The sequence below is a fragment of the Electrophorus electricus genome, chromosome 3 (genome assembly GCF_013358815.1).
Source record: "Electrophorus electricus isolate fEleEle1 chromosome 3, fEleEle1.pri, whole genome shotgun sequence".
Taxonomy (NCBI): domain Eukaryota; kingdom Metazoa; phylum Chordata; class Actinopteri; order Gymnotiformes; family Gymnotidae; genus Electrophorus; species Electrophorus electricus.
Window position 1 is genome coordinate 11,102,501 of NC_049537.1, and position 247,500 is coordinate 11,350,000.

Genomic DNA, 247,500 nt, shown 5'->3' on the forward strand with positions numbered 1-247,500 from the left:
CTGCTAGTCCCCTGACTACTGTAGGCTACAGGGGTCAGCATGATCACTCTCCCGCTTCCTTCGCTGCATGGTAAAAGTGTTGCCACAGCGCTGTTTCTGACCAGGCAACCTGTGTGTTCTCAGCTGTCTTTGTGATCTGTCATTATGGCCATCATAGAGTATATACCTGCCAACGTGGAATTTTTAAAAAGTAAACAAAGCAGTGCATTGTTCTGGGCTGTTAACCATCTCACCAACTTTAGATAATCTGGCAGTCAAAAGTTATTTTATCTTCAAACATACTTTAGTATAGTTTTCCACTTTGTTGCCACAGTGTCTCTCCCCTGTGGCCAAGAGACGTATGTCAGTGGGGCAGTAATAACACAATAGCTTCAAATTCTGCCTGAACTGTAATCAGTCTGGATGTTGTGTTCTGATGAACATGTGTGTGGGGTGTGGGGGTGGGGGTGTGAGTGTGAGTACATGTGTGTATGTGTGTGTGATTGTGTAAGAGAGAGAGTGTCAGAGAGAGAGATACTGAGGTTTGTGTGAATAGGAAAGATGAGATTATTTATGAGTCTGATTCCACAGCTGCAAGGGTGAGCATATGTTATGATATATAAATGAAGGAAAATGAACTAAATAAATAATGCCGATTGGAGACATCTAGAGAGAGTGGTGAGACACAAAGACTAAAGAGAGAGACAAATGTGAGATAGACAGAACAATAGAGACAGAGAGAGAGCCTGAAGGTTGATGAGTTCCTGATGAGTGAAAACAGATAAGGTCCCAGATGCCTGTAGGATTAATCCCCTGTGCATATTTGAGTGATTAGTCAGTTATACAATACTTGACCTCCTCCTAACCCATCATTTAAAAAAAAAAAAGTTCCGATACCATTTTACTTTCCAACACTTAATTTCTTTACAAACAGTATAAAGCCAAAGTAACCTGTCAGCAAGTCTATAGCTCTCTCTTCTCTCTGTCTCTCTCTCTCTCATTCACACACACACACACACACACACACACACACACACACACACACACACACACACACATACACATTATACTGTTTGAAAATAGAATCCTCTAGGTACTGTGGCTGTTTCATCAGTGTTAGCATATTTCACTAGTCTCTGTCTCCATTGAATAATTGATGTCTCGGGCATTTTTGCTGAGGAAGGAGTAAGATGTAGAGGCATTCAAAGAACTTTAGAGATTAATGAAAATTTCTTTAAAAAGATAAGTAAAAATTAAAGAGGGGGATAAAGAGCCCTTAGGGGCATGTATAAATAAATGGTAAGAGGAATCTCAGAGTCCTCTTCACAACTCATGTATCCTGTGATTCTGCTTTTTCCTAAAGCGACATTTTCTCTGCTCTCTCTACTCTTCACCATCTCTGGTCACTTGTCCACTGCCTAACATGTTTAGAGCTTGTTTATACTTTCCGCTTGTATTCAAAGGTGCTAGGAATGGTTTGACGCAGATCACTAGTATTCCATAATAGTGATTGCATTGATTGTAAGATATGAAAAGAGAAAAGGAAAAATGTCTCCTGGAGTTTGGTAAGCTCCTACCTGCTATGTTTAGAAGACGTAATGTACAACCAGCTCAATGAAATTCCTTTAAAGTTGACTCATTGACTAGAATTCATCCATTCATTTTCTCTTGCATGTAATTGAGTTCCCTCGCTGAATTAATCTCATCCTCTGGTGGCAGTATTGGAATTCATTTGACCCTCTCCGTGACTAGTATACAAGAAGCATATTTTTTTCGCCTGGAAAAATCTATAGCTCTTATCATTGCAACACTTTTTGATGTTAGCGCCAAGAAGTGAGGAGTGGAATGGTTCACTCCAGCGAGGGAGGAGTCAGGCCTCAGAACTCAGGTTTTGAAGCTGTTTCTCAAGTCAGCACTAATTTCAAGTGACCAGCGTGCAAACACACTGTAACACAAGCTCTTAGTTAGTCACTAGCCCTCAAGTTAAACTCACCTTCTAAATGTCTGTTGCCTTGATGCATGTTCCTGCTACTTTGCAGGCCAGACCTTTCTCAGGAAAGAGAGGACTGGCCACAAACCCACCAGATGTCAAGACCTCAGCTCTCATCTGACGAGCCCTCGATACATGAGGGGAATTCGGATCCCATTAAAGTAGACTGAGGAGAAATCTCTGGATCTGCTGCGCGATGGCTACCTGGCAGCAGAGTTATGTTGACAGACAAGTCATATTTAGGCTATGCGGACTGTCCAAGTAAGAGGATAGACATCACCTCAAAAAGGCAGAACATTCCGGAGGCAATATAAATTCTGAAAGAGTATGAAAGGCTCAAGGGAAACTAAAGATGATCGAGGGAGATCCACAATGGTAGGAACATGCTTTGTTTGGCACTTCCGCTTTAAAATTTGAGATGCCTTGGCTCTCGTAGGTAAAGCCTCTTTCCAGCAGAGTGCCTGGGACGAAGCCCCCCGAAGAGCCTGCAGGCTAAAGGCTGTGGTATCACTGACAGTAGAAGGCAGCTTGCACATACCTCTACTTTTCTTTCTGTTCATGGGCATGCACATGCACCAGCAGCACCTTGCACTCCGGAGACGGCCTGGCAAAGGCAGCAACAAACAAACAACAATAACCAGAGGCTGATGAATGGGTGCTGGCACGAGAGGTGGGATCGAAGCGATTGATTCGCGTGCCGCTATCTCACCGGCGCTTTTAGCTTCTGTCAAAGCCCTGCTAGAGGGAGATGGATTCTGTCGGCTGAGGCACTGGATTAATGGTGCAGGGGTGACAGCTGGGCTCAGAACTGTGGTCATCCCCTTGGGTAGTATGTTTGTGTGTGTGTGTTTATGTGTGTGTGTGTGTGTGTGTGTGTGTGAGAGAGAGAGAGAGAGAGAGAGAGAGAGAGAGAGAGAGAGAGAGAGAGAGAGAGAGAGAGAGAGAGAGAGAGAGTGGGGGGGGGGGGGGGCATGTGTGTAGGGTATTGACAGTCCTTCAAGAGGCTGAAGTCCTCTGCTGCCTTATTGACAGCCCCTGTGGAGGTGGATGTTTGGAAAAGACTGTAACCTGTGAGTGAAACTGACATGAGCTAGCTAAGTCTGGGGCAAGAAGTGTACCACACATTTGTTGTACACATCATGTGCAGGAGGGGTCTTAACAAATTCACCCAATACATACATTTTAGAGAGCAACACACACAGATGTGCAAAATAGTCAGAGGCATTTTTTAAAAAAATCATACATTCCCTTATCCTTTTTTTAATTTCCATTCAGAGGCAGTGATACTTTATTCTTATATTTGAATTCAAAGACCCAACTCCTGTAAAAAAGAACATAAAAGAACAGTGAAGGTCACAGGCTTAAGAGCTCTGGGGCAAACGATTCATTCCATTTCCTTTGCCAGTGTTCCAAAGTGCTGCAGACTTTTTTTTTAAATGTTCCGAGGCAAGGTGTCGTTAGCATTCCTGGAGAGTGTGGCTGTCTCTCTTTCTTTTCCCTTTTCTTCCTCTTCTTTCCCCTTCTCTCTCTCTCTCTCTCTCTCTCTCTCTCTCTCTCTCTCTCTCTCTCTCTCTCTCTCTCTGGTTCGCTTAGCTTCAGCACTCTCTGCAGTGCCTCACATATCCTCGCGTATCCAGCAAAACATTTCTCGTGAGCTTGCGAGGACAACGGGACGTATATTCTTCCTCACAGAGTAATGAGGATAAAAATGTGAGCAGACAGCGACGGAATTAACGACACTCCCCCCTCTCTCTCTTCCTCGCCCTCACGATTTTATCTAATTAAAATGGGATCGCTGCACGCCACTATTGTGCATTCCGTGCATCTCATATCTGCTCCCTCGAGCCCTTTTCGTCCTGCCACAGCTTACTGCACATTCGGCCAAGAACTGTGCCTAATGTAGCTGATGAAGCTGTGGGCACTTCGATAGCTGTTTATAAACAGGGGGTTGCAAAGTTAAGAAAGTGAAAGTTAAGAAGCTTAGAGGCCAAGAAGAGACCAAGAAGAGGTGAGCGCGATGGCAAATGGAAGAATCAAAATGGTGTGCATGAGAGGACAGGAGCGGAGACAGATTGTTTTGTGTTCTGGGTAGAAGCGTGGATACTGAGGCGACTTTTTCTCTTGTCCTGAATCGGCCCATTAATCTGTGTCGGAGCTCGGGCCAGCTGTGCAAAAGGCGCGCGCGCAGAGAGACGGGTTCATTTCAAAGTACTTCTCAGTGAGGAAACTCCATATCTCAGCACACATCAATCTCATTCATTATCCAGCTCACTCCGAAAGGGTTATCTGAGAAGTGCGTTTGCCACATGCAGCATAAAAGTTCACTTTTTCCACATACCCAACCATTCCTAGTCAAGCATGCTGAGTGGTATCTCTCCATCTGTTATTGCCTTTTCATGAAAGATTTAGATGCCAGTAGTGGTTTGGTCATGTAATCAGGTATCAGAAAAGCATACCAAAGCGTGATTGTGGAAGCATTATTTATTCACTTTAACACGAACGCGATAAGAAACTGAAGGGAAACAAGATAATCACTTTTGTTAAATGTCTTTGTGAACATTTGTTTCGCGGACGATAAATTGTCTTGCACAGTTCTTCGCAGTCATAGTCCATTTCGAACGACAGGAGCGTGCTTTTCTAATGATTCTTGGAGAATAATATTTTTCTCTCCAATTAAAGATCGAGGCCCCTTTGAAAGGGCATGTTTTAGGCCCAGCCACTCAGAGCGTACTTTTAGCAAGTCAATCAGAAGAAGTAATTGCCTCTAATAGCTGTCTCTCTCCGCTTGGCTCGGGAGATTTCTCTCTCTTCCGATCGCCGGCGAGCCTCTGACGACCCGCCGTCTCTCATGAGTCCTCTGTCGCCAGAAATAAATTGCCTTCTCGCCGAACGGGTCACAACAACAAGCGATGTCATTATTTTCACGGCAATTGATCACACCTTCGGAGAGAAAAGTCAATAGTCGACATAATTGTTAGTGGTCTCGAGCATTGCTTTCGCTGCAGCTTTTGTAATGCGCTCAGCTCATCCTTTCGAATTTTGCGGATAGTCATCGTTTGTAAGCCCATGTACAGATAAATAGCTACAGTTCTTCGTAGCGTAGGACACACATTCTCACAGGACGTTAAGTCATTATCTAATTTAATATTTGCATTTATGTACTACTCTATGCTATTTTCTTCAGAACTGAGTCTGGGTGTTCTCCTTTATTATATTTGCGTACACCACAGTCAAATACACACATCCTCCACCTTCCCTCGCATACAAATATATAGCCCATAAACACAGTAGGCTCACAGTTGTCTGTCAATATTATTAGCTGCCTAATGCAACCACCTGTTCTTCTCAGATTTTTTAAAGCCTGAAATGCAAAACACTTGGCAAACGGCCTTTCCTTATAGCCACACATGCATCAAAGCTAATTAATGAGTTACCTGAGAGAACACCAATCGATCTCTGCAAGGGGTCTAATGGGAAATTAAAAATGGTTACCCACACTAAATCTCAACAAACAAAGAATGCCATTTTGAAGAAATATCCCACGCTCTTCCTTCGTTTTCATATATATATATATATATATATATATATATATATATATATATATATATATATATATATATATATATATATATATATATGTGTGTGTGTGTGTGTGTGTGTGTGTGTGTGTGTGTGTGTGTGTGTGTGTGTGCCATTTTTATTTCAGAACATATTATTAGATACAGCAGCAGTCATTTGGACGTGTGTGGATTCCAATTTTGTCTAATAAATTTGATGCTTTGAAGATACATAAGTCCTTTTTTCACTCTGCCTTCATAAACCCACTCTTCTTCTAATGCAACCTGTCAAGGCACCCGATTCTAAAGCCACTACAGTAAACCAGTGTTATAGGATCAGCTTGAATCACAATTTCAGTGGCTTTGACTCAGTCCTTAGTAGGCTTGTGACTGGGACTTGTATTTAGGCTCTTGTCATTTAATACATGATAGAAAATGTTTTTAAAAAAACGAAATGTGGCTGTGCTAAACTTTATAAGTAGTGCCAAACCTTATTCCAAATGTTGTTTTGCATACCAATTTGTATTCCAGTGCCAGCATGCATTTCAATCTGTGTTCTAATCCCAATCAGCAGCTATTCCAAATTCCCTCTTTATGCTGAGAATTAGTGCTGTGCACTTCTGCACTGGCAACACTATTTGCCACAATAAGAATTTATATGTATTTTTTCAGATACTTAAATGCCATGGCTGGGTCCACATTTTCTAACAATAGCTCAAAATGAACCATTTTGTCCTAAAACATTGTGCTATAACAAGATCTCTGTTCCACAGAAGGTATTCCATGCTTTAGAGGATGCTTTCAGAAAACCATTTTACAGGAAAAGTGCAGGGTACTTTTTGTGTAGAGTAGCTGCACATAGTGAATGTAATCTTTACATTGTTACCTAAAATTAATCACTACTAAGATAACCAACACTTAAAAAGTATATGTAATAGTAAGAGAATAGTGATTTAAGGCTTTGTGTAAACAATTACAGATGTTTATATGCATAAAACCTTCTTACTTTAGAAACTTTTTGCAGATATATTTTAATATGTTTTGAGTTAATTTAACCTTCCAGTAAGCATTAAAAATGTCTTCAGACTACACTCTTCACATTTGAGCACTGTTTGTTTAGAAGGCAATAAAAAATGTGTAGTTGTTCACAAAATGCTTTTTGAAAAAATTGATCCAAATGATAAAAAAGAGGTCCATACTGCTCAGGCATGTAGCAACATCACAGCAAAGCTTATCTTGACTGACTAAAACAAGTGTCATTCATAACATTTCCCTAATACACCTGATGTCAACTTGACTTTTGAAAGACGTGGGAGAAAACCAATAATGTGTCAAACTTATAATGATGTTGGACCAACTCTGGTCTATGAGGTCTTGTTCTCATCTACCGCTACTGCTATGCACATCTGTGGTCTCTCACAGAGATAAGGGTGATCAAATCACAGTGGTCCCTGTGGCCTCACCCCACCACAAATGGTCAATATTTATTCAGGACTGTAAATCAGTGTCCTACCACCAGCTGTGAGATCCTGTGGCTGTTGGTGGGGGGATACAAGTATCTGGTTACTTTTGATTGGTCAGTGGTGGCAAACCTGGTTCTTAGTCTCGGCCTGGGAATGGAAGGTGTTTGAAGAAAAGTTGGAGAGGAGCTGACAGTGGAGCTCGGGCAGAGCATGTGAACTGAGGAGCTAGGTTCAGAGAAATGTCTCCCTGGGGCTTGCTCTTTCTCTCTCTCTCTCTCTCTCTCTTTCTCTCTCTCTCTCTCTCTCTCTCTCTTTCTGTTTACCTCTCTCTCCCTCACACTTTCTTTACCTCTCTTTCTCTCTAGCTTTCTCGCTCTCTATCTGTTTATTATAAACATACTAGTAGTATATTGTGTGCTGCATTTATGTTATTTATAATAAGTGTTTTGCCTCATTACAATCTCTAACCAATTGTAGTGTGTAACTATTTGGCTTGCACTATGCAAATAAATCAGTGTTCCTTTAAACTCTTGGCTTGGCACTTCAGATAGCGTTATATAATGTTTATGATTGAGTGCTCACCAAGTAGAGTGAAAAAACAGCTACAGTTAAATAATTGCCAACATCAATTCCATGTAAAGCATCCAATCTGTTGCCCCCATTACCCTAGTTAAGCCATAAACTAGGCTAGCTGAACAGTAAATCTCTGATGTGGTTTTAGCCATGAAGAATGTTAAAAGTTGGTTATGCATCTTCTCATTACTTATTCTGGGCTGTACAATAAAATTAACTCTTTCTAGCACACATTTAATTATAATTTGAAGGCAGATAAATCTATTGATTTAAATGCCTTAACCCTTCACCAGCACCTGTTTCTGTCACTGGTTGTAGGTAAGCAGGATATGGGTAAATAAATAGATCAACAAAACCCACTACAATGATTAAATCAGTTATCAAATGAATAATTTTTAAGATTGTGGCTTAATTAATTCATTAACAGAAACTCATTTGCCAACATTTGCTGGATTTATACTTTGGCTGGCATCCTGCAAAAATCTTGCAAAAAAACACTGCAACTAAATATCAAAAATCACGGGCTGTCCAGGACAGGCAATTTTTATCTACTCTATGTCACTGTGACGTGAAATGGTCAATGCAAGACTACAGTATACTTTAACAAATACAGAGTAATGCCACTATGAGAATTTCACAAAACACACACATATCCATCCATACATAGGAAATTCTAGCTGGTGCTGGAATCTATTGTTTCCTTTGACAGTACAATATTTCTACTTTCTGAGCTCTCATAAACCATGAGGCATAATCAGAGACTTAACTGTATAATTGAGAAATAGGGAATAATGTCCACACACACACACACACACACACACACACACACACACACACACACACACACACACACACACACACACTCTTTCTCTCTCTCTCTTGCTCTCTCTCTCTCTTTCAATCTTGCAGGATTGTAAATTATTTATGTACATAAATGAGAAAACATGATCTGTAAAGGATGGGGTGTTAAAAGCAGAGCGCATTCATGCCTGGATTAGGAATTCAATTTGGAGGTATACAGGGGCCTTACTATATGTTTAGTTAATCTCATTTAATGAGCAGCCAAAGTACAAGTCAGTCGTATCACTTTATTGTGTTTGGATTTGGAATAATTGGCATTTGTACTATGATCATTACAAAAGCTATTTTATTTTTTAAGATAGACTACTATGCTACAAGTATCCTCAACACTTCACAGGTTCCGAAGGAGCCTCACTATTGCTGAGGTGGAAACATCGACAGTTTGTCACTCTGAGGCATTAGAATCTCATCTGCTACCAATTACCCATGCATGTTAAACAGCTATTCCCTTCCCAGCACCAGGGGCCCTGGGCTGCGGGAAATGCCCAGGAACCACTTGCTCAGCTGGGCTCAGCTCCTCCAGCTACCCTTGTCTGGTCCCTCACAGATGGAGCAACAAACCCTCTAGTTACTGGAGGCAGAATACAAGACATGGATGACCGTGTCTCTCTCCGGAAGCCAGCACTGGGCCTTTGGGTAGTGCACTACAACATATAATTAGTGAGGAACATCTGTTCTAGGTGGTTTCTCCAACCACAGTGGGTTTTAAGAGCTTGAACAAGTCTTTGGCCTTGGTGGAAGCAATAGCCTTTATTGCTCTGGATGATAAATTGTTCTGTGTTGCCTACTGGGGTTTTGAGTGTGATTATTGTAACAAACCAAGCAGATTCAGTGGATTTTGTATATGGCTTTTATTTTGTGTTTAAGTAGGGCAAAAGACCAGGGAAATCAGATAACATAAAAACTTTAGTGTGCTCACTGTTTAGGTGCTTTTCTTTCTTCCACAGTGGAACATTATCATTCTCCAATAAACCAGCCCTATTAGAACTGTTTGATGTAATGTGATATGATCTTCTCTGGGATCATTCATGTCTAGGAAAAATTCAGACATATTATCTCTCAGACATGTACTCCAAATCATATACTATCATATTGTAATAGATAACAGTTACTGAATGTAACAAGATCATGAAGAATTTGTTAAAGGGAGATAGCACAAGCACATCCGTGAGCAATTGGTTTCTGTCAGTAATTGAAACACATCAAACAAGTATAGACCAACTTCATCAAAAGAGATTGTGCAGTGTACATTTCCACCCGATACTCTGGAAAATGAGAATCGGATGGAAAACGCATCCTGCCAGTGTCCTGGTCTTGCCTTGGATGTTCCATGAAGGGTTTCTGTTGAGGTAGCTCCGTAATGAGGAAGATGAGGAACAAGTGCATTCACCTTTACTGCCAACTCATCAGCTTTGCTATCGGTGTACTGACCCACCTTGTGGAAACCTGCCCATTAGGCAAAATTGGCTCCCACCCCAAGAAGCTATTTACTAGCGGAAAAGGGGGGAAAAAATAATGCGCACACATCAAGAAATGGGGCCAAGGAGAAAGAAGCTGTTAGGGAGCCATCAAATAGTCATTCTGTGTGCCTTTCTCTCTCTGTTTCTCTCTCCCCCCCCTCTCTCTCTCACCCAGAGAACAGATATGTATCAGCTCATTCCGCCACAAGCTCCTATTAACCTGTTCACAGGTTGCAAAGAAAGGAAGCCACTCTCCAGCCCCCTTTCTCTCTCTCTCTCATGCTGTCCTCTTCCCTCACTCTCTCACTGCCCATCTGTCTCAGTAAGAATCACAAAAGATCATTTCCTTTTCAAATGACTGCTGCCCCCTCAGCTGACCCCTGGGCACTGAGGTAATCCAGAGCGGAGGGGAGAATGAGGCTCAGAGGAAGACTTCCAGCGGCATGCCAGCTCCAAGAAGCCCTATGCAACGCTGCATTCATTAGAGCAAGAAATAAGACTGATAAGGAAGAATGAAAGCATTGATGACTAGACAGAGGATAGGAGCATTTAGAGATGTGTGATGGTTTTATCCACAATAGGTAACAGTCATCCAATATGAAATGGGTGCACAAGAGAAAATTGTACTGCACTGTAGCAACCAACTGATTGTTCTGGGGCTGTTTTTTCATGGTCTGGATTGTAATGCCAGCCTAGAAAGAAACTAGCCTGAACTCCCCATTTTGTCTGAATAGAACAAACTTAATGCTACCTTATATAAGATATGAAAATAATGCACAGATTTTTAATAAGACATACACTTCACAAGAATCTTCATGGAGTAAGCAAAAAAGATTTTCACTGTAGTTATAGAGCAGTTGGAATAGAACATTTTTATATCAATTTTCTTCCCAGTATGCCTTTGGGTTTCAAAAGTCCTGTCTTTGATTATATACTAGTGATGTCGCTGCTGAAATGATGCCTCTTCCAAACAGCAGAAAGCTGTAGAACATATGACAAAGCAACACTCAAAATAACAATGGAACCCTTTCCCAAACTGAGTTATAATATCTGATTTCGAGATACCTGGATACTGAAGAACAAGTGGCAGACAATTAAATCAGCCTGCTGGCAAACTTCTCCAGTCTGACTTCAATTCGCATCAAGTATTCTCTAGATCCAATGCAGTGCTTTATGACGCTCTGCAAGGTTTTATTATGAGGTGGGAAAATCTAATTTGGTTCCATGTGTCTGACAGTATTTCAGACTAATTCATGTTGTCAAGGTGCATGCTGAACAAACCCAGCAGATGGTGTTTGTGGAAGACAGGCCTCAGCTCCATGCCCACGAATGGTGGAAAGGGCAGCGCAGCCTGTCGAACCCATTCCTCATCGCTGCCGCTACATGCTTTTCCATTATTCCCCATGTCTCGTTCTGCACACTCTTCCCACCTCCACCACAATGACCCTAATACCATAGAGAAAAAGGGAAAAGAAGCTGTATAGCTCAGTTTGAGTGCAGTAAAAGTACAAAAAAAAGCCACTATATTCTGAATTCACCACTAAAATGCTACTTAGATACATACAACTTTTACAACAGGCCAGTAGTACATTGTCCCCTTAACAACGGACTCTACATATTTCATGACAAATAAAATGTTTTCAGTTGCTCAGATTCTGCATGTACTTTTGTATGTAATATGTTCTGTTTTATGCAAATGATAATGATTCTTGACAGTTATTAGTCATGAAAATATTTAATGACAGATGATAAACTTACTACACCAACAACAACAATAATATCCTGTATACTAAATAAAAGATCATTCTGGGTAACCAATCAACCATTTAGGTGCTTGTTCAGACTCTTGACATTTCCTTCCCCTCTGTGCCAACAGTCCCTGCTACTCATGCATGCAGCTGCACAGCTTCTTTTTGACCTACTGAAGTTCTCCCATGTCATCCCCTTGCTGTGTTTCTTCCAACAGCTCCCTGTAGCAGCTCCCCTTCAAAGCCATAACTGGACCCGCTCCCACATAGCTAAAAGCCCCAATCATACCCAGTTCTGCACCGCTCTGCCTTCAAGCCTCTTGTACTACTCAACTTGAATCACCATCCCTCAGGACACAAAGAAGACATCAAGATTCCTCTGTCCTGGCACCCAGGTGGTGGAATGAACTTCCACTGGCTGTCCATACAGCTGAGATACTGACTGTTTTTAAAGGAAGACTCACCTCTTCTCTGAGTCAATAAGCACTTAAAAAATCATAGTCTTCTTTTCCACTGTAGCCAGGGCTTTAGCCAGTATTTTTAAAACATCAGGATACGCATTTGGAAAAGATTACAAAGTTCTTCTCTAAGTCACTCTGGACAAGGGCATCTGCCAAATGTATCTAATCTAGAAGTTCTAAAAGCATATACTAGGTTCTCAGCATTATGCAGGGTTAACGTGTAATTTCTTAAATTATAATGTTCATGTTTAGATATGTTTTTATATGGGAGTTATGTGGTATTATTTCTAAAATGATAATATTAAATTTTAGAATATTACTTAATTAAGACTCAAAGTTAATTATGAAAAAAAAAACTATGAAGAGTTAAACCACCATCCTTTGAAGTTGTACAGTTTTTGGTTGTACAGAAAAACTACTGGGGTCAAGACTAAAATCTGCAACCTTGTAGCAGACTTTTCTTTTTCTGTTATCCAGAAATGTCTTCTTCAATTGTTTATGATCAGACCGATAGCACTCAGACCATGCCCTTCTAAAGTGATCATGTTCAAGCCTGTTCATTAAAACATGTTGCCAATAGTGTCAAATTCAGCACTCAGATCCAGCAGTACAAAACATACCATTTGAGGGAAGCAATAGGTCACTGACCACTTCTGGGATGTGATACTCCTGGAAACTTGATTAAATATTTTGAATATGTTATGTGAAAAGATCAGGACTGTCTCCAAAATCTTAGATAAAAAAGGTACATTACAAATATGACAAGGATTGAAAAGCCCAAAGCTATAAAGATGAAGTTTCACAAGAACATGGCCCAGAGTGGATGGTCCACCTAGAGGACAGCATCATGATGCCTAGCTTATTATATCCAACTAGAGTAAACTCTTCAAATTTTTTTATGGGCCCTCCTGACCAATATTAACATACAGTACATATGGATTGCTAGCTTTATTTGACCTCTTATGGATTCTATTTTCTTTCTGAAGAAGCCTGAGAATCCTTTGCTCCTAAAGAGTGGAGGAGTCTGCTCATTAAAGGCCCAGCCATTTAATATAGATACAGTACTAAACAAGAGTTTAATATTATTCTTAGTGCTTTGTTTCAGGTCTGAAAGGTATGCTACTCTAACTTCAATCAGAGCCAACACATCATCATTTTGTCACTGAAGATCACTTAGTATTCATTTTCTTTTAACATTTATGTCAGTATTATAGCAACTAAGAAAGCAAGGGGTGGCTTCATAAAAAGAGTGTTTAATATTAATGCAATATTACACCCATAAAGGTGAATCGATGAAGGCATCTGCTGGAACATTAATGGGGTTATGGGAAGCATATAGGTTAATTCTTCTCTCCGGATCTAGATTTACATTATTGTTTGTAGAGTAAAGAAAGGCCTTTTTTGAGAATGGACAACTTGTGTTTGCCCTCTGCTATGTGGAGAAGCTGAATGTACTGCTGTCTGATTAATCTTAATGAATTATGCAAATAGACTTTTTCTCCAGCGATTTTTGGAATGTTTCTGTATTGTTTTATTAATGCACGCTTGAATTGCTTCATACAATCACAAAGTTCCCTCTCTCCTTTCTGCTGGCTGCTTTGCTGTGTTTCGATATTCAGGCCCTTTCCTTTATTAAAAACCCACGGTGGTCTCTGGTGAATTGCACGCACGAATAAGAAATTAGTCATTTAATGTAATTTAATGACTTTTAACCAAACAAGACTGCAGTCTAGATTGCTAACAGTAACCCCCCACCCTCCCACTACATCCCCAGGGCCTGATCTTTGGGAGCATGTCTCCTTAATTTCTACTTAATTAATTACGTTCGTTATCAGGACTACCCTGTGGTGAGAGCACAGTTTCAATTATAGGAGCAAAATTGACATAAAACATAAAAGGCCTTGACTAATGCTCTGTTAGAAGCATCTGTCTATTGGAGACTTCTAGAAGCTTGGTCTTTAATGAAAAGAACCTCTTTGCAAGCTGGTAAAATCTTCTGAAGAGACAGTTGCAGGTATTTTATTGTTCTTGAGGGTTAACTTTTGGGAATTCCACCAGTAAGTGACTCATTAAAAGACATGTTATTAAAATGCTCCTGTATATATCTTCAAATCTTTCCAGATAAAGAATTCAGCTACTGACTAAAGACTGCATTTGTTATCTCAATGAATATGGTAAATGTAAAATGATAATAAGGTTTAGCTGAATATGTTGGTAGAAATTCTTTGGATATGGAATTAGATAGGTTAATTAGAAACATAAAAATACATAGGCTCCAGTGAATTATATTTATTATTCAAATGCCTCAATATATAACTGGCCCATAAAATGACAACTTATGCATTCTAATCAGGACAGCCAAGGATTATTTATTGTAGTATTTATTCTAACATTTATTCTAACATTTCATATTCAAAACATAATGTTGACAGGCTTATCAATGTGTTAGCAATGCCAGCAGATGACACTAGAATGTGAGCTGTATGGATCCCTATATATATCACTTAAATGTCCTATTGGATGGGTGTCCTCTATGAATACATGTTAATCTTATTTTTTATGGATGTGATTAATGAAGATTTCTTTCCTTTTCCTTCCATTTGAAAATGTAATGGATATCACTTCTCCAGTTAGACATCAAAATAAGCATTAGAAATCAAGACTACGACTATCAGGGAAGATTTTTGTTGGTCAGTGTTACACTGAGGCAAAGATGATGTATCAATTAATTAGTAAACAGCATACATAAATGTTACATACCCAAATCTTGTGCTGCTTTCGTACATATGTACTCATGCCATTGGGTGGAGTTTCCTGAACCCCACAATTACATGACACGCTGTGTATGAACATAATCTATCCCCAGGGCTTCAGAAATGACAGGGGAGGTAAGATACTACTTTATAAACATGGAATATGCTAATCTTCCTTTATATAAATCTCTCTGGCTACTCTTGAAACATATCCCTTTCATCTGATGAAGGTCCAGAAAGGGTCATGAAGAACATATTGTGGTGGAGCGTCTTATTCATGTCTTCCATAACTGTTCTGCTGGTAGTCATTTTCTCTTATCAGTAAAGCATCACCAGCCAACACATATAATCGCAATGCAAGACTTTGTTATGTCCTGAAAATAAGTGAACAAACTCCGCAGGGTAGCAAAACCTCACTGAAAACCATCCAAAACAGCTCAAGCTGGCTCACCCTTAAATGTCTCATGAATTGCATTAAACTTGGCATTTTCACACATTTGAATGGTTGCACACAGAAATTTACTTACATGTACACACAAAGACATATATACACACACAGACAAACACAGACATCCCTCCATCCCCACCTTCTGTGCCATGTCCATCTTCCAAGTATTGCCATTCAGATACAGGTGATAGCAGGTGGGCCATAGTGTTCCCCACCTGTGACTGCTTCTTTCATCTCCAAAGAGCATGGAAGCTTGTGGGCCCGTTGGCCATCACAGCTCACATCATAAGCCCTTGAGAAGGTTCCGCATGCAGATAAGGAGAGCAGGAATGATAATGATAATGTGTGAGCTTTCCCTTGCCCTCTGCTCAAAAATCCTTGATGTCAGGAGGCGCTATGTCCACCTTCAGCCAAGATAGATTAAGGCTCAGAGTCAGCAGGACAGGCTAAGGTTAATCCCTATCCCCATAAAAAGTACCTTCTCCCTTCTCTGACACTGTGGTTTGCCTAAGACCACTCATGCACTCCACAGTTGAGGTGATCCTAGATTTGGTAATTTTATTATTGACGTCTTTACAGGGTTCACGATTCATGGACATTTAAAAAATGTCCTTTTTGCCTACTTGAGATGATTAGATGTGCTGAAATGCTTCAAGTGCAAATGAAGGAGAGATGTATGAGAGCTCTAAGGAGCAAGTCAGGACTGACACTGTCGGCCCTTAGCATTCTGCTGTGAATACAAATCGAAGCTGCCTGGCGCATCTTAGTCACCTGGCACACCTACACCTACATACACACACAATTAGGTAAATCACCTGGACTCTCTGCTAATGACACATCCCTTCAGTGCAAAGCTTGCTCAGTGTGCGTGATTTAGCTAAACACATTAGTGCATTAGTATGTCATTATTACCGTTCCAGCACCTGAAAATTATGTTTATGGCATGTTGAAGGGTAGTACATGTGTCACTTGCTCCTCTCAGCAAATGACATGTTGACTTACCTTTGAGTGCTCCTCTTCCTTGGTAAGCCTAATGGCAAATTAGAATCAAAATCACTATTGAATGGTATTATGCAAATAGCCTTACCTCTGCCTTGTACAATTCAGTCTGAAGTGTTCTGTGATAGCTGCATAAGCACTTTGGGCTGCAAAGACAGAATGCTGATAATATAGTGTCTGCACAGAGTACATCCTTGAATACGTGTCAGATTTGTTGAGAATATTATCATAATTTCATGATCATCTTGACGGGTAAATGACATTTATTACTGTGTAGGAAATACAAAACCATGAGAGCAAAAGCTTTTGAATGTTGCTCTACATCTTAAGTCAGCATAGCATATTTTGGGCCTTGCAGTAGTGTAATAATGTAACAATGCTGTTATGGCACTGAAATACAGGCCCGCCAATATTATTGCCAGATCAAGTTGTGCAAAAACAGACATAAAATAAAATGTTTTTGTTATCAGCTTGATGTCACATTGAAAATATGAGAGAACTCTAAAAATGAAAGTAAAAAGATAAAACGACATCATGGTGCATCACAATTCCACTACCCTAAATCTCTCTAGATCCTTCACAGGCTTTGGTCTTAGGTTGTGGACTCTCATCTTCACCTCACCCCACAGGTTTTCAATGCAGTGTAAGCCAGGTGCCCACTGCAAAAGCTTGATTCTGTGGTCAGTGAAGCATTTTTTGTATTGATGTGGAGGTATGCCTGTTGGACGATCCAACCATGACCTAGTTTTAGCCTCTTGGCAGACCCAGAAAGATTCTGGTGTAAAATCTTTTATTTGATGGAGACCATGATGCCATAAGAGCTAGCAGAGCCTTTAGAAGAAGAAAAACAGCCTTACAACATCAGACAACCAACACTATACTTCACAGGCAGGATAAGGTTCTTTGCTGCATGACCTTGACTTTTTTTCACAACAAATATACCCTTGGTGTTTGCTGCCAAAAAGCCATTTTTTAGTCTTATCTCACCAAAAATGCAACAATTTCCTCTTCCAATATGCTCCTTGATAGAAGATTTTGCCATTTGAAACCTTTTTCATTCTGCATGGTTCCACAAAATACACTTGTGTCCTCTTTCAAGAATTTCATCTCAACACTAGTTGTTAGAAACTTCATAACTATTCATAACTGTGGTGATGGATATTTGATAAGTGTAAGGCAAGTTTTACACATTACACATATCCTTCATTTATGAAGGTCAATAGCCATTTCTCCCATTTCTTTTGTGCATTCTGTGATCTTCTCCATGTGGTTTGATGGGTAAGGTTGTTTGCCCTGTGCATCACCATATATTTATTCATATATTTATAATATATTCATATTTATGAAACAGGAAGTCATGTTTAACAGGCTGACACAATTCCTAGACTTAGGTAAAATATAAACAAAATTGTCATTTAGATTTTGCTCAAGGGAACTTTGAAATTATAACATTTGTGTTCTAAACAAAAGTAGACTTTGTTGCTCATCATTACCAAGTTGCCACTAATTATGGAGGGCATACTGTAACTGAAGATTCTACAGATATAATACATGCTGTGTGGGTGCTCAGTGTCACCTTTTAAATTCTTCCAAACTGTGGGTGGAGATTTCCCATAGAGATGCTTTTATTTGAGATAATACACTTTTACTCAATAGTGGTCACCAAGGTTTTTTTTGGTTTTTTTTTTTTTTTTTTTTTTTTTTTTTTTTTAACAAACAGCAAATTGGTTGTTACCAAGCTATTTTCAATTTCACTGGTCCGGTGAAACTGCCAAGTTCGAACCACTATCACCACAGTTCATCTTAATACTTTTCTTTTGATGGCACTAGTTCATTTTAAAATACAGGTGCTCTGGTATTGTCCTTAAAATTAAACACTTCACAAAGATCAAAACTCTTCCCAAAAAAGAAGAAAAAAACATTGGCTTCAAAGGATAGAGAACTGAACACAAGTGCCTCGGAACACATATACTTCAAGCAGTCATGAACTTTTCAACAACAACAAAAAAAAATAATCCATAGTTCTGCAGTGTGTCACTGTATCTCGGGATTAATCCATATCTGTGTTGTCAATATGTCAATATCTTGTTGAATATGTACTTTACATGATATATGTTCTTGTCCAATAGCTATAAAACATGGATGGAAGGCTGGAAGTTTGACAATGAACAGCAGAGGAGTCCTTTTTGAAAGTTTCCATTTATAAGAATGTATTCAATATTCCACTGAAGTTCAGATGCATGATTTCCCCAGGTAGTCTTCAAGTCTTAGTTCCTGCATTTCCATCTACATTATCAAAGAAATAGATGAGGAGTCCCAAATATTCTGATCCCAGACTATCGTGTGACCTGAAAAAAAGAAGTGCATATGTTATTGCATATACAAAAACAGCTGCATATGCTTAAAGCACTCATACTAAAAAGTCAGATTATTGACCGTGAGCAGTTACCATTGCCACACAGTGTAAATATTACAGCACTTTAAAATAGTCCCAAAAGTCACATCTCTCACAACTTCATCTCCTTTCCTGAACTGTCCTCATTATTTCAAGCTGAAAGTGCACCCATTAAAGCTTCTCTCCATGGCAGGAGGTGTTATCTCTGGGGTTAACTCTAGCTCACACCCACACCGCGACAGCTCCCATCAGCCTCATCAACTATAGCAGACCTGGCAGCTCGGTGGCTGCGTGCGGCTGAAATAGCATGCCAGGGCGTGAACTGTGAGCCCCACTGGGCCTGCCAGACTTTAACATGCGGGTCCACTCTTGCTCCGAGCTCCGGGACGCGAGAGAGGGCGCAGCAGCCCGAGACGAGGCCATGTCTCCATGGCAGCGGATGAGGCCGGCCTTCTTGGCTACTCAGGGAATCCCAGTGTAATCGACACCTTTGGGTCAGCACCAGCAGGGAGCTGCAGGGCACACTGATGAGGTGGGAGGTGTCCAGGGTCACTTCCTTCCTCCCCCCACCTCCACCCTCTACACCTCAGAGCGTTCACCGGTGTAAACATCTGCTGCATTCTGGCCACGTTACTAGGAACTGGGTTGGCCAAGTATACAGAGTGTTTGCTACTGCCTGAAATTACTGCTGGACCACCTATGCAGACATATTATGTAAAGGTCGTAAGTTTCTTAGGTTAGGTGGTTAATTTACCTATGTTAGGTGGTAAGTTACATTTTACTCACCACAACAGATCTCAGCCTGCTTTTTCACTGTGTTAATTTTATTGATTCACAGACTAAAATCAGTAAAAGATAAACAGTACTGTACATTTACAGTAGAGGACTAACAATATTATTAACTTTTCTAGTAAAATTCTCATCTTGCAGTGTGAACCTCAGGTTAACCTTTTTGAAAGGGAAAAATCTATAGCAAATATAGATATGTATTTTGCGAGTAATTTTAGGGTACTAAAATCTTTTCCGGATTTCTATAAAAAACAAAAATCATGATAAGCCAAGGTCAATCACTTCACCATTCCAACATACATTTTGAAGCAACCCATATTTAAAATCAGCAACAGTTTATGTAATCACAATCGTTGTCACACCCCTTAAGTCCAAGCAGGCATAAACAAAGGTGCTGCCAAACAGCCAGGTGCTTCAATCATGTCACCATGGTGACTCATCTGGGATTCCGCACTACTGCCGTATTTTGAAGGGATGCGCAGACGGTGGCCTGGAGAGCTCAAAGATCAAAAGCACCCAGGTTTAAGAGGAGCTCCCAGCACCTCAGAGCTATGCCCGCTGTTGACGTGAAGTGCACTGGCATGAATTATTAAGGGAGCAAAAGTAAAAAAGGGCTGCCTCACGCAGGCCCCTCTGGCCTATGAATAATGGAGGAGCCGTCTCAAGCGCGGGCGTTTTGTGAGTCAAACTCCTCAGCCTGATGGATGGCTACGAGCCAAGTGTGTCAGCATTAGGTACAAACACACATGCATGCACACGGGTGTATGCATAGGCAGCTCTTGCAAACACAAATGCTGGCAGACAAAACGCGATAACCCACATTAACCTACGGAAGCACACATGTTGCCCACTATTCACTTTATGAAATACTATGGCACTTATGTCTTGGAAGCGCTATTGTCTGTCTCCCTTTCCTTTAGTGGAGAAAATCTGTGTGAAGGAAGTGCAAAATACAAGCATGCCTTCAGCTTAACAAGCACAAACCACGGAGCTCAGTCAGCGATCTAAAGCCACACTGGGCTACTGTGGAGAGAGTCGTCTGAAAGATAGTCATCTGAATAAAACCCTTAGATCCACTAAAGGAGCCTGTTTTTTCTCAGCTGTTTTGTTTTTCTACAGAAACATTTACGCCATTTATTTCAGATATTGCATTAAAATAAGACTGCTCTTGAAATTCTGAGAACTTTTTTATGTGTAAGTGTACCTTGATTTCTATTTTCTTCTACAAGAATGTTTTTTTTTTTTTTTTTTTACATGAATTTCAAGAGTTAGTTGCGTGTCGGTCATTATGTGCCAGGTTTTGCTAGTTATTTAGAAATGGTATTTCTACCATTCATCCTACACTACCTCAGCTGGGAATATTTAAGTAGGGAAAAATGGCTTCCTTAAAACCAGTAAAACATTCTTTTTTGTCACTTCATCACACTGAAATCAAAAATTATATTTAACATTGTATTAACATAACTTTGTCTGTTCAGTGAACTTGAATAATAACCAAATCTGTAATGGAATGCAGATACACTGTACACACCAACATCTTGATGAGGATGCTTGATGAGGTGATTTGAAAGGAAATTGCTATTGACTGGTGCTTTTCTGTACAATCGAAGGAACACCTTTATTGCAGACACTTTTAGGTGGATTCAAAAAGTGTATAATTATAGAGTGTAGTCCCTCTGGTTTCATTCACCGTTCATCAGCCACCTTCAACCTTATTCATCACCAGTCAGTTTCTGACCACAGAACCATGGCTGATGGGATATTACATGGGTGGCAGACCGTTCTGGACAGCATTAACACTGACATGGTAGTTATCAGGCAGAGCAGCGGGTCTGGGGATCTTACACATGTCATTGTCACTGCAGCGTTGTTAGGGGTGGTCGGTCAGCCCAGCAGTGGTCCAGTGGTCCAGTGATGAAGGGTTAGAGGATGGCTAACACACTGGTGAATGGCAGATAAGCTTCAGACTGTACACTTACAAGGTGTACCTACAAGCTACAAAAAAAGTGGCTTTGAAAAGAATTTATATAAAGAGATTTTTAGAAAACATTTTTCAGTGTGGTTGATATGGTGACCTATGTTACAAACTGACTATACCTTAGGAATACCAATTAAACACTAAGTAAATAGCTTTCTCTTCCTTTTTTCTATTCAGAAAATCAGAATCACAAATAAAAGCGATGAACTCAGACCAGCTGTAATATAGTTGAATACTGAATGGATGCATCTGATCTCAATTTCTGCCCTTCTGAAACAGCAGAAGAGGACAGCAGAGCTGCTGCCCATTAAGGTCACCAGTGAACAGCTTGTGCAAAATATTAAGATCTCTGAAGGAAGACACACAATTGTTGAACTGCATGTATCAGTGCCAGATAACAGCGATTTTAATTTGCACATGCATTTCCATTTCTGCTGTGACTAGCTAGATACTGTGTTAACCTTCTTTTTTTGTGTCAGGGTTTATAAGCAGCTACTACAAGATCAGTACATCATGCAATGAAATCTTGTAATGTAACTGCTAAGGTTTGAATCCACACATCTGGAAAAATAAGAGGGTTTTTTGGTGCCACAAAGACTACTATATTGTTGTTATTGATATTGTAAGGTTATGGCAGCATATGTGCAAGTTGTTGGTGCACCAGAGTGTGAAGTAGCACTTGTCTAATGCACTGCTGGTGCCGTGATTCATAGAGGGAATAGCGGGTATGTATGGCTTTGCAAAGCTCTCTCTCACCCTGGTCGTCTTGACTTTGTTCCCAGTGCTGCAGCTCCAGCCTTTGAGATCCGGTAGTACCTTACATTCCTCTCCCTCCATACAAGGCTGCATCTGGCACCACCACTTCTGTGCTACTATAGATGCTGGGGTGGCAGAGAGACAGACAGACAGAGAAAAGGAGTTGGAGAGAGATACACTAACTCACACAGACCTATTATATGCATACTTTCTTGTTTCATTCTTTCATTAGCAAGTTGTATGTGGCTCACAGTTTCCTAAGGATTATATAAACGTGCACAAAAAGAGCGAGAGCTGAATAATCCCCAACCCTCTCTCTCACACACACAGGAAAACACACAAAAGCCCAATGTGCAATTTGGGCACAAGTAAGAGAGGACAAAAACATCACCAGTTACCCCATAGCCAATATTTTCAAGGAAGAGGCAATAAAAATTGAGTGGGAGAGAAAAGCCTATAAAATTTCACCCACATTCATGGCCAAAAGAAATAACACTCAAACCCATTCCCTCCTTCCCTTCCTCCCTCTCTCAGTCGCTCCATCTTCGTCCCTCTCATTCTCTTTCTATGTCTTTCTCTCTGCTTCAGAGCAAGGAAGAGTGGGAGTGTGCTTGTTCCACAGCCGACGGTTGGAATCCATCACTGCTATACTATTGGTCTCCAGAATAAGGCCAAGGTCCATGTCAAGATGAAGTGAACCATGGACAGGGAGTGATCACCAGCACCCGAGCTTTAGAGAGCCAAGGCCAAAAAGCCAAAACAGTGCAAAGGCCGTAACAACTCCCAAAGAGTCAAAAACCTCTGGCAGGTTGAGGTCCTGGTACTATGCTCCTCAAATTCAAAAATAGCTTTCTCCATGAAAATGGGAATCCATGCATCCTGAGTAGATATGGACACATAAACATGACATAAACTTACATCATAACAAATGTCACAGCACTCCACCCGTTTTCTGGCTTCAAACATGTGATAGAGCACCTTGGGAAACGTGCCCTCAGTGTGCCGCAGCAGGCAGGTGGGCAAAGGGGAGCTCGAGTCTGTCAGACATATTACAGAGCAGAAAAGAAGATGGGGATCGATTGACCCGTCCAGAGAGAGAGCCTGCTGACATGTTATTAGACAAGCAGGCTGGCCTGCGCTCCGCTGTGTAGCAGGATGATGGTGTCCTGTCGAAATGGCTGTCAACTCCGGAGTGACAGGCCCACCAGATGAGACGGGGATAGAAGTGGGTGGCTCCCTGTGACGGGCATAAAGTGTCCAGGGCCATGTCACCAGAAAATGTAATCCTCACCTTGTCTAGATTATGTGGCATTCAAAGCAGGTGCTTTAATCCTAGCCAGTGGCTTGATCGAAGCATTTATGCGAGTCTATAGTTTGAATACAGGACCTTTGTCATACTGTGGAAAGGTTCCATGGATTCACGTAATGAGAACACTCTGGTCTCTCCATAGTAGAGTTCGTACATTACTCCCAGTTAGTCTTAGTACACATTGCTCCCAGTTACTCTGATTACATATTACTCCCAGTTAGACTGAGTACATATTTTATCCAGTTAGTCTGACAATAATTTGCAGTTAAGTGAGGGCAGCTGTCTACAAAAGGTTTTTATTTTGTTTGTTTGTTTTCAGTAGTAAAAAAAAGCAGCAAAATGTAGCCTGGGACATTTATCCCAGTTTCTTGTTAAATAATGGTATCCCACGTCACAGCAAAGGCAGAGCAAGGAAAGCACTCCTACCGTCCACGCAGGAGGGGGCAGCCCTGGTTGTGCCTGCCACCTGCCCAGGGAAGCACGAGCACTTGACAGTTTGGGAGCGCTCCTCAATTTTGTTCTTGTTACAGCAGCGGTGTGCAGCTATGACCTCGCAGGTTCCTGCCTTGACATGCACTGTTGAAACACAACAAGGACATGGAGCCCATTAAAAGCAAGCAGGTGTTTAAACCTGGGCACGTGCACGTTCACCATGATGGCCACGCCTTAATGCCCACACCAGAAGCAAACGTTGTCGCAAGGGCATTGCAGTTAACGTGAAGGCAAATGCTGGGATTTGGACATTTTATATCACAGACCACATTCAGGTTTACCTGTGAACATGTGCAAGGGGTTAAGTGCCTTAATTAGGTATGTGTAAAATATATATTTCATATTCTAGAGACTCACTGTCCATTATTGAAATTTTTTTAGCGTTTATTAGGGTTTAGTATTTGGCTTTTCCAAAGATATGTAGAGGCGCATTTGCAAGCATATGAAGGACATTATTTATACATTCACACATTATTTGGTAGGCTAGATTAAAAAGTAAAAAACAAAAAGAAAAGAAAAACAATTTTTTTTCCAAGTTTTTGTGTTCCTTTCAAATAAGCCTTAATTACATCGGTAAAGATTTTCAATTTGGGACTTGAGTTGAAAATTGATTGAAAAAGGGGCCTCCATCTTCCCATTAGTAGGCCAATCTGAAAATCTCATCAACAACATTAAAAACATTTTGCCTCCAATCAATAAGGAGCCATTCAAATACGCACAAAAGAACCCGACATGCAGCGGGCCAATAGCTCGCCGCAGAAAGAAAACAGAGCTTTACTGATGTGGGTGTGTGCGAGTGCAAGCCCGAGCTCTTTTCCATGATTATTTCCCAGCCACAAGCACACACAGGGTGAAACTTCATTTCCAAAGTTTGAAAGACAGACCGAATATTCAGAGTGGGTCTGAGGATGACTAAAGTTAGAGGGGCAGGGTGGTGGCAGTCAGCAGTTGTGTTTCTCTTGTTGGGGGAGGATCAGTGAGAACTCTTACAATAAGTAAAAGGGTATGAAATATAATAAAACTATTTTATAGTTAATTAAATTGTTAAGGTGAGCTGGCTTTGTTTTTTTCCTGTCAGCTCATGTTTGAGAGGAATGAAGGTCAAGGTTCTTAAAGCCTCTTTAGAAAGGCTGCTTGCGCTGGTGTGGCTTGGCTCAGTGGTACCGGAGCAGAGCGGATCGGGGCTGTCCTCGGCCTGCTGAGGAGGAGACCATTCCTCTGGACAAGTTCATTTATTAAACTGCAGGGACAAACTTACCAGGGATGGAAAAACAGTAAGAACTACTGATTAAATAATGGCCCTTTTACGGCGGTTACAACACACACATAGCCTGGTGTGTGAGCATGTGTGTGTGATATGAGATGGCAGAAAAGTATGGAAGCACCTCAGTGTCCATGGAGGCGGCGTGAACGGTATTTGAAAGGCGCATCACTAATGACTGGTTCACTCTAGGGAATGGCAGAAACCCATAGCTCATTGACACACACACACACACACACGCACACGCACAGCTTCATGACCTTCACAAAGAGGGTGTCTTTCCCCTGACATCTGCTCAAAATTTCCATGACGCACTAGGCCTGCGATCAATGGATTTCACTTAAGGCACTCGGGCTGGTCGTCAAGCAAGGAGTCAGGTAGCATGTGCATCAGCTGGGGAAGAGGCCATGAGCTAGGTGCTAACATTAATGCACCCTGGCATTAGCCTCAGACCTCATCTCACACGGCACTCTCGGCTCTATAATCGCATCCATTGATTCTTGATTGATAAGTGTTCCATCATTACTGGAGGTTATTAGGAGGGAAGAAAGTTGTTGCAGGTTTTGACAACTTGTGTGCAGGGGTGGGGCAGTGAGTTGGTGTGAAGTCAGTGTGGATGGGTAATGTTGCCCTTGATTTTCAGGCACATTGGTCTTGTGCTTTCTAATATCTGTGTTAGGACAGACTGCGTAGGGCCTCATGTTTGTTTGGGTTTTTTTTGTTTTGTTTTTTTTTTTGTATAATGTCTTAATTTTAAACCATCAATTAATTGTCTGTGCAGTCTGTTTGCAGGGTAGCATCTGCTATCTTTCTGGTAAGACAGCGTTTCCATGCTAAACTAGAATTGCATAGCGGATGCTGAGGCGAAACGGTCCTAGCACTGGATCTGTGGCAGCCCACCTGCAGGTATAGTCTGCAGCCATATAGCCTCTTTTAAAATCCACCACCTGAAAACTGTATAAAGGTTTATGCAAATATGTTTATGCAATAGGCGGCGAGATCTCCTTAGACAGAGGATGACAGGATCCTGAGCGTCAATTGGCTCTCGTTGCTCCCAACTACTGCGTTAAGTATGTTTCTGCAATGTTTCTGTTCTGCATTGAACTCTTCAGGCTTCAACAGACCTCAAAAAACAATATAGGCCACATTCTACCTGACTGCATTCATATATGCAGAGCAAATTAAAATATTCAAAGCAATCTCACTGAACTAAACCCAAACACCAAACACAAGGCATTTGTTTAATACCGAGCTGAAAACACTGAGCGTGCATGGAGATATAACCTCACAAGCCTTCCATTAAAGATTCCTGTGCAGTAAACATATATAGACAGTGGAGTCATTTGCCAAGAAAACAAGGCTTAGGGGTAAACTGGAGATTTGAATAACCACCCTAAATATCCACTGTGCCATCACAAAGATGCCGATCTTTTAGAGGATGTGAAAATGTTACTGACACTTGTCAAGAGCAGTTAGCTTTTCTGTGTCTTCACACAGTTTTCCTTTAATGTGATTTGATAGGTAAAACATCTAACACAGAGCTGTGTGACTTTATGCACAAGGGTAAAGGCTATTGAAAAATAAAGTGGAGAATGTATTATAACTGTCTACATGATGCAAGATTGCACGTTACTCCTTCCCTTCCCATGTGAAGTTGCTATTTTTGCACTGTCTGTCTGCTTACCAAGGGTAAGCTTTTGGTGCCTTGAGCTGCTTTTGTCTAAACAGCAAGCATGATGACCATGGTTTTTGGACACCAAACTATAAGTAATATAGCATATACTAAAATAAAGAAAATCTCAAAATGGCACACTGCTACCTTTTCATTATCATCACCTAAAAATGTTTTCTGGCCACGAAAAAGTTCACATATCATTGCATATAAAATGTCTGCCCTGAGAACTACAGGAGCTGCAGTGAGTATATGTGTGGCAGATGAATGCATCTGCAATAAATTAACAATTAAATAAATAACTAAATAAAAAGGCTTGAGTTGGTGAGGAAGGTTGCAGTTAGTCAGTGGAGCTCAGTGAGCGGCTAAAGCAGCTGAAGCCCAAATCCCCACTGCACTCCTTCATCCGGCAGGAAGCTCATGCAAGGAATGCACCCAGAGAGGGCGCCTGGGGAAGTTTCAGTCCTCTAACTGCCTAAGCAGAGACTGGCAGACAGCATCAGCCTCAGCTGTTCAGTGGAGCGAGCAAGTGTGTGAATGTATGTATGTATGTGTGTGTGTGTGTGTGTGTGTGTGTGTGTGTGTGTGTGTGTGTGTGTGCGTGTGCGTGAGTGTACCTGTTTCTGTAGCATGATGTTCAGAGCCTAATGTGTACTAGGTGAGCCAGCTCTCAGATGCAGTAGAGAAACAGGCACTGTCTATTCCCCTCGTCAATATGTCACGCTCAATATAGGAAGAAGGCTGATATCGATTCAGTCGTCAGCGAGTAAAATAACATCATGAAGTATTCATAGATGCTGTGCAGGCTTGGACAAAGGCACATGCCCCGCACAGGTTAGGTTTCTCCAATGGATAAAATGAACGATAGTGAAGTTAATGGAGGAATTGCCAAAACAATGGATAAGGGCTTCTTATAATGCTTATATATTTTTTATTTCTTGACTCTTATAGCAGTGTTTGGTAGTTCTAATAATGACATTCAGATATGAGGTGATGCATCATGTGCAGTTCATTCTTGCATGCAAGACGATGTGTATGGTGCATACCATTTACCGGTCGAACCCCAGACGATTATCTCAGACTGATTTGTTATAAGCCACAGATGCTCATCTACCACATGAGCATTACTATGCCAGATTGTACGCAACAAACTGCAGACAAGTTATGAATTCCAGTGAAATCCCATTATGCCATTTGACCGTTTGTGTTTGCGCAAAGGACAGAGTCTGTGGTGCAGGGCCAGTGTAGGAAGTGCTCTCAGGCTCAATTAAACATCTGGCAGCATACGACTGCAGCGCATTATCTCAGCCCTGCCATTGTCACCGTGGCAGCAGTGAGCTTGCTCTTTCTCCCAGTAATTCAGTGATCAGACTCACTTTCCCTCCATCTGTCCTAACACTTATTACTTAGCAGGCCAGCAGCAGGCAGAAAGAAACGCAGCTTCCTCTCGTCTCCCCTTCTTCCTGTTTCTCTTTCTTTTCTCTAGTGAGGGGTTGGGCAGTGGCAGCCCAATTACCACGGCATCGGTGTTGCAATTTACAGTGAGTCACTTATGAACCATCTGTGGCACACGGAATGGCAAGATCAAGCAGCCGGGGCTCCTCGCAGCTCTAGTCCTGGGATCAGAGGTGGGAGGAGGAAGGAACAGCCACTGAGCCCAGCTTGGAAAAATCCAAATGAATAGATGTCATATCAAATGCTCTTTACTGGGCATTAGGTATGAATATGCCATGGGTTTTTTTTTGTGGGGGAGAGGCTGGTGGGGCTGCTTTCCTGATGGGAGAGGACAAAGAGGCATAGGGGCTGGGGGCTGGGGGCTGAGCCATGATGCTTCCCAAATGGGTATTGGTGCCACGGTGCCCGTTGGGGTGGTAGGCCGAACACAACATGGGGCAAACACTCCAAAAGCGGATGCATATCCAGGCAGAAGCTCAAACTGCCCGCACTTTCATAAACAGCAGTGGAGAGGCATACAAATGCCGCGAGCATTAATAAATTATGTAGGTGCGCGTTTGAAGGCAGGACCTCAACGGCGGGAAATCTCGCCCTCTGTCAGCTTCGTGCCGCTCTGACACACTGGAGGCCCAGCGCGACAGGCTGGGTGTTAAATGGGAATTAGCGGAGACCGAGATGAAAAGGACCACAGGCCAAATGCACAGACGGCTGGACAGTCCCAGTAACTGCTACAGCAAACCATTGCTTCATTGCTTTGAACATGGCTTTAGTTAAAGGGACACTCACCCTTGCCAAAGAGCTCAAATATTATTAATCATCCTTTGGACTTGCTGTAAGTGCAAGCTGGTCTTAAAAAAAGCCAAGAACTTGGATACAGGTCATCAGTAATGGGAGGCCCATATGAGTTTATGAAATATAAAGCCATCTGCTCTGAAGCCATCAATATTATGTAAAGGTGAAAGCCTGAGAAAATCATCTCAGGTTATGTCTGCAGAAACATGTATGCACAAAACACTATGTATTTCCAAGCAATTCATAATGTACCTGATGAGACCACTGTCAGTTTTTAAATACCTACACCATATATGCCAGTGAATGAGAAAAATCATTACATGAAAAACCAAAGCCATCTTTCGTTTCTTGCTGGCCTCTCCCACCCTTCTGTGTACGACCCCAGAGATTAGATGCTTGGTCAAGGTGGGGGCCATAGAGATTGCTGAGGCTGACAGATTCCCAGGCACAATGGGCCCAAGGCACAAATAAACTTCTCTCCAGCACCATCTATCTCTACACCACGCTTTTAGCGGCTACTTCTGATCAATGACGCTCCCTTGAGGAATCGCATGCCCATCTCAGTCAATGACCTCTGAATGTTATTACATTTCAGTTCCAGGTAAAAAGAGCAGCACCCTGAAACTAATGGAGAGCATGCCACCATTTGATCACCGCTCAGCTAGGATTGTATCACCACGTATGGTACATGGTGAAGGGAAGTGAAGATGAAGACTATCGCTCCAGGCATCAGCTAAGAAATTGCCATTCGACCTGAAGAAAGGCTGAAAAGGATGATGACTCCCCACTTCCACACTACCAATAGGCAATATTTTGGAATTACATACTGAGTTGTAAATGTGTTGATGCATTTATTCAACATGTATCATTATAACACGACTATATGCTATGTCAGGACTAATTTAATAGCTTTATTTAATTAAGCCGTAATAAAGCATCTGGTTTGATAAAATATTTGTAGCAGAGCAGAGATGTAAGGCTGAAGAAACAAAGCTGTTTACACCTATAGCATTAGAGCATCTCCTGTTCAGTGCACAGACACACACTACAAGTCAAGATGCCAGTCATGTTTGCTCTAAATTTACATCTCCCTCTCTCTCACACAAACACAAACCTAGGCACATACACACACTGCTCCAAGACTCCCAAAAGTGACTGACAGCTGAGATGTCATCACACATGCAGCTGTGGTTACAAACAACACCCATCCATTTCCCATGCTGTCTTCATCCTCACCCAGCAGCTAGCTACATCTCAGCTCGGGACGCAGGTGGGGAGGAAATCACATCATGTGAACTGGGGAGAAATAGTGGAGGTAGTGGTGCTTGTACATGTTGGGATCTGCTTGCACATGAACAACACTGAAAGGCATAATGGGGTCCAGTGCACATGATCTCATTTATATGTCTGCTGTGTTTCAGCATCACTTTGTTAACAGCAAAATTAGCACATATGGGCAAAGTGTTCCTATAATCAGTGTCCCAGAAAGTAGTCCCCAACATCACAGGAGCTGATATGTGGTATAGTAAAACCCTATATGACACAAAGACTCACCCTTTACCAGAGCTATTGAGGATTAAGGTAAAATATTGCATGGATTCATTCTTAATTATCAAAATTACACTACACATCAAGTAAAAGACCCCCAGACAAAGGTGAAATATTATAAATGTGAATTCTTAATCATCTAAATTACATTAAGTAAGACCTGATCAAGAATCATTAACCTACTGCAGACTCACTTCTAGTCTTGTCTCTTCACAGTATTTGGGAATATTGCTTTCAGTATAGGCCATTTCTTTATTCATAATTTAACCCACATCGATTTTCTGCTTGGGCCACTGGTCATTCTGGGCCAACAGACAGGTGTATCTTTCTGCCTGACAAAGATGGTCCCTCTAAATTGGTCAGTTGGTTACTGGGCAGTAACCGGCAATCTATTTTGGGGCATGTGGGCAGGGGACAAGCAAGTCCAATACTGTTAAATTCCACACCCCATTCGTGCAGCTGTATACTCAGCCGAGACAATACAGCCTTGCTTGCCTCTCTTTTATGGCATGCTCAGGACACTGTGTCAAGCATTTTATTCCCAAAGTGATACACAAGCGAGCACATAGTCACAGAATGTAATGCAGTGACTACAGCAGGATTGATAGACCTCATTTTAGGGCCTTCTATTTCACTCGAGTTCTAGAACATTCTGTTTCACTTAGCTCAAACTGCCTCATGTGAGCGTTAAAGACATTAAAGACAGGACAGAAAGAAAAAAAGAGGAGGAGAGAGGCATATCTTAAAGTCTTTGAAATGCTCTTACACTCAGTTCCTTTTGCTTCTCTTCCAGGGATACACACTCATAAATGTCTTTCAGGATTTATACTACATTATTACTTGTGCTTATTGAATGGGTGGTGTCAAAGGGACAGTTATTAAAGCAAATATCTTTATTTTACAATTTTGCACAATCAATCTGTTCTAGTAATAACAGAGGGGTGTGGTGAAAACAGTGATTCAATTCCTGGCATAACCTACCTCAGTTTGGTGGGGACAATCCAAATCTGCACTACTGGCCCTTAGAACCAACCACAAGAAAAGATCCTCATCATCATCATGTTTCAATTAACTGGGAAAAAGCGACTGGAAACGTCACTGCCTTTTACTAAGGTTAGTGCATTTCATTTGTTTGTTTGTTTATTTGACCTTAGATTTCAGCCACTACATATAAATGCATGAAACAAAATGATTAATCAACCAGGGCAATATTGGCTACTCCTACCCTTATTAATACAGAATATAACAAAAAAAAAAATTAAACAATGCTTACAATGACTTTTATTTTTTTAATTTTAGATATTAAAATTATTTGCTTTATTTACTCTCTCTGATTAAGAATTATAAGGCAAACACTGGGTTTAGCCTAATGACTGGTGTCACAGCAAACAGTCAAAAGTAAACTTCAAACTACACATAAAAAGCAGCGAACACATCCACCGACAGACAACCAATTAGCCAGGGTAATCCCAGCGAGCCTGTTACAAAGTGAGGGAAAATTCCTGCGCGTCCTGTCTCTGCCCTTTTAAAAGCAGGAGTCACTAGAAGTGCTGTCAGGACGTAGCTCGTGCGGGTACTCGTTTTCAGCGGCTGCTACTGTATCGCTATCGGCGATTCTGAGCTAATTGTTTCCATCAGTAAACAAAATGTTGTGATCCCGTTATTCTCGTCCAAAAAAAAACGGCCACATTAATTTGCATCGCAGGGCATCGGGCCGTGCATCTCAATCGGTAATAATGAGAGGCTAGTAATAAGTAATATCTGTTGATGCGATCAGTGTTTACTGTGCACAGAAGTCCTGACGAATTTGCCCGATAAGGGCAGCGCTGAAATGGCGCTAGCTCTCGCAGAAACTAAAAGCAAAAAGAGTAAGGCAGCTTTTCGAAGTAAAGAACTGGTAATTACAGTTGTCTACAGTTGTTGCTCTGCGGGCCACTTATATTATCAGTCACATTTGTGCTGATATCCTTAATATTGTGTATGAAATCCCCATTAGCACGTGCGCTTTTAACTTTGCCAGTGTTATACCATCTAAGGGTTCCCTTATTACAGATAACATTTTTCTTCCATACAGTAGACGTTCAAAGTCTAATGTACCGTATACCACGCCCCAGGGACACATATCACTTCCTCCAGTATCAGTCGGTTCAAGTAACACTCCAGGCAAATGTCATTCGTGGCAAATAACACCTTTTCCAAATATTAGTCATTCCAAATATATCTCACATGCCAGTGACATAAAACGTAAAGACACAGAACACAATGGAAGCATCTTCCCCAATTCATGATCAATCTTAGTGCTATTTATGCAACTTATCATGGAGAAGATGTTGCTGTGGCAGTAAGGAGACATAAGTGATTTCAGAGCAAGAAGAGAAGAGGACATTTTAAAGATCATCACTAATCTAATGGCAGCAAGTGGTAACAACAACAACAACAACGACAAAAAGTGAGACCCAGTGCATTCAACCACAAGTCATAAAATGTTGTACAGCTTTTCCCTTCTCCAGCTCTCTTTGGCCATATCTGTCCTCCATTTTGTCATTCACCTGGTCTCTAAATGTCATACAGTAGTTCGGGCCTCATTTATTGTGGGGACCACAGCATGTGACTCTCCATACCTTAGAGGAGAGAATGACCTGGCCCCTTCAGATACCAAAAACTGCTATCCATGGTCAGAATGCTGAAGACTCTCTCTCTCTCTCTCTCTCACTTACTCACTCACTCACACTACCAATTGGTATCTCTGCCTAGCTGGAAATTCCTATAAACAAAACCTTTTGCACACTGAAGCATCATCTATTCCCCTCTAGACGTGGAAACCCACTGTTCACAACACAAAATCATTGCCAGGCCTGCAGTGTTGTAACCATGAATGAGCTATGGCATGACTAGTTGCACTGCCATGGACATGGAAGTACAGTCCAATAATCTAAAACAAGCCATTGTCCTTCTTCTAGTTAATGCACTGAATGCACAATAATTGGAGCTATATATTAAATGCATGTAATTAAGGCACTATAAATGCTTATTGGCATGAATCAAAAAAATTACTTTGTATAACAATAATCTACATAATCCTAAACTACCAGTCATGACTATTACAAACAAACCATGTTTCCTGAAGCACACACTATGAATTACACCAGTAACTTTGTCCCAAAAGGGCATCCACTCAAGCATTGTGTCATCCAAAAAGACAGCAGCTGTCAGGTTGCATCTGATAATCAGCTCTTCCTGCCTTTTTCACGGCTCTTTTATTTCACCTAGCAATCCAGCAGTTTTCCCTCCAGTGCCTGACTAACAAATCAGAAAATGCTTGATTGCTGTGCAGTAATAACTTGCAAATGCATCCTTCTAGCAAGAAAAGCAGACAGGATTTTGATAATATCTATACAACTAGATCATCTTATATTAAAATGTCCATATTTCTTATGTTTCATTAAAGGGTTTCATAAGCATTCATGATAGGAGTGGACGCCTGGGTGTTGGCACCAAGCACAACAAAATAGACTTTTAACCTATCGAATTGCGCTTTGGGCTCTGTGGTTTGAAGAACTGTTCCACCAGTGCCGTTATAACATTGACATTTAGAGAACTCTAAGAGCTATAGCAGGGGCTGTGGCACTGCTGCTGCATAAATACAACATAGCCATGGGGCTGCTGGTTCAAACTAATCCTTGGCACACCAAAGGAGTAAGTCAACAATGTCAGACACCTGCAGTTTTAATGTGGTCTAACTTTCAGCTTTCACTCTAAGACACTAAGTTCCCACTTTTGCAGTCACATATAAAGAACCATGTTATAAAAGCCCATTTCAATGACGGGATTCTTTACAAAGTTCTGCATGAGACCACATAGCTCCTGGTTCAGGGAAAGAGGTTCTACCTGAAACTTGAAAACTGTAGCCTGTTGCAGTGGTAACTCAATGATTACATTGTAAATTCAATAAGTGAGCCATATATTCACCACCCATGACCACAAGACCACTGCTGGCTGAATATGTTTTTGTGTCAGACCATCAGACCACTCTCAAATCAAAGGTGACACTGACACATATAAAAACTCTAGCAACACTACTGTGCCTAACCATTTAGACCAGCACAACACCCACTGCCATCTCATTGCCAAGTCAATGTCAATGGTCCCCTAAGATAAGCACATTTATATTACAACCTACATTTTCAGTGCAAATGCAACATGAGTGTTTCTAATAAAGCTAAAATTGAGTGTATGTTGAGGCCCATAAACCATGCAAAAACATGTAGAGCTGGAGTTGAAATATTTTTTTTCCTCCCTTTATTATTTATTTATGTTTTTCTCCCCTCCATTTATTTTATTTTATTAAGACATTTTATTTTGATGACAAACAGTAGGCTTGTCTATTCTTTCTCTTTCCCTGGGCCACTTTCTCCATACTGCACGTCTACACACCCAAACCCCACTCCCATTCCTTCAGCTTCCTTTCCCTCATCTCTCCCTCCTTCTCTCATGACTGCCTAATGAGTCTTGGCATGGCTGCCGACTCGGTGGTGTCATTAGGTTGATCTGTGTGCTCTCTTAAGGTTAGCGCATGGACGGGGGGGTGGGGGGTGCTTGAGCTGCACCAGGCCCCCGGCTCGCTTCACCAGTGGGGCTAAAGAGGTTTGTTTATTGGGCACACCTTGGCCTGACCTCGGAGAGCTACTGGGACTAAATATGTGATTAGCCCAGTGTTAGCTCAGAGCAGTGGAGCTTGGGCAGCCTGGAAAGCAGTTCTCCCTGCCCGCCGAGGCCTGAGCGATTGGGGGTCCTTGCCATAATCAATCACCCACTCTATTGCTATACACCTCTGCTGGGAGAAAGATGGGCCCTCCTAACTTGTTGCTATCTTTGTCGCTACTCCTAAAATGCTGGGCAATTTTATTTAGAGCTGCCCTTTGGCTCGGGAAGGGGAGATTAATTGGTGCTGCCTCTTTCCATTGTCCCCAATGGGTCTTTGTAGGCCTCCTGGCATGCGAAGCAAGAGACGGCTCTGCTAAAATGCATGGAGCCAAGCAGTGCAGGATTCTGTGCATGCTGTCATGCTGTTGCCTGGTCTTTGTTGCATTCTTCCAACATTATTTTCCAACTTCAGGCTCATGCCCTGCCATGTTGTCTGACCCTGTGCCTGGCTCTCATCTCTCTCTCTCTCTCTCTCTCTCTCTCTCTCTCTCTCTCTCTCTCTCTCTCTCTCTCTCTCTCTCTCTCTCTCTCTCTCTCTCTCTCTCTCTCTCTCTAGCAGCGTGATCCTGCTGATGAGTTTGGCACTTCTATGCCGCCAGCTGTGACCTCTGTAACTCGGCTCAATGAGCCCAATGCTGCAATCTTACTGGAACACACAGGACCCCTACAGAACCCTGCTGTGTTCTAAACCTCTAAATGTCCAATTTACAACTTCCAGTGCATGAGGACATAAACTGTTGATTAAATATACAGTTATGAATTAATCATCAAATAAATGTCTCATCTGCCTACAAATCTTTTTTTTTTCAAAATAATTTTTCATGTTTTGTCCAAGAAAGGAACCAAAAATATCAAATATTTAACTGTTCTTTCTATTGTTAGAATGACAATTCTTCAGTATCACTTGATAATTATGTTTGTCTGACCTTTCTGCAAAATTGAGAAACATCGAAATCATTGTGTCTTAATAATTCAAGCAATAAAAGCTTATGAGTTCCTTGATCCACTGAATCAGATCTGTTGTTGTTTTAATAGCAGCATGACCTCGTGAAAGCTGTTTGTGCGCAAGATGGAAGATGGAAAAATACAAAGTGCTGAGTACATGAAGGGCCTTTTCGCAGCCAGGCATTCTTAAAGAAAGAGTGTGCCATTTTTAATCTTTAAGGAATATTAATAGATTCAGAATACAAACACGAGCTTTTTAAGTTGAAATGAAAGAAAGTAATTTAGGGTGACCTTACTAATGCTCTTTTTTTGCCATTTCTGAACAGAAACTGACTGATACTTCATTAGAAAACCATGCAGCTATTTCAAGCCTAGACGGCCAGGGCAAGAGTATATTTATAGCTTCTATGGGCAATGAGTTGGCGAGGCAAATGGGGTTTCATCTGTTATATTGGGGTGGGTTCTTCAGCATCATTTGGCTTGACCTTTTTGTGAAGCCTTGTTAATGTGGACAGGGAGAGCAGTCTTTCAAAATGCTATGGAGCTAGATATTTGTTAACTGAGGTCAGCAGTTTTGTGACCACTGTGGTCTCTCTATATCAGACTTACTAAGTTGGGACAGCCAGACCCTTGTTCTTTCTGTGGAGGTCTGTTTACTTTATTTGCCCTGAGGTGGGTTGTATTGAGGAAGGGTCTGACTGGACAGGTGTGCCATGTTGTTGCTGGACCCCTGGGCCAACTGAGGTTAAGTGGAGGTTAAATGAGCTTGCAGAAGGAAACAGGTATTGAAAGTACACAAGCACCTGGTCCCTTTTTGGCGACTGAGCAAGCTGCCCTTCAACTGCAGCTCAGAAGCCCTTGCCGCCAAGGCTGAAACTAATTAGCAGTAGTATTCACTTAATAAGAATTATCAAAAGTGTGTAATTGTGTGTGAGTATGTGTGTGTGTGTGTGGGTGTGTGTGTGTGTGTGTGTCTGTGTGTGTGTGTGTGTGTGTGTGTGTGTGTGTGTGTGTGTGTGTGTGTGTGTGTGTGTGAAAAAGACTCACCAATGTGGCTGCGGTGTGAAGAGGCCATGCTCAGTTGCCCCCACAAAGACAGCAGACAGACGGCGAGCAGTAGCACTCTCCTGCCCACGCACCGCAGCTCTCTCTCCCGCATCCTACACACACACACACACACATACACATGAACACAAACATGAACACAAACATGCACACATGTGCACACACAAACACACACACACAGACAGACAGGCACACACACACACACACACACACACACACACACACACACACACACACACACACACACACACACACACATTGAGAGTTAGATTCCTTACAGAAAAAACACATAATCTGATCAGTTGAATTGCAAGCATAGGTGAAACACATTCATGCATGTCCAAACCACACTAGAAGAAGCAGCTCTGGGTTCAGAAATCTGAGAAACACAGGATCACTTGGCTCCCTGTTCTTAGCCATTCCATCAATCATTTACTGTATGCTCTCAAATATCAGCCTCTGAGTCAGATGCTCTTCATATGCGTCAGCCCGTGACACAATCCCTCCCTGTGTTGGTGGCCTGTTCTTGGCTGGCAAACACAGTAATCTTGATATACTATCAGGGCCTGTTGGCCAGTAATTCCTCCTTTGTCTTTGTGAGGGGTCCAGGGAGACTCAAACACACAAAAGCAATCAGAGGCTCATCTCTCTGCCAGGCCAAGTCTGTATTCTGCTAGTATGGGGAAAAACAATCTCAACATCGCAGTCATCCTTTCAAGCTCTCTGCCAGCATATCTTATCAAATTAGTGCAAAGATGAGTTTCATGCACAGAGCTCCAGGCCTCCTTGCTTGGCAGGGACTTGTGAGGTTTCTCTGCATATGTGTAAGACAAGCTCTGCAGTTTCTACTGACTCTTGCTACATGCATGAAAAAAAAAATTGCAGTGTCTAAATAATTCAAGAAGTGAAAGCTTGAGATTCAATGAATCAGATCTGTTGTTCTTTTAATAAGAGCATGGCCTCATGATAGCTGTTTGTGTGCAAGCTGGAACAATACAAAGTGCTGAGTCCATAAGGGCATGTGTTTTGCAAGCAGGCATTCTTAAAGGAAGACTGTGCTATTTTTAATCTTTAAAGCATCTAAGTCCTCTCTTAACAGAATCAAAATTCAATCATAAGCTTCCATAAACTGAAATGAAATAGAGTGATTTAGGGTTAACTTGCAGATGCCTCTTCACTCCATTTATACATTCAAATAGATTCTTAGTTTATTAGAAAATGGTGCAATTATTTCAAGCCCACAGAGTATTGCCAATTGTATAGTGCCTTTAGTTTCTAAAGTGTCAATAAATATTACAACTGGGGCGTTTATTGCACTCACATAAAAATAAACCACAACCTTATTGCTTCTCTGCCTGGCTGTAGGCAGAGGCAAGAAAGGTGTGGAATGACTGGAGAAGTAAGGGCTGTCACGTGAATGTCGTAAGCTTCATAAATGCTTTTTAAATAAACATCTACAATTACAAATGCCTTTAGTACCATTTTGTTTTATAGAACATTATCCCAATGCAAGAAGCTGAACACTGTCAAACACTGTTAAACCCAAAAGATGATGCTAAAGTTGCAAAATACAACACACAAAGAATTAAACATGCTATCGCTTTAATAAGAAGAATTTTAATTTTTGCTTATTAAGAAATACAGAGAGTAAGCAGGCACTTAAACCTTCAGTTAAAAGCGTTGTAGAGTTCTTAAAGTTGATCTGCTCTGGGACAGTTTTGGCATCAGGAAGAACCTTAAGAAGAGAAATTCTTGTAGAATAACAGAAGAGTTCTACCTCAGCATGGCTCTGTACCAAAACCTGTCACCATATCTCATGTTTTCTTTTTCTTTACCAGTGGGCAGAGAGAGCATCTTTCTTTTTATTCTTAGTGAATTAAAAGACCACAATATATTCTTCACTGCACGGTCTCTCGACTCTTGATTTTTTTAAATCACTCAAAAAAAGCACCTTCATATTAATTTAAAAATTGAAATTCTTTCTTTATTTATTAGAGTCCATAGTCAGGCCTGGGGTGGGTGAAGCTAGCACTCCTCAGTTGTTGTGCAGTGCTGCTCCCATCATGGGGTTCCTTCAATCATCTCTAATCAACAGGATTCATTTTAGAACACTTTTTTTTTCCAGTAATTTCAACATCCCACAGTAGCGTAGCCACAGCAGGTGGTCTTTTGCACTTCAAGTGCATTTCGAAAAAGCTGAAAACTCTTTGCTTGGCAAAAAAAACTATAAAGCTTTGAACTGTGACTTTTTATGGCTAATGCGGGACGAGGCCCACCCTACTCTAGACCACTCCTGTCCCACCTTATGTCTTCTATCTTCTAGAACACTTTTCTCCTCTCCACATCCATGATCTGTAAGATAGCATCTGTGTGTTAGTCAGCTCCTCAATTTAATTAGTCAGTGTGGACACAGTGTGTCTTGTATTACAGTTTTTTGAACAATGAAAAGGTGGAAAGACAAAGTTATTCTATGGTTACAAACTACTGTTTTCATCACTTAATATTTCTAATTAAGTGGTAGGTTTGAAAATGTGTTGCTGCCTCTCTGAACATCAACCTCTGTTAATCCCAATTGGCTGTATTCATAGATAGAATGACACATGGGAACAAGACATACAAAGGCTATTATTACTTTTTTCCTTGTTATTATTGTTCCCATTATTATTATACTATGAAATTACTTGCGAATGCATACTTAATGTAATGTAGGTTATTAATGTAAGACTAGTCTGCCATCAATGAAGCTTACAAAATACCTTTAAGATGACCATAATTGCAATGTAAGCAATGTTCCTTCAAACTACAAAAACATGAACTAAATCATTTCACTGGCAGTGTCTTTAAATTCCACATTTCATTTTATCCCCCCAGCAACAGCTAATTTCACTGCCCACAAAACCAAAGGAATACCCAAGACAAGTTATCTTGATGTTGAATTTATTACAATTAAAGTACCACCTCTCTTCTTAACCTTCAAATTCAGTTCTGCTTTTCTAACAGTGACTTACATCTCAAGCAGACAAGGGTTGTGCACTTAACTTTCAATATGAGACTATTAATGGTCTAGAAAGCTGACATGCAGACACTATTTATTTTGTTGAGGATTTCAACAGGGCAAATCTGACAAAGATTCTGCACAAATATACCCAGCATATTATTTTTCCTATTTGGGCTGAGCAGACACTGGATCACTGTTACACAGCGCATAAAAGACATTTACTAACCCTTCCCCTGCAATGTTACAGTTACACTGTTACGGTTGCACTGCACTCAAAGACAGCTACAAACCCGTCCCCTGCACTGTACAGTTACACTTTTATGGCTACACTGTACTTAAAGACTGCTACAACCCTCACCCCTGCACTGTACAGTTACACTATACTGCACTCAAATACAGGTACAAACCCCTACCCCACCATGCCTTCAGTAAAGATGATTAGACCACCATTTCTGTCTGCATACAGACAAAAACAAACCGGTGATACAGGTAAATCCGCATCAAATGCTGATATCAGGGTTAAACTCGAACTTCAGCCTACAACTTTGGGGCCCTGGTAGCACACTGGAAGGCCATGTACAATCTTCAAAGGGTCATTAAGATGGAAAAGAGAGGCTACAGGGAAAAGAGTCGAACTACCAAGGGTCTGATCTCAAGCACTTGTGGAATTGTGTTCATTCTATCCTACAAAGGTGGGACAATCTGTGATATGGGCCTATCTGGCTCACTACCAGATGAGAGAAAATCCTATATTCAATTTGAGGCAAACAACTCCTTCCCTGCAGTGAAAATACCACTGGATTGTGACAGCTCAGCACTAACCATCTGTGTGTCTTGTGCTCCCTCTCACACAAGGGACCTGGTCCTAATGGCGTCCATTGCTATGTCCTCAAAGCATTTCAGATGATGGAGGTCTTCACAGACACCTTTAATATCTCTCTTAGACTGTCTATGATTCCTACATGGTTTAAGAAGACCACCATAATTCCAGTCCCTGAGAATCTTGCGGTCACATATCTAAATGTCTACTGGCCTGTGGCTCTGACATCTACTATAATGAAGTGCTTCAAATAACTAGTCAAAACCTGTCAAAATCTGTTCCTCCTTTCTGACTATCGTGGATCCTTTCCCATTTGCAGACTACACCTACAAATCTTCAGACGATTCCATTGCTCTAGTAATGCACAGTGCCCACACACACCTAGATAAGGAACACCTATGTGAGAATGCTGTTCATTGACTACAATTCTGCTTTCTTCACTATCATCCCATATAAATTCATCACAAAGCTCAAGGACCTAAGACTGAACACTCAGCTGCACAACTGGTTTACGGACTTTCTGATGAGCACACCCCAAGCACACCCCAGGTGATGACTCCTCCACACTGTCTTTGAACATAGGAGCTCCTCAGGGATGCATTCTCAGCCCCCTCCTGTAGCCCTGTACACACATGATTGTGTTGCCAAGCACAGCTCAAATATAATTTTCAAGTTTGCAGATGACATTACCATCCTGTGATTCATCTTAGATGGAGATGAAACAGCCTACAGAGATGAAGTCAGTGTACGATCAGAATGGTGCAACGACATCAACCTCTGTCTCTGTGTCATCAAAACTAAGGAGATAATTGTAGTGCTCACACCCCCTTTTACATCAGCAGGGAAGATCTGACCTGGTCTCTTCACACACAGTGGTGAAATCTCCTTGTCAGCAACTCTACTTCATGCGAAGGTTCAGAGCGTCCGATAAGGTGCATCACTGTGTGGTTTGATAGTTGCTAACTCTACGACCCTAAGACCCTCCAGAGAGGCTTGAGAGCAGCTAAATTATCACGGGCAACAATCTCCAAGTCTTACAGGACATCTACCATACACATTGTCTAAGGAAGGTCCTCAAAATCACCAATGACTGCAGTCACGCAACACGTGTACTGGCACCCATTATGTATCACAGCATTCAATCCACAGCAAGCAGGTTGAAGAAGTTTCTACCTGCAAGCCATTAGGATCCTGAATAAACAATAAGTCAGTCTTCACTCATCCTCCCAGTCTTCCATTCATGCTTCCACTCCCACTGATAACTTCATACTCGCCAATCTCTTCTCTAGTCTCTGTCACATTTGGGCATATTGCAAAATTTCTAAACTGTATTATCACTGTACTGTCACTGAGGAACCAGTCATGTCTCTGTGCAATATAATATAATATTTATTACATACTCCATATATTTAATATATTTCACTGGGTATACGTTTTCCTAACATTTTTTGCACAATAAAAAAATTTAAACTTGAAGTCTATGGCTATGAAGTACTATGAGCTATGTTGAGCTATGGAGTACACTTTAACACAGACAGTGTGACCCAGGAGGCACTCAGTGCACTCACTTTTATTGATTAAAGACTTACATTGCTTGAGTCCATGTCAAGCAGATCATGAAGAAGGACTTTACATAACCTCTAGGCAGAGTCCTGCACCTCTACAGAACCTTCAGTGGAACAGGTCTCATAAGGTTACAAAAACCAATGAAAACCAAACTCTGAAACTCTGAAACATCAGCCTGAACATCACACTATAGGTTCAGACACTTCAAATGGGGTTTGGATTGGTGTGCATTGTGCATAATTCTGCAAGTTTCTTTTTTAGTACATGTGAAGTGTGTAAATCACACAGATGGCCATTTTGTGAAGCTCCTAGTTGACTCCACATGTCCTGTCTCTCTGATAACAGGCAGAATGACCTGAGGGGAGCAGAGATCATACTACTGTGAAGGCATAAATTCTTTGTACAAGCATGAAATGCTTCCATATGCTGAACATTAATTAAGCTGTCATTATGTGCCTTTTTGCACACTGCAACATTGCAACGCAGGAGAAAGCTGTTTTCCAGCATGACTTCGTCTCAAAACAAATGAGCCAAAGGGAACATTTTGTAAAACAACCCCCATCCTTCACCTTCCACCCCACAAAACTCATCCTTCTGCATACTCTGTAAAACTTCAAACACAGAAGTTAAGTGAACACCAGAGCTACTATATGCCAGGTTTAAAAATACACAACACAGAGGCTTTGCAGCAAAAGAATGGGCGTTCAGAAGGTGACTCTGTCTGACCGCCTAAACATGCAGCAATGATGAGTGGAGACTCTGCACCACCCAATTCCCCCGGAAGAGTGTGTCATTTTTAAGAGGGCGCCTCCAACTTTCTCCAACGGATAATTAGTCCCTTTGGAGTGGCCCTAATACAGATGGCAAGATGTCTGACATATTTATTTCTGTTCATCTCATCAAAACCCTCTTATCTCTCTCTCTCTCTCTCTCTCTCTCTCTCTCTTTCTCTATACCCCTCTTTTTCTATCCTTATTTGTGGAGGCAGGCCTCTGCCACTTTTAATAACATAAATGTGATATCATGCAGGAAGCCTATCACTGCATAACCTGTGAGGGTAGGCATGTGCATGTGTGGGTGTTTGTGGGAGGAGCAGAAGAAGTCATGGAGTGAAGGTATGCTGTCTCTGGGGCCCCACAGAGGGACAGAACACACAGGTCTGGTGATGTGTACACATACATATGTTTGCAAATTCAGAGCAGAGGAGATGATAAACTTCTCCCAGGATGATGAGAGGTACTGAAGGGAGCAAAAAGGAAGGAGGGAAGGATAGAGGGAGGAAGGATAGAGGGAGAGTAGAGTAGAGGAAGGAAGGATAGTGGAGATGCATAGAAGGACTGACAGCAGAAGAGTAGCTCCATTCTAATGCATGACCATCTCAGGTAGACCTTAAGGTCCACAGCACAAGCACTGATTGACACTGACAAGCTGGAGCTTCGAGTTGAAAGAAGGAGTTTGTCGGATAGATCCATTCTACACAGACTTCACAGCATATATGCAATACAGGCCTGGCATTTGTGAACACAAAGAAGTGCATCAGCAGGCAGATCCTCTCAGAACAAACATTATATATGCAACTTCCCCGCTGCTGCAAGGCCCACGGCATAATAAGTGAAACACCAGAATGTTAGACTTTTGAATTTGAAAAAAATGAAGGATGCCACATATGGTTAGCTTGGCAGGCCAACAGAAGACCTGTCCGTGAGTCACTGTCACTGTCAAACACTTCAAAGGAGGCTTTAGTTCAATCTGTCCCATGCTATTCAATATAATTCCAATAGGAAGACCTCAGAGTGATGCACTTTCACCACTTGCTGACAGTTTGTGCAACCTTTGGGGATTTTGGCAGGCAATGTTTCATTTGAGTTTCTAGACACTTACGCAAAGAACCACATTTGATGTTACATGCTTCACTGAGAGACATGCTTTACATTCAGCATTTGCCAGAGAAAGAAGAGGAACACTATGAATATAACTAACTTGAATGGAAGCAACAGCTTCGGTGAACTCTCATTTGAATTCTGCAAGCTGCATACGGTTGCCAGTGATGCAATATGCAAACCATAAAGCTTTAAATCGCTTCACTTTAGAATTACTTTTAGAAAGTTTACATGCAGTAGTGACCACAAACTGCAGCGGAACCTTGGAGAACTCCATGATCAAAATGGCTTTTAATGTCACAGTTGCAGCGTTGCATGTTTCATTCAGCAGTTCTGTGCAAGGACAGCTGGTGAGTGGTGCCCTCCTGCTGATTGTGGGTTATGTGAGGAGAGAGTGTGTGTAAGGATGGCATGTGTGACAGGGTGCTGGCATATATGAAGGGGTGCTGGTGGATGTGTGGGGTACTGGCATGTGTGTCAGGTTGCAGGGCACAAAGCTGGAGAGGGCTGAGGCTGTGGGCATTGCTGGCACTCGGGTATTGGGCACTGAGCCATGAGTAACTCAGATTGACACTGGCACTGCCACCACCTCTGACCTGTTGGCAGAAGGTCGTCACCCAGGGTCATCACACCAGCATGCAGAGCACAGCAAACTCTATGCACGTAAGGGCACACACTACGTGTCTCATATTACTCAGACTCTTTTGTGTGTGTGTGTGTGTGTGTGTCTGTGTGTGTGTGTGCACGTGTGTTTGTGTGTGCGTGCATGCATGTGTGTGTGTATGTGCACATGTGTGTATGGGCACGTGTGTGTGCGCACGTGTGCGTGTGTGTGTGTGTGTGTGTGTGTCCATATGTGCATGCATATGCATGTGTGTATGTGTGTTTGTGAGGTGCTCTTGATTTACTCTTTGCTCTGCCTGAAGAAAGATGAAGGTTAAACCACTTAGGTTCAAACATCGCTAGTGAAAGGACAAGAACAGAGAGCGAGTCTGGACTAATGCAAGGTGAAAGCCCTGGACACCAGTGCTTGGAGAGAGTATTACACCTGTCATCCTTCACAGAGCTGTGTATGACTATTGCCAATGAGTGCAGGGTACATACATTCAAGCATAAGTCATCAGCGAACATAGAAGCAGCAATTTAGTCCCTTCTGTGCAAACTCAGAAAGAAAAGGTAAGGTGCTCAATACAGACCAACACGCATCTCTTGAACCTCAAAACTCTCCCCTTAATTTCATCTTAAAACTTTATAACTATGTTATATAATGCCAGTTCTTTTACGTTCAACAGTACAATGGCTCATCTGTAAACCCTCTCTGGGCCAGAGATTTCGTTCAGTGAGACGAATATACCGGAGAATGAGGAGAAAATCAGACTTCGATTGAAAGCATGAGAGCTTGCGAAGCTCTAACGTGATCAAAGCCATGCTAAGTGGATTCGCAAGCCTTCCTTTCCCTTTCCAGCTGACGTTTCTGTCCACTTAGAAAATCATGCTGGTGTTTTTGCCTTAAAAAACCTGTCACTCTGCGCTTACCAGGATGGCGGAATTTTAAGAGACAAAAATGAGTAGACTAGTTAGATGCTATATCAAGATTCTATAGATATAATTCTGATAATTGTTTCCCTAAAGCCTCGATGAAGCAATGCTGCCCTGCTTTGGCAACTACTCTGGCCAACTGTTTCAAATTCAAATCAAATTCAACTGTTTCAAATTCAAATCAGAAACAATGCATACACAAAACGGCATATTCTGATTTAGCATGAAAATATTTGCTGAAATAATAATTCTAAAAACACCTGAATGCTGAAAGGAAAAATATACATACAGCTCAATTCTGTGATATCACTGTATGTTTATATTTTAACTTCACTTTCTGAGAACCATACAAAACTTAAGAAATAAACCCTTAGAGGGTAGCAAAGTAGTACATCTTCTGCAATATATTCTGCATTCCTAATGTGAGCTTTTCTATAGATATAATTAATTATGTCACCTCATAGTAGAATGACAATCATCAGTTATAATCAACTGATATTGACATTAATCATCTTTGCAGATCCATAATAGGATAACCAGAGAATTACAGGATTTTTTCTTTTAAAAAGCAGTATCCTTTTCTTTGTCTTTTTTATCTATATAATTCAGGCATGATTTTTTTTTCTTTCTTTTGTATTGTATTATTTCCAGAGAAGTATGACCCACGTGTGTTTATGAAGATCACGCATGTGCCCTGTGACAACATAGAAGCATGAACCATGTGTGTTTATGAAGATCACGCATGTGTCCTGTGACAACAGAGAAGCATGAACCATGTGTGTTTATGAAGACTACACATGTGCCCTGTGACAACAGAGAAGTATGACCCACATGTGTGTTTATGAAGATCACGCATGTGCTCTGTGACAAAGAAGGAACGCTCTCAGCCCCATTTCCACTAAGCAAGACGGAGGTCTTAAAGCAGTTCTATGGCAGCCCCAGGCATGCAAAGGGTCTCAGCACTGTTCTGGTCCCATGCAGACGATAGATAGGGGACTGGGTGGTAGGCGGCCAGTCTGAGCTATGGGGAACATCGTTGTCTCATAAATCTGCCCTCCACCTCTGCTGTACCCACCATCATTGTAATGCTCAGGGCCTGCTAAAAGAACTTTTGCTGTGAGAATATTTAAGGCATTTAATCTTTGGTGATCAACGGAATTCTCCCGGAGCTCATGTTTCCTTGGGCTTTGAGGTTATAAACAGCATTCTGAAAGATAGCATGACTTGACAGTGAATGTTCACTTGCAGTGAAAGAACACCACCAGCCAGATTTACATGACATCTGCTGTTTTACCCTTACACATGTCGGATGCTCCAGGCTGTTCCTCTGAGTCATATGAGCTGTGCTTTAAAAGAGGCCTCGGGGAAAATGGTTTTTAGTGTCTAATTGAACTTTTCCAGAATTCAAAGGCTCACTCAGTGGCTTAGAACTGTCTGCATTGGAATGTTCTGAACATGGATCTAAAAGTAAAGTGTTCTACTCAGACACATTCTGGAAATCCCTCATCGCCACAAGCTGTCCTACTGCTTAAAAACTTAGGGAATACCCTAAGGATTTCCGCTTCAGCTGTAGAATGTGTTGCATATCACTGTGTGTCCACAAGAATGTGTTTTTATTAGGAATATGGGATGGCAGGGATCCATCCTTTAAATACTGATATGCATTGTGTTTTAGAGTCTGTATGATTTCACAGTACAGCTGAGACATTTATGGTTCAGATCAATAATGCTGTTTGCCCGGTAGTCTGAATAGACTAGGCAGGCTTCATATATGTCAGAATAGAGCTGTGTGTTTTTGATTGATAAAAGCAAGGTATCATATACTGCAAACTCTCATGACCTTTAAAACTGCTGAGACAGACCAGAGTTATGACTTGAGGTGGAAAACTTGAAAATGTTACTGACACCAAAGGTTTTCCCTTCTGGTGTGTTTTGGCTGACCTCTTCTGCAGAACCTTCAAAGCTCCTTTTTCTCCTTTTTAAACAACATTTCAGCCCTACAGTGGTATATGCACAGTACAAGAATAATGAGATTGGGCAAACCCTAGAATATGTTTAAAAAAAAAAACAGAATAGCTGACCCCAAGAAAACTAAATGATTCCAACCTGCAGGGGTGATCTTGATATCAGTACAAGCAGTGGTGACATCTCCTAGCCCAGTCCTTGAAATGCGAACATGGCGTCATCTCATGTCACAAAGTCGTCTTGCCTGCTTACGGATAGATATCCTCACAGTCATACATACTATTCAAGAGGAGAGGCCCTGAAGACTGCAGCATTCGCTGCACATCTCTGAACGGGAGCCGCCGATCGTGAGGGTGGATTCCATGTGTCTGCGGCGGCCCTGGTGGGCATGCTCTAAAAAGCTAACCTGCTCTTGGAACAGCGCTTGCTGGAGAACATGGCCCCTGGCCTTCTGCATTATTCACAGCACAGACAGCCAGGGTTCCCTGCTCCGTTTGCTGCCCTGCTGTCAAGGAACAGCTAGCATGCAGTCATCCATTATTGACCAGCAGCAGCACTGGGTGGAGTAAGGGACTGAGAGAAAGACAGAGAAAAAGAGAGACAGAAAGAGAGCGAGAGAGAAAGACTGCCAGAAAGAAGAGTGTGTGTGTGTGTGTGTGTGTGTGTGTGTGTGTGTGTGTGTGTGTGTGTGTGTGTGTGTGTGTGTGAGCTCTTAATAACCCAACCAACAGCGAAGCAGGAAAGGGTTAATGAGTTATGTGGCATTTCAAACCACACTCTTTTGTGCCTGCCAGCCATGGAGAAAAGTGCCAAATGATGAATAAGCAGAGAGGAGAAAGAACAGAGGAAAGAAACAAAAACAGGTACCACAGCCGCAACATTTGGGCACACCGCCATCAGACTGAGATGATCCGACTGCTGGGATCAGCAAGGCAGAGCATGTGTGCACACACACAGTCCCATACACCCATACACACTTGCCTTACCGCAGGAGGGCTTTCTCATTGTCTTTTTTTTTTTTGTGCTCTGCTGCTTTGCAGTGTGTTCTTGCAGTCATGCCTATTACAAAGAGTCTAGATGTAAGCAATGTGGAGCTGCCTTCATTCTACCAATACCATTGTCTGCACATCAACCATTCCAACACAGGCCACATCAATCAAACTTAAAGCAGCAATTTCAGTTCAGCCAGCATATGGGGAAAAGATGCCTTGCGCCCATGCAGAAAGCCTTTTAGGGGGCTACAGCTTATACTCGAAAGCCAGGGCATTCTTGTTGATTATTCAACTGCAATATTCCTTTGGAGGTCAGCTAATGAAAATTGTTACAGCTCTTATCCCAGTGAGATGTGGCTGACGTTAATTGGATGTGTAATTTGAGTTCCTTGGCATGTTTGGACAAGTTAATTCTCAGAGCAATTTTGAGCCTTAATTTTAGCCTTTACAATTCCAGAATCATAATTTTCGAAAGAACAAGCTACGGTAAACCCAATAACGCAATGAGTGGTCTTGAGTTTCACTCCAAACAAACATCCGCAGCTCACAGAAACATAACCTCTATGGCAAGCAACCAAAGTGGGGTGAAATAGAGGCCCTCTGCCAACAAATAGTAAATGAGTCCACTAGCTTGCACTGCTTGATTAACACAAAGACAAAAGGTTGGAAATGCCAAAAAGCTACTCACTACAAAAACCCTGGGATATGATTTTAATTACATGGTAATTATGTTATATTTTATTGTTGAAAAGTCTGTGTGGATGTAGAACTGGTTTATTTGGGATGTTGAATAATAAAATCCCATCAAGGAACCATTTTAACAATGTTCTGACATACAAACCCATGTGGGTAAAAAAAAAAAAATCTCTTCACAGAAAATGTCCAAACCAGCTAAGGGAAGTCAAGATTGAACCCAAGAATTTCACAAAAAGGACTGCCTGTTCCCATAAACTAATGTAAAGTAGGTGTGCTTGCACATGTCGTCATTTTTTTAAAGTCCACTTTTGTGGAAACTGAGGTGGGAAAAAAGTCCCTCCAACTTCACTAAAACTCAAACTGGCTTCAGTAATTGGAATTTGTGGCTAGTATTGAAGTGTCAGAAATGCTGCTACTAATAGCTGTACCTGCTTTTTTATTATGGCTAATACCCTGCTGCAGGATTTGCTATGACCATACTCTTATAACACCCTTGACTTAAAGTTTTCTTGCTCAAGTCCCCTTGCCCAAAGTAAGACATGCAAGGATCCAAGTACATGTTGCTGGGAATGGCCAGTGAAAAGAAGGCATGTAGAGGCAACAAAGAAACAAAGTCATAGCATTTCAGTTTAAAACTAGGCTAACTGGTTACTGGCTTATCCACATCTTCATATGGTTTGTTTGTGGTGACGTGTTGTGATATTGTGCACAACTGGCTGATACTTTTGACAGACTTTCATTGTGGCTGAAATATGAATAAAACTTTGATGCAAATTCTTTAGGACATTAATATTTACATTTACACTATGGACTGCTAGCAATTGGCCATAGTTAACTAAGGCCTGTTTGTGCCATAATGATTTGGATATTCAGACTAATTCACCCGACAGATAAACAGTAACTATTATGTCACCACAGACCAAAGCAAGCCAAAACTTAAATTGCAGAAACATGTCATGTAGAAACAATAATATGCCACAGTTGCCAAACTGGCAGTCTGGGGCAAGCAGATCAGTGAAGGCTGCACACCCAGCAAACAGACATGGTCCAGATGTCCAAATGCCACCTCTAATGGCAGATAAGTACTAAAGTCTGAGGCATAAAAGAGTATCAGTGCAATATTTGGCTCCATGTACTACTATCAAACCTTTCAGAGAGTCTCTTAGGTTGCATCTTCTTCATGGGAGGGAGAGAATGCTTGACCCTGGGACTTCCCCAGTATACAGCAAAATCCCCAGTGGGGAAGTTACATCTACAGTGTGCATTTTAAATCCAGCTGGACACAAATAAACCCGATAAGAGTCTATACAGCGGACTGGGGATTAAGCTATGCATATCCAAATTTAATGCAGAAATGTCAAATATGAATTATACTAGGGTTAATTAAAATTTATGACAATGATATTTTGATGGAGATTGTCAGACCGAAAACTTAAACAAATTAAGCATACTGCTGCATTTCAGTATTAAAGGCCTGCTGGTTCTTGCATAACAAACAGAGGGAGAAGTAAAAGGAAAGAACAAGAAGAAGCACAAGTGTAGGAGAGAAGAAATAGACGAAGACAGAGAGAGAGAGAGAAAGAAACTGAAAGGACCATTTCTCTACCCAAAAGCCTGTTGAAATTTCTGACAGCCATGCTTAATTGCCTTTTCAAACTCTCTTCAATAGTTGCTATTGCATGCAGCCATTTCCTTGAGTACTCACACAGACTGTGGCCCTGCTTGTGTGCTCAGGGTTTGCCTCAGCATATCTGTACCAGCCCTTTACCATTTATTTATTCTGGCCACAGATGTGGAAAGGAAAATCCACATGCTCCCAGGCCCACCTAGCAGTTTCTTGACATTCACCTATGAAGTATATTAGAATACATGTACATGTGTGTAAAGTGCTATGCACTGTAGTTCGCACGTGTAATTTCACAGCCATATTATAGTCTTCTATAATTACCTTTAGGCATTATTAGGAATATGGAACATATCTGTCCATATGCTTAGCATGACGTCCAAGCAAGCCATGTCGCTCAGCCGAACAGATGCTTAAAACAACTAATGGACTGCTTATAGACCACCAGCAAGATCAAATCCATCTTTGCTCCAGATCTAGTGGTCTGAAGGGTATTCTTTGAAGCATGAACCATTTCTTTTATGTGCCATCTTACAGAGTTACAGAAGAAATTAGGAATTCCATTTAGAATTCTCTTATTGGCATGTCATCTGCATATGCTTGTGTTGGTCTGGGAAGGAATTGCCGATATGGGGAAAACGTCCCAGCAGTCTCATCAACATGACATTACATTACCCAGAAATAATTGCCAGTTAACCCCTAGCAGGTTGCCTAGGGCAGCTCTGACTTGTTCTGCATTATTAGTTATACAGTAGAGAGTTCAGAGGCCTAGCCCAGAGGCTATCCACATGGTAGGGAGATTTCTATTTAGTTCATTCTACACTCCCTCTGCTCCCCCTTCAAAAACACTGTCTCTGAGCTCACCCTCTGTTACTCTGTGCTTTCAAATGGAAGACATGCAAAGAGAACAGCATGAAGGAGTTTGCCCTGAACTCAAATACAAGCAATAATGCTGATAATATACCCTCACAGCAGATATAGTCCCAGTCCCAGATGCAACCAGTAAAAGTATTGTTAACTGTGGGCCCTGAAGCTGGGATTCAGGTTTTGCACCTAGCTCATGGCATCAAGCCACACGCCACTCAGTGGTCTGGCATGTCACAAACAGAACACTCTGTTTGTCATGTTCTAACAGTAAGAAGAATATTTTAAACAAGTCTTGGTCTAGAAAAATACACAGAAACCATGGTGCCTATTCCTGAAGCATCACAAAACTATAAAAAACTGTGAAACAAAACATAAGAACTGGGATTTCTCCTTGAGGGAAGGACCAGATCCTGAGAGCCATTTATTTTCTCCAATGGTATGTTGACATAGAGTTGACGTTGACTAATTTTGTCTATAGGAACTTTGTTTCAAATGACAATGAAAAATCAAATACACACCAAAACATCCTCAAAGCCTTTCATAAACTGATCCATTGCCATTTGTACATGAAATGGAACCTATGACTTAGTATAGATTTTTTTTAACATGACAAGCATTTATTCTAAGGGATACAGTCTGTTGTGTAGTTGTGTACTTTACTACAAAATAATTGTCACCCTCAACACAATCTCAAAGTAAGGTCTCAATCAAAAAAATCAGTGATAAAATGACCTCTTTTGACCTTTGTAAGCCCACACTAGTAGTCCCCATTGTACTGGAGTCAAGATGATTTGAGGTAATGTTCAGTGTGTCTTATGCGACCACACTTAATGAGACTAGCTGATCATATCTAGCCTATGCTCAGTTAGTCTGACTGCACCCCATCTGAGGTTTATTAGAGTGTTCAGCTTGCTCTGCAAACTCAGAAATGCCACTCAACTCAACCAGCATTTTAGACCTACACATCATATACAACATTAATCTTGAGAGACTCCGGTTGAATAATTAATTATCCATAACTGCACATTTCTACAAATGCTCAGTGTATATTTTCTTAAGCTACAAAACTCACCACTGAGAACTGGCTATGGTACTAAAGTAGATATGAAATGCTTTCTCACAACTTTCTTTTCAAGCTGCCACCAGATTCATTACAATATTTTCAAATTCAGCATCATATATACTTAAGTATAGAGCTACACAGCATGGCCTTTGCATAGACTAATTTAATGTAAGTCTTAAGATTAGGCTGGCAGAAGTGTACCAGAGTCACCTGAGGGAACATTAAAGAACCATCCAAAACCATATGGTCCAGCACATCTGTTACCTCTGTGCATACAAGGTAAATGTAATGAGCAAGAGTCATGTTCTCTATCTGACCCAAATGAGCAAAATCACTATTCACTGGAATTCACTGTTACAGAGAATTTCAAAGCAATCCTGAAAGTCTGGTTATGCCAAGGTAAGCTTGGAAATGTAACATACTTTGTGGTACTTTTTTCTTCTCCAAAAGCCAAAATATCTAATGCCACACTGTGTAAACTGTGAAATAAAAGCTGAAAATAAATAAAAAGTCCCCAATGTGTCTTTGTCTATCTCTAAGTCTATCTCTTTTTCTCACTCTGTCTATTATATCTATCATATAACAATGCACAGGGATTGACACAAAATCAATTATTGTTCCATTCACATAAATTTTCTTCGCTGCCTTTTACAATGTGCCAGCAGTATAAGTATAATATACTTCTTCCCAGAATCTGGGTACTTTACTAATACATAGTAGCTACACATATATAGTGATAATGCATTAAAATCACACAGATGTTCTCTAGACAAGAAAGGAGTCACATTACATTTTCTTCTGCATTTTATATCAAATAAAACTTCTTTAGACCTTTAAAATGAATCCGGGGACCAAAGATTTTAAATTTGAAATGCACGTCTTCAGCAAGCAAACAAGTTGTAACAACTACAAAGAAAAAATTAAAGGAAGGTGTAATATTTAGAACAAACTCCCACCTTTACTTACTCACACTGAACAATTAATTATTTTAATCAACACCTTAGTTCAGATTTGCTCATGGTTAAAACAATTAAAGAAAAGAAATCAAGAAACAGGTGTCAGAAGTTAATGAAATGTTTTTGTCATTACTGAATGGCAACAAGATTTTTTCCTTCTTCTTCTTTTCTTCATCTTCTGTTATAGTTTCATGGTTGCCTGGATTTATGACAACCTGATTGAAGGGCCTGACAGGATAAACCTGTTAGACATCTTCATCCATTAGCCTCTCACATTGCAATTACGTCTACCTTATCATTTGCAAAAAACACAGCTCTGAAAGGAGAAGCCTGAGGTTTTCATTACTGCATTGTGGCCTGGTGAAGAGATAAGGTTGAAAATAGTTCGCTGTTTGACTGACTTTTTTCATTTCCTGAAAGCAAAGAAAAAAACCTATTAGCATACTAGCATTAGCATGGCTCAGACATAGTATCTGGCTCTATGGGAGTGGAGGTGAAACTGAATTTAACGTAGCTATGCAGCTGAATTCTGGTCCTGCTCTGAAAGCTGTTGAGGTTTTCACAAATGCATTTGGAAACATCAAGGGGAGGTTGCAGGAATAAATGAAAGAGGAGGCAGAGGCAAATATAGCTCCTACCCTGAACAGTTTGAGTGCCATGGCTTTGTTTTTAGTACAATTTGTTCTCTGGTGTCTCAAAGAGCTTTGGTACAAATAGGTATCTTATTTCCCTTTTCATTTTTTTTCCCCACAGTAGAGGTTTTTTTTTCCTCACCAGAAATTATTAGTAAAGTGCACAGATCTAAAGAGGGTTGACTTTATCCAGCCTACTGGCAAAATATTGGCACCATACAATGCTCATGGCTTGTAAAATATCAGAACACTGTCAGATCAAAATCCAGGCTTATGGTCTCCCACAACTGACCTTGAAGAAAACATGTTCATGTTCTGTTTTAGGCCGCAGCCAAAGTCTGCTTCCATTGCCTTAAACACTATCAACACTATTTGCTTAGAAGAGAATGGTACACTGCCTGGCCAAAAAAAAGGTCACACTCTCTAATATTTCGTTGGACCGCCTTTAGCTTTGATTACGGCATGCATTCGCTGTGGCATCATTTCCACAAGCTTCTGCAATATCACAACATTTATTTCTGTCCATAGTTGCATTAATTTTTCCCCAAGATCTTGTATTGATGATGGGAGATTTGGACCACTACGCAAAGCTTTCTCCAGCACATCCCAAAGATTCTCAATGGGGTTCAGGTCTGGACTCTGTGGTGCCCAATCCATGTGTGAAAATGATGTCTCGTGCTCCCTGAACCACTCTTTCACAATTTGAGCCAGATGAATCCTGGCATTGTCATCTTGGAATATACCCGTGCCATCAGGGAAGAAAAATCCGTTGATGGAATAACCTGGTCGTTCAGTATATTCAGGTAGTCAGCTGACCTCTTTCTTTGGGCACATAACGTTGCTGAACCTAGACCTGACCAACTGCAGCAACCCCAGGTCATAGCATTGCCCCCACAAGCTTGTACAGTAGGCACTAGGCATGATGGGTGCATTCTTTCAGCCACCTCTCTTCTTACCCTGATGCGCCCATCACTCTGGAACAGGGTAAATCTGGACTCATCAGACCACATGACCTTCCATTGCTCTAGAGTCCAATCTTTATGCTCCCCAGCAAATTGAAGTTGTTTTTGCCGGTTAGCCTCACTGACAAGTGGTTTTCTTAAGGCTACACATCTGTTTAATCCCAATCCCTTGAGTTCCCTTCACATTGTGCGTATGGAAATACTCTTACTCTACGACTTGATTTCACCACACCACAAGTGATCGCCAATCATGATCATTACAGATTTTCTTCCGACCACATTCCTTCCTCAAAGATAATGTTTCCCCACTGTCCTTCCACTTTTTAATAATGCGTTGGACAGTTCTTAACCCAATTTTAGTAGTTTCAGCAGTCTCCTTAGATGTTTTCTCTGCTTGATGCATGTCAATAATTTGATCCTTCTAAAACAGATTAACATCTTTTCCACAACCACAGGATGTGTCTTTCAACATGGTTGTTTAACAAATGAGAAGCTACTCATTGCATCAGTTAGGGTTAAATAACTTGTTGCCAGCTGAAACATAATCACCCATGCAGTAATTATCCAATAGGAGGCTCTTACCTATTTGCTTAGTTAAATCCAGGTGGTGACTTTTTTTTGGCCAGGCAGTGTATTATCACATTGGTTAAATTTAAATGCTCCAGGCTAAGCCAGAAGGATGAGACCAGGTGCAAATGAGCTGTTAAAAGCTTAACACCATGTGCCTGATATGTGCACCCAAGAAAGACACTTAACCCATCTAGCTTGTGGAGCACTGGCAAATAGCTGACTCTGTGCTTCTCCCCTCATTATTTTAATGTAATATAAATACATAGCAGTGTCTGTTTTCAAATTTCTGTGCTTCACATATGCTAAAAGCTATTAAATATTAAAAAACACTCTATATGTGAAAATACTGTGTGCAGTGGGGAGTGAACTGAGTTTATGGCCAAAGTTCCCATGATCCAAGCAGCAAGTTGATGCCATAGACCATACAGGTGCACAGAAATGTGCTCCCAAGGTCCGGCACATTGTTTAAAGCCTGCAGTAAGCATGGCAAAGACAGCAGTTCATCAGCGGTCACACCCCCGGCAATGAAGTGTCACCATCTATGGAAAAGCCCTCTAGAGGAAGGTTGATTTGCTGTAGAGTAAGAACCCCCCAAGCAAGTCTCATTGTCTTCACAGAGGGATGCTCAGCTGGAATGTTCAGTCCTTGAAGGGATACAAATCTATAATTCTTTGTTAGGCAGTGACCTGTGAGGATACAGGCTGGAATTGACAGTGTGCTGAATGCTAAGAAGAATTTCTAGGGATGTAAAGAATTGTGTTTGTTGTGTGGGGCTGGAGCATGGGTCAGAGAGGGAGGTTAGGTCAACACTCTTGAGAGTTTGATTCCTCATTTGCGTTGTACCATAATAATAGGAAAAAAACAGGAACATGTGAAGTTGCAAGTTTACAATTGTCCCTCTATCGGTTGTCATAACTGTCAACAGATTGCAAGCCACAGATTAACTATAATTGTAGTAGTGATCATCTTTAGCTGAAAGGACACAGAATAGTAGTTTAAAAATAAAGCATGTTGGAAAATTCACATAGTTCCACCCAGGCATGCCTCTGATTATGATATCATGCTTCCTCATCAGAAAATGACAAAACCACAGATGTACCAACAATGCCGCTAAACAGTTGGCCCCCATGTCTCTGGGTCTTCTGCCAAGCATGGGGAAAATGCCGCTCAACACAAGTACCCCAGGCATCTCCTTCTTAATCCTACTTAATTTATTCATCGCCATGCCTGTGTCTGTTTGTCCCTGAGAGGAGTACAGTGTCTGTAATTACCTAAAGGCTATTCATTACAGTGAGAGACACTCCAGATGCCACTGCAGCAGGGCAGGGAACGGGGATGTGTCCTCACACTACGATCTGCATTCATGCAACAAAGTGGGACTTTCATCCTTCAACCAGGCACAAAGTCTTTCTTTCGTGCTGTGCAGAGTGTCAGGTTGGAGCTGTCAGAGGCACTAGCCTTCATTGGAACAGACAGAGAGAGAGAGAGAGAGAGAGAGAGAGAGAGAGAGAGAAAGAGAGAGAGAGAGAGAAGAAATGCCTTGATCTGCCTATAGCGAAGGGTGCTGAGAGCGAGCTGTTTGGAAGCAGAAGGTGAAGGTTTGCAAGTGAGACAGGTTTTCAAACAGATCAAAACTACAGGGAGCCAGGTGCAATCCCAACCAAAGTCAAGTCTGCCAGCTCCATTTTTACATCAGAGGAAGCACCTTATTCACTTTACCATGACAATTTGGGCACGAGTTGGCAAAGCTTTAATGATAACTATCCAAATAAAGCCATGCCAAACAAAGCTGCCCAAATGCATGGTAATCATTCCTCTATCTTGTGCCTAGGCCAGCAGACCCTTGAGGAGTATGGTAAATGGTGTTTATGGGTCATGTAGACAAGTCATTGTTTCTCAGCTCTATTTGAGTGCTATCTGTTTATGAATCAGAGCTCTGAGTGTGGCATGTTAATAAATCAGAGCTCTATTTGAGTATCGCCTGGTAATGAATCAGAGCTCTATCACAGTGTTGACCTGTTAATGAAATGAAGCTCTATCTGAGAATGGCATGTTAACAAATCAGAGCTCTATCTGAGTATGACCTGGTAATGAATCAGAGCACACACCATATTCAGATAGAGCTCTGATTCATTAACAGGCTACTCTCATATAGGCCACACTCTATATGAGTGGGGCCTGTTAAACAGTACATTCATTCATAGCATCCCAGACAGCCATTTGCTGTGTTACTACTGTGCCTCATTAATTATAAGTGAAAAATGAATGTTTCAATATGCTGATGGCACAAACAGAATTAGCATCATAGATTTTGCAGCATAATTATTTAGTAATGATCATGCATAATGATTTCAGGTCTCTTCCTCACTGTACATACATGGATATATGCACAGACATGGCCATGCACAATCAGCATCAATTCACTCTCAAGCCAGACATCCCCCATTTTACCCATTTTCTTTCTGTGCACAGGTCAGGAAACAAAACCAACTAAATAGATGTTTGGATATTTCCGTAGAAAGATGAAGAGGATAAAGTACAGATAGAATGAGCACAGTGTGTATTTAGAGAATAATTCCTAAAGGAGAACAAGAAAGATCCAGTCAACTCAAGCCATACTTAAGAGTGATTATTTTTAGCCTTGTTTACCGGGTGGCCTCTCCCACTCCCTCCGTCAGAAAAGAAATGGGAAGGGGAAAACGAGAAAGGGGCTCCGAGGAATGAGCACATCGCTATAAAATCAGATGCCACCTCATTAGGATCAAATCAAGCACCCCCCCCCCCCCATTCATTCTCACCCCCATTAAGGTGACAATATAAAGACGCCCACAGAGGGAAGAACAACAGAGTGAGGTTAGTGCGGGAGTGTGGACACTATGTAACGAACGAGCTGCATCTGCGCAGCGGTATTTTCATCTTCAATCTGAATGAAAATTCCCAGCTGCAGACATGGCCCCTGGTGGCGCCGTCGGATGCAGCATCTTTACCTTATGCCTAGCAGGGTAACTCAGGCATCTCAGTGAGAATACTGTGACTAGCACGTTTATTCCTAGTTTTGCCTTATTATGAGGACGTCATGCTTGTCTGTGTCACAGAGGTGTTGAGGACCTCTTTCAATCATCGTGTGCCCATGCGTTTTTTTTCATAGACACTACACATCTGTGGAGAATGCGCTGAGCCACGTAGATCCCTGGTGCTCTCTCTTTATGCTTTGACAAGGGACACAAATGCAGGGGAAAAACGTAAAAGAGGAGGAAAGGAAGGGTACTGAGCAGAGGGAGGTCGCCACAGTAACCGGTACAGTAGCCACGGAGCGATTACTGAAGGAGCCCATTCACTGCATCACATTCTGTGGGTAGGGCTTCCCGCACAGGCCCTCATTCATCTCACGAATGGAGCCATCCTGTCCATAGCCAGACGGACCAAGGCAGAGCTCGTCACTGCACAGAGGGCCATTGCTCTGCGACGCACATAGTTGCACAAGCGCTCGTGGATGGGCCTTGCGGATTGCATCCACAAAGCCTGGTTAGCAGCATACGCAGGACTCGCACAGGTGCGTATACAAAAATGCTTACACACACACACACACACACGCATATGTGCATATGCACACACAAATATTGGATGTGCACATGACATAAAAGGACATCCTTATAAATGTCCTTGTTCCGCTCTCTTGTATACACACCCACACAGAGTACAGCACTCTAATAGCTTAAAGTCAGTATGTGTCAGTATCAGTATGTGTCTGGGGAATTCAGATCCAGCCTCCCAGAGAGAGTATATTAACTTAAGGGAAAATGCTGCATAGATTCTTCAGAACTGCTTAACCAACAATTTTTGTGGCACCCATGCCAAAGAGAAAGCTGTGTCAAAAAAACAAAACCACAGCCTGATATCAAGCGAGGCTTCCACTTTTTGTCATTCTGGTTGTGCTGGTATCAGCTGGGCATGCATGTGCTCCCTCTTTTCACCTCCCCAAGCTGTCACCGCACTAAATATGAATATTTCAAAGCCACCTGCCTCTGAAATAGAAATGGCTACTTCCTCACTACACATGTGAAATGAAGGAACGTCTGACTGCATCTCATGCACGACACGTTCAAGACATGCAAATAACTAAGTGACTCAAGTCAATCAAAACGAGGGAACCCTGTCAATGCAGCGTTTTGCTTCCTTCAAGGCACTGACAGGAGCTTTCCAGACTGGGGGTCTTCCGGCAGTTGTGGAAGTTTGGTCTCCCCTAGCACACCTGAAAAAGTGACCTTCCTACCAGCTCTCTCCCTGTTCTGTCTACCACCCACTCTTTCTCAGTTGATTCATCCCTCTATCCGGTAAGGCCCGTTTCCTCCTTTTGCACGATTCTGTCACGCAGTTACATCAGCTTATCCAGAGGGCAGGAGAAAGAAAGCGAGAGATGAGAGAGAGAGACATAGAGAGAGAGACAGAGAGATAGAGGAAAGAGAAAGAGAAAGAGGGAGAGAGCGCAAGCAAGAAACAGAGACAGAGACTGTGCAAACAGGGCTGACATAGGCAGCAGATATCACAGCCAAGTCCCACATTCTGTCCATTCATCATTCCTCTGTGGGGCACAAGTTCATTAAACCAGCCTTAGACCTCTAAATGCCCCTCAGTCCCGCGAGTGTGAGCATGTATCTGACTGTGTGCATGTCTGTGTATTCTGGCAGACAAGGGGATAATTCCTCCTAACTAAGGTCTGTGAGAGGAGTCGGGTAGAGAGCAGGAAAGACCAGACCAAAGAAAGAGACATTTCATTATCAAAAAGCAGCTCTGAAGCACACTGTGCTATAATAAGTCTGATTTGCCTATGAGAATTCTATGCTCCAAAAACATCCAGCACTTAAATGCATTCTTCTTCAGTAAATACAGTCAATTCATACTGGCAAGATTATGCTCTACAGATAGACCATTCCAACCTAGTCCTAGCTTTTGTTTTGTTTAGCTACTTGTTACATATAGCAAATGCAAGTCATTTCATATCATTTCATGGCTTTCTTTTGTAGATACCTGTTTTACAGTCAAGAAGGACAAATGTGTTTAGTTCAAAGGTTTCTGCCTTCTTGAACTTTGCATGTGTTTAGTTTTGTAATTTTTTCTAATTCTACCGTGTCTATACTTGAGAAGTCATTCTCTTCCTTTTCTAGCTATTTTTCTCTGGATAATGCATATCTGCTGTTGGCTGACTGTCAAAAAATGAACAGTGGAAATAAAAATAAGACCACTGTCCTTAAGAAATAGCACCACCAACACACACATAACCACACACACCTGCACATAAACACACAGCAAATGTTATTGGTGAGCTCTTCTTGACAGGCTTTAGCAAGTGAACAAATTCAGTCACGGTATATGGGCCTGCAAACATGCTGATCCACACATTTTAGCTCAACTAAGGCCTGAGTGTTACAGCACATACATGTGTTCACATGCCATAAAATCACCTGGCCCAAAATACACCATTCCCCTTAATATTCTCCATTAGGACATAGAACATAGCAGAAACATTCAGTTCTTACATTCACTTCCCTAAATAAAGTCCACAAGCCATCTGCCCCAATGCTTTAAGCAGACTGTCACACACCAGGAGAGACTGGCTGTGAGCACTCCACTGCCCTATCTACATTATGTATGAGAACAAAACGATTCAGCCTTAATGAGGGTGTGTGTTTGCGTGTGTGTGTGTGTGTGTGTGTGTGTGTGTGTGTGTGTGTGTGAGAGAGCCTGAATATGCAATATCTTTGCCTATTTGTGTGTATGTGAATGTTTGTGTGTGTGTGTGTGTGTGTGTGTGTGTGTGTGCATGCATCTGTGTGTGTTGCTCTCATGCTGCTTGCCTCCACACTGCTTGCTCTCATTTTCTCTCTCTTTCATTATTTATTTCTGTCCCTAGCTTCACTTGGCAGTTATTTTGTCAGGCTGTGTGGGAGACAAAATAATTGCCTCTATATTTTTCCAATTGATTTTCTTGTGCAAGTCTAATACAGTGCTCAGGCAGAGTCAGGTGACAGCTCCTGTGCACTGGCCCTTTGTGTTATTTCATCTACATAGTTAGAGCAGTGGGGTTTACAAAGGCACACACTCTGAGTCTCATTCACATGTGTGTTTAATGCAGGAATATTTGCTTTTTTATTTGATTTGTCAGAATGTTTTCATATTTCATTTAATGACTCACTGCACATTAGCGGCCACTGAATTAAGTGAATAAAAATCTTGCCATGTTGCTTATCACTCATTCTGTGATCCCATTTATATTTCATAAACAACTATGATTACAGTGGAGAGAGGCTGAATTCTTAGGTTGAAAGATAATAATAAAGAAAGATTATGTTAAAGATGGGGGAAGCATTAGTATAAAAGTTTAGAGTTCATTATGTTGATTCTTGAAGACCACAAGGAATACTCTCATGCACGTGGTGACTCAAACAGGGCTGTATCACACTTCAGAAAAGCAGCTTAAGGTTTGCATGGGGGATTCCTCCTGCCTGGTGTCTGGCTGACCTGCTGACTGGCGATTAGACTGGGAGATGGAGGCAGACATGGCAGGCTCCATATCACTCTACAGCAGGCCAAATATAGGCCCTGACTCTGGAGAGCCCGAAACCAGGCCAGCTGCTGAGGAAACAGCACCCGGAACCAAGAGGGAAAAGAAGAGGAGAAAGTAGATGAAGGGGAAAATGAATGGTCCTCTTAGCCACCTGTCGTCTCCCTCTCCACTCCGCACCTTCTACCCCATCTCTACATCTCCTTTCTTGGGCCCAAGAAGATGGAGGAAAAATCAGCAAGAGAGAAAGAGGGGAAAGAGAGAGAGAGAGAGAGAAACAGAGAAAGTCAGGGAGAAAAAAAGGCAGGCATGGAAATGGCCATCAGCCATCACCCCTGAGCCAAGGAGCAGTGCTGTACTGACACAGAGAGGCTGAGGGCACACTCACAGGAGGGAGAACGCAGTAAGGGAGGGTGTTGGAGCAGCAGCATGCTCTCCACCTGCCACTAATGAGAGGCCAGAACGAGGAGTCTGTCCACACACGTCCTTGCTGTCACGACACACACCTCTCTGCCCTCCTGGCCAGAGACATGGTAGCAGTGGTGGGGGGGTGCAATAAAAAATTTATATCGACGCTTTCAAAGTTCAAAATGAATGCAGAGTGTGAGTGTGCGTTTGTGTGTGTGTGTGACAGACGGCGGGCGGGGGGGGTGAGAAAACGGGGGTTGTTGAAGACACAAAGTAAAACAGATCTCCCCCAAAAAAGTGGCCATTATGTAAGTGATTATGAAAGGGGCTAAGTGACTTGCTGGCAGGCATGTGAAGCCAACTTTCTGCTGTCACCTATTAGAGTACTCCAATGCCTCTGTCATGTGCCTCATTTTTTTATTCAAACGTTCCTCACTGGGGTGGTCGTTCAAAATGTCCTGTATAGGAGGAGTTGAGGAGTTTAACCTTCCCCTCCTCTGTGAGCAAGTTGCTTTACATTCAGCTTAATTAAGTCCCCTTGTGAAATTCTTAGGACTGATCAGAGATCAGGCCACAATGGAGCGTGTTAGGTTATAGCGGCAGTTTCACATTGCCAGATTAAACATGACTGTAGTCTGTAGGCCTGATTGTGCATTTGATCAAAAAAAATACCCTGAGTGCAGCTGGGATTAAACATTGGAACTACAGGTCTGTGCTGAAGACACTGCAGTAAGTCTAAAATGAGCACCTCCAGCACATCTGCTGATTGCCTGTCTACAGGCCCTGCTGAATGGTGACAGTTGAATTCGGGGTGTGAAGACATGTAGCTGGAAAAGTGTGTGTGTTCTCTGCGGCATGTGTGTGTATGTGTGAGCTCTAGGACTGACTGACAGGTCTTTTCCACCCGCCTGACACATACTGAGAGAGAGGAAAATACAGGCGAGAGAGAAAACATCAGGGTTGGCTTTTCTTACTGAGCATCTGTAGAGGTGAGAGAGAGAGAGAGAGAGAGAGAGAGAGAGAGAGAGAGAGAGAGAGAGAGAGAGAGAGAGAGAGAGAAAGGGAGGTTGGACATTAGCCGCTCAAGATTTGTCGGTAGTTTCTGAAGCGAAGAAGTAAACACAGATCAGCCTGCCAGACATCAGGCCACAGAGAGAGATAGAGAGGGGGAGAGAGAGGATGAGGGAGTAAGAGAGAGACAGGAGGGAATAGAGCGTGGCAAGTTTTAGTGATGTAGGCGGCTTCCCCCATTCCTGTGAGAATTAAAGCAAAGCCTATTCCTCTCTCTCTCTCTCTCTCTCTCTCTCTCTCTCTCTCTCTCTCTCTCTCTATCTATCTCTCCCTGTTCCTCCACCTCTCTATCTCTCTTCCACCCTCTCTCCATCTCTCCTTTTCTCTCTATCACTTCCTCTTTATTCCCAATTCTCTTTCTCTCTTTCTCTCTCTCCCTCTCTCTCTACCTTTTTATGTTTTTCCTCTCCCTTCATTTTTCTCCCCACACCCTCAGAGCAGGACCAAAGCCCAGGAGAAATTAGTCCCTTTCACTTATGCAGAAACTTCCAACAGAAGCTGGGGCTCCTTTCTCTCTCCTGACTTGTGATTCCATACTGGCTCTGAGAATTGATGGTGCCTCCAAAAACAGCCACCCCTGTGGTTTATAAGAGAACAATAAAGATGCATGAAAAGACATGGTATTTGGCAAACGAGTGCTAACACTGTGTATATGGTGGCTATGAGCCCTTAACTAATTTTCAATTTTTTCTTGTCATGTATGGAGGGAAAGGTGTGACAGATAGATTAGAAAGTTTCAGGGCTGTCTTTAATTTCCTCCAGAGCACAGGGGCTCTAGCCACTGTCACTGTGACGACGGTGTGCTCTACATGAGACAACACCCCAAGCCGAAGTCTGTTGTAACCCATCAGTTTTAGAGAACTACAAAACATTTGTAGTCCTCTGATGACAGCTGGTGTGTCTGTAGTGCATTTTTCCAGTGCTAGCTTTTCAAGCATTCTCCTTCTAGTGTCACAGGGTCTGATGTTTGTGCTTCATCTATGGTACATCTATTCTAATCTCAGCATACAGCTATCCCCATACACATGAGAGGCAGGACAAAGCAAGCTAGATCAAAAGGCAGAGCGCCAAAGTTACCCTGTGGCCACTCCGGATCCCTAACGCGCGTGTGTGGAGGGGTGGGCGATAAAGAAAGTGAAATATCTCCACATCCGTTTCACATTCCAGTACTGTAGTGTAGATGAAGGCTCTGTACAATGAGCCCATGGGCTCGTACGGGGCCACTCTCCTTTTGATGGGGCTGCCTTTGAAGTCTGCACAGCTCTTTCAGAGAATCATCTGACAATGAGTAAGTTGAAGACTCTCTCTGTTAGGTCAGAGAACGAGCGCTAGCAGGCGGTGGGGAGAGGGAAGCATTCCCCTTTTCCTCTGCCATCTTATTTATTAGACATGAGAGGGTCAAAACCCGCCGCAGGCGCTCTTTGCAATCTGTCAACGTTTTTGCCTTTTTTTTAACCACACCCCTTTTTCTGCCCAGGATGTGAAGGGCTGGCCTTGAAACAAAGAGGAGGCGTAGACCTTTAGAATAATTTTGCACTTTTTTTGCCTTGTAGTCACCGAGCAACAATCAGAATAGGGACACATTGGCCCCAGACGTCCCTGATGAAGAAATAACAAGCATCAATAAATAAATAAATAAATAAATAAATAAATAAATAAATAAATAAATAAATAAAATAAATAATGGAGAAAAATAGGGCTTACTGCCAGAGCCTGTAATTGCAATTTTCAGCCTGAAATTGTGGCCTAATGATTGTGTAGAGGCTGGGAGGACACTGAACAAAGTGAATGAGGTGTAGAAATACTTTCTGTGAAAGGAGAGAGAAAGGGAGAGATTTGGTGAGAGGAGAAATGAGGGTGAGAGAGTGAGAGAGTTCGTGAGAGGAGGAACGAGGGTGAGAGAGTGAGAGAGTTGGTGAGAGGAGGAACGAGAGTAAGAGAGTGAGACAGCTGGTAAGAGGGCATGATGAAGGGCCAGGCAGGGAGAAAAAAGATTGCTTTCCCTTTTCACTGCAGCAATGAGTGAGCAACATACCACCTATATGCAGAACAACAGGAAAGGCCGTGCTTCCACAGAGCAAGGCGGGGACACTGGACAAGCTAGTCTCAGAGGACACAGAGACAGGGGGTACTGCTGTGGAGGGCTGAGCTGCAGATCATGCCAAAGCTCCATGGCTCTGCTCTGAGGCCAAACCTCGCTGCCAGCAGTGCAGCCACAGCTCACAGCACCTGGTGCTCTGAGCAGAGGGTGAGCTTTGCTTCTGTGTGCTCTCACAGAAACCAGCTGCATTCTTGGACTGGGTTTGTGACATGTTAAAAACTTCTTTTTTTGTTGACTTTATGTAGACTTTAAAGTAGACTTGATTTTACCCATGATTACATGTGTTTTATATGTGATAAATTGCACTTAATATCTTATTTTGCCAAGCCTGAAGAGCAATAATATACTTGATCTATGTTATAAGATTGTCCTAATCAAGAATAAAAAGTGGTTAATACTAGGCTTCTAAAATTCTAAAATGTATTCCTAACTCCCTTTCTTTTAAATCCACTATGACAAATCTGGGGAATTTGTATTCACCACAGTCACAGCAGAGTCTGGCAGGCACAGGTGCACTGCTGCCTGCTCTCTGCTTTTTATGAAGCACTCTTTATTTTATATGCAACAAATACAGAACTATATTTGAGGGAAAAAAACATAAAGGCAAATCCATCCAAAAGGGAAAAGTATTTTTGATGAATAAAGGAGATTATAATTCTAAGAAAACAATTCTATGCTAGTTGTACTACAGATAAATCGACTGCAAGGCTCCAAATGTTTGTATGAGCCCAAACTATGGAATATGGTGGACACATGAGAAGAACGGTAGAAAGATTTCCTTACCCAGTGCTAGGGGATAGTGAAGACTTATGGTAATATGACTTGCTCTTTTGAGTGGCGTATTGAAAATAGGTCCAGAGAGAGCAAAATGGAGTGGTGACAGGGGGAACCCGCCCCAAGCAATTTCACTGTATGTTTACACGTCGATTCACAACAATGCCAGCTAACCAGAGTGTGATGGGTCCTGGGGTAGCACAGGGCTATACGGGGTGGACAGCTGAGGGGTGCAGTGTGGCTGGTGTAATACTGCTGGATATATACCTGCCTTCTCCACACCTTCTTCTGGCACATCGGTTGCCGCCGGAAAAAAAAAAAGGGAGTAAGGAGACAGAGAAGAATGGGAGAGCTAGACAAACAGAGAGAGTGGAAGGGGGCAGGAAAAAAGGAGGGAAATATAATTCAGCAGTTTAATCTCTGAGGAGCACTCTGTACCATGAGATGGGGTCTTCTCTCCTTCCTGATGCAGGGCCTACCAAGGGCTCCCAGGCAACCAATTTGCTTGTTTGTTGTCACGGCGTTTCGTTTGGTTACAGTTCATTGCAGCCATCCTCCACTCTGGCATGCTCTCTTAAGTGGCATCTATAAAACATGGAGTCCCTACCTCTGTCTCTCTGTCCTTCTCTTCCTCTCCTCACTTTCTTTCTTTCATATCTATCTACCCTTCATTCCTCACGCCTTTTGGTTTTTCTATACAGAAGCTTCCACTTGTGAACTCTCAGCTAACAAAGCCTTCTCGCTTGCTGCAAAATCCAATCAGTTTGTTCACTAGAGTTTGTTTCTGGTTGTTCCAGGTTGTTCCAGGTTGCACAGCATAATCATATTGATATTGATAATGCAAATAGTGTTTCTGTCAGACAGCAATTAAAAATAAACCTTACATATGTCGGCCATCATGATAATTACACTCTAAAACAATGCATAGTAAATACCACAATTATAACAAATGCAACTCCCCCTTGGTGAACCAAACCTGCTTTGAGAAGGGCTGGAATGAATTAGATTTAGACATCAAATGAACTCCAGTTTGGTGCAGGGATGAATCCTCTGAGAGCACACAAGATAAATGGATTAATTTGCACATGCAATGATTTCTAAAAGGCTAAAATATCAACTAATAGAATTCATAAACTGATATATCGTTCTGCCTTTAACTGCAATTCAACCCAAATTTTCTACGCTACCATAAACCTTCATGTGTTTGAAAGGCGGGAGCTAGCATGTCGCCTCACTCCACTGCTCTCATCCAGATGGCTCACGCTGGTGTATTCAAGCACATATTGTGATGTTGGGGAGCCGCTGTTGTTTGTTTCACGCTGAGAAAAGGATAAGCCCCCACTCTTATGAGCTGTCACGGCTCAGGCAATTGGCAGGCACTACACCCACGACGTCCGGGCACGTTGCTGAGGGGGTGCGGCAGGCATCTCTGAGTGGAGCACCATAGTGTGGATGCAGTTTGTAGACTCCATGCTGCATGGGACTTCAAGGAGCTGCCACATGGCTGTGGATCTAGGATAGGCAACACCCTGAAAATCCAGTTAGCTTTTACTTGCAGGCTTATTAACTGTTCTACCCATAAACCTGTTATTGAGGAGAATTTGGTGTTCTTTTGTTTTAAAATGCATACAATTTTATATTGAATGGGAAAAGGTGGTCAGCACTGGATCAGGCTTGGATCAGCATTCAGACACAATCTCGGTGCAGGCTGGTTTTACAGCACTGTGTGACATCACTATGAAAATGCATACATTTTAGCAAAGCACAGATGATCAGGAAGAGAAGACTTGGGATTTTTCTCTTTGCCACAAGCACTGCTTTTGTACACTGCTTAAACGCCCCAAACTGCACAGTTCGCACTGAATTTAGTTTGACACGGTGACAGTCCAAATCATGGAGCACAGAGGGTCGAAGACAAAAGCATATCCAGCCAGTCTTGGCCCCACTCACCAGCACAAGCATGCAAAGCAATATCCCTGAATTAGTGCCTCTCAAATTCAACAGCAGGCTAAAGGGTAAGGACACCGGTGCTCCGCTGTTCTTTTGGAAACAAAACGTGCTGGATGTGCCGCTCGCACTTCAGTTTCATCTCCTCTCACCTCTGCAATAAATCATCTGCCATCTCATGCATGTAAAGTAATCCTAGGCTACGCTCACTGCAAGCCAAAGTTGCCCCGAGCTTTGTTCCAAAATCTGCCTGCGCAAAGAAAGCATTAGCTTGGCCTTTATGGAAGAAACAACAGGCTGGAGCCAGGCACCGGCCCCAACAACCACTATTCAAAGGAAGCTCCACCTGTCTTTCTCCAGTATCAGAAAGGAGACATATGCTCATCCTGTCTTAAGGACTAACACATATAGTAGAATCAAGTATGTGGATGTACTCCAGCTACACATGCTCCCTTCATTAGTCTTTTCCGAATGCTCCCGAATTCTTGTTTCATTGCCAGTGTAAGAAGCTGTTAAAAGTCACTTGTCATCTCATTACTGTTAAGGGTTGCTGTACTGACCTGTCTTGGCAGACAGATGGAAGAGGTCATCCCACATATTCCTCTGCCATATATCTATCATGCACCTTACCTGGCCAGAGCTCATTCAGCCTCACCCAAGTTTTAAACCTGGCCAGAGATACAGCACAGAAAAAGTCTGGCGAGAGGTAATTGGTTTAGCACATCTTGGAAAAGGATTGAAAGTACCACTCATTAAAATGATAGGTAATCACATATTTAGTGTGCTAAGTAATGGGTCTGAAGATTTGTATTGTTAAATGAACAGTATTGACTATTCAAAAACAGTGCTCTATCATGCCCAGATTAATAACTAGCATAATTTGGTCTGTAATAGAAATTTAATTTTTTTGTTTGTTATGCACTATAGCAGGCAATACAGATTAAGCACTATTTACAACACACCAAATAGATTGTGCACTATAGCTCACATCCGACTTGATGAGCAAATCACAACTTTAGATAGGCCTCTTCAGCTATCCATTCTAATTTGAAGAAAGAAAGAAAGAAAGAAAGAAAGAAAGAAAGAAAGAAAGAAAGAAAGAAAGAAAGAAAGAAAGAAAGAAAGAAAGAATGAAAGAAAGAAAGAAAGAAAGAAAGAAAGAAAGAAAGAAAGAAAGAATGATTCCTGTATGGGTCCTTTGCTCTACCCGTCAGCAATTCCCACAAATAACACCCCACAATAAAACCATCGGCCAACAGACCCACGGGCGTTTTCAAGGGCTGCTGACGGCGATCTATAAAACACTGTAATGGGTCACTTGTCACGGGGTGTGAAAGAGAAGATCTACGGCACCTTTCCCCCCGCTGTCTTGGGACTGCAATTAATCAAGGGCGAATAGTATCAGCGTGCAACAAGAGCTGTAAGGTTATTACCGGCGCTGTTCCGCTGGATGAAATGCGATGATAGCGCTAATTGCGAAAAACAGCTGACCGCACACAAGACTTGGAAAAAGAAGATGAAGGGCACGTGAAAGAATGGTGGAACAGTGCGGCGGGTGTCACAAGAGCAGAAGAAATACACAAAGCAAGGGAAGTCATGCCTGACCCTCTTAACAAGATTAAGTGGAGATTTCCCCCTCTGTACATTATTTTATTAAGCTTATTTATTTATTTATTTATAGCTCCTAAATATTAGTAATAGTTGCACTTTGCTCAATCTTATTTTATCCGTTTGTTTTTCAGTCCTTACAACTTACTCTCAGTTTGTGCAATGACAGAGATCGAGATTTTTCTTGAGGGCTTGCTAAACATATGCAGATATTATTGCCTGACTAGCTCATGACTACTCGGTACTCTATTCCGTAATTTCTTGATAATTAATGTAAATGAAGATGAACTCACATCTATTAATGATTTTGGGAATGATGCCCGCCTCGGGCTGCCTCAGCCAAGTTATAGATGACACACTACTGCTCTAGTCAGGGGTTTCTTTCACCAGTGAACACTTTAAGTAATTTTTTTCATGTGTGAACGTTCCATGTGGAGCCATCTTCATCAGCATACTCATCCTCACAGTCAGCGGCAATAACAACAGCTCTGCAAACACTATTGGCCCCTTTGCCAGCTCTATAATCTCTGCGGCCACTCTAATCATCATCATCATCATCATCATCATCATCATCATCACCTTTGTTGTCCTCATCAGTACTTACAGATTTGCCAAAATTTCTATCGCCATCAAGCTATGATGGTGCAGTAATTGTCTGACGTAGCTGCGTTAATAATTTGTTGGTGTTGCACACCTGCTGTGATCCTGGACTTCCACTCTTCCTTTTGTCGAGATGAAAGTCCGCCAGAGTGCTGCTTTTATACTTAATTATACTGATTATAATCAGTTGTCTTTAAAATCACAGCATAATAGACAATACTAAAATGCGTAAATCTAAATTCTTAAACCTGTCTTGTGTTTTGTGTTCTATTTATTATGAACAGAGCATTCGAGTATAACGAATTCTCTGAAGTATGCATTCAAATGAGATGGCTTGAGGCTTGGGGTTTTACGAATCTGTTACAGTGCATGCAAATATCTGAATATTACGACTACTGGATTTCACATAATTAAACTCAATCCAAGTATCTGAAATAACTATTGTATAACTAACTGATAAAACGTGCTTACCTGTCGTTGAACGTTAATAAAAATCTGGAAATAGCCGTCTCATTTGCGTTCCATTGTCAAAGAAAAAAACCCGACAGTGTCAAAGGTTGATCATTTCCTTTGCGCAAAAACGTCCCCAAGAAAAGCATCACCTACAGGTAAAAACACGATATGTATATTATTTATTGCTTTCTAGACCTGTATTTCATTAGTCAAAATGTAATCTAAAATTAGACGTCCACGCTCCGCCTTGGCAAAGTTCCTTCCCGCACTCGAGCCTTGGCAAAGTTCCTTAGACGACGCGCGCTGCCTCCAAACTTCCCCGCCGGATGAGAGCGCGACTTTGGATGACCAATTACGAACAGCTCTTCAGTCCCAATTATGTGATAGAGGGCTCAATTACGCAAAATCCCTTTATCAATTTCCTTCCTCTCATCTGGTATTGAGAATGTGGCTTTAGCTGCTTGAGTCATCTATGGAAGCGACGTGTTAGAAATGTTGTAGCCGGAGTTCTGTCGAGACCGGAAGGCAGGGCTCTCGACTTCTCGCCTCTGAAGCGTTCAGCACTTCAAGAATCTGAACGAAACACTGGGGAGATGCGTGCGCTCACCCTGTTATGTTGTAAAATGGCACCCCCCAGTGGTTACCTTGGTAACGTCTTGTTTGTCCTAGTAAGATATAATAGGCTAGTGAATAGAAAGTAAATGGTTAATAATAAATTTTGGGAAAAAGAGAAATTTCAGCTTGGATATAAAAACACTGCTCTCTCCGAATCAGCAGAGTTATCAATGATAAAGTTTGTAGAAATACACTAACAGAACAGATGAAGTTGAAGGCTACACCAAAGCAAAAAAAAAAAAAAGTTTCCCCTTTTGGGGGATTGAAACTGAAAAATGTTCCAACATCTTTACAGGATCTGAAATTTCAATAAGAATGCACAAGGTTCTGTTACTTTCTTAGTTGCCAAGCCTTCTTTTCACCTAGGTACTGCCTAGACCATTAGCTCTTGCTCTGAAAAGGTTTCCATTTTGGTAATATCATTACATCGGCCTGCCTCTGCTGTTTTACATCCATAAGGCAAAGGGGAAGCAGTAATCAATAGAGCCTGAGATTGCTTGTGCTCACTGATGGCACACACAACAGTTCACCTTTAATGACCAAAGGAAAAAGTGGACTGGCATTATAAACTATATCACCCTCCTCTTCACCGCCAGACTTAAAGAAAATTCCACATGCAAGATTCACTGCTTTAGGCTTGCTTAAATTTACACAAAGTATTAAAATCAAAGCTATTCTGTCTGGGATTATTTCATTTGTATGTAAAACAGGTAAAGGAATGACTTCTCTAACTTTTCTACACAGATCTTCAGTGATATTATTGTTATGTGTGTGTGTATATATATATATATATATATATATATATATATATATATATATATATATATATATATATATATGAACTAGGTCTCCTAGCATAATGGCCCTTTGCCTCTTTTAAGTCTTATGGGACAGAGCAGGGAGATGAATGTAAGGGAGGATCTTGAATCTAGAGCTAATCTGTCCTGCTTTACTACTGATGGATGATAGTCCATGTCCTTACATCATGTAACCCTTGCTCAGAAGGAGCTTCATCTGCCAACCTCCAATCTGCACATAAATGGATGACTGCACACACAGATACAGCCCTTAAGGACATGGCCATCCTTGACAGGGTAGAGAAAACTGCTGTGATTGAAGAGTCTCCAGGAAGCTACCTGTGAATTTCTGAGACACACTGCTTCCAGGTCGTTCAGCACTACCTAATGAAGACACTGCAATTTTAAAACGTCACATGGAAATAAACTACTGTCTTCATATGAGGATGTTCCTTTTATTTAAAAAAAAATACTTTCTGCTCAGAACATTGCTTAGTTTCCATAGTTGCCCGATATTACATGGCACATACAACAAGGAAATTAAAAATGCACACAATAGCTTAGAGATGCTGTCATGAGGCTCTACCTGCTTTGCTGAAGACTAGGGCAGGAAGTAAAGAGTTAGATGGTTTCTTATAGAGGTGTGCTGTAATGTTCTCCCCATCCTGAAGAACAAAATGTCAGGGCTTAATTGATTATGTACTGACATGTTAATGACATGCAGCAGGCAAGGCAAGCCAGGCCTCTGCATCAATATGTGGCTGTATTAAACTATTTACAATAGCCTCTGCTCAAACAGATGAAATAAGAAACACATTCATCGTTCTTCCAGGCTCCTATGTCAGCTCAGGTCAAAAATCACCTCTGAAAAGTAATGGAGCATTAAGAAACATATTCTGTGTGCAGAACATGTTATCTTAAAATGGCAGGCCCTGCACATAAATGCAGTGTCCTCCAGTTGAACCTGTGCTTGTCTTTTCCATTTCCGTAAACTTAAAGACAATGGCTTTATATGTGCTGAAAAAAGATAAGTGGTATGAGACAGAGAGAGAGAGAGAGAGAGAGAGAGAGAGAGAGAGAGAGAGAGAGAGAGAGAGAGACCTGTTGCATTATGTGACCATTAACTATAGTCCATGTTGAATAATTGATACAGCTCTGCCCAGAGGCCATTACTACCCCTTTCTCTCTATTTCTCTTTCCCTGTCTTTCTCTCTTTCTCTCGGGCACACTCTGTTTTTATCTCTTTCCTCCTCTTTCTCTCTTTCATTCTGACACTCTCCCTCTCTTTTTCTGTCTCTCACTCTCTCTGACAGACACATACATACCGTTTAGAATACTTAATGCAATTAAAAATGAGATGTTTATATTGAAATAAAAAAATTTAAATAAATTAATGACAAAAAAGTTGCCCTACCAGATGCTTGATGTTTGAGGTTTGTTTTATCGATTGTCTGACATCTATGCTATGCACATCAGTGATAGTCAAAAGCTATAATGACAGTTGTCATCAGTATGCAAGGAACAGCATCTTAGAGTGACCAGTAGATGTCAGCAATTAAATGTTCTCTTGTAAGAAACAAGTAACTGTCATATATTTCATAGCAGGGCTTTAGTGCACAACTGTAGTTGTGAAGTCCAGCACAGTTTGTTGCTTTCTGCTGACTGTTTGGTCCATTGCCTCTAGGATCACACCCTGTTCTCATGGAAGGCTAACAGACACTTATGAATTTCATGGAAGTATGCATTATTTTTACAGTATAATTGGTAGAGGCTGAGAACTGGAGGGAAAAGCCCTGTCAGAAAGATAGCAGTTAAGTTTAGAAGAACCATATGACACTGATTGCCTCTGCTGCATAGGTAATGAAGCAGTTTAGCATACTGTAATTGGGCATGTGGCAAATGCTAAGTCTATCATGATGATCAGGATATGATGATATGCTTGACTGTTGAGGCACTCACTCCAATTACAAACTCTGCATTAATCATATTAGTAGTATTTTATCATGCTCTAGATCTAAGGAACTATAAATTACAGGAGTGTTGAAGAGAATGAATAGAACTTAGAAAGCCTGTGGTTCTCAGGGATCTGTTTCCCCAATGCCGTGGCTATGGTTTACCATGTTTACCATGTGAGAAACATTTACTGAAGCCACAGCTAATGGAAAAATATAATGAATGCTTAAATGAATGAATTGGTCAGGTCACTCTAGAAGCCTTGGGCTGGCATGTTTGTTAGGCAACGATACATAAATAATGCTTATGAGCTCCACTACAATCATATTCATTAAAGTGATCATATTTGAAGGCTATTGTTTTTAAGTGGCTGTTCAGTCCTGAAAAGCGGGGGTGTGGTATGGAGAGAAAGAGAGAATGATGTGTGTTGAATGACAACTGGAGCATCATTAAAAGATGCTTTGTTAAAGGGCACTTAACTTTCATCTCTTGTGTACTGGCTCCCTCTTTTGGTGGAAGATATTTATTCATGTTTTTGTTTAAAGATCCTTGACTTCCGGCTAACAACATGCAGATCACTGTGCAGTCATGCATGCACGCGTGAAGAGCATACACAGCACTGACATGTCATAAATATAGTACCGTGGGAATAAGAAGCTTGTATGTTGGGGTGTTTGGTGTAGGATTACCCTAATTACATGCTCAAATCTTCATACACTGGCCTCAAACTGCTTTTTAATGTAATACATACTTAGCTTTGTGATTCACAAGACAATATGGGTTATTTATGTTATTGTAAAGATGTTTCTTTGTGTTTTGTCTTTTATTTGTCTCAAGCTCCTCCCACACACCTGTTTTTGTTATCCATCTCTGTCCCTTGGTAGTCTCAGCCATGGTCTCAGTACATATATTACTTCCTTTCATCATGTTCCTGTGCTTAACTCATGTTCCCTCTCTTGCTGTCATAAAATGTTGCTGCTGTTTCACATGTTATTGAGCCAGTGTCTTGCATTTTTTTAATGTTTCTATTCTGGATTCCCTGGTTTCTGGTCTCTTAACCTGTTTACTGGTAAAGATTTTGCATTTATCTACATACTTCCCATGCTTGTATGTTAACAGACTGCATGAAAAGTTAGTAGAACATTTTATCGATTTGAGATGAACTTTTCCTTCAAGATCTCTCTGTATATAATATTTGTTCCACTGAGGTCCCTTGCAATATTAGTAACTGCAACATATTGCAACAGTAAAGTAAGTTAGTTACACCATCAGGTGTTCATACCAGTGACAGCAGGTTTCACAGATGGGGTGGTAAATTTTGGCTCATGAGTTCCTTTTTTTCTTGACATCTTCCTGTTTTCATCTTTCTAGTGCATGTCCCAGACCTCTACAGGCTTTATTCCTTATTAGGAAAATGTAGTAAAGCTTTTCTGTTCTTGAGACTTATCGATGGTTTGCATCTTGATGTAAACTTTGGCATACTCTCCTCATTGTTAGATTATTGGTTAGATCACCTCATTGTGGAACTAATGACATAACAGCACACACAGCTGATCTGCCTATTGTGTGATGCTTTTGGTCCCCTAAATTGATAGACTTAATAAGTTTTGTAATTCTTACACAGTTCCCCAGTATTTGAGTCAAAGAGACACTGCACACATTAATTTCATAGCTGTTACCTCATTTTAAATAACATATACTAAAGTACAGACAAAACAATAAAAATTGTTCTTGATGTTTAAAAGTGTCTTGTAAGTATGCTCCCTTTTCCACCATTTGCCCTGCTGTATGAGAGCTTTGGATTCAAAAACCTGAATACATGAGCCCTTATAGCAGAGATACCCAGGTCCAGTGCAAGTACTCTTCTAGTGCGGAAGAGTCAAAACATTGCTTTAGCTATTATTCATGCATAACATCAGATTAAAGCCCTTCATGAGCTATGTTAGAGAGAATATTCTGAATTTAACTACACTCTGAATTCTGCAGAGATGTGCTCATGTCTACCAGCATTGTCTTTCTGGCTTAGATTTTAAATTCTCATTTTTTTGGCATTTTGGACTCTCTTCCAACCTAGAGATGGCAGTATCGTCACTCCAAATGCCGTCTGCCTTATTGCATTAATAATATGTTGCAACAATAGGCTGCAGCCTTTTAAGAATGAGACTATAGAATGTGCTGGAATGGAAAGTTCCTATAGGAACAATGAGTAGTCAATGAAATTGTCATCAGCAGCCAGTATTCATTCATAAAAGTGTCAAATTTTATTATTTGTCAATTCAGGATTTTTACATCATTGTGATCACAGGAATGGATCATTACCTGGCTCTGTGGATATGTTCTCCTTCGTTTGAGCCAGTAGAGATAAAACCAACTTTACAAGACTCACCTTGTGGAGTTCAAATAGAAGTGCCAGTTTAAGACCTTTGGGGAGTGAAGAGGGGAAATGAGTCTTAAAAACATTATTCAGAGAAGCATCTCCTGGGGATTCACTTATGTCACTGTCAGCTTTGCAGCACCAGTGGAAGCTTGAATCAAAACATTCAAATCACATCCCCTGACTGCCTGTGTCCAAAACTGTAAATCCTCACAAATGTCCTCGTCGTGTCCATCATATTGTTTTATTTTTATTTAACCCTAAAGCAAGAATTATATCTAGGGCATTTAAAATGTATTCTCCAATAAACGTAGGACAATTTATTTATTTATTTATTACAAATATATCACATAAGGTTTCAGGTTGACTGATACCGTCATTATTATTGTTATTATTATTATTATTGTTCATCTTAATATTTTCAGCGGCACGTTTATTGTGGAATGCAGTTTATACCCTATCCAATACGCCCTCCCCTGATTTTGTAACCCCATAGGCTTCGAAGTCGACGTTGTACTGGATGTACCGACGTAGTCTACAGATTTCCCACGCCTACCTGTCACGATGAACTCCCGTGCCACTCTAAAGCCTCGCGGATGATATATCGGTCGAGAGAGCATTTTTTTTCGCAATGAGGAAAACATTGTCTATCAAAACGTCACATGGGGTCAGAAGCGATCGCTTCCTGCATCGCGTCTCACCTCCGCTGGTTTATTTTTGCTTTTGCTGCTTATGATTTCATGAATTAGTTCTACGCACCATTCATGCTATAACATTTTACCGCAATGATTAGCAAAGTTAAGAATGCCATGTCTTCGCTGGTGGGTGGAATTATTCCTCACGGTCACCATCATCACCACCAGCACGGATCGGCGAACGCACAGAACTGTGGAACAGATGCATTGCCTCCGCGTTTCCCGTATAGCCGCCCCGAGTTTTTAGAACTGACACCGGAGTCGCTGCAGTCCTCGACCGAACATGCCACCAGACCGGTGATCGTATTGAGGCGGGATATCAGGCTTCCGTGGAGAACGGGATACGCAGAGTGAGTCACAGTTTCTTAAAATACCATCCTAAAAGGAGTCAGCGAGTTTCATTCTGGTGTGGGAACATCTTTCATTATTATTAATTGTTTATGTTTACTTAGTCTGATATTTTATGTGAGATGGAAGCATTCTCCTCAGCGATGCTGTACGACATATTTAGCCAAGGGCAACCATCCCCTCAGTTGAGTGCGTTGGGACGTCATACTTTAAGCCTTGTGCACCATCTCTCAGTGTGCAATAGTGACGTAGGCTACGTCGACAGCAGGCTGGCATAAATGATTCATTGCGAAGTTCATTTAAACTGCGGCATAGGTAGATTTTCAAAGGGGTGAACAATGAACGTTCCACAGTGTCTGTAAACCTCGTCCTTTGTTCTCCTCTGATTGCACTGCTCTCACAATACTCATCTCACAAGACACATCCTCTCTCTGCCTTTCCACATACGAAATGAAAGCGCAATACAGGATTAAGTCACATGATTTCCAGTGTGTAAGGGTGTGAAACTGTATTTACTCATGGTACGTCAGCAAGATCAAAGAAAGCTAGCTTTTCAGTCATTCATGGTGAAGAATGAATGAATCTGCCACCTGTTACAAAGTCATTACCTGAACTGTATTGCTCTCTGTACAGGGATACAATCATGTAAATTACCAATGGGTACACATTACATAAGGATATACATTTGCATTTACATTCTTCAGATGGTAAATAAATGGTGGTATTTGCTTGCTGTAGTTTATTCTAGTTTGTTCGGTTGTATGCCAATGCCGCCATCTTGGAAGTGCACATTTTTATGTAATATTTATTTATTTTTTATTAATATTCTACCTTTATGCTGATGTTGTTTACTGCTCCAGTCTGTTATTTTCTCAAACCAGTGGCATCTGGTGGTCTTTGAAATAAGGGGTGCAGTTTAGGTTTAGAATTAGTCAATTATTACATTTGTTGTTAATTATATGTGAATTGTGCACTCCTTTCTTTTTCTAGGAAATGGTCTATTACCCTGTCATACCAACAGGCACTTGACCAGTTTCGTCTCAACGGCCAAGGTTGCTGAAAAGGTTTTGGCCCATTGTGTTGTGGCTGTATGACTTTATCCTCCTTCATGTCTGTAAAGGTCACTAAAAAGTCACCCAGGTTCCTACTCTTGACCTGAAGGAGCTCAGATGGAACTTAGAGCTCAGAACATGGAGCTCAGATTTTAGTCTTCCAGGATTAAAAAATTGGTCTTAATTTTTAACAATTTTTTAATAGCAAATTTTGGAATGCCTCCCCAGGAAAGACCGTCTCATTTAATCAATTGATTGAATAGTTCAAGGAAGCATATAATTTCAAAATTAGAAAAGCACTGAGAAATCTGCTTGCTAAGATTGTCTAACATGGCCATGTACAGATTTCCTATGTGTCCTGCAGCAAGCTGTGACACTGATGCTTTCACCTTGGTTCATTTTGATGTGAGGTTTGCTGCTTGTGCATACTCAGCTTTGAAAGCCTCCTCTGACCTCTTTTCTTTTGCAAAAGCAAGAAGCCTTGAATCTGTGTTTTTGAAAATACCTATTCATATGTATTCAACATAAAAAAAACTCAATAATCATCCAATGGCCTGATGAAATCCAGAGTGTTGCAAAAAACAAGCATCAGGCAAGCATTTTGCCCCCTGGGATAATGCCAAGGTAAATTCATGTGCATAGCAGTGCACACACATTGCATTTGGGGCAATATCTTTTCCTTTTGGCTAAGGTCCATTCAGAGAGGAAGGCATGACAACAGCCACATCATGCATTTGAAACCACACATTTGTCTTTGTAATTTTAGCCCTGTTCATTAAAAACATCAGACTGGGCATCTCGCCCTCCTGAAATATAAAGAAATCCAACAAATCACTCCTGAATTTTGGCCTGCAGTATCTACATTCTGAACAGACAGTTGTGCTTGACATGAAATTTGTCTCATCTTGCCAAGCAAAGAAGGGAGCAGTTTAAACTTTGTCTTTGATTTCATTTAGGACAGTGGCTTTAGTGTCAGGAATAGAATAATTCTGAATGGAATAGGGTATGCCAGAAAACACATAGCATGACTGGAAGAGAGTAGCTAAGACATCATCATGCGTGGCTAACATTCTCTTGTTAGCTGATTCCCTCCCCTCATCATGGCCTCTGAAAGCCAGATTTTGACAGCCAAGCAGTGAAGTGACATCAATCAGGCAGTTCATATAGGCCCTGGTTTTTTCACTGTTTCATTGTATATTTCCACCTGAATGCATAGGCCAGTGTGTGCTACTCTGGCAGTGTGTCCTATGGTGTGTCCTACTCTGACCCTGCCAAGTAAACGTAACCATGCACATGAACTTAATTGTTTCTTGCATTTCTCTTGTCTTTTGTATGCCCTGTCAAAGTTCACAAAATTCACTTTTGACCGAACAACACATCCCTGAGTTGATTTCATTGAGAAACATGGCAATCAGTTCATTCTCTTGGTCAAAGCAGTTCCTGTCAGCCAATTCACTTTGTTATACGAGGAGTGCTGAAATACTCGTTTGTTTCTTCCTGACTTTTAAAATAAATGAATATTGGCTGTTGTTTTGCTTGCTGTTTAATTTTGTGTATCTACTTATAAGGAAGACCAAAGGGCTTCTACAATGACTGGCTGGCTGGAACAGGTCCATGGAAGTTAACTCACTGAACTGCCTGGCGTTCTCTGAGGACTGGACTGAAAATTGACCATGGTTACGTGTCACAAGCAATGAAGCTTGTCTCTTAAATAACGCAGATTCCCTATTCACATGTAAAACCTTAGCACTTCCTTTGAGAATTTCAAAAATTGAATATATTTTGAATTAAATACAAGTGTCATGTCACTGAGGACAGAGTATGTCGAAGACTTACTACCCACTATGGAGTACACTAACCACCCTCTGATTTAGATCCATTTATTTATGAGAAACACTTTATAGCTGTTCATTTAGAGACTCAAGCCGTGTTCAGTTGTTCATCTGTTTCTATGCACAGATTGTTAGCAAGCCTATATCTTTTCATCAGTTCAGTATTTTCTTACCACAGAACTATTGTTGGCTGGATATTTTCGGTTGTTGGACCACTCTCAGCTTAGCAGCGATACTGACGTGTAACAACTCAAACAACACTGTTATGCCTGATACACTGATACGGTGCAACAACTACTTCCATGCTGCAACTTTGCCAGTGTCACCACTGTGGTTCAGCAACTCAGTATCATGTTACGAAGTGGTCGTCACCAGCCCTATGTGCAGAGGGCGCTGTAGAAACACCCTGTAACTGTACATGTGAAGTGAACCTATTCAAGTGATGACTTTATTTATGAGTATTATGATGTTTCTAATAGATAAGATGCTGAGTGTACTGTCTTGATGCAATAGAGACTATGGCAAGGGTAACAATACGTCAGCCTATGGGTAATGCAGAGAGAGAGAGAGAGAGAGAGAGAGAGAGAGAGAGAAGGAGAGCAAGCAGTAACCTCTGGAGAGATCAGGACTCAAAATCGAGTTGCTCTCCCATGTTAAGCAAACAAATAATGCCAGCAAGACACTGGCAGGCTACGTGACAAATAACTGTTAATATGTGCGAGCGTAGACATGCCCACACACACACACACATCATGAGGTTAATGAGGAATATCCAAGAAGAACGTGAGGTACAGGAAATGACACTAATTATATTCGTGAAGTACAGCTACAAGACCAACTCTTGTTGTCATAGCTGGGCTGCACAGCAGCATCAGTGCCTTGCCCTACTTAAAAAGTAACAGTGAAACTGCCATTCCACCTATCAGAAGTAATGAATTAAGCATGTTTTTCATGTTTCTTTGTTTTATAATGTTGACTCATCTCTTACAAAGCACATTAGGATAGATTACGCATGGGGGCTTAGCATGTGGTAGTGTATAAGCAAATGTCCACCATAAAAACCCATGTTTACCTTGTAGCTTTTCCACTACTTGTGTTTACTGATTACATGGGATCACCTGTCCAACATGAACTCAGAGTTTTCTCTAAGAGCTCAGAAACCTATCTGGCTTCTTTGGCCAAGTGCTTTTAACTATTTTTAAGTAACTGATGTTCCCAAGAACATAGGCGCCTTGGCATAGTACCTGGGTCACTGCTTGTGGATTCTGTGTGCATGCAAGCAGGATTACTGCACATAATGTAGAGCTGCAGCAGTTACAGTACTAATACGAGTGGCGCTACAAACAAATTTATGGTTTAAAAAAATATTGCCTTATTCATGACATCACATATCAACACACTTCTTATAGCCTAGCTGGATGCTGCAGTCAGTTCTCATGACTATGGAATGTAAAAAAAACTGTTGCTACTGTAGAGTTCTTTTCAAATATACACACTTGTGACATATTTTCCTTAGCCTTTTTATGCTAACACTGGATTTTTCTTTTCTAAGTCATACCCATACAAGCCATATTATAAAGGTAGTTTATTTCTAAATGCTGCTGCGATGGTTTATATTAGTGCTTTATATCAGAGGGGCCAGTGCACAGGTCCTGAAGATATTCTGGCACTAACCTGCAGGGCAGTAGACCTCCGGGACCTGAACTTGGCATCGGATCGAAGCTGCATCACATGTTTCCAGGAATGTCCTGGGAACTAAAGAAATAGATATTGGTCTTGGTTTGTTTGTTTGGGTAACATAGCTGGGTGAATCAGTAATCAACACACACTAATGAATCAGCATACGTTTTTCTATCATCAACCTTGTTTAGTTCTTTTTGTTGTTGTTGTTGTTTGTATGTTTGGTGTTGTTTTTTAACTTCACTGTCACCAGAGGGATGTTTGAGCTAGAACACTGATGAAATACGTCTTGAAGCATAGCTGAGGTGCCATTTTAGGAATTCATTTGTATTCTGGAGCTTACTCATCAGGTTTTTCCAGTTCTGGTGTCTTCCTCTATTGTACTGATGCTCTGTACCCTGTGAAAGGTGATTTTAATAATGAATAATGATAATGAGGCTATAATGATCCTGCAGTGTTTATTAATGTTGCAGCAATCATTTGCCTCTTCTTTATGGTGTTCCTCATCTTTGTATTACAGAAAGCAGCTAATGTCTGTACAATCTAACCCAGAGGTCTAAAATCAGTCAGTGCAGGTTCTAGATTTCTAGAATTTGAGCTCAACTGTGTCTAGACCAAAGTGATTAGGTCTACATTTGCTAAAGGTTTCTGATTTCATTTGGGCAGCAGCTCAGTTTTGTCCAGAAAATTAGACAATAAAGCAAGTATGCAGATAATGCTATACTGCCAGACGATGTATTAAGTCTAGAAGCTGGGGGAAAGTGGGTGAGAGTAACACAGAGATGACTTCTAAAGATTGATCCAGCAAGCTTAAGGAGTTGTGCATCATGGTTAAAGAAAGCAGTACATGCTATCTGCTTTTGTAAGGTCTTTGGATGCTCTAGGAGACCACAGATGTTTTCAGATCAGAAGCACCCAGGAATCTAAAGGGGTGTAGAATAAAGGTACCTGATGGTACCCTGCAGCTGCACATAATGTGCAGACAGACCATTGATCTGAAACACGATACTTTCATTAGCAGACTACTGTCTGGTTCAGAGGGCCTGTCAGCTCCGGACACTTCCCACCGCTCTGGAAGCTCCTTAGATCCCTGGCACAGTTCTGTCCAGGGGGTGCCAGGATGACCCAGGGTGCTGCCACTTAGAATCCAACTGATTGGCCATCAGCACTTAGATCAAGTTAGTCAACTATGCAACTTATGATAAGGTTATTTTTTCAGTCCAGAGACCATCAAAGTTTGCAAACGATGAGGACATCAATGATGACATAACGTGTATGGCTTGAGTGCTGGCTTTGGTGATATCAGTTGCTAGGTGAAGCTGAAGAGTTGTTTTAAGTTCTAATTAATGTGTATTTTACAGTGGTTAGATTGCATTTGTTTATAATTCTAGGGTACTACTCCAATAAGTAGCACAGAATATCAATGATATGACTCATCTTGAATCAGCTGATTAATGTGGTCAGCCCTCCCTTCATGCAAAAATTTACCAAATTAACAGCATTTGGCTGATACTTTTATCCAAAGCGACTTAGAATTCTCACTGAACATAATTTGAGCAATTGAGGATAAGGGCCTTGCTTGGGAGCCCAACAGTGGTAGCTTGAACTGATAATCATCTGATTACTAGTCAAGTACCTTAACCACTGGGCTACCATAACCTCACAATAGAAATGCAAACCTTCAAATGCCTACCCAAATTGTTTGCCTTCAGGGTCTTTCACATGGTTGAGAAAACTAATGATGTTGAAAGGGAGACTTCAGGGGCTATGAGGTGTAAAACAGTGCACTTGTGACTTGAGAAGAGGAAGTCATGGACAAGGGTAGTGCTTCCTCTTTTGCTGTGACTTGCATATGGCTGCCTGTAAACCTCTAAGACTAGAGGTTTGTTTTCTTTATTCAAACCTAGTCTTAAATAAGAAAGATCTGAGTTCATATCTACTTAGTAAATGTTTGGTGATACATGTGTGATATATGAAATAAGTATCAGCTAACTTGGAAACCAAATACATAATATAAACTCTCAATGACTGACGCCTTGGCTAAATGACCAAAAAACAGCAAATGCCAGGGTTGCAGCAAAGAGACAGGCAGGTCATTTGTTTTATATTTGATGGTAGGTTTTGTTTTCAGGTGATGTTCCCACAACTTCCTAGAGTATTGCAGTCTTACTGAGTAGGCCTGTAGAGGTTTGGCAAAATATGTATTTCACATCTTAGTAAACTCAGATCTAAATCCAGGGGCAGACCTGGTACACTTTTGGAAACCCTCTGGTTGTGGCTTTAGAAAGATTGTGCACTCTCTCTCTCTCTCTCTCTCTCTCTCTCTCTCTCTCTCTCTCTCTCTCTCTCTCGCTCTGTGTCCCTCTTTTTCAGGGTGATAAATGCAGGAAAGAGCATGCTAAATGAGGACCAGGCCTCATGTGATGTACTGTATGTGAAGAAGCCCAGCGGCAAACAGCAACGTGCCTCTGTGCAGTTAGAGGACAGTGGGGTGAGTTGTATGTCAAGTCAAGTCAAATTTATTTATATGGAGGATTTTTTTGTCACAAAGCAACTTTACAGACATCCAGGTTGAAGCCCCCCAGTGAGCAAGTGAAAGGCAATAATGGCACGGAAAAACTCCCTAAGAGCATATGGAAGAAGCCTTGACAGGAACCAAGACTCAAAGGGGAACCCACCCTCCTCTGGTTATACCATCAGCAGACTCACACACAAATCCATAATTGCACGCAAATACACACACACGCACACGCATGTGCAAGCATATATACATGCATACATACACACGCATACACACTCTCATGAGTACACACATATACATGCACACACACATATGCATGAGCATGCATACGCGCGCGCACGCACGCACACACACACACATACAGTTCATCATACAGTTCCAGGTAAACTGTTAAACCAAAAAGGATTGTTCAGCAAATGTCTGACATATAAGTTTTGTCTTACAACTTCTATTGAATCACTGATCAGAGATGTTGTCAGTCCTGTATGTGCTATGTTTTTTACAAACCTAGTATTACTTGTGCTTTCATATTTGGAAACACACAATGACAAGTCTGACTTATTTGACCATACATGACAGCACTTAGCATTGCACATACTAAAAGTTGATACTCAGATGATATTTTTCAGTGCCTCTCTTATCTTTTAATAGCACACACAGAGATACACACATAGATGTAGACAAGCAAGGTAGCCTTGACTTGATTTCTTGGATGCATTAACTGACTGGTCAAACATCCAAACCATTATCCTCCACTCTCTTATTCTCCTAAACCCATAGTATCACGGATCTATTTTTATCAAAGAGGTTGCATAATTATGAGGGGGTATGAGAGACAGAATGTAATAGAGAGAGTGTGAAAGAGAAAGTGTGTGTGATAGAGGGGAATACAGGCCAGGTGTTTCATTCCTTTTCAATCTATCACCAGGTCATGTCAGGAAAACTGATCTGCGATAATGTAATTAAGATGCAGCAAGATGCCTATATATATATATATATATATATATATATATATATATATAAAAAATATCCCCTTTCTCCTGTTCTCTCTTTTTCACCAGGACAATAAAGGTCTTCCCATGCTCTTCTGGGGTGTATTTGATGGTCATGCTGGCTCTGGAGCCGCCCTCATGGCTTCCAGGCTCCTCCCGCGGCTCATCCGAGACCGGCTGTGTGAAGTGGCCCATGTTCTGGAAAACCCAAGCAGTCCACCACCCATCTGTCTAGCCAAGAATGGGAGCCCTTACCAGCCTGAACAAAAGAAGGGAGCCTGTCTGGATGCAGAAGACCCAGAGGGCTCTGGAGATCCCATAGCTCGGTTCCACATGGAGAAGGTGGTCAGTCTAGAGGGCCTGGTGATGGGCATCATAGAGAATGCCTACAAACAGATGGTAAGACCATGGGGCTCTGGGACTTGATATCTTTGAGATTGAACCGGTATTTACAAAGAATAAATGTTATGTTGGTGGGCTTTATTAGTTAAGTCTGATGTCTGGTACATAATCTGGTCTGTCTATGCTTGTCTGGTCAGACTATGCAGACAAGCATTGATTTCAGACAAGCTTTTTTTGTTGTTGTTCTTATGGTTTATAAGTGGTTTGCGTATTGTGAACTATCTGAGGTATTATGCCTACATTCTGACAACTGTACTTGATTTGCTCAATAACTCAAAAGTGGTTTCCCCCATGACTTTAAGAATTCTTTGTTCATCCACTACCATAGTCCATGTGGTTATTTGCTATTGCTATGCTCACAAGAACAATTTTACTTATTAATAATTTAACAAAGAATAGATTTCGACCCATCTGATGTTTTGGCTATGTGTCTGATTTATTTATACAACACTTCCTTGGTCTTTATATTGAAACCAAACAACAAAAAGAGACTTTAAACATAAACACCATATCTAACATCAGCTAGAAACCCTTTGTTAGCTCCCTTCTACACAAACATATTTGGCCAAGAAAAAAATCCAACTATCCAACTGTCCAGTTACTCTTGGTCTCTCTAATTTAAGAAGACAAAGACCTGTAATTCGTATATGGCTTGAGTGATATGAACGTTCACAGCTTCAAATTAAATATGACATTATGCCCTTTCCTTAATAGCCGTGGTTTCAATTCAGTTGTGCTACACTTAAGAACCAAAAGTACATAAAAGTCCAAACACTTATGGATTCTGAAATTATCCAATGTTAAATAACATTGTTGGTGTGCCCCCCTCCCCCACAGGATGACCTCATTGAGAAAGAGAAAGCATCTTACAGCATTTCTGGGGGATGTTGTGCCTTGACTGCAGTGCATTTGATGGGGAAACTCTATGTAGCTAACGCTGGAGACAGCAGGTAACAGGACTATGATATTACCAACCTTTACTGCTCGAAAAATCTGCACGTAACTGAATTCAATTTTGATTTCCTAAATTATTAAACTTTTTTTCATATAATGTGTCCTAATTGTTGATTAAAAATATGTTTAAGCATACGTTTTTTTTCTTTTCAGAGCCATAATCGTCCGCAATAATGAAGTCATTCCCATGTCCAATGAGTTCACGCCGGAGAGTGAGCGCCAGAGGCTGCAGTACCTGGTGAGTCTCCACCTCCAGCACACATCCACTCAGCTCAGACTCATCTCAAAACCACACTAGAGCCTAAAGCCTAGACAAAAATGGAGGGAATTTGTTTTACTTCAGTTCATATATTTTTAGCCACACACAAAAAAGCAAGACCACTAGCTTGTTATTGTTTAAATAGGTAAATAATGCTAAATACTTAATTTACTCACCACTGTAACCACTATATTGTACAGTGTAACAACCCTTCCAGCATAGAGTGTGTTTAGGAGAGTTTACTAGATATAATATGATTTCTGCACAGTGACAACTTTGTGCCAGAGAGCAGAGCAGAGATTCCTCTTCTTGTTGACATTCGACTCTAAATCACTATCATATTACCTTTTCATGTGACTTTTAGTAACCAACTTTCATTTTGTGTAAAGGGCTTCCTTAAACCAGAACTGCTTGGTAATGAGTTCACACACATTGAGTTCCCCCGGCGCATCCAACACAAGGAGCTGGGCAAGAAGATGCTCTTTAGAGACCACACTATGACTGGGTGGTAAGTATGGATTGGGATTACGTTGGATGTATTACATTGGATGTTAGATTGGCTGTATTTCTTACTTAACTATTTTGTAACTTTGTGGCTAACTTCTCTGGATTTTGTACTTCTTTTGAGTGTATGTCACTAATAACATTTTAATTACTGGAATTGTAGGGCATATAAGACAATTGTGGAAGATGACCTCAAGTTCCCCCTCATTTATGGAGAAGGGAAAAAGGTACTTAAGATCAAAGTTTCATACCATAATTTATAATAAGTTGAATTAATCAGATGTATTTTCAATGCATCAGTATTTTCTGGATAAGAATTAGGGGGAATGAACATATCAGATTCTGAAAATGTCACTAAGTGGCCTCTGCTATATTCTCAGATCACTTGTAGTCACAGAGCTCTATTATTTTTGTGTCTTTCTTTGCTCTCAGCAGCAGAGTTGGATCTCAATATTTACCTTCATCTTATTCCCATTTCTTCTTACTTTTGTAATGACAGAGAATGACCCTCTGTTAAAAATTCTTAACCAGATTGTGTATAAACAATTTCTTGTTATGTATGTATTACAGTGTAATGTAATGACATTATATTGCATTAAGTTGCTAACACAGCACAAATAAGTTAATTTAAAACAAGTAAATGTCTACAAGCAAACTGAGCAAATTCATTTTTCCTCTAGTGATTATGAATGCCTGAGAAGCAGTAATCCTTTACAGTGGGATTGTAGTAGGATCTGGGAGTAACTGTGTGTGGTCATTTGCAGGCCCGAGTCATGGCCACTATTGGAGTGACACGTGGTTTAGGTGATCATGACCTGAAAGTGTACAACTCCAACATTCACATCAAACCTTTCCTATCCTGCTGCCCAGAGGTAGGTTTCTAAGTAGGCTTGGAGCCTTGTTTGTTTTAGTTTCACCTGCTTATTCAATGCCTTAGTTATACATCCATCCTCTGACTACATAAATTAAAACTTTTTTTGTCATTCTTTTGTATGCAATAGCTTGCATGCTTAGTCAGGGCAAAGTTTGCTTTATGATTCTAATTAATAGCAAATTCCCTGTTGTGCTCTCTTGCTCTGTGTTCAGGTGAAAGTATATGACATTTCAGAGCACAAGCATGGTCCTGATGATGTCCTTGTTATGGGCACTGATGGATTGTGGGATGTGACCTCTGACAAAGAAGTAGCTGATGTTGTGACTAATTCTCTGTCCACCCATGAGCCGAATGATCCAACAAGGTACACTGAACATTGAACTCTTTTTTATAACCTGCCTACTTAAATGTACTGGAAAATACACTAACATGCAAACAGCATCTAGCTGATCTTTTTTTTCCACAGAAGCCTTGTTCACAGGATGAGGTTAAAATATACTCTGGGTGTGTTACATCAGACACACCAGTAGATGTCACTGCACAAACATTTCTTGATTATTGGTTACTCCAGTGTTATTTAAACTGCACAAAGCACCAATATTTGTTTTTAGAAATAAATGCTTAGCTGTATAATATGAAATACTTATGAAGGCTTATGAAATACTTATTTCCTCTTTGTTAAAGGTATACTTTGGCTGCTCAGGATCTCCTCATGAGGTCACGCGGTGTTCTGAAAGAGCGAGGTTGGCGGCTGCCCAATGACAGACTTGGATCAGGTGATGACATCACAGTATTTGTCATCCCATTGGCTGGGGCAGAATTAGAGACATGACAAGGTGGGTTAGTTCTTCCCTGTGGAACAAATCAGGATATGCCCCTAATTATTGCCTGCTGAGGAAGGGGTGCAAAACCAAAAACCCATTTTCATTTGAGCTAAAGGAAGCGGCCGAGGAAGGTGTATGCATTGCTCTCCCGCTTCCTCATTTTTAGAGTTGTAATTCTTCATCTTGACTCTTACCTCCTTGTGTCAAGCGTGGGATGACATCATCATAAAGTGCCACTCCTCTCTCTCAAAATTTCTCATAGACTTTATGTGAAAGACTGCTTACTTTCCAGCTGTCCTATTTCTGACTCCAGATAAGTAGAACTTCAAAACAAAGCAGCGGTAATATACACTCTGGAAGTTCTTCTGAGAGCAGACTGATGGCAAGAAGAGAGGTTGTGCTAGATGAATGTTCTCCAACATGAGTGTGGTGTTAAAGACTTGATCTGAATGTGACAAAGAAATGAACCATTGCTGATATACAGTGAAAACTTTGATGAAGAAGATTGTAAATGTAAGCACTTTATCTCTAGCATCAATCCATTAATCTGTAATTAAAACTTTCCTAATTACATAATTTCCCTAATCTCTCTTCAATGTCTCCAAAATGTACCTGTTTAAACACATGTATTTGTATCACGTTTGCATCAGGTGTAAAAATATTCACCATGAAATAAAGTAGCACAGTTCTCAAGTTAGTCCTGATATTAGGGTTGAATTGTAAGAGACTTCCTTTGAAAGATAGCAATAGCATGGCTAACACTGTGATTAAGGAAATCTTGAAGAAATATGGAGACTGTCACCAATGCCTTGAAAGCTGCGGGGAACAAAATGCAGCCATGTACCCTCTTTTGCACATTTGATTGAAACTGCATTCCCTACCTCTTCACAAAGCCATGCTGAATGTCTACGCAACTAAAACGCTTCTAAGTAGATAACAGAGCCCAAATATATCGGTTGTGTACAATGCTTTTCACCTAAAATTATGGGCCAGTTTCAGTGAGACAGGGATAGAGGCCCAATCCTGATCTGAAGATTAGTTTTAATGAAGAATGTCTATCCAGCTGGATGGTGATGTTTTAAAGCAGACATGTTTCAACTCACAAACTACCACCATGAACATTACTTTATTTCAGTATCCCTGCTTAAAAGATCTTGAACTGGATGCACCATTGTGAAAATTGTCATCACATGGTTTTTGTCTGTATTGTGTTTCCATATAATTCTGCTAAAACAATTGCAAAGCTGTAACACCTAGGCAACTAAGATTAATTCACATTAAATCTCATTTTTGAAACACAAGATTTTCTGACTCTTTGTATTCTTATATTCTATTTGCAATGGGGAAAAAAACAAAGTTAATTGATACATCATTGTTACTTATTAAACATTTATGCTATTGCACAACGTGTAGTTGTTTAACGTCCTCTGGGTCAAGAAAGTACCATGAGCTAAGTTAATGAATCTTCACAATAATTTTCTAACTGAACATTTCCCTTAAACGCACTGCAATATATTGTTCATACAATATAAAACAACGGGGAAACTCTTGCTTAGTACAAGTACCAGTAGTGCAAGTACCAGTACCTTAGTGCAAGTACCAGGAGCAGGATTTGGTGTTTTCCATGCTTCCAAAACAGCTGACTCAACAGCTACAGTTAAAATGGGTGTATTAGCGAGGTAAACAAAGAATGTGCAGTACAGCTCGGTATTCCAGGACCAGCACTGAGAAACGCTGGTCCGGCGCAATAATGATTGTTCAGACCCTTTTAACTAAAGAAATATCTCGTTATATGTAGATAACTTAATTTCTTTTCAATGTACAGAGCTACGCAACCACCCTCATCTCCTGCTTATCCACACTGCCCCTATTGTAGGAATGATGTCATTATTATCGGCGGTGGGGGGGACGTACCTAAATAATCTTAACGGCAGAACCGCCTCCTCAGCCAATGGAGGTTTAGACTCACTATCGCTAAGTGTTTTTCTCTAATGTGGGCGGATCCAATGTTTGTCAGCTACGTTTCTTCGCAATATATCCGGGGTTCATTGCGCCGAAACTTCACCACAACGTAGAGATTAAGCAGTGGACGAGAACGCCACGAAACGAAATAAGGTATTGTTCCCATGTTTTGTTTAAACGGCCAGTTATGATATGTCAAAATAGGACTGTTTGTTAGAAACAAGTTTTAAGGCGATGGTGTGTGAAAGTAGGTGGTGGCTCGTGACCTGAAAGTCTGGTCTGTCAATCAAAAAGACTAGAAAGTGTGTAGTGTAGGTAGCTTTACCTTTAACTCTCGTTTTACTATAGTGATTATTTGTTAATGACAAAAGTAAAAAATATTTGCGTTTTCTGCTTTTCGTGGTTATGTAGACCACCTGTTAATTCCTAGCTACAGTTCCTGCAATCTCTTCGCGTAATCCGCAGGGTGAGGCAACGCTAGAAAAATAACTTAACATGGGTAATTCTGGTAGTTTAGGGTTCATCGCTTCAAATGGGTGATGTCGGAATTTTCATTTTGATTATTCTTAACGCAACGGATTGACCTTTAGTAAGGTAGCTAGTTAGCAAGCAGGGCGTTACTGCGGGTGGTGGTTCGAGTAAAAAAAACAAAACTTTCGCATCGGGTAGCTGGCCCTCCATCACAAATTATAGGTAACAAATATTTGTTTATGACAAAACGTGGTCCACTTTTGTCGCAGTCTTGGGGCGTTGTTAGGTTCGCCTGAAATAACTAGTTAGCTAGGTTAGGTACAAGAACAACCACAGTTCCGTAGCGTTGGGTTACTCTAAAGACAGCCATACGTTTTATTTAACTACAAAGTAAAGATTTGTCAGCAGGGAGACATTAACATGTTTTTGGGTCATTATGAAGCGTCGGCAGAGACGAGAACTGAAAATGTTGTTTTTAATCCATGAAGAGACACGGATAAAGTAAACAAACCATAGTTTAATGAGTCAGGATAAGAGCCCTTTCAAGACAGTAAACTAGGTCAACTTTCAAAGTAATAAGTCTAAAACATTGCGGGAGCTGTTTAAAAGCTAGATTTGCAGATAATGTCACTTGTTTACTTTTAGCTCGTTTCAGGCACTTTTTAACTATGTTAACATGTTAATAAATGTAGATTTGTCAACACTGTACTCCGAGCCAAAAGTCCTAGAACTTACGTTGCTTCATTACAGGGCAGTGTCTTCCTATAAGCAGTTGTGAAAATGTCTTTCATGGGAAACAGTATTTCGGCTCAACAGGTCCTTAAAGATATAGAAATATAAAATCCTACACATGATTGGTCATTACGTTTTGGACTTTTGCCATTTTCAAAATATTTCTGAAAATACCCATGCCCCCCCCCCCCCCCACACACACACACAAAATGCAGTTTGGCAGAGGTTTGCCTAAACATATCAGCCAAATTTCATTCTGCACTTAATACCTTCAGTGGTTTTCCAACAGAATCTTGAGCTGCTTTGTGACTTGCTCTGCTTTAATTAAAGTCACAGCTTTTGTCAGACTGTCAGCGCCACTGTTCATCCACTTTCCCATCCCCAAACATGCAGAGTAGTGAAAATATCAAGCTTCTTTAGCAATTGAGCCTTGTGAATTCCTCATAATCAAATAGACAGTTGTAATCACAGCATACAAGCATTCTCCCTCACAAGGTCTGGTATTCTTTCTTGACCAATAATGGTCTTGGTATGGCAGACTTCATGGTATCATTACAGGCAAGGTAATCAAATACACAGCACCTAATGTGGAAACATTGTGATCAAACAAATGTATATATTGTTCTTGCACCCTCACCCAGCTGTGGGGAATGGTGACGTCAGATGCTCAGTCTGAAGGAACATCGGAACAGTGACGAGGGTGCGATGTCCGTACTCTGCACATAATTGTTGTTCAATTGCTTGAGATCTGAGTAGCTCTCCCCTTTCACTGTCACTTTCTGTTTATTTCTTTAGAGAGTAGGACTTTGGGCTATCAGTTGGAAGGTGGTGGGTTCATATCCTGGAGCACATGAGCAAGGCTCTTTACCGACTCAGCTCCAGGGGCACTGTACAATGGCTGACCATGTGAATATGCGGAAAGAAGCATTTCATTGTACTGTATGCGTGTATATGTATATATGACAAATAAAGGAATTCTATCTGGCCTAGAGCTTCATGTTCCAGACTGCCACCCTCTTCCTGTCATATCTCACATCTGTGGCAGATGCAAGAAAGCATGGTGTCAACAAATGTCTTCATCTGTCTAAGAATCACCAACTTTTTAATGACTTAAGTGGAAATTGGCTGGAAACTGACCATAAGACTTTCTCTCTGATACTCTTGTTAAATCATGCAAGTTGTCAAATTGTTACACTATCTAATAATGATGATGATCCTTGTTTCATACATGTTTTAGTAAACAAATATCTGGTTGCTTAATTTTTATGCTGTATATCCTGGCAGCCCTTATGCTTTGGGAAACCTGGGTCAGTGATTTCAGCTAAAAGCAAACCACTGTAGAAAATCTCACATTGTTACCAGAACAGTCCTTTGAGTTAATGCTGAGTTGAGATTGAGATTAGCAATGTATGGGGACTATAAATGTTGGTACAGTTGTTGTCAGAAGTATATAGTTAGGGTTCAGAAAGTAAAAATTGGTAATGTTCAGAAAGTAAAAATTATGTTTGGGATAGGTTTTGTTTTTAAAGATTGGGAGTAAAAAACTATTAAACTGGGTGAAAAACTTTCTATACTATGTGCGGATTGCATTTTACAAATACAGAAGTAGTAATTTACTGGTTACCTACTTGCTGGTGCTTTGGAAAATTATTATATTTGCTTCCTAAACCAGAATAACTGGCTCAGTCTCACTCTCTTGTGGGCTTCTCTTGTCAGTTCCAAACAGAAGTGAAACATTTGGAATGACTCAAACAAAAAGTTTGACATGTGTGTTTGAACAGTGTCTAATGAATTTCCAGTTACTGTACCCATTTTTGGCATCAGGGAAATGACAGGACTCCAGCCTTTTGAGCTTTAGCTTTGTTATTTGCCAAGTTGCATTGTCTTGTTATGAGTATGAAAAAAGTGTTCTGCGTAGGCCCTCTGCCAGCCTTGGTTTTCCTACATGATGGATTTGTCTGGGCCCTTAACGCAGACCATAAGACAGATCATCATCTGATACTGCAAGCAAAGACACAAATTCAAGACAGATCATTCACAATCATTCACATTCTGCTTTTTTTATATATCAAGTAAGTAAAAAGGAGCAAAGTTTTTAATTTTTTTCCCCCCCTGTCTTCTGCTGTGCAGTCATACAGTCTTACTGCTGCTCAGCCACTGACTTGTAGTGGCTTGTGTTGTTGTTTTGTGCACATGAGTTGAATGAGTTTTTCGTCATTCAAGAGTTCTCCAAAGAACCCTCTAAAGAACTCTCAAACCACTGCTGTTGGCTTTTAGGTCTAGACCTCCTTGAGTTTAGTGGTGTTTTTAAATTTTTTTATCTAAACCATTGATGTCACACACATCTAGGCCATTAACTGAATTCCTGTGGATTTAAACTGTATCCAGTTAAGTTCTGTCAATTTAAAATCTATACAAAATTCTCTACTGACGGCCCGTAGTGAAGCCGTGGTTCCCTCTCTCCATTTATTGGCTGTGGAAGGTCTCTATTACTTTGTCACTTTCTGGAAGCAAAAGCAAAAGTGGAAGGAGCTTTGTGTGAGGTGGCATTCATGGCTCAGGAGAACAGAGGATCACACTGAACAGAAGTTATTTTTAATGTTCTCAGCACAGTGTGTGTGTGTGTGTGTGTGTGCGCGCCCGTGCATGCTTGATTTCTACAGGAGCTGATGTCTTGCAGACAGCTGTACTGATCCTCATTATCATTTATGCTGCAAATCCCTCTTTTACACTCTCATACGAAGATTGTGGCAGGCAGGCTGTGAAAATGGTCCCAGGTGAAGGCAAATGGAACCTTGGTGGTGTCATGCTTTTATGCATGAGAAATGCTGGTGTATATTCATCCACTGTGTATGCTATCACTGCAGAATATTGTGTAGCACACTTTTGTAGTCCCATAAGCAAAGGGCGTTAGTGAATTTTTATTTGTTTCAAGAGACACCATTTTATTGTAAAAGATCTTTTCAGTTTGTGATGGCTTCTTTGTTGCAATGAGTATAAAGGCTCTTTGTCAAAGGGTTACTGTTAAATAGTGTGTGAAACTTAACCCCTCACATCCTCTGTGGTGGCTTGTGTGTTATACTACATAGTATCTAACTAACATTTTGGGATTGTGTAAAGCTTAACTTTTATTGTCTTATGCACCTTATTGGTGATTGATTTTATTTATTTATTTCAAAAAATGGGGGACCAGGTTCCAAAAAACATCATATCACAATGATCAGTTGTATGGTAGCACCTTGAAAGCACTTCCCAACAGGCAAAATGAGACACATCTAACAGTATAAAGCTTTAAGAAAAGTGGGCCCATATTCCAGGTGAGTAGCCTATGACTAAATGTCGCTACTAGGGGATACCTAGTTTACGCTGTTGTTTTTGGTTCAAATAACATTTTCTTGCTTTATTTTATTAATTTTTGAGGTATTATGCTTTTAGCTTTAGCATTGCTTTAATGTTTTTCAACAAATTCTGATGATTTATCCAATTATCAAGTGGTTCTTGTGGGGTCTGACACAATACAACGGCCTGTAGCAGTTCTTTTCAGTTTGACAGTACATTCTCTTGCAGACTGTATTCCTTGTATTTGGTGATCTTGTGTGTCCCCTCGCTAAAAATCTGTAAAAACCTGAAGTGTGCTTCAGATAGGAGGTATTCCAGCTGCTAACGCCTGTTTTGTGAGAACCATTTTTCCTTAAGCAATATGGAATTATAGCCCCCCACACTAAAACTATGGATTTTTAAAAAATAGTTGTTCTATGTGATGGCCTTCATTTTGAAAATTAAAAGCTTGATCATTCCAGTTCCAATGACCTGCTGTTAATCAAGAGTGTAAATAATGTGTCAGTAGAGACAGCATAACAAACCTGTAACACATCCCACTTATCAACTCCAGGCATGGCAGCCATAAGGAAAAAGTTGGTGATAGTGGGAGATGGAGCATGCGGAAAGACGTGCCTTCTTATAGTGTTTAGTAAAGACCAATTTCCCGAAGTCTACGTTCCCACCGTGTTCGAGAACTACATCGCAGACATTGAGGTGGACGCCAAACAGGTTAGTATGGATTCCTATCTTTCACCTTGAAGGTGAAATGTTTTTTGAGCTTTTGTTTCACCGACTGAAGTTTCACATTTTCAGTGTTTGGTTGTTTAAATCAGGTTCACTGATTTAATGTGGATGGCACATCGTATGCTTTGACTTATGCCCCCCCCCCCTTTTTTTTTTTTTTTGTCTTATGTAACAAATTTAGTAGAGGTTATGATCTAAGTGACAATGTGTATATCACCAGACAGCTGAATTTCCCAGACAATATCTAAAATTCCCAGCAATGGTCACTGTTGTGGAATGAGTGACATCCGGTGGTTAGTCAGAAGTGTTCTACTGTTAATGGGCACTAGCTGATAATACCAGTCTGACAGTGACCACTACTAGGGCCAGACAGCAAAAGGTCATAACAGGAAATGGCTGTACTTGCTTGTTTCCTGGCTTTGACCTGGGAGCATGGATGTTTCCCCTCCCACTGGCCCTTATGGGCCAATACTCAGGTCACTTCACTTCCTGCGTGTGCATGTGTATATATGAGAACTGGGGGGTGGGTGGGGGTATGTGCTATGTGTTGTGTGCTGTTTCTTTTGTACAATAAATGTAGGAACTAGGTAAAGAGAATGACTGACTGACTGACTGACTGACTATCAGTGATTTCACCTCTTCTCCATGTAAGGTTATGCTTCACAAAAAAATAAAAATAAATAAATCTAACCTGCTTGGGGGCAAGCTTACATAAAATCTAGAAGCTTCCTAAACAGACCCTGAGCTCATCTTAAATCCCTCTGGCCCAAGGGAAACATTGTATACTCTTCCTCCATTCTGTGGGCACAGCTAAGATCTAAAAATAGCTCCTTTTTTGTTTTTCTGCCCTTTTTTCTTTCCTAAAGCCCAAGCATATATGAACCAGAGAAGCTGCCTGTGTGTGAGTGTGTCTGTACACATCCATGATTTAATAATCCACTCACCATCCTAATTTTCTCGGCTCAACAAGGCCACGTCTGCGGTTTGGCCTTTTTCCATTTTGTGATTTAAGATTAGGATCTGGATGCTAGATGCTGCCCCCAGGCCAGCCACACTGCCCCATCCCAAAGCATGACTCAACTTTGCAGGGTAAAATCCCTTAGTGCTCCTGCTAAGCTTTGACCCACAAGAGAGCAGAAGAGATTGGGTTTGATTCTTTCTAATTGCCCATTTATCCAATTCAGGTGCAGAACAAGAGAGGAAGTATAGTTTATGAAAGCACTCCTAAATCACATGTGCCAGTCTCACATAACCGGCTCAATGTATAAAAAGACCATTTTTAAGGCATTTTCTCAAATAGGATAGAAAGGTCTGTTTCTGCACCTTCTGTTTAGTAGTCATACATGGTCAGCTGAAGATTGTGTAGAGATGGGTTAGTCTCACTCTGGTTCAGCATTCTGTGTGTTGTGTCTGGGTGGGTGTATGTCTGTGTAAATTTTACTCTGTATAGTACATTATTAAACACCACTGTATGTGTGCGTGTGCATTTGTGGGCTTATGTATGTCTGTCTAAAATAATATACTATATAGGAAAAAATAACACTATTGCAATTCAAATTAGCCATTCTTAAGTTGAAAATGTTTTAATATGAATATGTAATACATTTTTCAAGCCTTTATTCTGCTGTTTGGTGGGACTTCACTTTGATGTCCTCACTTTTCACTGGCAGGTGGAGCTGGCACTGTGGGACACAGCAGGCCAGGAAGACTATGACCGTTTGAGACCACTCTCCTACCCAGACACAGACGTCATCCTCATGTGTTTCTCTGTCGACAGCCCTGACAGTTTAGGTATGCTTATTTCCACATTCCATCTCATAATCAACTAGCAAAGCCATCAGTCTCCATTCTGTTGTTGAGTGTGTGTGTGGGGTTTTTGTTTTTTGTTTTTTTTTTCTCCTGAGTCACTATGTAAGGTTTTGTTTTCTTTTTCTTGTTTTTGGTTTTGCTTGACGAAACAGAATTTCCTCAATGGTAGGAAATGCTGAGGTCCCTGAATCATATGTAGGCTATTTTTGTGTGCTGATTTTAAAAAAAGTTCATAACAGAAGCAACATGGAGCACCTAAATAAGGATTTTGTCACTCTTATCTGAGGAACATCCTTGTCTTTTTCTCCCTTGCTGTGTGAATAGCAGGAAGTTTCAACTTTGACTTGCTTTATTGAGTCATCATAGCCCTGATAACTGTTCCAGGAAACCAATATGTAAAATTACGCATATGTGAAATATATAAAAGGTAACTACAAATTCTCACAACCTTCAAGATGCTTGCCCTTTGTTGACAGTTTTGAGGCTGTTTAAATGTGAATAATAGAATTTGACAAGTTAGAATTAAACTCTAAAGTGACTGACTGCACAATAGAGCTATGCTTTAATTTGGCTCTGTAACCTGTAGAAATAAGGAAAACTTCTAGAATTATTTAGTCCTTTTTTAACAATAGATTCATGATGATGCCTGGCTTCATACCAAGTGCCTGTAGAAATGGTCATAGAAATGGTAAAGTTCTCTTTCACTTGTAGGAAACAACTCTTTACAGCAGTGGTGTGACAATGAACATTATGAACTTATTCATGCTATAATATTAATTTAATGATGTCTAGTAATGAGCTAGTAATGAGACACTGAATTAGGGTCTTAATGAACGTGAGCCTAATTCTCTTTTGCTTAGTATTTATTTGTGTGTGTCTCCTTTTCTGCAGAGAATATTCCAGAGAAGTGGACGCCAGAGGTTAAGCATTTCTGTCCCAATGTTCCCATCATCTTGGTGGGGAATAAGAAGGACCTGCGGAATGATGAGCACACGCGGAGAGAGTTGGCCAAGATGAAGCAGGTATCTCCCTCTCCAAAGCCTGCAGCACTGCTAAAGGAGGCCCATTAAAAAGCACTTAGAGGATTGCATTACTGTCGCTCTGTGAGGCATGAACATCATCATCATCATCAGTCAAGCACATATTGCACTCTAACTACTGGCTGCATGCCAGACAGAGCGAGTGGCTGGTGCTATCTGTATCTGCACTGCTGTGTGATGTGTGTAGTGTTTACTGTGGGCATCTGCTCAGGTTTGACCTCTGGTGCTGGACACAGACTATGCCTATTCCATGAATGGGAAAAAAACAGCAAAGAATTTATATACTTCAGTGAACACTGGACTGAATAATAAAAATCAAGGCCATGTACATGACATCAGTAATTATGACTCATGATCTATGTTCTGTGTGGTATATGGATTCTGGAATTGCTTCCTTATGGAGGTAGTTGCACCAAACATACGGATTAAAAAATAATTGTAATAAAATAATTTTTCAACTCATGTCTTTATAAAAAATTATTTCCCATAATTTGTAATTGGGCCTTTCACTACTTTGCACTAATAACTTACAGCTCCTACACAGCTTCTCACTGGGTTCACAAATCTGTGAACAATAGGGCAATTTGATCAATTTGATAAATCTACTTTTCTTGAGAAAAGTATACTCACAGTCTAGATGTTCTACTACTGAAAAAAACTCTAGTGAAAAAATGTATAGGGTGTACAGCAGCTACTTCCAAAACTTTGCTACATTAAAAGCTAGTTATTCACCACATTCTCAATTGGCATAAAATACTTGAAATACATTTTTATAATGAACCTAGTTTGTCTCTAAGAAACCAGCCCTTTGGTATGATAAAGAATTGGCACCATTCACTGCAAACCAAACCATACTGAATTCATAAATGTTTAGGTCTCACCAGTGCCTGGTGTTGTCTCATTGCAGGAGCCTGTTAAACCAGAGGAGGGCCGGGACATGGCTAACCGTATTGGCGCTTTTGGCTACCTGGAGTGCTCAGCCAAGACCAAGGAGGGTGTGAGGGAAGTGTTTGAATTGGCCACTAGAGCAGCGTTGCAAGTCCGGAAGAGGAAGAAGAGGAATGGATGCTCAGTCTTGTGAGACATTTCTGAAGTATTTCAGAAGTTTCCACAAATTTATATATAGCATTCAATTGACAAGGAAAGACCACCCAAATTCTAACCAACTGGTATCTATGTACTGTACTGTATATCACATTATGCATCAAAAGGACTAAGATGGGAATGTTATGCGGGTTAAAACAAAATATGCCTTGATTTTTCTTTGCCTGTAGCAGAGTAGGTCTTCTGTGTTTAAGTCAGATTTTCACCTGAGTATGAGCTAAATGATGATAAATGTGTTTTATGCATTCACATTAACTATATGTCTTTAGTCATTGCCCTGATGATAGTCATTATGTCTTAGATGTGGCATGACTTATTTTTCATTTGAATTTCACTGACATTATTCAAGGAATTAACAAAGCACTGTTAATTCCTGTTAATGGAATTGGTGCCTTTGTGATAGTTTTCTGCAGATTTGAATGGATTTTGCACAGCACAAGTTTGGAGCTCCTCTTGAATACTGACATCTCTTCATGCTAATTAGATTTTGTTATTTATATTTCTGTGTCAGTTGGCTCCTTTGTGGATCTTTCCTATTTAATTGGTGACAGATGATATACAGGCATGAATACATGCGTTCAGAGCAAAACGTACAGCAGTTATTGTATACGTAGAAACTATATGGGTTTTAAATAATATGAGCTGTAGGTATCATGTTGTACTATATTGTAATTCCACTCGTAGGCAAAAAAGTTGCAAATGATGCGACATAGTCAAACAAGCAGAAGAGCCCCGTGGTTGCCACATATAGACAGTTGGCTGTACATTTTTTATGCTAAGTATCAAAACGCATCCAAACACAAACGCACGACAGATGTTTGGACATTTTGGGGTTTTTCATTAGTGTGTAGTGTCCCCCTGCACACTGTCACTGTTGACTTGCGTGCCTTCACTTTAGAGTTGACCGTAGTTAAATTAGGTAAACTAATGAACGTAGTGTTGGAAATGATGTCCACTATTGTGTGTTCAGCATGATCAGTGCTTTGTGCTGCATGCCAATAGCCCTGTTGGTGTTTGTGTAAAAATCTGTTCATGCAACATAATGTTACTGATTTGTGCATTGACTCATGATTTGCCTATGCACCTTTTAAAGAGATCACACATTTACAGTTTACACTACTGCCCCCTGCTGGTGGGAAGTGGTAGTTAATGAAAGACTTAAACTTGTAGCTCCAGGGTTCAAAAATGAACTTTTTGCTGCTTCGTCTTTTTGTTACTGGTAGTAAAAGCTTTATTATTGTTATTTTTAATAATATCTCCACTTCAGAAGGTTAAGGGATACAAGTAGTGCAGTCTAACCACATAGACAGCAATAAGGAGCTAATGCTATGGGGTAATTTGATAGCATTAGTGGTGACGCTCACGCTTTGAATTAAAAATTGGCAAGGATGTAATGTCTAATGCCAAGTCAAGAATAGGACATTACACACGAGAATCTTTTGACACTTAAAAGACCCCATAATCACAAATAACATAAATCTGAAGAATGGTTTTCCTTTGTTTTTCTTCAACATCCGTCTTGTCCCCCCCGGGGTCCTTTTTGTTTGCAGCAGAGCCAGTGGTTGGTACAATCCATTAGCATGCCTGAATGAGCAAATTCCTGGTTACTACAGCAACAATTCTCTCTCTCTCTCTCTCTCGCTCTCTCTCTCTCTCTCAACAAGCGTATTTGAAAGTTTTTCTTGGTTTTTTTGGAAGTATTGAATTTGAAATGATCTACAAATCCAGATTTCTATGAGTGCTCATTGTAATAATTATTTGAAAGCAGAAGTAATATTCCAGTGAACATTTAAATGAAGTGAAGCTGACCCATGGTGTTGTTGTTGTTGGGTTTTTTTTGTTTGTTTGTTTTGTTTGTTTTTTTTTGGGGGGGGGGGGGGGGGGGGGGGTTTAGACCAAATTGACTTTGTAGCATGTTTTCATGTTTCCAGAAATTGTATTACATAAAGTTGAATGATAAACTCTAAAACATGGAGAATAATTTTTTTAAATAAAAGTTATTTTACTGCCTTTATTTGCTCAATACCAATAAAATATTAAATTAGATAAAAGTAATGAATACAGTGGTGTTGGTTGGGTAAGGAACATAACAGCAAAATAAAATTCAGTCTTCACTATTTTTACCTCAAGTTATAAATTGTCATTTCTTTGATGGGCCATTACAGAGGCTTTATAACATAGGGCCCCATAATCCTTTTGAACGAAATGTAAACATTGACCAGCTTTCTTTAGCTCCACTGTAATACGATATAGTGTTAATCAACAGGAAGTTGAATAATACACTTCTCCCTTTAGCTGTTACAAAGCCAGTTATACTGAAAAAACATTTCCTGAAATCTTGAGGTAATGATCCATTCTGTAAGGACACTAAGGGAACTATGGGAAAATAAGTACCACTGTTTCAATATTTAAAGATTTTTAAACTAAAAGCATGGACATTTTCTAACATCAACACAATGTGAAATGTATAGCCTTGTTAGTCATTTTAGTATTAAGAGCATGATTAACACCAGCTTGTTTCTTTGTGCTGAGTTTACTATGAAAAAGTGCTACAGTGAACAAATGCTGTCCCCTGCACTGGATTTGTACTGTTCCCAGTGTCTCACTGCCCACATGATTGAGGGCGTAATTGTATGTTGGTCTACAGGAGGGTCAGTCTTCACTCCTCCACCCTCCACATGCTGCTGAAGGGCACTCTCTTCTATTTCTGCACATAATTACAAATACTTTACTGAGATGTTATTTACACATCTGTAAGCCTGTAGAGCTACTTCTTAACAATGTACACTAAACATATAAAAATGTACACTAGTTTAAACGTTATGGTTTTGCATTATGGTAACTCATCACTTCAATCATCTTCTAGTATCTTTGCCAAGAGACAAATGCCATACAAACATTCCCTTGTCAGAGGTGTTAATACTGTGTTCTTATTAATCATCACTGCAATCATCTATTATCTTTATACTGCATGGAACATTGAGCAAAAGAACAGTAGGTGAATAGTGTGTGAAATCCATGTCATACCATCAGCAGCAGTGTGGATTTTTAGGGATGCCAGCCGGGTCACCACATCCTCCTCCCTTTCAGCATCCTTGTAATCAAAGCCAGTGTAGCCCTGCTCTTGTTCACAGTAACCAATGAACCTGACACACACAGTTATGTTTGCAGATCTCTTCCAGCATCTCTACCATGCCAATATATAGTTATGTGCAAAATAATAGCAGGCTAACATCACTAATGTATTTAATTACTGATTTTGGCAGAATAGATAATACAACACGGGGAAAAAATTCATGACTAGGTGTAGCCGAGTAATGGGCAACCAACAGAATCAAGTCATGAAAGCATGCTGCTAATTGGGTGTAATGTTCAAATTAAAAGCAGTGTGGAGTTCAATTAGTGAGGTCACCCATTCTATGAAGAAACAGGTGTCAATTATGGCCCTTATTTAAAGAAGGAGGGCAGCAAATGTACTTGCTGTACCTGCTGATTTTAGCCCTTTCTCAGTGAGTAAAAAGGGTCGTTCCAGACATTTTACCGAAGGAGAAAGAACTTTGATCAAGAAGTTGATTGGAGAGGGGAAAACATAAAGAAGTGCATAAAATAATTGGCTGCTCAGCTAAAATTATTTCAAATGCTTTAAAATGGCAAACAAAACCTGAAACACGTGGTAGGATAGGAAATACCACCATCTGTGTAGATCATAGAATAACAAGAATGGCAAAGAAGCATCCAATGATCAGCTCCAGGGAAATCAAAGATGATCTTCAGTTACCTGTTAGTACTGCAACAATCAGAAGATGCCTACGTGAAGCCAAACTATTTGCAAGAAACCCTCGTAAAAAAAGACGTGTTGAAAATGTTACAGTTTGCCAAAGAACACACTGACTGGCCTAAAGAGAAGTGGCGCAACATTCTATGGACACATGAGAGCAAGGTTGTTCTTATTGGGTCTAAAGGCCACAGACAGTTTGTGAGATGACCCATAAACACTGAGTTCAAGCCACAGTACACTGTGAAGACTATAAAACATGGAGGTGCAAGCATAATGGTTTGGGGATGTTTCTCATACTTTGGAGTCAGATCAATTTATTGTATACCAGGCACCATGGACCAGTTTGAATATATCAAAATACTGAAAGAGGTCATGTTGTCTTATGCTGAAGAAGAAATGCCTTTGAAATGGGTGTTTTCAGCAGGAGCATGACCCCAAACACACCAGCAAGCAGGCAACATCCTGGTTCTAGACCAACAAGATTGATGTTATGAAATGGCCAGCCCAAACCCCAGACCTCAATATGATTGAGAATTTATTGAGTGACATCAAAAATGCTGTTTTTGATGCAAAACCCAAGAATGCAGAAGAACTGTGGAATGTAGTCCAGTCATCTTGGGCTAGAATATCTGTTTGCAGGAGTCAGATGTTAGTTGACTCCATGCCACACAGATGTAAAGCAGTTATCAGAAATAAAGGTTATACAACTAAATATTAGTTCAGTGATTAACATAAAAAGTAAATCTGTAAACAACTTTGTTTATACTGTAAATATCTGAGTTTGTAAATGAAAATGAAGACACTGCTATTTTTTTTTCAACAGCCCTTTTTTTTCATTTTCAGTTTAAAAATTTATATTTCGTTCATGTTTTCATTTGGAATTGAATGTGCAGTGCTCCCAGTGCCTTTGTGTATATGGAAATAAATGCTATTATGAGGATTAAGCTTTTTCTTAGTTTGCTTATTTTGCACATAACTGTACCAGACAAATCATACAATTGGGTTATTTTTGTATTATATTATGGAATGTTTTTTGCACAAAAGCAATCCTATATTTAAATCATTTCATGATACACTGGTTTTCTTACATATATAAAGTTATATGAATCTTTTTTTTTTTTTTTTTTTTTTTTTAATATGCGCTGCCAACATTTATTCTCAGAGTTTAACTGACATATCCTACCTAGGCCATGTGGGATTCTTGTTCAGGATGACAGGGTTTCCCACCACAATGAGCAGGGCTTTTGCACGGGTCATGGCTACATTAAGCCTCTGTGAGAAAAGTCAGCATTTAGTTCATTAAAAGGCTCAGTCCTAGCCCTCGTCTTACACTACAAACACTAGCCCACTTCAGTAAATGATTCAAATCAAACAGAAAAAAGAGTAAAATTGGTATTCTGGATGGCAAGTTCACCTTTTTTACTGGTCTATAACCAGCTTTCCAACATCAGACCAACCCAGCAAAACCAGTCAGCAGAAATCAAAACAAGTAGAAGTAACAAAAGTATGTTTTTTTAAATTTGTTATTCTGACAAAGTGACCTCTGTGTCTAATCTGTTTTAAATTATTAACATGAACTGAACCCTATCAAACCCTCCACAATGAGGGCTTTATTAAAATTTTAATAAAATCAAATTCTACGGTGAAATGTTTTTACCTGTTGATCTAAACCAAATTATCATGAATATATTATAGTTAATGGTTTTATTTACATATTATTTAAATAAATGGGACACCAATAGCAAAAACAAATAAATGATCAATGATCATGACAAAAACAGCAATCATAACTCTTTGGTTGGAATACAGAGGCATTAAAAGGTCTTGTTCAGTGATATGAGGACCAAGAGAATGTTTTATTTAATTTCCTATATTTATGAATGGAACTGAAGTGTATTGAACTGAAGAGTGTTAAGACTTAACTGTTAAATTTGCTCATGGTGTAGTACAGAGGTATTTTTCTATTTTAAAAATAGTTTTCTTTGTGATAGTCATAACTAAAGGTACAGGTGTGTTATACAGGTATCAGACTCCTAACATTGTTTCTCATCAGAGTCCCCAGGACCCACCAGATCTTCCACATTTTTCTGTAACTTCAGTGACGGTACAGGCATCAGGTAATCAGTGTTCTTAAAGGAACCATTCAATGCATGTAGCTATCCTTAGAAAAAAAAAAAAACAGAAAAACCTGTTAAGTAGAAACAGATAATAGAAACCTAAGTACAGGTATTGCAAGGCTTCTTGAACAACATTCCATTATATTTTGTGTTTAACTACAGGAAAACCTGTCAAAAATAACTCCACCCTACATTACATATATGGTAACGTATGGTTGAATGGAGAATTTCTTTATTGGTCAGAGTATTCCTTTATTGGCCTGGTTCAGCCATGCTAGGAGGCAGTGTAAAGCAAAGATATGTATTGAGGTTCCATGGACTGGACTGAGAAACAGTTTCCTAACAGACTTATGCAAGGGGATGCTGAGATACTACACATCAGACATACTTCCAACACAGGAAGTATGGTGAGGTATGTCCCGATAGGATAAAAGCAGTTTACTACTAGTCTTGATTACATTGTGTGAATATGTCTTTTACTAAAAACAATTTTGGATTAGTACTTGGCAGCACAGTGCAAAATGAGGCATACCTTTTCATTTGTGAGGAAGCCAATGTTAAAGTCTTGCTGCAACTTAATATAGCTCATGCTGTTTCTGACTGTAGATACCATGATCACTGTTTTCTCCTGCCCTTGGAACTCCTCCACTGAGCCTACCTGAGACACAAGGAACACCCAACATCTTATGAGTTTCTTATATAAATGTTGCATTTAACATTTAAAGGAAATAAATGCTATTTTTGAAGCAGAAGAGCTCTGACTAACCTTGATGCCTTTCCACAGGTCTAATTCTCTTTTTAGAGCCTTCTGTATTTTTTCCACCTTACGTGAAGTAAATACAATTCTTATTTATGAACTTGCAATCACAAATAGAGATTAAGCTCCATTTCATGTGAAGACCTATCCACTCATGTACATACGTATATGCTCATGGGATCCATAAGTAGTCTTACTTGTTTCCTGTAGGGGGCAATGATCCCAATGTCATCGGCACCGAGTTTTGGAAGGCTCTTCTTTCCCTGAGTTTCCATTATCTTATTGAGATAGCTGACAAGTACCTCAATCTCGCTTACATTGAAGAAGGATGGACTGTTCACCTCTCTCTTTTCCCATCACTCCGTGGAATATGACTGGGAAGCCCTGGTCACGAACACAACCTTACCAGTTCAAGGTACTATCAAGCACCCCACACAGCAGCCAACATATGCCTCCCCACTCACAGAAGCAGAAAAAACACAACAACCCACTTTTGGTTTTCTCCTGTAAAAAGCAGTAAAGTTACTCATTGTTAGACTGAGTTACCCGCTTAGGAAGGTACTCCCACTGGCAAAGGGCCTCTCGTTTCATCTGCTCTGCAAACACGTGTAGCTCACTGTCACAGAAGAACTCGTTAGGGACCTTAAGGATGGCAGGGTGAGACCTACCAAGAGGTGAGTGAGTGAGAGAGATGAGAGAGAGCACACACTGGGCCTCATTCATCAGAGAAAGAAATAAAACATTTACGCCAATCGTTAATGTAGCAGACGTGTAAATGTTTTTGTTGACCAATGTGAACTAAAAGTCAATGTGGTATTTACATTGAAGTAAAGATAGTGTAAAGGTTTTCATGGACCATGCTAAACTAAAAAAGTCATTACCGTGTTTACAAATATTTCAGGAGCGGGCATTTCCTTCACATTCACATACAGATGCTGGTAAATGTCACTCAGAAATGTACATGTGTGTTACTGATAATGCTGATTTACAAGTACATTTATTTCAATGCATGTATAAGATGAAAATGCCAGAATTAAATCTAAATGCTAAAAGAAAAAGAATTTCTCCAAGGCAGAAATTTGTTATTTTGTTTCAGGTTCATGACAAGGATAAATTTTTATTCAGTACTATATCTAGTCACAACACCTGAAAAGGCCAAAAATTGTTTCTGAGGAAAAAAGAGATTAACTTAATACTGTGTCATCAATATAGAAAAAAATAATGGAGGTCAAAGGAAAATGGTCTGATATTAAAATGGAGTCAAAAAAAGAATTGCTGCTAATTGCTAGTGATTGCTACTAGAGGTCAAAATACAGCGTTTGAAAGTTGATCAGTGTGTTCGTGCCATCAGTGGGGAAACTTCGATCTTGGTAAAACCCGATGTTATTAGTAACAGGAACAAAAAGCACCAAAACATTTGCCACCCTCCTTCTCAAGCTCAGAAGGTAATGTTTTTAACACCAAGCTGCTCCTACTAAATGTTACACTAACGTATGGACTCCGTTTGGTAGATGTTTTAAATGTTAAAAAAAAAAAAAACAACATACACTAACGTATGGACTTCATGCACATCACTGGGGGAGGATTTCCTTTTTTAAATTTTAGATTCAGAGCAAATATTGGTACATCAGGAGCCTGCCAACAGTTCCACACCAACACACCCTTCAGCCTCTCTGGGCGCCCACTGTTTCACAAACATTCTTACAGATGCCATGTTGGGAGAAGCAGGGCCAGCGCATAACACTTATGGAGGACATTGCAACAAAGCTAAAGGACATAAGATTGAGTTTACAGCAAATGTGTCACGATTGGTCCCGCCTAGCTTCCATGTTCCATGGTTTCCCTGTCGTATGTATTATTTTTGTTCCATTCCTTAGTTTTGTTTTCTCCGTCCCTCGTTTGGTTTTCCACGCCCATCATTACTTTCACCTGTACCTCGTTTCTAGCCTTGTTAAGTTCATGTATTTAAACCCTGTCTGGCGGCCTGTGTTTTTACAGTTCGTTGTTTGGATGCATGTCTGGAGGTTTGTGAAAGGCCGTCTGTATTTCGAAGCCTTTGTTTATTAGCCTGTTTTGTGATTCTAGCCCTTTATTTTTCCTTATCTCTGTGTGTTTTTTCCTAGCTTCTTTGTTATAGCCTGCTTCCCCCGTTTGGAGTGCTTTTGGTTTGTTAGTCCTAGCCCTTGTTTGCCCCTAATAAATCTCGCTCTTCTCCGCACACGCATCCACCTCCTTACCGCTCACCGTTACAAAATGTCACAGTCTTTGCAAGTGTGGAAAAAAGAACTAGTCATGGCATATGTTTGCCAGGTAGTATGGCCTCGGGTATGTTTTGTTTGTTTGTTTGTTTTTTGTTTGGTTTTTTTTTTTTTTACTATGTTTTATGGCTAGATTATGCAAAACATGACGGGCCAGTATTATATGGCAGACCTTTGTAGGATGATAAAGTAATTTTCCTCCAGCTGTATTGAGGCATAGCCAACGACTTTAGCATGGCAACAGTGTGCTCGATTACTCTGCATGCCCGTCAGTGTGCTTCATTTCAGCACCTCTCTTGAGCCGTTTGAGGACCTTCTAAGGGGTTCATTAACCAAAGCTTTAATGGCTATCCCTCATCCACTAAACAAGAAAATATGTATTATCACTCATCTAAATTACTTGCATACATTGCCATTGTTAATAGTCTACTTTTATTTTACTGCATTTGATTAGAGTGTATTCTAATTTACATACCAATTAACATCTATCTGTAACTGCCCCATTTGCCAACTTCCATCCCAGAGCCATGCTGGAGAATAAAAGAATCATGAGTTCCCTCAGGCCCTTGGCCACATCAAGGACGGAGTACTGAGTGAACCCAATTGTATTTGGAAGACCAGCTAGATTGTTCCAAAGGTCATGTGTCATAAGGAAACCTAATGTATTCAGGTAGAAGATACCATGGTAAAGTTAGTTTTTACTGTTTGTATTCACCTTTTTGGTGCTAATAACTTTTGAACTGACTGTTGTAGCTGTCAAAGGATTACATATTCATAACAGCATGACCATAGAGAACCATGCACACGCAGTGTTTGCACTCTTGGTGAAATTTACATATGCATCTTTCCTTGTTAACAAAAAAAGAGGACATATCTGGTGAATAGAGGATGTATGGTCACCCTGCCTTTTATCTCTGTGCTTAGGACATATTGTATGCTACATTTACATTACATTTAGATGCTACAAATGTTTCTGACCTGATTCCCAAAAACATTTCATGAAAAACTATATTTCTTGTGTAAACATGTTTGATTCGCAATGAAATTTATTCGTATCTAGGATGATGAATGAGACCAACAAGCTCGAGTTATCTTTGACCTGGAGGAGCAAACAAGGAAAGAATACCTGTAGTTACGCAGCAGCTTGGTGACAAAGCAGCTGTCAAAACCCCAGCTATCTTGGATTTTCTGATAGAGTGGGTTTTGCTTCATCAGCCTCTCCAGCAGCCACAGTCCTGTTTCACAGCAGTGGATATGAACAATATCATTAAAAATAATGCATGACTGACTATGAAGCCTGGGCTCCAGGCCCCAAAACTCTAAGGTATTCTGTTGAGACTTGCTTGTTCTGTGAAGTACTGGACTCATGCTATCTACCCATTACTCAGGAGGAGTGGTTACCCAGGCCATGTTGCAGTGTCAGTGGAGATCTGAGGACAGGTCCAAGCTGCTCAGGGTCTCCAGCCAAAACCAGTTGGCCTTTCTCAGGATGGAGAAGACCTGAGAAAGAAACACCTGAGGAGTCAGAAAAGCTATCGTCTGGCATTTCTAAACCTATGTGCATGTTCCCTACGCGCGATTGCGACGACGCGTTCGGGTTCCATGGCTTGTCCTGCCTCATCTATAAAGATATGCGTGAAATGGCCTCCAGTCATGAGCCTGAGGACCACAAACACAAACTTGCTATCAATGAGGACAGAATGTTCTAGAGTGAATGATGTGTAACAGTAAAGCGAGCCAAGTCTAGCAGAAAGCCCTGCACCTTCCTGCAGTGATCAGTGTGACCACAATGACTGTGTAGTCCATCAGTATTTCCTTAGAGGGTAGGATGAAGCCATCCTGACTTTCATCCCAGTTGCTGCATATCTGGAAAGAGTCAGACATAAAATGTACATTTTGGACAGAGATCCTTCATCAGCAGTGCAAGCAAAATGCTTCTCACTGTAGCTTTGCAGGAGTATTTGAATATAAACTGAACAAAGATGCACTTGTTATGCAAAGGATATGCAGCTTACCAGTAGTTTTTGGTCACAGTGCAATGGTCTCTACTGCTGGCATAGAGGTGACGGAGGCAGCGAGCATCCACATATCCCAGCAACCTTTCACACAGCAGATCACAGGCACTGTTAGAGGGAGCACAGGCCAGGACATGGGCTCCAGCAACAGACTTATTCACCTAAAAAAGTGCACACACACGGTTTCCAGTGAAATAGGATATTTAGAACTGAGCTAAAATATCAGCTGTGCAAGCAAAGACACACACATATATATGAGAGAAAGGGAGAGAGTAGTTGCCTGTTTTATCGCCTCTACTAGCGTGACGGTTTTGCCCGTGCCAGGTGGGCCGAAGATCAGGTATGGGGCTGGCTTAGACGTGCCACACAGGATGTGCCGCACAGCAGCGTTCTGCTCAGGGTTGCTCTCCACATCTTGGTTGAACATCCTGCGTAGTACCACAAATAAAAGCACCCCAAGTCACAATATTAAGTAACAACATAAGTAAGAACATATTAAGTAACAAATATATGTATTGGCTGTCAGAGAAGAATGGATTGTTGTATTTCAGTTTACTGAGTGTGTGTGTGTGAACACCTAAGTGGGGGTGGTGCTGTGTGCTTGACTCCATTGTCGCTTGGGAACAGCACATTGGCCAGCCTGTGCTGGGTAACCAGCTCCACAGCTCGATGCTGGTGTCGGAGAGGAAATCGATTTATGCTGAACTCCACATCGAACATCATATTGGAGATGAAGCTCTGTACAAGCCTGCCCAATGCAATGGAGGAGAAAATCAGTTTCAGTACTTTGAGATGGAGCTGAATAAAGAATCATTAGGTAATCACTCCTGGGGTCTCTCTTACTTCTTAGTGAAGCCTAACTTGACACTTTCCAGCTCTACGCGATGGACATAACCTTTGTACATGGTAACAGGCTGGGCCTTGTCTTCTGACATACACACGTTCAGGTGGTCGCCTTGCAGCACAGATGGCCTGTTCTCTGCCACTCCCAGCACCTGTGACAAAAAGCAGCGGCTGAGAAGCACATTTCACAGCTCATCCCATGTTTCAAGCTAACGTCCCACTTATATTACTTACTACAGCTTTTTTTGGGCAGGAAATAAATTAAGAGAACTCACATGCCTGTAGCACAAGCAGCTTTTTGTTGGCCTTGTCTCGTGTCATGGTCTGTCCATACAGATCATACTTCTTTATATCTACTTCCATCTGAATCTCCTATAGGTGCAAGAGGAGGTAGAATCGCTCAGCATACTGCTTTACACACTCCAGAGTCCCCAACACATCTCTGCGAACATGCATGTACATCATTGTTAGTGCACCCACTCAGGCTTCTTGTATGCATGAACAAAAATGAGTTCTGTGGTCATATGACCCATTTAGGATGTACATGTACTAAGACGTGCCGAAGTAGTTCAAGACACTATGGACTTAGAAACTCTGAACAAGCCTAATCAGAAGAGATGTCAAACAGGCACTGGTCCTGAACGCAGGAGCTCACCTCACTCTGAGGAGCTGCAGTTTGGCTGCAGGTGAAAACTTTTCTGTGTCAGCAAGCTGGTATTTGGCCAAGTCCTTCAGGCAAGCAGGGTAGCTGTACTCCTTTAGCTTCACCACCTGCTTCAGAACATGTGCCACACAGCTACAGAGAACAAACAAAGAAATAACAATGCAAACTCTGTTCTAGATAGTCTACAAATACATCCTTTTTTAAAACAAGTGAACATAAGTGCTTACTGATGGAGTTTGCAACATTTCATTTACATTGCCAGCAACAATTTTTTGTGTTTATATATAGGCTCCTGTATAGACACTGATACTGTTTAACGCAAAAGGGACAGTGTATACCACTGGTAAGAAATGGTAAGAACTTATAACTGTGTACATCTGTACACAGAGCAGAAATTGCTACAGGTCCCTAAAAGGTCATGGGCATTGTTCATGCCAGACTGCTGTGACCAGTTTAAAGAATTCTTCTGAAATATAACTCTATATATTATTATATTAATAAAATAAATTGTTGCAAAGCAGCTTTACTGAATCAAGTGTAGAATGTAGATGTGAATGCAATTCCAAACTCTCCCTAAATCCCCAATGAGAAAGCCAAAGTTGACAGTGACAAAGAAAAACTCCCTGATACAGAAATGAGGAAAAAACTTTGACTGGAACCAGACTCACAGGGGAATTCATACCCTCCTGGATGATCATGAATAAAATGACTAAATATACGTATGAATGCACATATAGGCTGCAGCTCATACTAATGATGTTAACAGCAATAATAATAAAAGGTAGAAGCACATCTTTGTGAGCGTGTAGTGTAATGACATAAGCATGAGCAAATCCTGAGACTAAAAATTACACATTGCCTCTCAAAATGTACTCGAGCTCCAGTCACAAGAGAAAAATGTAAAACGTTATTTAGGTTCAACACCAAGGTAGAAGCTTATTATCGTTTTCGTATTTGATGAAATGGCATGAGCATGTAGCCCTGTGTTCCAGCACACTTACCTCCCAGGTAGCACTCCCTCCTACAGCACTCTGTCCTCAGGCCTGTACTGCCCGTCCTGCCTAGGTCTGTAGGGGCTCTCTGGGCCCAGCTCCATAGCCAGCTGGGTCCAGACCACTGCCTCTAGTTCCCTCACAATACAAAAGGGCTTGGATGGGCTTGGGGACTCTGACTCAGGACAGAACTCAAAAGTACATGGTGGCTGGGAAGTGGCCGTAATGGTGAACACTGTAATGCACCTCCACCTCGTAGCTCTCATCTGTAGGAAGTCAACAGATTTTCATCAAGATAAAAAAGGGACTCATTTATGTTTTAATGCATGAAACAAATGGTTTCCACCCTTGCATGTGAGTAAATAAAACATGTATACATTGTTAATAGAGGTGTAATGTAGGGGGGAAAGAAAAGAGAAAAGCTACATGAGTAAACAATGCCTTTCTACAGACAGGTATATGTAACATGTACGAATACAAAAAATATCATGTTAATCAAATACCTGATCTTCTTACTTTCATCTTAATATGTCATTGGTCAGGGATGAGACTGTTCACAGTGCTTCTCCTCACCTGGACAGAGGAGCAAAGGGCAAACCCTGGTCACTCTCCTTTCATCCACTAGACTGAAGCAACACATCCTATGCAGTGCTATGTAAGAAAGTGAAGTGAACGCAGCTCTGCCCACTGTTGATGCTGAGGAACTTCACCACATACGCTCTGTCTCAATGTTGAAAGCAAGCTTACCATTGTTGCTCTTAGGGACTGATGTGATCTCTATGCCTCCCTTGTCAGAGATAAGATCAGCTCTGCAAAGAACAAGAAACGACAAGACAAGTTTCGGATGAACAATACAAATGAAAACACTGATAGTTCCTTTGGTTAAGAAAGGCCAGCACCTTTCTTACACATGAGCTTAGTAGGGTCACATCACTATGACAGGGACTGGTTCAGAAGCTCACCTGTTTACCCTAAGCATCTGGAGGATTTCTTTAGCCAGTCTTCTCTTTGGAGTGAGGACTGGATTGAGAGTGGGAGGAGTGAAGCAAGAAGATGCTGAGTCAGGATCTGGAGCTCTGGGGACTCCATTATCAGTTTCGCAGCTTGACTTTGGCTGTGACACAGATCTCCACTGATCACAGTAGTACACATGCACCTTTGAAGATTTGCAGAGTAGAGTGAGTGAGTGAGTGAGTGAGTGAGTGAGTGTGTGTGTGTGAGTGTGTGTGAGGGAGAGAGAGAGAGATTGAGTGGAGGAGACATACCTGAGGGAGAGTGGAGGAGAGAGACATACCTGAGCGAGAGTGGAGGAGAGAGACATACCTGAGGTTTGGCATGCAAGATAACTTTTCCATGCCTTATACTGGCTTTGTTGAAATGTTCTAAGGCGTAAATCAACTTCGAAAAATGTGGCTCTCTGGTTCCTTCCCTATGAAATAGAGCAAACTAATTAAAAAGGTCGATTGTGCACAGCTATAAGTCACACTTTCATTAGTTATCATGACACACACACACACACACACACACAACATAATTGCAAACCCAGAATACTTATTACAAGCTATTAGCCATACATCTGCTGCACGCATAACTACTGAGACACGCAGCAATATCATTTATTTTATTTCTTTAATTACAAGATACACTACAAATATAGTTAACTTAAATGTGTTTATAAGACCACTGCATAGCATATATGAACGTTTCAAAATGTTTTAGCTAGCTGTGAACCTTTTAAACTCCAAATAGTAAATATCCTGAAGCTCTTTTTTGTCTGTTTTCGATTTTCTTTCCCGCAAAAACTCCCAAGAAATCAAGTCCAACTTCATAGGCTGCTCTCAGTGAAGGCATTGTCCGTCAGATAAACGCGTGACTGTTATTTGGTCGAAGTAGCTAGCTGATTCAGTTTAGGACACTGACCACCTCACATAAGGTGGAATAAATGACGAACCCTGATGAGGTGTGGACAAGTTATATTGGAGGAAAGAAAACGAAAACTAAGACAAACGCGACATAAAAGAGGAGATATGTACTAAATTTGTCAGTTGTGGATTATTTTGTGTATTGCAATGCCTATGTAAAATGGCTAAAAGCCCAAAAGGCCTGTATTTTTATTTATTCATTTTACTACACTAGTATTTAGAGATACTCCCTTAATGTAGTTGACGTTACATAAGCGCTTAGCCAACGCAGTCTTGCTCCCTTGACATTGCTCAATGATATACAATAAGTTGGATAGATTCGTCGTATTCCTGATTAAGAAAGGGAAGGGTAATCGTTTATGTACATGTTATGCTTCCTTATTTCCGAAAAGGAAATAGGCGCGATACATCGAAAAAAATTGAAAAGGAAGCATGTATCCATTGGAACCTGTAGGTGACGCTATTTTCCTTAGGAAACATGAATTTAAAATACTGGTAAAGGCTTTTCAAATCCTTCACAATTACAGTCACAAGGTTTTCCCCCCTAAGAGTAAATAATTTACTTCGAAAAAGAGAGAATACAGAAACAACTACCTAAACCCTATAACTAGTTTTTGTGGTTTGACAGCCTGTAATACTGGTACATAAAACGTTAATGAAACATGCTTGCATAATGACGTTGCATAATTTGTATATATGGTCCAAATGTAATAAATGTAAAATTTAAATGAAAATATAAAAAATATACAATTCTTGTTCGTAATATTCCCGTGATGCAATTTGACAGGGTTGGTCCATTTGAGCCAAGATGGCGGACTTTGAGGAACAGCTCAGCGATGAAGAGAGGGTATGAGGCGATTTATTGAAACTTTTAAAACTTATTTTTGCATGGTCCTGTTTCATGGACAATTTATTTTTGATTGCCCTTTAAGTCTTTCCTTATTATAGCTATGGTATTCAGGATTTCTTTTACCCCCAGTCAGCCGCACAGGGCTTGCTAAGCAAGCTTGTTAGCTAGCTGAAGCTAGCAGCCGTATCGTAATGTGAGATGAGGGCCATATAGTGGGTTGAGGTAGCTGGCTATCAAGCTCGGCCGCTGTGTAGAAGCTGAGGAGCTGAGTTTGATGATTGTTGGAATGTATGTGTACAGTATAAGTGATTTTCAGACTATTTCAAGATCGTTGTTCAATAACAGTGTTGGATTTAAACGTTTGGAACTGATTGAGCAATGGTTAGATAACGAGTTAGTTATCTTAAAAGAATATCTTAGAATGGATAGGGTGTATTGAGAGATTTTTGGCTGGCTAGTTTGGAGCAGTCAAGTTTTAGTGCATCATTAACGTTAGCTAACGTTATCTACTTTACGGTTGTAGTAAAGACGTGTCAATTCAGGGTGTATATTTTGCAAGCTCTATTATCCTAATGCGTTAAGTTTTTGTTTGTGTGTTTCCTCAATCTTGTGTTTCCAATTTATGATAGTTATTGTATTTGAGGACGTAGATTTTATGCACACAGGAAAGTGTTGATTTTCATGGAAAAAACTTATTGGTGCTTAAAAGAATGTTACCTAAACGCAGAATCAAGAGCAGTAGCAGCGTTTGCTCCTATAAAGCATGGTTTGTGCCAAAACAAAAGTCATTTAATTCCCGGGGAATTAAAATGTGTAGCAGGAAGTACTTAACGTTAATTGTCTATCATTTATAATTCGTTGTCAGAAGGCGGATCGTTTTAACTCGGGTTGTGTGTATTCTCAGCTGAGTCTCACTGACCCAGCCCTGATTCTGCATGCTGGTACATGCGAACGGGTCTTCCAGCGTTCCTCCATTCGCCTGCTGTCTATACTAGTCTCTTCCGGTGTGTACCCTCACTGCTTCTCTGCAAGCCTGCAAAAATCATGTGGTTAGAATCATGTAGAGACCAGCAAAAAGAAGGCAAGAGGTATTTCAGACATGCTTGGTGAAGCCCCAGTGCTAAACACATTGCAGACCACTTTGCTCCTTCTGAGATCAGTTAGAATTACTCTGATTGAAAAGCCCCTAAATGTAGTATAGTCCTCTATTTAGGACTGATTTTAAATGCAACTCAAGCATTGTTGTCCCTTTTGAAAAGGGAAGGTGGTAATGTAGGAAATTCAGCAAGATGACACATCCATGTTTAATTGTCTTGTACTCCTTAAAAGCATCTAGTTTTATAGCATCACGGAAGTAAGTTCTCAAGGTCTATAAGGAGAACTGACTTTCTTCCTCTTCTTAAAAAAAAGACTAATCTCACTAGGCTCACTCGGGCACATAGGAGACATTAGTGGTGTGGAGCCTATAATGCTCCCATTATTAGAAATGGTGAAAGAAAAATAAACAATGTTAGACTGCATAATAACAAATAATAGGCTGTCACACTGAAACTTATAAAAAGCTATAACGTGCAAATACTAGGCTGTCATAGTATCTACAAATGGGCATTAAAACATGTTAGTGTGTCAAAATGACCTGTTTTGAGCAAAACTTGTTTTGTAGTGTTCTGGATGATTTTGATAGACTACGCACATTGAATGACTTGAGATGTCAGAGCTGGGCAGAAGTTTAACTCCCACAAACATCCACTGGAATAGACCTAACCACCAATTTGTGTCTAAGAATGACTTGTGAGGTGCTTAACACCAGTCCTTGGACATGCACTTTGCAAATCAAAGCAGATTCTTTTGATAAACTATTTCTTAAAAGGAAGCTTCACTGTACTCTAATTGAACTTAAGCATATGAATCATACAAGAATGCAAATTGGTCTAGTAAAGTCCCTGAGCTACTGTAACCTGTGAAGCACAAAGTGCTTGGTAGTTGGTTCATGTTTGTCATTAATACGTTGCAAGTGCAAGCTTCATTTTGAGTTTGTAAGAGAGTTGGCCTTGAACAATGGCTAAAGCTTAAACTAGAAAGCCCAATCGTAGTGTCACCTACAGCATCAAAACCCTGCTCCATATCCTGGCTCAGTGTCTGTGGTATGGGGTTGCATACCATGCTTAATGCCAGCACTATTCTCAGATCTGAGCTCATGAGACATCATATCAATGGTGAACGTTGCCAGTCCTGCTGCAGCCTCCTGTTCGTCATACAGAAACCCTCCTAAGAGCAAACAAGTACCGCAATCTTCCGGTTGAGGAAAGACCTCTTCAGACACACAGTGATGCCAGTCCAGACCCCAGTTTGGAGTGAAAGGCTGGGATGAGCAGAGGTTCTGGTTGAGTATAGGAAGGTAGCCAACTAGGTAATGCTACACAAGGAGAGAGAAATATGCATGTCACTCAGCAAATTGCACTGGACTCTAAACAAAGCAGCAAGGCCTAAACCTTCCTGCACTGGTCTATTAGTCAATATGAGTGTGTTTGCTTAGCTGCAAGGCAGGGGTTTGCTGATGAATGTGTGATCCACTCAGCCCCTTTGTGTGCCCTTTTGTTTTGACTCGGTGCACCCTGAATGCATGGAAGCAAATACAGCTACCTAGGGAAAGAGGCCTTTCCTTGCATACCTTGATCTTTTGTGCTGAACTGAGGATGGGCTTCTGGCATGACTTGTAATGGATAAATCAGTAAAAATGGTCCTAGATGAGCGGAAGGAAGAAGAGATGGCTGCTGCCCTAGACCTTTGGAATGGAGCCATAGTGAGGTCTCTCCCTTTGGTGGCATAGGGGAAGGGAGAGGTCCAGGTCCCTCAGCTCACATAAGCAATGCTAAGAAAAGCCCTCACCCTTGTAAGGAGTGGTCCGTAGAGTAACCATGTCTCAGGGTACTCAAACTTGCACCACTGTGGTCTTTTTAGAATAGAAACCCATGAAGCTGCACTGTTTCTAGGCCTATGGCCCAATGTGTGTAATTAATTTATAGAATAAAATACATAGTCACTTTCTTAACTCTTCTTTTGCCTTTGTTTTTCTCTCTCTCTCTCTCTCTCTCTCTCTCTCTCTCTCTCTCTCTCTCTCTCTCTCTGACAGGTCCGCATCGCAGCCAATTTTGTTCTTCATGCACCACCAGGAGAGTTTAATGAAGTATTCAATGGTGAGAATTCAAAAACTGAACTGTGCAGGCACTCACTGAGCCTTGTTTGCTTTCTGCAGAAATGGATTCTGCTCTGGGGAAAGTACTCGCATGGTCACCTATGCAGAAGTGCTCAAACCCATCTGGCTGAGCTCCTTGAGGTTGTAATGATTATCCAAGGAGTTGAGTTAGGTGTGTTGGAGCAAGAAATGCAGTCCCTGGACTGCATCTGAAATCTTCTGCATTAGGGAGCTGCCAGGATGTGTCAGGATGAAAGTGTCAGGATGAAAGCTTAAACTGAGGGTGTTGTGTGGTTCCAGATGTGCGGCTCCTGCTCAACAATGACAGTTTGCTCAGGGAAGGGGCAGCACAGTGAGTATTTGGTTTGTGTCACAAATTTACATCATAGTGGCACTGTATGTCGCATCTTAAATTGTCCCTTGTTAGCCTGTTCACCTCAGCCACACTGAACATGGTTAGACTTGATCAGGATTTGACCAGGCAGTTTCTTGTCAATATTAGAAAACCATGGCTTCCCACTGAGCAGTTCCCACACGCAGCTGTTCTTAGAGAAGATTGTCTCTCTTTCTGGCCATTTATAATAAAGTACAGTACAGTTTAAGTCTTTGATTTGAAAGTTTTCTTAAAGGCCATTTCTGTTTTACCCAACATCTATTTGGAGTGTCATTTTTTCATGTGTGAACTAAACTCTTTTGACTTATCATGGGTTAAGAATTTTGAAAGGTCTTTTTAAAGCAACCTTATAATAGAGGAACAATTTAAACAGACACGAACTTGAAATATATGAAAAACCTAAAAAAAAAATTAATTTCTTATCCCCTAATTAAACTGGCCATTATCCTAATTGTGCTGGAATACTCTTCTTCTCTCTGTTAAACAGTGCCTTCGCCCAGTATAATATGGATCAGTTCACACCCATCAAACTTAAGGAAGATCAGGTAATTCACAAATTCATGATTAATTGATTAGCATAATTGAATTGTGCATGCAATTCTTTATTTATTCATTAATTTCCCCCCCAAAATGTTGGATTATATGTGATTTTTTTTATTCCCCCCATGGTACTTAATGGAGTAAGAAAGCCATAGAAAACCTCTCTTTAAAAATGCAGGTGTTGATCACAGAGCATGGAGACCTGGGAAATGGGCGTTTCTTTGACCCAAGAAACAAGTTGTCATTTAAGTTTGACCATCTGAGGAAGGAGGCGAGTGAGCCGGTGTCGCACGAGGGCGAGGTTGCCCTGGAGCCGTGGAGGGAGGCGTGTGACGTGGCGCTGAGGGCCTACATCAAAGAGCACTATCCCACTGGCATGTGCACCGTGAGTGAACTCTGGTCTCCTTCGCTTTGGGGCCAGGGTGAGGGAGGCTCTGATCCAGTCCCAAATCCCTCCCCAATGCATCACCTTGCACCCTCAGCCTCAGCATTTGAATTGGACAGACAGCATTTCCCATAAGGGCTCAGTTACAGTGCAGTTTGCTCTTCCCAATTTTTTTCCCATTGCTTCAGTGAGGTTAATTTCCACCCCTTTCCCATGACCTGTTTAAAGCGAGTAAGTGTTTGTTTGTGGCCACTGTTGGAGTCGGTCGTGTCTCTCTTCCTGTAGGTTTATGGGAAAACCATTGACGACCAACAAACAATTATTGCCTGCATCGAGGGACATCAGTTTCAACCCAAAAACTTCTGGTAAGCTTCCTTTGGGCTGCCTTGTGTCCCCACTTCTTATCTGCTAAACTGTCAAATGAAAAAATAGCAGTCTGTCCAGAGTGTTGAGCTCAGCTTATCCCCCACCTGCGGTGTGCAGGAATGGCCGCTGCCGCTCCGAGTGGAAGTTCAACGTGTCTCAAGGCACAGCGCAGGTTGTGGGCGTTCTCAAGGTCCAAGTGCACTATTATGAAGACGGCAATGTGCAATTGGTCAGCCACAAGGACGTTCAGGAGTCTATTGTCGTTTCGGTGAGCCATTGTTACCACATTTCGAAATGGACGCCTGAAACATAAGGCCTTAGTGAAGGGAATGGAGGCATACACAACCATAACAACTTTCAATGCTTCAGAGAAACATCCCCCTCTCAGGAACATCTTGCATAATGGCTATGAAGGACTTGGTTTTTACTACACTGCACCATTGTTTTTTGTGCATCTTTGACTAAATTGAATTGTCATTTGGGACACCAAAAGTAGTAGTAGTATGTATAGTCTAGAGCTAAACCTGCAGGAGTTGCTCAGAACTATAGTCTGATATTTAAACATGCAATGCTAGGTAAAACTTGCACTCTGTGCATTAACTAATTGAACTGTCTCATATACTGTGTGTTTTGTTTCATTTCACACATTTGCTATCTTAATGGTTAGCTGTTGAACTACTACTTGGCACCCACACATGCAATATAGAGGAAGTTCATCTGGGTGTGTGAAATAGAGCAAGCAGTTATTTGTTTTAGTTAACACATTTTATGAAGCACACTTCATTAAAGTTTTGGCATTACCCTACTAAAGCGTTCATAAGGTGACATGTCTTTTATAAGCCCAGTATGTATCTGTAGCTGGGGCAATGAACGTGCTGCATTTATGGATATGGGTCAACTTCCGGGACCTTTGAACGGCCCGGAAACCTTCAGCAATGCGTTTGTTCCTTTTCATGTTTTAGCTAAACAAACTTTCAAAGTGAAACTTTGAACTCTCTTGCTTTACCAGATGTTAAGTGTTAGAACTAAGGATTTTGAAAGTCTTTTTAAAGCTACCTTCTTGGTTTTTTCCTTTCCTTTTATTCATACATTTTTGTTTTACCTTGTCTCACCCTTTTATTAGAATGCAAAGCAGACTGCTGAGGAGTTTGTAAAAATGATTGAAAATGCAGAGAATGAATACCAGGTATGAGACTGTCAATGAATTGTTGATGATTTAACTTCTGACAAGACATCTATAAACCACACTTCACATTTTCTGTCGTGCCCAAAGCAATTTCAGTCCTTCTTTTCTGACCCTCAGACAGCCATCAGTGAGAACTACCAGGCCATGTCCGACACCACTTTCAAAGCTTTACGTCGGCAGCTTCCTGTCACACGCACCAAGATCGACTGGAACAAGATCCTCAGCTACAAGATCGGCAAGGAGATGCAGAATGCTTAGACCTGACCTGGCATGCTACACCTCTGCTCGCGTTACAAGCCAAGCGACAAACTGAGAGTGGCCCAGGCCTGTGCTTGACATTGGAGCCAGGCTGAGAGTGCAGGCTCCTACCAAAAGAGTGCTAAGATATGTTCCTTCTTTTTTTGTGTTTCTAAGTTTAATTTTACAAAAGCCAAGGTTTAACCTCAGCTAAAGAGACTGCCTCCTTTTCTGTATGTTCTGAAGGCTGTGAGCTTGTTTAAATAAATTTAGCAATGGTCCTTGCTGTTGAACAAATACCTCCTGCGACACCAGTGCACATGCTCAGATATACTCCCTTCTGCACAGGCTCGGATAGGTATACTCCCTTCTGCACAGGCTCGGATAGGTATACTCCCTTCTGCACAGGCTCGGATAGGTATACTCCCTTCTGCACAGGCTCGGATAGGTATACTCCCTTATGCACAGGCTCGGGTAGGTAAACTCCCTTATGTACAGGCTCGGGTAGGTAAACTCCCTTCTGTACAGGCTCGGGTAGGTATACTCCCTTCTGTACAGGCTCGGATAGGTATACTCCCTTACTTATTTTGTCAAATCACCCTGCTCACCTGCCAAATTGACACCCAATTACACACACCACATTCAAAGGGGGGTGTCTGGACACAGATTAATCTTTGTCCTGGAAAAAATGTCACATCTCCATTAATTTCACATGTTTGTTAAATATGCTTTGAAACAGACTTTAGTTTTAGCTTTCTTACAAAATACTATATATTTTCTTCAGATACAGGCTGTCATGGCCAAGTGGAAGAGCAGTCACAGAATGAAGCAATACAATGAATCAAAATGGCTTGTGGTGATTACTGTTGTGATGCTACCCACACTTCAGGCAAAATTCCATCTGCATGAGTTAGAACTCAGATCTTCATTCTTTTCATCATGAGCCAGAAGATTTGTGTGGTGTAGGTGACAGCAAGATTGTCCCAAGTACTCCATAATGTCTGTTTTTGATCTGAAAGAATCTGGCAGGATATATTCTCTCTCTCATGTCAACCTGTAGCCAGTTTTTACTTGTGTATTTTTAGCAAAATGAATAACCTCCACCGTCATGTTTGTGTATCTAATTTTGTGTCAAATGCACATGTCTCCTTGGGTATATTATTGCTAAATAATTAACACATTTTTGTTTGTATTAATCTTAAGCCTTTATAGTCCAACCACATTATTCAAACTTTTACGTTAACGTCTTACTTTTAGATGTTGCGCCTATTATAATGTAAACCCTTATACAGAAAACCACCCATGGAAGTCTAGGCTATATGGCCACATAGTGCTTGATATGTAAGGTGACTGTTGTTGAGGAATGAATAGTTCCAAGTGACTAAACACTCTGGAGATGATTTTTGAGGGGTATTATTTTTTGATTTGTCAACTGTATGTAAATCTTCAAAGGGGTTTGTTGTTTGTCTTCATCTGCTACCTGTTTGATGCCACTGTGTGTGGTTAGCACAATAATTGCTCTCCTGATATCAGTGTGTGTCAGGTGACATCGTATATACTTTGTTGATCATTTTGCCAAAGCAAGCCGCACTGTATGGTCAACAGTTTCAGGTTACGGATGTCGGTTTTTAATGTCCCTACTTCACTGATTGGAAATGGTCATAATATCGCCATCTGGTGTCTACAACTGGGATACTAATAAGCAATTTCACAGAAGGTTTACCCTTATTTCTGCCTCCTTCCCAAGCATTTATTGCTGGCTGTTTTTTAACAAAGTGTAAGAACAAATATGATCCCAGAGGAATAAAGGATTTGCACCAACTTACTGCTGTTGTTATGGGCCTAATCAATTACTTTATTTTAAACAAAGTTTGAGGAAGCTAAAACAGGTCTGGGTTGTTTCAAAAATGTTTATATAGTGGTTTATATGCGATTAAAGTAGTTTTGTGAGTAGCGATTTTTGGTTAGCACATGATTTTCCCTTCACTTTTCACTGCTCAGCGTTGTAATTTGCTGAAGTTATACGCGGTTCGTATGCAAATTTCACTACATGATTTTTGAGAGGGAATGGAACCCTACATGAAAATTTAACAGCGAGCAAGATTCACAGAAAACAGTTTACATTCTGCACTTATCTAGCGTTAGTTAAGTAAGACTATTATGCCATCATGTGGAGAACTGCCAATATCACAGTCTTCTCCAGTATCCCATGATTCTAATGTTTACAGCCATCCGGTGAAAAATGGCGGACGATAACAGCAGTAATTCTCAATCTCATGGGTTTGCGGAGAGATTGAAATCTTGGTTGTCCTGGTCGTGGACATATGTTTGTGCAGTTTGGTTCGCCATGGTCTTAACCATGATTTACGTGCTACGAAGTCCGTTGAAGCTTCAAGAGTCTGTCACCGCTGGTAATGTATTCAAAACTGATGGTAGTCTCTTGGCTAGGGTTAATATCACTAGCTAGCTATTGCTAGCTGGAGCTGCTAAGAAAGTTCTGTGCTATTTTATATGTTAACAAGCTAGTACCCTCTCGACACACAGCTAGCTAGCTAGCTAGTTGTTGCCACTTTAGTTTAAATTTAAAGAGTAGTTCTAACTAGTTAACTGTATTTGCCATTTTTGCCTTTAGCGTATACCGAAGGTGAGAGTTAGGGGGTCCCTTGAATGTAACTTATAATCATAATTGTGTGTTCTTGGGGGAGGTTGTTATCTATGAACGGCAGCTTTGGTATGGTTATAGCGTATTGCCTCAATGAAGCTGTTAGTGATTTTTTTTAGAATGCACATGTCTGTATAGTGTTACCATGTGTAGTGTATTATTCTGTAGGTGTAGACTTTTTAGGTAAATGGTTTCATGGTTCGAGCTCTTATCATTTGAAACTAACATGTAACTAAAAGTTTATTTCTTTTGCTTCCTCTACAGCGTCTGTGTTTCTGAACACACTTACACCTAAATTTTATGTTGCCCTAACTGGAACCTCCTCTCTTATCTCTGGTCTTATACTGGTAAGGTTTGTTTTGGTTGTCAGATGTTAGCCATTGTATCACTGGTTAGACATGTTTTCTACACAGTAAAACTGTGGGTGAAATTTAAATTAAAACATTTTGAAAAAAGTAGTTATTTCTGAAAGGAGCTTGTAATTGTGTGAAATGTGACTTATTCTCGCTTACGTTCTCTGTCACACATGGCAATTTGTCGTCTCCACCTTCAGATATTTGAGTGGTGGTATTTTCGGAAGTATGGTACGTCCTTCATTGAGCAAGTTTCTGTTAGTCACCTGCGCCCTCTCCTTGGCGGGGTGGAGAACAGCAGCTCTGCAGGTCTCTTCACCTCAGCCAGTGGGGAAGTTGAGCAAAGGCCCAGTGTCTCAGGTAAACAAGCATACATGTGTACATATATTAACTTTCAATATGTTGTGTTACTAATATTTTTAAATATATGCGGAACTGTACTTGATGATGGGTGAAATTAAGCAGGAGCTAGTTCATTACAGCAGTAGTTTAGTTTTCTCTTGATTTTCTCATACATATATGGTAAGTGGTATTAACACATACAGATATGGTAAATGATATTAAAGGCATATAAATACTTTATTTTACTGAGTTGTTTTATTGTGTGCTATTTGATACGTTGCCGTGCTGTCCACTAAATGGTGGTGTGCACCACTTCTCAGAGTGTAAAGTATGGAGGAACCCACTGAATCTTTTCCGAGGTGCAGAATACAGCAGGTATTATTGCTCTCCCTCAGACTCATTAGTTCCCCTAAGCAGTAGTAAACATCTTTCCATGTGTGCACAGCTGACAACTGTGATGGAGACCTGCAATGTAGTGCATGTCTCTACCAATTGCTTTTCTCCTCATTCTCCCACTTCTGCAGGTATACATGGGTGACGGGTAGAGAGCCTCTGACTTACTATGACATGAATCTATCAGCACAAGATCACCAGACCTTCTTTACCTGTGACACACAACAGCTCAAACCAGAGGACACTGGTCAGTGTATCCATCAGCTTATACACCTGTGAAACATATTTAATCAAAATTAGCAAAATTAGCAGTGTGTGTGTGTGTGTGTGCGTGCGTCTAACAGTCATGCAGAAGGCCTGGCGAGAGAGAAATCCTCAGGCTCGTATCAGAGCGGCTTACCAAGCTCTCGAGCTTAACCATGAGTGAGTCACATTTTGCATGTTTCATTTATATCCTTTTTATTATAACATTGTTTTCTTTTTTAGTTTTATCTTGTTGGTTCTTTTGTTGGTTGCTGGCTCCATTCTTTTTGTGTATGACTGGTACTTTAAAATATACCATCATCTGTAATTAGAAGCTTTACTCAGGGTTCAGTACATGTTTGCCTAGTTAGAATATTTATATGCATTCTTACATCCCTTCAGTGCCCTAATGCTGGAATCAGGGTATGCAATATCTTTGTCTTTCACAGTGCTCCTTATCAGATTAGACATTCATTTATTTATTTTTAAAGGCAGCCAAGAGGACACAGCATTAAGCTATCCCATCTTGATTCAGATGTAAACTCGTAGAGGCTCCCTGGCACATGAAGGTGCAGGTGTGTGTGTGGTATTCATTTTAGACAGGTGCACTTTGACAGGTGCACTATGTCATAGTGGCATAAATTGGGTGGGAGACTGGCAGCAGTAAATATTTGACATGAGTCAATATTTGTTCATGTCCTTGTGCCAGTTTGTAGGTTTTCAGGGAAAAGTGTTAAAAAATTGACAAGCATGGCGACAAGCTCTGTGTGATGCTGGCAGTTTTGTTTTCGAAAAATGAAAGAAAGTATGTACAATTGTGAACCCATTCCGGGGTGTCAGGAAGAGCGTAGTATGGGCTGTCCGTCCTTCAAACAGAACTTAAGGTAATGAATGTGTTAACATGTTAAGAACACTACATATAGCTTTCTACCAAGTTTGCTGTATGTAAACAGAAGATCTCATGGAGCAAAAATAATTAGGTTTTTGTAAATGAAGATACAAAGACATGTTTTGTTTTGTTTTTTACCTATGTCAGGTAGTTTCATAATTACTGTAACTGAAATCAACATCATCAACATCAACAGCAGCATCCCTCTTTCTCTTATGTGGTGTTTACGCGTGTGTGCCAGAGAGGGCGCCATCATCCTATTGGTCAATATCAAGAACACGTCATAGTAGTTGTCAGACTAGGTGAGAAAATACCAAAAATTCTGACATGCTGGACTTTTCATTTTGGTATTATGGGGTGTCCCAGATACTATGTCACTGGTCTTCGATTATGTCCACACTACAAAGCCCGTTGCTCATTCCCACCAAATGTAAATGGGCCAGATGCTGGAAATTTGTTGTGTCTGACAAAATCTTGTCATAATTCGTGTTGTCTGACCCCATAACTCTAATTTAAAAAATGACTCCACACAACTGGAACCTTATGTGCTGTTGGTAGAAAGGTAGCCCAAAACCTTGCGCACTTCCATTTTTCAGATGTGCCGCAGCGTATGTGCTGCTGGCCGAAGAGGAAGCCACTACCATCGTGGAAGCCGAGCGACTGTTCAAACAAGCGCTGAAGTTTGGTATGCACCACATACGTCCACACCCACAGTCAGATATGAGGGGTTTTGCTTATGCTAATGCAAATTATTCTTGATTCCTCAGCGGGGAAAGACACAAATCTTTTGGTGTACATCAAGCGCAGGCTGGCCATGTGTGCCCGGAAACTGGGACGCATCAAAGAGGCTGTGAAAATGATGAGAGACGTAAGACCAGTACACATATTGACATGCAAGATAAGTAGTAAAAGAGTTCTGCTAATTATTCTGTCATCTTTATCTGAATAGTTGACATTTCTTAAAGATCTGTATGGCAATTTAGAAGAATAGAATAATTTTGAGATCAGAATTAGTCAAGGCTATTTTATTGTACTTGATAGTGGCATACATTAATTTTTTGTTTCTTAATGCGTGTTTTTATTGTCCATCTGCTTTATTCTGCTTTATACTCACCCCTTTATCTCTCTTGTAGTTAATGAAGGAATTTCCCTTACTTGGAATGTTAAATATCCATGAGAATCTTCTAGAAGCCCTACTTGAACTACAGGCCTATGCTGACGTACAAGCAGTCTTAGCAAAATATGATGGTGAGCTGCAGAAACTTGTTTGCCTCACTTCCTGCTTCAGATGTCATTCCACAGAATATGCAGTATGCAGATTATGGTTGGTCAAAGAGCATTAAGTGGTTGGTTAGAGTCATTACAGGAGTCATTTCATCAACACGTTATTCGAGGAAGTTTAAACTGAATTTGAAACTGAACTTGTGACATTAACAGTGAGAAACAAGAGATGGGCTTTTACATTATACATCACAGTCTGGTGCCCTTAATGTTTTTGTCTTTGCTTACAGATATCAGCTTGCCAAAATCTGCCACCATATGCTACACATCTGCCTTACTGAAAGCACGAGCAGTATCAGACAAGTAAGTTTTGTGTGTGTGTGTGTGTGTGTGTGTGTGTGATTAAGTATAACCAGTTTTGTTGTTTTATAGGATTAGAATTACAAGGAGAAAAGTGTGTGTGTGTGTGTGTGTGTCTCCAGATTTTCGCCTGAGGCAGCCTCTAGGCGAGGGCTTAGCACAGCAGAGATGAACGCAGTGGAGGCCATTCACAGAGCTGTGGAGTTCAACCCACATGTGCCAAAGGTTAGGCAGTTATCACCTCTTAAGTCTTTATGCATTAAGATTTCTGGCTTGTCTGAGATTTTTTTATGCTTAGTTTTTAAGGTGGTATTGTTATTGTTTTGTGTTCAAAAACTGCATCAACAACCGAAAACAATGCGAGTAAGTTAGAAAAGAAGGGTCTGTGCTGGACTGTTTTAGACTACAACTTTGATCCAGAACATGGTCCATTTTGACCAGAAAGTTTGCTTTATTGATTGGATTTCAGGATCATAGACCTACAACCAGGTCCATCTGACCCCAGAGTCTGTTTTTTGTGACTCACTTCCTGAAGTTGATGTGTTGGAAGCAGGAAAAATGGTCAAGCATAAGGATCTGTGCGACAAGGGCCAAATTGTGATGGATAGATGACTGGGTCAGAGCTCCTCCAAACTACAGATCTGTGGGTTGTTCCCATGATGCAGTGGTTAGTACCTACCAAAAGTGGTCCACTTGATGCTCGAGAGGAGTGAAGGCTCATCTGTCATGTCCGATCCCACAGAAGAGCTCCTGTAGTGAAGCTCTCTGCAAAAGTTAATGCAAGCTATAATAGAAAAATGTCAGAACACAGTGCATCACAGCTCGCTGCAAATGGGACTGCATGGCCGCAGTCTGGTCAGAGTGCCCATGTTGAGCCTTAGCCACTGACAAAAGCGCACAGGCGCATAAACATCCAAACTTGATGATAGAGCAATGGGAAAAAAGGTGGCCTGGTCTGATGAATCGTGTTTTCTTTTACATTGTGTGGATGGCCAGGGATGGCTCCAAGATACATATGGGAAGAAGGCAAGTGTGCAGAGGCTGTGTGATGCTCTGGCCAGTGTTCTGCTAGCAAACCTTTTCCTGGCAATCGCATGGATGTTACTTTGACACACACCACCTATCTAAACACTGTTGCAGACCAAATACACTTGGTGGCAGACAAGGCAGGGGGTTTTAATGTTGTGGGTGATTGGTGAATATATTAAGCAAAAACCAATACACCTTTTTGGTGTATGTTAAACATATTATTAGTTAATGTTACTTCCAGATTTTTGGTTTACAGTATATACTATTTCAACAGATCTGTCTGGCTTGACACCTAGTTTTGGTGGCATGAGAGGAACCTACACAATATTAGGCAGGTGGTTTTAATGTTATGGCTGATCCATGTATTTTGTTATATCATATTTTTTGTAGTTTGTCATGGTCCTGAGTTTAAAAAATAAAAAATAAAGAAAATGATTAGACTTAATATCTGAGCTTAATATCTGGACTATGATTGTCACCCAGTGCATACTCAAGCCTCATTGCCAAGTGACAATTGGGAGATGGCTGCTTAAAAATCTGCTCATGTTGTGGACAAAAGCTTTACGCAAACGTGCTACCATTTGGAGCAATGAGAACACAACACGGGCTTGGTAAGCGGACTGAAATTGGACCTTGGGTTGCATATCAAGCAAATGTTCTGTATGTGAATTCTTTAAAACGGGCCCCTAGATGAATTCACTAATTCAGCAGTAGCCAGTAGGTGCTGCTGTTGCACTGGGATGAGCGAAACCATCTACACTCACCAAGCTCCACAGACAGAATCCACTTGGAAGAGTTTTACATTTCAAAATATGCAGGTAGAGCTATTGGCCTGACAACAGGAAACATGCCTGAGTGCAATGTTGACAGTAGTAATCTATCCCTTCTGTTTTCCTCTGAGTCCTTTTAAGACAGCCACTTTGAAGCCCTCATGTTCCAGCTGTCTCTGTACTTGGCTCCAACTTGCCCATGCCCAAGATACCCGCACCTGCACATCCAATCTCAAACACACTGGATCAATCTCGATCAAAGTGCACCTGTGTAAAATGAATACCACACACCTGTACCTTCATGTGCCAGGGAGCCTTTACGAGTTTACATCTGAGTCAAGATGGGACACGCTTAATGCTGGGTCCTCTCGTCTGCCTTTAAAAATAAATAAATGAATAAATTACAAGTCAACGTTCACATTCAGAAATGGGTTTTATTAACTATTTGACACTGCCCTATTCTAGGAGTGATGGGACCCATTATAGGGCAGTGCATTCCTGTTTATTGTGGGTTAAGGCTGATAGACGGTAGCTGTGGTGTTGCCATTACACAGGGATATGTGTTAAGCAAACAGCCACACCTGAAACCTGTGCTGCCCAATGTAAGTCCTCTGCTTGGTGCCCCCCAGTGGCCAAGTGAAAGAGTGACAACTAGTGTGAGACCCAGACAGAAGCTTAGCGGGGGAATACTGGTTTAGGAGAGACCCCACATAAAAGGCAGCAGAGGCGACATCATATCACCACATCAAAGGACAAAGAGTGTGGGTGTATGCAAGGGGATGCCACCAAGGACAGCTGCCAGTAAAAACGCCAGGAGTAATCACTGAACTTTGTGTGTGCGTGTACATGTGCATGCATGCTCAATGACGGGTGCTTGGGCACATCCATAGGTACACCAGAGTCATAAAAACAGGGTATTTAGACATTGGAGAGGGAACTGCGCATCTTGGCAGTGGGGGGAGGTTTATCCCAGCAGCCAGAATAAGCTTCTCGTTCACTCTATGGACAGGCGAGTTGGAGAAGGCAGGCTACCCTGTAGCTAAAGCATACACTGCATGGTCGAGTTGTCCCAGAGCACTCGATTCATGAAGAAATAACACTTTCATTCCTGTGTATTGTATTTTGTGTGTGTAGTATCTATTAGAGATGAAGAGTCTAATCCTGCCTCCAGAGCACATTCTGAAGAGGGGTGACAGTGAGGCAGTGGCATATGCCTTCTTCCACCTGCAGCACTGGAAACGAGCAGAGGGAGCTCTCAACCTGCTGCACTGCACCTGGGAGGGCAGTATGTACATACACAAAATAAGAAAATAAAGCAATTACCCCCTCCCCCCTCCCACACCTCTTTTCATTGATATTAATTCTCTATTCCTTTGTCCAGCATTCCGGATTATTCCATACCCACTGGAAAAAGGTCATCTGTTCTACCCATACCCAGGCTGCACAGAGACAGCAGACAGAGAACTGCTACCATGTGAGTATGCCCTGTTTATTTCATGTTAGCCACATCATCTCATTTATTTAAACTGTGTTTGGCTGTAAAATGTGAACTGTCATGTTTGTCTCTGTCTCTCTCTCTCTCTCTCTCTCTCTCTCTCTCTCACTCACTCACTGCTTCAGCATTCCATGAGGTGTCTGTGTACCCGAAGAAGGAGTTGCCCTTCTTCATTCTGTTCACAGCGGGCCTGTGTTCCTTCACTGCTATGTTGGCCATGCTCACACACCAGTTCCCTGACCTCATGGGCATATTCGTCAAAGCAGTAAGTCATGGGTGTGCACTCTCCTGCTCGTTAAGCCTGCTGTTAGGTCAGTTGCTTCCACTCAGTCAGCCAGATTTACTAATCAAATACAATTTTTTTGATTCACCATTCACACACACGATAGCAGCGCGGACAGGTGAGATGGTCCACATCTTCAGTGGAGAGCTCAAATTTTGTGTTCATGAAAAAGAACTTCCCTGCTCTTGTATACCATTTTTGATGTGGTGAAGCGTTGACGCTGTGGACCATGCCCCTGGGTCTACTCATGAACAAGTGCTCAGACATATTGGCTGTCCAAATCCAATGAGCCTAGTACTGTTACCTCACAGCCTCAGGGAGGAGCGAGCACATGCTCTGCGAACACTCTCCTGCTTTTATTAGGCCTTTATCGAGAGCCTGACCTAGACTCTGTAAATATACCCATGCGCTGGAGCCTCTTTTTACAGGCTTTTGTTTTGGGAACGACTCCACATAGACAGCACGTTTACGGCCAAGGCCCGGGTCTGCTTAGTGTAACGGAGAGCACGTGCATGAGTAAATGAGAGAGGCAAGGAGGAGGAGCAGTGAGGAAAAGCAGAGCTCTCTGGCCAGGCCTTTTAAGTCCTGCCCACATTAGGTGTGCCATGCCACACTTCAGCTCTTAGGTCAGCAGCTTCAAGCATGGTGTGATTCAGCCATGTGCTGACCAAGTGCTACATGAGGTTGTTTTATATGTTAGCTTGTCTGCATGCACTTATAGTTACTTGTGTATTTTTGGAAGGGCCAAATGAGTTCAGCCATTGACCCAGACTGGACAAAGAAGTTCAGCTGTTGCCAAAGACTGACCGAAGGTTTTCAGCCATTGACCCAGACTGACCATGAAGTTTGGCTGTTGCCAAAGACTGAGCAAAGGTTTTCAGCAATTGACCCAGATTGACCAAAGGAGTTCACCGTTGACACAGATTGTTCAGACCATGCTTTGTCCCTGCCCTCCTTGACCTGCTTGCACTCCACCTTGCATAAGATTCCCAGGTACATGCACCCTGACACTTCCAAACATGCAATTCTCCATGAGAAGGAATGCCCGAATTTATTCTGGTAATAAACTAAGCAATATGAGGACACTGAGCCTTGTCGGCCACTATCTTTTTATCGTCCTCGTTTGTCATGTTACAGCACATATTTACATTAGTCTTATCTAGTCCCTGGATCTGCATTAAAATTGATGATACCTCTCCAGCTCCATGTCTGAGCATCGCTGCTTTCCCTCCCAAGCCACCGCCACATTTCAAACTTCCGTTCCCATATTCCATATTCATAAACATCTGTTCATCCGTGAAACATATCGCTTTGTAAACACATTAAGGGCTTGTTTATGGTGGAGGGAGCTGTGGGCCTTCAAACACCTTTCAGATGCATGCCAGCTTGCAGTTATGGAGCTGCATGTTGGACCAAGCTCGCAGGAACGCTCGCTCAGTGTTTGTGTCTGGCCCGTGCCCCTCTTGAGCTTTGACTCAAGCTTTAGCAGTCTAAGGCGTAAACTTTATCATTTTTATGAAATGTTTAGGGCAGTTAAAACAAAACCTTGACAAATGGTAGCATCTTTTTTTTAAAGTTATACTGACTGTCAGAGCAGCAAGAATTGGCAACCTTTTTTCAGTTTCTTTTTTTTCCTCAGGTATTTGCATTCTTTTTTTTTCTACACCAAGATTACAGTTCTTTGTTCATCAGGGCCAAAGACATTGCATAAACAGTGACAAGTCATTAGCATGCCCCTGTGTCAGGCCCTGCCACCTTTTAAACACTAGGGTAACATAAGATGCTATGAAGCACATTTCTTAGGAAGCTCTCTCTTATTGACACTGACTTTTTATTTTTCTCTTTCTCACAGTTCTTCAACACCCTCTTTGCACCACTAGGATTTTTTGCAGACAAGATGGAGAGTTTTATGCCTTCCTGCCTTTGGTACCAGCTGACCAGAATCTAACACGAGAACCCACCCTCCACGCTCAAGCACACACACACACACACACACACACACACACACAGAGACAGAGTTACTCATGGACATCAGGATGCAGATCTACTGTATGTGTAGCATTAAATGTTCTAAGAGGGTCATTGGCTACTGTATTAACAGTAATAAAATGTTTTGACTGTTGTCTTTTATTGAGTCTAACTTACTTTATCATCTCTTTTGTAGATTAGCTGCTGTGGTCTCAGATGTGTAGACTTAATCTGTAAATGTTTTTTGAGTGCCCTGACCTAAACCACTTGATAAGAGCTCTTCATGACTGATTATAATGCCATTTATATTTCCCTGTGATAGCTGCAGGGACAGGTTGCCACAGTGATATAGATCCAAGATGTCATGCCATAGCAACAACTGGCAGAATTGGCCATCCTCATATATGTATTTCAGAGTGGCAATATAGCAGGAGAGAGTTTTTAGACTACAGTTGTAGGTCTAGAAGTAAGGATAGTTCCTCAACTGGTTTAAGACTTGAAAACATCTTGGATTAGAGGGACTAAAAAAGAATGATGAGAGCCATGTACATAGACTGACCCCTATACAGGCAAATAGCATCCAACTTCATTATTGGTGTGCAGAATGTCTCTGATTGCACCTCTTATCTTTTGTTGGCTACAATCACTGATGACAATGTTTGGTGCTGCTGTTTTCAGCAAAGAACATAAAAGCAAAAAATCTTCAGTGAACACAGGACCACAGACTGGATCACTGATTAGTGTTTGTTTTTTGTTTTTTTTGGCTTTACGCTAATGGAAGAATATAATTTTAGTTCAAGCAACAAGTCTATGAAGCCGTCTTGTTCAGTGTCAACGCTACATGCAGTGTTAGCAGTATAATAACAGTTACACAGCTCCATATAGACTTTCCATTATACTCTCCACTGGTGTGTCACAAGGCTCTGCTTGGTCCTTTCCTAGTCTCCCTCTATTACTCTCTGCTCTCTTAAGTGAGGTCAGATCCTTGCATGATTTCTCATACCAGTTCTATGCTGATGATGCTCAACTCATTTCTTCCTTTCCACTCTATGATGCTCATTTTTTGCGCATATCTCAGCATGCCTAGCAAATGTATTCATGGATGATGGTTCATCACTTAAAGCTAAAATTCAGCAAGACTCAGGTGCTATATTTTGCTGGAGGTGTACCAACAAGTGAAGACCTTGCGGTCTCACCAAAGAACGAGATCACTGACAAGCAAGTCTTGATGTCTAGATAAGCAATTATCATCCTCTCCATATGCTGCAAGCTTAATTTGGATGTGCAGGTTCTTCAGCAACAACAGGATAATAAAATTTCTCTTTATGGAAGCCACTCAGGTGCTTGTTCAGTCCCTTGTCATCTTGGACTATTGTAACCCGCTTCTGGCCAACCCCTCTGTACCAACAAACACCTGAAACTCATCCAGAGTGCAGCTGCATGAGTCTACTGGTTCCCTACTAGCTTTAAAACACTGATGATTTCCTACAAAACAGTGACTGGACCAGCTCCTACATACCTAATATAATGACTCAGACCCCATTCTGCATCATTCTGCCTTCGAGTCACTGGTACTTTTAGACTTTTAACAACCATAACTCAAGACACACAAGACTTCTCTGTCCTAGGAGTGTATACAGCTGAGTCAGTCTGTCTTCAAATGAAGACGGAAGACTCCCCTCTTCAAAGTCACTAAGCACTTAAATATGCATTTATTTATTTTTTTAAATAATTCTTTTACTGTCTTCTTTTCCATTTTAGCCTGTTAGTATCCTTATTACTGACCTATCTTTGGTCACAGGAGGGTTTGTAGTTGATGGAGACTACCAACTCCTTGTTCAGAGTGTCTTACTGAAGTTTGTCTGCCAAATGCTGTAACTGTAAATGTCAATGTGTTGGGAGTGTCTTCCTGGCACACATTAGGACCTCTGTTACTTACTGAAGCACATCTAAGCAGAATGGGGTCTCTGAACATTACTGCTGCCTTACATAGGCTGAAGTTCATCCACACTTCGACAGACGTTTCCACCATGATAATGCACCATTTCATAAGGCACACATCACAACTGCATGCTTCCAGAAACATGACATTACATTTTGATTGCTTCACTGGTCTGCAGGGTGTTCTGAGCTCAAGCTTGGGAAGCATGTTTGAGATTAGGTGGAGTAGGCTAGACTGCAGCCAAAGAATTGGCAGTAACTACACACAGAGTGAATTCTTGCTCACTTACCTAGTTCACTACTAGATAAGTGTACATGATAAAACTAGCAAAGCAGTGTATTAAAGTTAAAAGGGTAAAGAAACTAATTCAAAGCTTTTACTGAGTTCCACTTTAATGGTGTAATTTAGGTGAAGTCAAAGTTACTTTAACCATATATTTTGTGTAACTGAACTGTGAAAGAGGATTATCGCAGACCCATCTTAGATAAAGATTATAGAATAGGTTACATATGTGACAGGCTACTTCAAACATGTAAATTTGGCAACATTAGCATAAAAAAAGGTAAATTATTTCCTACCTTGATCATGTTTGATTAAATGCTGTACTTGATATCCAAAATGTTAATATGCTTGACACTGCAAGTGGCACATTTGTGTTCTCACAAATATCCTTTTTTAAAATTGCAAAATTAAAGGGAAATACTCCTGTAAGCATGTATTTATTACTGGTTGGGTACTCTTTCCTTTATCTAGATAGAGCTGCTTTTATGCACTGACATACACAAGAAAACTACTTATGCCATCAAAGTTCTTTGTATTACCTGCTGTTTCTGGCAGCCCTCAATAAAAGAGGGTCCTACAGAGTTTGAGTAACTGGCACGACCATCTTCTGTAAGATTTCAAATGAGCTGAAGAGGAAGAGAAGACAGTGTTAAACAGCATGCATGCAAAAAAGAAGAAGTATGGATTGTAGTAACTGGATGTGCATGCTGAATCTCACACACGGTAATGCTTAACCAGTGGTCTATTTACAAACAAACGCCATTTCAAGAGGCCAATGTCCTAGGAAATCAAGCCCAACGGGCATACTGACAAGGGCCTGTAAAGCATGAAGATGTGTCATCAGCCACCATTCTAAGTTTGTTTACAGCAGCTATGTCATAAATGGGGGATTTGGAACCTATCTAGCCTCTGAGCCTAACGTAGAATGAAATCTACTGGAATTCTAGAAATTTAGCTCCACTTGAGTCCAGAGGCATTTTCAGAGTGGCCCTTATTTACAAACTAAAACAAATTTTATGTGCAACACACAACTTACTAAACTTACTCTGATACTGCTCTCAAGGAATAGTAGTTGTCCTAATAATTGGTGAATTTTATATGTATACTCAAAATTCCATTGAACTTCCCAAGGTTTCCAGAGAAACAGGAGGTTTCGGACAGTGGTCCTTCATCAGCAAGCAAGCAAAGTACAGTTTGCAGTTTGGTACACCATCTTTTTGGATTTATATTGGAATTAGAGTACTGTTGTCATTGCACAGCAATTTATATATTTCTTGCATTGCCTCGCAATGACAATAAAAGCATTCAGAATCTAAGAAGATTCCAGGTAAGTAACTGCAGTGTGCTTTGCCTGCTGTGTGTGTGTGTGTGAGAGATTTTATATAAAAACACCTGTTAACACCCCAGATAAGAACCCCAAACTGTTTCTAGATTAGTGGCTGCTGTATGATAATCCAGCACTGCTTGTTTACAGGCCACACGTGTTCAATCTCCAAAGCCCATAAGGCCGCTGATGAGGAAAGTAAAGGCCTTGGATTCTTCTGACTACAGCTCCCTTGTGTCTTTGTTTGGCAATGGGAATACACATAGAACTGCATTCTTGCCAGATGACTCAGATAAGTCTTTTTATATGTTAATCTCAAATCGCCAGCCTGGTAAGATCTGTCTGACACTAGGGATGCTTAAGCTCCTAACTGCTCACCTCTAGGAGCCGTTCAATACCTAGAACACAAAGTTAATGTATATGTTAGATTCAACTCCTCTATATTTGCACCCAGGAACAAGCATGGGCTGGCCGAGTCATAAGATCCAACCATGAGAGGGAAGCAGTCTTCCCAAGGGGCCTTCCTGCTCAGATGCCAGTACAAGAAGAAAAATCAGTGGTGCTTATAAATGGGCTGATATTTCTGATGTGGCATCCACAAACAAACTACAAATATCAAAGGAAAGGTTTAAGATACTAAATAACAAGCATTCATAAACAAAGCAGTAAAAAATATTTTAAAATTGTTCAGGTGCAGTAATTTGAATTTCAATATAGCAGCCTAGTCAGAGGAAAACATTCAAAAGCTTACTTCAGTATCTCCAAGAAAAGATGTGAATTCATAGATATATCCTATGTGTCGTTATGTTATGATTGGCTGAACTGAAAATAGCTGTATGTACAGGAAATAATTTAAATGTAGTTACAAGGACCACACGAGGACATATGGACTGTCCCTTTACGTATTTATTGTTGTTACTTCAATCGAAAAATCAACATTAAAAACCAGGGATTTAAACTGAAATGTCTTAGCACAATTAGTGAAGTCTTTTGGCGAAAAATATGCTAATTAAATGGTGGGTTGTTCTGTTTAGGAAGATGCATAGGTTTCAACACTGACTGAACAGTACCAAGAAGACCACTTTACAATGTTCAAAGATAAACACCCTGACATGTTTTCCTCAAGTCTTTCTCAACACAGAAACTTTGACAAGAAGAGGTGTGAGGTTGGTCTGTTGAATGGCAGAAAATGTAAAAATGTATCTTGGGATGAGATCCTGAAAACAAGATTATGTAAAACATATCCTAATTTAGGTAGAGTTTGCCTTAAAGTAAGCACTTTTAGGGGACAGCATTCCTAAAAAGTTAAGTCAACTTAGGTTGAGAGACCAAAACACATTTTAATTTTAATATATACAACTCATTTATATCTGGCCCTAGAGTTAGCACTTGCTTATTTATTTATTTATTTATTTTTTTTATTTATTTTTTTTACAAGGACTGTGTTGTTTATGCCAGCATAACCAATGACAGTGTAAACCCAGCCATCCCCTTACCTGACAAAAGGTTCAGGTTGCTGTCATGGTTGATTGGCAGGCTAGCAGGAGGAACACGCCTACTCCTGCTAGGTATCAAACCTCTTACCTGCCCTGCTCACAGTCTCCAGAATACTGATTAGGTTCACCTGTTCCCTAACTGCTTTCCCCTTTATTTAAACCCACAGTTTCCAGGAGATGGGGCTGCACATTAGTGATCCTACGACACTTCAGTTAAGAGAAGTCTCTGTGTTCCCATTAAAGGAAGATTGTTGTTTTTGTTAAGTGCGTCCATCGTTGAAAGTCTGATGCAAAATAAACAGCATTACTTCGCAACCCCGCCTCTCACTTCCTCTGAGCAGCCAACGTCACAGACATTACAGTTGCTTTAGATTAATGGCGTCTCCATTTTGGACATGTATTTTTCTCCCAGCATGCCAAGCCAATGACTCCACATTCATTCATCTGTCTTAACTGCAAATTTAGAAACAACCATGTTGTCACACCAACGTATGTATCTAAACAAGTAAAATGAATGCTAGCCATGCTGTCCTGGTTATTTTTACTGTTCAATTTCAGTAAGCTATCTTGTTTTTACAGCAGTGATTTGACATTTATTATTGGTTTCACATAAGAACATCAGGATATATACACTGAAAAGGATAATTCATCTATAATTTTCGAAGAATTAATGTGGCAACTTTTACTATCCAGCACATAGTACATGATACATTTTATAATCTTATTTCATAAGATACAATGCAGTCTGTAAGTAACTGATCAGTGACATATTTTGCATTCTTATGGCTGTACATTCCAGCACATTAGATTTGGACACTGGTAGGGGATGTATGTCCATATTGGTTGAACAATGCAACAATTGTTCCCATTTTAAGAAAACTAATGGCAATTGGCCATTTAGGTGCAGTTGTTTCACGTCCAGATGTGTATCTTTGCATTCTTAGTACACTGTGAGGCTAAATAATCAGTATAATTCAGAGACATTGCCACATTTAATGCCTGAAGCTTCATACTGTGGTAAATCTTTAAACCTTCTGAATGTGACATTTTGGCTGAAATAGTTGCTCTAAGAAAGCCTTAGACATGGTCCAGCCATATTAAATATTCAAGACACTTCTCTTCAAGGTGAAAGGCTTCCCTGCTTGTCAATTATTTTACACATACACATAGTACTTATAATGACAGGCTAATTGCTAAGAGTGCATGTCCTTGGAGGCAAAGTCTTTGGAGAAGTTGGAGGTTGTGGGATTGAAGGGATAGGGTGGACTCCCTCTGTGGGTAAATCTGTCAGAAAAAGAAAAGGCTGTACAGAAGCCTTAATAATTGCAAGGACACTAGTGAGTTTACAAAACAATCTGGAAAGCTACAATAGTGGAAAACCAAAAAATACTGCAGATCTTGAAGAAGACTGTCAGTGCTATCCTGGATTTAGTCATAGATAAACTAACACAAAGATGAGAATCATTAACATGACTGGTAAGATGCAAACCCAGAACAGAAGGGTCAGGTTATAGTATGCTAAGAAGCACATTTAAAAGCCTGTACAGGTCCAGGACAATGTTTTATAAGCAGATTGATATTAAGAGTATTGTGTCCAGAATGATGGAGTGATGAAAATGGGGAAGAAAAGCAACTACCCATGAGTCAAAGCACTAGAATCTCACCTGTGAAACAGTGTGCCAGTGGCATGTAGGGCTGCAAGTGGAGCAAAGTGAGTTGTTTTTAATGATGTGACAATGAAATTGTGCACCTTGCAGGAGAACAATGACCCAGTACACGCTTCCAGAGCAACTAAGGAGTTTTTCAGGGCCAAAAAGAAGGATGTCATCCACCCAGCCTATACCTGACAGAGCTAGAGTTTACTCATTGAAGACAAATCTAAGGGCAAAAAGCCTCAGTATAAAGACAAATGAAAACGCTGCAATACCAACCTAGCAAGATGCTCAATGCCTGGTAATATCTATGGGTTCAGACATCAAACAGTTATCAATTACAAAGAATGCGCAGCCAAGTACTACAAGTGGCAATTATATTTAATGTCATTTTGCCCACTTATTTGGGTGCACACATACAATAGGGTCTGCTGATATGGAGACAATGTATAAAAAGGGCTGAGGTTCCTATATGGTTCACCTAGTGAATGTAAATTCATAAACTAAAGCTGACATTGTACATTTAATCTCATAGTCACTGTTTCATTACAAATCCAATCTGCTGAAGAGTCAAAAATTAAGAAGCAAAAAATTGAGTGGGGAGGCGGTGTCCCTGTCCAGTTACAGAAATGAGATGTAAATGTAATCATCTTAGTGGTGTGCAAATTTGGAGTTTTGCATTTGGGATTTGGGATTTTTATTATTATTATTATTATTATTATTATTATTATTATTATTAATAATAATAATAAAAATAATAAAATAAAAATAAAAAAATAATAATAAACACTACTCGGGTAAGACAAGCCTGAAAAAATATTTGCTTGATCATAGACTTACCTAAACCACTACAAGAAAACAAACCTAGAAAGTGCTGATACTTAAAGTTTAAGTGTTTGGATATTACATTTCATTAACAAAATATGAAAATATATCCAACATCTATTACATAATAACAAAGAAGGTATGCTGAAAACGTCATCTTTGATCTATATGTTCCGTGTATTTGTCCCAGTCAAATATATAAAAATAAACAAATTAGAAGAAATACAACTATAGCATAATTTCATAATATATTACTGTGTCCCTCAATGTAGACAAATGAGTTACTTCTCCAGATTTGTTATTGGTACTGGACAAATCCATGCTGTGGAAAGAGTATGCTTCCAGTCAATTTTCAAATGGAAAATTTCAGTCCATTTTTGTAGAAGCTTTGTACCATTTCCAGTGTCTAATAGTCAATCTCATCAAAGAGTATAACAAATACTACAGTCTGTTCTTTTCAAAGAAGAAAATTGTATATGTATGCATGTAACACATATTCTGGGAGGCCATTCAAACCTAGCAACAGGAAACAAAATATCTAATACACTTTCTCATGACATGCAATGGCTAGTAATGTTCCAGATTTAATAATAGCTTCACTCCAGTCCAACAAGGTTCAAGGTTCTACAAAACAAGGTCAGGAAGCTGGGGCCATGCTTCCCATGTTGAGTGGTGCACTCGAAAACCTGACGAGAGTTTCGATGATTGGCAACACCCATGCGTCAAGTGAGATCCAACCAATCAGGTCGCTTATGTGGCTTGCAGGTGTGAACATCCACAATGTCTTCACAGTCCCTGCACTCCACTGCACAGCACCACTTGAATTTGCACTCACATTTGGTGACACGTTTGAGGCGCATAGTGTCATAGCCGCGGCCACAGCACATGACTTCACAGCCGTCCATGCCCTTGGAAGATTTGTTGCACACCCTCCCTGCAGTCCCCAGAGAACCTGAAACAGAAAAGCACAACAGGATCACGATAATGTGACACTGACATTAATTAAATGACATCAGTGAATATACGTTATTATCAGTTCCAAGTAATGGGTAGGCCATTCTGGCATGGCTGTGAATGAAAGATGGTTGTATGACATTTGAGAGACATTGTTGTTGTGGCCTTTGTTATGGCTTTTGAAAGTTTCCAGGCCTAAGAGATCTGTGAAAGATTTATGAGTCCTGTGTTCTTACATTCAGTAACAGATGCAGTTCCTTAGGTTAGCTCTCACAAACAGGACCTCCAAATCCTGAGATTGGAGCTTTCTACCTCTTGTCCAGTAATTCTAATTTTCTTTATCAATAAACCACAGCCATCCAAGAAAGATACCACAGTGTGCCATGTATCTCATGTAACTGTTCACCTACCTGCTGTTCGATCCAGAAGGCAATAATCTGGAGAGTTTTCCACATACACCAGGTCATTTTTGGTCGTTCCTTTGAAGTTCCTGTCAGCAGCCATAAATCCTGTGCCATCCTGGTTCATTGTGACCTCTACTGCTGTGTTGTACTTCTTCCTCAAGTAGTCTCCTGTGCGATGAAAATCCGACATAGCCAGCCAGCACGTCCGCAGGGAGCAAGAGCCGCTGACGCCATGGCACTTGCATTCCAGTTTCATGAAGCGCTTCACTGCCTAAAGAAAATTATGGTCAGTCAGTGATGAATACATAACTCCACACAACCAATGAAAAATTATTTTAATCTTGGATCTGGACTGGATCAGAAGAAGTAAACGCCCATTTTTCATTTGTCCTTGGCAATTCAGGGAGCATTGGTCTCTACTGCACTTTTTCCATCTGTGCATATTAAGAGCATTGGTTCAATATGAGGCTGAGAAGAGCGGTATTTCTGTAACTACCATCACCACGCAAGCCTCCCCACAGCCTTCCATACTCCCCTCACCATTCTGCCACAGCGGTTGTTGTGCAGGTTCATCAGTGCCCGGGCATCTTTTACCATCCTCTCTCTGGCGTCCACAAAAGCCTTGGCAAACTTGATGCCGTAGTTGATGTTGTCACTGCAGCCACCCCAGTCGAAGTCTCCCATGTCATCGCTGGTCTTTCCTCGCTTTTGGGAGTCACAGCCGCAAATCTTGAGCTCCCCCTGGCTGCAGGCCTTAGTGATCGCATAGACCACTCCCGCTGAGGAGATAGCATACACAAACGCTGCCTCTCGGCTGCCTGGTCAGGTTAGAAGGGAGAGAGAGGAAATAAGATCTGATCACTACAACAATAACAATAAAAAAAGAACTGCAATAGTCATACTGCTTCACCCAGATCTCTGCAGAGAACAGCTCCATTTACTGAATCATCTAATGCAGTTGATTTTTCTCATTTTACTTAATCATGAGCATGCCAGTAAACTTCTGCTATATGTCCCCACTGTGGGAAGACTACTGGAACCTAACCATCATCCTCTCAGATTTAAGCTCTTCACCTTCTTGGGCCCTGCTGGAGTGCGGGAGGCCCACCCCAGAGTTTCCTGCCATCAGACTGATTCAGAATGACAATTCTTCACCTCCAGGCTCTGGATGATTGCACTCGCAGCCTTGAGGTGTGTTTTTTTCCCCCTGTAGCGTAGCGCATGATGACCCCCATTTCCCTCATTTTTCATCCTCCCGCTTACACACTTAGCCAAAATAGAGGGTGATATGTCAAAGAGTGCAGCTTTGTCTGTCTGCCAGAGTCATCTTCACAAATATTTACATCTCCTATTACTGTTTATACATCAGCCGTGCAGTCCCCCCAACCCCCCCTTTTTGACCACTTGTATTTGGAGAATATCCACTCTCCCTCTCAGACCCTCTCCCATTCTTGGAAAGTTAAGAAACACCAGCTTCTTTCCTCACTTTTCGTCTGGCACAGCTTATTTATAAGCAAAGCATAATGCATCTCTGCACATGCTTGGAGCATTTTATTGCTGTCGTTCATGTCTTATGATTGTGCTATGGAGTGCCTAATGTAAACAAAGGTGGGACAAACTGCGGAGGATGACGCGGCCAAACACAGTGTGGTCTCGCTCTGGCGTGCTGCAGTTCCACCGGTGGTGCCGGAACTGGTGCTGGCACTCTCGAATCCAATCCTTGGCTCCCTGGCCAATGGCCTGCATCAGGTCTGGGTGCCTCTGGCACAGCTGACGCTGCTTGTTGACCAGGCCCGGAATGTTGTCACATATGACCCGTGCTCCCAGTGCACCAATGTACCTGTGGGAAAGGACATCCACAGAGAGGAAGGCCTTTGAGTCTGTAGGAATGAATTGTTACTGGAACAGGCTGAAAGCAATGCTGTAAACATTGTGACATACACATAGGGGATATTTGCCAGTGAATTTAATAATTATCAAGGTAACTAGATCAGTTAAGGTAGCATCGAGCTCAACACACCTCCAAAAAGCCTATGAGTTGAACTGAAAGTTCAGGAAAAGAGGCTGAACAGTGTAGTCATATTTTTTCCAGATTAAGCATTTTGATAAAATCAATCCATGCATGGCAGCATTGGGATTATAGTATCCTCCCAATGACAATGTTAATTCAAGTCAACAGTGCAGACACACACTGTGTGGTTTACACTGCGCTCACACAGCCTTGTGTCTTTCCCTGATCTCACGATCCAGTCAGTCGTAAAAATGTTTCTGAGACAGTGCTCAAATGAACCCACCGCTCAGTTTCCACTCCTCTTATGGACGTCCTTGTCCATATCACACGTACATACACACACACTGCTCCACAAGACTTATTCTTCTCCCCAGGAACACCAGGGAGGGCCTGCCTGCTCTGTAAGGCAGCCCTGTTTATCCTTCACACACACTCACTCACACACACGTACACACACACACACACTCACACATATTGTCTTTTTCTGCTGCAAAAGACTTATCAGCTGCATGCGCCTGGAATTGGGAAGGACTAATTCCTTTGAGCCATATATGCACTGTGCTTAAATTGATTGCTATAATAACAACAATTCCCATAATCTCATAAATTACTGGGGGATGAGGTGTATCACCACTGCTGACACGGCTTCGGGCACATGGTCATAGCTGTCTTACCGGCGAAACCTCACACCACCAGACCCCAACCGCATTATGTGGGGCAAAGACAACCCACCAAGACACCGCACTAAGACAACGCTGTATCTGGCCATTCATGAAATAGGTGTGGTGTTGCTGCCTGCTTGGTTGAGGGAGGGAACAACATTCACATTGGTGGCAGTGGAAGTGGTGGGGAACATCCACACAGAGAATCTAAAATTGGGTAGACTACTGAGACTTGTGCTGTTTACACAGCTGTAGGACATGGAGCAGCCGGCAGTAATGTGGTAAGATGTTTGGGGCGTGTTGATATTGCTACCACTGAGATGTGATGGAGGGCCCATGCATGCCGCAATTAGTGACAGTAAGAAACATTTAATTGAGAAATCATGCAATATTTCATCACATCTGTTGTTACAAAACAGAAAAGTATGAAGGAGATGAAAAAAACAACATGTGACCAAACTGAGATGTAGCCTTGAAATATGTCATATATGTCAACACACTGAAGTTGAATGCGTTTTTTCAGTACCAGTCAAGGCTTTCATTTATATTTTTATGAATGTAAATTTTCCACCCTAAAACAGGATGGATTACATTTTCCACCCCATTTCAAAGCAAGATTCCGTAATTTTGCAGATGCAAAAAGCAAAAAGACCTCTCCAAAAAAGAAATATATGATCTCATGTGACTTATACAGTTAAATAAGGCTTAACCACAATGAAAATGCCATGAATCATGAATTAGTTAAAAATATCACTTACATTTCATGGCAGTATAATGGTCAGGATAATGGTATCATTGCAAGTTTCTTCAAATGTGTTTCTGAAATACTTTGTAGTTAGGATATGTAATTAAAAAGTAAAGATTTATATAAGACTTAAAAATATTGAGTTACTTTATTATGTATTGAGTTAGATTATTTGGCATTGATGTAGAGGTAGATGACTTAATTCCTGGGATTTCCTTTAAGATAACTGGAGGTATTGGTGTTCACTTCTGATACAAGACTCGGTGTACCCGTGGTCGTGGTTTATTGCTACTTTTTGGCTAAACATTTTTTTAATTTTTTCCTATCAACCTTACTGTTACTAAGACATAATATTTATTTCAACACATTACTGCTTATGCATGTCCTATGCGAGCTCACGCTCTCTCTTAACCACAGACATGCTTGTGATCTGACGCCTTGTATTACAGCAAAAGCCACAAATTCTCGGTTTGACAGAGCGAGTGTCAGAAATGATAGTATTTACGTAGCTTTGCGCATAAAACATGAGCTGTATGCAACAAGGACAAACTCAAAATACCAGAATTACTTTTCTGATTGCAATGTAACCGCACATTTCCAACGTCATCAATCTGCATGTACGATTTGGCAATTCCTTAAAGTTTGCTATGTCCTAAGTCGATAGGCTACTGTATTAATTGTCACCGTTATTACATATTTTTTATTCGGGGAAGAATTTAGAGCAGTTTTGAATTTATGGTTATTGGTAATTATACACTTGGTTATTGATCAAATATTTTCAGAAAATAGAACTTTATTTGGTTCTAATGACATTGTATTAATTAGGTCTAAGATGCTTATGACCCGATTATCATACTACAGAAAAATAATATTAGCAAGAGCACCAGCCTTTGGTTGAGAGAGCTTGTTCTAGTTTTGCAGAATATTATCATGGACTTACCACCAGGACGAATCCACGCTCGGTGTGAACATCAGAAGTAGTAGGACAACTGGAAAGTATATCCTTTGTATTGTTGCATTTGGTGTAGTGTACGACGCAGATCCGTTACGCGAATTGTGAAAGTGCATACTTGCTGAACTGCCCGCGTTCGCCAGTGAAGCGCACTGAACTTTATCAAGGGGGATGTAATGTTAAATAACACGATTTTTTTCTCTTTCCCAAAGCGCAAATTCAGCAGTTCAGTGTTTTCTTTAAATACTTTAGTTTTCCATCCTTCGTGTTTTAGCCCACCTGTCCATTATGTCCTTGGTGAAAGAAATAAAAAACTCCAGGATACTACTGGGAAAAGCGCACTAGTGTCCAAATAAAAACGGGAGCCCCTCCACCAGTGAGGTTAAAACATTACTTTCATAAACGTCTCTCCGACTTGTGATAGCTTAAAATTTACTTCCAGAGTAACTCAGTAAGCGCAGTATATCTGCGCCAACATCAGATTCAAAGGAATATCTGGCTGTGGGAGGTGGGCGCAATATTCTCCTGTCCGTCTGCATCCCCTCATTGGATAGATCAACACTGAGTGACAGGACTGCGTGTGAATAAATAAGTTCGTGTCAAGAGTGATTTCCTGATATTGTCACAGATAACAACTGCTTATTCCGCGGGGTCTCGCGTTAGCGCCTATTACTGAAATGGAGGAGTTTAACAGGATATTCATGTGCACTTGATGTGAAGCACAAGTACTAAAATGAAAGCTTCGTCCAAGGTAGCCACTAATGCCATTCTATGTAGTCTAGCCCGGTGTTTCTCTAGGTATCAACACGCCTAGAGCTTATACAAGTCTATATTTAGTGCAATGAATACATTCTCTGCGAAGATGGTTGACATTGTTCATTTATTTCTGGATGTGACATTGTCATTCTGTATAATCACCCCAACTCAGTGTCAGTGTTGTAAGTAGAAAAGTATTCTGCTGTACATAAAATAAATTCATATTAATTAATTATTAATTAATTAGAACTGAATTAAATATTTTGTCAAAACTTGGAAAAGGGACATTCACTCACTCACTCACTCTCTCTCTATCTCTGTCTCTCTCTCTCTCTCTCTCTCTCTCTCTCTCTCTCTCTCTCTCTCTCTCTCTCTCTCTCTCTCACACACACACACACACACACACACACACACACACACACTCACACACACACAATACAAAGACTAGCAGATAACTTATGTAGTATGTCCTCTGAGGTTACATAACTCTTGATTTGATGGTTTACTTCCAGTACACAAACTGTTAACTTGTGACCACGTCTTATTTTGGCCACATACTAAGCTGTAGTTTTACTATGATATCTCTTATAACAAATTGTTTTGTGAGGCGAGTGGGACATAATAACCATTAAACCCCAGTAATGTGTCTGGCTACATTGAGAAGAAGCATCGTAAAAGCAGTGAGAATATATACTAAAGTTTTATATATATTCTTTTTTAATTGCCCTTGGATTTCTAACCTCCACAATATACTTTTACTTTGCATTCTGCATCTTGGTTGCAGAAGGATTGGGCAATGTCAAGGATTTCATTAAAAATGACCAGACATGATTGTTGCATCATAATATAGAGCTGAGCTATTTGGCTTTGTAATCTTTGTATGATTGTTCTCTCCTGAGACTAGTCAGGAATGAACACACTGGTGGAATCGTACTCTTCAAAGGGCTAGCAGAGGAACATGGGGTTTGTGGCTGGGCTCAGTGTCAAATTATTTGCAGTACTCACTGCTAGTCTAATCCATGGAGACTGGGGTCTTGTTATTATCAACATTACAAAAATGCTCAAAATCTATATTAAAAGAATGCTTCAGTGTTAAACCGCAGTGCTTGGTTTTAGAGTTACAGATGATGCTGAAATCGTTCCCTGGAAATATGCCCTGTGAAAATCTATGAGAAGTCATTTTTTAGACCAATCTCTAAAACCAAGAATTTGATAAAACACCCTACACTACTTTAAACAACTTTGAATCCTGAATAAAATGTCTTTTGAGGTTTAACAATAAAGTATCCCTTTAAGTACCACGGGATCTGTCAAAAATGTTTTTGTTTGTGATTATGAGAGTTTTGAACTTTACCAGAGTTCATCTGGTAATGGGGAAATGTCAAATAGCAACTAATAAGATGCTCAGGTACAACAGCTTTGTTTTCCACTGCAGTGCTATTTAGGGAAGCAGGGACGCAGGGAGGGTCTTATTTCAGATCCAAAAAACAAACTCTTTTCTGATAGAAAATTGTCTTATCACAGAGGTTTAAGGAGGCAGGTATTACAGTGTATTTTACAACATTATTCCTGTATGTTGTGCCATTTAGTTCAACAGTGCAATGATGCAAGATATTCATGATGGTTGGGACTTACTGTGGCTCCAAGCCTAGCACTTACATGCAATGCCATGCTGACTCCTCTACACAACTGGCTCAGACTACAGTATTCTTCTGGCATCTTGATGATCCTTTGTTCCAGTGAACAGCAGGAATGCCAAACCCCGAAGATTCCAGAGTAAGTGTCCAAGTTGGGCTTTGACATGCTATTGGCATGTCCTGCTTCTTCCCAACAGATGTGGTGATGGAAATCCTCTTGGAGAGCCCAGCCGCTCCCAGCAATGGGAGGAAGGCACTACAGGCCAGGCATGCATCTCCGTTGGCCTCCCTGCCCTGACCCACTGTCCCCAACAGGAATGTTAATTGGTAAAATCCAGCAGAGGAGGTGACCACATCTTAATAAAGGACATCTGCTGAGAAACCGGACAGTCAGCAGAAATATGTGGTGTTCAGATTTTAACGAACAGCGTTGCGGTAAAAAATATAAATAAATAAGTGAGTGTAATGCGGGAGGTGCCATGTGCTAGAAGGTGTCAATGCACTGCTTGACTGTGATAGTTCCTCAGTCCAGAGTGAATAAGCTGGATGTTTATGCACGACTGGTCCTTGCTAACACTGCTGTGGCTGGAGGGAAGAGCAGCACATACTTTATGCATGTTTGCCTCTCTGTCCCCCAGGCCACACACACACACACACACATACACACACAGTGGGGATTTGGGTTTGAAGGCGAGGCTGCTGCCTGGGTAAACTGTGATCCTCATCCCTGTTGGTTTCACATGGATGCCAGTAAGGTTCACAAATGTTTCGCAAACATAGCACCACCTGAGCAGCACTGGTGCAAGCGTAACAGTGAGGTGCTGCGTGGAGTGTGATCCATTTGCTCAAGGCACCAAAAAGGCTTTCAAGGACAACACAGATTACTTTCAATAATTATCAATTATATCACTCAACATTGTGAAGCTGTTCAATGGAAAATACAACAAGAAAACCTCATCTGATAGTAAGGAGTGAGCTACAACTGCCATGAGCTAATCAAATGGCGCCCCCAAGTGGCTTGATGTAGGAGGTGATTCCACATTTATTCAACATTTGATGATACGGGTGAGTGACATGCCAAAAATATGTCGCGATATGGCTGTACGATAAATGATATGCATGACATTTTGTTTCTCTGAGGTTTGTAAACAAGTTGGAACACAATTCTCCACCAAAACAAAGGTGCCACATTCAAAAGTGTCTGTGTAAAACTATTACCTTTTTATTTAATGTTACAAAAATAAACTATTTATAAAAGAGAAGGAGATAATATAAAATGGTAGTTAAAAAAGATTCTGGCATAACAGACTAACAACCAATCAGCTACTTACCAGTATGCATGTTTGACATGTATCATTCCACTGTTTTTTGTCTAAATCTTTTTTTTAATGGGACATGGAATTATCCTAAATATGACATCTGTGATATGCTCAGAAAAGCACATTCTGCTGCACAGAATCCAGTCATATCCCCCATTCTTTCCCAAGGGCGTGACGGAGTAGGTCTATTTAATATGCAGAGGAGTACTAAATATAATTTTTTTTATAACTCATATACAATTAATACAAGCACTGATATTAAAGAATATTGTGCGACCAGTGAAAAGATTAAACCACTACCAGCAAAGTGTATCACAAAAATAATACACTAATATGAATAAATCTCTGAGATTAACCTAATCAAATATGATAGTAAAGTCATGCATCATCATGTAATCTAATATTTAAAGCACTGAAAGAAAAACTGAAGGAGAACTTGAGAGTTAATAGTTGGCAATTAATATTTCATAGATACACTTATGCAAAAATGTTGTGAAAAAGCATGTCTGTCCACACATGCAATCTGTTACAAACATTACAGTGTATAAACTAAAAAACATTTGGGCAGGGGTAATATCCAGTTATAAATATTCAACTTTGTTCATAAAAAAGTTGTGCTATTAAGCTGAGCTTTAAGAAGAACTGATAAACGGGTTACTCATAGAGGACCTTATAAAACATACAAGCCTTTGACTCAAAATCATATGCAAAAAAACATAGTAAATGGTAAGGTGAAGAATGTTCACGCTGACAAAAAAGCTCAACAATATCTTAAAGTTTTCAGTCTGTTAATGTTGGGAAGAGTCCCAAAGTACCAACACACAGAAGATCAGCAGTCTGTGTCAAATGGACATATTTATGTGTTATTATATTATCATGGCATGAAGTTTGCACTGTCAAGCTGTTAGCTAGCCACTGGAGGACATCAACAGGTCTGGCTCTTTGGTGTTATCAGACGTAGTTTTATGGCCACAGTTGGCTGACATCTGAGCCAAAGGGGCTGCTCGGAGGGTGGCTGGGGAGGGCGGGGTCTCAGCCAGACCTGGTTTCTTAGGTGGGATAGGAGGTGGGTTGCCCCTCTCTGCTCTGGGGATAGTTGGGGAGCGAACTCCTGGAGAGAGGGCTCCGGGTGGGGCCATGGTGCGGTAGTCTGTGCCGAAGCCTGAGCTGTTGGAGGTGGCTGCTTTGCTGGGGCCTTGATGGGAGCTGAAGCGACTCAGGGCCTGTGTAACAGTGTTGCGGGCTGCCTGTTTGGAGGTGCTCCCCTCTGGTGGAGGGGCTGGTATAGTGTAAAGGGAAAGGTCACGTGGGGAGCAGGGAAGATGAACGCCAGACTGCGGGTCTTGCTCTGCAGTGGACTGGAACTTGTGGCGTGCCGCATGGAAACGTTGGTGGATGCCAGCCTGGTAGGCAGACTGTGGGTTTGGGGAGGAGGAGCCTGGGCTGCAGCATGATAGGCTATCAGTAATCTGATTAGCAAGCAATGGCGAGCTCCCATTGGTCAGTGCACTGTGGCCGGGACTAAAGGCAGGAAGAGAAGCTTTGTTTCCCTCCCCAATTTCTTCCTCCCGCTTCTCGCCACTCCCTCCATCTACTACAGTAGTGCAGTGGCCGTTCACCTTCACCTGGCTTGGACCTGGTGTCTCCCCAAACCCCGCCACAGCATCATCGCCCCCCAGCCTGCCTGACTCTGCCCTTCCCTCCTCCCCCATAAGCCTTGGCACCTCCTCCCTCAGCTTCTCTAGTTCTTCCTGGAGGCGGCCGCTGCGTGCCTCCTCCCTCCTGAACCGCAGCGCCAGCTGCTCGCGCTCCGTGTCGAACTCGGCAAGCAGCTCCTCCCTCTGCGCCTCCATCTGCATGCCACACCTCCTCTCTTCAACCAGCTCAGCCTGCAGGGCCTGAGTGGCAGCGCGCTCCCGTTCCAGCCGCCGGCTGAGCTCAGCAGCGCGCTGTGCCTCCTGGTGGGCACGCGAGGCTGAGCGCTTGCACTCACGCCCCAGAGCCAACAGCAGTTGCTTCTGTTGCCCACGCTCGTCTTCCAGCTGCTCATGCAGGCGCCGGTTCTCCTTCTCCATGCGCGACACTTTTGTACGCTCAAATTCCAGCTGGACACAAAGCAAGGCAGTCCTTAGCCATCTTGTCTAACTGCTGATCTGAAATGTTTCATTTAGTGTCATTTGTATGTTTATCTTATAAATAACTTTCTATAGAAAACAATGTTGATTTGATTGAATTAATTTCAGTTGGAATAAGATTCTCAATAAAACAAACTAAATGTGTAAATGACTTTCTTCCAGTATAGCATGACAGTAAACGAGCCTGTACAATGACAATTGCTCTATTGCCGCAAAGCTCTGTACCTGCTGTAGGAGGCGCTCTCGCTCCTTCTCTAAAATACAAGTGACATCATCTCCCTCAGCTGTATCCTCAGCATGCCTTCTCTTCTCTTCCTCTAAATCTGCAATAACCTGTCACCAGCAGAGAGATAAAACAATAGAAATCAGTGTCAGCCCATTAATACAAAAACCTCTCCTTGAAAGTGAATTCTCTTCTTGCCTGTCAGCCCTTCCCAATTCAGACTTCAGTGGGGAAAGGTGAAAAGTGTTACTGTGTCCATCACATTGATAAAATAGAGATGCAAAGACATCAGGAAAACTTGACATCCCTGAGTCAATATAAATAGCTTTTAAAAAAACCTTATGTATATTGGAAATTATTTCCATCCATCCATCCATCCATCCATATATCCCCACCCTTACCCTTCTGTGCCTGCTCTCGGCGGCCGCTAGCTGCTTCAACATCTTCTCCTGCATCCTCCTGCAGTGTCCCACCACCAGCCTGAGCATGGCCAAGGGATCAGAGCGCCCAGCAGCCCCACGTGCACTCTCCCATTTCTGGGGTGCACTTGCCCCAGCTCCCCTTGCCTGACCGGAGCCTTGGAGCACCTCGCCATCCCTCTGTAGGGCGAGGAATGGATCGCTGAGGTCGTACCTTCCGTAACGCTCCCATACATACGCGTCCCTCCGCTGGGCCTGGGGGGCCATCAGAGGATGAGGATGAGGACGGAAAAGAACAGCACAAAGTGCAGCACATATGGCAGTGTTTGGTAGCGTCTACCGTCAGAGAATATGACGCTCAACTTCTCAATACAAGGGATTTAGCATTTCTGGGATTATTAATGTTAGGGAAATTCTTAAGATTTTATCTAGCATCGAGAGACATATTTTTACAGAACACTTACAGATCTTGTACCAAACTGTAGCTACAACCTTGTTCGAGGATATAGATAGCATTTTAATAGTCTTATCTCTCTCACACTCTGAGCCTCTCTTTCTTCCCCTCACACACGCTTCTCTTTTTAAACAGGAAACGTGATGATGCAGAGCCCATGACCCTGCCAAGAGGAACATAAACCATCCTCTGAAACACAGAGTGTGTGGGTGTGTGTATGTGTATGTCCGCAGTCTTCTATGTTCATTTTGCTTAGACCAGGCACAAGCAGAAGCTCCACAGGGAGGCTGCACTGCGCCCTCTGTAGAATAAGGGGCCCCAACAGCATCACTGAAGCTGGCCCTCTGCTGTGACGAAGCAGCTCAAGCCAGCTGACCACAATGGCACAGCTACCCAGATGACCAAGGAGTCAACAGGCCATAAAGGGAGGCCTAAGAAGACATGCTCAGGAAAGAGGATGCCTCGGCTTTGCTTTAAGCTCTGCACATCATGCAGACAGGATTCAGGCCATAACACAAAAGTCCACCTAAGAAGCATGCCCGTGTTGGTGGGCTCACCTTCTGACCCTGTCTCAGACCAGCTATAGAAAATCAGTCTCTATTGCTGTGCTGGCCAGAGCTAACTCTGTGGCCAGATCTGGGAAACTCAAAGAAAGCGATAAATGCCTCTCATCATGAAAAAAACAAAAAACAACTTTACATGAATACTAAATGTTTTGTGGAATTTTGCCCATTGTAGAAATCATATTGCATTTATTTTTCCAGCTTTCTGATCTATACCTGAAAGGCACATGAAGACTTAAGAATGGTGATGAGCCTCCCTTCCTTAATTGATTGGCTAGTCAACCCTCCTGGCCCTATCTCTAGAGCAGATAAAGCAGGGCCTGCAGTACTGACACATACAGAGATTGTCCCTAGTATGGAAGAGAGGAAGGGGAATGAAGAGTGAGGGAGACAGCAGGCCCCATGATGCTGATCATCACAGAGGAGAGCTGAGATGGTAAGTATAAAAATGTAAATGTAAAATGTAAAGAGACATTCCTGTGAGAGCTGTTTCATATGTGTTCACGTGTTCAGCACAGTAACTGACCTGACCTTACCAAATGGTTGAGAGACCTGCAGATAAAGAAATTCCTTTTCAAAACAGCAGAAAATCATAAAGCTAAAGATGTCAGGTAAGTGGTTCTGACAGTTGTGCGAGGGGGTGGGTCCTTCATTTCAATGTGAGCCAGTCACAAACAGCAGATGGGAAATTCCGCTTTCCACTTAGATTAACAGCATGCAGTGATAACAGTTATCCACCTCACAGTGCCCTGACTTTGCAGAGTGTCTGAAAATTCCAAGGCAATTTCAAGTCCAAGGTAATTATTTTTTCACTCAAGTGAGGTGGACGAGACTGAAGCTCAATGAGATGAGGGTGCTTTAGACCACTGGCAGAGAGGCTTTAGACATTGCTCAGTAACATGGGTCTGCTCACACACACAGATGAGATATGCTTCAGACAACGTCCTGAGAAAGAATGTGGCATGACATTGTGATTTGACCAGCCTTAACTGAGCTATGGTACTCTTCAATGTAAATGAGCAAAGACTGCTCATTATATAAAGTCCCCCCTGGCCTGAAAACATCTATACAAAAGAATTCAAGGGGTGATAAGAAAATAAGGAAAACTATTTCTGAGGAGAATATGGTATTGTTGAAGACAGAAAAGACCATATGTCCCTTACACAAGTACAGGCATAATAAAATGTCTAAAAGTTTGTTTATGTTCAACCAGAGATGGTAGAGAGACAGTACAACTATTTGCTTGGCTATAATTATGTATACTGTAAAAGCTCTCCCTGTGCATTCTTTAGTGAAAGCTCTCTAACTTTATACAGAAGGAAAACTAACTCCACTGCAGGTCCGTGCATTAGGCCTTTAAGCTATAGCAACAAATCAGAGTTTGCTGTGCCTTGTCTGAATGAAAACGCACATCTTCATCTCACATCCTTTCACAAAGAAAACACCATGGCATCTGAAAGACCTTGCTGAAGTTCTGCAGTTGTACACCACATCACACCTGCCTTGCATCCTATGAAAATCTTTTTTTGCTTTTGTTGGAAAGTCAGATACAAATTAAACAAATAAAATTCAGTTTCCAAGTTTAAAGTCAACATAATTTTTAGCCTAGGTAATAGAATACAGACCTAAGATGAATAAAATGTTGCACTTCCTGTTGAAACCATTCTTCCCCTGTTTGAAAGGGAGCTATCATATGTTTGTGTGGCTCAGCGTCTCTGGACATGCCCTGCTGACTGACGTCTCTTATCAGTCATTCCTTTGTGATACTGTGCTCGACAAGCTCAACAATGGTTCAAGACTCTGATACAAAATCAGGAGCAGAGGCTTTCACCAAATCAAATCAAGTTAGCATTCAGTAACTTGTCTGGCGGAGATTAACCTTCTAAATGATTCATAACTGGTTGCTGTGTTTTTCCATGACACATCCAAAAACAAAATGTTTTTGTGTTAATTAAGGACTGATCTCAAAATTTTGTGACTAATTTTAAAGGGCTAAGAACTAGATAACTGATAATATTGGCCTATTAAACTGACTACAACAGTTTTTGTTCAACAGTGCTCTACTGACTCATATGATTAAGTTGTCAGGTGTCAAATACAATTACTGTGGTTCTCAATAGAAGCAATACATATATAATTTACAGAAATATTTTAATATTTTATGCAGAGACATTTTCATTAGTGCAGATAAATCTGTGGAACCTTAATAGTTGATTTTATTGTTATATCAGATGTTATATCAGTTGGGCCATGGTAATAAATGGTGCCTTTAAAGGGAATCAGTCAGTACGTGACTTTGAAATGGTGAGCTGGTTTTAAGCAAACACTAGTAAATGGTGAATTACTCAGATAGCCTCACTGGATGAGGCTGCCTCGGGGATGCCAGCACGGACCACACAGGGTGTGACTCGAACCATGACAGACGATGGCACACAGGATCTTTTTATTTGTCATTTATCATAAAGAAACTATGATATGGTCACATTGTAGCCTTTTGCCAAGAGAGCGTGACAACGACAAGGTTACCCCAATAAAGACCATGATCAACACAGTCTGTATTAACCATCAGCTATAAAGGAAGGGCCATAAGACCTGTCTCATCTGTTGAAGGCATCAGTGTTCGGGGCTGTATTTATAAATAAGACAAAAATGGAGAGATAGACATACTAAGCACTGACACGAGTGAAGTATTCCGGGCTCCAACCAGATGGGAGTGTTATACATGTTGCCTAGCAATCTCTGATAGCTTTGTAAATTCAACACTTTAAACTCTGACAGGAACTGAGTAATACAGCTACTCAACATTTAGTTAAATGTTGTGAAGTAAAATGCAGTACAAATCTTGCCATTTCTCCTTATGGAACAGAGGTGTTAGGAGATGTGGCACTGCTGTCATGGAAGAAACAATGTACTTCTCGTTTTTCCTTTGGTCACTGGTTGCTATAAGAGCTAAACATAAGGGTCAACAATACCAGAAAAAGACTGTTACTTCCACTTCCTTTTTTCACTTCCAGACAAGACATAAGGATTACTTCCACAGTCACACACAGGCCCAGACTTTTTGAGATCTGTGTTTCCTGTAGTTTTAAGGTACTGATTTGCAGAAGAATAATGTGTGTGTAATTAGTAGTTACTGGAGTATTATCAAACATGTCCGTGAACAAAGAAACACACAGACAAAAGTGTGATGATAAACCCACAATCCCTCTTCGCTGAAAGAGATACCTAAAGTCTCGAGTGCAAAAGTCTGTTCTGTGATCTGGTGGCTTCATATGCTGTTTTTCAGTTGTAAGTAAGCTTCTTTGTACTTGTGTGAGGGAGATGACAGAATGGACTTCAGTTTTCCCAACCAATGTATGGCAATGTCATGCCAGCATGCTGGAACATGTCCCCTCAAAGGCAACAGAAAACCAGTGAGGACATCGCAGCCAAGTTACCACGGACTCCATTAGTCAACTTGTCTGAAGATATAAAAAAGTAGCCTTTCTGACTGGTTATTTGATTAACAGGCCTCACAAGGCCAAGGAGCTGACAGGCAGGCATGCATGTACATAAATATACTGCTCACAGCAGTCTGCACCCACAGCTGAGGGAGAGCCTTCTGAGGAATTCATTTCTTTTATCCTTCCATCTTAGGTTCTTGTCACCATGCAGTCCACACACACACAAATACTAACAAATCTTCTCAAACACAAATGCCATTTATTGCTCCCCATATTCTCAGCACTCCTAAGCTTTTGCAAATGCCCAAGAAAGAACACCAAGCCAGGGAGGAAAATTCAGAAGTTCATCTGGAGTGCCATCTGATGACGTGTCTGAACACAAGTAGAGACATGCCGACATGAACTGGCAGCTACCTAGCCAGGCATGTTTACATGAAGCTTTTAAGAGAACAAAACTCCCCATTCTGGTGGCCTCCGTTGGAGGAAATAGCTGTCAGCGGAAAAGCTTCAGTACGGACTCAAAGTTCATTTGCCGAAGTCATTAGTCTCTCGCCAAGTTGTCCCTAAAGTCTGCCCCTCGCAACTGAACAAACTAACACCCCTGCCCCTGCCCCTGTGTGAGTCCACATCAGCGTGGAACTCAAGTGTTTTGTGCCTGGCTACTGAGTGCACATCTGATTCTGGCTGCTGGAACTGAACTGGGCTTTGGAAGCTGGTTTCCGTAAGGAGTGCAGCTTTGGGCCAACAGCTTAGCTGGAATGTACTATACTTCTTGGAGCGGGGGGATGACACATGGGAAAATAAGCTAAAGTCTAATTAATGACTAATGAGTGTTTTACAGTAATAAAAAAAGGAGAGCCATTAGATCTAGAATGCGGTAAGCAGATCAGCATTTCAAAAATGCTATGGGCAATTAGCATTAGGATACAATATTTAACTGTAGAATACAGTATCTAACGATTGTGCCATTTAGCCTTTATGTTTTACATTATATTCATTAGTCTTTAACATTCTTGCTGATGTGAGACAATTAAGTTAATAAGTTAGTTTGTTCTTGCCAGAGTGTTCTATCAAAAGAGGTACTATCATCATTTCATCCAACAGACACAGCTTTAAAAAAATCTTATGAAATGAATGAAAAGATGAGATGAAGGCAGAATGCATGGGTAAGTCCCTTCCAGATGAAGAGTGAAGAATTAAAACACAACAACTTTTCTTCTGCAGTACTCGAGGTTACAGATGTTGTGGCAAGCCACATGGCCATCCACGTGACAAGCCATGAGCCAGTAATGCAGATGTGATGAGAGAATTGCAGTGCCAGGTCTATGTTTACTGAAGATTTGAACAAAGTTTTAAGCAGACCAAATATGCTACAGCTGGATTGTGCTATGAATAAATACATAGTTGTGCTGCAGAGCTGAGGTTTAAAACCCAACCAGGATGTCAGCATTAACATACGAAAGCATGCAGTTAACAGATGTGCCAGATACACATCTGGATTTCATTGAGTGGTACTGCGGTATCTCTTCAGGCCATCCTGCATGCCATATTGTGCTCTAAATATGTCCGGTAACTATCAACTTAATGTCACTGAGAATCTGCTCATACAGTCTGAAAATCAAACTAGGTGAAATTCTAGCTCCAATCGCTTTACCGTATGGTGATGTAACTTCATCAACTACTATAATACTATAGTGTATTATAAACACTAAAAGTCTCTACTTCTTTTTCAAAATTTGAGGCTAGGTTTCAGTCCAGACAGTTCAGTTGGAACTACAAACCAAAAGTCTGGAGGCAATGCTAACTAGTATGTTTATTAACAAACAAACAAAAGGTATAACTGACTCTTCATTTGTTTTTGCTTAATATATATGCTGACTGGCCATAACATAAAAACCTCCTGGCTAATATCATGTAGGTCCCCCTCATGCCACCAAAACAGCTCTGACCCACCAAAGCACAAACCACTCTGTGGTGTCTGCCACCAAGACATCAGCAGCAGAGCCTTTAAGTCCTGTAAATTGTGAGGTGGGGCCTGCATTCCTTGTACTAGATTTTCCAGCACATCTCATATACTTGATCGGATTGAGATCTGGGGAATTTGGAGGCCAAGACAATACTTTGAGCTCTTTGTAAAGTTCCTTAAACCTGAACAGTTTTTGCAGTGTGGCATGGCCCAGTACATTGCTAAAAGAGCTCACTGTTAGGGCACACTATTGCCATGACACAGTGTACTTGGTCTGCAACAATGTTTAGGTAGGTGGTATGGGTTTAAGCAGGTGACCCTTGTCAAATTTGGCCCTTGTCAAAGTGGCTCAGATCTTTTTTGCTTGCCCATTTTACCTACTTCCAACACATAAACCAACTGTTTATTTGCTGCCTAAATATCCCACCCCTTTACCTCATCTGATTGGCTTTTCTCACTAAGTGCTTAAGTTCATCCCATAAGAGCTTAATCAATAAGAGTCATTTTCTATAGTATATGTATCTAAATTGTTCTGATGTTTTAAGTATGTTTTATCCTATTACATATTAAACCTCTGTCTACTTATTCACATTCGGGAAAATCTGTGCTCATATACCTTTATACTGTAATGTACACTATATTAGGATAAGAATTATCTTACATTATCTTATATTTATCATCAGTGTTGAAGCTCTGGTCAGGTGTCACTGCACTCAGAAGACCACTTTCTGCAGCAACAGGCTTCAAATACCAGCGATCCACCCTCTGAAGCATATGACAAGTGTTCTCTAAGGACTTAGCAAATCATGAGGTGGCCGTGGTGCTGTTTTAGATACTCCTGACTGTGGTCTGAAAATGGAAATTACCCACCATGAATATGTGACACCCCATCCCCAGCTTGCCCACAGCAGTGCAGGGTCATGAAAGGCCATGGAGCATCTGGACCTGGAGGATGTGGAAATTCACCCTAAGGGCCTGAATGATGAGATCTCAGAACTTACCCTGAGGGCCTAGAAGACAAGGTCTCAAAACTCACCCTATGGGTCTGGATGACAAGGTCTCAGAACTCACCCTGAGGGCCTGGATGACAAGATCTCGAGCCTCCAGCTCTCCTTCCAGCACACTGAAGAGCATCAGCAAATCCTGCTTACTAAGGGTGTCCACATTCAGCCTGGACTCCTGGGAACATGGCACACAAAACAAGGGCTAATAAGCCATATATGTTAACTTTGAGAGCGCAAGAGTGGTACTGTGACACCAGGGGAGGTAGGAATAGTGGGCTGGTATCTGACTTCTCACAGCCCTTTGAGCTGGTGAAATATAGTTAAATCTGCAGATTTGATCTGTTTACTTGTTTTCCATCTTACAAGAGTTAATATGTTTAAAACTTGTGTACCTAAGAAACTGCATGTACATTGGAAATATCTAGGGACCTAGAATCATGACAATAAAGGTTGTATTTTAAAACAGCCACAGGGTACAGTCTGGGGTTATGAGATTGAGAAGCTCTCTGGACTTATCAGACTGTTCACTGAATCATTAAGCGGCAAATTACATTCAGCAAATTTCCCGACCATCAACATTGTTTAAAACTTCATTTTGGACACTGAAACACTAATGCTTTCAAGCTTTGTAAATGTACATTTTTGTACATTTTGTAAAAGTTTTTCTTTGAAGTTTAACAAATACTTTAATACAGTTTAAACATCAAGAACAATTCATTAAGCGGTGAAGGGATGTTAGGGGTCTAAGTCAACAGCAGAATTCTTGCGTGTTTAAACAGTTGCTAATCAAGTTCTCCGGTTTAATTAGAGGACAGCACAGTTCATATTTTAAGAACATATTTAGAGTGGTATCACCTGTGCATTTCTTACATATTGATCACGTTTACATTAAAGCTATTAACTAACGTTAGTTAGCTAGTTAGCCAGTTTATATTCGGCTGGTTAACCAGGTCTAGCTAAACGTGGGAAAGTCAGTGATCGGCAGTTTCAAAAATGTCAGTGTATCAGATCATATAGTCTTTAAAAAAATTCATTTGTAGTGTAGTTAAATTACACACAATTAGCAAACGTTAGCCTGCGCATTTTGTTATATTCTCATTGCTTGCTACATTATTGAATAAACTGTCAAATGAAAACAGTGACTGTTAATTTAAACAGTGAGTGAAGTGTTGGTGGGTTAGTAGATTTCACAGTTCATGAATATGCCATATAAAGTATCTTATCATTCACTACAGTCAATGCCAATTTTACATCTGTACAATGAATCATATATTAACAGAAAACTTTTTTTTTTTTTTTTTCCCCAGTTCATAGAGCTCATAAGTTTCTGATGAGAATGCTTTGAGGTTTATGAATTATGTAAGGATACAATAATGTCAGGTCTCACAAATCACAATCACAGTTCACAGTATAACTGTGCAAGATAAAGTATTTATCTTCAATTATTAATTGTGCAACTATAATTGTATCACAATAATTTTATTACTACTATTAATCAAAATAATTGCAATTATTCTTCTTATTATTATGCCAAACATGCAAGTGACTGCATTCAGATGTGTTGGATACTTAAATGCTTTTCAAAGCATTCTTAATGGGTTAGCAAAACTTCAGTTAAAGTGTTGAAGCAATGCCAGCCATCACATCAACACAATTACTCTTAAATGTACAAGACTTCTGAAGTTTCAGAGTTTCAAAATATGCTCCTGACTTAAGACCATTCAAACATGTAAGGCCAATTCTTACCAGAAGTATCTCTAGGCAGGGCTAAAATTAGGGAAGGCACATGGGAACAATTAGGTCAGGCAGAGGAGTGACCATAAGTAGTTTTGTTTGAAAAACATTCTTTGTGCATATATTCCAATGTTTGGCTAGTAAAGGAACTGTGTGTTATAGGCCAGCTTGGCACCAAGACTTCAGAAACGCAAAAGTGTCACACAAAAAGAGATGAGGGAAATCTGATGCTTATTGTGTAACTAGGAATCCCCCCTTATTTTATGTAAGAACACTGCAGTTTTTCAGCTCAGCTGTTAGTGAGAATTCCTCTGTTAGAAAGTCAGCAAAACTCAGGAATGCCATGGCCTGTTTTTTTCTATTTTGGTGGGATTTCTTCAGAGAGAGTGTTTTTGTTTAAAAGCAAAGTATATCTGAGATCTGGTGTGACCTTTGTGAAGGTCTTGTAGCTATTAGTTATAAATATATAAATACACACACACCCTCTAAAACATCTGGACAGTGCATCTCCTTCTCAGTCAATAGGTCCATGAGAAAGGCAAACCATCAGTGACGGGGGGCAAGTATTTTCCATTTTATCCTCCACTTTCAAAGCCACTTTCCAGACCATCAAAGATGCAAGGTTTCATGTGTTGTCTCAGTGATTCTGCCTGTCAAAGGCTAAAAAGGAGTGGGCTTCAGTAGGCTCTAAACAGACTGTAGAAGTGACTGCAGGTTTAATTACATATGGGAGGTCACATACTTCAGAGTCTCAGTGAGCATGTATGCAGATGAAAAGAAAAATTAACTGAATTTCTCTAATCACACCACTCACCACTCACCACTGAGCTTGTGCTCAAAGAACTTTATACCTGATATTTCTATGGTCTGCCAGTACACTGCTTTTTTGTTTATCTGCAAGATTATGTTTGGATTTGTATAGTCAGGCAAAGTTTCCACATCATGAAGTCATGGGGACCATGTTACATAATACAGTCTGAAACTACAGGGATACAGTACTAGAACAGGAATTCAGGAAGCACAAAAGTACAGCTCCTCCCTCCCCATCAGACAACTATAGCCCCTCCCTCTTCATCAGACAACTATAGCCCCTCCCACCTCATCATACTGAACATTTCCCCTTCCTCCCAAACTGCTAATCTCATTACAAGGGGTGAAAAATATTATTGCTATAAATATATGTAATTTTGATATAACCTGCAATATATTAAAACATATTGCTGAATACTTATTGGTATGCATTATTTTGTTTGTTGGAACATGTAAATGATTCATCAAAATATGCGTAAATCACTCACCTAGAATGTATGAAATGGGATGGGATGCTGATAATACACAATTAAAAATGCTTATATATCAGAGGACTCATTTGTATATTGCATATTGCCTTCTGTAAAAATTTGTTCTCCAGTCCAATACTGCCATAACTATTAAAAAATAATAGGCCTATACTGTTTAGCCCTATTTTATCTGTTGTAACATTCTTTGCATTAACAGTTACAGCAAGCATTACTGTTATGCTGTATTATTTAATGAGCTTGCACCAACTTGTCAACATTTTTCATACAAGCTACATACTCTAGTTTCTATTTTTTGTGGTTATTTTGTGGTTATTTGCTAACCAGCAGAACTGTGACTTTAGTGATTTAAGTGGCTGGCATCGTGTTTTTTGACCACACAAAAGGAAGTCATTAAAAACACTCCCCTCCCCCACAACAGCAAATATTTTTTCTTCTCCAGACATCTAGATAGGCATCTTTATAGACACTTCATGCCTCTCTGTAGATCACTTACAGGGCAAAAGGGAAGATTTGCAGTATGAGTAGGCTTGTATGAATAATACATATAGTAAATAAACCAAGCCAATTGTAAAAATGTCAAATATAAAATTAATTCTCCTCTGAATAAGTTACCTGGAAGTTTGTTCAAAATTAAAAGGTACATTGCTATTTTGTTATATAAATAAAAATATATTTTCATTTTAAGTATGGCTTTTATTAACAGGTAGATGTGAATTGTTATATTATAGGCTATTGCAAAGTATTTTTAAGGATAATGATGATAACACTACAGCACACAGGTCACTGATCCATTATAACCGAAAATTAGATCTCCCCTTAGAGGAGTGTTGTCTGTAGCTCCTGTTTAGTTCCAAAACCTGAGGTCAAACGTTGCTCCTGTGTCAGGTTCTAAATACTCTATTTCCAAACATTTCCTCGTTGAGTGTTGTTAAGTGTAGGCCTACATCATTTTCGGTAAACTAGATCAAGGAGATGTTGAAATCCAAATATTCCCACAGTTCGGTGTCCACCCCTACAATTCGCCTGAGGCTTAGGTGATTTTCATTTATGTTGGTTTAAAGACCATCTTGTAACGCTCCTTATATGGTTGAGTAATATGGCATTTCCTCTTTCGCCGTACTCTATTCAGGAGTGCTATAGCGTTAAAACATGTCCAACCGCTTAATCGGTGAATCGACATTCCTTCAGGCTCCGCAACACACCGCCATCCTTGAACCCAAGATCGCCAAAATATGTCAGCGAGTAGCCTAATGTAGTCCTGGGTTGGGAGCAGGCTTCTCCGTACGATGTGAACCGGCTGTTGATATGTCTACATACTAAGAACTTTAATAATGATTTCATTAATTCTTATTTAATTATTTAGTAATAATCCTTTCCCTACTGAAGTAACAGCAGTTCCACGATCTTAACGTTATCATTCCATAGTCCAGGAGAGGCTTGCTTTGGGAAAAATAACTCGGAAAAGTGGGTTTATTTTACAGCAATAAGGCAAGAACTCTTCCAAAAAAAATGCACAGTAATATCAAAGCTATATCAAGGCCAGTAATATTATAAAACTGTCATATCATAAAAAGTAAAAAGCCTATTACATCTTTGAGCGTATATTTGAAACAGTAACCATGGAGTCATATCATGAGCTGAATTCGGTATAGCCTGGACTACTACCCAGAGTAACAAAGGTTCCAGCACTATACCAAGAGTGAACTGGCACTTTGCTTTTAGACAAAGCTAGATACATCATTTGCGATGCTCAGGGTATTTAAATCTCGCGAAATGCAGGACAATATTGTCTAAATCTTAACCAAGATGGTACAGTAGCTAGCAAATTGTATTCTATTGATTTCCTGACAGTTAGAAAAGCCCTGCTAAAGGGCTGCACACTAGCCTATGTTGTATTAGCTGGGTAAAACTCTGCAGACTTTTGTAACTTACTTGCTCAGGCTGCATCACATGCGTATAAAATAGTTCCTGGCAAGCTATGCATTTTAAGTAGACTAACAGAGGAGGGAGGAATTCTTACTGTTGTCGGTGCCATTCCAGTTTTGTTCAGTTCCTACACCGGTCATCAAATTTTGATTTAGAGGGGGCTACATACTGCATTTCGAGAAGTAGAGGGAATGCGAATGAGTTAACAATTATTGACATCTAAGCTAGCCTATGGGCAAAAACTATTTCAAACCGTGGACCTATAGGAATGCTATCTGGGTAGCAGGAGGCAGAGACTAAGCGAGAAGTTCACTGTTTTGTCTTTCTTTGTGCAGCAAGCCACTTAATATTTCTTAATAAAAATAGATGTCTGTGATCGTGTGGATGGGAGAAGATAGGCTACCTATTTAAAAAATAAATAAAATAATGAATGTATTGTCAAGACGTTTTGTCCCTGTACATGCCAAAAAAGGCTGTTTTGTGTTCTTAAGATTCTATTAAATCGACGACTCTTTAATTTTAACTTGGCACATATAGACTATTGTTTTGTACACACACACACACACACACACACACACACACAAACACACACACACACACACACACACACACACACACACATATATATATAATGTAATCCCTATGAAAGAAAGTAAATAAAATGATTTTAGCGTGTTCTAAGCATTGAATAACTTGTGCGCCATCAAGTGGTCATTAATGCTATAAACAATAGATGATTTCTGGTATATGCTATATAGAATTTGACTGGAGTGACTGATGGGACAAAAGGCAATTATAGTGTAGCTACACTTACTGGTCGCTTTATTAGATTCCTTATAGGTGCATGCTATAGGTCAAGAGTTAAAGACTGTAGGTTCTTGGTTGCAGTGTCATTTGTCAGCTACCCTTTTCTGCTGTGGTTTTTGTTTTTTTGTTTTTCTGGAGGGGGTGTAGGGTGGGGGGTTGCTCTAGGTTTTTTATGTTTCACTACCACTTCTGCCTGGGAAAATTCTGGTGATGACAAGTGTTGTAAAGCTTACATAAGTTCAGATGTGTAGATACCCACATTACCTACATAATATAGATGTGTAGATACCCACATAATCCAGATGTGTAGATTCACATATAACCTACATGTATAGATACCCACATACATCCAGAAAGTGTTGTGTAAAAAGTATGTGAACATTATTCATTTAAAAATGTTATATTACAAATTTGAATTCATTTGATAAATACAGGCATTTCACAAAGCATACTCAACAAAAACACAAAACATGATCACAATCCTGTCTAGCAACATACACATATCCTGGAACATGTAAACTGCATTTTATCATTCCAAATTCCCAAAGAAACAGGCAATTACTGACTGAGCGTGTTTGAGCTGCACTTTGTATACTAATGCAACTCGACGCAAAAGGACTCTTAATATGTATGACCTAATAAAGACATTGCTGAAAGGAAATACCCACATTATAAACTCAAGGCCCTCCATCATAAAAGTTTTCAGTGATACATGTTAAAATCGGACCACCTCAAAATAGTACCTATATTGTTACTTAATTCCTAATTCCTTCCATACATGATCATTTTTGGGGGTTTCTCACTCTCTCTCACTCTCTCTCCCTCACTCTCACATACACACACAAAATGAATAAATTACTTAAATCATAATTATGAAGAAAATTGGACATGTACAAAAAAAGAACCAAATAATGTCTGATATTAGCAATTATAATTACAAACTGTGGGAAAAGGAAGCCTGGGTTAAGGTATAAAATGATGGCAGAACAACTTCTGATGCTGGAATAGTTCACGTGGCTGGGTTAACATGCTTGGATTGGTTCTGGAAGATTAGCCCTCAGTCCATTTGCAAGCCCCATGCCAGTTTTAACTTCACACTTTTCACCTGCAGATGTACTCTAGTTACTGTAAATACAATTTGATTCCAGTTCCTTAGCCTGTTAGAGGGTGTAGAGGACTATGCCTAGTACTGTCTTGGTGGATGGACATTATTAATTGTGCCATTCTTCATAGGTAGTTCTTAAGGATTATTATTTCCTTTCATTTCTCAACCTTGAGGATGTATGGTTTAAGTTGCAGCCAACATATATTGTACTAGGACGGATTTAAAAAAATTGTAGTGCATTTGTTTTAATTAGGTCAAGTTTAGAGGACCTTAGAAGAACACACACCATTTTTCACACACATGCAGACACCAACACACACACACACGCAGACAACAATGCATACACACACACACACACACACACACACACACACACACACACACACACACACTAGCTCTCTCTCTCTCGTGCTCTCTCGAACCACGTGCTGAGGTTACGAGTCTTTGAGCATGTTAATGCGGGCAAAGATCTTGAGTGCTGGACCTAATTTGATATTCATAGCACTCATTAGGTGGTCCTCCTTCAGTAGCAGCATGGCCTGTCCATCAATCTCCTGAGAACGAAACTCATCAGCAATCTCTTGGCAGCCTGTCGTATTCATGGCAACAAGAAACAAGAAGTTTCTCTTAGTATAATGTATATAAAGGTAAGGCATAAACAACTGCAGTGTTTTTCTTTAGTGAAAACATTGCACACTCCTAAGTACAGAAATAGTTTTTTTAATTACCTGTTACCTATCTATTAACTATAACAAATATAACATGAATTTATGATAAGCAGCTCAAAGAGCCACTGACCTGGAAGTGAGCGGATGAACTCAAATACTTCCTGTACGTTCCAGTTGGTGGGGTCACATGGCAGGAAGTGTTGGCTGAGAAGAGGAAGCTCTTCCGGGTCAGGGGTAGCGACCCCTCGGGGTGGCCCCATGGGGCCAGAGCTGGCTGCAGACAGGGGGGAGGGGGGCTCCTCGTAGCTGGAAATGTCTGAGCAGGGGCTGGACTCTCCCTGGCTGGGCTGGGAGGGCAGCGGGGAGGACACAGACTCCCCCTGAGACTGCTGAGGCCCAGACAGCTTCTGCAGGTACAAACACACAATGTCACCTCTGAGGTGGCATGTGGAACACCCACAGATGGTTTTGCCCTAAATCATATATAGCATTTTTAATGTCACACCCAAAGACTATTGAGGTCTGTGTATAACCACTGCACTTGTCAAAAACAACTTCCTATAGACAAGAGAGATGCACCTGCACATTGGTTAAATTCTTCATAGGATATGCTATAGAATATCAGGTGTGATATTGTGAGTGCAGATAATTGCAGGATCATATCCAGCAAAACACAGGTAAAGTTCATCTTCAGTGCATGCTCCATGTTCTGAACTAAATCTAAATGTGTTTGAACAGCGTCGGGAAGCTGTTAACCTGTTTCTTTGCCTCTGTGCTTCGGCGACCTCGACTGTGTGACCTTCGCCTCCAACGACTGGCTGTTTTGGTCCTGTCAGGGTGGAAGAGACCAATCCGCTTTGTGCACCCGACGTTGTACCTGGTGAAGAGTAATGCAAGCTAGGATCCATAAAAGCCTCCGGCAGTCTCTCTTGCAGTGGCCCACCACTGTTGCATTACCTTGAAGGAAGCTTTAATGCTAAACCACTTTACCGTTTCGCACACACCACCGAACAGAAGCGCTTGGAGCCTTTAAACTTGTAGGCAAAGTCAACCCAGCCGCACAGCTCACATGTCAGCTTGGGCTCATCTGGCTCATCCTCACCCCGCCCTGTCAGCTCTGGGAGAACAGCAAAAAGCACACGCAGGAAACATGCAGGGGTCGATCTGATACAGGCTGATGTATTTGACACTCTTCAGTTATTCATGATTGTTTGGAAATAGCAACAATTCTAGCACATGCTGGACGAATTAGTAAACTAGCCCTCACACATGGTGGTGTATTTCCCACCTTGTGGTGCTGGTTCTTCAGGCTCTGAGTCGGTGGTATTGGGGGCATTGCTGAGGGGGGTTTTCTCTGGGTCTGAAGGCAACTGTTCTGCTTTCTTAAGGTTGTCAGTCTGAACCAGAGGCCTCTCAACCTGCAAATACAACATTCATTTAGCCAGCAACACACAGTTGCGCAAATGCACACAAATGCAGCTACACTATGATTTTATGTTATTTGAAGTTCAATGGAACAGAACTTCACAATAGATTCTGAAGTCCTGTTCTGACAAGCATGCCAATGAAAACGCTTGTAATTTAATTCACAATGATTGTACAATCACTGACCACAAGAGGGCGGCGTGAAATGTTCAATTCCCACAGTCTTTTGGGTATTGCTCCACAGTGGAGACAGACGGTGTTTGTTTGTGTCATCACTATACTCGTTAGCCTGGCTCTCTGAGATCTGAACAGAGTTGTTTTCCACTCTCAGAGGACAATGAAGCTTACTCACAGGGAATGGTTCAGCTCCCTCCTGGATAACAAAGCCCTCAATGACGTGTGTTAAGACGTGGGGTTTCACAATGGCTTGAGGTGGTTTGCTTTCCCCATTCTGTGGGGTGCTGCCTGTTGTAGCTGGCGTTTCATTCTCGGTTCCTGAGGTCATGGCCGGCGTCACTCCGGTCCCCGTGGTGGCACACGGCGTCTCTGCAGAGCCTAGATGAGAATTCTATGGTGTACTTCTCTCCATAGGAACCACAAAACACCAGCATCAAAAAAGTACAAGGCTGGTGAAAAGACCATGCTTCAAACCTGAACAGCTTTTGCAGTTGGTGTTGTTAACGTCTTACAATCATAACTGTATAAATGATAACCGAGACATGTAATAACTAGCCTGTGTTATGTCATTTATAGTTACAGAATGGAAGAACACTGAACAATGCAACACACACACACACACACACACACACACACACACTCACTCTCTCTCTCTCTCTCTCTCTCTCTCTCTCTCTCTCCTGGCACAAACCAAAACACTGGGCAACAGCATTAATTAACAGGCAAAGCTCACCGAGGTAGTACAAAACCTGCTTAGCTTTAGCAGCATTATCCAGTTCTGTCTGAAAACACGTGGGAAGTCTCATTCCATACTTTACAGAAGATACTGCCCTCTGCGCATATGGCTCGCACGGTGCCTGCAGCTCTTCCTCTACCTCACTCCCTCGCTGAAGACGGCTTCACTCTGCATCCACTTTCATGGGAATCACACACTTCTCTTCTACATCACCAGCCCCCCTCCCTCTCCTTATTTTGGCACCAGCCTCCCACTCCTGAAAGGAGCACACCCATTACAACAAATCCGGTTCATAATATGGGAGCAAGAAATGATTGTTTTTTTTCCCTTCTGCAGCTGTGGTTGCAACATCGCCTGAACCACCAAATTGATTTCTGAAAGAATAAACCCATGTTTTGCTTCAGCCACAGCTCCACTGCTCATTCTAAACTGGGAACTGAATGTCCTGTCACATTCCTGGCTCAAACAGTTGCAGGCGTTTATAGCCCCGATTATGTAGTGAATTAACCGACTTATAAGGTAGCCTGGCAAGTTCTGCTCATATTATCAGCTTAATCTTTTGAATGTCTGTTTTATTTTTAGATCTGAAAGTGGTCAAGCTATTTTGAACAGTGATGTATGTAAGCATTTGTGTGTGTGTGTGTGTGTGTGTTTGTGTGTGTTTGGGAATCTTAGTTTGGACTAAACTATGAATCCAGGAAAGCACATGCTATTCTATAAAAGGGTTTTGTGGCTTTCTCTTTTCCACTTTAGAAAAAGCAGCAGGAGTGACAGTGGAGAACGCTTGATGTTCTCTTTCAGGAATATGGATGCTCCTTATAGGAATCCAACAACAACTGAAAGACCTTTCTCTTGAAAATTATTACAAACAATTATTACAGAAAAGGCTATCAAGCACCTTTCTCAGATTTGTTATCAAGTATATTCATTCCTTTTATGGCTTTAAGTACATTAAGTATACTAAGCATTCAAATTAAGTGAAAGTCTTATGCTCAGTGAGTCCCCACATTTAGTGTTGCATTCTAGAAGTTCTAAGGCTCATGTCAATCACGCAGGGCGGGCCACTGTACCTTGTGTTTGGCAGGTGACGGTTCCTGTATCAGCTTTGGGTGGCTCTGGAGGGCCAATGTCTTGGGATGGCGTAGCTGTGGGGACCTGTGCACCCATTGGAGGGCAAATCTCCCTCATCACCAGAGATGTAGGCTTATCCTTACTGTCCTGAGCAAGTCTGGAGGACTGAGACAGAGGAGAGGAGATGAGAGGGTGAGTGAGGGTGGGCCAAACAAGAGAGATCTAATTTTTTATTTCTGGGTGTTCAAACTAGTTGTTGGGTGAGTCAGAGTAGAGCAGTAGCATACCTGGCTATGTGCAGGCTGAATTTGCAGGTTGATGGCTGTTAGCTGCACGGGCTGAGGTTTGGTCTGGCCCAGGCCTAACTGGGCCCCATGCTGGCTCACAGTGGAGTGGAAGATGGTGGCCTGCTGGCTTGGGGCCGGACACTGGCTGTGCGTTGGTGGTTTGGGCAGCACGGGCATTGGTCCTCCCACTGAGGAGCTCTGGGTGGAGCTCTGGATGCCCAGTGAGGCAGTCTGTGGGTGTGACTGGATAGAGGTGGTCTGCAATAATTGGGTCTGCATTCGAGGAGTGGGTGGAGCTTGGGGCTGAATGACGAACTGTTGTGGTTGCTGCTTGATCAAGGCTTGAGGCTGAATCTGGGCATATGCTGGCAAGAACACACATGTACACATATACATATATGGACATAAATGTCAAATTTAATATGATTGTATACTATTGCCAAGAGCTATTTGTGTTATCGCTTTGCATAACCTTAAAAGAACACAATGAAAGTACACAAGAAATTTAAATGATATTTAAATAAAAAAACAGAAGCACAAGTCTTTTGCAGAATGATGTGGTGGACAGTAGCAAAAATTGCATATTTGGAATGCAAATGTGACACATAAAACAAAGATAACCAAGTTACAGATGAAGAATGGAGACACTTGTCTATGAAAATGAAGACAAACAACCAAATTTAACTGTGTTATTGGCAGTGTTTTGTGCAAATTCATAATACTCAAATATTCTGGATTATTCGAGTACTGAGACACTACAAAAATGTGTGTATATATATATATATATATATATATATATATATATATATATATATATATATATATATATATATATATATATATATATATACACATACATACATACATACATACACACATACATACACACACACACACACACACACACACACACACACAACACTACACACTGATTACAAAAATGCATCTTATGAGTGTAAAATTCTACATCTATCCACACCCACCACCCCATTTACACTGATGAGGGTGCCACTTCCATCAGAGTGCCACTGCTCACGGCATATTCTGTGTGGAGGACCCCTCCACACAGTGTTGGCATAAGTGTACCCCTCCACAGTGTTGGCATTTGGCATTATGTGTTGGCATAAGTGTATCAGATACAGTTGTGTTCTTGGAGTTTTTATATGCATCAGTGTCACTGCCGTGTGAAAAATGGTGCACTGTTTAAATCTACTCTGGTACAGCAACTCTACTGAAGAAGAGCTCTAGCATGGCTAACAGAAAAGGTGAATAGAAACAGATGGACTCTAGCCTCTAACTGTCCCCCTTCAAACAGTTCCACATAAAGAAATGCTTTTAATGGAGTGAGTGGTGGACACACATACATGCAGACACATAAATGTAAATATCATTTCATTAAATCATCCATTTGAGTAGTCCACTGTAGTAAAGCTCCCCTTATTGCCTCTCTATAAACTGCTGTTCTCCATTTTATAACAGAATTCTAGTGTTTGGAGCATAACCACTGTATCTAGAAAAAAACTGCAACAGAACTCAGATTTGTTTTTGTACTGTACAGCTTTGTGACTGCATGATGCTGGAAATTGTGTTAAACTTTGCAGCTGACTCATCATGGGTCTGGCCCTACCTCAGTACAAACTGTCACTGGAGAGCCAACAGGTTAGCTAATTTGTAGTGTCAGTATGTAGCTGGTGTGTGTGTCTGTGTGTGAAGAGAGGGAAAAAAAAAAAAAAGTGTGAGGGATGGTGGGGGGGGGGGGTGTTTTTGGGGCAGGCAGGCCTTCTTTTACTGAATACTGGTTAAAAGTAGCAAAGCTCTGGGCCACTGTAAACCTCCCCTAATGACAAACAGAAAAAAGAAAGAATGTACTTTTCTCTGTTCTTTGGATGGCGTGGGATAGTGGATTCTGTAGCCTCCCTTCTATCGTTCTGTTTTTTTTTTTGCTCTCTCCCCTCTCTGTCTCTCTCTCCCTCAGAGAAAAGAAGCTGATGAGTTAATCTCTTTAGACTGCGGAACACAGCCCTGGAAAACCCCAGACTTCCCGGCTTCATTTTTTTTCCAGCAAAGCCACAGCAAACATTAGTTTATGTCATGGACTACTTTATGTGGCCGTATAATCAAATATACAATGAATATGCATTTAATATGCAATGAATTCTTCTCTCTCATACACACATGCAGGCACACACACACACACACACACACACACACACACACACACACACACACACACACACACACACACACACACACACACACACAATCACTACCACTATGTGCATACAGACTTTCTGTGTTCCTGTTTTTAACACTTTTGCTAATGTTCACCTTCATTTTAAACTGTTATTCCCACTTTAAAATCACATCCACCCACACAGTTTATGTACCCAAACCATGTATATGTATGTATGAACACACACAGACACACAGACACAGACACACAGACACAGACAGACACACACACACAGACACACACACACACAGACACACACACAGACACACACACACACAGACACACAGACACACACACAGATTTACATGTAATATGTGCTGTTTGCTTGGACAGAAGACATGCAGCCACGGAGGCCCTGCTGCCAAGCAAATAAACACCTTTCAAAAAGATTCAATGCATCCTGTACAATGAAGTGTTTCGGCTAAGAAGCTAACGGGACTTTAGACTCAGTGAACACCAAGCTTACACCTAACAGTCAGGAAAACAGAGAGCCAAACAGCTCTGGCTGCCCTCTGGAGTTTAATGCCATAGCAACCCAACCTGTGCACAATACTCAGAGCCTCTGTGTCTGTGGCTGTCCCCTACTGAGACTTCAAAAGAAACATAATTCATGTTGCCCCTAAACAAATGAGTATACACTCCACCTTTAACAGCCACCAACTTATACAATGGTGTGTGTGTGTGTGTGTGTGTGTGTGTGTGTGTGTGTTTCTAAACCCCTCAGATGAGAGATGAATGAAGTATTGGTGTTAGCCACAGGGCCTCTCTCAGTGAAGCTTGCTAATGGCTGCCACAAGTTTTCACACACCACCACCACCACAGGTAGGGGTCCTACCTGGGCCCAGCATTTGCTGACGTTACTCCAAATGGTGGAGCTGTGTGGTGTACACCGGGGCCAGCTCTGCACCTCAGTCTCTATGCCCCCAAGGATCTGCAGCTGCACTGAGCTAATGCAGATAACCATGCTGACCAAATGTAGTACTAATGAAGTAAAAGTGACCAAACATAGTAGTAATTTATTAATGCTCACTTGCTGGAAAGACCTGGCACTCATGTTAAGCTGCAATTCTCATTTTGTTTTGGACAGTATTATAGCACAAGGGTGAAATTGCAGGAGAAGGGCAGGTGTTCTAGAACCTTCAGCTCACCAGTACTAACTGTAGTGTGGTCAAGTCTAATTAATTAGCCCTAGGGTTTCTGGGAAGGGAGTCATTTCTTTCCGAGTCACTTTACAAAGTTTTAGAAGTTCTTCAAGCACAATTTAATAAATCCCATTGTGGCTTATACAAAATAATCAAAGCTATTAAGGAACTGTTAGCATTAAATTAAATTAAATGCAAATTAAGCCATGCTAACACTTATCTAACTTTTGTGCATTATTAGACATTAGCATTGTTGTTAGCATCATTTAGGTGACATGTTCCTCTAAGATCTGACTGTGGTTGGCAATGTGATCATGGCACTTGCCAATGTTTTGAGTTCCAGGCGGCCCAAAACAAAATGAGAACTCCAGCTTAGCATGAGCTACAGAGCTTTATGGCACATGAGCTACTATGTTTTAGTCAGCATTATTACACAGATGACAAACCACTTTTGTAAGTCGTTCTGGATATGAGCATCTGCTAAATGCCAAAAATGTAAATGTACCTGGTGCAATAAGGGGATGGGAGGACGTCACGCTGCGGCTCATATTTACGGCCTTGGCTTCCACTTCCCCCCCGCTGTCTAGCTTCTTTGGCCCATCCCCGCTGGCTGCGGTCAGCGGCCCCTTCCCTGCCCCGCTCCCCAAGCTGGAGGAGCTCTGGATGGGACTCTTGATGAGTGGTGTGGGCTGGATGGAGACCGAGGTCTGCTTTAGGCTCAGGGCCTGCAGGCCTGTGGATGGAGAGGAAGACGATGCCCCCTGCTGGCTACGCAGGGCAAGATTCTGCACCTAGGACAGATATTTGGAATATATATATATTCACTCTGTTTATGCAATTTGTGGGTGCAGTTAATGTACTGTGTAAGTTCAATGTGTAAGTTTCCACAGGTGAATAGGTTTTGTCTGTATGTGGCCTGTGCAAGCTGGCAGGCATGTATGTATGCATGTATGTATGCATGTACCTGTGCAGATGCAGACTGGGTGTTGCTGTTGGCACTGGTCTCTGACTGCAAGGCAGTCACGGTGGCTGTGGGAGCAAGGATCAGCTGGGGAGACAGAGGAACTGCACGACCCAGACTCCTAGCTACGTGCACCAGGTTGCTTTGCTGAGCCTGCAAACACACGCACACAGACACACACACACACAATTACAATTTGGCGCTAAGACACTTGGTCAAGTTACAAGTTTCAAGCTTATAGTTTTATATATTTTCACTCCAAATTTTAGGACAAATATTTTTACCTTCGCAATTCACTGAAAGCTATTTTCAGTCTTGAGTGCTGGCATGTGAATGTGGCCCAATATGTTACAGCTCTTGTCTGAGATAGTAAAAGAACTAGCAAGGCCCTGAAGATATTTATGTGTACTGTATGCATATGCAAGCTCACCATCTGAGCACGCAGGTACATCTGTGCCTGGCTGGCAGTGAGGGTGGGGCTTGAGCCATTGCCTAACAGCACTGCCTGCTGTGAGATTCCAGAAGGGGCGGGGTTTACAGTCTGGGCACGGCTTATTAACTGAGCAGTAGCAGGAGACGTGGTTAAATTAATCTGACAGAGAGAATATCACATATACAAGTATTGCAATCCATACTCAAATTGAACATCCCTACATATCAAAAGTGTCACTATATACTTAGTCTGCCTTTGGTATCTGCAAAGAATGCCTACTTTAACAGAGTATAATTAGAGTCTGAATTCATGAGCACCACAGCTATTGAGCTTGTCTTTAGCTGAAACTACCTGTAAAGTGCTGAGCTCTATGCAGACTTACCGTAGTCTGTGAAGAACCAGTCTGCGTGGATGACGTCCCATTCTGGGAGGAGTTTTGCCTCCCAGCAGCTATACTGGCCTGAGAGAGAGAGAGAAACAGAGAGAAAGAAAAAGTGAGCGAGAAAGACAGAGAAGGAGAGGGAGGAATATGGAGGTAGGAATATTACACAAGAAGCTGCAGTGTGGCCGATTGTGGAAGTAGGTGGCCACCATACAAGCTTCAAAGGCTCCACGCTCTCCACAAGCTGTACACGCTCCACATACTCCACACGCCGTATGGGTGAGGTTCGCACCTGCTGCACTGCGGCCAGGCTCTGGAGCTGCGCTGTGCTTAGGTGCTGCTGCTGGAGGGCTGCAGTCTGCAGCATGAGGTGCTGCTGCTGTGCTGCGTACATCTGTTGCAGGTACTGCGCCGCCGTGCTTGGCTGCCGGTGCAGGGCCTGCTGGATCACCTGCAGCACATGCACACCACATGGAGCACTGCTGGAGCATCAATGAGCACTTCATTACATGGGGAGAAAAGGGACATGGCCACGGACCAACCGTGACTGGCTGCCCAGGTTCCTCTTGTAATTTGACCTGTAAAGAGATTGCCTGCACCGTCAAAAATTCTTACATTTGATTCTCTAGATCTGGACACCTTAGTGTTTGTCGCCATCTTTTGGTCAAAAACGGAACAATGGAAGTATTCTAAGAAGTGCTGAAGGGAAACCTCAACCACGAGATCGAGTTGCATCATATCCCTTCATTCCTTTTCACTTCCTGTATTTCTAATGCATTCTTTAAAGTGCTGACATGGAGCACTATTAACACAAATGTGCTCAGACTGCAGCTTCCACACGGATATCCACACAGACAAAACAAGCAGGGCTGCACTGTAGCCTTCTTTTGAACCAGAAACATGGCTAGCTACATCAGAGCTGCAGAAACACGCACCTACATAGCAACTGAAATAGGGATTATTGCTGTATTCGTGCATTTACAAGAAACAGACATGATGCAATGAGCAGTGATTTAATCCTCTAATCAAAATTTCAGGACTTTTTGATCAAAGTATGATTCTTAAGATGTTATAATGAAAATGACAGTACAAATACTGAAATTTATATTCCAAAATATTTGAATATATGAACTGGCATTTCTTAGGACTAGCTAAGCCACTACTGAAAATGAAGCCAAGCTGCTGAACGCATTGCGATTGTCCCGAGACTTACAGCAGTGCGAGAGCTCACGGCACCATCTTCCTTCTTAGCTGCGATTTTCCTCCTGCTCTCCTCCTGCCACTCAGTGTCAGAGACCTGAGTCCTGAACGTCTTTTCTCTTTCTGCTGCGGCCAGTGGCTCCTCCTCGCACCTCCTCCTGGCCCCTCCCCCTGCCTGGGCTTTCATGCCGGACTGGCCTTTGCCATACAGTTGCTAGGCAACAGTTAGATGAGACTCTGTCCACAGTTCTAGGCTGGTGTACAGCTGAGCATGTCCTGAGCAGCTTGCATCTTCTGACCGTGCAGCTAACACACAGATGTGTGGGCATGTGGGATTCACATCCCTCATGTAGACTCAGATAGTTGCTCCATGCTTGCTTAATGTTGTTCTGCCAATGCTATTATTTTCATTATGTAAAATTCATAATTTATGTAAAATGATGAAACATAAAAAGTATGGCTGGCCCACTAGATTCATGGCTGTACCTATGACCCCAGCAGCACTGGATGTAAAATCCAGTCCTGAACAAGATTTCAATACGATTGGTTTGCCTGTAAGGTCAAAGGTCAGGGTTCTTGCAGACTAGAAGGGAGGTTTATGTTGAACAGTAACCATGGTAACCTGATAAAGTCATCTGTAAATGCCTGCAAAAGCTTTAGCTGCAATTATGGGGTACCCCAGCTACAAACAAACCCTATTAAAGGTAGAGCGGGCATAACAACAATGCAATCTATGGCATACATGAAGTGGCAAAAAGGTTTTTTAAAAAGAGTGAAATTAACGTTCTTTGCATATCAGGTCTGAACTCGGGTCCTGTGCTGCAGTCCTCTCCTCTCTGAGATGTCAGCCTGGGGAGATTTTTTGATGGCATGCATTTCCTAAAGTTGACCAGTAGGTGGAAACATATTCAAATTACTGAGACTGGCTCTGGTATATGGTCAGTCAGTATTCTTGGGAGATTTGTGTGACTAGGATATATAAGTTGGGTATCGGGGTTTTGTGTTACCTTTTTCCATTGGGACGTGATTTGCTTTTATATATTTTAATGGTCTTTGCTTTGGTGTAGTATTGTGAGAGTTTGCATTAGTCATGTGTATGAGTAGCTGCACATGCAATTCAAAGTGTCTTTAATAGTGAAACCCCTGTTTGTGTGTGTGTGTGTGTGTGTGTGTGTGTGTGTGTGTGTGTGTGTGTGTGTGTATCCTTACCTGTACAGTCTGTCGGTCAGGTATCCCACTATACACCGATATCTGCGGCACAGTCTGTCTGCTGCTGTTAGTACTGCTGGTGGAGCTGACACTGCTGCTGTTGGGGACTGTGGGGGTGGAGGTGGTGATGGTGCTGGGTGTGTTGGAAGTGCTGCTGGTGAGAGAGGAACTGGTAGTGGAGGAGCTGGACATGCTCGTGTTGCTGGCACTGGAGGCAGGAGGACCCTGCTCACCCTCCATGGTGCCACCCCGACGTCTCACCTTTGACCCACGACTGCCTCGCTGGCACACCCGACGCAAGCTAGAAAGAGAGAGAGAAGAGAGAGAAAGAAAGAGAAAAGAGAATGTCAAGACAAGTAAACCTGTCTGAAATTCAGAGTACACTCTTATCTCACTCAGTGTCTGCTAACTACTGTCATGTTAACAATAGCAGTGTCATTGGCAACACACTAAATGGATACTGACGTGCCCAAGTGTGCAAATGTATGTAGGTACCTTGGATACTGTGCCAGATAGACACTGGTCTCTATTTACTCATGTTAAAATGATATAAAAATAGGAATAAATGGAAAATAAATAGTAGATTTCAGTTTCAGCTTTGTTTATGAGCTGAATTTTGTTTACTACTACTATTACAGGTTCAGAGTTTTAAAGGAGTCTGTAGGTCACACATATAAAAGTTTTAATATGTTTCACGTTTAAAGTTACAAGCTGCTGTAGTATTAATTTATTACTGTTTCTGGGACATTTCTATAACCAGTCTGTAACTCAGTTTGATCATTTCCAGAAGATTCACAAATCATTATGCTTACATATCAAATCAAACAGTTAAACATCTGCCAGCACTGTGTAGAAAAGACTGGAGCATTCTTTGACTGAGTCTCTTCCTCCACAGTCACCATAAACATTGAAAAAAAGCAGAGTGGTGCTTAACAACGATGTATTCTATGGTGTAGATAAAGTGAAAAAGTCAAAGATTGAAAGGAAAGGGCTTTATGTAGCAGGTCTGAACTCAAGTAGACCTGGATGAGATGTCTGATATTTTTTGTGCCTTCACTTCTGAAGAAATGACAACCATGTTACTAGCTTTTTAATTGTATTTTTTCTCAGAAAAAGCAAATGCCAAGAACTGTGCCTCAGTTAACATTTTGGTCTGAAGTCTCACGTTATGGAAACAAGCCTGGGTAAACAGGGGAGAGAATTCTTTTAATTCTGCATCCCCACCTTATGGCAAGTGCACACGGTTCAGATTTTAGAGAACAAACAATGTTCCACCTCACTTGGCTTTTGTGATTTGTTTGAGAGTCTTGCTATTTTTATTCATGGTTGTGTTAGAATTTAGCAGCATGTGTTTTTATTAGAGACAGAGAAAACAGACGTATCACCAAAAGAGATTCACCGATGGGGAGATATTTCAAACTCTCATCGTTCTAACAATAGTCATAATCATAGCTAACCAGAAGTAATGTATGGCAAGTAGCCACTTCAACTGAAGAGTTATCCATCTTACAACACACATATACACACACACACATACATACACACACTTATACATATACATATACAAACACCCCCAGACACACAGATGCAGAGAGGCACACACACACACACGCGCTTATCTTGACTGTTCGGTTAATAGAATTGTGAATGCCCCCCCCTCTTGGACTGAGCCCCGGGACCAGAGGTTAAGAGAATTAGGAAATGGAGAGAGAGAGGGAGAGAGAGAGAGAGAAAGAGAGATGGGGAGCACTGAACCGCTTCAGTTCATTTGCCACGTACACACGAGAGCTACAGTCCCTACAACCTGAAAGTCCCTTATCCCTCTACCTCTGCATACAATCCCCAGCCTCCCTTAAATGATCATCCTTATACGTTGTCTAAGTGGGACATCAAATAAGACAGTCTGTGTATCCATGTCCCCACAGACAATCTCCTGAGCTATGAAGAGTTAATGAATTATAGGCACGGTAATTAGATATTCTAAATATAAGATGGATCTTAGTACTGCACACTGATGGAAATGCATAAGGGAAATCATCCTCACAGGATGATTTGAATAGTATTCCTACGAAATGAGTGAAAATTGTTCGTTTGATGATAAAGGCGCAGCAACATATTGACCATTCTGTCTGCCAACAGTTCTTTGGTGTGGTAATTGCAGAAGTCACTTATGACTGAAATTAATGAATTAATTAAGTGATTTTATATACAGTACCATCGGTAGCATTACTATCATCATCCTCATTATCACCATCACGTATCACTATCCGCATCATTTGTAAACTAATTCTAAAACAACTCATTCTCTAAGTGTTGAACAAAAAACCATTACAAAACATCAAAGAAATCCAGCACCCACACATATAAATAGCTCAACAAAGAATACTGATCCGCGTATTATAATCGGCATTTACGCAGGTGCGCGGCGAACTCTCACGGTGAAATCTAGCTCCACGATTTCCTCCTCTACGTTCAACACACCACACACCTACAGGACACCCCACATAACACCGGTATCGCATGTAGACAGCTCGCAAAGCCACCCTCCGCTGACTCCACGCTCCTTTTAACAGCAGACACGATAGGGTGCACCCGAGGTGCGAGGGACCGGCAGCGACGGTGCAGACAGACAACCGTGTGGGATCTGACGAGACGCAGACTGGGAAACAACGATGGATTTAAAACAGATACACAACTTAAAGTTTGGGGACAGAGGCACAGACGGACAGAGTAGGAGATCACAGGACTCTGTATTTTGAAAGCTGAGAGAGTGCAGAACGCAAAGAGCGAAAATAAACATAGGCATATTTGACAGAGACGTCCGGGCCAGCCGGAGAGAGACGGAGCGCCTCGATGAGACAAAGCCCAGCTCCTACCTCCTGTGTGGGGCTGCACGGGCTCCTGTCGTCCCCGTGGTAAGCCCCATCCCCCGGGACCCTGTCGCTTCTTTGTCTGACGCGTGTGTGTGAGCGTGCGCGCGTGTATATCCCAGTTCAGCCTCCTTGCAGAGTGCATCCGCCGTGCCAGCCACCTCGCGCTCTCTATCGTGCTCACACGCGCAAAAGCACGCAAGCCCTCTGCCTCTTTCCACCCTGATTATGTGGTTTCCTAGCGACAGCCAAAGGGGGGGGGGTGCCTTTCGGAATCCCAATCTAGAGACCCATGCTGATTGGACAATCAGATTCCTCTAATGAAGCGGATAGTACTGATTTTTAAATCCTATTTCATAACTATAACCAACTCCCTTTAACAGAATATTTACTGGAACCAGTGAAAGGTTTTTGTGCATTCTGTTCTGAAGAAATGACAGGACTATGTTATTAGCTTTTTCACTGTAATGTTTACCAAAAAAATCTAATGCTAAGAACTGTTTTTTTCAATTAACATTTTGTAGAGACAGGTCCAATTTCAGTAAAGTAAAAATCCCAGTAATAAAGATCATTTAAAAACATTTGGTCTATGGCATATACTATTCAGTTTACCTATTAAACTCCAGGCTTCCTATTTGGGTGTTAATGTTAAAACACATTATTCGGTAACTACTGTGAATTGTTTTAGGTGAAAACTACAAGAAAACTGATATGAAATAGTTGTAGTTACAAGAGTGAAGAATTAAAGCCTGGACTGACTCCTACATCTTGGGAATATAAGGGGTTAATTTGATGGACTATAATATGGAAAGGAGGACAGGCAGAAACTAAAACAAGAGATCTGAAGATGAAATTCCATTAAGGACGGCAAGTAAAATCACAAGGTCATTCTTAATGGCTCTTCTTAATGAGGCCTTTACTTGTTAATCAGAACTGCCATATTAATTGTAGTAAATGATTTTATCCAATGGTGGAATCACAGTAAACACTATAAAGAATGGTTTCACATTGTCATGAACCAATAGGCAATTGCATTTTTAGCACTCTACAACTAGTGTAGCACCTTACAATACTCAAAATAAAAAATACAAGAGATTTGCCTAGCTTCAGTGGAGTAAAATGGATGCTAAATTGAGCCACTTATTTTCTCTCGGTAGCATCTGATAGAAGCTGTGCCTGGTGAAATGGATTTCCCTTGCATGTGAGTAAAATATCATATTGATTGCAGTCAGGCAGGCATGAACGTCACTGATTGTACTTCACCTATTAGCATATAGATTAGCTGTTGGTAGGGGCATGAGAATAAATTATAACAGAACGTGTGGAAAGGCTGATGGAGAGAGGGAGAGACTGGGAATCAGGCAGAGTGAAACAGAGATGAGGAGATAAGGAAAAAGAGTATGGAAAAGGAGAAAAGGGAGAAAGAGAAGGTAGAGACATTAACAAATGTAGAATATAACAGATTAAGAGAAAGAGGATACAAAAATATATATTAGCCAGTTACTGAAACCGATAGTCGAATGAAAACAGATAGATGTATGGATGGAACAGGGAAGGATTGAAAGATGGAGAATGAATGGTAAAGAATGACAGAGGGAATAGAAAAAAATAGAGAGAGAAATAACGAGACTGGAAGGGGAGAGAGATGGAAAGACAGAATATTCTAAAGGGGTGGGGGAATAAAGAGAGGAGGCATAGATACAGTGAAATGAGGTGGCGGCGTGAGCCGCGGTGGGGGGAGTGCTGTCTGTCTGCTCTGGGTTTGATCCACATTAGCTACCCACTCAGCCAGGCAGCAGCAACTGAGTGGGGGCAGGGATGGACAGACATGGGAGGAGAGCCTGAGAGACAAAACGCACTCGCCATGGGCAGACGCTGACAGCGGGGCTTTGCAACTTCCTCCAACCCCAGGCCGGGCACCAGAGCAAAGGCAGCACATTTACACTGAAGGTGCAGTTAAAAGCTACCATGACACATTCATGACTCTGCTCACCTTTTCCAGCAGTTTCTGGCTTGTTCCTGCTGCTGTAGCAGGATAACGTGAGGGGCGCTCATCACCCTAACGTTACTGCTGCTGCTGAGCTCTTTGAGCCACCTCTTGGCAACTTTTTAACCATTAAATTGTGTGTGCTTCTTATGCACTTGATTAACTCTGCCCCTGGCTCTCAGCAAACTCCCAATACTTTATGGACAGAGCAAGTCATAGTCTGGACTTGGACAAGCAGGATGTTGTGGTTCTCATTTGCATCCTAGCATGTGCAGGGCTACTCCAAGTCTAGGCAACCTCATTGTTTGTTGACCTGAAAATGTTAAAATGTACTGAAAGTGGCAGCACAATGAAACTCAAGACCTAAAACAAGGATCGAACCTCACAGGTCGATACACCTTTGAAGCGCATCCTATAACAGGTGCCCACAGAAATGTACAATGGCACAAGTCTTGCTAAATCACCTCGCTAAGCTGGCACCTTCCTTAACTTTTAAATGAGCAATGGTGTAATTAGCCAGTGATGTACATCTAGGACAGGTGTCCTCATAGCCCATACTTTGCCCCAGGACCCCCCCCGAGGCTTAGCTAATTGGTATCCCTTGGCTACTTCACTCAGTAGGAGTGGAGCTTATGCATGCAGAGATGTGTATTCCCCACTGACTGTGTGGGTCCAGGGGGTAGCTGGAGATCAATGCAGGGAATCTTGATGGAGTCTGGATGAGGAGCCCATGAATAACGTATACCATGGGTTGGGTTACCAGGGGCCTCCTCATTTTTATTAATAGGGATAAGATTATAACAGGCAATAATGAGCTCCTCAGGACCACAAAACCTGATTTAAGGATCACTTAGGTGGGTGCAACGAAAAACTTGCAATGATGGTCAAGGAACAACATACTATATTCAGAATCTCACACATCACATATAGCACATACAAGTTATTTGTGTATGTGTGTATCATGCATAAGTAAAATGTTTCTAGAGTTATAGTATTATTATTAGTAGTAGTATTATTATATAATAAGTATATTTTTCTCACACACACACACACACACACACACACACACATTATATATAGGTGTGTATGTATGTATGTTTATTATTATTTATTGAATAATTCCTAATTTTTTCATCCAATCAGTGACAAAGCTATGGCTCTGTCATGATTTCTGAAAACTTATTCTGAGTTCTGAAGTTTGTGTAACTTTATATAAGCAGGTGCTTATTCATGACGTTTTTCTTTTCTTTAAAGCACATTTGTCTGTTTAATGGATTCCAGTCAGCTATGCTGGCAGCTCCTTATCACTTGGGAGTGCACGCTCGCCATGACGACAGCATGATGTTCTCAAGTGCTGATGTCCTTGCTGCAGTTGCACTGAAAATGTCAGCTGCTGTTCTAGAAGTGTGAAGCTGAAGCTCAGAACGAGAGTCCAGCAGGCAGAGGCACTGGAGGCAGAGGGCCAGCGAGGCCCACTGGAGAAGCATCAGCCTAGAGGGATTGTGTTGGCTCGACAGCACACAGACATGGATGAACCCAGCAACTCAGTGCTGCCACTGCACCTGACATTTGGACTTCTCTGCTGACGCTCTGTTGCCATGTATTCAGGAAGAACTCATTCATGCATTTTTGATATCTCTCTCTCTCTCTCTCTCTCTCTCTCTCTCTCTCTCTCTCTCTCTCTCTCTCTCTCTCTCACGGATTGATTCAGTGTTTGAGCCTTGGATAAAAGAGAGACACTTGAACCTCTAATTCCTTCATGCGAGCTGCAGTTAGTGCAGTTAGCTTAAGTCCCTCTGCAATTAGCTGCCAGCCTCTCTCCCCGTGCACATGGACCTCATCACCTTGAGCCCAGCTCAGTTATTCGATAAAAGCACTTTCACTGCAGAAGTGGGATGGTTCCATGGCCCTCTCTGTATGGCATTATTAAGTTCTCTTCATCCCAGCATCCTAGTTTAGGGTATAGATCTACTTCGTGCTCTGCTATAGCATCTGAGATATGAACAACAGGGTACATGTTAACTGACATATTTTGCAACAAAAAATACAAGGAATGATAAAATTAAGAAATCTGAAGTGCATTTCTGTAGATAACTCTAGTAAATCTGATGTAATGATCTGTAGAATGTGTTAGGATGCAGAGCTGGGTTGTCTGAGGTTGAGAATGTAGATTAGGGAATTCCTACTTGAATAAAATGCAGTTGTTTTGGGACCTGGCATGGTTACTGCATGTTTCTAATTCTTTTCAAACTGTGCTTTAATTTGGCTGAAAACCTGCCTCGGCATCGCCAGAGAAAACCGCACATTAAACACACACACACACACACACACACACGCGCACACACACGCGCACGCATACACACACGCGCACACGCACACACAGATATGCAAATAACAAACATTCAGATTGACCAGTGTAGAGTGATTTGGTGGACACACAAATTTCAATCTGGTCCATGTAGGATACTGGCGATAACATGACCTAGCTCTGACCCTTGATGTCAGTGTCTTACACTCACATGCGCACACATGCGCGCTCTCTCTTTCTCTCTCTCTCTCACTCACTCACTCACACACACACACACACACACACACACACACAGGTCTAAAATGAGTAATATTCAAATACAGCCTTAAAATATCTCCCTACATGCGTTAAGATGCACCATACACTGAAATGGGCTTTGAGAACACAAGCAAACCTCCTCCATAAAAACAATTTGGCAGAAGTGGGTCACTTCTACTACTGCCTCAGTGCCTGTCCATCAGCCTGTCAGATCTGGTTCGCTCGCTCCTTTCAAGAGTCTGGAAGCATGCTGGCTCTCAGCGAGAAAACAAACATACACACACAAACACACACGCACGGACATACTATATGTCTCCTTAAGAGTCAAGTTTAAATAAATGAAAATTATAGTCTTGCAGTTAATAAAGCAAAACTAGCTTACCTTTAGCGTAGGCCTTGTCTTCCCCCTGGGTTTGAGTTCTTCCTGATTTCCTGCTATCCTACACCATTTCTAGGCTGTGCTGTGCGCTATGCGCTCGCTACAGACCAGAGACAGGAGAAGGAGGGGGTCGGGGGGAATCCACGCATTAGCATTCCAAAGGTCACGTGTGATCTGATTCCAGCCAATCATTGCTCACCGTGCAGCACTCTAGCCCGCCCATTCCCTTTAAACCCCTCCCTGTCCCTCTTCTATGCGGCTGTCAGTCCACTTGCACTGCTAGTCTGTGAAAATCACCATAGCAACACTAAGAGATTTAACCCTTCCGTGTTTTTTATGGCGCCTTGCTTGAAACAGGCATGCTTAGATGGGCCGCAAATAAAACAAGGGGAGCTGAACAGCTCTGCTGATGAACATACAAAGAACATGCAAATGGCTGGTTTGACATTTAAATCACGATGTTTTTGAGTTAAATTTCATGCATTTTGATTTATGTCAGCCTTTTCTGCCTTTCTAACTGTTCAGCCTATTCAGCCTATTCTAATAAAATATAAGCAGCAGCAGCAGCAGCAGCAACAACAACAACAACAACAACAGTAATAACAGAAATTGCTTCATGGATACATATTTATTATACTGTAATATGTTCATAGATGGCTGATCAGAAGTTATATTTCTTCCCTCAGCAATCCAAAAAGAAAAATATGCTATGAGTTCAACAGTCCAAATTAAATCTGATTCCTAAGCCATCCAGATGGGGCATTAGAGCCACAAACAGCCATTTTCAGAGACCACATTACTGCAGAGTTGAAAGTGACTCAAATTATTTGCTTATCAAATCATATACTTAGAATATGTGAGACTGAAAAGGTTGTGAGAGGTTAAGAACAGAATGATGAAATACTGGTGCAATTGTTATGATTATGTTTTTCCTTTCCAATCAGCTAATTATTATTAAAGATAATATTTATTATTTGACCCTTCGTTTTGTGTTATTATATATCCTGACATTACTACTAAATAACCTAAAGGTGTGTTGCTTGCATTTTGACGATGGGGGAGGGGTTGCATGTACTGCATGTTTCAATGTATGCAAATGTATTCAAATGATGGGTTATAAAGATCACACTAAAATGCAAGCATCAGGGATGGGGGGTTAAGATGATTGGTTGAAGGTCTAATCTGTTTATCCTGATTGCTGCAAAGGTGATAGTGTTGCATGCCTCTGGTCATGTGTATGTGTGATATTTTTGAGGGGAGGTGTGAGACAATGTTAAAGCTCACCCCTGACCTGCTGTCTACTTGTGTGTGTGTGCATGTTTGTGTGTGTGTTTGTGTATGTGTGTGTTCTCCAAAAAAAAATACTCCAAAGTATTTCCACTGTATTCTGTAACCCACCCAAAAGGGTCATAACACTTGAAAAGCGACATGCTAAAATCCAGTACTGAAAGAAAATTCAATTAGCTCTGTGGAATTTGAAATCCATCATTTCTGCTAAAATGACTGCAGCAAAAAATAAATACATTTTTAAAATTTTGCACAGTCAAACAATATTCTACATCTATGGAAGGGCTGAATTATCCCATTGGACTTCAGTCTCCCATATTTTCTTTTCAATATCCTGGTATCAAATTTCCAATATGAAAAAAGGGGGTGGCAGTCATCACCATGCTAATACTGAATAATTCATTCGTAATATTTTGTTTGACCAGTACTTAATTATCTAGTCTCCAACTGCTCCCCAGATGCTGAATTTCCGGACAGGACGACCTGCTGCTTTAACCTCCCTTCCAGTAAGGCAATAATTCCCATAAGACCCACAGTGGGAGACTGGGTGGACCTGCCACAGGATCACATGTCACCCGCACAGAGGATTTGATAGTCGCCGACCAGAGAAGCAATGGGCCTCCAAATTGACGTGAGCATCATATTATGTGGGGATGTAATAGAGTATGCATTATTCATAGGAAGGTGGATGAAATATTTATGGTGGGGGGAGTGGATGGGGGTGCATTAATTTCCTTGTGCTACAGCTACATTGTGCTTAGAAATGTGTTCTGCTATATTCCTGTTGCTTGTTTAATAGGCCAATGCACTTCTGTGAGGTGAAAATAATTTAATTGTTACTTTTTTGTTGTTTTCAGATTTAAAAAATAATTTAAAACTTTTTTTTTTCCAAATGTGTAGTTAATTGAAACAAGAGAGGAAGGCCCTTTTTCAAGTTAGGCACTAGGATTCGCAGAGTGCACTCAACACAAATTCCATAAGTGGCCCTATATGAGTCTAGCCACAATGAGAAACAACAAATGCTGTCAATTCAAATGACCTTCAGGGATGGGTGACCTACACCAACAGAAAAAAAAAGGATACTGTCACTTTTGTTATAAAGAGTATCACTCATTTATAGAAAATGAGAGCTCTATAATATAAGCTACTGTACAACTATATTTTTCTTTTTAATCCGGATGCTGGTGTATGGGGACTCTTACAGAAGCACCAAAACTAGGTCCGTTATTGTCGTGTATAAATGCTGTCATCTAGTGGTCAACAGCTAGTATTGAATTTCTTATTCCTTTTTGTTTGTCTAAGTGTTCCATTTCAGTGATTTTTAAAAATTATTTATTTATTCATTTTACTGTACAAATTATTTCTAATCACACATTATATTTGGCTTCTAAAGGCTCTATTTGCCAGTAGTGAATAATATTGCATATGCAATAGTATGTTCATGTGTATGTTCATATGCTAGGCCTATTGCTAGACCAATGAATCACAAAATCTTAAATAAAAACAATTTGTCACCATAAAATGAATTCTTCCTTCACCAATTCTCTTATTTGTTTCCTGTCTTTTTCCTATTTCCTTTTGTTTTCTTTGTTTGTGTGTGTGTGTGTGTGTGTGTGTGTGTGTGTGTGTGTGTGTGCGTGTGTGTGTGTGTGTGTGTCGTAGGCCAAAACATGCCTTCCACATCAGGTTACAGGAGAAATACCTGTTGGAGGGCACTCTACTAAACTCATGACTTTATGGAATCTGAGCACCAGACAGTGGGAGCGTACTCTACTAAGCTCACAGCTTTATGGCATCTGAGCACCAGACTGTGGGAGCGCACTCTACTAAACTCACAACTTTATGGTGTCTGAGCACCAGATTGGTTGCAGCTGAACTTTTCAGACAGTAGCTTCAGTGTAGATATGAAGTCTTCAATCCTCTGTTGCAGCCTACATCATCTGTCAGTTTTCCCAGTAAGCTCGGAGCAGGGTTCGAAATTCCAGTGGCAGGACATTTCTTCATCCCTTTTGTTCTACCTCATCTTCAGTTACAATACAGAATTGTCAAATAACAGCATGCTTTTAATAATCAAGTCATGTTTAGCTCAGAATTCATGAGACAAAAATCTGAAAAGGGGTCTTTTGGAAAGAGACATTGAACATCTCATATGTTACTCTGTACACAAGTGGTTTTTCTTTGGCATCACATTCTAGAACATCTCTGCATTTTCTAGTTGTACTACTAGAAGAACTCGTTCAAATATGCAATCTGATTCAAATGCTGTAATTTAGGGTTTGGTTACTCCCTATAATTTATACCCACCCTGCTGAGATAATTAGGTCAGAAATTCACAGTCAAGATTGACAACTTGGAATTTGACACTATGCCTATTATGTGAAAGTTTTTCAAACTTCTCCTGGCATTTAAATATCATTATATTTGATAACAAGGAAAAGTAGGAGAGAGCTTTTCTATAGTATTTCTACATTCTACTTTGATTCAAGGCTGTATATTACACCAGTGACTAGGGACATACAATTTATAACTAATATAGTAACTGACTTTGTTGATGATTTTGGACACTTTCGTTTAACAAGCCTGTAGGGTTGATACATGTTAGTACCTAGTGAAGGTGATCAACAGGCATTCCTACCAGACCAATATGGACTTAGGCTAATAATAGGTAAGACAATACAGCCTGACTTTCTTACTGTAGTCTCTTACTAGACAGACTGACCTTTGTACTGTTGTCTATGATTAGACAATCTGACCTTCTTATTGTCATCTCTTTCTAGATTTGCAGACTCTCCTACTGTAATCTCTTAATAGACAGACTAGCCCCACTGCAACCTTCTCAAACACAGCTTCTACAGTCAAAATACTCAGGCAGTCATACAGTATAGCTTGTTCCCTTTTCTGCTATGTACAGTCACTACAGAAATATTATTTATTTTGAGTAGCAATACCTTTATATGGCCTTATATGATTTCATAACAATAGCACTGTTCCCCAAAAAACACCACATGCAGCAGTGCTGTGTAGCTAGCTGCAGCTCTGTTAGCATATGGATTCCATAAACACCATGGCCATCAACTGATATTAAATGCAGAAATAAATAATTCCAGTTGTTGTACTACAGACAGTAGATGTAATATTGTCCCCAGAGAACATGGTATCTCCAGTCATTTGTGTTACTGCAGTAATAAGCATTTTTACACATTTTATAGAACTTGGGCTCATTTTAAATTATATATAGTAGACCTAATGTGAGAGCATCACTATCCCACTTTATCCTCCCCAAGTTTTTTTTTTTTTTTTCCAGTTGACTGAATTACTCCAAGACAACAGGTAGATTAGTGCAATCAAGTAAGTGATACAAAATCATGGAAAGACTTTTAAATTAAGATACTGAATTACTCTGCATACAGGCTTTTAGCCATTTTTTTCTACATTTGTCAAAGTCAAATTTATTTATATAGAAAACATCTAAAACATCTTTTCTATTCTTTCCTTTACTGTCCTCATCTTTTGATCCTTCAGACCTCAATTCATTTTATAACAATCCTCCTCTTACAGTTGGTTTCAGACAAGAAAATCAGAAGAAATCTGCAGGCTTCTGGTTCCAACCATTGCTTTTCCTGTATCTTTATTGCAATTTCTTTTAAAGTCCATGTTTTTTCCCAGAAATTCACTACCTGGAGGCCTTCCTCTCAGTTTTCAATCTAGACAAACCAAATAAGGTGAATATCTTAAGACTATGTAGACAAAGATAACCGATATAATCTAACTCATCTTTGTGTTCATATACCTTGTCTGACTTTTTGAAGGGGTCATCCATTTTTTTTTCAGCATTTTAATAATGTTTGAGAACAGATTTGTTCTCCAGCTTCTATAAAGACATTGTAAATGGATCGCAGGTCTTTGGGTCTTCATGAATCCAGTGTGGCAGGATGGCACATATTTCCTGTATGGCTTTATGGGAGGCCACACACCATGCCTGATATTTCCAGTTTGTCGTGTGGTACAGCGCTGTGTGGCTGGGACAGGCCTGGTCCTGCTCTTGAGGTGCCCCCTGAGCAGTGTGGGAAACGTCATGCTCAAGACAGGTACAAAGATGTGAGTTTAATAACTCAGGACAGGGTGACAGGGATGACATATGCAACACCATGTGTGTGCTTGTTTTTGTTTGTGCCTTTGCATTAGTGTGTGTGTGTGTGTGTGTGTGTGTGTGTGTGTGTGTGTGTGTGTGTGTGTGTGTGTGTGTGTCTATGTGTGTGTGTGTTGGGGGGTGCATGTGTAGGTGGGCAGTTAGGTGTGGTAGGGGTGTGTGAAATATTGGTGTCCTGGAAAACAGTAACATGTGAAAGGTTGTTAAAGGTGATTAAAAAGGATGATACCATGATAATGAAGATGACTAAAGCATTTAACGGAATCTAACACTTTACTGAAAGAAACATCTAATCATAATAATTGCTTAATGGAATTGCTTCAATCTGTTTAATCTGTGTGATGCAATGTCATTTAATGCAGAGCAATTTGCAAAAAAGAATGAACATTACTCTGAATTCTAAACTGCTTTGCAGTATGAAACCATATAAGAAAAAATGAAAAAGCAAAGAAAATAAAAGCTAAACAAAGCATCCTGTCCACATCTGCGTGGCCTGTCACTTATTTCCAGTCACATGCCTTGTCCCACGTATATACTGGACCGCATTCTTATTCCTCCAAATTAAACTTTTAAAAGCCTGATATGTAATAAACAGAACAAAACTAGGTAAATGACAATGCTTTGACCTTTAGTTTTCAATAAATAATTTAGTATATAAAGTATATAAAGTAAAGTATATAAAGTACATAAGAATACAAATATACTAAAATTAATCACTACACAAAAGTTATAAAAGCTTTTCACATCATGCTTTTATGCATTGATTTACTTATTTCTTAAAAACAATTTATTGATTGACTTATTTCTTAAAAACTTGAAAACTCATTGCTGAACCAGAAGACTGAAGAGCAAATGTCAGTCTAGTGCATTTATATACAGGACAATTAAAAATTAGAGGATGCACATTAAACAGAGTATGTTTCAAAAACAAATTTGAATAAAAAAGAGAGAATGTTGGCATGTGAGTGCTCCTGGTTGAAAGAGCATTACAGCAGCTCAGTGTATGTTTAAACGTTTCGGCTCCACGTAATGAAGGGGAAGACATGAGGCTTGATATATTTCTATGATGGCAACATGAAATGAATGTGGAGATAGTGTCAAATTCACATGGTAGAGCTTATAGAATCAATTTTAAACCTCAGATGTGACACAAACAAACACAAAAAGATCAAAGGGCCATTTACAGTCATTTGATCAAAGCTACCCTTTAATTAAGCCATGTAAAAACCCTTATAAAGCCAGACTCAGCTGTCCAATGAAGACCAGAACAGTCCCTGGTCATGTGCTTTCAGAAGTGCATTCATGTGCAGAGATGGGGGAACCTAGTGTATGAAGCAACATGCTGAGGTGGGGAACCCATCCCAGTTCTGGGACCTCTGTTGCCTCTAGACTTATATCCCAACCCAGTAACACACTTGAACAAGCAGATCAGGCTCTTCATGAGAGTTAGGTCATAGACCGTTAGGGCCGGGAGCAGCGCTGCCAGGCTGCAGGTACTGGGGATCAGCTCTTATCAGGAAATAGTAAGGTCCCAAAAGTGGCAGACATAAGTAGTGCATGATTTGTGGTGATGTTCAGTGCTGTCATAACACTTATGAATAACAGACAGTGCATAAATAAATCATCAGTACGTGTATACTGTTCCCCCCTTAGTCACATCAGAAAATCTTTTTCTCAATGATAATAAATCATTAGAGGGAGGAAAAATCTTAATTAATCAGGTGGGTTAATGGAAAAATTATCTAATTAAGGCAAAGGCAGCGTAGTTTCAGTTACCACAGAGCAAAGTCATTTGGCACATTCCTACATCTTTTCAAAGTCATTGCTTGTGTTTCAACACAACAGCTGCTGAAGTTGTGGCTCCTGTGTCTACATGACTATATGTTGTTTCTCAACTGGGAATGCATTTCTTTTCGTTTCTTGATATGATGAAAAGGCATATCCATGTAGCTTACTATCATAAAGATAAAAACAATTATAATTGTTCTTTGCATTCTTTTTCTTTCTTTTTCTATAGACTTTGTCATGATTACATGATACATTCTATAGAGCTAATGAGAAGGAGTGTAAGATACCACAACATTACAGCACAATAGCTATTACACTGAGGCAAATTAATGTGGAATGTCACTCTCTGTTCATTGCTCATTCCTTCATCAATGTTACCTAACAACTAAAGCAATCAAAACATAAGTAGAAGAAGAAGAGGAGGAAATGGAGAAGAACATGATGAAGAATAGAGCTACTGATAGAGCAGGTCTGGATTGCTATACTGGAATTTGGCTCTGACTAGCCCATGGGCAAAAAATAAATAAAGAATGGTTCCAGAAACAAAAGACAATATCTTCCTAGACCAACTAATCTCAACCAAATACAGCAAAGCTACACTTTGATGCCTATGTGTATTCCCGAGGGAATGAAAGCGGTGTGGAATGCACTTTGAATGCATCTTTTATCAATGCTGTTTGTTTTTGTAGGCCTCTTCAGAGCTCGTCTGCATTGTTGCAGGTTTACTTGGTTGGATACATAGCTGAGGTTATAGATACTTGGCCAGGATATTTTGTTCAAGCAAGGCCTGGCCCTTCCTCTTCCTTCACTTTTGAATGGGCACAAGAATGTTTTTGTCTTTTTTGGCATGTGCTTGAATGCAAGTTTTCATCTTTGGGAGTGAGCCTTCGTCACTGAAAACAAGTTTTCATCTTTGGCCATGATCTTTCACTTTTGAATCTCCTGCTCAAAAGTTTACTCTGGACAGGGGTGTCTGCCATATGCTGTAAATGTAAATGTTTTGAATGTGTGCTTTCACTTTTGAACATGAGCCGAACATGCCTTTGTACTTGGGCATGAGCCTTCTCTTTTATGTACAAGTCTTTGTCTTTAGATTCAAGCCTTAGTCTTTAGACTCAAGCCTTAGTCTTTGGGTTTAAGGGTTGGTGCCAGGGCGAGGCCCCCTCCGGCCACCAGAGGGAGGCCTTGAGTCAGGCACACCACTGATCAGGCTTAACACACAACAGCTGGGCTAGACCTTATATAAGCCCAGTAACCCAACCATTCAGTGCTGGGTCTTTGCCAAAGTTCTGAGCCAAGCTCCTAGCTGGTAACTTCAGCTATTAAGGTCTGTGCGCCACTGTGCCACACCTCACTTCTTGTCTGTGAGGGTGTTTGTGTTTTTACACCTCCCCTCTCGAGGCTTCCCTTAGCCATTCAAGTTCCTCCCCGTTTTCTGGTTTTGTTTGAGAAGCTTTAGTTTGGTTTTCTCCAGTGCATCGGGACTGCCATTTCTTCCCGTGGTGTCCTTTGTTCTCCCTTTTTCCACGCTCAGCATGGTGATTTATTTTTCCTTTTGTTTTACCAAGACCTAACTGTTCTGCACATGGGCCCACCATCATTAGAGCGTGGTTGCTCACGCTGTTGGCGTCATCACATAGCTGACCTGGGTTCGAGCCCTTACATTGGGTATAAGCCTTCGTTTTTGAGCATTGGGCCTTCATCTTTGAGATTGAGATTTCATCTTTCATCTTTGGGAGTGGGATTTCTCTGGGTGTGAGACTTCATCTTTAGGCACAAGCCTTCATCTTTGAGCATGTTCGTATTTAAGCATGATCCTTTGTCTTTGGGCATAAGCCTTCATTTTTGGTTGCGTGCCTTCGTCTTTGGGTGCATGCCTTTTGAGCATGAGAATTCACTTCTTTCAGCCACCTTCTCCCAGCTCAAACTTTCATCTTTCAATATTACATCTAACCCTCAGCCTAATCCTAACCGGTTTCTACTGTAGTGTCCTTGACTACTTCGCTAAACATCACTTGCCAAAATTTGAACCTTTTACAGAGAAAATTTACTCCAAGGCGTACTCTATCCTCCTTCACTACAAGTCAGGTCCCTCATTCCCTCAGATTATTACATAATTTTTTCATTACATTTACATTACTTCAAGAATAAAATATTTTAAGAATACCATCATTTGAAATTGTTTTTGAGAGTTCTTTGGTGTTGTCTGCCCTGTCTCTCTGCTACACCTTTCAAAGACTTATAAGGGCACATTTTTAATTAAATATTTAAATTTTCTCATATGAAATTCAGCTTGGCATTTCTTTCACCTTTCTGTTCTTTGGCAGTCTCATGTAAGAGTTTTTTCAGGCTTCCCAGAAAGTGAATGTTAGTTCCAGCTCTGGCTGATCCTTAGTAAAACCATATTATCACTCTGCATGCATGATTAGGTTGTCAAATTGTCAGACTTCTGCTAAACTCAGTATTGGCTTCTAAATCAAATCAAACCTGCCTGTGTTGGTTGATTTGGAGTGTGGATGTTTGTTCTGGAGAAGCAGTGTGATGTCTTCTTGTCACTAGCACGTGAAAGCATTTTGGGAAAGGCTAGGAGAGGTGAGGTGAGGGACCACCGTGTGAAAACTAGCTCTGTGATCTCCATCTTGAATGTGTCATGTGTCGCTTCAGGTCCATTGGTGAGCTCATAGTTTTCCTGGTGCCAACCCTTGCAACAGTGCTTGTCTTTCAAAGGCTTGCTTTAAAGGGCTGTGTGTGTGTGTGTGTGTGTGTGTGTGTGTGTGTGTGTGTGTGTGTGTGTGTGTGTGTGTGTGTGAATGTGAGAAGTAGAGGGAGAAAATCCTTACCCTCTAAACAGGCTATTTACTAAAAAGAAAGCCCCCCAAACAGCTTTTACAGAGACAAAGTCCTAATCATTCCCAACTCTAAGGTTGAGCAAAAATTGGGTTGGAGCGATATGTTCCTGCCCCTCCAAGCTGCTCTGTGGCAAGCCATGTCCTATACTCTAACAACCGGCATGCCCTGGCTTTGTGTGTTTGTTCCCATTAAAGCCAAATGTTTTCTTCCAAAGATTGTTTTCTCTCTGCGACCTACTGAATACTGACAGTCCTGATCCACATCAGCAGTTTTAGGATAATGTTACAGACGTTAATCTCTCCATTACTGAAGAAATTGTTAGTGATTCACATAAAAGTGACTCCAAACTACATCCATCACAGGGGGAGTTTATCTGGGGACAGTTGATAGAAAATGTGTGAAATGATCGTGAGCAGTGCTGTGGCTGCAGCTCTGTGCTGCCATGCACTGTAGCTGTACGTGCTTCAGAACATGCGTGTGGGTAGCTCTAGAGAGAAAATGGGTTCATCTGAGGTAAGCAGGAGACAGGAACTAGGCTGCATGCATTTACCAAATGTTACTAAGAGGAAGCAGTGGTTTTCAACAGAAGTAGCAGTTTGTCAGAATCACAACACTCTCCTTGGCATATTCAAACATAATTTTTTTTCCACTGGGCTGATTTTCAAATTTGGAGTTAAGTTATTTAGGCACACACATTTCTTGGAGCATGGCAGTTGGTATTTGTGGACATGCGTGTATCCCAGGCTGAGCTCCTCCAACATGACCACTTGAAGAAGCAGGACTGGGAGTTGTATGGGACAGGATCTGCATGCTGGCACGTACCTATTCATAAGTCAGCGCGTGAGTGTTAGCTGCCTTCTGGTTAACTGGTAGAAGAAGTGCCTATTTGTGAATCATCTTGAGAAAGAATGAGTGTGTCTGTGAGGAAATGAGCAAGAGAGAGAGATGGAGGTGGCCCTCTGCACGTATCTAATGGATTACTGAAAGAGCATGACGAGGAGGGTAGGAGGGAAGGAAGAGGGGGGACTGTAGTGATTGGTTCAGGCCGTCAGGCAAAGGCTAAGCTTGGGGGAAAGGGAGACAGACAGACAGAGAGATGTGAGGAGTGGCACGCACTCATTGCTTCCATTGGCCGAGGGTCATGTGTTCCTAAAGCCACACGTGTTTTACTTCCTAAGGTTCATGTTATTTTAGTGTTAAAACACTAAGGCAGTGCGTGATCAACAGGTGTTTTAAACACTACCTTTAATTTGTGTTCTTTTTATTGTGGTAATACTTTGTCACTGTTTAGTTTCTAGGTTAGCCTGTGAATTTTGGGAGATGACTTTTGATTTGAGCAGTAAAAACAGCATTTATATTTCAAAGCCAACCCAGTCACATGCAAGCCCATGTTCACAAGCACACACTCACACGAGTAGACACACACTCCATTTTTAGTGAATCACCAACGTCCTTCTACAGTAAAAGTGATGCAATTGCACATGATGATTCATTACTTTCTGTGAGGGAGTGTACAGTTACACTCCCAGTTACTTAGCTAATATAGGTCACCATCATTGCCATAGAGAGGAAACAGATAAGAAATACACCAACATTTTTGTAAAACATGGCACAGTGTCCTTCTGGCTATGGAGTAATACAGCTCACAACGGCCCATACACGCCTCCTGCACAGTTCCTTAGACACAACAGAACTCAACGGAATATAAACAGCTCTTTCTAATTGCAGTGGATGGCAAAGGCTAAAGATGCCAAGACATACTGCAATCAGCCTTTATTCTTCTGTGCTGCTCCAGGCAAAAGCTCAGGCACATTTAGCTGGAGACGTTGGAGGATAACCTGTGGATACAAACTGACTTGACAGTGTGCGCCTTCAGCGTGGGTGTTGAGCAGGAGCTTTGGGCTTAGTGCTCACGCTTTGCTCTCGCTCTGCACTGAAGCTCCAGCCATTTGCAATCAAAGCGCAGGGCCATAATGCCGGCTGGCAGGCTGTTTTCCTACTAAGCTGAATGGATGGAATAAGCAGGGAGGATGTAGTGGCGTAGCTAGACATAATGAGAGGCAGGGAGCAGGGTGGGGGGAGTGCCTACGTGGGTAGGGGCTGGTGGCAACAGGCACCCATTGGTGCTGAGGCTCATGCTCTCATGAGCCATTGCATGACTATATTCATTAGGATGCGTGGTGCAAAAATTGTTCCCATTTGGGTGATTTAATGTTTAGAATAAATAAGATGTCATGAAGTGGACATTTGCATCTCTGTGTGTTAGTGTTAACAGGCTTGGCTGCATGCCATTTTGGGTTGGCTTGGTCTCATATATCTCCCTCTGTGTGCATTCTGGTATATAAAAGCACACTGTTAGCTTTTCAACTTGCCCAGTAAAAACACAAGCTGGAATCAGGGCTACAATTTTAAGAGGGAGGCCATGGCATTTACTGTTTATGTCAAAGATACGTTACAGCTTTCTGTATCTAAGCCACTACACAATACATGTGTCTAATACTTCTTTGTGGTTCATCATTAATAGTGATCCAGGGAAACCTCCATGATCGTATCTCCCATGGCTTTAGTACTAAAAGGCAACATAAGTCAGAAATTAAAGACACTGCAAAGACATTTGTTTTCAGAGTGAGTAAGAAAACCAGTACGTGACATTCTATAAAAAAACATCTGTGGTGCCTAGACCAAGGGAGCATGGGAAAGTATAACAGAGTCTTAAACCATTACAATAAAACCCTACTCTCACAAAACACAATTCACTTTATACTTAGCAGAAACTCTCATCCAAGACATTTAATTGGGATGATTGGTTTTCTTGACATTTTACATTATACTTTAGTTCAATCTGATGGTAATAGTATTTTTTTTTCTGCCTTTCTCTGCTCCTTATACATTCAGGTCATGTCCTCCACAATCTCTATGATCCCATATGGAGTCTTAGCAACATTTTGGACTGTTAAAGAGATCTGCTCCTTCATGGGCCAAAGTGTTGCTAAGACTCCACATGTAAGCCTGAAATATCTCTTTTGTGCACCACTAAAGACCAGGTCTGACAGGCATCTCCATACCAGTTCAACAATGAAAGTGATGAAGAAATTGTTGTATATAGAAACCACACAGATCTGATCTTAGCTGCCTCTTACCAGTCAAACAACATCTTCACTCAGAAGAATCTTAGAGTAGTGCTATAAGGGTGTCACAGGAGCATGGGCAAAAGTAATGACACAAAAGCAACTTTTATTTAAATAGTTGGATTCTGTATATTTGAATGTTAGATGCATTTTTTATGTGCAGTTCAGCAGCTAGTATTATTGTGAGAAGTGAGTAATAACACTTTTACTCATATATGGTACTTATATACCCATATATGGTGGTCCATATAAGGAAGTGAGTACTCAATATTTGCAAGTTAGCATGTGCCCTTAATAGTTACATGGTGAGTCATTGAATGGTGAGATCAGCTAAATCATATTTGGTTGAGAAAATCCCTTATCTGTAAAATTAAGGAATTGTCAAGCTTTCATAACAGATTTAAAAACAGGCAAAATCCTATGGCCATTGTTTGGTCAGGAAACAGGCTGCTGCCTGTTTAATAATCAGGTGGATTATTCAGGTCTTTGCATGGCAGATAACATCACTTACGTTACTGGACATTATACTTACTGTGACAAACTCAAAGAAAATATGTCTTGTGTTTAGACTCAGAAATAAAGCATGAAAGGAGCCCAAAGAAAAGAAGCACTAGTAAAAGAATTACAGGGTTTGATGTTTAGGACTGAACTCATAGCATCATCATATATGAGTAATGTTTATAGTGAATGATTGATTTGTTGGATTTGAATCCTCTGCTTGTCTCCCCTTCTGTCTCAAGATGAGACACACATGTGACAGCCAGCTGTCTCAGACCTGATGGAGCATGAAGCATAGATGGATCCAAGCACTCCATACCTGAGAATTTACAGTCCATGTGTTTTTTAAGTCTGGGGTGGGTTAATGTGTCCCTACCAATGTTGAGACAAACCTTACACCCTTGTGTAGATTGTTTCCTAGGCAGTTTTGCATTTTTATCTTTTAAATATTTGGAAAATTATTTAATTAATTTCCCTCAAAAGAACCTTCTATATTTTAGTATTGCAGTGTCTCTAAATGTGTTAAATAATCAAATTTGACTGATCTTTTATCATTGGGCACATGTTCTCACATAGTTATCCAGCTCCCAGCTCACTTAACATGCAGGAATGATAAAAGGAGATGCCACAATTAAGCCAATTATTATGTCAAGTGTCAAGTTTTAATGATAGTTATTGATCTTGTTATGGCAAGTTATCACAGCATACCAACCTAATTTTCAGTAAACATTGTGGGATACAAAAACTATTGTGAACCTCTCTTTCTGGCTAATGCAAAGGTTTATATTCTTTGTTTGTTTGCTTGGCACAATATGCATGTAGCTTGCTTTAATGCATAACCAATCTATGAAAAAAGGAACACTATACCCCCAACATCTAAGTCTTGGTCTGGACTTGGTCTTGGAGGTCTGGAACACAGCTCTATAGAGCAGCATTAAGAGTTGCACCACAGTCCTTATCTGTTGCATTTACACCAATGTACTTGCATTGTGTATGTGTCCTTTAATCTCTTAGCCACTCACACTACTAATTCTGCAATAATGTGACAGAAACGGGCAAAAATACACAAAGAAATGTCTTGATAGCAGTTACAAATACACAAAAGAAATGTATTAAAATAAATAGTAAAATGCTGATGTCAGAAAATGTGTAAGATACATGTTAAGTTACATGTAATTTGTAATTCACAACAAAAAATAACTGAAAAACTTTTAACTATACTGCTTACTATAGACTAACAGCCTAGTAAGTCTGACATTTGTATATAAAATGAACTGAATTTAGAGAGGGGGGGGGGGGTGGGGGAGAGGTTAAAAAAAATCAAATAGTAGAATCATATAATTTTAACTTATAGTTTATAGTTTGAATAGTTTTAGATTATATTAAATATAAATAAAATACAAAAATACTAATACAAATACAATGGTGATACAAATGACATCTAATATACAAATGATATGTTTTTCTCTCTCCAGTTAATAAAAATGTCAAAATACTCAAAACATAATTAAAAGCATATTACAAAAAGAATGTAATTAAAGTACTGCCCATCTTTGGCCTGTAAATGTAAAACCACTATACGTACAGTATATATACCAGTTAGATGTGTTAATTAGCATTTTTATATAACACTTTTTTTTAACAAAATATGACAGGCCTTTGCCCTGAAATCTCCTAAACCTGCTGCTATAATGTAGCCAGCCCTCATTTACAGACATTTTGCAAATCCCACTTTGATAACATCTGCAGGGTTTAAAATACTGATTAGACTGCTTAAATATGGATTGGGATCATGCCCATTGTTGTCTAAGGAGGTAATTCAAATTAACAACAAATTCTGAAAGGCCGTTAGACAGGCATGAATTCAATGGATATGTTCTATACCTGTTACAATATGATGCAAAGTTTCTTTTATTTGGCCATTGCATATTATTACCAGGCAACCTGGCCCTTAGTGGGTATGCCAACAATATGTGTCGATTTTCTAACCGAATTGATTTTCTCAAATCAATTGATTCTCTATTCTGAGCTAAAAACAATAATAACACTTAGATATTAGGCTGTCTTATGTGATAGCAAGGGAAATATATTAATGCTGTCAAACAAAAAAGGTTTGCTTGAGTACTATAAAATTTACAAAACTTACAAAATTAAATTACATTAAAATTTTTATGTTTGTAGCCCACTGAGTGCTTATTCATACTCATTTAGAGTACAAGATTTTAATACTCTTTCCATTACTGGCAAAGTATCCTTGAGTACCTCAGATACTTTAAATGCCCAAACATTGAATGATCAAACTCTCTGCCAGCGGGCTGCAAAATGAATGCTATATCTAATGTAGGCACTTAAAGTATCTTAAATGCAGTCAAAATAATCTGGTTATATAACCTAGCACCCAGCTCTTACATAATTCCAGTAAATCCTAGATTTTTAATACTCCATTCTGTGGTAACAAGAAGTGTAAACAAGCCAAGCAGGCTTATGGGTTTAAACTTGACCTTTGACCCCTCTGCAGTTAAGATGCACCACACTGTTTATTCCACTCAGATTATGCTTTCTGTATCAACTCCTTGTGTTCTACGATTTATATGGGCCCCTGGTGTTGTAGCCATGAAAGTGAATGCAATTTTCACGGTCTGATGCAGCTCACATGCCAGAGAAACCTACAGATGTGCAGCAGAGCTGGCAATGAGGAGGCAGTCACCCAAGACATGCTTACACAAGGCCATTGAGTCCTCCAGGGATAGGCAGAGATCAACAGGACCAACACTACAGCAGAGACTGGTTTTCATTTGGAGCGGAGTTTGCAGAAACATGAAATCATGTTAGGCCAGGGCAAAGAGATAACTTTGCTAATTCAGCTGGTTCAGGTTCCATTTAGTTGCTCAGCAGTCATCATTCCCGTTACTCTCATAAAGCTATGAATGACAATTTTAGAATGGCTTTCAATTTCACAATAAGTAGGATGATGGCAAGGGGACTGGTTCAATTATAATGTAGTTCCTGCTGGTGCTTCTCCTTTTGCTCTCTGTTGTAATAGTTCTCTCTAGTGTAGCCTTATTTTAGGAGTATGCTATACAACAGGCACTCTTCAGTTTGTGTGCCAGCTTACATATATCAAACCAAGAAGTCATACTATTATACAAGGCTCCTTTGGGAGAAAAACTGCAGCATAACCAAGCCTTTAAGGCTAATTCTATAACATGTAAACATGCGTTCACATCATTAGAGGCCTCAGGTCTCAGGTGTGTCTCTTATTCCCCATGAGAAAAGAAAGCTTTTGTGCTACACTAATACTATAAGGTTTATCTGACACTTGATGCTTATTGGGGTTTTCTTTGCACTCTTTTAGGGGGTGAGGTGGGGTTTTGACTGTGTGTGCATGACTCACTGGCTTTCCCTCACTCAGCTGACATTGTCTTCAATTATGCCTTTATTAGCTTCCATCACTGTTCTGATAGTATATGTTGTATTCTGAAATATTTTAAGTACTGCCATGCAGGCTGCAAGAAAGCATATTTCTGTCATTCTTATTAAAGTACAAATTCTATTAACTGGTAAGGAGTTATAGTTTGTAATATCTGCTGAGGTTTTTGGTAAATCCAGGGGTGTAGGACATGAAGCAGTGTTCGCAAGGCACCGTAGGCACTCCTAAGGAGTATTTCACCCTCCCCTTTCCCACGAGTCAGCACTTTACCTATATGGGGTTGGGCTGAGGTGGAAAGAAGGGCACTGGGTGGTGTCTCGACACACAGTTGGTGCAAGCCTTAGATCAGCAGCCAACTAGGCAGCCAGTGCAGCGTTGTCAGAGGAGTTTAAGCAATGACCAAGCTCAGCATAGCAGTCCTGAGGGGCTGATGGGGGAGTGGAGCCTGTTGAACCAATTACTGTTCAACAGACCCTACAAGGCTGCTAGCTGGCTGGATGTCACTGGGGACAGCTACAAAGATGAATTCACTGTATGGCCTTGGTCACCCATAAAGCATGTGTCTGAACAACAGTGCCAAATGGGCTAAGCTTGTGTAGCTAGACTCAGGCAGTTCATCTCAATTTGGTGAAAAAGGTGTGAAAGGCGGCCTTTATAAGCAAACCAGTTGGGGTCCTGAACTGAGGTCCATTCTGCTTCATAGCAATCAATTTAGTAAGTGAACCACCAAACGCTCAATTCTAAATAACTCTTTTGTGAACAGCAAAAACGTATCTACCTGCAGGGAATTTTTAAACTGCATAATAATGTGTTATCCACATAGATTGACAGCTATTGTCCACAATACTGGAAATGAAGCTCAGCTTGTCATAACCTAACAGTTTCACTGCCAGAAATAATTCATTCTGTGGAATGTAAAAAGAAGGAAATGCAGAACTATATTTGGAGCCCAGTTTACCTAAGAAGCAATTAAAGTAATCAACAACAACTGCAGTGTTATTCAGTGGTAGTACCTTGCATAGCAGGTTCTGAAAAAGTGTACTGGCAAAAGTTTCAGATGGGCCCAAAGGTGAGATGATGAGAAACTTTTTTTCATTTAAGGTTAGCTATTGGACTCTGTCTGAATTACTAACTTTTCGACTTTTACAGTCAAAAACACAGTTGCAGTACAATACTGGGAATGCTAGAGTGGATACTTTTCTACTTTTATTTTTGACAAATGGAAGCTGCAGGTAAAGATGGTTCTGACAGTACACGAAAAAGGCAATGGCATTGAAGTAGAGGATGTCATCGACAGCTTATGTCATATAGAGCTTTGTATTGCTAGAAAGATGACCAATATATGAAAGGCATGTCAGTGAGCATAAATTACATGTAGTCACTCCTGGTATATCATTTTTGCAGTGTTTCATTAACTAGAGATTAGTTATTTTCGAGTTTCTTTGCACTCACATGGTGCTTGAGCTTAAGGGCCAATAAATCTAACCTCTATAAACCATGGGGATGCAGATGAAAGTGAAGAATTTAAAAAATTAGATAGAACTGAAATAAAATAAATAATTAAAATGAAATAAAAGTTGGTTGATTTAATCCATTAACCATTAAATACAGTGTTTAACAGAAACATTGATGCTGACTGTAACAATTTCCCTTAGGACAAGGCAAGAGGCAGAATGCATGTGCAGGGAGGTGGTTCATTAAATGAGGGAAACAATCATGGAAGGCAAAATCAACTGAGGCAAAGGGGAAAATGCAGAGGTAAGGTAACACATGAACGAGGCAAATGACAAGCCAAGGGTGATGACAATAATAATAAAAGCATAATACTGACACAACAGACAGACCAGACTTACCAAAATAACCAACAACCTAGAAGACAAAACACAAGGTACAAATAACCAGGACAATTAGGCAGTAAACCGACTCAGGTGAACATAGGAACAGGGAGAAACAAAACACGGACCGGAACGAAGGAGCAGACTAGGTGCGGCAAAAACAAAACCAAGGAACAGAGCAGGGATGCAAAGGAAAACAGACACGACCGGGAAACCACGGAAATAGGGACGCTAGGAGGGCAGCCATTCCTGACAGAACCCCCTACCAAAGCGCGCAACACCGGGTGTGCAAAAAACGAAACACAGGACTTGGACGAAGCACTGACGGAAACAGAATGGGCAAGACAAGGAGCTGGCACAGGAACCAGACTAGACACAGGAACAGACATGAGTTCAGGTTAGACAGAGAGCAGGAACCAAAGGGCTATAAGAGGCAGAGACAGAGCCAAAAGGAGGAGCTAGGGACGACAAGACCGGACTGGAAGCAGATGGGGAAACACATGGAGTAAGCAACGAAGAGACAGGTCCAGGGACAGGATTACTGCCAGGCTTAGTGGCAGGGCCCAGGGCACATAGGGGATCCAACACCAAACCCTGGGCTGGCACAGGAGTCAGGGCAGACCTAGGGACGGGAGTAGGATGGGGAAAAGCAGGTGGACTAGTAATGCGGTCGAAACGGAACTGATACGCAAGTAGGTGAAATAAGTTATCGACTACAGCAGGTTAAATAAGAGGAGTGAAATGAGGGACAGATGCAGGTGATTACTAATAAATGGGTGATTGTCAATTGTGGAGTGATTGTGAAGTCACAGTTGAAGGAACTTGCCAAGTCGCCTGAAGATGGTACCAAGATCTTAGGCTCACTGTCACATTGAATGTGTCTAGAAATTCCCTCCATACCCGGGATGAACTGCACCCCTCTGTCATAGACAATATCTTTCGGCAGGCAGAATTGGCAGAACAAATGCTGCCACAGGAGCATGTCTGTCTCTAGGGCTGTCTGGAGAGCTGGGAGTGGGCTAAAATGCATGATCTTGGAAAAGAGGTCGACCAAGCAGAGAACAGTGGTATTACCTTGTGAAAACGTGAGATAGGTTACAAATCAGGGCCTCTCCAGACTGGGCAGCAGGAGCAGATTGCCAGTGGGCAGAGAGCATGGGATTTTGCTTTTGGCACATATCACACACATGTTTGGCCACATCCCACTGCATATATAGTAGCGGGCTGTGAGCAGTTGTCTGGTGCATGTCAAGCTGGGCTGTCCAGTCCCCAGGAAGGTGAGGGCGCTCATGATGAGGGGAGTAGCACTGGAGAGGGACATATAGCCAGTGGCTAGGATATTGAAGACTGGGCTATGGCCCAATCAAGGTCCCAGTTCATGACCATGTAGCCTGCCTGTAGCCTGTCTGTAGATACTGCAGGTTTTTGTAACAGTAATGACTACAATGAGGTGCAGAGCACCATCCAGCCAGTTCTCTAAGGCCAATTTGACTGCTAAGAGCTCTCTCTCATCTATACTATAGTTCCTCTATGTTGGTGAGAGTTTCTTTAAGTAGTAAGCCATCTTAAGTTGGGGCCTAGTCTCAAAGCGTTGAGAGCATACTACTCCCACTCCTATATCAGAAGCATCCACCTCCAGTGTGAATGGCTTAGAGGTCCACCATATTCCCTGCCACTATGGCCACTAGAGTCCATGAGGTCAGAGTCTACTAGGGCTGAGAGAGAGAGAGCATCCCTTGCACATAACCATAGACAACAGAGAAAATGACAAGACAGCAGAAGGATTACTGCACATCCTATGACTGGGGGTATTGTTCTCTACAGCAGTAGGACAAAGCAGGCAGTTAGGGAGCTCATGGTTGCCACTTCCATAGTAGAGGCACAGGTGCAGCTGGGAGCTTAGCCTCCTCGCCTTGGGTGACAGGCGAGTGCTTGCCAGCTCCATGGGTTCAGCCTGAGGCAAGGTCTCGTGTGATGTTGGGGCAGATGTGTGTGGAGGTGAATTGCACTGAAGGGAGAGGTGTTTCTTTTCCAGGAGGTGGTCAAAAAGGGTGCCGTGTTCAATGATCTCATTCAGAGTATTCTTCTCCTCCATGCAGATGAGTTATGCCTAGAAGGCTCTCCTCAGGTTCTGCACAAACAGGTACACAGATGCCTCTTTTTTCTACTGGGTGGCGGATGCCATACTGCAGAACTCTAAGGCATACTCAGCTACTGAGCGGTACCATTGCTTGAGAAGCAGCAGGGCTCTTCCACAGGGACTAACCTGCCTTGGATGGTGAGAGCCAGGTTTCATCTGTCTAACGAAGGCAGGGTAGTCATGCCTTAGTGTTGAGTGGTGGTCACCAGCACATGCCCCAGGTCTCTCCCTGTGAGCTGGCTGATGATAAATGGCATGACTTGTCTTAATTCGACATAAAGGGCTGATAGGTGAAATATAGTCCACACTGTACTAAAAAAATCTGACCACCCTCTGAATCCCCACTGTATATCTTGATAGTGGCAATGTTGTAAGTCAGGGATTCTCTTGCAGAGGAGTTTGCTAGGAGATCCTCCATCCAGCTAATCATGCTGATATGGAGCTGGTGAATTTCCAGTTCTTGGTCAGTTGGCATTTGATGCTGTCATCCAAGTACTCTGCCTTGGAGGCTAACAACCTCCACCAAGGATGCCTCAATTGCTGTGCTGTCTTCTCCAGGCTTTGCATTTTGTGACATGTTGCAGACACAGAGCAAAACACAACTGAAAGCAACAGAGAACTGTTTTTAATGAAAAGTCCAAAAAAAGAAAAATACTGTAAACAGCAGAGTGGCAGACTCAACAGATGTCTGTAGAGGCTTGAATGCAAAGCACTGGAAATGGGCACCTGTGGGACTTAAATAGGAGTAATAAAATGGAGGACAGGTGCAGATGATTACTACTAAATGGAGTATGTGAATGCAAGAGTGGTTGTAAAATGTGATTTTTGGTTCTTTGGCTGAATCACGACTATGGCGTAACATTTAGAAATTTGTTTATAAATTTAAAACAAAAAAGGCCTAACTCAAATAAATAGATGAAATGGGTGTTAGTTACATTTATTATGCAAACGAGGCAAACGAGTTTCAATGTATTTGCTATTTAGTTGAGGGCTATCATAGGCCTAAGGCTAAGCGCATCTGTGATGGGAGGCCAGTCTGTCAGCAGGAAGAAGATGTCCACTCCACTTCCCAATCCTTGGAGTATTGATTATACGCACCTGTCCTCGCTAATTGTGTGTCTATTTAAACCCACAGGTACATGAAAACAGTGCTTCCCATTTGCTGACTATTCCTCAGCATCACTAGTGAACATTGCTGCGCTGCCTTCAACCAAAGGATTACTTTGTGTGTTTTGTTTATTTAGCTCTTCAGTTCTTTATTATCTATGGATAATAAAATGTGCTTCCCTGCAATCCCACCTCTTGCTTTCTCTGAGCCACTTGTGTCACAGCATCCAGATCACTATAAATCACCATGTTTATCTTTGGGAAGTTTATCTTTGAGAAGTATTATAGGTAAGGGAAAAAAAGATATATTTTAAGGTTAGATTTGAATACAGGGAGAGTTGCAGGTTGTTGGACCAGAGGGGGAAGAGAGTTCCAGAGTGGAGGAGCACATCTAGAAAAAGCACGATCACCACAGACGTGTAAACTGGAGGAAGGAACGGTAAACAGTCCGGCTTACTGTGGAACATCTGTGTGCGAGAAGGAGAAGATCAGACATGTATGAATGATCAAGGTTATTTAGGGCTTTGTAAGTGAGTGTGAGTATTTTAAATTAAATATGGATCAAAATTGAAATTAAATTTAACCTGGGAGCTATGTTCAAAGAGATACTTGCACATATCCATTTAAAAGAATTTGCTTGCAACATAACTGACCATTGCATAATGATTATAACTTATACACATAATATATTTAGATTCTCATTATTGAAAGTTCTAATGATCTTTTGTAGGGGAGATGTAATTAAAAAAAAGATTAATCTTAATACAATATCAATTATATAACAGTCTTTTCTTATCAACTTTAAATTAAACAAATAAATATACTTCCCTTTCCCATGTTCTACTCAAGAGCTAAGGGGTTTTGACCTCAGAAGCTGAATACACAAACAAATATTACAGACAGGACTATTGACGTACTTCCTATGACAAAGTGACTTTGAAGTTATTAGGTTTTCCATAAAACCAAGTGGAAGTGCTAGTGTAACTGGAGGAAGACCACTCACTAGACTCAAGGTGATTATTTCTCTACTGATGGAGTAAGACTGACAAATTTTCTATCTTCTGACATTGGAAAAGTCACTATAAGTTTGAGTCTCTTGGAACCCCAGAGGAATAAGTACCTAAATCCACAGCTGCAAGAGCTGTCTGTATGGCACAGTCTGTACATTCCACATTATTTGGCAGACACAGTATGTGTGCTCCCTGGGACCCAAACCCATGACCTTGGTATTACTGGCACCATGCTCCACCTTCAGGAGCCCTATACAAAAAAAAAAAAAACCCAAAAAACCCCAAACTTTTGTTGTCTATGAAGAGTTTTTATGAATTAAGCAAGCTTAAAGATTCCAAAGAGCATCTCAATGACAATAAACAAAGTACTGCAGCCAGAACAAATATCAAGTGGATGAATTACTTGGAATTATTACCTGTGCGATAGACACTTAAGGAGCAAACAAGCCATTCAGTACATGATTATTTATATCATCAATTCCCCATCCAAGATTTCCTCTAAATTTCAATGGTATTATTGCACTCTTTTGGAGTAGCCGTTTGTGATTTTTGTGTTGGGTTTCAATTTAAAATTGCAATTGGAGTGGTTTAAACCTCATTAACACCAATCCTTTCAATAAAAATATTCGTCAGATCTTCCATTTTGCCTATAGTAATTTTTGACGCTCTGAGCAAATTCATAAGTTGCACCAACACCACCAGTGTTTCACTGCCTTCACCAATGTAAACAGTCAATTACAAAAAAAAATTGCATTTGTAAACTATAAGACGTAAGAAGTACTTTGCAGTGTGCCTTCACCTACACTGTGTCGAATCTGACTGACGCAGGACAGAGGAGCCCTGACGTGCACTAGGGCCAGTGATGACTGCTTAGGTAATTGGGTACGTGCTGGAGTCCGTAAGCCCATGAACGTGCATTAGGCTGATTGGTTTGGGCACGTTGATGAATTAACTTAGTGGACGTTTGACTGCTTAAGGACCTGTGGTAGGAATCCAGGTACTGTCAAGGAGCTAAGGAAAAAAGGTGCACCATTACAGGCATATTACAGAAGATTTCATTTTTTGATGCTGAATTGCATTTGAGGAGGATAAAATTAAATGAACACTATCCTGCTGGTTCCCAAGTACAATGTCACATATCAGTTTATTGTCAGCGATTGTTCAAAAGGGCACGTTAGAGTAATCTACCGCTCATAACTAAATGCGCTATAATTTATATTTGTAGATCCTGCGTCATATAAAATATGTATTGGAACGCAAGGATTGTAAATGTCTTCACGCAGGGGGTGAGCTCACTGAATTTGTAATATGTAACAAAGTGATGTATGATGGGGTCTTTAATGAAAATGACATGATACGTGTTCTGTTGTGTTATTAATTTCATTTTACTTTCAATTTCATCTTACACAACATATCTCCATAGCGGGTTTTACTCCATTCGCATTTTCCCAGAGGACAAAGGTGAGCGGTTTGGCATCGGCGCTTAAAGCGTTTGATTTAGTATACAATACTACATACCGACTTCAGAATGTGTATTGTCCAAGAAATGTTTGCTTTTGTTTTTATTCTGGTTTTAGAGGAACCTGCAAAGACAAAGAGGGTCTGAGTGGACGTGTTCTGTCGTATTTTTCTTCGTGTCTTCGTCTATACGATCACTGTACAATAGCACCCCCATTTCCTGCTAGACTGAACTGATTGTTTTGTCTGCATCTGTTTGGCGGATGCTTCTCCGGCACCTGAAACAAAAGAGTTTGCGTTATAATTAATTACTAGTCATCTTCCTGCTCCTACTCCTTTCTCATCCTGTGACACAACCAGACAGTACCAGACATACGCTGTTTAGGAACTCAGTTTCTTTTAAATAATGTAGTGTCATAGACATAAAATTCAGTTTAATACTCAAGTGAACGAAGGTAATTGCAGTAAATCTGGAGCTCTTGGGGGTTAATTATCCATACTATTCTTTTTCATGCAAATTTGGGCCTATTCCTCCCTTTTGGAGCATATCCTTTTCCACGATGCTTATAAGATGTCCATTATCACTTTTGCTAAGGCCTGTAACTTGCAGAAAGCTACTTGAGCTAAAAATAAAGTATTGCTCTATGAACGTGTAATTTTTTTTAAATGAGTTATTTAGGTTGAAAGCAAACAACTTTCAAAAGCTCTCCCACAGAAGTCGCCAAACAAGTGTAGTTAATTTTTTCAGTGATTTTAAAGATTACTGAAGAATCACCACAAGGCAAGATGTAACTGCCAGGATCTCATGACTTCAAACCAGTCGAACTGTTTAACCTTTTATTCAGCATGTTGGTCCAAACCAGAGCCCCAAAAGTTCTACCAGTGGATTGTAGGTATCCTTTTGATAGTATACAAAATACTAAATGATTGCTCTTTACAAAAGTTGATTTGGGGAAACAATAGTTACACCCAGAATTCTGTTTTTGACTTTGTTTTGTAATTTTTACATACTTGATTTTTTTTAATAAGTTTGTTTTTATTTATTCTAACTGTGCAAATACATTATTTTACTAGTTATTATTTAATTTCTTTTTTATGATTGCCTTCCACAAATTCATTCACCCACACGCTGAATCAAAACGGGAAAAGCGCTGCTCCCATCTACTTCTCAAGCGCAGCTCACGTCTGTCTGAAGAGTGTAGGAATGAAGGAAGTCACATCACGCGCAAGGAATTTTGAATACGAAGGCGAATTTAGCTGATATTGTAGACCTAAGTATGCTATTTCATTTATCGACGTAGATCAATTCATAGTAAAGTAGCATATAAGGCTTATTAATAGTTATTTTGACTGTACTGCTAATTTATGGATAGCTACGATTTTTTTGGTTCCTATGTGATGATCTGTAGAAAAAGCTAGATAAACATAATACATCTACAGCAAAGATTTAAGTTTTTGTGTGCTTGAAAAAGCGCAGTTAGCTTTTCGGTTTCCAGGAAATACAAAAATACAAAAAAGCCCACCTCATTTGATCAATTCCGCATTAAACACACCTCCTAATGGGGCGGCTCTAAACTCTTGCGTCAGCAAAAGAAAAATACATTGGATATTTAAGTTAGCCGGCCGGTCCCCTTAGCTAGATGCATATTTAAATCTCGGTCGAGAAATACTTCGGAACTTCATCATAAGGCAAAGAGATACGGCGACAAGAAAAGAAAGAAAGAAAGAAAGAAAGAAAGAAAGAAAGAAGAAGAACAGAACATAAGGGAGGAAAAACTAAACATAGATTTCCCCCCATTAGAATTACTCAGAAATTCAAGAAAGAAAATGTTTAAGGGCATTTAGTTGAGTCTTTTAGCGTTTAAGTATATACTTTACACTAGAAGAAAAGGTAAGCAGGTGTTTTTGGAATTATTGTGTAGCTGAACATTTAGCTCCAGACTTAGCTCGAACAATATCGGCTGAGACTTCTAGACCGATCTGTTGAAGACGGCGACATCACATCGTTAGCTGCCTCCAGACACTCCATGGAAGCAGACAAGGTAAAAACAAATGTTGTTAACCAGGACATGAAACGTTTATTTACTTATTAGCTAATTAGTTAACAAATTTAACTAGTTTGTTAGGGTGCTGGGGAAAATAACGTAAAACCAGCTGTGTCGCTGTGTATGTAATGTAACTTAGAGTTTAGAGTGTCTAAGTGAATTTAAGATATTCTGTGCTAGCGGGCTACTGCTTTTATAGCATTTTGTACAGCTACTGCTAGGTTAGTTAGCTAGGCTACCTAAAGTTGGTTTAAAGCAGGTAACATTTATTTTGTACATGGATAATGGCATTAATACTTGACTTATAGCTTTGGGGCATTTTTGGAAAGTCTGGTTAGTTGACAAGCGCTTGAGGGGATTATTGTTAATAGGCATGCAGCCGCTATTCTTCAACTCTTTAATTGAAATAAATTCGACCCAAGATCTGCCATCAGTTTAAAGTTATTCAATAAACTGGTCTATTCACTTACCTTTAGGTGACGGTGAGGTCGTGTTGATGCTAGATGCTTATCTCATGGCTCTCTTGTATTCAGTGCAGTGTTGTAGTTGCAAACCTTTTAGACTGACCGTTTAAAACCAAGCGCGTGCTAACTCAGTCTTTTCATAAAGTCTAAAGAAATAGGTTTTGTGTGTGGGCGTCTGGGCCATGCGATTGCCCAATATTTATATAGGAATGATTCAAATACAGTTTATATCAGGAGAATAATATGTGTGAAAATGAGTTTTACATTTAGCCTCATATTAATTAAAAGTGTAGATCGTATTTTCACATATGAATAGAGAAAATGAATGTATATTAATACCGTTCCCTTAAATCGATGAATTAAATTACCATACGGATGATTGCCCTTACGAAAGATCACTAGAATTACCATACATTGACAGGCTGGATTACATCAGCCTCATACGTGACTAGCAACACGTTTGATATGGCGATATGGCTAACCTAACCATGGTATCGTTCCACTGGTAAGTGGAACTTCCTTACTGGTAAGTTAGTTGTCTCTTCTTAGAACGAGCATATAGTTTTCATAGAGGATGACCGTGTCATAAAGAAACTTTTAATATTTTCAGTTATTTGGAATTAATTCAAGATGTGATGGGTGCTTTGTTGAGAACATATTTACATTTGGACTCTCCTCTTCCTCAGTTATGGCTTCAGATCTAAATTGTGCTTTACCCATATAAAGATAGCTCTATATTAGCCTTGTTAAAACACTGATCTCGACAGGAGGCTTGCTGGTGGACGTGCTGGGAAAAATGGAAGTGTCCTCGGGGAGAACAGCCTGTCCAGGCAGGGGATTACAGCTCAGCCACTGGGGTCACAGGCCCATTATCTTCCGATCGAACCAGCCAGTCTTTTTGCTCATGCTGGAGTTGTCACTAACTGCTCAAAGCACAATCCAGCAATAGCTTAATACCTCCAAATTGTGCACACATGTGCCTGGCTGTAAGATCACACTGCCAAGTTGCCTCCTGATTACCTCCTGTGGGTGGGGGAAGTGCTCCTTGGGTTGGATAGGCCTCTTTGTTATTTTAAACAGTAGATGCACCATGATGTACCAAGTGACACTGTGTAGCATCAGAAGCACTTGAGGGTTTGCAGGTGTTTTCTTTTTTCTTTAATGAATATAGGTTGTATGTATGGGGTGCTCTTATGGTCTCTCTTAATGTGGGCACAACGTCATTAGTTTGGGGCCCTCACCTCAAGATGAGTTAACTTTCAACAAAAGCCAGAAAGCCTGATGTATGACTTGATGAAACAGTCAGACATTTTATTTCTTAGAGAACTGGCTTTGTAGGCGTAATTCCATTTCTGCCGCTATGGGTTTTTTCCTTCACTCCTGCATGACCGTGCTTCACGCATGCACATCAACACTACTGCCAGGCCAGTTCACCATAATGAACACAAGTTAATATTTCAGGATTAAGCTGTTCCATTTAATCCAATTAGGTATTACATTAATGCATTTGCTTGAAAAAGTGGACACGGAACATTAGGCTACTTGTGTAATGTTTTTCAGGAAAGACAAGCTGTCATTTAAGGCAGCTAAAATGGGCATGATCCAAGCCATGGACATGGTTCTTTGATGTAAGCTCTGCTGTATGGAAATAAGGTATCATTGGTATAAACGTGGTAAAAAGCATTCCGCTCTTCAAGAAAATCTGGCACCCACTAGGCAGGCAGGGCTCCTAGGGTGTCTGCTGTGTCTGGAGAGAGGCGAGATTGGGGATGGAGGACGTGCCAACTGTGGTGTCAGACTCAGAGTGTGCCAGAGATGGAGGACAGAGTAGGTATGGGAAGAGAGCTCACATGATACTCTGTGCTAGGCCACTTTGCCCCCTGAGTGTGGAAGGCTCAACACTGCCGCTAAGCGATGTCCCTTAGTGGTACACACATCCTCTCCTTTGTGTTCAATACTTTCCGTCTCAGTGTTTAACAGCCTGTACCTTTTCTCCACTCATGTAGCTGGAATTAGTACATCTTATATTTTGTATAATTGTCATTTTTAGTAATTAACCATTCATAACTTGGACTAGAATGAATTAGGAAGCAGATATTAAGTTTTTTGTTCATATTTATTTTAGAAAATGTCTTTTGCCTCCACTTGTCTAGCTTGTTCATGAAATTGAATGGATCTGCTATAAGAATAAAAGAGGTATTGAAATTGTAACTATTCCAACACACCATATTCAGGCCCACATTGTCAGCTGCATACATGTACATGGTAGCAATTCAAGGTATTTAATGTTATAATATTCACTTTCTTCTTGATAAATGTAGTAGGTAACTTGCACTGAAATATAGAACTTTAATGCATTCGTTGTTAAATAGATTAAATCATATTTACTGGTGGCAAATCAGGCAGAGGGTGTTTCTATCTGGATGCTAACCTGTATTCCAACATGAGAATACATTTTTAAATTGAATTCTCATTAGTCTAAATTGCAGTCTGTCCTTTGTCCTTGTACGCAAATGCATACCTTGGGCAGGTAGCATTCCTTGTCCTTGTATAGAACAGCTCTGCGTCACCAACCAAGTGTCAACACTGCTTATTACTTCTTGCGTCCTCTGTGTATGAACATTGAGCGTTTCCATGTCGACTGTATCATATGACCTGGTATAAGTAAATTTATGCCGGAGCAATGATGAAATAAGAAGGATGTGGCCTATTCGTAGTATAGCCCCTGTTTACTTAAACTGAGAATGGTCAATTAAACCTAAGGACTTTTACTTTTGCAAATTTGCCATGCAGCCAATGTCAGTCAACAGCAAATTACAAGATAGAGGCTTTTATTTTGAGTGCTAGTATGTTTGATTTATGTACAGGATGAGTGATTGTTAAAGTGAATGCTGGTGTAAGCTCAACTTGCAGTAACTCAAAAACTGAGAGGTGTGCTCAAACAGAATTTTTGTATTCTTGTCTTAAATTAAGTGTGACAGAGTAGGCGAGTGCTACATCACTTTGACTCAGCCCAACACATGCAATTCCTGGAAGAGTAGGGGTTCATTTGCATACTTGTTTGGATTCATGGTATTGCGCTTGTCCAATAGTATGAACTGTTTCATGTCTTTTCCTCAGGGGAAAGTGTGGCCAGGCTTGCCAAAGTAGAACAATAAGACTGGACTTTTAAGAGGCTTATTATTTTAATTGAGTGTTACCTTTATACAGCTTCCATATGAGATCAGACCACATTGTGATAAAGCTAATAAACTTGGTTTTGTCATATTTAAAAAAAATGAATACATACACAAATTTGGTAATAGCATAGTTTTGGTAATGCGTTCAACACTTTCTGCCTTATTCTTACCTGTTATTTGAGAAAGCACACTGCCTATTGGCCAGAAAGCATGATCCCTTTCCATCCCCCAAGTTTCTTAGGAATTTGCAGTTGTCTACTGTAAACCACATTCCTGCTACCGGTAAAGGCTTGTGTGACTGCATCACCATCAGTTTCTTTTTTCATCTGACAAATGTGAAACTTTACAGTAACACCACAGTAGGGTAGATGGGGACAGGGGGGGAATGGGGATTGGAGGGCACTGCCATGATGTGAAGCGTTATCGCATTCCACACAATTGCTCACTACACTTGGAATGTTATATGTGTGTGGTGTTTTGCACACTGTGTGTGTTTGTGTGTGTGTTAGTCTGACTCTGTTGGAGAATGTGGGGGTCATAGGCTGGTATGTTCTGTACTCCTTTCCAACTCTGTGTGCATGTGATATTCAAAACTCTGGGCTTGCAAGTCTCCACGTGTGTTTAATGTTTCTTTTTGTGGGAGATGACCTTCTGGTAATGTTTAGATGTGACATAGGAATTTTGTAGATGAAAATGAACACACCCCTCTTACACAAGAGGAGAACTGACCTGTCCATATTTAGAATTCTCTATGTCCAAATCTCTCTTAAAGACACACACTCACACTCACACTCACACTCACACTCACACTCACACCCACCCACCCACCCCTACCTCCCATGAAATGTTTCTTTCTTCCTGCTTAAATCGTTCAGGAAAACGGGAAGGATGTAGTTAATTTTTAAGCAAAGTTGGCCTTTGTTTATTTGTTCATTTCAGATTTTTTATACTAAGAATTCAGCTTTGTAAATACAAATGCCAGGCCTTTTTATATGGAAGTGGTAACAATTTGTTACAAGTTTTTTTTTTCCTTTCTTGTACATTTGTTTAATTGAAAGAATGTTTCTTTAAGAGAACAGAATCTGTGTTTCTGTGTGACTACATCCTAGTGGAGCTGGTTAAACCACCTAGTCATGGACTGCATCACCTTTAGCACCTCTACAAACATGCAGCAATACTGGTTGACAGCCACCAATGGGTGTGTGTATTTCCTGTGACCTCTTTTGCCACTCAATGCTGAATTTTATAAGTATATGGGGGTGTTTTATGTTGGAGTATGAGATGTATGATTCCACTATGAGGTTGTGTTTTGGAAAAAGACAACCAGTATTTAGAGTACACTCTCTTTTGTAGAGACATAATTGTCTAGGGAAAATGACTAGACTGAAAAGTCTGTTTACAATTCCTCTGATATAGACACAGCACATCAGCTACAGAGAGCCAATCCCACTGATAAACCCTTACAGACAGCCCTTTAATGTAGCTCTTCAACACACACTCTGTGTATGAGTTCTCTCAGCGAGCCAAAGTGTAGGTGAAGCTGCCTGTTTAAGTGATCATATGAACTCTGTGGTACCTTATGTAAATAAACCAGTAACACTTGGATTTTAACAGCACCTCATCTGGTGAACAAGATATTTTTTGAAAAGAAGCTTGCGTTTTTAACATCATGTATTTGTTTACAGACACAAGTGAATACCAGTACTTTTTGTTATCCTAAACACACAATGTTTGTTGGGTTGTGCCATGTTAACTGTATGACTTCAACATCAAAAATCATTGTGAATTTGAGGTTAATGGTCAACCTGTATGCATTGTAAAGTTACTGCATGTTCAGTCTGTAAACAATAGAAAACTACTATATTTGGGCCCCACCTATTCTGCTAATGGAATGGAGGCATTATAGGGCCAGTGTTATACCTGTGTGGTAGTCTTCAGTAACACAATGGTTTCTAACCTGTGTTCAGAAATCTGGAAGCAGTTTACCTGTATTTATGTAATTGTTAGTTCATCTTCATCTTATCATGTTCTAATGCTAGTGTTTTTGTCTCCCAAGCCTTAGTATTGGGCTGCATTGGGTGGCATTTTCTTTTGCCCTGTTTTAGACTTGGGCCAGCAATCCCAACCCCTTGAGGTTGCATTGTTGTTACTCTACCTTTGGGCTACAGGTTTCAAGCTGCACTGGGATTTAATTCCCCTTACTGAGGTTAAATGCTCCAGTGTATTCTTATGGTTGTTTAGGTTCCTGGCATTTGGAAGAATCTCTGAACCACAGTACCCTATGCAATTCCACTTGTCAAATGTCCTTTATAATAACAGGAGTCCAGACAATGACTGCACTGGCCAGACACAATTCCTTCCCCCCATTAGGAGTGGGAGAAAAGATGTCCAAAGACATTCTAATTAGCCTTTCAAATTAGATTTGAAAATTTGAAAAACTTAAAATATACCATGGGTCATGTCACAGCTGTTCTACAAGTGCCTGGCCTTGTCTCTGAAGAGCAAATCTAATATCAGTACCCTTTTAACCACTCCATTGGATTAGTGACAACTCCTCCAGTACCTCTACTGATTGTACAACACACCACATTGCTTTACAATATTCTGAGACAGTACAAACCCTTTTTTTTTTTTAAACAAAATGAAATAACCGAAAATAAGCTACAGTTTGGTTTTTTGTTGTTGTTTATAGAATTTATCTTTTTAATATGGCTGATCTATTATATAGCTAATTCACAGAATCAAAATGTTCTTGGAAATTTGTGTGAGAGGATGACTCTTGGTTAAACTAAGATGGGTGCAGCTGAAGTATTCTGCCTGTGTTCATTCATTATTGTGATCAGCCATGAGAAGGAGATTGGGTGAGGGAGAATACTTGTTCAGTAAGCGCTTTCTTCTATGTTATAACAAGGCCCCGATTTCACCTTCCATGCTTGGCAAGCAGCAGTGTCTATAGTATATTGTGTCCATCTTAACCTGCCAGGCTATTGTGTCCATTTTACAGAGACCAGGCAATAGTGATTGAATTACACTTGTTTGGTTTTAAATCTGGAATTAGGAAGAGGCAGTCAGGATAGCTATACCAGCATTTCCTTAACGTTTTAATGTCTGTTTTTTATCTGTTTGGAAAGAAAGGCATGTTTTATTAGAACTAGATCAGATTTCACCCGTCATACAGTATTTACTCAGTCTAGGAACATGCTTGTTGGCTGTGAGTGATGTATTGAAAGCATGTCTGTTTTAAATGTCAAAGTTCAAAGATTTTTGTGTATTGCCCGATTTTCGCCCTAAATGGGTAGAATACATTTTTTTTCCTGAGTAATGAAACAGCCTTTTGAAAGAGAGAAATGGAGAAAAAATAAAAATAATATGGGTAATGCATTTTTGTTGTTGTTGTTGTTGTTGTTGCTTTTATAATTTGAGCAATATAAATTGTATCTTCAATGTGAATAGTATATTGAAGATTTCATTTAGCATTGTTAAATTGTTAAATGCCTTCTCTTTTTTTTTTTTTTTTTTTTTTTATTGCTCCCTGCAGAAACTGACCTTCCAGCTGATGCTGGCTGTGGGAACAGCTGTGATTGGCTCACTGCAGTTTGGTTACAACACAGGTGTCATCAATGCACCCCAGAAGGTGAGCATTAAGTACATCCCCCCCCAACACGCACACTTACACACACACCTTTTTCCAAAGAGCACATGTACAGTCATGTAATGCTGATCCCCAGAACAGGATGAAGGAGAGAGAATTTTAATATATAGCATTTTTGCCTTTATGCAGGACTGTACAAGAGGACAGTACATATCCAATCACATATGTGAAGGGACACATTCTACACAAACACACATGCTACAAGGAAATGTAGCACTCGTATGACTGTTATAGGTGGTTATGCTTTTTTTTTTTTTAATTAGTCAAAGGGTCTGTTAAAGAAGCATTAGTGTTCCCGTTTCAAGCTAGCCAGGACTGTGTGTTCCTGGTGTCAAATAGCATTGTAATGGGCCTATTAAACTCCAGCAAACCAAGTTTAGTCATGCAGAGGTGTGGTGATTATGGACAGACTTATCAAACCTATCACTGACCAACCCCTCGACCAACCCCTCGACCAACCCCTCACGACTGCAGAACACTGCTGTAGCAAAGCAGCTCCAGTATACTAAGGCATTTCCTTAGTATGTTTTACCCTTTCCTATCTACAAGGGCACTCTTTTCCTCTTGTCCTCTTATTGTGCTTGCTTCATGTCACCAGTAAGAAGTAAATATAGGGCAGATATTACAGCATTTTGCTTGATCAACTTTAGTTTCTTGCTAGAGTTCTGCATCTAAAAGATTTAAACAGAGGTAGACATGGCATTTAGTGTGAGATCTGTTCAGCAGTGTAGTTGCTGTTCCACTGGGACACACAGAAGCGACCCGCTAACCTTGGAATGGTGTAGTTTGTTAGTCTTTAGAGGAAGCAAGGGGGGCAGTGGACAAGAGGGCTGTTTATGCCTGAATGAGGCCCTGCTAGCACTGATATAATGGACCTACTGTAAGTTATCCACACGTGCACACAGTTTTCGCCATGGCTTTACTCGTGGTGACGTTGCCGAGTGAGAGTTACACTGGTTTTGTTCTGGGAAGGAGAGCAGGGAGAAGGACTGAATGGATACTCACATCTGCCTTTGTGAGTGTGTCTCTCAAAATTTCATTTTACACAGAACCTCCAATGACTCCAATTACGCTGCACCTTCCAACAAACATACATACACAACCTTCTCAACACACGTGCACACATGCACAGAAACGTAACAAGAGAAAAGCCACAAGCAGAGTTAAATATTTACTATGACGACTACTACTGAGCCACAGGCAAATCAAAAACATAATGGTATATTTTCATGTTTTCATTTTTGCTAAATGTATATCTCTCAACTGTTTCTTAGATTTTAACCGCCTTTCAAAATGAGATCCTGTAAAATGTGTTGAAATTATAATCTTTTTTGGCCATCTCTGGATTTGTTCTGGTTTTGTAATCTTCACATGTCCTGGTTTACTGTTATTGACACCTCTTTGGTCCTCCTGTTGCAAAAAAACTGAGCAGACACCCTTCTATGGGTCCCCTGAAACTAGAAAAAATGGATGTAATTCTTATGTGCATTGTTAGTTCTGTTTGCATAGTGTCATGTTTTATGAGTGCACTGTATAATGTGTGCTGGGGAACATGTCCCCGACAGAGACACATGACACTAGGTAGACATGCACAGTAGTTTGAATTGTGAAAGAGAGGTAGGTTACCTTAGAGGATAACTTGATTAACTTCCAAAATGCCGAAACCTGATCTGAAAGGTTGGCCTGCTAAGCCTCCCAAAGCACACAGCACAACACTGCGATTCCACTATTATCCAGGCCATGCAAATATGTATCCACACTACTTTCAGGCTGTTCTTTCATGCTGCTGCTACAGGACTTTACATTTACTTGTACTATGATTGATTGGGGATGTATCAGTATAGAGTAAGTGTGGGAGTGAGAGGGAGGGTTCAAATTTCTCTACGGGGAGTTTCTGCTCGTTGTGTAGGGCTGAGTTGTCAACACTAGCATGGCACTGGGGCAGCAGGATTGTAACGTGACTTCCCTTATGCTGTGTTTTTATTCAGTAACACAAAGGCAAACACTTTACCAACAAAACACAGAGTTTATCGCCATCTGCAGGACCAATGTAGCCATTGCATTTGTATATTTCTAGTGCATTCAGGTGGAGCAGAATGTCCATTTCAAGGCAATACCCAGAGCTGTTCGCACACATAATCAGTATTTACATAATGTATTAAGCAACCTCTTCATTAGGTAGACAATAAATTATTCAGTGCTAGACCACTCTTATAAGATCATCACCTTCAGAGCAATCAGTAAATGCAGTGTACATATTCTTTCACTATCCCAGTACATGTGCGTAACCAATCACCAAGGTGGAACCCATGACCTTGGTGTTTGTGTCATGCTCTACCTATGCTACAGGGTGAGCTACAGGAATACACTTACCACACCCCTAGATAAGGGTGATTATTTTGGAGGTATAAATGTTGTGCTTTTTTGTTTGTTTTGGGAAAAACAATTGAGACACTTCATGAGGTGTGTGTATGTGTGTGTATGTGTGTGTATGTGTGTGTATGTGTGTGTATGTGTGTGTATGTGTGTGTGTGTGTGTGTTTTGTAGATTATTGAGAGCTTCTACAATGAGACATGGTTTGACCGGAATGGGGAGCCCATCCCACCCTCTTCTCTCACCTCGCTGTGGTCTATTTCAGTGGCCATCTTCTCAGTGGGCGGGATCTTTGGCTCTTTCTCTGTTGGGCTCTTTGTCAACCGCTTTGGAAGGTAAACTTAATATACACTGAAACCCACAGGCTCTTATTTACGCATTTAGAATTGTATGATGTCTTGAACAATTGGTATACTGCACAATTTAATGACCCTGCACAAGATTATAGTTAGAGCTAAAACAGCACTTCCAATCTCTTCCTCTTCCTCTGCCTGCCTACAGGAGGAACTCCATGCTCTTTGCTAATGTGCTGGCCTTCATTTCGGCTGCCCTGATGGGCTTCTCTAAGGCGGCTGCCTCGTGGGAGATGCTGATCATGGGACGTCTAGTGGTGGGGCTCTACTCGGGCCTCTCAACTGGCTTTGTGCCACTGTATGTGGGCGAGGTGGCTCCCACCGCCCTGCGAGGAGCCCTTGGCACCCTACATCAGCTGGGCATCGTCATCGGCATCCTCGTGGCACAGGTGCGCCCCAGACACTGCTGTAGCCACATTGGAGCTGAAGTTCAAACACCCGCGTTACACTTGTTTGTGTTTAAGCATTCTAATGGCATAGCTGGTGCATGGAAGAATAGCAAATGTGGGAATTTACACACGGTGCAGTATCACCTTCTCCATAGCAGATGCTCATGGTGACAGTTATTTAAATAGACATGAGTTGTCTATTGGAAGAGCCGAGTGTGGGGCGTGACTGAAGTGGTTGGTGTGTTTGCAGGTTTTTGGCCTGGACGTGATCATGGGCAATGCTTCGGCTTGGCCCTGGCTGCTCAGCTTTACCTTTTTCCCAGCACTGATACAGTGCATTCTGCTGCCCTTCTGTCCAAAGAGCCCACGCTACCTCCTCATCAACTGCAACGAGGAAGACAAGGCTAAAGCAGGTCAGACACTTGCATACATACTCATATACACCTTCCAACACACATCAGCCAAAAAACCACTGTACTATATTGAATATTTGTAATACAAGTACCAAATCTTCTCCACTGGTATTGTTTCAGAGGATAACACTTTGTGTGTGTGTGTGTGTGTGTGTGTGTGTGTGTGTGTGTGTGTGTGTGTGTAGCATTGAAAAAGCTACGTGGCACCTCAGACGTAAGCGCAGACATGCAGGAGATGAAGGAGGAGAGCAGGCAGATGATGAAGGAGAAGAAAGTGACCATTGTAGAGTTGTTCCGCTCCCCACTCTACCGCCAGCCTCTGATCATTGCCGTCATACTGCAGCTGTCCCAGCAGCTGTCTGGCATCAATGCTGTAAGTACACACACACACACACACACACACAGAAGCATACAGGCACACGCACACATTTAAATTCCTGTTGAGTGAAAAATGGCCCGTTCTACAGTCTGCTAAGACCACCAAAGGAAAGCTCAATTTAAAATGTTCCCATAGGAGAAACCTGATGGGATGTAGATTTTCTGTTTGGCTGTGTAATTGTTACTGTAGTGGTGCCATTATATTAACAATTTAGGCTGATGGTGTTATCTGTGCAGGTGTTCTACTACTCCACCAGTATCTTTGAGAAGGCTGGCGTGGAGCAGCCTGTGTATGCCACTATTGGGGCTGGAGTGATCAACACTGCGTTCACAGTGGTATCGGTGAGTTGCATGCAAGCATAAAGCCTGTGTATTGCAATGCAAAAATTGCAATGCAAATGTGCATCTGTGTTAAGTGCATGTCATGGATGTAACTGTTGTTCTGCCTTCTCTCCTGTAGCTGTTTTTAGTGGAGAGAGCCGGCCGCAGGTCACTGCACTTAGTGGGACTGCTGGGAATGGCAGTGTCTGCCATCCTGATGACAATAGCTCTAGCCCTGCTGGTATGCTGACACAAACACATTCATACTTGCATGTTCCAACCTGCTTCTCAGTAGGGGTTTTCTTTTCGCCTTTGGTGAAATTCAGTTGTGTCTCTGTGTGTGTGGTGAGAGAGCTGGGGTGGGGTTTTGGGGCAGGGTGCAGTGTACATGTTGATGGGTGTATGATATAATGTATGCTGTACCATCTAGTGTTTTTATTGATGTTTTTGTCCTCTGCCCCTCTCATAGAACCAGCTGCTCTGGATGTCATATGTGAGCATCATAGCTATTTTTGCCTTTGTGGCATTCTTTGAAATTGGCCCGGGTCCCATCCCTTGGTTCATCGTGGCTGAGCTGTTCGGCCAGGGCCCCCGGCCATCTGCCTTTGCTGTGGCTGGCTTCTCAAACTGGACAGCCAACTTTATTGTGGGGATGTGCTTTCAGTATGTAGAGGTGAGGCACATTATCATTGATCTGGTCCATTGATGAGCCTTTGATGATGTTTTTATTCAGATAGATAAGGAAAGAACTGGATGACCCTCTCACACAAGTTCTCTCTCTCTCTCTCTCTCTCCCCCCCCCCCCCCCTTTCTCGCTGTAACAGGCAGTCTGTGGCCCATATGTCTTCATCATCTTCACTGTGCTGTTGGTGGGCTTCTTCATTTTCACCTATTTCAAGGTCCCCGAGACGAAAGGCAGAACGTTCGATGAAATCTCTGCCGGCTTTGCCCAACGAAACGTGGAGAAGTCCCTACCTGAAGAGCTCAATGCTCTGGGGGCAGACTCACAGCTCTGAGCCCCGCCTACTTCATTCCCTCGCACTTGTTCACACAACTACTGAAAGAGAAGCGCATTGGCCATGGAACAGATGTGGTTCCCTCTCTGCACCCATCTGTGCAGGCCTGATCTGCTGCCCCCTTTAATACATGGACTTTTGGACATGGGATTTTAACTTCTTCTTCTTCTTAATTTTTTTTAAGAGATTAGAGTTTTAAAGTTGGATTAATATGTACATAAACATTATTTTCATTTTGCTTTTTCATTAAATTTGCTACCTGACTTGTCTATGTTTAGAATGAATTAATTTTCATAGTTGGTTCTTGTCTGAGACTGTTGACTGGTAAGCCTCCAGCAGAATACTGTTATCAAGGCTTAAACTGCTTTCATTCAAGTTCACCGACTGAAAATATGTAGTGAATTCCCGTATTACAGATTAGCTGTAACTATAACTGTACTTTTAACTTTGGTGGTTAGACATTCTGACTTGTTGTATCTTGTAGTGATCTCCAGCCCTCCCTACACAGAGAATGGGCATGTCAAGGCCAGAACTACAGCACTGCAGGCAGTCGAGCTTTCACCCTTCAGCCTCCTCTAAGACTTTCTAAGAGTAGGTGTATAGAGATTAGGGAGAAGTGTGCAGTGCTGTAGCCAGCCAGGACTGGAGTCTTCAGAAATGTCATTGGCACTTCTATTTAGCAGTTCTATTTATTTCACAATTTGTTTTTTATACATTGCTGGATAAATACAAGTTTATTTCAATAATAATTTTTGAATATGCTGTTCTATTCTGATAAATAATGTTTTAACTGCTGTCTCCATAAACTAGCCTAAAATTCTTTCAATTGCACTGAAACTGACAACAAAAATATATAAATTATTTAAATAATGTATGTCCACATAATGTTGAGTTACACTATATAGCAGTACATGATGCATACTGTATGTCATTCAAGAAATTTACAAGTGAACTTAAACGGTTAACACTTTACTATCAGTGCATTACTAGGAGACCAGCTCAGCACTAATGACTAATAAGATTCAGTACATTTACAGAATAAAGATTAAATATTGGGGAACTAAATTTTAGCCAGCATACTTCCAGCATACCAGCATCATCCATGGTATAAGAACCCTAAAACAAAGTAGATTTCTAGAAAGAAATTTCCACGACAACAGCTCTAGAACACCTGTAGAAAGAAAATTCCTTGCTTTGCATCTTGAGGCTTCAGGCCTGAGGTGAGAAAGGGACCAAAAGTGGGACTCACTGTTGTGTGAGACCCATCAGCAGCTTCAAAGAATCTAGCTGGATAATTTCAGCCAAGCCTTGTTAAAGACAGCACGAATGCAGATATTGAATTTGGTAATCTTGTTTCCGTTAAAAGGGAGTTTTGGAGTGTTTTACATGCATTTGCAGCCTAAAGCATGCTGTTACAGGTTTGTCCTTACTTTGTGACACTTTGACTTTATATGCAGACCTCATTATAACCAGCAGAACATGGATTGCCAAATTTGGTAATAAGCAAGAAAATTCCTGTTACTAAAGAAAGATTGAAAGTGGCACTGATCTAGTTTTGCTGTTCTCGGCTGTGCACCCATTCCCACCCTAGTGATGAGCCAAAGTTTGATGTATATTATTTCAGGCAAGAATAAGAATGACTGACTCATAATGAGTTCTGAATTCATTATTAGTTCTCACAAGGCCAGTATCAGGGTCTCATAGCATTTATGTAATCAATGGTGCATAGTTGGTGGCATGTTCCATTATTTTCACACCAACACCCCAAAGCATTCCAGGGATTTTCGAGAGCATACATTGAGCGTGTTTGTATATGTAAGCTTGTTTTACTTCTGTTGTCTTGCACATGTATAGGGCTGTATTAGTACAGTTGTATGAGTGTTTCCACCAATGTCCTGTTGCCATACCTACGGCTTGCCTCTGTAAAAACACATTTATTACAAACAATTTATTATTGTATTATTGCACATGAAACAAAATGGAATGAATATATATATATATATATATATATATATATATATATATATATATATATATATATATATATATATATATATATATATATATATATTAAAAAGGTGAGCTCATTATTGATTTTAAAGTGTTAAATATGTAAATAAGAAATCTAAACATCTGTAAAGCCTTGTAGTTTGATTGTTCATTTCAGTCTTTTGTTTTCATGTTATGCCCGCTTGCCTTTTTTTCTTAGATGCATTGTCATAAAGTGGTCAATACTGTAGGTGTAGGATTAGATCTCTTTTGTTTACTGGTAAATAATATTGTGTATATATATTAGTTTGTCTAATTTATTTAGTTTTTACTTTAGTGAAATGGGGATTTAGAAACCTACATATGTGGTGGTAAATAAAGAAAATGCTTATTATTTTTGTTTTATTTGTTATTGTCATCCCCCTCTCAGTGCATTTTGCTATGGAATGATTCTTTTTGTAAGATACTAGGATGTGTCAATTAAATACTAATAACGTACCGAGCATTCTGAACATATGGAGGTGTGGGACATGTTGCTACAGCTCGGCGCACTGACCCCTGATTCAACATTAACCCTCAACAAGCCTTTATTTAGAGGAGAGAGGAAGACAAGTTCTGGTGTGTAACAGTAAAACCTTTACAAATCGTTAGCCGAATTTACGGCATGGCCGTATCTTGGCAGGATCGGTAATGTTTAGTTCTTTGCTTATCGGGATGGTGGCCTGCAGTTCTTTGCTTGTCCTCATGGTGTCCGTGTATACCAATATGTTCTACTTCAGTATGATGACTTATAACAAGATCGTCATACAAATACAAATAAACCTGACTAGTAGGCCAAGTACTGAGAAATAATGCAGGTAATCTCTGTAACGACATAAACAAATATTTTATTGTAGATTTAAGAGATTTTATATACAGGTAGACCCGTGGCTCTTATAGAAATCATATTCAGTTAAAACATCAAACTATAAGATTTACAACACAACGGTCACCGTGTGACATGATTTACTAAAACGAAGAAAGAAGGAACTGGTGGAATGTTTCTCCTTTACACAATTGATGTATTTTTTTTCAGAATCAAAATACATTTTATTTCACCAGGTATGTGTTCCACATATGAGGAGTTTGCTTTGGTGACTGCACACATGGGTAACATAATAAAGAGTCTGAGCAAACGCAATTGACTGTTAAATACTATACCCTTATTAAAAGGTTTTATAATTAAAATAGGAATAGCATAGATATATCAAGTTATCAACCATCAAAGTCATATAAAACTATATCTACTAGAGACTAAAAAACGAAACTTAATTCAAGGAAATTGTGTATAACGTGATCCCAACATCGCATAAAGTACCATGTAAATAGCATGCTAATATGGAATAAGAAATAGCGGGGTGGGGCTAATAAAGACTTAAACGAAGCTCCTCAATGAAGCTGTCTATTAAACCGATTCAGATTTGATCTAAACTTCTGTCACTCAAATTCCATTGATCACAAAGCTTCTTAATATCGGACAGTTCGATAACCCCGCAATTAGTGTTTCATACCGATGTACATCAAATTTAATCAGTGCAGCAGTGGGTGAGCGGCGCTATAGCAGATCAGAAGGAAGCGAGATATCAGCTCTAATGCTGACCGGAAGGACCACAGGCTCGAAGCGGCTCAGTGTTCTTGTCTGCTAGAGACGGTACAGAAAGTCGTGCTCCAATTTCAAACACCTCAGAAATACAAGGGAAGGTAGTTCAGAAGCCAACGTTTTAGCGGAGAAACTGACCATGTTGGAAATGCCAGTGCAGTGCATAGGGTTTGGATATTGTATGGAATTATCAATATACAAAAACAATAAACCACGTGAAATGAAATAAGAGCTGTTTTTATCAGTGGTCTGTTGAGACCTTTGTAAGATACAGTTACTGTACTGATTAAAGTTATAAAGGATGGAGACAGAATTTTTTTTATGTGATCTCAATAACTGTTTTTTTAAGATGTAGTGTATCCTGCACTTAAGGCTCTATTAGTAACAATATTTACAGGACTTGACTTTAACTACACATTTCACAAACACCCAACTTCAACCATACTGGGTTTTCATTATTTTAGCACCATTGCTATTGGGCTTGCCAAACTGATTATAAGCATTATGCTACAATTACATGAGACTATTAGAGCTTACAGTGTTTCAGTGATTTTTTCCCCCCCCCATGATTTAGTGAAAGAACATTTTGGACATAATCCATGGCACACACAGAGGAAAAGAGCCCACTTCTCAAAATTTGATTGTCAATAACATGCTGCTGTTACCAGGGCAACGACTGTGTGTCTGTGGATACCCAAGCGGTTATGGATAGATGTGAAGTCACTTCAAAGAGAGCTTTGGAGAGCACATAGGCAGAAGTGATATCTTATGATCTGACTGCCCATGTGGATATCATGTATGCAATAAAGCCATTGACCAGGTGTATGGTTTATTAATTGCATCAATATAAGATTTATTAGATATCTTTCAACAGCGTTTCTGGGGTAAACTTTTTTTAGACGAACAATATGACTTTGGTCACTTTGGTACTTTCTAACTTACCCCTGTATCATAGCACTGTGCACCGAAAGGCTATTTTGTACAATCACCCAGTTACAACCAACCAGACACAAAGGTTTTCTCTTTCCACAGGAGAGTTTTTCAAGGTCACACCCACTTCCATGGCCTTAATCAGATGTGTAAGAGCTCCACCCACAGTGTCATGCATATGGATGTTTTAGTACATGAGGTGGTAGCAACCTTGGGAACAGAGTAAGGAGGAGAGAAACAATCACATACACAGACACTTAATGAGTGTAAGTCTGAGGAAAAAATGTAGCATTTCCCACAAGGACTCTGAACATTTTAATTTGCTGCAAGGACACCATGAGTGCACAGAAAATATATTTAATTGCATTAAATCCTTTCTAATCAAGCTGTACACTGAATTTTAATCGAGAAACTAAATATAGGGTGATGGAAAATGTCTAATAAATGACGAAAGTGTCTCTAGGTGTAACACTAGCCTGAGTGCCGTTGGGCGTGGAACAGGACGCTCAGACTCCCTCGACGGTGACAGTGACATTTATTTACATACAACACAGACAGTAACGGTGGCACTCATAACATTCACAGATAACATAACTTTATAATAGGCACGGATAACTCACATGAAACTGAAGACGATATACATAGGCATTACATCTACACAGACATTCAACATTACAGGGCTACAATGACCAACGGGGAGGTGCACACTGACAGTGGTTTAAATAGACATACAAACACTTAACGTCTTAAACCCTGTACAGATGTGCGCCCTCATGGAGGGTGTTGCTACAAACAAACAAACCCCCTGCACGCAGCAGGCCATACCACGTGGCTCGTGGGGGAGGAGCGGTCCATAACACTAGGTATATTATGTGTGCATGTATGAGGAAGAGAGAAACAAACAGAGAGAGAGAAAGAGTGAGAGAGAGAAAGCTTTGGCTCCTTGGCCTTGAAATACCTCTAAGCAGACTGTTCATTTTGTTCTATTGAATCATACTTAGAGATTTCCAAGAAGTTGGGCAATACCAACAAAAATCATGTTATTTCTGTGGGCTAATGAGAGATAGCAAGTCTGTAATTCCTCAGGCATAAAAGGGGGTTTTCTGTATTAGACTGTTTGTGTGTCTGTATATGCCTCTGATCTAGAGTGACAAATACAGACTGTGGGCTTACTGCTTGGCTCATCTTGGTATGCTTCCTATGGCAAGTGTTTGTCAAACTATCCCGAGTAGTGAATATTGATGATTAGAAGGATGGATGGATAAAAAGATAAAAAATAATGAGAATATATGATAAGTCTAAATTCATAGCAGCACATAGACTCATTAATGTTTATTCTTTGATTGAAGGAAAGACAAGGGAAGATAGAACAAAACAGCAGACTGAAAATAAGGGTCAGGGGGTCATTCTTCAAGAGTGGCTCTGGTTTGTCTCAGTCTTGGTCCCTGTGAAAGACTATGGTAGAGTGATGTTACTCACAGTTGCCTTTCATCACTCCCTAAAGTCAGTATGAACAGAAAACAGTTTTTGTTTGCACCTAGATTTGCAGATTCACATATTAACAGAACAAGCTGTATCCATAATATATGCTCATAATTAACATCCAAAATATATAAAGTTACATTTTATTATTACAGCAAGTAAGAGCATATTTTTGGCAACATCAATGTAACATTAATGTCTAGAAAACTCTATATTACAGGAAAAACAAAAAACAAAACAAAAATGGAGACTGAATCAGTGCTAAGAAGAAATGGATATGTTATAGCAAAGAATCTGAATGTTCTGAAACTCATACAGGGAGAACAGCAATGTGTCAGCCCTCTCTGTGTGATCACACAGCGTCTAGGCATTTCCATGGTACCTTAGGTGTGATCACAATGTGTGTCTGGTCATCTGATTCAACTGTCCATCTGTTAATCCTGGTTTCATTGCATAAACACACTCACACACACACACACACACACACACACACACACACACACACACACACACACACACACACACACACACACACACACACACACACACACAAAACAACAAACATTATAGAGTGAAATGAGTAGCTAATTAGAAATGACTATGCCATTAAAATGCAGAAAGTCACCTTTAATTAAAATTAATTTACAGGCATTTCTTCTGAACTGATGTAGCCATCTTATTTCAGTAGGGCAAAAGTAATTAACATAGAAATGAACAATCTCATTTAAAACTGTCATGCTTGATACTTTTTTTGTTGTCTGTGAATCACAGACATTGCTCGGTATCTAGCTATCCTGCTGAGAATCTGTCAGGCCCTCTCCTGTTCCCGCTTAATAAAGAGGGTTTTTTTGCTTTTAGTTTTATCAATGAAATCTATGCTCAGCTGGCATCAAATTGGGTCAGTTGGCTTGTTTGACAATCAAGAACATTCCACTTTTGGTCTTGAAAAACCTAGGTTTTTCCAGTATGTTCAATGTCATTGTCTTGCTTTAGATTAATCCTTATCCAATTAGTTTTGAGGCATTTAGTTGGATCTGGACAATTTCAATGTTACTATGCACTTCAGAATTCACCCTTCCAATGTCCCTTGAAGTGACATCATGAGTAAAGACATCATGGCAGCCATACCTGCCCAAGCCATGATACTAACTCCACCATGTTCCACAGGTGAGATGAACATTTCCATTTCCTCACACTTTCCTCTATCCATCCTTTTTATGCCAGCTATTCTTCATTCTGTTAATTTGCATGACTTTAATCTCAAACTTTTGCATGTACCTTTGTACAAACTGTGGTCTTTCTCTTGTTAGGGTTATGAGTGATGTGTATCTTGTGGTAAACCCTTTAAGGTAATGCTGGTGAGTACTTCTCTTGTACATCCTGGATAGTGTTGTGGATCAGTTTAGATGAGAATGGTTTGATTCTAAAAGTCCAATGTATGAGAACAGAAACTTGGGTCCTTCTCTCTAATGCTCTTAATGAACTTTGTGTGTGTGTGTGTGTGTGTGTGTGTGTGTGTGTGTGTGTGTGTGTGTGTGTGTGTGTGTGTGTGTGTGTGTGTGTGTGTGTGTGTGTGTGCGCGCGCATGTGTGGGTATGGGTGTGGAGGTGTGTGAGCGTATGTGGGGGTTGTAGGTGTGTATAAGTTGGGTATATGTGCTAATGCATGTGTTTTTCAGCACTCTAAAAATATATCTTTGAGCATATGTCCACATGTGTCTTCTCCACATAGTGTGGTGGAATATCTTTGTTGGAAGGCACCAGGGCCATTCGACCCACTGATGTCTCTTTCAAAAATAGCAGCAGGAATTCAGAACACATGTACATGCTGTCATTTTACCAAGCTGCTGCTGCTTCACCATCCGATCCTAATTGTAATCCTGCACTGGTTACATACTGCTAGCAAGACCCAGAAGACTCTTGGGGGTGTGCTTAAATAATCAGCTTTAGAACACTTAGCAGCAGTTTTTTTCTTGGTATATTTCGTCTGTAGTCTCTGCAGACATTTCTTCCATTTTAAAGCTTGGTTTATTCAACACGTATGTGGATGTGAACATATGCATGTTTAAGGCTGGATACATATTTTCACTGTCCTACAGTTTAGTCAGGCATTAGTTTAGTCATAGCACATTTTTGAAGTATTTGCTGCATATTTGTAAGCTTAAAAAAGGGTTAAAAGCTTCTTTGCATGCAGTGAATAAGGTTTAGATGCACGAGCTGGGTTAACCTTGGAGGTCTTATGCATTTTTTTGGCTTTTACTTAAGTTGCACTTAGAAAAAGCATTTGAAACAAACTTTCAGTCTCAGTTGCAGCCTGTGTGTGAGGGTGACTTCAAGCAAGCATTTTTTCAAACCAGCATGTTCTGTCTCTGGAGAATCGATAAACCATCACTGTCTTCATTTGTAGGACACAATGTTCCATGAGACTGCGAGAAAAGGATTTAACTCAGTAAATGTGTGTGACTCATGTAAGCATCATCACTGTGTTAGTGTGCTCTCCTTCTATCTCTCTCTGTCTCCCTCACACACCAGCTCTCTCACTCGTTCTCTCTCAGGGTGTGTCGAGTGCTGATCTGTCCCACTCCACTGCCTGTGTTATTGCTGGGGCTATTAACTTGTCTACAGCATTGGCCTGTTTAGATCATTATGAAACCTGAATGATTCTTATGCTTCCACATTGCATCATGGTTTACCTTAACAGGGTGCCACATGGCCCACTTCATCAATGCATGCCTTTTATCTCCACCTAGCAATTTAGCAACTTTAAATGAAAAAAAAAACAACAACGGGCAGACAAGTGATTAAAGTGAAGATGAGCTGCTCTCCCTTAGTTAAAATGTAAACAGCTGCATCAGTTAAAAGGTAGACATTTTGCAAGAACGATTTTAACCTAAAGCAAAAGAAATTGGGTCAGTTGAAAACACAGGATTTCATCTTCAGGAGGAAATGCAGAAACACCATGCACTATTATATGTAGTGTTTAATTCACTCCGTATATTATGAGGCAGTAGTGTCAGTGGTAAGTCTTCCTTTAACTAAAATAAATTCCAATTAAATTCCACTAGTGTTTGTTATTTCAGCTTTTTAATGGCAGATTCATTGGAAGAAATTCAAAAAACCCTACAGGAAGTCCTTTCATATTTGCGATCCAACTGGATTCCTGATCATTTATTGGATTTTTTATATACACTGAAGACCTGAACAAATACTGTACCGTACCATATGTTCTTAGATGTGTTACAAATCAATTCTATTAAATACCTGGAGGTACTGAAGCAAGAATTGCAATTAACATGTTACAGGAAAGACATGAATGTCAAAAACGTGATTATTTAAGCATACAGTTTCATTTAAAATCATTTGCTTGGAAATGTATAGGAAATTTCTAATAGTCCTAAATATCTCACAGTATTATTATACCCTGCCCTGACATCAAACTGATAATAATGTGATATGATGCTTAATTTTTTAAAAAACATTTCTAATAATTTCTAGACATTTCAACAATTCCCTGCCCTTATTTAACTTTACTTAAACTATATAATCTTGGAAAACTACATTCAATGCAACAATAAGCACATAGTTTTCAGTGCAAAAAAAACACAAACTACCAGACTTCTGAGGGAAAAATAGAGGAAATTCACTCAAGTGCTCTAGATGTTTACTTGACAAAGTTTATTATTGTGTACAACAGCATGGCTATCACAGCAGAGTAGCTATCATACACTGGTCCACCGACACTAAGGCATTGCATTTGCTCCTCAGAACTGGCAGATTGCTGCGGACCACATCTATCATCACACAAGCCTATATTTACCTTTCACTGAGAACTCTAAAGTTCCAGAATATGACATCACGTTCATTGGTTCAAAAATGCAGTGGTAACAGTGATCTGCCCGTCATCATAATTTGCTGCGAGAGAGCTGTGGAATGAGGCCTGGGAATCCCAGCGCCAAGCTCTCTCTGCTGCTGGTGCTACGCTCCAATTTCCTAACACCAACTCCAACTCACTGGAGCCAAAGCCATAGAGGTGTATGACTGAGAAGCACTCAAGCTGGCATCTTGAAGCTGACATCTTCACAGCATCACTCAGCTCCCTAACTCTCCAGACCTCTGCAACTTCTGTGAGCTGTTCTGTGAGGATGCTACGTCAAAACTATGTGATTAGCTGCGATGTTATGCAGTCTGTCATGTCTGGGGGAAGCTATGACGCACTTCAACAACTTAAGGAACGATGGTGTGGGACAGAGGCCTGCTATGGAGGAGTGGTTTGTTTCAGCCTGGCCTATGAAGGAATTGAAACCTGTTCAGTCCTCAATAAATGTGGATAGAAATATGAGGAGAGTAAGATTTTCAGTATCCTCCTGTACTTGCTTTTAAGAACTGAAAAAATTCAGCTGTGTTCATCTGGAAGGAATACACAAGCCTGATGTGTGTTGCTCTGGAGTGATGGTGCAGGTGAGTTTTATTAGGAAATGAGTGGGGGAAATACTTTATTGAAAATGAAAGCAATACCCAGACAGATAATTAGAACTCTGAAAGATAAACTTGTGGTTTGGATTCCTAATAGTCTTACCAGACTGCCCAATTTTTAGCGCATCTCTAGACATAAACAGATAAATTCTCTTTCCTTCTTCCTTGCCATCTAGCTCTCCCCTTATCTGTCTGCGTGTCTTGGCTTATCAGAAGCATTACTGTGCTTCTCCAGTTCCGATTGCAGGTACATATCGATCTTTCTATGATAGGAGAACATGGGGCTGCCCACACATGGCTCCAAAAATGACTCATGTGTGGGAGGCAGGGGAGGCAGGAGGCTGCCAGAAGGAATAAAAGTATTCACACACTCCCCCGGGGAAAGGCCATACTACACAACATATCCGAACTTTCTCAAAGCAAGCTCCACTACACTCAGACAGAATAATGACATTTATTGGGAGAGATTCTTTTTGACACAAATAAGTCATTGTCATCTTTGTAATTAACTTCCATTAAGTTACCTTGGAAACAAATCTATAAAAGCTCTGCTCAGTTTCCTGACTCAGCAATTCAGACTCTTCTTACAGTACACAAGTGGAACACTAGATGAAATTAGCAAAATCTTTAAGAGCTAAGTAATTATACTAATTATGGGTTTCTGTGTGTAGTAGCTACTAACCTCTATACTATTTAAAGGGGCCAAGTGAAAACATGATTGCCGGTCAACATGGTTTATGAAACTCAGAAATACAGTAAAAACTGTAAACATTCCCAGTTTGGAAGTCAATGATTATAACAGGAAAGAAATCAGAACTAGATCTATTGTTCTGTTTGGATGCATGTGGATATATGATTGGCTATATTATTTACTCCTTAGTTATCTGAAGTCATGCAGCCTAATTTACTCCAGTGTTGTCCTATCAATGTATAGCTAGTCAGTTCATTGTAGACTTCAGTGTGGTAATTGTTCAAAACACAATGTATTCAGTAAACTGAAGTTTATTATTAGATTTTTGTCCATATTAAACACAATGCAAGTCTTCTTTTTGTTGGCTATTGGTTCTGGAATACAGTTTCCAAACACTTTACTAGGAACAGCTTTCTTGTAAGAGCTATGTGGTGAGCTGTGGTCCTGGGTTGAGATATTGACCCCTGATGAACTAGGTAGAGGTGGCTCATGAATTGTGCATGATGGACTGCACCTGTAACCTACATAGGTGTGTATGTGTGTGTGAGCGCGCGCACACACACACACACACACACACACACACACACACACACACACACACACACACACACAAACAGACACACAATATAATGTTTCTAATAAAGGGGCTGTATAATGTAAATGCCATTCAGTGCAGCCTCATGTAAATAGGAAACAATAGCCACAGACACTGGTAACATTCCAGTTCACGGTTTCTGGATAATCTTTATTCATCTGCGCTCTTAATTCATATTTCCAACTGAAAAAAAAAATCGTTCAGTGAGGCAAATCGGTTACATGTTAAAATTGTTAGAATTGTGAAACAATGACACGATGCACTTGAGTGAGCTGATGCGCTTCACGAGAGTAAGCACGTGACAGCGCATCCTATTATGTAGCTACAATAGAAGGAGGAAGAGCCGCGGTCTCTATAAGAATCTCAGCTGATAACCTGTGAGGAGAGCCAGGTTCTATGCATCTGTAACTGAGAATAATTGGCTTTTTAGGGCTACGTATAGCCTTCTGAGGGGTACGAATTTAGCATTTTGACAATATTAACTTGAATTTGGTTGACTGCGAGGTAGAGTATTCTTGACTCGGACAGCGTGGAGTAACCTAGACCTCTCTAACACCCGTACACACTGCTCCATCCCTTTCACGGCGGCGAGTCGAAACAGCGCGAGTTTTTTTTAAATAAAGGTTTTGCACAACTAAAGGTAAGAAAGTAAGGTGTTTTTTTTGGCATTTCTGGACAATATAACACATGTCTGTTTGCAGCCTAATTTTCATGGTGGTATTAAAGCTTGTCATTTTTCTTCAATGAAAGAATGTAAAGAAAACTTGCTTCGTGACAACCTGTCCGATAAGCCCGTATAACAGAGTATAACAGCCTACGGCAGAATCCCATTCCTCAGTGATCATAAGTACATAGCCGCTGACGCAGGGCTACTCTGGACAAAGAGGAATCTCGTGTGAAGTGGAGCATAATTAAGCTTTCATTTCTGTAGTTTATGTCTTATGAAACCCCTTCAGTACCACTTTGAATGTTGAGACGAACCTATATAGTAAGGGTTGTCAAGCTGTAGGCTATGTGAACTCCTATCATTGTTTCTGAGTCTTTTTTTATGTGCTGGTACAGTTAACATATAAGTGCCTGTAATCGAAACAAAATGATTTCACCTGTCTAATTGTTCATGAGTCCATTTCGGGAGTGGTGGGATTTACCGTGTGAATATGTGTTTCTTCACAATAGCAGCAACAGCCATTTTTTTTCAATTTAAATATCTAAACATCTCCGTTTGCTTTCCCCATAAATTCTCCAGTGGTAGCCCTCATACTCTCTCCTTCTCTCTTTACAGACATTCAGCACAGCCTGATTCAGTGTTGGCTTAATTGCTTGTGTAATGTGTCTGTAGCCAGAAGTGTCTTAAGCTTTGCTGAGCATGGAGAGAGCCGCCCAGATTGTGTTTGCCCAGTGGACTGGCTTATTAAGGCAGGAAGTCAGCAAGAGCAATACGTCTGAGCAGATAAACGCATGGCTTGGTACATTTCCTCATTTCCTTGCCCTTTTCTCTGTACTTCTTTTATCTCTCTTGCTTTCCACTGATGTATTCCATCTCTCTCATTCCCTCTCTTTCCCTCTTTCATTGCCCCCTTCACCTTCTGCCCAGGGCTAGTCGTGCTGCATGGGTTAACTATGAAAAGAGAGGGACATCCGTGGAGGTGACACAGGGCTTGGGTTCTTGGTGCCAGTTGCTGATTGTTTGCTGTCTCTCTCTGTGACCTCACCAGTGTAATGGGACTTCATATTTTTCCAATGCAAAAAGATGCAATTATGGCAGCTAGGTTTCAACAACCAGTCAGGCATAAAGGTTCACCATGCTTGCTGATATTTAAGAGAATAACAGAGTGGATGGATAGATGGGTGAATAGATGATTGGATGGATAATTAGATAGTCAGAGAGTCAAAGGTCAATCAACGCTGTTTTATCTGAACACTTCTGCCTGTAAATAGAACACAACTCACATTACCTATTGCGATTAATTAAATTAAGGTCACCCCAAGCTTGAAAGAAGAGCATTTGCAACATTTAACATAACTTTGGGAGGAAGCCATGCACAGCGTTTACATGCCCAGATTCCAACGGAGCTCTTTTTTTTATACTGAAGCTTGCCTCATTGTCCACACATACTGTCCTTCTTTGTGGACTACTGTGAGAACACACTACATAATGCTCTTGATTGCAGTATTCACGTTGGTTGTTATTGGCGATACACACACATGCACACACATTTCATATATGAATGTACACCCAAACATTCAGACATGTATGTGCACATGCTTGCACACACCCACACACCCCTACAGACAGGAATTCATCCCCTGGCCAGTCTCCTCCTATGAGGGGTATCTTAGGAGGCTTTAGATCTGTTAGTCAAAGGAAGCTTTAATGGTTACAGACAAGGGCACTCTTTATTGTGTTTTTGCCTTTAAGCGAGGCATATTTCTAGCAAAGGCAATCGAGGCCAAGGATGCTGACTGCATTGGGGGAGTAAGGGATGTATGCTCTTCCTTTGTAGAAGTAAAAACAGCACTTCCGTGTACACTGGAATCACATTACGGTAAAAGGAAAGCATCTTCATGTCATCCTCATATTGCCTTTGCATGCTTTAACAAACACTAGGCTTCCGGAGACATGGACCGAAAATCAATCTCCCCTCGAGCTTTTCTGGTGCCGTTCTCTCCTTTCTCACCAGTCCAGTATAATCACTTAAGACATGCCATTTTCCATGGTTCCCTGTCCTCTGCAAATCTAATGTTAAACACAATCAGCATGTTCTCTGTGTCCAGAGTTATCCCCCTTCATAAAGAGATTGCTTTTCAGTTGCTTTTGCGGTTGTAGAATTGCTGTTCCTATTCGTTTGTGCTGTAATGGAACAGAAAAGTGTCACATACTGGATTTAGTGGTAGTACACTTGGAAGATGTACAGTTCAAATTATTCTTGGAATCAGAGAAATTAGATTGGTCCTAAGGTCTGGATTCGGAAAGATGATTTCTAATGATTTCTGCATCATTTATAACACAGACGAAATGGATTCGGATCATGTTGGAAAAACAGAGCTCTGAGCCAAGACGCTCAGTGATAAATACAGGTGAAAGCTCTAAATGGTATATATAGATGCAATATTATTTTGCTTTGTTTGTGAGCCTTCAAAGTATATCTTATAGCAACTTGATGAATAGGATAGCTGCATTTTGAAAATTAAGCATTTAACAGATAAGGTCTTGAAGAATTGGAGAAATTATTTGGTAAAAACGAAAAAAAAAAGTTCTAAATTCCTATATCTTTATTTTCACTGACAGAAAGTTTATTATAGTTGTCTGTTGTTTATTTTTTAATTTGGTGTAAAAATTGCTATGCAAATAAAATTGAACTGAATTAAATGGTGTATGTTGAGAATGGGGATTTAATAGGCCTGAAGGTGAATTTTGAAAGGGGCATTGTACATAGGTCTTCTACCCCCTGAAGAGAGGATGAGGAGACGCTTATGTGTAGATTAATTGCTCATTTATCTTAGCTTGCATTTGGCTAATATAAATCAAATTTAATTTTGAACCTGTTACGTCCTACTATAAATTCTGTTTATTTATTATTTGATGTTTATGTACTTCTTGAGATTTAGTCATAAATTAATTATCTAGAATGCTAAGAATGCATGTTAGATTTATGTGGATCTGATCTGTATTACAAGAATATTTCAATAAACACATGACAAGAATCAAACAAAAAAAAAAGGAAATATTACTCCTAAAATCTAACTGGCCATATTTAATGTGAGTGCCTGTACTGAACTGAAACACTGTGCGGTTGTTTCAGTAGAAGACTGATTTTTTTAGAACACTGATGTCTCAAAGCAGATTCTGTCCTCGTGAAATACACTCAAATACACTCAAAAGAATGTGTAGCTGGCAAGGCTGATTGAATTTCTCTGAAACCAAAGGGTCACTATGATCATGGGGAAAAAATATAACTCTTCACACTGTGGGACATTTTGATGGTACCCAGGGAAAAACATTTTTGTGTGTGTGTGTTTGTGACTTTAGAAAAGGGTGCAGAATGTGAAATCATTTGTAAAGGTGCTTACCTACATACCAACACACTCACTCTCTCTCTCTCTCTCTCTCTCTCTCTCTCTCTCTCTCTCTCTCTCTCTCTCTCTCTCTCTCTCTCTTGTCCCTCCTCTAATGGTGAGACAGCTTATACAGAGTGAAGTTGTCATTTTGGCTAGGTCATTGGAGCACAGCTCTGGGGCTCTGTGAGTAATGATCCCTCAGCCTAATGGCTTAAATTGCAACACATGGGGGAACCTATAGAGGTGGTGTGATGGGAGCAGGCGTACTGCTCAGTGCCCAGTCCGCGACACTCTCTCTGGCTTTCCTTCACTCATACCCCCTCTCTCTGACTTGCCTCTGTTCTCGCTGTGACCTTTCTTTGATCTCTGTCTGTTCCTTTATCGCTCACCTCTTCTCTTCTTCTGGACTGCAGTCGAGCACTATCAGCCTGACCACAGTGGTCAGTTATGCTTTTTGATGGATTGTTACATTTTCACTTAAAATAAAATGCTCTTTATTTAGTCTTCTTATTTCCCCTTATCTAAATCTCAACACACCATGATTCTTGTCTTTTCTCTCTCTCTTGTCTCTCCCTCTGTCTCATTTTTTTCTCTCTCTTTTCTCTCTCCTCTCTCCCTCTCATCTTTTCTCTCTCTTGTCTCTCCCCTTGTCTCTCTCTCCCTCTTTTGTCTTTTCTCTCTCTTGTCTCTCCCTCTGTCTCATTTTTTTTCTCTCTTGTCTCTCCCTCCCTTTGATCTTTTCTCTCTCCTCTCTCCCTCTCTTCTTTTCTCTCTCTTGTCTCTCTCTCCCTCTTTTGTCTTTTCTCCCCCTTGTCACTCCCTCTCTCTCTCTGCTGCAGTGCTACTACGTTTCCTTATGTTTCTTGTCCAGCCCTGCATGAAATGATTAAGTAATGTATCTTCTTGTTGCTCTGATACTACCTCCTTTCACATGTGCACTTTTTTCCTGCAGCTGCTTATCTGCAACGTGTATTCAGATGGAAGGCTCTGCTGTTGAGATACACACTAGATGAAGGCTGCCATGTTTAGCATCATTGCACAGTATCGCGAGCGTGTATATGGAGTCAGACGTTCAGGGTTGAAGCCACAAGCCATAAATACCGGTGCGTTTACAGCTGTGGATGTAATGAGTGGTGTTGTGCTTTTGATGATATGATAATTATTTTTGTCATATAATGTCCAAAGGGGATCATTTGGCCTTCATTGAAATGTGCATATAAATGAGAGGCAGATGGGGGCTGGGGGGTGAAACAAGGTGAAACCAAATCGCATTATGGTTTTTTTTTGGCTAGCTTGAGTTTTCAACCCTGTGAAGCCCTGGTTATAGTTTTGATATATATGCAATATATGTGTGTGTGTTTGTATGTGTGTTTGTATGTCAGGGCAGAGTGGTTGGGGGGTTGGTCAGGCAGTCTTCAAATTCATACTGAAGACCCATCTATTTAAATGACCACTGATCCTGCACCTACATTGAGTAACTGAAACTCTAATACATATTGTAAGGTATTGTTTATTGCACTGTATGAGAGAGAGCTTTTATGTGTTTTGCACTTCTAGGCATCAGCATTGATCCCTGTGTTTCAAAAGCATTCTAGTTCAATGGTATCTTGAACTCTAACCTAATGTATTTGCTAGGATGCATTCTATGAGTAAATGACAAAGCACTTTGGCAAGTCACTCTGGATAAGAGTGCCTAATGCCACAAATTTAATGTAAATGTGAGTGTGTGTGTGTGAGAGAGTAAAAGAGAGTGAGAGACTGGGAGACAGGGATAGAAGGATGGAGGGAGGAAGGGAGGGAGGGAGGGAGGGAGGGAGATTGTGATTACATAATTGTCCTCTGGTCCACAGCCAAAACAAATTTTTGCAAACAAGGTATGGGATTCACTGACTGTAACATAATTTGATTTATTATAAGATGATTTAAAATTCTCCCATAAATAGTATTCTTGAGCATTCCTGTCCTGCCAAAGCTTTGCTTCAGACTAAATTTTGTTATTTCTAAAATATGCTTTACTTTAATTTTCTGTTCATCCATGTATACCTATGTTTGTATTCATTTCTTGATTAGTTAATTGCAGGAGCCAAAGCTGCAGTTTTGAATCATACTGATTTTTGTAGCCTGATTTTATATTTTA

At 40.9% G+C, this 247,500-nt stretch overlaps 11 protein-coding genes across 17 annotated transcripts in view; 6 read left to right on the plus strand and 5 right to left on the minus strand.

Moving 5' to 3' along the window:
• Nucleotides 1-18,012: 18,012 nt before the first annotated feature.
• On the minus strand, nt 18,013-72,632 carry si:dkey-238f9.1 (chemokine-like protein TAFA-2). The gene is made up of 5 exons (XM_027019207.2): nt 72,126-72,632; nt 37,436-37,548; nt 23,946-24,095; nt 22,211-22,335; nt 18,013-18,640 (listed from the first exon to the last, which is right to left on the minus strand). Exons 2-5 carry the CDS (start codon nt 37,545-37,547, stop codon nt 18,629-18,631), a joined length of 399 nt encoding a protein of 132 aa, XP_026875008.1. The 5' UTR covers nt 37,548; nt 72,126-72,632; the 3' UTR covers nt 18,013-18,628.
• Nucleotides 72,633-78,345: 5,713 nt separating this feature from the next.
• Nucleotides 78,346-92,081, plus strand: ppm1j (protein phosphatase, Mg2+/Mn2+ dependent, 1J). The gene is made up of 10 exons (XM_027019178.2): nt 78,346-78,891; nt 85,827-85,944; nt 87,036-87,365; nt 88,206-88,318; nt 88,476-88,560; nt 88,971-89,089; nt 89,249-89,312; nt 89,850-89,957; nt 90,172-90,323; nt 90,644-92,081. The coding sequence occupies exons 1-10, from the start codon at nt 78,632-78,634 to the stop codon at nt 90,789-90,791; spliced, it is 1,497 nt and encodes a 498-aa protein (XP_026874979.2). The 5' UTR covers nt 78,346-78,631; the 3' UTR covers nt 90,792-92,081.
• A 700-nt stretch (nt 92,082-92,781) lies between these two features.
• On the plus strand, nt 92,782-103,736 carry rhoca (ras homolog family member Ca). The gene is made up of 5 exons (XM_027019184.2): nt 92,782-92,898; nt 97,841-97,998; nt 99,684-99,804; nt 100,714-100,844; nt 101,770-103,736. Exons 2-5 carry the CDS (start codon nt 97,843-97,845, stop codon nt 101,941-101,943), a joined length of 582 nt encoding a protein of 193 aa, XP_026874985.1. The 5' UTR covers nt 92,782-92,898; nt 97,841-97,842; the 3' UTR covers nt 101,944-103,736.
• A 92-nt stretch (nt 103,737-103,828) lies between these two features.
• Nucleotides 103,829-117,321, minus strand: mov10a (Mov10 RISC complex RNA helicase a). The gene is given in 27 exon segments (XM_035523992.1): nt 103,829-104,673; nt 104,994-105,112; nt 106,928-107,016; nt 107,814-107,900; nt 108,394-108,519; nt 108,628-108,684; nt 108,816-108,966; nt 108,968-109,002; nt 109,165-109,282; nt 112,003-112,111; nt 112,278-112,376; nt 112,450-112,535; nt 112,639-112,734; nt 112,892-113,052; nt 113,172-113,319; nt 113,469-113,639; nt 113,735-113,886; nt 114,014-114,176; nt 114,390-114,530; nt 115,400-115,587; nt 115,589-115,656; nt 115,964-116,048; nt 116,050-116,114; nt 116,117-116,199; nt 116,353-116,546; nt 116,714-116,819; nt 117,122-117,321. Coding segments are annotated over 27 exon segments (3,153 nt in total). The 5' UTR covers nt 117,220-117,321; the 3' UTR covers nt 103,829-104,515.
• Nucleotides 117,322-118,099: 778 nt separating this feature from the next.
• capza1a (capping actin protein of muscle Z-line subunit alpha 1a) lies at nt 118,100-126,291 on the plus strand. The gene is made up of 9 exons (XM_027019189.2): nt 118,100-118,159; nt 121,296-121,359; nt 121,659-121,710; nt 122,240-122,297; nt 122,471-122,677; nt 122,963-123,042; nt 123,161-123,311; nt 124,167-124,229; nt 124,347-126,291. Exons 1-9 carry the CDS (start codon nt 118,121-118,123, stop codon nt 124,485-124,487), a joined length of 855 nt encoding a protein of 284 aa, XP_026874990.2. The 5' UTR covers nt 118,100-118,120; the 3' UTR covers nt 124,488-126,291.
• Nucleotides 126,292-126,380: 89 nt separating this feature from the next.
• Nucleotides 126,381-150,896, plus strand: st7l (suppression of tumorigenicity 7 like). Of its 2 annotated transcripts, XR_004775785.1 has the most exons (16): nt 126,381-126,877; nt 127,393-127,475; nt 127,682-127,841; nt 128,144-128,198; nt 128,348-128,463; nt 128,561-128,639; nt 129,945-130,033; nt 130,116-130,216; nt 130,482-130,596; nt 130,860-130,932; nt 131,052-131,154; nt 133,863-134,013; nt 134,110-134,202; nt 134,349-134,488; nt 136,359-136,515; nt 150,863-150,896. XR_004775785.1 is itself a non-coding variant. In XM_027019187.2 (15 exons), exons 1-15 carry the CDS (start codon nt 126,709-126,711, stop codon nt 136,452-136,454), a joined length of 1,623 nt encoding a protein of 540 aa, XP_026874988.1. In that variant the 5' UTR covers nt 126,381-126,708; the 3' UTR covers nt 136,455-136,628. The 2 variants fall into 2 exon arrangements, 1 of the variants encoding a protein (XP_026874988.1); XM_027019187.2 differs by lacking the exon at nt 150,863-150,896 and having other exon boundaries at nt 136,359-136,628.
• On the minus strand, nt 143,969-150,148 carry wnt2ba (wingless-type MMTV integration site family, member 2Ba). The gene is made up of 5 exons (XM_027019188.2): nt 149,712-150,148; nt 146,973-147,193; nt 145,894-146,171; nt 145,360-145,624; nt 143,969-144,947 (listed from the first exon to the last, which is right to left on the minus strand). The coding sequence occupies exons 1-5, from the start codon at nt 149,837-149,839 to the stop codon at nt 144,718-144,720; spliced, it is 1,122 nt and encodes a 373-aa protein (XP_026874989.1). The 5' UTR covers nt 149,840-150,148; the 3' UTR covers nt 143,969-144,717.
• Nucleotides 150,897-153,316: 2,420 nt separating the features above from the next.
• On the minus strand, nt 153,317-168,795 carry cttnbp2nla (CTTNBP2 N-terminal like a). The gene is made up of 5 exons (XM_027019186.2): nt 168,698-168,795; nt 163,710-163,817; nt 156,195-156,467; nt 155,796-155,903; nt 153,317-155,540 (listed from the first exon to the last, which is right to left on the minus strand). The coding sequence occupies exons 1-5, from the start codon at nt 168,710-168,712 to the stop codon at nt 154,344-154,346; spliced, it is 1,701 nt and encodes a 566-aa protein (XP_026874987.2). The 5' UTR covers nt 168,713-168,795; the 3' UTR covers nt 153,317-154,343.
• A 999-nt stretch (nt 168,796-169,794) lies between these two features.
• Nucleotides 169,795-190,346, minus strand: phc2b (polyhomeotic homolog 2b (Drosophila)). Of its 4 annotated transcripts, none has more exons than XM_027019205.2 (15): nt 190,245-190,346; nt 182,440-182,740; nt 180,323-180,481; nt 180,031-180,108; nt 179,646-179,807; nt 179,219-179,368; nt 178,760-179,045; nt 174,880-175,244; nt 174,592-174,757; nt 172,961-173,163; nt 172,472-172,601; nt 172,174-172,300; nt 171,940-172,060; nt 171,314-171,590; nt 169,795-171,104 (listed from the first exon to the last, which is right to left on the minus strand). In XM_027019205.2, exons 2-15 carry the CDS (start codon nt 182,677-182,679, stop codon nt 170,950-170,952), a joined length of 2,619 nt encoding a protein of 872 aa, XP_026875006.2. In that variant the 5' UTR covers nt 182,680-182,740; nt 190,245-190,346; the 3' UTR covers nt 169,795-170,949. The 4 variants fall into 4 exon arrangements, with proteins under 4 accessions (XP_026875006.2, XP_026875002.2, XP_026875005.2 ...); XM_027019201.2 differs by lacking the exon at nt 190,245-190,346 and adding an exon at nt 185,316-185,389; XM_027019204.2 differs by lacking the exon at nt 190,245-190,346 and adding an exon at nt 185,316-185,388 and having other exon boundaries at nt 179,646-179,723.
• A 26,200-nt stretch (nt 190,347-216,546) lies between these two features.
• Nucleotides 216,547-231,435, plus strand: slc2a1b (solute carrier family 2 member 1b). 2 transcript variants are annotated; one of them, XM_027019195.2, is made up of 10 exons: nt 216,547-216,964; nt 224,149-224,244; nt 226,811-226,971; nt 227,138-227,378; nt 227,629-227,791; nt 227,977-228,164; nt 228,407-228,511; nt 228,630-228,731; nt 228,960-229,163; nt 229,315-231,435. In XM_027019195.2, exons 1-10 carry the CDS (start codon nt 216,950-216,952, stop codon nt 229,504-229,506), a joined length of 1,467 nt encoding a protein of 488 aa, XP_026874996.1. In that variant the 5' UTR covers nt 216,547-216,949; the 3' UTR covers nt 229,507-231,435. The 2 variants fall into 2 exon arrangements, with proteins under 2 accessions (XP_026874996.1, XP_026874997.1); XM_027019196.2 differs by lacking the exon at nt 216,547-216,964 and adding an exon at nt 217,892-217,957.
• Nucleotides 231,436-241,643: 10,208 nt separating this feature from the next.
• Nucleotides 241,644-247,500, plus strand: part of si:dkey-166d12.2 (rap1 GTPase-activating protein 1) — a 51,718-nt gene continuing 45,861 nt past the window's right edge. For both annotated transcript variants that reach the window (XM_027019198.2, XM_027019199.2), the window contains exon 1: nt 241,644-241,944. The gene's annotated coding sequence lies outside the window, so the exon portion shown is untranslated. The remainder of the gene's footprint in view (nt 241,945-247,500) is intronic.

Bases quoted from the DNA above. Each gene is read 5' to 3' on its own strand.
- si:dkey-238f9.1 (XM_027019207.2), bottom strand. From the start codon at position 37,547: ATGCGGGAGAGAGAGCTGCGGTGCGTGGGCAGGAGAGTGCTACTGCTC. The intron at 24,096-37,435 runs GTGAGTCTTTTT...GTGTTTCAACAG, and splicing joins TTCACACCGCAGCCACATTG to TGCATGTCAAGGCAGGAACC. The intron at 22,336-23,945 runs GTAGGAGTGCTT...CTGCCACCCCAG, and splicing joins TGCCCCCTCCTGCGTGGACG to CATCTATAGTAGCACAGAAG.
- slc2a1b (XM_027019195.2), top strand. The intron at 227,379-227,628 runs GTGCGCCCCAGA...GTGTGTTTGCAG, and splicing joins TCGGCATCCTCGTGGCACAG to GTTTTTGGCCTGGACGTGAT. The intron at 228,512-228,629 runs GTGAGTTGCATG...TCTCTCCTGTAG, and splicing joins CTGCGTTCACAGTGGTATCG to CTGTTTTTAGTGGAGAGAGC.
- st7l (XM_027019187.2), top strand. From the start codon at position 126,709: ATGGCGGACGATAACAGCAGTAATTCTCAATCTCATGGGTTTGCGGAG. The intron at 126,878-127,392 runs GTAATGTATTCA...CTTCCTCTACAG, and splicing joins TCAAGAGTCTGTCACCGCTG to CGTCTGTGTTTCTGAACACA. The intron at 130,217-130,481 runs GTAAGACCAGTA...TCTCTCTTGTAG, and splicing joins CTGTGAAAATGATGAGAGAC to TTAATGAAGGAATTTCCCTT.
- rhoca (XM_027019184.2), top strand. From the start codon at position 97,843: ATGGCAGCCATAAGGAAAAAGTTGGTGATAGTGGGAGATGGAGCATGC. The intron at 97,999-99,683 runs GTTAGTATGGAT...TTTCACTGGCAG, and splicing joins TTGAGGTGGACGCCAAACAG to GTGGAGCTGGCACTGTGGGA. The intron at 99,805-100,713 runs GTATGCTTATTT...CCTTTTCTGCAG, and splicing joins CGACAGCCCTGACAGTTTAG to AGAATATTCCAGAGAAGTGG.
- capza1a (XM_027019189.2), top strand. From the start codon at position 118,121: ATGGCGGACTTTGAGGAACAGCTCAGCGATGAAGAGAGG. The intron at 118,160-121,295 runs GTATGAGGCGAT...TCTCTCTGACAG, and splicing joins AGCTCAGCGATGAAGAGAGG to GTCCGCATCGCAGCCAATTT. The intron at 122,678-122,962 runs GTGAGTGAACTC...CTCTTCCTGTAG, and splicing joins ATCCCACTGGCATGTGCACC to GTTTATGGGAAAACCATTGA.
- wnt2ba (XM_027019188.2), bottom strand. From the start codon at position 149,839: ATGCACTTTCACAATTCGCGTAACGGATCTGCGTCGTACACTACACCA. The intron at 147,194-149,711 runs GTAAGTCCATGA...CCTTTCCCACAG, and splicing joins AGCGTGGATTCGTCCTGGTG to GTACATTGGTGCACTGGGAG. The intron at 146,172-146,972 runs GTTTGTCCCACC...TAACCTGACCAG, and splicing joins TGGCCGCGTCATCCTCCGCA to GCAGCCGAGAGGCAGCGTTT.
- cttnbp2nla (XM_027019186.2), bottom strand. The intron at 155,904-156,194 runs GTAAGGGTGGGG...TGCTGGTGACAG, and splicing joins CCGAGAGCAGGCACAGAAGG to GTTATTGCAGATTTAGAGGA. The intron at 155,541-155,795 runs GTACAGAGCTTT...CTTTGTGTCCAG, and splicing joins GAGAGCGCCTCCTACAGCAG to CTGGAATTTGAGCGTACAAA.
- ppm1j (XM_027019178.2), top strand. From the start codon at position 78,632: ATGATTAGCAAAGTTAAGAATGCCATGTCTTCGCTGGTGGGTGGAATT. The intron at 78,892-85,826 runs GTGAGTCACAGT...CCTCTTTTTCAG, and splicing joins TGGAGAACGGGATACGCAGA to GGTGATAAATGCAGGAAAGA. The intron at 89,958-90,171 runs GTAGGTTTCTAA...CTCTGTGTTCAG, and splicing joins TCCTATCCTGCTGCCCAGAG to GTGAAAGTATATGACATTTC.
- phc2b (XM_027019201.2), bottom strand. From the start codon at position 185,365: ATGGGGCTTACCACGGGGACGACAGGAGCCCGTGCAGCCCCACACAGG. The intron at 180,109-180,322 runs GTGCGAACCTCA...TCTCTCTCTCAG, and splicing joins GCCTGGCCGCAGTGCAGCAG to GCCAGTATAGCTGCTGGGAG. The intron at 179,808-180,030 runs GTAAGTCTGCAT...TCTCTCTGTCAG, and splicing joins CTGGTTCTTCACAGACTACG to ATTAATTTAACCACGTCTCC.